At 44.2% G+C, this 288,358-nt stretch overlaps 1 protein-coding gene across 2 annotated transcripts; it reads left to right on the top strand.

Annotated features, from left to right (window-relative positions):
• The first annotated feature begins 143,049 nt into the window (after positions 1–143,049).
• MRPS5 (mitochondrial ribosomal protein S5) lies at positions 143,050–277,630 on the top strand. Of its 2 annotated transcripts, none has more exons than XM_067532926.1 (11): positions 143,050–143,146; positions 159,185–159,322; positions 197,735–197,860; positions 198,230–198,463; positions 220,830–220,864; positions 247,163–247,253; positions 254,246–254,292; positions 255,208–255,265; positions 259,519–259,581; positions 275,262–275,398; positions 277,023–277,630. In XM_067532926.1, exons 2-11 carry the CDS (start codon positions 159,226–159,228, stop codon positions 277,245–277,247), a joined length of 1,113 nt encoding a protein of 370 aa, XP_067389027.1. In that variant the 5' UTR covers positions 143,050–143,146; positions 159,185–159,225; the 3' UTR covers positions 277,248–277,630. The 2 variants fall into 2 exon arrangements, with proteins under 2 accessions (XP_067389027.1, XP_067389025.1); XM_067532924.1 differs by lacking the exon at positions 143,050–143,146 and adding an exon at positions 143,229–143,477.
• The last annotated feature ends 10,728 nt before the right edge of the window (positions 277,631–288,358 follow it).

The raw sequence follows: 288,358 nt of genomic DNA, 5'->3' as shown, positions 1-288,358 counted from the left end.
AAAATAAATGATCATTAACTCCAACAGCTTGTCACAGCTCTTCCATGTTCAGCACTAGTCTGAATAAAAGGGTCTTCTGGATCTGGAATGTGAGACCTAGCTTCCATCTTAGAAGTAGAATGGCTTTCTTCCAGGTTATGTACTTGGTAGACCTGGGTGACATTTTTCTGTGAAAAATAGATTTAGTGACACCAAAATGTTTTGTGAATTTGTATGCAGTGTAGTTGTAGCCGTGTCGGTCCCAGAATATTAAAGAAGACATGGTGGGGGAGGTAACATCTTTTATTTGGACCCACTTATGTTGGTGAGGGAGCTTGTCTTTCTTTGTGCATTTACAAAGAATGGACATCCAAGCCTGTTTCCCTGAACCCAGTAGGAATGAAAAGGGAAATAGTTTCTTTGCTCACAGTTCCAAGGCTCTCTCCAGCCAGGATTCTTCCCCAACAGCTCTTCTCCTTGCTGCCTCTCAGGACCGCATTACCAGTGCTTCGTCCAATGTTTGCTTCTGGCTTCTTCTCACACTCCTTGCCCCACCAAACAAAACCCAGCCCCCAGTGAAACCCCTCCATGTACAAAGGTCAGCTTCTGACTGGCCTAGCATGTGACCTGTGATTTGGGCGGTGGCTCCTATTTTTTCGGCTATCTTCTTGCAAAAACGGGCTTTGCTGGTATTTATGTTTATCCTGAATGAAAGGCGGCCATCATGCCCACCAGCTTCCATGAGCTTTCACCAGGCCTCCATGGTAGGTAACAGTAGGTAGATATATCTATAGAAAAAGTGATCGCTAGATAGTGAGTCATCTGACAATGTTATTTTGCCTCGCCACCCCAGGAAGCTGACCTGGACAATGCTGACTGGTCCTGCCGGGTCCAGCAGCATCTTGGAGAGAAGGGACAGTTCACAACCAGGGATATTGTAAAAATTAAGGCAATTCCCACACCACCCTTTATGCACCCTGATTCTGAAAATGCATTGTTAGAGACTTTCCTAGCCCACACAAGGGGGATCCTAAGGACCCTTCCCTCATTACTGCCCTGCCCAGGTACCAGGAACTACTTCTGTCCAATGCTCCTGGTCTGGGGGATTCCATCACTGACAGTAATGATACCAATCCCATCAGGGAGGGAGCAAGGGTGAGCTCCTGGCTCCTCCTGCTCTGTCCACTCTGGCCAGTGAAGATGGGCCAGCATCTGGGTGGTGCATGCTGCATCTGTAACAAGGGTAGTGATGTGTGTTCCCCCGGTACTCACGCAAACATTGCATTTGCACCAGGGACTGAAGTCACTGCTGCCATTGAGTTCTGCACAGTGCCAGACCCTGGGCTGTGGGGAACTGTCATCAGTCCTATTCTGGCATGAGTTAGAGCATCTGGAGGGGTTGCACTTGCACCCAGGGCTATTGGGGGCAGGAATAACCAGTGTGCAACAGAACTGTCACCACATATCTTCTTCCTGACTGGAGGAGTAGCACCATGATAGGAGCTCTAAGCCAGGCAGAGCTGCCTCCTATGCAGGGAAATGCCCCACTGGCAAACCACTGTGGTGTATGTCTCCATTATGCAGGTGGAACTGCCACAATGGAAATGTAGGGTGATGTGAAAAAGGCCCAATGCATCTAGCAGCTCCTGCAGGGCCAGGGCATCTCTGCTGCAGGCTGTGGCTGAAAGTCTTAACCAGCCCTTGGGCAATTCTTGCCCATCCTATATCTAGAATTATCTGGATGTGCTCTAGCTATGTAATAATCTTATGTCGGGCTCCCTTCTACTGTCTTAGGCATCTGAGTTGGGGAGAGGAAATATCCCCTGTGAGTCAGCACTGCAGCACCTACTTAGGCCTGGTCTACACTGGTGGCTTAATTTGAATTAAAGCATCTACACTTGCGCATTGTTAATTCGAATTAAGGAGCCTTTAAAATTGAATTAATAAAACCACCTCTGCAAATGGATTAGTGCCTGAAGCGCATCAGTTAATTCACATTAGTGTGAGTGTGGACGCAATGGGACTTAATTTGAATTAATTGGCCTCCAGACTGTATCCCATGATGCCCCATTTCAGTACCCTCCCCCAAAGCAGACCCAGGAAGATTTAAATCTTCATTTCCTGCAGTGAATGGGTTTAAAATCCAAGCTGCGATCACCCCCCCCCCACACACACACACAACAAGCCCTTTGCAGTTTGTCTCTTTAAGGGTTTGAAAGATTTCACCACACCCCTCCCCGTGTGGTGAATGCGTTTTAACTGCCCAGCAAGCCCTTTGCAGTTTGTCCCTTTAAGATTTGTCACTTTGAAAGTTTAGCCCTTTAAAGTTTGTCCCTTTGAAAGATTTCACCCCCACCCCTCTCCCCACGCATTTAAAATGCGTTTTAAATGCCAGCAGTGAGAGGAAATTCTTTGCTACATTGTTTCAGTGGCCAATCATGGAAATTGATACTTTCTTAAGAGTTTATTCAAAGTGCTACATGTGGCTACATTATATCATGCTTTCCATCAGTGAAATGGAAACATTTGTATCACTGTACTAATATACTAACTGACTCCATCCTTACTTATCTTACATTCTACAGACACCTGTAGAATCAAAATCAAAGGCAAGCAATATACAGGGAATGGTAGGGGGAGCATAAAAGGCAGACAGCATACAGGTGGGGGAGGTTCGTTTGGTGAAGGGAAAAATCAAAGGCAAGCAATATACAGGGGGAGTTGGGGGAAGCATAAAAGGCAAACAGCATACAGGTCTAAAGTAATCCAGGATAAGCTGCGATGTATTTGTCACGGTCAAAATGAGAGCATAGTTCAGCTGGCTCCATGTGCCTGCAGCAATGGCGATCGGGGTAGTAAAAAAACAGCATGAAAATCCTTTTCCTGTTTGTTTGGGGGTGGGGGAAGCAGCGCTGCATCATGGGATGACAACACTTGTCACAACAGCCTCTATGGTTAGTTGCACTGTGGGATAGCTTCCCACATTGCACTGCTTTCTAATTCGAATTAAGACTGGCCAGTGTGGACGCAAGAAACCAGCACAAACACTATAGTGTGGACAGTCTGCAGCGCTTTCTACAAATCACTTTCTGTAATTCGAATTAAGCTAATTCGAATTAGTGCTGCAGTGTAGACATAGCCTTACACACCTAGCATTTGGTGAGGTGGACACATGACTTCCCAGGGCTGGTTTTAGTTGATATGGGGGTTGATTTTGAAGGGGTTTTTACCTTCTTGTGTAATATATTCTCCTCCCTTCTGGGTAGTGTATTTGCTAGTCAATATATAAGAGATGAGGTTTTTTTAAGTAATCCGATTGGAGAGCTTTGCAAAACCAGCATTCTTAAAACTAATAAGATGGAAATCCTTCCTGCATAACTGAGCTAATGCAGCAGCTCCTGAAAGACTCTTTTGAAGACACAGGAAACAGTTGTGAAGGGAAAAATTTCACTGAGCAACACTTTTTTAATAAGCCAATCTGCTATGCATCAAATATTCAAAGACCCAGAGGGGGTGTCAGTTGAGGGCTCTAGAGACAAGGAACAAAATAAAGCCAGGCTCAGAGAGGGAGGGAAAATGAGTTACAAGCTGAGGTGAAATACCCTCCAGCTCACATGTGAGGGCCAAACCCTATGGCAGATGTCCATGGACACCCCAGCCAGCTATCTAGAGTGTGGAAGTGGGGACTACACTAAGATGATGACAACTGGGGAACTCTGCCTCTGGGGCTCATAGAGGAGATGGCTGATGCGCGCACTTCTCACTAGAGACTGTGCTCTAGTGGTGTAAGCAGGAGATAAGGGCATCAGGAGACCAAGGTCACCTGAAGTCTCACTGCCATAGCTTGGCCGGACTCAGAAGGCCACATGCGAACTACAGAGGTTTCAGCAACCACGCCCTGTTTGCTCAGAGGAGTGTCTTGTGCCGGGATGTGTCTCATGCCAGGAGTCTGCACTGGCTGCCAGCCTGGTCCCCAAGGTCACAGTTCTTATCTCTGAACCATAAACTATCTTGTGTAGCAACTCCTCGCCCCAGGTAGTCATAGGGACAAAGCACAGGGCCTGCAGGCCTCTAGCACAGGAGCTAAAAGAGTGATCCTGCTAGCCAGGAACCTGCCTAGGACAGCCACTCCACATAGCCAGAGTGCATCACTAGAAATGCGCTGTTTCACAGACCGCCTCTTTTCCTCCACCCTCCTCATAGGAACACCATGGGCAGTGAAACCCAGCCCCGTCTGATCTTGCAGGGACTGGCTCCAAGGCATCCTCCAAGCCTAGTTCTGGAGTTTACTCCCATCAGCCATCTTGCTGAGTCTGCATCTCACAACTTTCAGGATGGAGTGCAAGTGTCATCTCTTTCCTAGTCATTGGTGTCAGATCAACAGCCTGGCCTCAGCAATCTCCACTGAGATCCAACTACCAATGAGTAAGCAGTCTGCATGCAAGGAGGAGAACAAACGGTTTTCTTCTCTGGAAGGTTTACGGGGGGTGGTTCCAGACACCTAGGTGATACCATCTAATGAACAATAATCCTTGCATTCCCAGCAGTGCCGCTGACTCCTGGTGTGACCTTGTGCAAATGACTTCCCCTCTCTGTACCTCACTTCTCCCATCTGCAGAATGGGGTATTAGTACTCTCTTTGAAGGGTTATTGGTGAAAGTGAATGAAACCCCCTCATTTCAGGTTTGCAGGACCTCAGGCAGAAGGTGCAATCTAAAAGCAAAGGGATTATTTTGCAACTCCCTTCCTCCTGTGAACACCACAGGGATGCGCTTCCTGTGGCAGCTTCTGCCTTATGTTCCGTGGGTTGTGGCGAGGAAGCATTGTGTTAGCTTTCTGATTTGCAAGCACTGGTGTAATCTGAAGGGACCTGGTGCAATGAGATGCAGCACCTTGAGCACTTGAGCACCTTGAGGCTTCAGAGATGCTGGAGGGCCTCATGTCACGGCACTTCATAGTGGCACAGCCTGAGCTCATTGTTTTCAGGGACACAGCAGGGAAAGCAGGATTTCAGCCTGTCTCACATGCAAAGGCCACCCAAGCATGAAGCTACAGTGCATCAACTGCTGTCAACTTAAGCACTTTCCAAGCAGCTGAAGGAGACCTATTTGCTTTTCATACACTAATTCAAATGGGTGGTGGGGACTTTATCAGATAAATGGTGCCAATTACATTGAAATGGGAATAAACAAAAGATTTCTAAATGAATGAGTGAAAGAATGATGATTTCTCATGATCCAAATGGCAACAGGGATACAATATCCTTAATAAACTCCAACACATTCAGGTTGTATTGCAGTTGAAATTTTACTTAGGCTCAGAGATGATTGAATCATATATTTCACTAGCTGAGCACTGAGTTATGAAAATGCCTTCCTTTCATGAATAATTGTGGTAATTCTTTATGGCTTTGTTTTACATCTCATTAATTAATTTCATTTCAAAGTACATTAGCATTTCTAATGCTTTCCCCACCGGAGTAAATTATCTATGGTACTTAGGGCTTTGTCTACACTACAAAGTTTTGCCAGCATAGCGATGTCAGCTATGAGCTTAGGGAAAAATCACATCCCCTGGCCAACATCACTATGCTAGCAAATTCTGCCGCATCTTCTCCCTCTGCATGTTATGTGTCACTATACGAACAAAAGTGTCCTTTTGTCGACATAGCTTATGTTGTTTGGGCAGATGGGATAGCAATGCTGCCAGAAGAACTCCTTTTGCCAGCATACACCAGGTCTCCACAGAGAGCCTTTGCCAGCATAGCTATACCAGCCATGGCTCTGTAGGATAGACAAGCCCTAGGTTTTCAGATGAATCCTGGCCCACAGCTAATGTAGGAACCTGTGGTGACATTCATTGTTGCTTCTGGGGCTAGAAGTAGCAGTTGGAAGAATTTAAAACCTATGTTAACAAGATCACTTTGAAGTGAAAGTTCACTTTAAATGGCCTTTTGCAAAAGCACAGGAGTGAAGACGAACTGTGAAGCACAGAAGCGAGGAAGAAATGTAAAACAATGGAGATTTTTCAGGTTTAGTTGGAGAGTGGTGGAATAAAACAATCAAGGGAGTCTTTCTTTGGGAAAAAGTCTTCCACCTTACGTGAATGGTGTTTTACTCCTTGAGCCATTCCATTGATTTCAATGTGACAGCTCCTGGATGGATTTTTCATGTAGGCCAATGTTAGGATTGAATTAGTCCTATCTGGAGCTAGACAACTTGTGAAAGTGCTCAGTGTGAATAAGAGTGGCAGAATCCAGTCATGGAAAAGATGATTGCTTCCAATTTCCTGTTGTTGCCCAGGGTGAAGTGACACCCTGTCATCTTACTGTTCTGTTTTCAAGGCCTTCCTTCTTTCATTAGGCACATTGGCAGAGGAATTCTTTCAAATTATAGCACAATTATCTTGGCGGACTCAAACTCTATGGCTATAGTCTCTGCTATGTCCACATTAAGGTCCATCACGTAAACAATACTCAAATTTCTCTCTTAACTCTGGATTGCTGATTCCTGCAGGCTTTTTATAGCTGCTACTAAAAGACGTTGTGGGCAGCTTTCTGAGGCTGTTTTGGTTTTGCCATTGAACAAAAAAACACAATAAAGACTGGCTCTGGTCAGTCTCCAAAATAGAGCCTCTGAAGCCTACATCTGCTCTGCCCAGAGAAAAATCATTCACTTGAGTCCTTCAAAGCCAACAATATTTTGTTCCTGCCCATTGTAGCTTACTGCGGAATGAGGGACAGCTCTACTTGACTGTCACACAAAGAAGCCTCCCACATGGGAACTGTCCTTCAACGTGCCTCTGAGACACTTGCCTGGGAAGGTGAGATTGTGCACGATTTGCAATCTGTTGGATCCACTGACAGCAATGGAAGTTGAGGGTGCTCCACAGATCACAGGAAGTGCACAGGACCTTGCCACTGTGGACCAATCGATGCTAAGTGAACCTCATTAAAACCCTGACCCCAGAGAGGATTTGTATACAACATTTTCTTTGTAGCCAGTGGTAAATGTATGTCTGTGTAATATAAATGTTTCAGATCAGAGCCTAAAGGTGGCTTGCACATCCCTTCTAAAACATCCTTCATTACAGCAGCAGCATCGGTGGGGTTTTCTAAGGGCTCAGCACTGGCCTTACTCTGCTCCCATTGAAGGCAGTGGAGGGTTTCACCAGTGACCCCAGTGGGGTACAGTTGGTTATGTTGAAAAGCCCAGCCCGTATGTGCTGGATGCCCTCAGTAGCCGGCTCAGAGGGGCCTTCAGCTTAGAAATGTAGCTTTTTTGGCTTTGGGGGTTTTTTTTAATGTTTAAAATCTCACCTTCTGAAGCTGATTCAAACTTGCCCTTTCTGTTTTCAGCACAGTCTGTTATTCTCTCTCCTGCCTTACTCCTGTAGCTGTTCATAGAATCATAGAATATTAGAGTTGGAAGGGACCTCAGGAGGTCATCTAGTCCAACCCCCTGCTCAAAGCAGGACTAACCTCAGCTATATCATCCCAGCCAGGGCTTTGTCAAGCCTCAGCTTAAAAACCTCTAAGGATGGAGATTCCACCACCTCCCTAGGTAACCTATTCCAGTGCTTCACCACCCTCCTAGTGAAAAACTTTTTCCTAATGTCCAACCTAGACCTCCCGCCCTGCAACTTGAGACCGTTGCTCCTTGTTCTGTCATCTGCCACCACCGAGAACAGCCTAGCCCCATCCTCCCTGAACCCCCTTTCAGGTAGTTAAAGGCCGCTATCAAATCCCCCCTCATTCTACTCTTTTGCAGACTAAACAAGCCCAGTTCCCTCAGCGTCTCCTCATAAGTCCTGTGCTCCAGCCCCCTAATCATTTTTGTTGCCCTCCGCTGGACTCTCTCCAACTTGTCCACTGTTCTTAGCTTTTTCTCTGTCCCTTTGCAGTGGAGACTCGGTCTTCCACGTATTCTTCCCCTTCTACTGGAACTTCCTCCTGCCCCACTGCAAACCACGGCGACACTTTGTCTTTTTTTAAAATTTGTCATTACCATTTCCTTTTGTCCTAGCTCAGAACTGACTAAACGTTCTGATAGCCCATGTGTAAAGGGTGCTATGCAGACATACAGGGCCAGATCCTATCTGGTGTAAGTCAGCACAGCCCCATTAACTTCAGTTATGCTACACCAGCTGAGGAGTTAGCCCAAATGTCTTGATCTTTCTTCACGTTTTACTTCATCTGAGGATGGGATTTTCAAAGGAGCCTAATGGATTTAGGCACCCAAATCCTATTAATATCCAATGGATTTGGGGGCATCTTACTCATTTAGACTAGGGGTATCCAGAAAACAACTCTTTTGAGAAACAGAATGGTTTTCATAATTTGTTTTTGTTTTGATCTGGAATGAAACCAAGAACTTTTGAATTTTTTCATGAAGAGCAGAGTTTGAGTTCTCCCCATCCCAGAGTAGCCAATAACCCCAGGCCTAGGGCACTAGCCAGGGATTTGGGAAACCCAGGGGCAAGTCCCTGATCTGCATCAGAACTTGAAGCTGTGGCTTCTCTATTGTAAGCCAGTGCCCTAACCACTAGGCTGTGGAGACAGTCTTGCCTGCTAGCTGATGACTATTTAATGGTGTGTACAAAGAGGAACAGCTCCAAAAGGGAAGCCTGACTCTATAGCCCAGTGGTTGGGGAGCTGGCAGACTCAGGTTCAAGTCTGAGCTTTGAGTCCCTATTCTGGCTGCTTTGGAGCAGGATCTCCCACATGCCAGGCAAAGATCCTAACTCTGTGGTGTTGGGTTTTGGTCTTTCCCAGCTGGACCTGAGATGCCTTCCCAATGAATAATTCATCAAAACCTGCAGGTCTTCCCAAACCCCTCCGGTGTTGACAGAATGGCATTGTCTCACAGGAGGTTTCAACCAACTCGACCTTAGACGCCTTTGAAAATCTCACCCTAAAAAATCAGATCCAGGTCAACCTATGCCATAATCTCACAATCGGGCTGTGTTTGTCCATGTTCAAACCAGGCAAACCAGACTGCAAAGGCTAGCTCACAGACAGTGACAGAGAGACCCCAGGCCTTAAATGGGACCCTCTCTATCAAATGGTCCCGAGGCTAATCTCTGTGATATGGCATGGTAGTGAGCCACAGAGGCGGCAAACACACTGTATTCCAAAATGTGTACCAATTTCAAAAATTGTAGCCAGAGGGGCACTGCTCTGCACTCATTTCCTCCCTTTGTATAAATCGAAAATTGGTTTAATGGTCTGTTGTTTGTTGGCTGGATATATCTTTGCTGTCCTTGTCAATTTTACTCAGCAATCCAACATACACCATCTCCACTTGTCCATATGGAGACAGACACACACAACCACATGGAGTGTGTATATGTTTTCATACTAGAATGTTCGTTTCCTGCCCTTCCCTGTTGGAGATAGTGGTTTAAGTCTTGGTTTCGTCAAAAGTAAAAACATGCTCAGCGGTCTCATCCAGTATCAGCCCTACCCTACGCCCACTAGAGTTAATGGCAAAGCAGTCACTGGCACAAATTGCTGATCAGTCTGATTAAATATCTGCGCACATCTCAAAACCACCCCTCCCCCAGTGTGGTGCCATTAGCAGTCTCTGCTCAGGGAAGGGCCAGTTTGAAACAGCTGGGTGGCTGCAGGTCAGCCATGCGGTGCATGGAAAGCACCGTGTGACCTCTTGCTGTGAGGGTTCTCGAGTAACCTTGTTATTCTCCAGCCCCCCGCATCCAGCAGAGAGACTTGCTTGTGCTTAGCTGGATGTCAGCTCTCTGGCACCTCCAGCCTGTTGGCCGCCCAAACAGTCTCCTCTGGGCTCTGCCAGCCCCTAGTACAGTGTTTAGCACAATGAGGCCCTGATCTCAAGAGGAGGGTCTTATGTTGGCTAGGGTCTCTAGGAGCTACAGAAATACTAGTTACTACTGCTACAGCTTGTCATTATCGTCCTCCTCATCATCATCGCCACCCTTTATTTAAGCCATGTTGTAAATTATTAAATGTCTAGTTCCTTCATTCCTATGGCCCTTAGTTTGTCTTGCAGGCTAATGGTGGGTGCATTCCAGTCCACGAGTTCCCCTGTAGTGTCCAGCCTCTTCTCCACTGACAATCACAGAAAAACCAGGTTCATCTCTTCCATTTTGCTTGGCCCACTTCAGATCAACATTCTCCTTTCCAGAGCAGAAGGGTACAAGCCATGCCTGGGGAAATGGAGGATGGTTTGGTAGTGTAGTTTTCTCCAAGCTTTAAAAGAATGTGGCTAAGATTTCAAAGAGCCACATAAGGGATTTGGATGCACAAGTCTAATTAATTTTAATGGGAATTGGGGTTCCAAATCCCTTAGGGTCTTTGAACATCTCAGCCTGTGTGTCCATAAAACTGCCCTGAAGCTCTGGGCTCAGGATCTGTGAAGCCTTGTGTATCAGTATAGTCCCTCTTGATTGCATTATATCAATTCCCTGTTTACTTTAATTCAGCAGGGATACATTTGCAAAGTGCATTTTTACTTGAATTTATGGTTTTTAATGGAAGTCACTCTGCTAAAAGTCTATGCTTGGAAAACATAGGGATTTAAGTTTATCTTCTAACAAGGTCTGGGATCCTAGGCAAAGGGAATATTCTGTTAGTTTAGATACTTCTATTAATGACTTGGAGAGAACTGAAGAAAAATTTCTGTCAGTCAAGATAACTTCTTTCAATAACCTTGAAAGAGCCTTGCAGTTTGGAATGAAGGATTCTTTAAGTTCTTTAAATGTATTAGTTCATTTCAAAAGCCAAGGTCATGTTGGATAAAGCATCTACAGAACAAAATGTAGGCAGAAAAGACAATCAAGATGACTCTATCATGGGCTGCTTTTAATGTTTCCAACAGCAGACCTTACAGCATTCCATATGTAGTTATTTGTCAGACCCCTCAGTTAATTGACATGAGTCAAAACTACATCAGACAAGAGAGCCTCCAGGTAAGATTTCTGAAGTCATAAGTATGACATGAGTGCTTTTTAATAGACACACTCAGTCATTCTTTTAAATTGTATCCTTATCTCTACCAATCTCCAATCAGACTGATAATGGTGGTGCAGGGGTATTGACTAGATTCAGAGACATTTATCTTTTGAATATTTTGTAGCTGGCAGCAGAACAGGTATAGCTTTTAAATGTAGTTAAGAAAGGGAGCTTTTTGACTTGACAGCAAGGCTGGCACTAATTCAACATCAAGGCTTTCCAGAATGTTTGCTGACGTGCAAATAAAATAATTGAAATAATTGTTTGTTATTCTTGCAATTTGCTGCCAATTAGGGTATAATAGTTAATTGCAATCTTTATGAGCTGGTGACTAAAAATTACACTGAAGGTTAGTTAGCTCTTAAAGGCAGAATTTAAGGGAAAAAACCATGCATGTACTGGGATGTCTGATAGGCCAAACCAGCTTGAGTCTAGGAGATAATGACATAAGATTGAGTGTAACAAGTTCCTATGCATACTAATCATGATGTTCTACACCATGTTTTATTTTAAATAAACAGAGGAAAGTTGTGGTTAATGCACTAAAATGGGAGTCAGAAAACCTGGTTACACTTCCCAATTCTTCCACAGACAACTTGGGTAACCTTGAGGAATTCATTTATACCAGATCCTCAAAGCTATTTAGGTGCGTAAATCCCATGGACATCAGTGATTGATTTCAGTGGCAGTTAGCTGCCTAAATACCTTGGAGAATCTGGGTCTTAATCTCCATCTGCAAAATGGCAATATTAAAATTCCTTTCTTCCACCCTCGGTCTGTCTTACCAATTTAGATGATCAACTTTTGGGGGCCGGGACTGTCTTACTGTATGTATGTACAGTGTTTAGCACAATGAGGCCCTGACCTCAAGAGGAGGGTCTTATGTTGGCTAGGGTCTCTAGGAGCTACAGAAATACTGGTTACTACTGCTACTGATCATCATTATCGTCCTTATCATCATCATTGCCACCCTTTATTTAAGCCACGTTGTAAATTATTAAATGTCTAGTTCCTTCATCCCTATGGCCCTTTTTTGTTAGTGGGACAAGGAAAGGACATTGCAATTTGAAAAATAAATGAATGCAAGCAAAGAGCAATGTTCCCTCCTAGAATCCAGAAATGGTCAGGGTGTAATATTAGATTGTGGTGCCCATCTGTACATGTTGTAACACCTGCTCGGCACCATGCATCAGCCATATGCTTTCTAGATAGATGTCAGTGTGCTTTGAACATTTGAATTTATAAAAGAACTGGGGGGCCCACCCCGTTTTCTAATTTTGGGCCTAAATTGGGTGCTCACATTAAATGCTTGTATGCTCAGAGGAGCCCCTTAGGCACCTGCACTGGTTATTTGAAAGATAATAGTCTGATGTCTCGGCTACTGTTGGTAAAAGGAGAATCAATTATACTAACTTAAAATTACATGTCAGAAATATTCAGACACCATCAAACAAATGGCCTGACCATGCTTCCAACTAAGTCAGTAGCAAAATGGTCTTCAGTGGGATTAAAACTAAATCCAAACCTTATCAAGAAAGAGTGTTCTGTGTTTATCATGTGTTGTTTATGTCTCAAATGGGAAGCTCTAACCTGTTACATTAGACAACAAGTGGTTCGGAGCAATAAGATCCTGTGCAGGAATATAGGCCTCAACTGAGCCTAAGTAAGTGATAGCTTTAAATTGAGTTTCGATGTTAGCACAAGTGATAGGCCCAGAGCATGTGAGCAAAAACTATGAACTCAGAAGAAAGAAGAGTTGTTTGTGGCAAACTTGTAGAGGCCCTTGAAATACCAGCGTTATCTTATTCAAGATTTGGTTTGAGGTAATAAAGGAAACATGGCTAATTGGGTACCAAGTATAGTAACCAGTTGGTTTGTTTGGTTTATAATAAAGAAATGCTTAGTCCAGCAATTAGGGATAAATATGGTAAAGTGAGATAGGAAGAATATCAAAGGGGCCCAGTCATTAATCTTGTTTTGACCAGTGCAGGGGACAGAGTTCCTCTGGCTTTAGCTAAAGTCCAATTACAGCAATGACATCACTAGCTTGTTATAGTGTATGAAAAGGCCAGGCTTGAAGAGGTTCCTTTGTCAAAGCTTTTCCTTTCCCCTCTGGAGTCACATCATCATGGGAAGGTATCTCCTGAGCCTGATCCTCTTGTGAGTGTTGAGTGTTGCTAGGACACAGAGTAAAGGGCATATGTGCTTGTATTTATATTTTGAGTTGTAATCAACACCAAATGGCCTAGGGACTCATAAAGGAGTACTTGGGTGGAAACTGAGTCCTGGTAAACCTTGATACATTTATTAGAAAAATCCTGGTGTTGGAAATGTCTTCCTTTATGTTTGTGCAGTGCATGGCACAATGGACTCCAGTCATAACAGAAGCATTTTGGTGCAACCACGGTACAGGTAATACACAAATAATAACAAAAGTACTAGCTCTTACCCATGCATGTCCCAGCGAGGAAACCCACTGTGCTCAAGGCAAAGTTTAGCATGGATGATTTTTTTTTTTTAATTAATGTTAAAACAAAGATGATGGGTCTAAACTTTCTCATTTTACTCATGCAAGTAGTGCTGTTGACTGCAGCGGGAATGTTAAGGTAAGGAAAGAATACAGCTGTGAATTAGTATTTGCAGGATTGGGCCCTTTACAAATAAAGTTATTCTCAACTTTTAAAATCTCTAATCAAAGGGAAGTGCATACTGGAGCAGTCTGTAAGTACCTACACCAGGAACATAAATTTGATAACAGGCTCTTTACATCAAGCAGATGAGGTCTGACAAGATCCAGCAACTAGAAGTTGAAACTAGACAAATTAGACTAGAAATAAGGTGCAACTTTTCAACAGTGAAGGTAATAAACCAGTGGAACAATTTATCCAGGGTTGTGGTGGGTTCTCTTTCATTGGCAATTTTTAAATCAAGACTGGAAGTTTTTCTAAAAGATCTGCTGTAGTTCAACCGTGCAACGCACCTTGAAGTAGGAATTAACTGAGGGAAGTTCTCCAGCTGGTGTTATGCAGGAAGTCAGACTAGAGGATCACAATGATCCCTGGTGAATCTGTCGTTTTTGGCGCGAGAAGGGGGTGTTTCTTTCATTAGATAAGGGAGAAAAGAATGTGAAATGTCAGTCTCTCCTTAACTGTACCTTGTTACAGAAGGGATATGAGCTCTTGAGCCAGAATGAAGGGCATCTATTTAAAACAGAGGCATTTCATACACTGCATGCTTCATAGACAGCATGAGAGCAAAGCAGGCCTTTTGATTAAGGGCAGGCCCGGGACTCAGGAGAGCTGCATTCCAATTCTGTTTTTGCCAAAGACTGCCTTTGTCTTTTAGATCAGGGGAAATATTCCTTCATAAAGGTGCTACTTACCACCAGAGGTCATTTGTTTAATTTGCAGCTGACATTCTACTTAGTTTTTAGTAGGGAAATAATGAAAGGAACAGTCTGTGCAATGTAGGAGGAAGTCATGGGCCATGATGATTGAAATCAGACCTAGATTTAACAAAATTCAGAGGTAAGAGTTCCCTACATCACCAACTAGGGCATGAGCAAAGTGGTATTAAAAGGAGCAATAAAGTATCCTGAGGTGAATGAAGAAAGCACTTGCACGACATCTATCATATACAGTGACGCCGAGGAGGACTTAGGTGTCACTGTAGATAATTGTCTCAACCTGAGCTCTCAGTGCAATATTGTGGCTAAAAGGGCTAATACAATCCTTGGATGCATAGCAAGGGGAATATCAAGAAGCAGGGAAGTGCCTTGCCTCGGTACATAGCACTGATAAGACAGCTACTGGAATACTTTATCCAGTTCTAGGGGCTTTATTTCAAGAGGAATGTAGAAATACTGGCGAGAGTTAAAAGGAGGGGCCACAAAAATGATACTGGGACTGGGAAATAAGTCTTACGATGAGAAACTAAAGGAGCTCAACTTATTTATCTTATTGAGGAGGAGGTTGAGTGGTGCCGTGATCCCGGGGGGGTAAATACTTGCACATTGGAAAGCTCTGCACCATCAGATCTCTTTTCCATCTTGCTGACAAAGGCAAAATAAGATCCAATGACTGAAAGTTGAAACTGAACAAATTCAACCTTGAAGTAAGTTTCAGTGCCCTAGAAGTGAAGGTGATTAAACATTGGAACTGCTTACTGAGAAGGTGATGGACTCATGATCATGTGAGTCTCTTAAATAAGAGTAGGTATCTTTCTAAAATATATGCTTTAATTCGTCATCAGCTGTCCCTCGATACGAGGATGATGTCTGCCAGGGGAGAGTCGTTCATGAGACTTAAGATGGCTGAAGAGTCCAATCCGTACTCTACAGGTTTTCCCACACATGTGACGGGGGGGGGTTACTTAGAGAAAGCACAGCTGCTGGCTGGGATGCTGTGCACGTTCCTTCCTCCTCGGCCGTTTCTCAGCCTCCTGAACAAGGCGATTCTCTTCCAAATGGGCTGAGGCTGGGTTTGTGATGTGATGCCATTACAGTCTTGAGCTCCTCCCAATGTGTTTGGATGTTGTTGATGTTGTCAGGTAGGTCAGAGAGCCTCTCAAAGAGGGGTTACTGAAGAGTCTCGTGACCAGCGTAAATTGTTAAATCTCTTCTGCATTCCTTTCAGTTGTTTATGGTATTGTGGTGCAAGCCACATGTTCATGATTGATCTGACTAAACAATGGTCTGTCCAGCAGTCATCCGTACCTCTCCTGGCTCATGTAATATGGACAGCAGTACAATCACGGGTTCTGACGATGACATAGTCAAGAAGATGCCAGTGTTTGGAACATGTGTGTTTCCAAATGGTCTTATATTTGTCCCTAAAGATGGTATTTGTGATAGCAGATCATGCCCCACACATGTAGTGAGGAGAAGAATGCCGTTAGTTAACTTTCCCCACCCTTCTTTCCCAACGGTGCCTCTCCAGAGTTTGGGATGTTGTCCAACTCTTGCACTGAAGTCACCCAAGAGGATAAGCTTGTCTTCCTTGGCTGTGGCAATGAGAATTGTATCAAGAGCACAGTAGAACTGCCCCTTGTCTTCCTCATCGTCAAGTGTGGGAGCGTATGCATTGATGACAGTGGTACATTGGTTGTTACTAAGCTTAAGACGCAGAGTCATGAGAGGTTTGTTAATACATATAGGGAGTTCTAAAAGCTGGCTAGCAGTAGAAATCTTGCTCTTGATGTCAAAACCAGCCCCATGAAAACCTCTCTTCAGATGGCTTTCCTTTCCAAAAAAAGGTATAGCCACCTCCATCTTCTTTCAATTGGCCTTCATCTGCCTGACAGGTCTCATTTAGGGTAACAATATCAATGTCATATGTTGCAAGTTCTCTAGCTATGATGGCAGTTCTTTCAGGACAGTCACTGTTCGGAGAATCCATGAGAGTGCAAGTATTCCAAGTGGTGAACTTGCTTTGTATGTTCTGACCATAGGTCGAGTGATCCCACTGGACACGACTATGCAGTCGGGGAGAGGGGGTGAGACAGCCTATGTTTAGGTCACCTTTTCTAGCACCTTCCCTATTCAGGGTGAGCAGAGGGGATCCTGACAAGGATGGCTCAGTCATGACTGCAGTTGCCAAATTGCCCTTCTGATGCTTTAATTAAGCTTCTGGGAAAATTTCTGTGCCCTATCGAGTTGAGGGGAGGTTGGGCTTGCTTGGTCACAATGGTCCCATCTGGCCTTGGAATCTTTGAATCCATCAATCCTATCAGCTGGTCACCTGCAGGGCTCAGGAAGAAATGGTTTTCTCCCATTGTGCAATTGGCCAGATGTATTCTGGGTTTTCTTTTCTTTTTTTCTCCTTGCCTTCCTCTGAAGCATGAGAGATGGCTACAGCTGGAGATGGGACACCAGATGGATGGACCATGCTCTGAGACCGTACAGAGAACGCTCTTTCTAGATGCCTGGCTGTGTATCTTTCTGACATGCTCAGGATCATGCTGATCACCAGATTTGGGGTTGGGAAGGAATTCTCTTCCCCACCCACCCACCCCCCCCCCCCCCCCAAGTCAGATTGGCAGTAACCCAGGAGTTTTTTTGCCTTCCTCTACAGCAGAGGAAATGGATCACATGCTAGAATAATCTGGGAATCCTCACCTAATCAATTCCCTGCCATTGCAGAGGGCTCAGATATTGGTGGTGCCTTGATCTCTCCTGTTCTCTGCCCATGGCAGGTTAATCTCCTAAGGACTGAAATGGGTCTTGGGGTGTTATAGGTATATCTGGGTGAAGTGTGATGGTTTGTATTAGACAGGAGGTCACACAAGATGGTCTAAGGGTCACTGCTGGCCTTAAAAACTCTATGAAATATACTCAGTGGGGTTTGTTCTGTAGGTCCAGTTACCGTGCAGAGGGATAAAGGGAACCCCTGTATCAGGCATATTTTGTGAATGACTCCACTGACACTGGGGTCCCTCATCCCACTGCCAAGTTCCTCTCACCCCCATACACATGCATGGTGGAGTGGGATGGGATGGATGCCCCCATGAGCAGTGGGCGGATGGAGAACATGCAGTTGTGTTAAGAATAATGCATCCCCAGCGAGTTTTGTTTGCAAAGGGAACCCATCCCCTGTCGTTGGGCAAAGGAAAGGGATTGCAAAGGAGGACAGGAGCAGGTGGATTTAAACAATGCCTCCTGCAGGAGTTTAACTCTTTGACAGCCATGTGGCTTCAAGCACCGTGTGTATTCTGTGCTCCACTGGGACAATGCAATCAAAAAGCCCCTCTGGAGAGGCCTTGGCCCAAAGCACTCTCTGGCAAGGGGATCAGGTGGAGCCAATCTGACCAGCTGTAGGAAACACTGAGAAAGCCTTTCCACCTGCAGTGATGCCCAAAATTCAAACACCCCTTTCTATTCTCAAACCCCCACTGCCCCCCCAAAAAGGCGACAAAACAACAATCCAGGCTGAGATTTGACCCAGAAGAGAGAAGAGCCAGAGCCTCCATGAAGTCCATTATTGACTTGGCTCTTGCTTTCCTATGGAAGACGCTCAGACCCTGCAGTGACAGTTGGCAAAAGCAACCCCAGAGACAGACGTTCAGTCCGTACGTGCATGTCCCAGAAACAGAACGTGCCACTGGCTCTTCTGGGACCAAGCACTCTCCTGAGGCCTCCCCCACTGTTGCCGGCTGGAGAAGCAGGGTGCTGCGAGCGCTGGCTGGCTAGTCTCAAGATTCCCCCGCACCGCAGTGAGGCAGCAGGGATCTTGCTGATCAGACACATTCATCTGCCTCCTGTTTGTGAGCAGAGAACGGACAAGCCACCACTCGCTGCTGGTCCCTGGGAGCATCCATCGCGCCGAGGAAGAAGATGGCTGGCATTTGTTCCAGAAGCCTCCATCTGGCTCCTGCCAAGCCCTGCATCCCTTGGAGAACTGCCTTCACCCCCTGGGGGAGGGAGGCCATGCAGGTGACTGGCTGCATTAAATAAAGGCTTGCCAGCACTCACAACCATTCTCAAGGCACAGTAACCCAGTGCATCACCCATCACACCCCCTTCCACTCTCTACCCTTTGCAGGGTGCCCCCACTTCCAAACTAATGTGCAGTGCATGTTGAGCACACTGTGTTCTGTACGTAGTTCAAGGCCATGAGCATCTGAAAGTCCAGTGGGGGAGGGAACCCACTTTTCAATCCGGGGTGCCCAAATCCAGCGTGTGTGTGTTCCAACTGGCGCCCTGGGCCTGATCCTGCAGCACGGATACTGCCAACGGAGACAGTGACTAATGAGTGGATGCAGAATCATACCTTTAAATACCTGAGCTGGGCACTTGGATTCCTGTCTGAGCAACCAAATGCAGGGGTTTGTTGCCTTTATTTAAAATCTGGGCCTTCAGTTGTGATGTTTTTTTAAGATTTATAATAATACCTAGCTCTTCATCCATAGATGTCAAAGCACTTTACAAAGGAGGTCAGTATCATCAGCCCCATGTGACAGATGGGAAAACTGAGGCCCAGCAGGGAATGATTTGCCCCTGGTCACACAGCAGGGCTAGGACTAGAACACAGGTCACCTAAGCCAGCCCAGTGTCCACATCATTGGAACATGTTGCATCTCGTAAACTGGGCTGTCTAAATAAGCACCCACCTTATCTGGAAGAAATGTCCACACAGCAATGGGTCCAACCTTGCTGTGGTTGAAGGCAATAGCAAATACATTATTAATCAGTTGTTAATTTATGTTTGGCTATTTTTTTCATGCCGTTTTTTGGTCATGGTGCAGAATATCTGACTTCAGTGGGAGCAGGGTGCAGGAAATGCTGAGGTCTACTGCAAACCTCATACTAAGTCATTTATGATTCATATGGTGTCACTGCTGCTGATAGAGGCTATCAGCTGGGGGGTGGCAAACCAGGCAAACAAACTACCATGAATATTCATTCATGTTTTTAAATTGATTTTACTTCACTCATGTCCATGCTTCTTTCACATTCACTGTCTGCTAATGCATTGCAGTGACCCCATTTATTCACCCATGTATCTGTGGGAAGCAAATTTCTGAGAGATTGTCCGTCATTATTCTGGAAATGCTTGTGCACCCATCCAACTGGAGACCAGAAACAATCCCATGAATTTATCCGAACAATCAGAAATAAGCTTGGATTTGGAAAACTGGAGATCAATTCATAGAGTCTAAAATTCAAAAAGATATTAAGTTGAATCAAGTCATAGAACAAAAAAAATTCAGGAAATTATAAACCACTTAAAGACATTATATGAGGAGAAAATGAGGCCAGGTTCATGAAAAAAATTGTTCACTAGAAATTATTTGCTCAGCTCTAGTGCTAGTCTTGAAGCTCTGATATTTCTGCTATCTTCCACAGTCTCAGCATCATATATTTTGTACATAAAAAGGCTGCTGCCCAGAAAATGATTTCCACCGTCAGCTAGAGGCAGCTGTAGTCTGGCTTCATTTCTTCTTAAAACTTTAACCAGCAAAAAGTGGTACCAAGCCAACTGGCAGATTCCACGGGATATAAAATAGCTAATGGATGTCTATTATCCCCTTAAATTCGAAGAGGTTAAATTTCCCTTCCCAGCCCCTAAAATGGATGTAAAATAAAATTATCTTTTGGGGGTTTACTCAAAATGAACCATTTATTCAGAAACACAGAGACAATCAGCAACTTAAAATGCAACAGCTGGGGATATTTTATTTTCTTGTTCCTGGCCTCCAAGCAGAGCTGTTTTTATTTAATCTTTAAGAGACTAGGGAGTAATTAAATGAGTGGCAGGAGATGTGTTATATTTCCATGCCAAATATGATTCAGACAAACTGGCACTGGAAAATGTCTATGGTGACAATTCCAAATTCCTCCAAAATCTGTTATTAAACCGGGTTGATTTTTCCCCTTCCGCCTCAAGAGCTGGACATTTTTTCAGATCTAGTGAAATACAATTATTGCAGCAGGTTTGTTTTATTCTGTCCTCTAACACATGGAGGCTACAGAGCCTGTGGACAACTGATGGCATCAACCTAGAGAAAGCAGCTTAATTCTCTGGTAACGCTTTCTGCTTTTTTGGGTGGTGGGTGTTAAAATCCTGGGCATGGCCAGGCAAAAGGCAAGAGTCATGTCTCAGACCACACCTAATCTGCAGGATGTAGCTTCATTCTGCACATGCACAGCGATGGGCAGGCATCGGCCCCATTGTATCAGCTTCAGACTGGGAGGGTTTGTAAGCCACTCCCACAGCTTATAACCGGCAACTGGGACATCAGACCTGGACTCTCCAATCTGGTTCCTCGTGGACTTATTGCATCTCTTGGCATTAGTTCAACTATGCATGGGCCAGAATGAACTGGGGAGAGGCTGTGTCACCTCCTATTCTGTAACTGTGGGTGCCTCTCAATGCCTTGCTGCTGTAATTCCAACCTAGGCCGCTCACAACCATGCAGGTCACACTCTGAGTGCCGGTGTATAGCTGCAGCCCTGCTCCAGCAGCTCTGACCCCGGCAGCCTGTCAGCAACACACCAGCCACCCTCTGGCTTCTATCAGCCATGGTTACAGCCAGCAAGATGGCCCCAACACACTCCCAGTCCTGAATGTCCACAAAACCATGTGCCCTGAAGAGTCCAGCCCTCATCTGGACAGCTCAGAGAAATAAGTAGCATTTGTTGCTCTTGTACAGAGACAAAACCACATCACAGCTTATTAACTGGGCATAAATACACCCTCCCTTTCAACACTGCACTGGGATGGTTATGGTAAAAACGAAATCAGTTTATTAACAAAATGTAGACAAGATTAAGTGAGTTCAGGTATAAGGAATGAAGATAGAAAGAGATACAAGCAAAACAAAACAAAACACGCTCCTAAAAGCCTGAAACTCAATCTGGCAAGACACAGGCTTTGTTTTCTCTCACCTGTCATTCTTCTTCTCAGACATAGCTGACTTTCTCGCTGTCAGGACCTTCCCCAAAAGTACAAAGCGCTGGCTCCCTTTCTCTTCCAAGGTGAAAGACCTTTGCCTAAGCAAGTTTCCCAGCTCTGTTCCGTTCCAGAGACTTCAACCCCCCTTGGCTGAAGGATCCATCTTTCTCAACGTGCAAGAGCTCTGGCCTCTTGAATCTGTCTAGTGATGGATGATAAAAATGGTTTCTCTCTTTGCTTATGTCTTCCAAAGTTCAGTGATTTTGTTTCAAGAGGCAAGCTGACCTCATGCTGCGTTTCCCTTCCTGTGGGCTTCTCATCCCTCTGGATGATTGCGGTGTAAATGGGGCTTCCATTGTTTCTGATTCCACCATGCATGGGTGCCAGGTGAACTGCCCGTTAGGGGAGGCTTGCCTATGGCCCTGCCCCTTCCGCCTGAGGCCATGGACCTCCCATCCCCTCTCTTGCCACTGCCCGATGCTGCCCCATGCAGCTGGAGGAGCCCCACTCCAGAGCCGGGCAACCCCGAGTCCTGACAAAGCAGACCCAGTGCCAGGTGGCCCCAGCAGCCCCGAATCCTGGCTAGCAGTCCCAGAGCCCCAGCCAGGCAGCCCAAGCCCAGCTGGCTGCCGTGGAGCCCCAGTGAGGTGTCCCCAGCTGCATGTGGCCCCAGCTGAGCCCACCGGTGGCCCCAGCTGCCCCGGGGCACCAGCCAGGCGGTGACCCGCCGGGCGGCCCCAGCATGCACCCCAAATCCCCACCAGGTGGAGTCCATGCTGAGTGGCCCCAGCACCTGGTAGCTCCAGCTGCCCCGAATCACCACCGGGTGACCCCAAGTCCCAGCTGGTGGCCCCAGCTGCCCCGGAACACCAGTTGAGCGATCCAAGTGCTGGATGGCCCTGACCAAGGGCTGGCTCATCCCCGTTCCAGCCCAGCTCATTCAGGGGAGGCTGAGAAGGGCAGGAAGCTGCTGCAGTGCCCGGGCGATGGAGCAGAAAGGGGCGGGGCCTCACCTGGCTGTTTGGGAAGGCTAAGCCTCCCCCCGCCTACAATACCCGGCATCCATGCCACCATGTTTAATTTGCACAGGAAACAGGGAAAGAACTGTGACATCCATCCTGTCTGGGCAGACTGGCCAGCCAAATATCCGTGAGTATCCCCAAGTCCTGACAGAGTGTTAGTATGATTGTGACATGTCTGTATTCAGCACCAGTGTGTTACAGGTATTCACAAAAGACCTTCCATGACACACTCATATTGTGTTCAGTCAGTGGATTCCATTGCTCATCATTTGAGTTTCAGCCCCATCTTTACTGACCAGTAAACCTTTTAAATGAATCCTTCTGAGGGTGACCCCACACAGTAATGTTTATCCAAGCTGTGAGGAAGTGACATGGACCCTGGTGGTGAAGGAGGCTCCACGCTCTTTCTTCTCCGACTTATTAGCTTAATAGCTTTGTTTACGTAATATGTAAAGATGGAGCGTCGTTGTCTGACAATCAGGCTGCTCAGAGAATCAAACACGCATTCCTTCGGCTAAGCAGGCCTCTATAGCAGCTCCCTCAGACATGCCTGGCTTGAGAACAGTTTAGTCATTCCAGCATATATCCTTAATTCTTAATACCCACCACATCCATAAAATCACACAAGTTTATTATTGACCAGCAAGTTATTAACTTTTAAATGATAACTCACAAAGCATATGTTGTACAAAGATTATTGCACTAGTGTGTAGGGTGTGAATACAGGGGTGCTTTGTGTCAGTGCTCCCCAATGATAGGACCTGCTGTGGGTTATGAACATCTGTCAGGGCAATCATGCCAATTCCTGTCTGGCCTCTTCATCTCTCATTGCTCCTATGCTGCTCCTTTCACCATATTGCTACTGTCATCATCTTCCTTACCTACCATCCTGAGCATGTTGCCTTCATCCGAGTTCTTGGCCCCATCCATTCATTCCCTGTCTTACTGTTCAAACTCCTCAATCTCACCTGCAAGGCTCTGCATGGTGCTACCTCTGCCTACATGTTGGTTTCCACCTTTGTGAATTTATTTATTTGGATTTAATTTAACTGTGTCCACCCAGAGTTCTGAATCCATTACTCTGCAACCCCTTCTCAGAACTAGTTCCAACTCCTGTGCTATTTCTGTGCTGTGCCTGAAACATCCTCCCACTTCAACACGCCAAACCAACTCACTCGCTTCCTAACCCCTCCTACAAATTCCCTTCTTGGCTGGCATTCCACAAATAACCACCCGCCCCTGTTCTTGCATCATCTCACCCAGCGCCTTTTAACAGAACTCGTGTTAATAGCCGGAAAAACAACCTTGGGAATTGACAAGATGTGATCCCTGTTAAAATACGCAGTGTGGTGGTTTTTAGCTGCTATTAAGTTTTAGTTCCATTTTGTTATTTTCACCAAGCCCAATGGCGAGAATTGCATTGGAGGGTTGGCCCCACTGTAGCTAACAAGGCTTTCAGTTTTTCAAAACACTGTTATTTTGCTGGACCATAGTAATAGATTCCAAGGCCAGAAGGGACCATTGTGACCATCTAGTCTGACTTCCTGGATAACACAAGCCAGAGAACTGCCCTGAAATAATTCCTCTTTGAATGAGACCAGATCCTTTAGAAAAACATCCCGTCTTGATTTTAAAATTGCCAATGCTGGAGAACCCACCACAACCCTTGGTAAATGGTTTCAATGGTTGATTACCCTCCCTGTTAAAAACGTGCATCTTATTTCTAGTCTAAATTTGTCTAGCTTCACCTTCCAGGCATTGGATCGAAATTGCAGGCTCCATTTTCAGATAAAAATATTTAAAAACATGTGAGCTAGTTAGCTTTGAAAACATCCGCTAGTATCTAGGCACACATTGACTTGTATGCTGTATTACTGCTCATCACACAAATTCAGCACTGCCAAGAGCTGTGACCATTGCATTGTCATCCGTGGAACAATATATTCCATATTAAGGCTCCCCGTTTACGGAATTTCATTCCTTGTCTCCTTCATATTGTCTCTTACTGTAACTTGATCTGCTGTGATAGCAGGACAGTGACACCTTCTCTTCTCCACTGGGAGGAGAAAAAATAATGGTGTTCTCTGAGTCATGGGAGTCAGTTCTCCTGGTTGTTAATATGTCTTATGGGCACTGTCAGCTTACAGATAATCCATCTGATGAAACTTTGTGCCAAATGCCTCTCACACTTACACTAGGGCAAACCTCTTGACTTCAGTGGAGTTGCAAGGTGTCCTAGGAAAAAGAATTTGCTCCATGATGCATAGAATTAAATGCTACATTGTGCCAGCAATGGACGCCACCTGGATTCTTAAAAGTGAGTTTGCAAACACATCCAGTCTTAATAGGCTCTGACACTTTAGTTTATTGGCTCATCCAGAATTTTAAAGAACAGGTTAACCAACTCACAAGATTGTCCATAAACAAAACAGCTTGGAACAGTCCATGTTGCATCTTCCCAGCTAACAGCACGTTAGATGAGTTCTTGTGTCCATCAGTCCCCTGCCTCACAGAAGTGATAGGTTTACTGGTGTATGAAATGGTTGCTTTTACAATGTATAAATGGTGATTCCCACAATATGCAAGGTGCTTCCCAGACTCTCAAGGAGGCCAGTCCCTGTCCCAAGGAGCTCACAATCTAAGGACAGACAGACCAGTAGACAGAGGAAGAGGAACAACAACTGGCAAGTTATATAAAAGTCATCTCCATTCACTGTCTGCAGCATGGCAGAACTGGGTCTTTAGGAGGGACTTAAATGTGGAAAAGGTAGGGACTGCAGATGATCTCAGGGCTTTGTACCATGCAGCAGGAGCCATGTGGAAGACAGCAATGAGGTGGTTGTGTGAAGCTGACAATGAGCAGACAAGGCCAGTAATACTTGTGGAGCGGCAGGAAAGGGGGGCCCCACAAGACAAGAGAGCATAAATAGAGAGGGGCAGAGTTGTGCAGACCTTTCAAGCTGGTGACAAGATGCTTAAATCCAGCAATGGCTTGGATTGTTTAGCAAATCTTTTCTTGGATTGCAAGGGTGCTATCCATGCAGCCACAAAGACGTTACCAGAACCAACCACGAATGTGCTAGGGGTAAAGAAGCTCAGTTTTAAAGTACAACACTGGTTGTGCTGGTAATTATATTACATATGCTGTAAATGATTGCTCTTTTAGAGCTCTTCTACCACAGAAACTCTGGTGCTACATAAATGAGCACTAATTAGGAGTTCAATCTTTGGTTTGGGGATATTTTTCCAGCTTCTCATGCAGCTGCTAATGAGGAAGCTACTTGCTAACATCTCTGCTGCTCCAGGCAGGTTCACAGCACAAATGTTCACACAGTCGGAAAGCTCACGTGTTCATGGTGATTTCACTATGCAAGTGACTGCGGGGCTACAGCGAAGCATCATTGCATAGCACCCTCGGCTTCTTAAACGCAAGTAATGGAGAAAACTAAGCTCTGCAAAGTGCATAGTGACTGAAACAGGGAAGGCCTCATTTTTACCTGCAGTGTGGGGTTATTAGAATGTATTTCTTTGGCTTATTTCTAGACTCTCAGCACCACAGTATCTGCATTTTGACAAATATCAGTTAAGATGAGAGCCAGAAACATCTTGAGTGTCAGAAGGAAACGGAGTCTGGGCTCCAGGCTGCTTTTTCCTTTTCTCTTTTGCCTCGCCTCCAGGGTGGTAATGCACCAACCACCCTGGCACACAGAAGCAGTGCTTCTTAACCCTACCATTTCCAGAGGAGAGTGGAACACAGTCTGGAGCTGTATAACTCACCAGCGCAATTATGGCCAAGATTCACAGCTGTAGGGCTAACACATTTTGCCTCACACTCATCAAGAAGGCAAGTTCCCAGTGTCACGCTGGCTGGATCAGGGGGGCCCTTGAGGTGTATTCAGGAGCTCTGATTACTCCTTTCTACACCAGTCTCACATTGGGGGTGTCACGCTGGTTGGATTGGGGGGGTGGGAGGGCAATTAGTATATTGTTTGACATCAGTATGTCAAAATCATAATAATTCATGTGAGATATGCCATGTCAGGTACTGCTAGAAAGGCTATAATGTGCTAAGTAAGATGATAATACTTATGTTTATGTTCATGTGTTATATGTGTAATGGAAGTTATAGATATGTTTGGTATATCAGTATTTCAAATTGTGCTGTCTGAGTGGCATCTCAGACAGAATGGATGCAAAACAATAGCCTGCTTAATGGCCCATTAAGACATTCCCAGGTGCAAGGGGCCCAAGGGGAGAAGCTAGGGATATACCTGATGAGGCACCAGGACTGGTCCATGTGACTCTGGACTCCATTTTAGTTCCTGTAAAACACCACAACAGCATGGCAGGGCCAGGAGGTATATAAGGCTGAGGTCTAGGGAATCCATTTTGTCTTTCACTTGGGATTCAACTTCAGCTACCAGCCTACCTCTGGGTCAATTCATCTACAACTGAACTGAAGCTGTGAAACAAAGGACTGAGACCCATCCAGGTACTGGATGTACACCAGAGGACTATACAAGCCTGCAAACTCCACAGTTCTTCTAGAAACCTGATGTATATGAACTTTCAAATCATTTGTATGTATCTGATTGCTCTAATCCTTTAACATTTCTCTTATGGTTTGTTTCTTTCTTTTTATAATAAACCTTTAGTTTTAGTTACTAAAGGACTGGCTGGCAGCGTGGTATTTTGGGTAAGATCCAAACTTATATTGATCTGGTAATGTGGCTGACCCTTTGGGGTCAGGAGGAACCTTTTTAGTGAAGCGCATAGAGTTTAAATAACTGGTCTCTTTACTGGATCTGGTGGCTGATTGGGAGCCGGAGACTGGACTGCAGTAAAGGGGGCTGTGTGCATTTGTATACTGGCTTCTTGATAATCGATGTGGGGAATCAAAAGCACAGTTTGTGGCTGGTTGGGAAGTCTGGCTTCAGTGCCACCCACCAGTGCTGGGAGAATCTGCTCTCCTTTATCAGCCTGCCCTGACCTTGGCATTCACAGGTGGCTGCCCTAAGCACTGATGGGTCACACCCAGCTCACTGCCCTGGATGCTGACTGACACACCACAGCTTCTCCTGGGCTCACCTGCCCTGGACACCAGATGAGATGTGGCAGAGGGTCCTTGGCTTGCCCATCCTGGAGGCCAGGCCAGACACTTCACGGGGTTCCCGGCTCACCTGCTCCAGTTGAATCACCATTGAGCAGGGATTTTCTTTCTACCCAGGACACCAGGCCACACACTGTAAAGGTCCTCTGGCAGCAGCCACACACAGCCTGCCCAGCTGGCACTGCCCAGAGGGTGGCTTCAGGGGATGCAGTAAGGCAGGCCCGAACCCCCAGGCTCCCCTAGCTGCCAACCACATGCTGCAGGCCTCTCTGTGCTGGTCGCCGGGAAACTCACCCCACCAGGAAGAGAGTCTGCTGTCTACTCCTATGGTGCCACGCTGTCCCATTGAGCTACAGCTGTGCTCAGGGCTTTGGGGAGACGTGGGGGGACTCAGTTTGCAGGCTGCTGAGGGTGCAAGCACGGGACTATTTCATTATGGCAGTGCAATAGCTCACCATTGATTCTCTGTGAGGGCCTGTCCACACCCAGCAGCTACTGCCTCTGGGTACTACTGCAATACGACTAGTAAGTGATGCTGCAGAGTCACATAGAGCGTAGCAAGTCTCTGTGGGAGATGAGCAGCAAGCTAGTAACCACCCTCGTTAACGGTCCACCAGCAGCCTTCTCACAGAGGTCCCCGAAGGGCCTGCATTGACAGAGCCCTGGCTGGCTGATTGAGTCAGGGTTGGTCCTGCTTTGAGCAGGGGGTTGGACTAGATACCTCCTGAGGTCCCTTCCAGCACTCATCTTCTATGATTCTATGGTTAGAGAGGCGATGAATTTAAAAATAATTGAATTTGCTCCAATGCTGTTCATCCCTCCTACCCAATTCTGAATCTTCGTTAGAGACTGAATATAAAAGTGAATATAGGGCTGTCCACTGAGCGGTCCCCAGCTGTCCAAGCCTTCCTTTTGCAATAGTGCTGAAGACTTTCCCAAGGACAGAAATGGTCAGGATCTTCTTCCTTTCCCTCCAGCAAGATTCTCTTCTCTTCCTCTCTTTCCCTTCTCCCGCTTTTCACCTCACCTTTGAAGATCATCCCTCAAACCGATGCCATGGGCTACAGCTATTGAAGAATGGTTTGGGATAGCACACGATATGGGGTCCCATTCACTGCTCTGTGGGAGTGGGAGGAAGCCCTGATCACATCAGTGCTTGGAAAAATCATGGAGCAGGTTCTCAAGGAATCCATTTTGAGGCACTTGGATGGATAGAGAGCTGGCTAGATCATTGGGCTCAAAGGGTAGTGATCAATGGCTCCATGTCTAACTGGAGTACCACAGGGGTCGGTCCTGGGGCTGGTTTTGTTCAACATCTTCATTAATGATCTGGAGGATGGGGTAGATTGCACCCTCAGCAAGTTTGCAGATGACACTAAGCTGGGGGGAGTGGTAGATACCCTGGAAGGTAGGAATAGGATACAGAGTGACCTAAACAAACTGGAGGATTGGGCCAAAAGAAATCTGATGAGGTTCAACAAGGACAAGTGCAGAGTCCTGCACTTAGGACAGATGAATCCCATGCACAGCTACAGACTGGGGACTGACGGGCTAGGCAGCAGTTTTGCAGAAAAGGACCTGGGGGTAACAGTGGATAAGAAGTTGGATATGAGTCAGCAGTGTGCCCTGGTTGTCAAGAAGGTTAATAGCATATTGGGCTGCATTAGTAGGAGCATTGCCAGCAGATTGAGGGAAGTGATTATTCCCCTCTATTCGGCACTGATGAGGTCGCATTTGGAGTATTGTGTATGGTTTTGGGCCCCCCTCCCCCTCACTACAGAAAGGATGTGGACAAATTGGAGAGAGTCCAGCAGAGGGCAACAAAAATGATTAGGGGGCTGGAGCACAAGACTTATGAGGAGAGGCTGAGGGAACTAGGCTTGTTTAGTCTGCAGACGAGAAGAATGAGGTGGCATTTGATAGCAGCATTTAACTACCTGAAAGGGGGCTCCAGGGAGGATGGAGCTGGGCTGTTCTCAGTGGTGGCAGATGATAGAACTAGGAGCAATGGTCTCAAGTTGCAGTGGGGAAGGGCTAGTTTGGATATTAGGAAAAACATTTTCACCAAGAGAGTGATGAAGCACTGGAATGGGTTTCCTTGGGAGGTGGTGGCATTTCCATCCTTAGAGGTTTTTAAGGCCCAGCTTGACAAAGCGCTGGCTGGGATGATTTAGTTGGGGTGGTCCTGCTTTGAGCAGGGGGTTGGACTAGATGACCTCTTGAGGTCCCTTCCAATTCTAATATTCTATGGTTCTATGATTCTGTGCTAGACCAGGGTGAGCGTTTATGGCAGGCATGGCAACAGAAAATGAAAGACGCTGGCGATAGGCCCAAAGGATTTTTTTCATAGCTTGAGCTCTGGGATAGGTGTAAGGGAGAGAAAGGCAGCTGGTTAGAGAGCTGGTTCATGAGTGCAGCAGTTGCACCACCAGGGGATAGAAAACCAGCTCACTTACTTGAAGAGAAAAGAGGAGAGAGGAGATGTCAGATGAATGGCACTTCCCGGGAAGGGAAGTGTGACTACTCAACAGCACAGCTCAGTGAATTGGGAGTTGCACTGATTTGGGTATAGCAAGGAGGCAAAAGAGGGAATAAAATGCAAATGGATCCAGAAATCTGCAAAACTAAACGACAAGAAAAATGAACAGTGAAAAGAAGGCTAGTCTTGTGTCTATGGTACTAGGCTGGGGATCAGGAGAGCTGGGTTCAAATTGCATCATTGTTCAGTGTCTAATAGAGTCATAGGACTGAAAGGAACCTCACGAGGTTATCCAGTCCCATCTCCTGCACTCAGGGCAGGAATGAATATTATCTAGACCATCCATGACAAGTGTTTGTCTAACCTGCTCTTAACTATCTTCCATGATGGAGATTCCACAACCTCCCTAGAGCCTGGTCTATGTTTACCTTGAAATTTGATGGCAGTCGACAGTAGTTACACAAGCCACGCAGAGCAGCTTGCATAACTCCTGTGGACTCCGTAACTCCTCTTCTATGTGGCGTCTTCACTGTGCTGCGCTGACGGGAAATGTGTTCCCGTCGATATAGCGCTATGCCACTTGAGGGGGTGGGTTTTTTACGTCAGCTTCTGGATCGATTGAGCAGGTCTTCACTGACCGCTCAATCGATCTGGATAGATCAATCTGACAGCAGCGAATTTGCCACTGTTAGTGAAGACATACCCTAGGCAATTTATTCCAGTGCTTAACTACCCTGACAGTTAGGAAGTTTTTCCTTATGTCCAATTTAAACCTCCCTTGCTGCAATTTAAGCCCATTGCTTCTTGTCCTATCCTTAGAGATTAAGGAGAACAATTTTTCTCCCTCCTCCTTGTAACAACCTATTATGTACTTGAAAACTGTTATCATGTCCCCCTTCTGTCGTCTCTTCTCCAGACTAAACAAGCACAATTTTTTCTATCTTCCTTCATAGCTCATGTTTTCTAGACCTTTAATAATTTTTGTTGATGTTCTCCAGACATTTTCCAACTTGTCCACATCTTTCCTGAAATGTGGTGCCCAGAACTGGACACAATACGCCATTTAAGACCTGATCAGTGCGGTGTAGAGTGGAAGAATTACTTCTCGTATCTTGCTTACAGCACTCCTGCTAATACATCCCAGAATGATGTTGGCTTTTTTTTTTTTTTTTTTGCAACAGTGTGACACTGTTAACTCATGTTTAGCTTGTGATCCACTCTGACTCCCAGATCCCTTTGCAGTACTTCTTCCTAGGCAGTCATTTCTCATTTGGTATGTGTACAATTGATTTTTTTTTCCTAAGTGTAGTACTTTGCATTTGTCCTCATTAAATTTCATCCTATTTACTTCAGACCATTTCTCCAGTTTGTCCAGATAATTTTGAATTTTAATCCTGTCGTCCAGAGCACTTACAACCCTTTCCAGCTTGGTATCGTCTGCAAGCTTTATAAATGTACTCTCTGTGCCATTATCTAAATCATCAATGAAGATATTGAACAGAACCAGATCCAGTCCCTTCGGGACTCCAATCAATATGTCCTTCCAACCTGACTGTGAGCCACTGATAACTGCCCTCTGGGAATGGTTTTCCAACCAGTTATGCATCCACCTTATGCCAGCTCCCTCTAGGTTGTATTTCCCTAGTTTGTTTATGAGAAAATCATGCGAGACAGTATCAAAAGCCTTACTAAAGTCAAGATATATCACATCTACTACTTTCTGCTTTCCACCAGACTTGTTACCCTGTCAAAGAAAGCTATTATGCAGCACCCTTCACTTGTTTAGAATGATCATTCTTCAGAACAGGGACTGTCTCTTGCTATATGTATGGACCGCTTCTAGCACAATGGACCCCTGTCAGGCACTACCCTAATATAAATAATACTAAACCCATCTCAACATATAAGGTAGTACCCAAACATTTCAGAGCCTTTGAAGTGCATCGGTCTTTTGAAATGAATGACAGATCTTAGGGAAAATCGGATCTGTGTAGTTTGCTTAGTTTAAAACAAATATCAGTGAGCAAAAGTGAGCAATTTGTGTGGCTTTGTGCAGGATCAATATTTTCACCTGGAAATAAAAGCAAACCATTTTACTCAAAGTATGTGACTCATCTTCTCTTCCCCAGAGCATTTGTTCAGTGAAGCTGCAGTATTTCCACCATGCCCCTGGGCTCCCTCTTCATCTCATCATCCTTTCACCGCCTAGCTTATGTTTTGCCTGAAAAGATTTTCCTTCAGCTCACAACATGTCAGGGTGTTTTGCATGCTCTTTGGTGAAGTAATTGTAAAATCCCAATGAAATCTGTTCAGGCGTTGAGAGTGTCTTTTGTGACAAGGGCAATGTATTCTAACGCATGAGGTGTTTCGCCATGCAGGAAATCACAGTTCAGGAGTTAAACAGAGCATAAGGCACTCACCATTAATGAGCCAATGATGTGTTTGTCAACTGCAAGGAGCTGAGTGTGGTGGGACTGCCGTATGGGAGCAATCACACTTGGGTCTGTCTGTCTGTCCATCTTAGGTGCTTACATGATCCTGTCACCATGAGATCTGAGCACCTCACAACCTTTAATGTCTGTATTTAACCTCGAAGCATCCCTGGGGGATAGGGGGTAAGGTAGTGCCTTGTCCTCATTTTAGCAAGGGGTCACCTAGGCACAGGGAGACTAAGTGACTTGCTGAGGGTCGCACAAGAAGTCTGTGGCAGAGACAGGAATCAAATCCAGCTCTCTCAAATTTTAGGCTAGTGCCCGTCTCTTCCTCCTTATGAGGGTATGAGTCTGTAAGGCATTGTCTGTTTGAGATCAGGATTAGACCTAAGGTGGATGCAGCTACTGAGGGGTTCTCACACCTTCCTCTGGAGCATGTGATGCTGGCCGCTGTCTTCAACAGGATACTAGTCTAGTTGGACCTTGGGTCTGACCAACCTGGCCACACACTCTCCCTGACCATTCCTAGCCTCATGCTGCACAGAATGCTTTGCAAGAGAGAGAGAGCTGCAACCAGCACAGGTGTGAATTCCTCTGGGCATGGTGTAGCACAGGCCAGAGTGGAGATTTAATCCATGATTAAAGCCACCAAGGTTGCACTGAATAACATGATCTGTATGGTAGGGCCACTGCAAACTGTTAGGCACTGCTCATAGCAGGAGACCCCATACAAGACCAATAGGACAGATAATTAATAGATGGACAGTGTCTAAGATTTAGACAGGTCAAAGATTTAGGCAGAGATTTGCAAAGCTGTGTGCCCTCGTTAATGGGAATTGAGTATCCAGATACTGTAGGTGGTTTGGACATCCCACTTATTTCTTTAGTAGAGCTGCTCACACATTTTCAACAAAAAGGTTTTGCAATTTTTTTTCAAAATTCCTCAAAAATGTGCTGCTCTTTTTTGTCCAGTTTATGGAGTAGTCAAAATTCTTCAAAATAATAATAAAAAACATTCTGCATTTTACAAACAGTTCTGTCCTTATGATTTCCCTGTAGGCAACTGTACCTACCTTTCATCCAAAGTTTGGTTCCCCATATGTCCTATTGGTTTTAGCATCCTTACTGCTAGTTTTACTACTTGGTAAAATTAATAAGTATTCAACTTCTGATACAATCTGGAAAAACTTCTGCAAATTCTAGCTTTTTCTGATAAATTGATCTAGCTTCTCATTTAAGTTTCTGAGCCTCCACTTAGAATATTGCAGTTTTTAGTGCAACATAAATCAGCATAAAGTTTCTATCAATGTAGCCTCTGCTACATGACTCTGAGGAGTGGAACACAAGTGATAAAGAGCAGCCTAGTTTAAAGAATTCTCTTTATGCCCTGAAAACATCCTAAAGGCTATAATTATGGACTTTCACTCTTCACTTAAGGTGTCATCATTCAGGCTCCTTCTTTCATTTGCAATGTGCCGGAACTGTTCTTGGTACTTAGTTTGATAACACATTATATGACTATTAATAGCCACAAACCACAATAAATCCCTTTTGCCTGTCATTACTGGAAGGCTGGTTAATTTTTTTCTTTCTGTTGAAAAAAAAATACATACTATGCATTTCTGAGGGTATTTCAAAAGGTTTAAGATGGCATGAGGATTTTGTTGAAGGATTTAGCTTTATCTGGAAACTGAGCTGTGATTAAATTCTGCTGAAATCTGCCATCAGAAATCCAAGGCAGGATATTATTAGAACCATTAAATTTGGTGCTTGTCAAGCGAGCTACAGCGCAAAGAAAAGAGAGTTTTGACATCTTACCCTGGCTTGGAGAGATACTAATGCGTGACTATGATAATGAAGGGGAGAGGCTATTAGCTTTCTCAACGGTGGGTTGAGTTTGCTAAAGACATTATTTTCTAAAAGGGAAAGAATCGTGTTTCTATGCTGGTGCTACAACCCTTACACAATCCACCAGCAATTTCCTCCATGCAGAAGGCTTCAAAGAGTTAAATTCCACCACAATTGAAAAAGCAAAACTTTGGTAAGTTTCATTTATTTCTTTATTACTGACTGACTTTAATTCTGAACTGTTGTTTGCCAAGATGCTTCTTTCTTGCGGGCCAGATACTCAGCATAAATGGGAGTAGCTCTAGTGAAGTCACTGAGACGTTGCTGATTCACACCAGATGGAGACCTGTGTTTTGTCACTCTGCTGACAATACTTGTCACGTCTTTCATGCTTTCTACAGACGTGGATGTTGCCCCAAGGCTAGTTTAGCCTGGATGAGTCACAGGACAATGCATCCACCTTTGAACTCTTTATTCACAGGAACTGTCATGTGCCCAGATGACATTCAGAGCTAAATTTGCAAAGGACGGTGCAACCAATGTGGGGGACACACTCATTTTCACAAATTGCGCAAATTGGGTAATGCAAATGGGTAGTTACGCTTGCAGCTACCTGATTTCAACATACAGATACCGATAGGATTGTAAACACAGGTGTGTGTGGGTGGAACAAGTGCACATGCATTTTTGCAGGAGCACCTATTGCACTTCCCTTTGACGTTGAGGTCTTCAGTTACAGTACTCAGTTATCACAGTGCTAGAGGGTGCTTGCACATCAGTAGTCAAAGCAAAATAAGGGATTATAGGTACATTTTTCCTCCTTTCCTTCTGAGTATCCTCTGCATCCCCTGAGAATGATCATTCTCTGCTTCCATCCTCACCCATAACACTAAGGACCTGCAACATAACCATGTTCTGGACAACAGCAATGGACTCTCCAGGTGCCGGGACTGGATAAGATCCATCCTACCAATGCCATTCACTAATTGCTCAGAGGGGTCACTGTAGAGTCAGGCCGTCCTGCTCAGCAGCACGTGGCCTTTGCAGCATTCCTAGCCTTCAGTACAAGAGACCAGTAGCAGGAAAAGAACTTAAATCTGAATGAAGATCTCATTTGATCTCTCCAGCCTCAGTCCACATCCTTGTACAAGAGCAGCTGCTCCACACACCCAGTGGCCCTCTCCTTAGCCATGGTATGAGCCTTTGCAAAATTGATGAGTGGGTTTTTTTAAATATGTGCTTTTGCAGGCTTATTGCATGATATATTTTTATAACATTGACCCTTTGTTCTGGGCCTCAAACTCATTTGTCCCTTGCTCTTCTAGAAGACATGGCAGTGAGGGAGCAAAGAAGATTGGTGTCCTGGCTGTGGACAAGAGTTGGCAATAAGGTAGGAGCTAATAAGCCTTGTTTTCTGCTGATTTCTTTCTTTCCATGCTGGTGCTGGATGTTTGAGGCTGGGATTTCCACACGAGTCTATAGGAGGTAGGCACCCAACACAATGGGATTTGGGCGCCCAGCTCCCTTAACCTCCTTTGAAAATCCCAACCTGAATGCTTCTCTTTCTGTGTGTCTGCATGATGGGAAACATGAGCCTGCCTTTGGGGCCATGAGCCTTTGGTGTGCAGCCTTCAGAGCAGACCTTGCCACTGGCAGGTTATTGTAGGCCAGGCGTCCAGAAAGATGTCAGGCACAGGGTTCTTCTACTGCACAAAACATTAATTTCAAAATGCCTCAAAATCTCCTGAAATGTAGAAAAATTGCAGCCTCTGTTTCAAATGTCCCCAAGGGAGGGTGCAATGGACTTCCTTTGATTGCTCCATTCCCTCACCACAGCACCCTCCCCACACTTCACTGCATGGCTCTGGCTGTGGTCAAAGGGCAGTTCCCTTTGGGCAGCAAAAAGAGACGTGCCTTATCCTACATAGCACAGCGCTGCAGCTGAGTCACTTAACCAGAGATAGCACCTCCTCCACCACCACTCACACCCCTCTGCTCTCCTCCTCCCAGCTCCTGGTTGTACCAGGGAGTGGTGCTCATCATTTGGGTAACGTTTAGATCATAGAGAAAGAAAGGACTCTGTCTAAGTCTGTGTCCACTCTCACCCACACTGGCTGCTATGATTCAAGTAACTAATGGAAGCTGAGCAATGCGATAATCATCTGGCAGGAGGAAAATCATCTATGACAATAGTGTGGATTATGGAAACATTTAGTGAGGTGACAGCTAAAATGATCTCTCTTTTTTTGCAAATTTCATGAAGCCAGCAAATTATTCTTTGTTGTCCCAGACATGTCTCCATCACTATATTATCTGCTTGCGTAAGACAGTCACTAGTTTTGCTCAGTTCAACAGTTTTCCAATAGCCCCACACGGTATTTGATCGGCTCATTGCTTTGGCCAAGTGCTCCTTTCCCATACCGCTGTCATGTTATTTCAATTATTTAATATTCCCTTCTTGCTCATAATACATCACATCAACCCCGCTCCTGCATGAAAGAAAAACGATCTTCTTCGCGTATCTAGGAAGTGCTAAAGAGCAGCTGTGAATGAGTGTTCCCACCAGCTAGTCCCTCTTTGTCTGTAGAGTCTTATAGCCACAGAGTGGAACAAAACACCTTGTGTCTGAGAACTGGATACTTGCCACAGCAGACTCTCCATGGCACCACTCTCTGCGAACCTCTGACTAGAAAGGTTGAACATTGGCAGATGTGATTGCAGTAGAAAAAGGAGCCTCGCTGGGTCAGAGCTTGTCATTGCTTTGTCATACGAGTTTTGATTGGATGAGTTTCACAGCCAGAGCACATCATGAAATGTAAGGGCATTAGTCCGCTGTGACTCCCACCTGGCAGCAGCTTATCATGCCTCTCGTTTTTTGTTCGTATTCCTAGATTCTGAAGCCAGAAGAGACCACTATGAGCATTTAGTCTGACCCCTAGGACAGCACAGACCACAGGACAGCCCTGAAATACACAAAGGAAGGTTATTTGCTGCATCTGTTAGTGTCATTTCGGTTGGTTCTGTCCTTTTGTGGAACTGCTCAGGAAAACTGTGAGCCCATTTTGATCAGCATCACAATGTAAAAGTTCACAGTATTAGAAGCTCTTGTCACAAGGGACAAACCATGAAATACATTTCTCCCCCTCTCCCAAAGCTATACACTGTCAGCAGTTTGGAGTTTAGTGTTGGAAACAGCCAACTTGTGGGCAAGTGATACCTAGAGCTGTGTGCATTTTTTTCACCTAATAAATTATTCATCAAGAAATTATTTTAAAGTGCTCTTTCTTTGGTGTTTCAGGTCAAATTTGACAAATAATTGTTGGGAAAAAACTGAAAAAAAGTTGAGCTGTTTTGTCTTGACCATTTTGAAACTTTTTGTTTTAACTTTTCATTGTGAAACAGCATTTCGAATTCAAATTTGGCCAATTAAAAAACAAAAACACAAAAAAGGGTGAAAAATACCCTCAAAAGGCTGAATTAGAATGAAAAATTCAAAAAAAAAATTTACTGAGTTGATCAAAATGCTTCAAGCTTTAGATTAGATCAATTGTTCTCAAACTTATTTGACTGCGTCCCTTCCCCCGCCACATAAGTACATATACCAATATATACGGCGGCAGAGCTTCACTTGAATCAGTTTTGGCTTTTGTTTTTCACTTTCATTCTTTTTTTTTCTGTTGCATGAATGAGCCAACGATCCCTTGTAATACAAGCAAAAGCAAAACTGAGCTTGCGGTCGAGGCTTACAATTAAATGTGCATACCGTGTCGTAGCAAACGGATTAATGTACAGATGGCAATGACTTTGTGTAATGCTATGCAAGTGTAACAGAAATCTGTCAAAATGTACAGTGCCATTTAGAGTCATGTGCACAGAGCCATCTGAGGACCGTGTATGTCTGGAGGAATCAGCTTTCCTAGTTATTCATTTCTGTGGCTAAAATGTGTGCAGTAAATTTCTTTTTTCCCTAAAGCTTCTCACATACCCCCAGAACACATTCCATGCCCCCTGCAATGGGCACACCCCTCCCCCCACTTTGAGACCCTCTGGGTGAGATGGATGTCAGCTATGCCTGATTGGTATGGGATGTTGTCCCCTATAGTAAAAACAACGAGAGTCCTGTAGCACTTTAAAGGCGAACAAATTTAATTTCTGCAGGCATAAGCTTTCGTGGGCTGTAACACACTTTGTCAGATGTAAGGAATAGAAATCAGATAGAAGGTATATATATATACATATCCAAAGATAAGGAACAACAATGGGGAAGTCCATTCAGTTAGAGTAGTTGAGGCCTATTCACAACCACTGATTAGGAGGTGAGAATGTGTGAACAGTGACAATTACTTCTTGTAATGAGATAACCATTCCAAGTCCCTATTTAGACCCAATTTGATTGTGTCAAGTTTGCATATGAGTTCCAGCTCTGCAGTTTCCTGTTGAAGTCTGTTTTTGAAGTTTTTTTGTAGAAGTATGGCAACTTTCAAGTCAGCTACAGTGTCCTGGGAGATTGAAGTGCTCTCTGACTGGTGTATGGTTTATGCCACCAGTTTGTGTATGCATTTGCCATGCAAATTTAGGGTGGGCTTTTCAGTGCTGCCGTGGAAATTTAGAATTGAAATTAAAATCAGTGGGAATTAGGTGTCTAAATCCCCTTGTCAGCTTTGAAAATCTCACCCTTGACTGTTGTCATTGATTCTCTTTAATTCATCACATATCGCTTTCCCATGGTCAATATTAAATAATCACCACTAGCCAGTACCGGGGAACTGCAGTTCTTTCCTGTCGTAACTGTAAGAAAGGAAACCATAGTGTGGCAAAATATTGCCTTTCTAATGGAGACCTTCATGTGCAAAGATACTGCGGTGATGTGTCCCTTAGAAGTATCTGGACAGATTGTGCAATCATTTAGGACATGATCCAAAGTCCACTGAAGTCAAGGAGGGTTTTTCTACTGCCTTCAGTACCCTTAGAGAGCCCGATTCCTTGTGCTATTAATTCAGCCCACCATCACTACCCCCTCTCACAGTCCGCTCCTAGCCCCATGGCTTTCTGCACAACCGCAGCCACTTTTTCCCAAAATAATGTTTCAGTTGAAAAATTTCACCCAGTCCTAGACATGAGTATTGTCGTCGTTGTAGTGTAACTATGGTCTGGCCAGTGTAAGAGACCAGGGGTGAGAGATGGGGTGTCACAGGCTGGCTGGCCCTGTAAGGGGAGTCTGGTCAGCTTTGCCTGAGATGTCGCAGTTATCCCCCAGCTGATCCTGATGGGTGGCTTAATAGCTATTCCTGAGCCCAACTGTGGAAGGATCAGGCAGGACTAGCGAGAGAGGAGAACTCAGGGGGGAAAGACCCAGGACAGAGGAACAAGGGGGTCCCCTCTCACTGGGAGAGGCCTGGTGAAGGCAGGCTGCAGAGGACCACAGGGAGCAAGTCATGGCCTGTGAGAAACAGTGAGGTCTATGGGAGAAGCTGTGAGAGTCCCCAGCATGAGGAGAGAAGAAGGAACTCTGCTGCACAGCCTGATTGGGCAGATGGATCACATCTTTGGACATTTCTTTGGGTTCTGTAGCTGGATTTTAGTTACCCTGAGAGGGGCGTGAACATAAACCTGACCTGGCTGGAGGGCTGAACATGAGACAGGCCTTTGTGGGGCCAAAGAAGTGGTCACCAGGAGATGATAGAGATGGGAATCCCTGCAAGGCCACGCTCTGTTGCCAGGGGGTGCTACAGCTGGGAGTGGAGCCGCTTACGCAGGCTCTACGTGTCCGCATATAACTCAGTGTATTTATATTCACATAAACGATAGGGGAAGCTGGAACCAATTCCCATATTGCGAACCTGCAGTGCTGCAGCACCGACTACTCTCACTTCAGCTGTCACTGACCACGTAGCGGACAGCAGCTGAAGGCAGTTTCCTGGAGCAGGGAGCGCGCAGCTGGCACCATGTGCTGGGTTCAGGGAGTGCTCAGGGTTCTCTTTCCCTTCCCTCCCATGAGGCATGTTGTGATAAGTGGGTGGGCCTACACATTTATCCTAATTGGGAACCCCCTGTGATGTCACAATAATCTACAGCAAAAAGGTTGCTGAAACAAGGTACAAAAGGGAAACAGACTGAAAAAAACCCTCCTGGTATAACTCAAGGACTGTGTTACAATCTGGCCTGGTAAATAGAGGATGTGTGGGACCAGAAACTAATGGACCAAAATTGGTGTGTCAAAAGTGAGGCCTACCTGTTGGAGGAAATAACGAGAGGACTGGCTGTTGTACCCGTCACTCCCTTTTGGTGTCCTTAAAAGAATAGACTTCGGAGGAGAAATGCCTGGGAGCTGTCTAACTGCAACTGCTGGGTGGAGACGGATAGCTCAGGAAGGAAGCTTCACCAACATGGCTTCTGGGATCTACCATCACACTGTTGGGCCTTCATCATCCTAATCCTGAGAGATACCCCAACCAAACCGGGCCAGAGACATCGCCACCTCCACCAGCATTGGCTAAATCCCAGACACATCCCGGTATCTCAGACTCTGGCTCCTGTGGTCACATCCCACCCCACAAATTCTTTTCCTTCCCCCACCTTTTGTCTGCTCATTGCTGGCTTCTCCTTTTGCCCCCTATCACATAAGAGTCTGGCATAGCCAGCCAAAACTGCATGGTTTGCAATGCTGCTGTTGCCCGTGAGCAGAGAGGCAACACAAGGCAATGCCCTAAGCAGCTGGAGGCTGGCACACATTTGCCAGGGCTCAGAATGGCTGATCAGACCCTGTGCTAAGCTTCTGTCTCTCCAGCAGCGAGGCTGCAAGTCCGAGTCAACGGACGACTCAGAAGACACATCTTTTATCTTTGCTGTTCCTTCCTCTCCCCTTGCGTGCGTCTGTCTCCATTGCTCTTCCAGAATGCAGGATTGGACTTTAACAGCAGCAGCTCCAGCCCACCTCACCTGTTCTCCAAAAAGGACAGTCACCATCAATGCCATAGCAGAGACTGTCAAACAAGGCAGCTTTTTTCTCATAAAAACTTCTTCCAGCTAAAGGGAAAGGGAGCCTGGCATAGGGTTAAAACAAAAGCCTTTTTTCACACTTCATATTCCATATGCTTTGCCTGCTTTGCCTTCTTCCCTGTCTTTGCCATGGGATTAGGCAGGCTGAGCTCTGTTTGCACCAGTTTGTGCTGTATAGTGACAGGGTCATTTTAACACCTTTGACTCTCTGGGCCCATGTATTCCATTGAAATTACCACACTGGTGTCCCCCGAGGAGGGCAGGGCAGCGGGGGCCATATGCTGAGCTCAAGGGGAGTCCAGCCTGCTCTTTCCTGTTCCCCACCTTCGGGGGGGGAGGGCACCTGTCACATGGTGCCTCCAGGGAGGGGTGAGCCACAGAGGCCATGCACTGCATCTGAGAGGGGTGGAACGAATACCTTCCATTCAGTGGTCAGAGCGGTATTTCAAGAACTGTCTGTAGTTAGTCCAGCATCACAAGAAATTTCACTGAAACATGGGAAAGAAAAATCATGTATTCTCCCCAGGCAGTGAGAGTCTCTTATGCAGTGAGCAGCATTTGAAAAACCTAGAACATGTTCAGAACCAACTCACCACAACATAATACTTAAGAAAATCAACTGTCTGTTGTCAGAACAATCTTTTCTGCACAGAATTGAGTTCATGCCAAGAAACCGTGGTAACCCACACACTCTCAACAGAGATCATTATAGAGAGATAAGGTGGGTGAGGCAATATCTCTGATTGGACCAACTTCATTCCCAGTGGACGCACCATCTCTAGCCCTCTGCCCACTACATACAAAAATACAAGATATTTTCTCAACCACTTGGTCTGTCTAATGTCCTGTGACCAGCATGGCTACAACCACGCTGCAAACAGAAATCATAACAGCGACAAGGATGACGATGATGATGATGATGTTGATTAGAAATGTCATCAGCGTTATTACATTTCAAAGATGCCAGTACAAATTATTATTAGATTTTGTTTTACCTTTGGGTGGTTATTGTGATGCTTTGAGGCCCCCAAAAAAATCCCAGTTTAATGTCGAAATAACATTGAGCAGGGGTGTCAAACATCCGACCCGCAGGCCGGATATGGCCTACCAACATTTTTGGTTTGGCCCCTGGCGGCAGCGCATGCTGCCGTGACATCTCGTGGCGTTGTACTCTCTGGTGGCGTCGTGCGCTGCCGCGAGATGTCGTGGCGTCGTGTGCTGCCGCCAGAGAGTACAACGCCGTGAGATGTCGCGCTGCCAGAGAGTACAATGCTACGAGATCTCGCAACAGCACATGATGCCACCAGAGAGTACAACGCCGCGAGATGTCGTGGCGTCACACTGCCACGAGATCTGTGTACTTTGGTGGCAGCGTGTGGAGCGCTGTGTGCATGAGACACAGCTCTCCAAAAGGTGGGAGAGGGACAGTGTGGTCTTTTGAGCATCGCACAGTACTATAATTCTTAATCATTGATCGATTCTTTTAATCGTAAAATAGTAGTAGTTGTAGAAGTGAATTTACTGCAGTTTTTATATCACTGATATCTAGCAAAAAAAATATAATACTACATAAAAATGGTTGTGACTAGTATTTCGATTTATGGTATGTATGGCCCACTTGAAGTACATTTAATTCAAATCTGGCCCGCTATAGCAAATGAATTTGACACCCCTGACAGAGAGTCATTAAACTAACAGAAATGAATGCAAATATTTCCAAGTGCTCATTTTAATGGGCTGATGGTATCACTGTTTATTCCTGTTTCTATGGTAGTGGCACCACTTGACAGCTCCACATCATACCTCATTTTAAAATAGACACAATAATCGTTCAAATGATGTGCGATGTGCATGTGTGTAATGAAAGTATGTTAGATTGACCAAATTGGTGATATCTGCTGCTTGCCTACTTAGCATGGCAGCATTTCATACTGCAAATGCTGGCAAATGACGCCACAGGACTGTACAGGAATAGTGGTCTGGGCCTGTAGACTTGCACGCAGTGAGACATTTAGCAGATGGGCACCGCCTGCCCCATTCAGGGCTGCTCAGATGAGATATTTGCATTCTGTGGAAAATGTGGGACTGTCAGCAACTGTGAAACTGCATGTTGGAAGCCATTGGTAAATTAGAACTCATTTTTAAGGGCTCTGGTGGCCAACTAATCTCTCACCTAATCTGCCAGCATGTTACGCTGTCAATTTTTTCACAGCCTTTGGTGCCACAACTGCCAAGGTTTATTTTTGTACTGAATCAAGACCTGAGTAATTGAATTAGTTTGCTACAGTGCAATGTTTGCTAGGCCACCAGGAAATCAAAGGAGGGACCTATAGGTCCTCCCTAGATTATCATCCCAGAGCCAGGATTAACACATAATGGTGTATTGGAGCAGCAATAAAGCCTGTGCTACTTTCAAATACAAGGATATGATTCAGATAAATTTCAGTTTCGGTCCACTTACATTCCTAGGCATCCACAGTTTCGTATCTGGATGTATGTGTCGCATACAGAAGCTGGCTAGTTCTTCCACAGTGCATAAACATGGGATGCTAACAAAAGGCTTGATTCCTCATTCCTGCCACAAATGGCTGCTGCAGTCCAGAGCTCACACAAGCAAGGGCCGATTAGTGCATCCCATCACCCGCCTGGCCACATCTCCTTGTTCTGTCAGCAGGAGAGCTGGTCGAAAGTTTCGGTCTTCAATGTTTTATTGACAAAAAATGGCTATTTTGTCAAAACAGCAGTTTTGGCAGGAAATGTCCATTTTCAATGAATTTTTTCAGGGGGCTTTTGGGTCAAAAACAAAAAAAATTGAAAATGTTTGGTTGGGAGGTGTTGGTAACTGAAAATTGAAAAATTTCAGCCACTTAGGCAAAATGTTGGCAAAAATTTCAAATTTGGAGGTTTTTTTAATGAAAATCTGAAAACACAAATGCAGAAAAACACTCTGGATGGTCCATCCACCACCCCAGGTTCCCAACAGGTAACTTGAGTTCCACACTGGAGCTGGGAGCTCTACAAGAAATGCTGTAATTGTTCAGTCAAAAATCACTGGGCTTGACAATGTGCCCTTTATATAATAATAATACCTTGCTCTTAGTAGGGCAGGATATTTCCTTCCACTGCAGGAATCGCTGGGTAAAAAACTCTGAGCTGTGACATACAGGAGGCCTGACCAAATTATCATAATAGCCCCTTCTGGCCTTTCAATCTCTGGGTCTTAAAATGGAGCTGCATTGACAATGGCTGAAAGGTGCTAATGGCTGCCGTTGGGGGAGCTGTGCATCCAAAGACACCCACAGACCTCCTTGAAGCCAGTGACACTGCTAAGCAGGAAGAAGCAATTAATCACCTTCTTGTAGTGAAAATAGCTGGGGTGGGGGCAGGTTGGGGCTACTGCCCAAGGCCCTCGGTGGCCTGACTGGTCAGAGCTAAGCTGTGCAGACTGAGGGGATTTCCTGGTTACCCACACAGGAGGTAGGCTAGCAAAGAGCCTGAAGAAGCATTTGTGAGCATGACGCTGGCAGAAAGCAGAGAGACAGGGCTTTCTAGGCACAGAGCTCATGCCAGTGGCAGGCTTGGGGATTTGTGAGCGAGGAACCTGCCTGCTGTTTGAGTCTACTGCATTCAGGGGACCAGGACTTGATGTAACTTGTTTATTTACCAAAAAAAAAAAAAAAAAAAAGGTTTATCAAGGCTATACAGTGCCTGGCTTAACTTCTCATTCTAATGGAAACAACCCTCAAGGCCCCTAATTGTGTCTAACCACACAGGCCAAAGAAGCAACAATATTGCACTCAAATGAGCCCTGTGTAGGAGAGAGATTTTGTCATCAGAAGGTACTTTTTTAAAAAAACTTTATTTTTATTGCTTTTTATATACAATATAAACATATCGTGCAAGAAAACATATAAATACATACACAAGGTAGAAATAGCAAAAAAAAAAAATAATAAAGTTCAGCGTTCATTATTTGCAAAACCTGAAAAGAAAACATAAAGGTCATGCAGGGCATTAATTATTAAAGTGACTAGATAGATAAATAAGTAAGAATATAGTATACAAATATAAAAAACTAATATAGACTAAACTGCAAAACTATGCAATAGTTTCATACATGACCAGACATCCTCTTATTTTTTCCAAACGTTTCTATTAGACAGGCTTTTTTTCCCCATTAATGCAGTAGTAGAGAGCTCACTAAGCCACTAGGCATATGAGGGAAGAATTGCACATTTCCATTTTCTCAAAATAACTTTTAGCCACTAGAATAGTTACTGCAATCCAATTCTTAATGTTAACTAGTGATACCAACTCATCCAGCGCCCCCAAACTTGCAAACTTGGAGAAGAGAAGCTAGTGAGACTTAACACGTTTGAGAGAGCACTGAATATAGTTGGTCCAGAACACATGCATTTTTTACAGGTATAGAGGTTGGCATGTGGCTGTTTACATCTCCAAGGCTTGCTGTGCGTTACCAATATAGCCTTAAACAAACTCTCTGTAGGTCAGTAGAACCTGTTTCACATCTTGTTCAGGAAGAATCGCAAGGCTAAAGAACTTGTAATACTTTTCACATTAAGCCAGATATCCTCCCAGTTTTCTGTTGAGATAGGAAGGTTAAGGTCTTGTTCCCATTTTTCATTGAAACTGAGACTGAGAGTGTACTGCAAAGCATTAAGCCACCTATAAGTAATTCCTACAAAGTGACTTTTTCTTCCATATTTCTTAATGTGTTCTTCTAGGAAAATTAAAAGAAAACCAGCCATCCCTTATCCATGCATGAATCCTCAAGCACAGTCACAGAAAGAAAGAAAGAAAGAAAGAACTGTGAGACAGCAAGAGCTGGTATTTGTTACACTTGTAATCGAAGGAGCAAAACTATAGCTTTAATTTGTATTAATCCTTTTTCTATCCAAATTGTCTTAAGCATAGAGTTGGCCTGAGGTATGGGTTATCCCATAGCGATACAAGAGGATACTTAGCTGAAATCATTTTAAAGTGTTGCAGGATGCCCCACAAAAACACAAAGACTGGATTTTTCCTTAGGAGTATGGATAGCCTCTTGAGATATAGAAAAGAAGAGAGGGAACCAAATGGCATAACTAAGCTTTTTTCAATCTCAAACCAAGCCAGTATGCATACAGAGCCACTAAAGGGGAACCACCTTACGACAGGATGCATTTGGAATGCTACATGAAGATACAAATCTGGCAATCCCATTCCTCCAGGTACTCAGGATTTTTTAAGGATCTTGTGTGACTAACAAAGCTCTTTTTTATCCCATGTAAATTGCACAATAAGCCTATCTATTTAAGCAAAGAGCAAGGGAGAGACTTTGAAAGGCCACCAACTACTGATACAAATCAATCTTGGGCAGAGATTCATTTTGGCTACTTCTATTCTCATCATTAAGGGTAAAAGGAGGAGACGCCATCACTCTACATCCTTGGACATTTGTTTTAATATACAGTCCATATTTGTAGATACAATTTTGGTTTTTTCATCTTCCACAGTGACTGTAGACTTAACAAGAAATTTAAAATAAGAACGGCCATACTGGGTCAGACCAATTGTCCACCTAGCCCAATGTCCTATCTTCTGACTGTGGCTGGTGCCAAATGTTCAGAGGGAATGAACAGCACACGGCAATTATCGAGTGATCCATCCCCTGCAGGGACGTGCACAGGTATTTAAATTTAACCACTTTTGGAGGGGCACAAACCTCCTCCGGCCCGAGGGTCACTGTGGGGAGAGAGAGAGAGCTCCAGGGCCAAAGGAGTTCTATGCCTCCACTGATTATTGGGGGGGAGGGGGGCTCAAGCTCCTGCTTGCCCACTCTTGTGCATGCCCCTGATCCACTGTCATCTATTCACTGCTTCTGCCAATCAAAGGTTTAGGGACACCCGAAGCATAGTGTTGCATCCCTGACCATCCTGGCTAGTAGCCATTGATGGAGCATTCCTCCAGGAACTTAGCTAATACTTTTTGAACCCAGTTATACTTTTGAACTTCATGACATCCTCTGGCAACAAGTTCTACAGGTTGTCTGTGCTTTGTGTAAATAAATACTTCCTTATGTTTGTTTTAAACCTGTTGCCTTTTAATTTCATTGGGTGACCCCAGGTTCTTGTGTTATGTGATGGCGTAAATAACATTTCCCTATTCACTTTCTCCACACCTTTCTTTAATAGATCTCTGTCATACCTCCTCACACCCTAGTTGTCTCTTTCCCAAACTGAAAATCCCATTCTTTTAAATCTCTCTTCCTATGGAAGCTGTTTCATACCCCTCATCAATGTGTTGCCTTTCTCTATGCCTATTCCAATTCCAATATCTCTTTTTTGAGATGGGGTGACCAGAACTGTACTCAGTATTCAAGGTGTGGGCATAGCATGGATTTATATAGTGGCATTATGATATTTTCTGTTTTATTATCTATCCTTTTTGTAATGGTTCCTAACATTTTGTTAGCTTTTTTGAGTTCTGCTGCTGCACGTTGACTGGATGTTTTCAGAGAACTATCCATGATGACTCCAATAATTCTTTCTTGAGTTGTAACAGCTAATTTAGCCCTCATCATTTTGTATGTATAGTTGAGATTCTGTTTTCCATTTATTGGGATAAATGTTTTGCATTTATCAATATTGAATTTCATCTGCCATTTTGTTGTCCAGTCACCCAGGTTTGTGAGATCTTTTTGTAACTCTTTGCAGACAGCTTTGGACTTAACTATCTTGAATAATGTAGTATCATATGTAAACTTCACTGCCTCACTGTTTACCCCCTTTTCCAGATAATTTATGAACATGTTGAACAGCACTGGTCCCAGTACAGATTGTTGAGGGACACTGTTATTTATCTCTCTCCACAGTGAGAACTGACCATTTATTCCTACCTTTTGTTTCCTATCTTTTAACCAGTTACTGATCCATGAGAGGGCCTTCCCTCTTATCCCATGACTGCTTACTTTGCTTTAGAGCCTTTGCTGAGGGAACTTGTCAAAGGTCTTCTGAAGATCCAAGTACATTAGATCACCCTTGTCTACATGATTTTAACACCCTTGAAATTCTAATAGATTGGTGAGGCATGATTTCCCTTTACAAAAACTGTGTTGACTCTTTCCCAACAAATCATGTTCATCTACAGGTCTGATAATTCTGTTCTTCATTATGGTTTCAACCAATTTGTCTGGTACTGAAGTTAGATTTACTGGCCTGTAATTGCCAGGATTGCCTCTCGAGCCTTTTTAAAACATAAACATTATATTAGCTATCCTCCAGTCATCTGGTACAGAGGTTGATTTAAGCGATACATATCACAGTTAGTAGTCTGCAATTTCATATTTGAGTTCCTTCAGAACTCTTGGGTGAATCCCATCTGGTCCTGGTGACTTATTACTGTTTAATTTACCAATTTGTTCCATAACCTCTTCTATTGATACCTCAATCTGGGACAGTTCCTCAGATTTGTCACCTAAAAAGAATAGCTCAGGTCTGGGAATCTCCCTCACATCCTCTTCAGTGTAGATTGATGTAAAGAATTAATTTGCTTCTCTGCAATGGCCTTGTCTTCCTTGAGTGCTCCTTAAGCAACCTGATCGGGCAGTGGCCCCACTGATTGTTGGGCAGGTTTCCTGCTTCCAATGTACTTTTTAAAAAATTCCTGTTTGCTTTTGTGTCTTTTGCTAGTTGCTCTTCAAATTATTTTTTGTCCTGCATAATTATACTTTTACACTTGACTTGCCAGAGTTTATGCTCTTTTCTATTTTCCCTGTAGGATTTGACTTCCAATTTTTTTAAAGGATGCCTTTTTGCCACTACCCACATCTTTTATTCTCCTGTTTAGCCATAGTGACTTTTTTTTTCTTTCTTTTTTTTTTTTTTTTTGGTCCTCTTATTTCTTTTTGTTTTTATTTTTATTTTAAGTTGGGTTACACATTTAGTTTGAGCTGCTGTTATGGTGTTTTTAAATAGTTTCCATACAGCTTGCAGGCATTTCACCCTTGTGATTGTTCTTTTTAATTTCTGTTTAACTAACTTCCTCATTTTTGTGTAGTTCCCCTTTTTGGAATTAAATACTACCCTGGTGGGTTTCTTTGGTATTTTCCTCGCTACAAGGATGTTAAATTGAATTAAACTATGGTTCCTTTGACTGAGGAACTTATGGCTGCTATTACTGAGCAGGAATGCTATGTTTGGTTTCAGCTGGTTATGTTCTCAGCTGACACTTCTTCCAAGAGAGAAACTGGGCAATGAACTTGATCAGTGAATCAGAAAATTAATATCTTCCATCTATCTTAGGGTTTCATCTTAATCCTTTTGCTGCTGGTGGTTTTCCATTTTAACAGCTGCATGAATATTGTATTGGAATGCCTAGAGTAGAGATAGGGGAGCTTTGGAAAAACCCTTTTGGCTAGAAAGCTCTTTAAAAATAAATAATCAAACCTTTCTAGCCTAAGGAGAGGTTAGTTAAAGTGAATGGAGAATTTTTTTTAAGTGAAGAAAAAAAAGGAGGAAAATAATAAAAAAAACTCTTGAAACATGCCAAGGAGAAGCTGGAAAGCCATTCTGGTAAGAGATCGGAATGTCAGATATTACAGAAATAACAATGAGCTCTGATAGGTTATGAGATGCCACCCAAGCCACATCCATTCCAATGGCAGAGCATGAAAACAATAAGATATGCAGACCTCATTTACATTTAGTCACCCAAGGCCTGCTCCAAAGCACACTGAAGTCAATGAAAAAACTCCTCCTATTGACTGCAGTGGGCTTTGGATCCAGCTCCTGCTGAATATTACTCTTGACAAGGATAGTAAAAACTTCTCCACATCAGGTGCTAGTTATTCACACATACTGAGTTCTGAGGCTTTTTATTGTGGTTGACATTATGGGGGGATTTAAAAAAAACCTGAGAGGCCTATGAACACGTCCCATTGCGAGACAAGCCGATTTGTGCTCCGAAATCTCTCAGGCATGTTGGGAAATTTTCCCCCATGCTGTTTGTGCACTTACAGTGTTGTTCATGCACGAAAATTGTGGAGATAAAAATACATTCCAGTACAGCCTATCAAAGCGTACTGTACAAAAGCTGTGCAATGATACTGTAAGGTATCGTTATGATTATACCAGCCAACGACCGGTGTCACTGGAATTCTCAGTATATGACAAAACCACAGCTGCCGTAAGCCTTGTTTTGGTGATTGGCAGCTTCTGCTGGCCCTTAGATTTACCCCTTATGCTCTCCCTCAACATTAACTTCTTGTGCATGCTTTGACCAATGCTGATGTGAAATTCATGTTGGCAGAGGAAAACTGGCCCATTTTTCTTATGTAGATTTCTGACTTGCTCTGTGACCTGTACAGCAATGAATCATTGCAGCCAGGAGTAGAAAAACTAACCTACAAGTGCTGGAGGCTTGGCTTCACTTTGACTTAGTGACATCTCTTTCTCTTTACTGCTAGCATGTTCATGTTCCAGTGAATTTGTTGACTGTGGACAGTGTTTGAAGCATGTATTGATGTGTCAAGACAAGCTGAGGGGCTGTCTGAAGTCACTTTTCCACTGAAATTACAAAAAATAAAATCCCAAGGAGGAAATATTCAGTAACTTATGCCTTTGGATATTAGGTCCAAGCATCTATTTAGCGAGAAAAGAGTTGTTTTCTCCATCCCATTCAGAGGCATGCTTATGTTCTCCTTTAGGAGGGGAAGGTTTGAGAGTTTATTTGTCAGTTTCTGCGGCACAAAATCAATTTGTTTTTATTTACATATGACTCTTTCCTGTCCTTTCAAGTGTAGCGTGAATTGACTCGAAAGCTGAGACCTCAGCACAATAATCTGACCCTTTGGGACGCTTTGCAACTGGCTCAGCATTTGCGCTAAGGTTTGGGTCGGTTATTTCCTTTGAACCAGGTGACCCCTGATTAAACCGCAGTCAGCTTCTCAGATGGCATCTGCCTTTTTCTTGGACTGACTGAGAAAATGCTCATAGCTCCCTTAGGGCTCAGAAAACTTTAAAAATAATAAATTCTGTCTTAGTCAAACCTACTGCGTGATTCATTGGCAGACAAAGATCTTGGTGTGTCTGTTTTGTGGCTTATGGCTCCACTCCACTCCCCCTGTCACAATTACACACCCCCAGGAATCACGTTCAGAAAAAGAGCTACATGCAGAGATTCTCTTCCAAGTGAGCTGCTGCCATGTGTGACAGGGCGCTGCCCATTTCAGACAATCTCTCCAGCACTTCCTGGCTCCTAGTTATTGCTTCCGTGGCTTAAGGGATCTGTCACCTCACAGCAAGGAGTGCTGAGAGAAAGACTGTTTATATAATCAGGGAGGAGGAGATACTGGGCTAGTGGCAACTGGAGATGAAGCACTGGGTCTCTCCAGTCCAAGGGCTAGAGAAAGTGCCAACAAAGACAGCCAATGGGCAGGTTAAGTCCCCTAAGGGGGCTGCATGGGATGGGGCCGGCATTGCTTTGGCTAGAGACCCAGGCAAGGTTCAGTCCCGAGAGGGACACTGAGGACTTGTCTACCCAGCTGAGGTTTTGGTGTGAGCTAAGGTGCGGAAGCAGCCTTGGGGAAAGTGCAGTGAGCAGGGTTGGACCAGATGTTTGCTTCATTGCCTAGGGCCCATGATTGGAGCTCCCCCGTTAGCTCTGAGGCATCACCAGGGATGTTACTGTTGAAGCCTGGCATGGGGAGAAGGCTTTCAGGTTTCATCCAGACCCTTGAAGGAGAGCTGGTGATCCAGAGAGAGCGAGAACCCGGCTGGAGATGGGGTGTCTTTGTTTTGTCACAAGATGTTGGAAAGGTAACCTACTACTGGCAGTGCCACCAACCTCGGGGGGAAACGCAGGGTAGCGTAGCTGCGGCATCTGCAGCTCCTGTGCACACTAGCTCAGAGGGGGGAGATGCCCACCCCAGGTAGGGAGTCTGTCTCATGATAATTAAAGATACAGGAGGACTCAAGGGCAGCGTCAGGGAAAACTCCTCCCACAACTGTGGATGTTCGACAGGACTAACTGCATGGGACAGCTCCTCCAGCTGTGAGCTCCTAAGAGTCTGCAAACAGCTTGTTTGGGAACAGAGTACACAAAATAGCTCCAGCTGTGCTGTTGTGCTCCCACACTCTGCTCTTCATCCCCACACATGCTGGCCAAGTGCAGCTAAGGACTAACTCCTGTAGGGTTACAGGAAGGGGACAAGGCCCTTGGCTCATCCTGTGACACAGAGAATAGGCACAGCTTTGCTGAGCTGCTTTGCTTGATACACGCAAACATGGTTCTCGTGGGGAGATGCAGGAAGTAGCCCTGCATATCCCAGCATAGGATCAGGCCCTGAAGGGGCAAAACAGAGGTGCTGATACAGAAATACTTTAGGCAGTAAATAGTGAGAATTGTAGTGTAACACATTCTTAACTTTCCAGACTCACGTCAGAACAGAAGCTGTCTCTCTTGGTTAAAAGCAGCATTGCTGTAGCCGTGTTGGTCCCAGGATATTGGTTAAAAGCAGCAGTTTTGGGTCAAGGCTGCAGCTGAAGGAGCTGGATGATCTCTGGCTGGCTAGTAAATAAACATTTATGTTCATCATGGGCTAGTCACACACATGGGGCTTGACTGTTTGCAATAAGATGCCATCTGAAGTAAAAACAGGCAACTTCAAGAATGGATTCAAGCATTTGGACATGTTAAGAAAGCAGTCAGGAAAGTGGAGCTTAATGATCAAATATTTCAAAGCTCATATACCTAGAAGCCAAATACTCTGGTTTGACAGATTGTGCCCTATTAAATCAAAACAGTGTATCAGTAATGGCTCATCCTACCAAACTATCACATGTATTGCAGTGTACAATAATGTAACCCTTTTTCACAGTTACCATCATTAAATTTTTAATAATAAGATCTTTGTTTCTGTTCCTCTATTTCCTAATTTGTTTATATCCCATAGGAAACAGCATTAGCATCACAGAAGTACAAACTGATTTATTCATATTCTAATTAACCATTTTTTTAAAGTTGCATACAGTTCTTCTGCAATCTAATATCAAATACCAGAGGATAGTAAATAATTTCCATCTCCCACAGGAAATTAATAAATCATAACTGCTTACTTATTTTTTCCTCGCTGGGTTAAACTAGTTATCAAACTAATCATAAGCAACAATGTAAATTGGCAACTCTAAAAAACCAGACACATGTAGCATAGCAACCCAAGGTTGTCAGAAAGCCCTTTTCAGCAAAGTAAATGCTTGCAGAAACCATGCCATGTGTGACTGTAATTCTGTTACTGACGGGCTGACCCCTCTCTGATCGTGATATGTCACAGCTAACAGCTGAATCTTTTTAATCAGGCAGGCAGGGCAGACGCCACCCTGTCCAAACACCAATAGGCCAAATACCAGCGAAGGTTTCTACGTGGCAGTATTAGACATCAAGTGCTTCCTGTAAAAGCAGGGAATGTAAATTAAAAGGACAAGCTTAGAATGGCCCCCACGGAAGTTATAAACACAGTCACCTCACGAAGAAAGACCTTTTGCAATCTGTCCCCTCAGCCTGCTGAGAACTCGACACACTGATAGTTTGTGTTCTCTGGGGATAGTCTATTCTCTGGCTGTTTTAGATACACCCACTCTGTGCTCAATACTGCAGTTAATGTGAGGTGCGGCATCTGCTCTTATCCGAGCTGTGTCTATTACCGTCTAGGACAGAGAATCAAACCCCATTTTCAGACTGACAGTGGCTAGGGAGCTGACAGCACTGCCTGGCATACTGGCCCATATTGTCTAAGTGTCTCCTTGTGCTCTCCTGCCTGTTTGTATCCATCTGTTGCCCCTTGTTTATATTTGGATTTTCCCCTCTTTGGGACAGGGACTGTCTTTGGGTTCTGTGTTTGTACAGTGCTGTGGAGGTATAAGGGCAACCATTCCTCTGGGCTGAGAGGCTGAATAGCTGGCTGATTAGCTCCGCCCACTGCACCTGGGAAAAGATCTGCTGCTTACCTGGCTGATCCTTATTCCGTATCAAAGGAGGAGCAGGAAACGGAGTGGGGTAGTTGTGCTACTTGCCAGGGGCTGGAGCAACTGCTGGGAGGAACTGACCCCAGAGATGAAAATGGACAGAAGGGAGGCTGTTGGAAGTCCTGTTATCCCAAAGCTTGGCGGTAAGAGATAGGAACTTTGGGTTGAGGAACTTATGGGTGTGAGGGATGGACTTGGGGAAGCTTTATTGTTTTTTGTTGAGGAGACTTGAAAAAAAGAAAAAGACACCACCCCTAACCCTGCTGGAAACCACCTTCCCTGGACTCTGAGAAGGTTGCAGGCAGAATTCCCAGGAAAGGTGCAGGCTCAGCAAGAGCAAGGCTGGGTCCAGCGGGAAGAAGATGCTATAGGACAGCCCCAATCTCTGACAGGCACCTAGTCCCAAAGGGGCCTGGTCCATGCCTAGGGCTCCTAGGCACTATGGCAATACACACAGTAATTGTATTCATGTCCTTGCTCTTTGAAAACTGCCCTCTAGTTTAAGCCAATATCTAAATCTATGGGCAGGATTCTTATTTATACCTAGGCCATTTGACACAGTCCTGGCAGCGCAAAGATAGAGTACCCTATATTTCTACCCCTCTGGGTATGTCTTCGCAAGCCTCTTTTACCTCCGGTTAGCTAATGGCCATTTAACTTAAGGTATTTAACACATGTATAAAGGCTAGCATGGACATGTCTTACATGGTCATTCCAGGCTCCAGCACTGATCTATAGGGTAAAGAGCAAACCTTTATCGCCTTGATCGGAAGGAAAGTCTAGAGAAGACAAGCTCTTTCAGGCCTCTTTATGCTGCAGTAGACTGGGGCCTTAGACCACGTCTACACTATGGGTGCCACAGTGGCATCACTATGGTGCTGAGCCTGTTCCACCATAATCTTGCTGTGTAAACAGACTGCAGCAATGAAAGGGGGTTCTGTGGGTGTAGGAACCCCATCTCCCTGAGCGGCAGTAGCTAATCAATGGCAGCATTCTTCCCTCACCCTAGCTCCATCTACACCAGCGGTTAGGTTTGGCCTTGCTATGGGGTGTGGATTTTTCACACCCCTGAGCTCTGTAACTATGGTGACTTAAATTTTATGTCTCGACCAGGCCTTTGTATAGGTGAGAATCAGGCTCTAAATATCAGCCTCATAAAGCACTGCTCACCCGGTGTCAAAGCACTGCACAATAGATTTAAGAGAAGAGTAACCCTGTCTAGGATAGTCCCTAAAACCTGCGTGTTTCTGATGGGCTGTGATTTGATTGGGCTGATAAAGGGACCCAAAGCAAGACCTGTCACAAAAAATCCAGAGCCAATTTTAAGTTGTTCAGGCTGGTTCTTTCACCCTTACAGCGGTGAGTAATCCCTGCCCTATCCATTACCTCATGGAAATCAGTGGGGCTATCTGTGGAGAAAGATCCACTGAATGTGAGACAGCGGCAGAAGCTGGCCCTTCATCTCAGAAAGTATCAAAACTCCAAAAAATATTGGAACCAAATCTAGCTGTCACTGAGACTTCACACTCAAAATTGGACAGCACAGGAATTGGGTTACACTTCAAAATCAGAGTTCCAATGGGAGCCCGATTGCATCCTTAACTATTGACAGGTGGCTGCTGCTCCAGAATGCTACCAAATGTTTTCTGCAATCTCACTCTGATTTAAGGGGGCTTAGAAATGGAATCCATGTCTCTGAATGAGATAGGCCGTGATTAAGCCACCAGGCTGTACTGCCTCCTGGCTGACTTACTGAACTTTTTTGTACCTTGGTTATTCTATTAGAAAAAAGGCTAATAATAATAACGCCCTGTCTTTGTATATTGCTTTGTCACCTATGACTCTCTGAGCACTTTACAGAGGGGGGTAAGCATTATCAGCATGATTTTACAGTGGAACTAACGAAGCACAAAGCTCTGCAGCCATGTGTCTAAAATGCACAGCAGTCTAGGGGCTGAGTCTGCCGGCTCCCTCAGCAAAGCTCTGTCCCATCGCTGTCACCAGCTTCTGAGGGGACCTTCTGCAGGGTGCCCGTGCCTCAGTTACCCCATTGGAGGAGGGAGTGGGAGTAGTGGTGTGTTTTCTTTAAAGCAGGGTTCTGAAGGGCAGCATGATGGGGTGTATGAACCCTCCCTGGTGAGGAAGATGCCAGAGAGCCCCAAGGGTGGGGCCATGCAGTGCCAGCCCTGTCAATTATGTGTAGTAGGGAGGATGCCTTTAAAAAGGAGGGAACTCCAGTCAGCTGCAGCCAAGAGATGCTTCAGCAGTTTCTTGCTCTGGGCCAAGTCCTCAAGCTACAGGGAAACTCCTCCTCACGCAGGAGAAATCCTCCCCAACCCTTTGGGGAGTGCAGCAAACTCCCAGGGTGAGCCCAATTCAGCAGCCCAGAAAACTGCTGTGCAGGCAGCCCCTGAAGTTCGAAGGCACTGCTGGCCTTTTCCCCTTCAAGGGCTCCAGGCAGAAGTTGTTCTTGGGGGTGTTGGGTCTGACAAAGAGGGAAATTTTGGTAATATTTGCTATCCCTGTGTGCACCTCAGTTTTCCCTATGTTTTACAAGGTTACCCAGAGGGGGGAGAGGACTGTCTGCTCTGGGTGCAGGCTAAGAGTCATAGGTACGAATGTTGCCCAGCTCTCTGATCCTAAATGGGTCATTGAAAAAAGACTGGCCAAGGCTGCCCCCATACTAGTGGAACTGAGCACCAAAGTCAGACAGAGCCTGAGCTATGGGGCTCGCTCCTGCTCGGCTGGGCTCTCGGCTGACCGGAATGGTCTGTGCCTTCACTGCCAGTCCTTTGTGCTTAACCCAAGGATTTCCCATGCTGTGAGCCAGGTGCCCAATGCTCCGCACTGGTCTGATGAGGCTCTTTGAGTGTTGCTGCAAATGCCCGGCCAGGTGCATTAATCCCTGTAGAGTGCTCACATCTCTGCCAAGAGCCCATCTCCGCTGGGCTAACTGACAGCCCTCTCATGGTGTGAAACGGGCGTGCTGGATCTGCCCAGTGTCAGCTGCAGGAGGCAGCGAGGAAGCTTGACCTACCCTGAAGGAAGGGTGAGACCCTGTGGGGGTCTGGCACACCAAAGAGGTTATTTCTAGAGACTATTCCCAAATTGGGGGTGTGGCACCAACTCTGTGGATCTGTGACACTGGGACAATTCACTTTCCTTTTGATCCCCTGTCAGAAGAGATTTAAGAAGCCCACAAAAGGCAGGGTCCCCCTTGCAAGAAATAAGGCAGTGGGACCTGTGTGTATAACTTGGCCTGGCCAGGGTCTCTCACCCTCTGGGAGAAACACGAAGGGGACCCTTTCACAGGCAGGACTTTAGCAAGACTGTTAGAGGGCAGTCTTGGCCCTGTGTGTAGGATACTGCTCTAGGACTGGGCGTCAGTCGTGGTTGACCTATTGCATGATGTTCGATAGCTCAGTTTCTTTCCCCTCCCACCCTCATTTATGTAGCTGGTAAGCTGGTCAGGGCAAGGACGAACTCTTTTTAACTCTGTGTCTATGCAGCATCCAGCACAATGGGGCCTTGATCTTGGTTGGGGCCTCTAGGTGCTTCTCTAATATAAATAATGTTCTGGAGAAGTATCAGCTCTGGAGCCATGCACGTTGCCCCAGGCGGCAGGGACAGTTTGGTGCAGAATGCAAGAGAAGGCAACATTTGACATGACCCTAGAGTTTCCTTTCTACTTCTGGAGAGTAGCCCAGGCTGGTGTTTTCCTGAAAAATGTTATTGGGAGTAACCGTTTCATGACTCTCCCTCTTTCTCTCACACGCAGAACAATCATTGATTTTAAAAATAAACAAACAGATGCATAAATTAAGACCAGCTCATCTAGTATGACCACCTGTATAACAGAATTTCACCCGGTGACTCTTGCACTAGAGAACATTATTCCTCTTCTTTTTCTAGCTTAACGCTTCTGAGCCCAATAACTTATGGTTGAACTAGAGCATGTCTTTCTAAAAAGACATCCAATATGGATTTAAAGTCTTCAAGTGTTGATGAATTTTCCTCTCCCCTTGGTAAGCTGTTGTTATGGCTAATTACCCTCACTGATGAGAAACTGCATCTCCTTTCTAATGTGTATGTTTTTAGTTTCAGCTCTCAGCCACTGTTTTTTGTTTTGCCTTTGTCTACTTGCTAGAAGAAATCTTGGTTTAATCTGTCACAGCCCTCGTAGAACGGGTCCCCCTGACAGGGTGCTCACCCGCCTGCTAGTTTGGACCTTGTGTCTGGGCTCGTGTCCTCTTACACTTTCCTCAGCCTGGGCTGGCTGCGACACGCCTTCCTGGGCCTCTCTGTCTCGCTTCCTAGGCATAGGCATTGTCTGTTACTCCTTCATGGAAATGGGGCCTGCTGTCCTAGGCCCCCTGTACAAGTGCTGAGTCCCCAGCCTCCTGAGTCCCCTAACAGACCCTCTCCCAGAGTGCCAGAGTTGTGGGTGCTCTGGGTTTACAGTTTAGAGCAGTGGTTCCCAAATCATGGCCCTTGGGGGTCTTTCAAAGTGGCCCACTGCTCCACTCCCACTGGCTGCTGAAGGGAGCTGCTGCCTAACGACCCAGGCAGAGCGCATTTCTGAGGGGCTACAAGACCAGCACCAGCTCCTTGTTGCAGCCAAGGAGATGGGAGATCAGCACGCCCCTGCCCCTGGCTGTAGCAGGTATCATGGCAAAGTGCTCCACCTGGGTCCATAGGCGCTGGGGTCCCTGCTGAAGCCAGAGGGAGGGGAGCACTGATCTCCCGTCCCACTGGCTGCAGAAGGGAGCCACTGCCTAGGGACCCAGGTGGAGCGCACGGGGCTACAGGATGCGTGCAGTTTCTTTGTTGCAGCCAGGGGGACGGGAGATCAGTGAGTAGGCAGCCTCCTTGCTAAACTCCTTCCATCTGGCTGCAGGCGGGAGGAGGGGCTGCTGGCAGAGCACCCAGGACCCACCATGCTAGAGGAGGGGCAGGACTCTCAAAATCAGGGCCTTCCCGTTTGGCCTGCACTTAGCAGGCCACTCACCGTGACTTAGCTGCCAGGCCATGAGCTTCAGTGTGTAGTGACAGTCCCTCATCTACACGGTGCTTTGTCTGTGAGTGTGAGACATACTGTGCGTAATTTGTAGGTGTAAAATAGTAAATGTAAAAATGAGCACAGCAGCATCAAAATGTTTACTGTAAATATGTACTGATTTGTAGCCCTTAATGGTTATACGTCAACACATTTTTTGTAAGTTGATGGTGAGAAGGTGGCCTTTCAGGGTTGTAAAAATGATATTTGTGGCCTTCAAGCCAAAGAGGTTGGGAACCATTGGGTTAGAGACGCATGGTGGGTGAAACAAACAGGCACACTGGCTTTACAAAGGTTTCTCTGCACAATTCGTCTTCACTTAGCACAAACATTACATAGATCCAGACAAAAATAATAAACCACCTGTATGCATTTCCCTGCCTCAATTTCCTCACTACTCAGGAGCATTCTTGGGCTTAGGTCTGAGTCTTCATGGGTGTCCCGTGGGGGTGTGCCATTATGTTCGTACTCACCCATGCAATTCCATACTTGCGAGCAAAATGGCATCCTCCACACACACTGACCTCACGTGCACTGTATGTGCAAGGTCACACTGTGCAGAGGATGCCACATTTTCTACAAAATGCTATTCTCCAGGCACATGGTGGGGAGGGAGCTGGATGGAATTGTCCCATGGGTACAGCTGCTCCTGGGGCATGCAGTGCATGCACAGATGGCACACAGTGGTGTCTGAATCCCCAGTTTCTCCTCCAAACCGTGGCATGTCTCTCCCTGCCCTGTGAGAAATCTACCTTGTATCATCCAGGCCCCCTTTGTCAAGTGTCCCCCTGAGCAGCCTCCCCAGGCAATCAAAGTCCCTCACTGGGTGATCCATGGCTTGTTGCCTTCACCCTGGAGCTCAGACTTGAAAAACAGATGTGGCTTGGGTGGCAGACATCTTTCTCCCAGGATGCTCCATTTGACTGGATGATCATCCAAGTTTTATTTTTGGCTTTGTGCCAGCTGCAAGAATTTCTCCTGGTTTTGGTTTTAGCTCAATATAGAGGCAAAAGATAGCAGAGAAGGCAAACAAGTCCCTTCTTCAACATGGAGCTTGCAGAGTTCCTAGTATAACCCAGAATTCCTAAGCTGCACACAGACAGATTCCCCCACATCATAACGCTATAATTATAGGTGTAACAACCAAATAGACATAAAAACTGGTAGCTGTTTGCCTAGGGTTCTCCTTCTCCATGTGGAGATGAAGATTTTTGCACATGAATCATAAAATACTGATTCCTGAGGGAACAAAAATCTGCATTGCACAGGGCTCACTGCACCAGGCACATTAAATGGAAGCTCTGTAGCAGTAAACCCTGTCTGAAGGATGCTTTTCAGTTCCATGCTATACAGTCAAGAGTCCACATAATCATTTCTCTCCATCCAGGGAGGGAAGAATTGACCTTGACAGATGGGTGAGGTTGTGAAGTCTGACATGCTGACTCTGTATGATCGCCTAGTCCCTGCTGCACGCTCATCTCTGGAAATCTGCTTTCGGGCAGCGCCTTGCTTAGTAGCACCCCACGTGCTCAACACAACATTGGTTCCAAAGCACCGGTGCTGAGCAGAGACTGGGTGTGAGAGCTCACAGGCTGTCTGACATGTCCTGATGCTGGTTTAGAGACTAGATTTTGTTTAAGTGACTGTAGAGCTAAGGAAAGGGGATAAGCTGACAGCCCCAGAGACTGAAGTTGTAGGGTTATCGGCCTGCACATCACATCACAGCTACCTCTGTGCAGCCCCTGCAGCCAGTAAATATGGCTGGCCAAGGGGAGACCCAGCAGCAAGCAGCCCTGCATCCTCACGCTCCTCTGCTGGAAACACAGGGAGATATGGCAGTCTCATCTCCACCCCATCTCTGCCCTTCTGACAGGAGAGGGAGTGGGTGAGGCTGGGGCTGGCTTCTCTCAAAGCAGCCAAGTTTACAGGCTCCTTTAGGGTCATGTTCTTTGCCTTCCCTCTTTCTCCCCAGGACCCCTTCCCTGAGAGCTGGGCCCTCTAGTAGTTCCCCCACCGAAGTCCCTCCCCAAGACCCAGAATGACACTAGGCGGGTGGTTCTGATGCTGAACGCTTCTGCCCCTGTCCCTCAAAATCCATCAGCTTCCCCCACTGCATCCAAGCCCCCCAGCCTCTCTAGCAATGGGGTTACCCTGTACCCAACCATAGACGCATAGATTCATAACAACCACGCCGGGTCAGACCAATGGTCCATCTAGTCTTGTATCCTGTCTTCCACCATTGGCCAGTGCCAGATGCTTCAGAGGGAACGAATGACGCAATTTCAAGTAATCCAGCCACTGTTGTCCAGTCCCCATTTCCAGCAGCCAGAGGTTTAGGGACATCCAGAGCCCGGGGTTGCATCCCTCACTCTCTTGGCTATTAACCATTGAACTTATCCATTAACTTATCTAATTATTTTTTGAACTCAGTTACACTTTTGGCCTTCACAACATCCTCAGGCTAGGAGTTCCACAGGTTAACTGTGCATTATGTGAAGAAGTACGTATGTTTGTTTTAGACCTTCTGCCTATTAATTTCATTGGGTGACGCATATTTCTTATGTTATATGAAGGGGTAAATAACACTTCCGTATTCACTCACTCCACACCATTCATGATTTTATAGACTTCTATCACAGGTCACCTAAGTTATTATTCACCCCCTTAACAGTCATAGATATTGAGTCCAGAAGGCACCATTAGATCATGTAGCCTGAGCTCCTGTGTGAGAGAATTTCACCCCATGACCCCTGTATTAAGCCCAATAACTTGTCTTTAGCTAAAGCAGCTCTTCCAGAAAGGCATCTCATCTGGATTTAGAGAAAAAGCCTTATTTCTAATTTGAATGTGTCTGGCTTTAACATTCAGCATTTCGCTCCTGAAATGCCCTTAAGTCCCTCCCTGGGAAGTTGTCTCCCTGTGAAGGCACTTTTACATGCTTATCAAGTCACCCCTTGAGCTTCTTTTTGATTAGCTAAACAGACTGAGCTGTTTGTCTTTCGCTATTTTCTCCAGCCCTCGGGCTCTTCTCTGCACCGGCTCCAATTTCTCAGCACTGGTGTGGGCACCAAAACTGGGTGCTGTGCTTCAGTGCCGAACTCAACTGTGCCGTATACAGAGGTACGATCATGTCCCTCCTCCTACTCACTTACTCCCTTGTCCAAGGACCTCATTAGCCCTTTCTGGCCACAGCATCACCCTGGAAACATGCTCAGTTGCTTCTCTACTCTGAGCCCTTTTCAGAGTCCCTGCTTTCCAGCATACAGCCCCCATTCTGTACAGATGGTTTGCATTCCTTCTTCCTAGCTGCATGACCTTGCATGTGGCTGTATTATAACTAGACCTGGCCAAAAAGATGTTGATCGGGTTTTCTGTTGGAAAGTGCAGTTTCACCAAAATCAAAATGGTTCATGAGTGTTTCAGTTTTGAGAGAGTCTTCGATGTGAGAACATCATCTAAATAAATTTTTGACTTCCTCGTTACACATTGCTAATGTCAAAACGTTTCATTTCAACTCTATCCTTTTGGGTCATTGCATTCAGACTTCTTAAAGTCCCAGTAAGATATGAATGTGCATATTACAGTTTATATAATATACATTAAGACCTAGCACTCCAGGTTGCAACATCACTCGGCTCAGGGAATATGGGTCAGCCTAGATGATCACAATGGTCCCTTCTGGCCTTGGAATCCATGAATGTGGTAATTAACTCTCCTGTACCTTTCCCTCATAAAAAGCGAGGAGATGGGTTACTGAAGAACTGCACTTCCTGCCTTTCCCACAAACACATTGGCCTCCACATCTTTTAATTAAAAAGGATTTATATCCCAGGTCCTGTAACAGTCAAGGGATCAGGCAAAAAAGGTCAAAACAACATTAACATGGAGACCTTTCTTTCAACATCATCAGTTTGATGTAATGTATAGAAATCTGTCATCCTGTGACCTTTTTTGCCAAAATTAATTTGAGTTACAAATAATACAGTTAGAAGGAATTAAATACTATCGGGCCTTAACTCAGGAAAGCATTTATGCCTGTGCTTAAATGCCATTGCTTTCAATGAGGTTAACTTAAAAAGTAAGCACTGGGTTTAAATGCTATCCCTGAATAAGTCTTTGCTGAACTGGGGCCCATTTTGCATAGACTTCATCTGATCAACATTAAATGAAACCATGCTTAAAACACTGGTATCCTCCAGGAGCCCAATCTAGTAAGCAGTGCTACCCCTCACAGAGCACAGCCAGTCAGAGCAGCAGGATGTCTTGGTGAAAGAAGCAGAGACCGCTCTAGAGCTCAGAGGAGCGTGTTAGCACAACACATTGTCTCTCAGCACAGCTCCTTGCACCCATTCCCCCATTTGCACAGCCCACAGACCTGAGCAGAGTCTGGTTCATACAATGAAGAAAGTAATGATGGGTGGACAGAACTCAACTTAGCAATCCTATGTGGGCCTGTGGGGAAAAATAAACCAGTGGCAAATTTTCCACCCTAGCCATTGATTTAGCACTGGCAAAAATATCTGGCTGAGGGAAAATGAGATTATTTATCGCACTGTTTTAAGGAAGTGCTAGGAGCCCTAGCCATGGACCAGGACCTCGCTGTGCTAGGTGCAGTACAAACACACCCCAAACAGACGGTCCCTGCCCTCAATGAGTTTACAGTCGCAATAAGGAGAAGGGTGCAGGAGGGAGCTAAAATGAAAGCTGAGATAAGCCCTGCCTCTTCTGGCTGCCCAACCTGTGCAGGGAGGAGGGGAGTCCCTTTAAGGGTGGTGAGAACAATGGGGCTGGAAATGTCCCTGACCTTTAGCAGCACACGTCTGTGCTCTTCCACAGCAGAGGAAGGGGGGAGCTCTGCGGTGCAAAGAACATAGCTCGACAAAGAGAGAAATTATTTCCTCCCTTATCCGCCATCCAGCTGATTCATCAGTTCCTTAAAGTGTAACAAGCTTCCGTAAATGAGGTCACAGCTCAAAGCGTTCAAATATGCTGGGGGCAGAGGTTATCAGGGCCTTGTCTCCATTTTTATTTGTGCTCCTTCTTGCCACCAGTTGGGACCAGAATTGAAAATGTAGTGCTGCTGCTGGCAGGGGAAAAATCCACCTACGGTGCTTAAAAGTTGTGGGTTTTTCCATTTTATCTCTCACATCAGACTTTTCCTCTGAACCGCTGTGTCTGTTCTGCCCAGAATAGCAATGAAGTATAATACGGAGCATCAATCACAGCAGAGTTCTGCTACAGAACATATATCTGCATAAGGCAACAGATCTTCTGTCTCTGTGAACTCATCTTCAAGGAGTGCTGTATCCATTCTGTCTGCCAAGCAGCCCAGTGGTTCGGAAGGGAAGAAGCACTTCTGCTCATAAATAAATAGCTTAGTCGTCTCAGTTTCCTCTCTTGGCTCAGGCAGGTGCACAGACCCTGAGAACAGTTTTCAGAGCTGCTTTTGTAGGCAGAGAAAAAGGCAGCTGGTTCCAGATGCAGACTTTGCTCCTTCCACTGAACAGATTAATAATAATAATAATTATTGTACTACAGCAACACATTGGGGCCCTGGCCATGACTTGGGCTCCTGACTGCTAGGTGCTGTACAAACACAGAATGAAAAGACAGTCCCTGCCTCTAAAGGGACTGTACAAAACTTAATGTAATAACCCCACAGCACACTGACCCCAGGCAGACTAGAGGTAACTTTAAGGAGTAAAATAACCCTCAGTTATCCTTAAAAAAAAAAATGTGCCTAAAATTGTGGGGATCCAAGAAGAGCAAACCTTTTCTTCTTCCTTTGCTTGGGTTGATCCACAGATTCTGAGGGTGGGAATTTTACAGCAGTGCTTTTGGGGGAGGGAGCTGAACTAGATACTGGAGACTCATCTGTGGTAAGTTTGGGTTGCTGCCCTGCTGCCAAAGGGTGTCAGCAGAGGTTTGTGTGTCGACCTGGCAGCAGCTGCAGAAGGTATGTGTGAGGTGAAGATGGTCACTTCACAGACCAGGAGCCTTTCAGGGCCAGAGTGCTGTCACTGCTCTCATGCAATGGGCTTTAGATATAAAAAATCCTGTTTTATTTCTGCCAGTGTTGCAAAACTCACTAAAACTAGATATCAGTGGGGGTGAAGCCAGGGTAAAGGAGAGGGTGTGTTATTTAGTGAGTGGAGAGCACCTCTGCCATCTTTACTTTCCCCTTGGTGGGACTGCAATGTTCTCTTAGGGCAATATTCTCCTCTCAGCTCTGCACCACGTCTCATCCTCTGCAGGTTTCTTCTCGTTTGCGAATTCTGTGTTTGTCTGTGCTGAGCTTACACTGAAATGGTGCAGAGAATCCTCTCTCTCCATGCCTGGCCAGTGTGTCTTGCTCACGTGGTGAGGGCCATGCAAGTCCCCAGATGTGGGGTTGGAAGGGAATTTCCCCCAGGTCAGACTGGCAGAGACCTTCCTCTGCAGCATGGAGCATGGATAACCTGGGCATTCTCCTCTAATCCCTTCCCTGCCATCACAGGGACCTTGGTGACCCCTCCGTGTCTCCTGTTCTGTCTCCCAAGGACTTGAAAAGCTTTTAGTTTAACTAAAGTCTGTAGGCTCGGTGCAGGGGCAGCTGGTGAAGCCTGTGTGCTGCAGGAGTTCAGACTAGATGATCTGATGACCTCCTGGCCTTCTGATCCGCTCTGTGAAACGCTGCCCCACGTGGGTGACTCTTACCCAGTAAGGCTGAGATTTCTCACAGCCATCTACGGGGTCTGGATGCTGAACTACCCTAACATGAAGGACTGGGGCTTCTGAATGGCTCCATGAGCTTTGAAATCCCTGCCGAAGTTTGTCGTCCCCTTCCTTGCAAAGAGAGCGTCCGACAGGTGAACTGTGGCAAATCAACCCTTGGGTTGTGAACTTGTCTGAACGACCACAGCCCCCTACAGCTGCCCTTGTCTGCAGCACCATCCCTGCAGCTCCCTTTGCTGTTAGGACAGCTAAGAGCCAGTCACAGCACTGCCATCCATTTGTGGGGGGAATCTTTTCTGTGGCCTCAAAGCCAGGAGGTGGCTCACTAAGGCTAGGCTCTTGTACAGGTTTCCAGACAAGCTCTGTGGATGACAGCATCATACCGATTGTCACTGATGTTTCTGCGACAGGGCGGTGGGAGAGCAGTTGTGCAGCCTAGTGGCTGAGGCCCTGAGCCAGTAGTCGGGGACCTGGGTTTATTCCTGGCGCTGACGTGGAACCACTCATGTCTCCTCTGCTGAGACTGCAAGCTCCTTGGAGCAGGGAGTGATTTTCATTGTATGCTTATATAGCCCTTACTGCGCCAGGGCCCTGACGTTGGCTCTGGTCAGTAGGTGCCACTGGAATAATAGTGCTGGGCAGCCATCTTGTTGAAAAGTGATGCCAGCTCTGACACTAGTAATGTGAAAGTCCTATTGCAGAGAGTGAAAATAGATTTCCAACCTGCTTCAATAATGGCTGAGCAATACTGGAAAAGAGGTCTGACATTGTTTGAAAAAGGCTGGGTTTTTTAATCCAGTGACCATTAAGCCCCAGACAGAGCAGGTTGGGAACTGGTATGTGATCTTCTCCGTTGGGGTCTAATACAGTTGGTGACAGCACTTGTCCTCAGGATGCCCCATTCCATCATTAAACCCTGAAATGCTGATTGTATTTAACTTAAAATGTATTTCATGATTTGATCTTCTGAGGGCAAAATGGGTGCACTCTTCCTTTGTTCTTCCATTGAAGGACAGAGCTAATGAAATTACACTAGCCAGTGTAGCAAATAAACTTTAAGAGGAATAATAAACCACTGTGTGACGCCAGGTGGGAGTTCCCTGCACTCCAGAGTCGCAGCGGACTAATGCCCTTACATTTCACTGATGTGCTCTGGCTGTGAAACTCATCCAGTCAAAACTCGCATGACAAAGCAATGACAAGCCCTGACCCAGTGGGGCTCCCTTTTCTACTGCGATCACGTCTGCCAATGTTCAACATTTGTAGCCAGAGAGTGGAGCAATGGGAAGTCTGATGTGACAAGTTTCCAGTTCTCAGACACAAGGTATTTCATTCCATTCCAAGACCTTACAGATAAGGAGATACCTAGCTGGTGGGCATACTCATTCACAGCTGCTCTTTAGCGCTTCCTAGATGTGTGAGGAAGATCATTTTTCTTTCATGCAGGAGCAGGGTTGATGTGATTATATTATGAGCAAGAAGCGAGTGTTAAATAATTTAAATGAGAAATGACTGCACTGTGGGAAGGCAGCAGAACAGTGAGTAGAGCAAATACCATGTGGGGTGCTTGGTAAACTGTTCAGCTGAGCAAAACTAGTGATTTCTCCTCTTTCATGCCAGGATATGCTACAGGGATGAGGACCTTAGAAATGCTCAGAGAATCAAAAAAGTAATTTTCTGGCTTCATAAAATAACCAAATGTAGTAGTCTTGCAATCTCTGTCAATGTTTTCATAACTAAAACACTCCTGTTTTTCTGTAAATGAAAAAATCCTAGCTGGTATTCCCCTGCCGGAATAACATTTGCCTTCCATCAACATCGCTTAAGCTGTGAATGGTCGGGGTGTGATCTGAGCTAGAAGAGGTGGGTGGTATGAAGTGGGGAGAAGGAAGAGGAAATCTAAATACTCTAGTTTCCTTTCCTATGGCTGTTGTCCTTCTTTGACGCTTGCCTTGAGTGCAGGGGACTGGACTGGACGACCTCTCGAGGTCCCTTCCAATCCTACACTTCAGTGATTCTATGACTTTTCTTTCAAAGCCACATGTTGTAGGAAATTTAAATAGTAGATGCTATAGGTCTGCTGTAGATCCCTGTAAAGAGCCTATTAGTCCGGGAGGAATGGAAAGTCTTTTGAAATTCCAGCTGCCCTGCAGGGTGAATTTATTGAAGGACAACAAGTTCCTTTAACAGTCCAGAACTGTAGTGCAAATTATACTCCAAAAAGTGAAGCAACATGTCTTCTCTGGTCATTCAACTTCTCCGGTCGGTGAAACCTGAAACAGGCAGAAGTGGTAGTGTCAAGAATATGATTAGGACTAAGACATACTTGAGATAAATATGGGGCACTAAGTCTAATTATAATGTCTTTGTGAAACAGTTTGGAATGAATTAGAACATGACAAGCTGCAGTGCTGAATGTTTTAGATGGTCACACTTACTCAGTACAACATCATGTAATTGTTAGAACAAGACATAATGGCAGGTTTCTAGACAAGCAGTCACCTTTATTAAGCGATTGCCTCTATTAAAAGGCTGTCCCACTCCTAATTCTGCTTCAGCAGAAGATCACCTCAATTAAGCAAGTGATTTTTTTTTGTCAGTCACATGGGCGGTCAACTAAGACAGGTTTTTACAGACCCTAGAGGCATGTATTCTCTGCAGGAGTCTTGCAAATGGGATGGTTGATACCTTGCTATCTGAAGTGATAAGAAGTGTGTCAGCTTAAGTAGTGGTTTTCATTTATATGTAACTGTGGTGTATTTTATTTTTTATTTTTTTTTTTCATATCTGTATTCATCCAGGAAACAGAGACTCCCTAGGGTGAAGTACTTATTAGTGTGCTCAGAACAACCATGCTACAGAAAGCTGTGACCGTAAGAAACATATGAGAATTTCTTTTCCTTTTTCATTTTGCACCCCAGCCTTGTGGGATCCAACTTCCAGGATTTACTCCCTAGTTCAAAGGTTTCTGCAGAGATGGTGAAAGATCTTTGAAACACAACTTAAAAGAAGGAAATTTAAATACATAATTATTAATTTTTATCATGGTAGCACCTACAGCCCGCAGTGCTTTTGTGCTAAGCAGTGCACAAACATATGACAAATCTAAGGAAAATTAACAACATATTCAGTTGTGTTATTGTCAATGTTAGATCGGGGCTCTGTTGCTCTAGGCACTCTGCAAACATATAGTGAGAGAGAATCTGAAGAGCTTACAAACTAAATAGACCAAATAGAGGGAAGCTGTGCAGGGAAAAGAGCTTACCCCAGCAGGTCAATGGCAGAGCCAGGCCAGGAACCCAGATCACCTGAGCCCCACATCCATATCCTATCTGCTGCACCACACCACACCATATATGCTATGACACTGGAACAGAATTGTATTTGTGTCTGAAACAACACACAATGTGCAAAGGCAGACTTTACAGTGAGACTCGCAATGGGCCTGCTTCTGCGGTGCTGAAATCAATTGGAGTTCTGGCAGAGGACCAGGAGCAGGCTCTATAAGAGAAGGGGAGATGTATAAGGAGATGCACAGTGACTTGCTGAGTCATGTCACCCATGGAGATACGAACAGAATTCCCAGCGTAACACTGACAACCGTTCGGCTCAGAGACACTTGGTTCAGTTATGTCCTTGGTGATGCTTTCCCACTCAGTACTGCAAGCTTTGGGCCTGTCTAGTGGGATTTAACTCAATGCACTGTGTGGAGTTTTCAGATTGCTAGAGGGATTTAAGAACATACTGCTTTCCAATGGGACTTGTGCTCTTGGATACTTTTGAAAAGTCCAAGTGACTTACCTTTTATTTCTACCTGTCATTTATTCTGTGATTCTTCTCTTTATTTTCTACCATTTGCTGAATACATGTTTTATTTAATTCCACTAGAATTAGTTGGGTAGGCTGCTAGCTAGAGAACAAACACCATTTGTTTGCAACTCTGGAGAGTAAGGAACTAATTTCTGACCTTGGGAAGGCAGAAGCAGGAGGTAAATGATGGTGTGGGCCCTTGGTCAGAGGTGATGGGGATTGTAATTCATCCTCTCCAAACAGTGCACAGCTGGAACTGTGTGAGCTAGCATGGACTCGTCGTCACCAGAGAAGTGGGTTGTGTCTGAGCACGACTCTCAGGAGCTAACACAGTGCTGAGCACACCTCAGCAGGCAGGATGGTAAGAGTTAGCATTATGGCTATATCGGCCCTGCTTTTACAGGGGGGGAGAGGGATACAGTGGTGAGCGGGGAGGGGCCTGGGGTGCGGGTGGGGCCTGGGGCAGAGGAGAGTGATGTGGAGAGGACACACACAAGCCTTTGTAACCTGAGCTGAGATGTCCCTAGCCCTGCAGCCAAAACACACAGTTTTAGGTAAAATATAACAGAATCATTAACTACAGAAAAATGTTAAGTGACTATAAGTAGCGAGCATAAAGATCGAGTTGGTTACTTCAGAAACAAAAATAAATGTGCAGTCTGAGTTCTACAAATGAAGCAGGATTTGAATCAAGCGTGTCTCACCCTGGCAGATGGTATAAACAAGTCACAGAGCCTCAATACCCAGACTGGGACCGCCCTTCCCCTCTCCCAGTTTGAAGTCTTTGTCCTCCAGAGGTTCTTCAGGTATTGAGTATGGGGCGGGGTGGGGGGGAGCCTGTGATGATGTTGTGTCCCCTCATTTGCTATGATGTGGGTGTCTACCTCCATTGGTCAAGCAGTCTCCACTGGCTATGTGCTCTCTCTGAAGTCTTCTGGGATGGCCAGTGAAAGAGTAGATTCCCTTTAATGGGTTATCAGCACATCTGGCTACTCCGTTGTTGTACCCGAAAGGCTGGTTGTGGGTGTTCCCAACCTCCCCACATATTTCAGTCTCTCACACATACCATAACTTCACATACAAGGAGAGCGCAGACAATCCAACAGAATATTAATATTCAGCAGGTCAAGGCTTTTCACATGATCCCTCATGCGCATACTTTGTACAAAACACACCACCAATACATACCAGTGGTGAATATGGGGGTTACAGGTGCCATCCAAGGTACAGTGTGTCACAGCTTCACCCTGTCAGTGCCTGGGGCACTACTGCTCCATGCTGCACCTCTGTCTTCCCGCCCAGGTGCAGTGCCCCTCTCCTTCCTTGAGAGGGGACACGGGCTGCTGGTAGTGGAATGAGGTGGGGAGCCCTGGCTCAGCAGCAGCACTAGCCTCCCCCTGCCCCTGTCATGATGGCCCTGCGGCTCCTCCAAAGCTAAAGGGCGCTACAAAGCTCTGTGCACACTCCCCTTCACTCCATGTTGGCCTCACGCACCGTCTGTCAGGGGGGAGGGCTGCCAGGGCCAAGTGTGGGGTGGCCAGTGCCCTCCTTGCCACTGCACAGGGTATACACCATGTGTCACTACCGCTGCTTCCACTTCCTGGCTGAGTCCTCTGGGTTTCTTCATTTAACCCGCTCCTGCTCACCTGGCCTCAGAAGCTTCTACTGCTCCTACCTTCTCCTTTTGAGGGGGTAAGGGAGGTAAGCTAAAATTGGATTTCCAAGGCTGGAGCTGCTGGAGCCAGAAACCAGACTACAAGAATGCACCATTACCACAGGCATATTCTGCTGCTACCTAAAATGTTATTTCCCTCCTCTGTTGATAGTCAGCATTTCCCTGTGTGCAACTTAGACAAACACTTGATGGACCACACATATTACTTCTTTTCTTTTTTTTTTTTTTTTAATTTATTTATTGCACTGCATCCAAAGCTCGGACATCAAGTGTAAAGAATGGATTCTTTACATTATGGCTCAGACTACCAATAGTCTATCTTAGGTTTGGTTTATTAATTAAAGTCTAGGCATCTACAATTAACAATGCTAACAGAAAGGTGATACATACAGGCCTACCTACTCACACTGGCCAGAGGTGGGCTATGACACTATAGGTTTATAGAGACTCCGTCTCCCTTGTTTATTCTGTGTTACAGTTTTTGTGGTTAGTCCACTCACCATTACATGTCTACCTTGCAATCAATTGTCTAGAAGAGTTACATTTTCATTATCCCCCAATACACTCCAAATTTCCAACGTACAAAAGGTCACAATAGTTTTGACCTACTTTAACATAGGTTTAAAATAAGTCTTTAACCAATCATTATTAAATGTTGTATTCCATTATGTCTGCCTTTTTACTGATTTTCCTTTTTATGTTTTTTATCCACTTATTCCTTTATTGTGGTTCCATTACAACTTTAAGGAGGTTGTAAAAATAGGTCATAAAAAGGTCATGTTTCTAAAGATATTTCCATTTAACAAGCAGTTTAGCTTTTATTTTATAACAGTTCTATGTCATCACTCTTAGCATTACTTTTTGCAAAGCTTTATGGGAATTCTTTAACATAGCCATCATAGATGCTTAGGACTTAGGCCTTTATATGCCAGCACAAGAAAAGAAACCTCTTTTATGATTCAAAGAAATCTGTCAAGCAAACATTTTTACATCTGAGAGAGAGTGAAACCAACACAGACACTTATCACCTCCAGTTCTTTAAACCATGGTTATCAGCATTTCAAGCTGTTACCTATAGTCAGAGCACTGCTGACATCTGACTCAAGTTAAGGGAACTGTCTCACATGATCAGAGATGACAACTGCATTCACAGGACACTGCATTTTGCCCATTGTGCCCTGCTCATTTAGGATACACAGGAGAACCCTGGCAAAATGGCTGTCATGCCTAGCTGCTAGTAGTGCTGTTTTAGATATTTCCAGAACCCTTGCCTGCTGCTTACCCTGGGAATGACCAGCAAGATAAATAATAAGATATATAGCAAGGCCAAACCACAGGGAAAAGGAACCTTCACATCTTGTCATAATATTGCTTCTGTGTGAACTGGTAAGGGAAACAAGGTTGGCAGCAATATTCTTTCACTGACAAGCTGAGACGAGCTCTTTTGCTTTGGGACTGAATGGCACACAGAGAAGGATCATCTATAATGTTGCAGGAATATATTGCATCTTGTCTCTTTGAGTCTCAGTTAGAGCGAAAATGAGCCATTGTTTTAAATTCTTCTAAATCCATTCCCATTTATTACCAGGTTTGTCACCTACATCCATTCCAGTGACAGCCTGTGGAAAGGGCAAATGTTGCAGAACATTTTCCACATATATTTGTTCCAGTTTTAAAGTGACTTTTTGTTCTGGGTGACCTTGCATTTTTCCTTCCTGCACATTTTTGATGGCTATATTTTTAATATTGGCTGGTGGTTGAAAAGCAAACGTCCATGTTGCAAATGGGGGGCATTCATGTCAGATGTGCTCACTATGGCTTTGATCCTGCAACTACTTATGTACAAGTGTGTCAGCAGGATGAGGGCCTACAGAAGTTACACTCATCCAGTCAAAGAACAGAAGCCCTAAAATACAGCTTGATGATCAAATATGGAATATATGGAAACTCACACTGAACTCTGCAATCAGTCCATATAGGAAGGAAAAAAATCACAAACTATTTGAATACCTTTAAGGAAAATGCAATCTGTTATGGACTTTATCTGAGCATGAAAAGTGGCTGAATTAATTGAACAAATTACTCAGAGAAAATTATTATGCCAAACTCTAATCAGTGGTGGTGTAGCTGTGTCGGACCCAGCTATTAGAAAGATAAGGTTGAGTGAGGTCATTTCTTTTACTAGTTGCTGCTGTTGGTGAGAGAGACGAGCTCTCTGAGTGGCTTGACAGCTTGTCTCTGTCACCAACAGAAGCTGGTCCAGTGAAAGATATTACCTCCCCCACCTTACCTCTCTCAGCTCTACTCACACATTTTATGGAATGGAGTATTTAAAATATCATGTGCTGTTACTTTGGTCCTGGACATGAATTTAAGGCCCCGATCCTGCCAGTTGGTATGTGCTGTTGGACTGGCTGTTCCTATTGACTCCTATGGGACTTTATATGGAGCTGATTGCAGGATCAAGACCTCAGACGCATCATCCAGTGTGTTTGGGAAACAAAAACAGAGAAACATTTTAAATAAAATACAAGAAGAATTTCAGTGTGAACATCAATAGAATATGAATGCCCTCCATACGCAGTGTGCCAGACTTGTCAACATCAATCTTAGAATTAATGCTGAGGACAGGATTTTCAAACGTACTCAGGCTCAGATTTTTAAGGGGATTTAGGCAGCTGGGAGTTGTCTCTAAATACCTTTTAAAAAATTTAGGCCTCAGTGTTGACCCAATTCTGCTGGTACGTCAGTGAGGGCAGAGTTAGGCCAACACTTGAAAATCTCTCTCTTAATTACAATATCTTTCCTCCATTTAATAAACCTCATTTCCCCTACATGGAGCTAGCAAGAAAACCAAGCAAAAGAACGTATACGATACTTAATGGCATCTAATATTATAGTCATGTCCAGAGATGAAAGCATGTACAGTATTCATAAAGCAGTTTTTAAACTAAGGGCTGGGGGAAAGCTACCAGGTGTGGAGGAGCACAAGGTTCAGACAGAGACATTCCTTAGAGGAGGTTCTATTAAGGGAGAGTCTCTATATCCTAGTAAGAAGGAGAGGATGGAAGAGGATAAAATATGTGTAGGCTCTGATGAGAAACAGTCAAATGAAAAAGAGTTCCATTCAATTACATCACATAATGGCAGATAGCAAAAAAGTGACAATTTTTAAGTGCTTACATACAAATGCTAGAAGTCTAAATACTAAGATGGGTGAACTTGAGTGCCTCGTATTAAATGGGGATATTGAGATAATAGGCATCACAGAAATTTGATGGAATGAGGATAATCAATGGGACACAGTAATACCAGGGTGCAAAATATGGCGGAAGGACAGAATAGTTTGTACTTGTGGGGGAGGGGCACTACATGTGAAAGAAAGCATAGAGTCAAATGAAATAAAAATCTTAATGAACCAAACTCTCCATAGATCTCCATGGATGCAGTAGCCACAAGAGGACTCATGGGACTGTGGAGGGGGGAGAGGCACTGCTGTGCGGCGGGGTGGCCCCAGGTGAGCAGAGAGGGGCTGAGCAATGCCCGGCCCAGCCAAGGCCAATGCTTCAGTCACACACCCTCCCTAACCGCAAGGCTTTGTTGTTGTTGTTGCTAACAAAGAGTTAGGTCCGCCCTCCTTGCCAGCACCTGAAGCTGCCCTACCCATAACTGCCGGAGCAGCAGCCGGGGCTCACTCAGCCCTTATAGCGCAGGGAGGCCCGGTTGAACAGCTGATAAACTGTTGGCTGAGCCAGCTGCAGCCCTTTGGGGGAAATTAGCTGATCCGAGAATGCCCACAGCTAATCAGACCGTTTGGTGGGTGCAGAACACTCATCCTTCTTTTTCAGGGGGTTCCTTAGCCCCCAGCACCCATGGAGTTGGCGCCTATGATCCGTGGGGTGGAGAAAACACCAAAGCAGCCCACCATGGTAACATTTAAGTTCATAAAGGGACACTACATAAAAATGAGAAAGTTAGTTAAACAAATTAAAAGGTACAGTGCCAAAAGTGAAATCCCTAGAAGCCACGTGGAAACTTTTTAAAGACACCATACTAGAGGCTCAATTCAAATGCATACCCCAAATTAAACGAATTTTTAAAAAATTTAAAAGTGCCACTGTGGCTAACCAACAAAGTAAAAGAAGCAGTTAGAGGCAAAAAGGTATCCTTTAAAAAGTAGAAGTTAAAGCCTATTGGGGAAAAATAGAAAGGAACATAAACTCTGACAAATGAAGTATAAAAATATGAGGAAGGCTAAAAAAGAATTTGATGAACAACTAGCCAAAGACTCAGAAAGTAACAGCCAAAAAACTTTTAAATACATAGGAAGCTGGAAGCCTGCTAAACAACCAGTGGGGCCACTGGATGATCGAGCTGCTAAAGGAGCACTCAAGGAAGATAAGGTTATTGCAGAGAAACTAAATTAATTCTTAGCATCAGTCTTCATGGATGAGGATGTGAGGGACAGTCCCAAGCCTGAGTCATTCTTTTTAGGGTGACAAATCTGAGGAACTGTCCCAAATTGAGGTGTCATTAGAGGAGGTTTTGGAATAAACTGATAAATTAAAGAGTAATAAGTCACCAGGATCAGAGGGTATTCATCCGAGAGTTCTGAAAGAACTCAAATGTGAAATTGTAGAACCACTAACTGTGGTACGTAACCTATCATTTAAATCAGCTTCTGTACCAGATGACTGGAGGATAGCTAATGTGACACCAATTTTTTAAAAAGGCTCCTGAGGCAATCCCGGCAATTACAGGCAGGTAAGCGCAACTTCATTACCAGGCAAATTGTTGAAACTATAGTAAACACATTTATAAGACACATAGATGAATACAATTTGTTGGGGAAGAATCAACATGATTTTTGTAAAGGGAAATCATGACTCACCAATCCATTAGAATTCTTTGAGGGGGGGCAACAAACATGTCGACAAGGTTGATCCCGTGGATATAATGTACTCATATTTTCAGAAAGCCTTTGACAAGTTCCCTCACCAAAAGTCTTAAGCTATCATGGGATAAGAGGGAAGGTCCTCTCCTGGATCAGTAACTGGTTAAAAGATAGGAAAGAAAGGGTAGGAAAAAATGGTCAGTTTTCAGAATGGAGAGAAGTAAATAGTGATGTCCCCTAGGGGTCTGTATTGGGACCAGTACTCTTCCACATATTCATAAATGATCTTGTAAAAGGGGTAAATAGTGAGGTGGCAAAATTTGCAGATGATATAAAACTCAAGATAATTAACTCCGAAGCAGACTGTGAAAAGTTACAAAGGGATCTCACAAAATGGGGTAACTGGGCAACAAAACAGCAGATGAAATTCAGTGTTGACAAATACAAAGTAATGCACTTTGCAAAACATAGTTCCAACTATACATTTAAAATGATGGGGTCTAAATTAGTGGTTACCACTCAAGAAAGAGATCTTGGAGTCATTGTGGATAGCTCTGAAAACATCCACTCAATCAATGTCAAAAAAAGCTAACAGAATGTTGGGAATCATTAGGAAAGGGATAGATAATAAGATAGAAAATACCATATTGCCTCTTTATAAATCCATGGTACACCCACATCTTGAATACTGTGTGCAGATCTGGACACCCCATCTCAAAAAAGAAATATTGGAATTGGAAAAGATACAGAAAAGAGCAACTAAAATGATTAGGAGTATGGAAAAACTTCCATATAAGGAGAGATTAATAAGACTGGGCCTTTTCAGCTTAGAAAAGAGATGACTAAGGGGTGATATGATAGAGCTCTATAAAATCATGACTGGTATGGAGAAAGTAAATAAGGAAGTGTTATTTATGCCTTCTTGTAACACAAAAACTAGGGGTCACCAAATGAAATTAATAGGCAGCAGGTTTAAAAAGAACAAAAGGAAGTATTTCTTCATACAACACACAGTTAACCTGTGGAATTCCTTGCCAGAGGATGATGTGAAGGCCAAAAGTATAAATGGGTTAAAAAAGAACTAAATAAGTTCATAGAGGATAGGTCCATCAATGGCTATTAGCCAGGATAGGTAGGGATTGCTGTTTGCCAGAGGCTGGGAATGGCTGAAGGGATAGATCATTTGATGATTACCTGTTCTACTCATTCCCTCTGAAGCACCTGGCCTTGGCCACTGTTGGAAGACAGGATACTGGGCTAGATGGACCATTGATCTGACCCAGTATGGCTGTTCTTATGAAAAACGTAAGCAATGGCAAGAAAGGAGAATATGTGGATCTTATAAGTCAGTTGCAAACTTTGCTGACCTTTTGAAAGTCTAAGTTTGTAGGAAGCATTCAAAAGTAAATACTGTGTAGTTCTAAAGGAAACATATGTTATGCTGCATTCCAGTATTTATTTCTGGCATCTATTCAAAAAGGCATTTATAGATCTTTGAAGTAAAGTCTAATCTTGGAATATATCAGTTTAATGAACCAAACCCAAAACAATTTTTGCATTTGCTTCTAGTAAAACAAAGAATAAAATCACTGTGATTATTTCCTGAAAACTCTCACAGACGAAGCTTAGTAACATCTGCTGCTTCCTTGGCGAGAAAAAAAAAAGCAGCTCAAAGCAGAATCTTTTCTGAGAAATGATGGGCTTAAAAATAAATACCTTCTATTCCTCCTCCTGTATCTAGCACAACAGTTACAGTGGTGACCCATAAAATGACAGCATATGCCCACAATTACCTTACTATGATACAAATTCTAAGCTCTTTGGAACACAGCTTGACTTTGTTTTGTATTCAGTACTGAAAAGAACACAGAGTGTGAGGTGGTAACCAATATCTAATAAAACATCATCACCAAATACTGCTAATAATAATAATAATAATCAGAGATACCAGAGTTATTTTCTGCCTTTAGTACAGGAGTTGTTTCAGAAAGTGACTATAGCTGAGCCACTAAGAAACAGTGGCCACAATATAATGAAGTTCACGTTCTTATGGGAATAAAGGTACCAAAACGTAGCAGGGTGACACTAAATGCTGGAAAGGGACAGGTCAGTCAAATGAAAATGCCTGTCTTAAAAAGCCTGCAAATCAAACAGTGGAACCCTTACATGTGGCTTGGCAACTCCTGACGGAGGCCAGAACTAAGCTTAGCAGAATTCCATTTTTAATTTTTTTATAATTTCAACAGATAATATCAATTGTTTATTTTTTAAACATTTTATTTAAATTTTCACAGTTGCAGGAAATAATGAGGCAGTCAGACAATAATTAGTTAATGACAGAAGATGCTGAGATTCAAAAAGCTAAATCTTTCCTACCGGTAAAACAAAAATTGTTGACATTAAATCAAAATATACAAAGTAATCAAAACCTAATAAGTTCTAAAGCAACATTTTTCTTACATTGACTATTCGTAAATTTCAATTATCAAGGGAAAATATTTCCATTGATGTTTGTGTGTGTCCAGTGAAATCAACGTTTGCCAACATTTACAAAGAAAAGTCGAATCCTGCCAAGACTAGCCATAAATTACATAAAAGGCAGGCATTCTGCAGAATGCAGTAGGAAGCCAAGAAACAGGATAGGGTAAACAGCAAGGTTCAAGATAATAGCTGAGCCAAAAGGGACCACTTCTTATCATGCTGACCAGCAATGTCTGATTGTCTTGCATATACCTGTTGTCTCTTGTCTGATACTTAGGTTGTAAATTCTTTGGGGCAGGGACTCTCTCTTTTTGTCTTATGTTTACACAATGCCTAGCACAATAGCCCTCTACTGCCATACAAATAATAGGTAACAGTGCTAAATAATCCTTCAGGAGATGGAAAGACAACATAGAGGCACACACCACACCAGGCAGTGTGTAAGAGGGAAATTAGGAGGTCTAACGTGGAATTTGAAGAGCAAAGAGACAAAAGATACATGAACAAATTAAAAATGATTGAAGTATATCAGCAGCAGGAAGCCTGTGAGATCCACGAGGAGGTGCAGGGGCCATTAAAGAAGATGAAGTTCTTTCAGCGAAGCTAAAAGATTTCTTCGTGTATCTTCAGAGGCTGTTGGGGAGATAGCTACTCGGGGTGTTTCCTTTTTGTGGATAATAGAGATGAGACACAAGTTAATGACTGAAGTGTCAGAAGAAGAAAAAATTGGTACAGTGAAGAACAGAAAGTCACTGAGACTGATGGTGCTTCCAAGAGTCTTGAAAGACGTTTGGAATGAACTGACGGAGCCCTCATTAACAACAGTTACGGTGCCACAGTACTGAACGGTAACACACGTGCTTATTTTTTTAAAACTGTGTTGGGATGATCCTAGGGATTACAGAGCAGTCAGCCTTCTCGAGAAAAAGTTAACTGGGTAAAAGGATAATTTCAAATAGCCTTATAGAAATCTAGATCGCAGAGACTAACCAACACAGCTTTGCAGACAAACCATTTAAATAAGGTGAGAGTAAAATGCTGTTGTGGACTAGAAATCAGCTCAGAAGCAAAACCAGAGTAGGAGTAACTGGTCGATTTTCATCATGGCAAAAAGTGAAAAGCGGGCTCGTGCAGGTTCTGCAGCAAAGCAGCTGCTGATTAATCTGTTTATTAATAATCTCGAAAAGGGCGCCACTGAATTGATTTTGGGTGGGGAAAAATGCTCTTCCGCGGTCACTCAGGAGATTGAAGCTACCCAACTCCCTTTTGGCTTGCTTTGGCAGTCACATTGAGCAGTCCTTTTGACTCCACTAAGTCTTTCAATTAGAAAGGAGAGTGGCTGCAGTGAGATGCAGGAGTGGGAAGGCAAGGTCATGTAAACAGCTGGATTTTCATGGAGTTAGATGGATTGTGAAGGCAGCCATTTTCTAGCATTGTCTCCTACCAGGAAAGAGCTGAACCAATGAATTGACAAGAATTCTGAGGGGGTGTGAAGATACCAAAGTCAAACAAGCAAGCAAAAACAATCTAACACACAACAATTCTTTTGTAGTAGCAAAGGGAGATGTCAGGCACTCCTCATTAAAATCTGCGAGACCTTGATTAGCTGTGGAAGTTTTAACTTTTATTGCTAATTGCTCCTGGGGCTTTTTTTAATGGACTACGCTGATTAGGGCAGAGATCTGTATGATGAACTGTTGCTCGGCTTTAACTGGTTTTAGTCACGCTGTCCTGAAGGGGTTGTGTTAAGAGAGGACACTGGAGGGGGCGAAGTAGGAACCATTGATGCAGACAGGCCTAGCAAGAATGGAGTAGCTGTGGAGAACAGTGAGAAGATGAATAAACATTTCAAAAGCACCCAAGTCCCGTATTCAAATGTGATTTAGGCACTTAAGAGCTTAACACCAACATCAACTGTGCGTGCGTGTCTGTGTGTGTGTGCACAATATAAACACACTGACACCCAAAGCAGGCTAATCCCAACCATACATTCTTAAGTGTTTTCCACTCCCCTGACCCGAGCCCTGAGCTCCCGCTTGCCCCCAGGCTTCCCTGCCATTAAAAACACAATTGGCATAACTGCATTCTTTTAAAGCCGATGATCCATTTCCTACTTGGAGGGTCCAGTTGAGCTCCCCGTGAAGTCAGCGGAGCCCAGATCTTCAAAGGCGTCAGTCAGGTGCCTCACTCCAATGGGAGTTAAGCACCACAGGATGTATTTACACAGCACACGGCAGTGAGACACAACTTCAAAGTGCTGTCTACACAGCTATTTTTAAAGCGCTAGCACAAGCCCTGCTAACCCAAGTCTGTCGACCTTGGCTGGGAGGCTCGCTGCTGCAGACTTTGTAGACTTACCCTAAAAGCTCCAAAACTCACACAGCACTTTCCTAGCAGCCTGCCATCTCTCTCTCCCCCCCTCCTCTCTTCTATTGCATGGCCCTGTCACAGCTGACACCTGTAGCAACTGTAGCTGTGGGCACGGGCAGCTGAAGCATACTGGTCTGACTTGGGAAACATTTTGTCTGTACAGCCTGTCTTCCCCCAATTGTTGACTCCTGGCCTCCGTGATCAGGTGCTGCCTTCTGCATTATTGTCCGCACACAGCACGGCCTTGGGTTTTATCATGGGGAAAGCGGCAGCAATCTCTATATTCAGGTTGCCTAACACTTCCCTTTGTAAAAGATTTTCCACCCATCTTTCTGAAGTACTTTAGCACCTCCATGGTTTGCAGCAGGACTTTAAAATTGGCAGCAGTTAGCTCTGGAGACAGAGGGAGGTGCTTTTGGAGGATCCCATGCAAATCTTTTCTGACTTGGCTGACTTAAAAATCACCACTTCCCATCTGCATTTTGCTCGGTGCAGCTTGTTCCTGGCTTGTTGCCAAAACCCCTGAATGTGCCATTGCCACTTTGCATACCCCACCCTGGCATCTCACTGCAGCATGCCACAGAAATAAGGCCTATTCTACACTTGGAGCTTAGGCCGACCTAGCCAAGGGCTCAGGAGTGTGAAAATCCACACCCCTGAGTACCGTAGCTATGCCAATTTAACCTTGGTGTAGACATAGCTACGTTGACAGAAGAACATTTATGTCAAGCTAGCTACCATTGCTTGGGGAGCTGGAGTTCCTGCAGTGATGGGAAAACCACTTCTGTCACTATAGTCTGCACCTACGCTACGAGATTATATCAGCATAGCTATGGTCCTGTAGCGTAGAGGAGGCCTGAATGTTTGAACAGTGCCGAGACAAAATAGATCCTCATTGATATACCCCTAAGCCAATGGAGCACTGGGCTGGGCACCCCTGGACCATGACTTTAGACTCATTTCTTGATGTTAATAATTCTGTGTTCTTCACAAACTTGATTGTGGAGCAAAGCCGTGAACCTCCTGGCCCTGCTTGCTGGGAGGGGGCTCTAGAAAAGCGTGTGATCTGGGCCTCGCACCAATCACGCTGCATACAGAAAGCCTGGAGTAAGGTGGGGCAAGTTGTGCCTCTCTGTGTTGTTCTACATTTTTAAATGAAAACTGTATACAAGAGCAACTAAAATAAAAAAGATTTATCATAGAAAATTCAACTTCTTGTTCTAGCAAAACGAATCTTGCATGACTCTTCAGATCTAGTCAGGAACGACCTAAAATATTTATTGAATATTTGTCCTGGTAGCCCTGTTATTCCAGATGCACCTGTTCTTCCTAGGTAGCAGTTATTTGGATAAGTTTGATTTTCTATTTTCTTTTTGTTTAGGATAAATAAGAAACTCCCACCCATGGGCTTACGGCAAGTGGCTGACAATCAGCTCCCCCCTTTTACCAAGCAGAGTTCAAACCCAAACATTAACACCCTCCCCACATATACCATCCTGTCCCTCATCCACTTACCTCCCTTCAAAGGCCAAGTGAAACAACTGGAGCCCGCAGCAAACCCGGAATGTCCTTTGAGATCTCACTCCTCCCGTTAGCAGTTCCAGGATTTGGTGACCTGATGCCAAAGTCAGGCGTGGCTGAGGTCTCTGGTCTGACTGTTAGTCTGGGCCACCGGAACCCACTGAATCCGGGTCTCCTAGCTATTGCTCAGTGCTGTCCCTTAGACTCTTTCACTGGAGAGAGGAAGTGGCATTGAAAAGGAGTGGAGTGGCTCTCCGACCAGCTGATGCATTCAGAGGACTTGCTTGGCCAGATGGTTTACAATACACTGCCATTGTCTGCTGGCCACTCTGAGGCTCTGAAACCCAATGGCAGGAATTGCTGCCTGCTTCCCAAGGGACTCACTGGTAAACAAGAAAGCTCCTGTGGTTTAACACACATGGAAGAAATTTTGCAAAACTTAAAATTCTTCCTTCACAAGAGGATACAAAATTCGTGCATGAAAAACATCACTGCTGTAATGTAGTACAAATTAATCCTGCAAAACAAGTCCTGCCCTTTGGTCTGAGAGAGCTTTTCTTCAGAGCCATCTTAGAAAAAGGTCCAATATGTAACATTTTATTCCCATATCTACAATAAAGTCTATCTAAAAGGAAAGAAAAATGGCATACCATAGGGATTAGGCTTTCCGCTAGATTGCAATTAAATGCACTGTGCAGTGATCACAGTAGGAGTTTCTGTTAAAGGGCCGACTCTGCTCTCTTGTCTCATGCAAAGCTCCCTTGAATATCAATGGGAGATTTGCTGGAGTGCCGAATGCAGGATTAGGTCCTCACTACCATTTTTTTTTTAATGCTTGTTTTAAGCCTGTACTCAGGATCAAAGATCAGGCTCTTGGTTTGTGTAAGTGAGTGTCTTCCCCGCCTAATTATGTCTTAACTTGCTGCTTCCACACTTGATTTGTTCATTATAATTTCTCTTTTAACCCTTTCATCCCAAGCTTCCAGAGCACTGTCCCCAGTGAATTCATTAAGGTTCACGAAGAGAACGTTGCCAAATTTGGGGGCTTTGCTTTCTGCACTTGGGTGCTCCAGGGCTATTTCCATTCCCCGCCATCCTGAGCATGCTCAAATGTCTGACTTCTCCTCAACAGCTGGGCTCCAGGCGAAACCCAGATGGAATCAGCGTTTTCCCTGCTTTTGTGTGTGTGTGTGTCCAATGCTTCTCCGTGTGTTGTGAATCTCCAACCTGTGTCAGGGTCATATGCTTTTGGTTCTTGCAGGATTGCAACAGGCCAGATAGCAGAATGAAGTCCAATTTCCAGTCTAGTGCTGATTTCCATTCTTTGTAACTTACTCGATCAAATTGCTTTCCCATCCTTTAGCTGAGCTGGGAAGTGAAGCGACTTTTTCAATTATTTTGTTTTTTAAAGTATGAGTAAAATCAGTGTTTGTGAGATGCACACATGAAAGCATGCTCCACTCACAACACATGCATGCAGATAGCTCACAAATCCCTGACATTGGGGACAGGTGATGCAATGGTAGCCTCCTCAGCTCAATTTCTTTCTTTTATTCTGAGATAGATGAGAATTAGAGCTGGGCCATATTTTTCCTGTCTCGTGAACATTTTTGAGATTTCAGAAATTTTCCTGGCCTGAATTGGGACAAAAAGCTGAAAGGTTGACAAATTTTGCAATGCAAAAACCCCAAATTATTTTTGCATCATCTCAAAGGAAACATTCTGTTTTCATTTTTATCGTTTTCTTTCTTTTTTTTTTTTTTTTTAATTGTAAACTATACTCACCTTACTTTTCAAACCAGAAAAACCAACATTTTGTGTTTAGAAAATGTCAAAATGTCCCATATCAACAACTTCAAAATCAAGAAATTCTTCGATTTTTGTAATATGTAAGCAAAAACTGGTGGAGCCATATCTGCAATGTGAAGTCCTGAATGCATGCTCCAGTCACAACATGTTCACAGATTGCTCATGAATTGCTGACATTGGGAGGGCAGGGTGATATGATGCTGGCTTCCACATCTCATTTTCTCTCTGTTATTCAAAGGATGTTTGCTGCATGTGTGACAGTCACTAAAAGAGGCAACAACTTCTAGTGATCCACTGATTAACCATCAATAAAATGATACCCATAAGTATGGGCAACCATAGCCTTTACAGAATCCAGGCCCTTGATTCCTAGTAGACCTGTGACCTGCAAAGAATGCCAGACCGCTGTAAAAATATCCCTTGGGTTTGAAGTTATTGCCCAGCACAGGTTTTTGTCTTTACACAGGGCTCCCAGCATCTTGTGGCATTTTTCCCAGCTTGGGAAATAAAGCATGATGGATCGGCTAAGTGCTAACAGACTGATAGTGTGATGAGTCTGCTGCGGCTTTTCCCTACCACTAAGGACCCATATAGGTTGCCCGGAAGGAGTGGGTCTATGGAAGCTGTGAGGGTAGTTTGTAAAGACTGGTTCAAAGGCCTGTGGCCCCTGGGCGCAGTGTAGGAGGATTGTAGGAAGTTGGGGAAGAAGTGCCACAGGGGCTGGGATCTGGGCCTGGCGTAAGCATGGGGATTGGTTTCAGTTGGGGGTCAGAGAGACCAGGTGTCTAGGAGAGCCTGGGAGGAAGATGGGTGGGAGGGTCACAGTGATTGGGGTCTGAAGTCCTTGGGGAGTAGGGGGCTGGAGGCAGAGGCCACAGATCTATTTGGGAGCCGCCTGGGGGGCTGGCAGCAAGGTTTCTGCAGGGCTTTCCTGAGTCCCGGCTCCAGGCCCATGACCAGGCCCTCTTTTAGGACACAGACTGCCCCCAGTGCTCCAGCAGCCCCATGGTGAGCCACACGGGAGAATACTGATGACTGGCCACAGTCAGAGGCGGCTGTGGAGCTGGCCATGCCACCAGCCAAGCCATCAGGTGGTGGGTTGGAGGCAATACAGATTAACTAGGAGCTCTTGCTCATTTTATTCTCTGCTGCACTTTGTTTCATTTACACGCCTTGCCCCTGTGGGCTGGCTCGTGGCATAGTGGGGGGCACAATTAGCTGGGGAGGCTGCGCCTCAGAGAGACACTGTGTCTGCCAATACATCCTCATTGCTCTTCTGGGTCGTAAATGCTCCCCGTCCCGCCGCTAGAGGGGGCAGAAATATCCTCACTCACCGTCCATAAACACACCTCCCTCTGCTGGGCCGCAGGCTGTGGGGAGAGCCAGGGATCCTGCTACTGTTTGCTCCTTACTCCCAGGGAGGAGGTATCTGGATATGACCACACCCATCTGGTCTCCCTCGTTACTTCCTAGGCTCATTCTGAAGTCTTGTCCTTTCTTGAAGGGGATGTTTCACTCCTCGGAGCATTGATTACAATTGTGTGGACATCAGTGAGAATTTGAGAGCTGATGTTTCTTTTCCCTTGCCTCTGGGACAGAATGTGATCTAGAGAGTAGAGCAGTGTGTGGGTAAGGAGTTAGGCATCCTTCTAAAAATTTGGGCTTTAGGAGCCTAAATAGGATCCTTATGTTTCTAAGTGCCTACATCATTTCTGAAAACAGGACTTTGCTGTCTAATCATCTACACGCTTTTCAAAAATGTACCCAGAGTCAAAACCCTTTGTTAGGGCTAGAAACAATTAAAGCCAAGGCAATGCTTCCATTTAAACACTAAACCAGTGCAAGTACCGACATTCCTGTGACAGGCTGACACCAGCTGAGTAGCAGAGACCCTCACTTGTGCCCACCAGGTTACCCTAGCAGCATACCTGTGCCTGCCATAGGCTCACACTGGCCGTAGAGAAAATATCAAAACCAGGCACTTACAGTGGATTAGTGCAGCCTGGCTAAGCAGAAGACGAACCCTGCCCAAAGGGTTAAAAAAAAATAAATGATATAACACTTTCCCCATTCACATCACACACAGTCATGAATCTTCACTACCCAGTAATAGCCCTGGGCACAGCGCCCACTTGAGACTAACACAGCTTGCTAAGGAGGTGGCTGTCAAGCCAGGTAACACTAGCCAAGGGTTTGGACAGTGTGACCAGCTCCAGTCTTGAATGAAGCCTGGAGGATTTGACCCCTATGGGTCTGACTTACTCTTGTTCGTACATCAGGGTAACAGTGTAATGTGGGGTAATTCCACTGACTTCAGTGAAACATTCACACATGTGACTGAGGCTCAATGCCTCTGCGTTTCCCAGCTGCTTCTGAAATGGAATTCTTCTCATATTCAGTGAGCAGACCACATATCTCCCCTTTGATAATATTAAAGATACTCTCCCTTTAAGTTTATATTTATTGTGTTCTCCAGACAGCACCATCTGGAAGACATTCCTATTCACTCAGATACTGCTACCCGGCCTAGAGAACTAGCTGTGATTTCCATCTCCATAATGCCATTCACTAACTCACTTACTCCGTAGTAATTCCCAAACTAGCACTAATTTCCTTTTATTGCAGACTGCAAGGGTAGCTACTTTTCAGCTAGCCTCACATCTCATCAATAGAGCCAGCAGAAATATTTCCTGAGAACACAGAAGACCCAAATCATCGGTGATGGTTAGCACTTAACCATGGAGCTTGGAGCAATATTGTATTGTCAACAAATCACTACAAGCACCCGTGGGGATCTCAGCCAGTCTGCCTACCACATAGGACACTGTGTTGATTTGATGCTGAACGGAGCAACGCCTAAATACGATTAACAATCAGGGCCTATATCACTTTGGAAAATGAGGCTTTGGCTCCTAAACCACTTAGGTGCTTTTGAAACATTCCCCTCTGTCTGTCACTGTTTGTGAGTGCCACACTCACACAGACGTCAGGGTCTCCTGGCCTCCCACTAGTTAGTTATGTGTGCGCTGCCTTTTGCTCGCAAAGGAAAACAATTGGCAGCTTACCAAGAGTCATCGTCACATAAAGCAGAGAGAGTCTCGGGGTGGGGAGTGGGTCTGACACACCCGTTCTCACATGAATCTTACCTCATATGCAGAGAGGAAAGGGAGGCTGGAGGAGAGCTGGCTGCCTGAGGCTCAGTCTGCCAGAGAGTGAGATGACTCTGAGGAAGCACCTGGAAGGGCTGGCAAGCCTGACTGCAGTCACAACAGTGCTGAGCATTGCTTTATAGTTTCCAAGCCTTTCCAGAGTAGGGGGCACTCCAAGAAGAAATGGAAGTTCCTTTTATAACCAGAGTCCTTTGAGTGCACTCTGCACGCTCACGCTCACACTCCCACCCGGCTTCCTGCTTCTGCAGAGTCCAGATTGTGTCATTCTTTGCTATTCCCTCCTAGCGTTTGGAAGCATCAGTGCCAGCACCCTTCCCATAGCCATGCCCCCAACTGGGTGAGCACTGGGGATGGCAGGGGAGAGTTGCAGGGCTTATAGCAGGTGCTGCTACTAGAAGGCTGCACTGTCCTAGCTGACTAGGCAGAGTGCATCTCAAAGGACTCCCGTTACAAGGAGGTAGCTTCCATTTACTGTCTCAGACTGCTGCGAAGTGCTACGGACTGGAAGCCATGCCTGGCACTGAAAGCACACAAATAATCAAAACCATACCATGGAAATCATAGCTGTTTAACACCATGTCCATTCCACCTGCTTTGGCACAGTCCTAAAGGAGAGGATGCAGCCTGAGAGTTGATCTACGCCACAGAGTTCGGTCGACTTAGCCACAGTGCTCAGGGCTGTGAAAAATGTCCCATCCTGTGCAATGGAGTTAAGCTGACCTAAGTCCCAGAATAGACACTTCTAGGACAATGAAAGCATTCTTCCGTCGACCCAGCTACTGCCTCTCAAGGGGGTGGATTTACTACAGAGACGGAAGGACCCCTTCCATTGCTGCAGTGTCTACTCTGCAGTGCTACCCCAGCATGGCTGCAGGCTGCAGCTGTGCTGCTACAGCATCTCTAGTGTAGACACAGACTAAATTCTCCCACAACTACTCACACAAATGGAGCTGCAATGGGATTAGAAACAATGGTGTCAATGGCTTATGAAAATGGTGCTTTAAATGTCAGCTTTGAGTGAACCCTACGTGCAACTCAGGGGCCCTCAAGTTCTGCTTGGTTTCCTGCCCAAACTAGATGAACCCAACACCTTTCCAGTGACTTCCCCCTGAAATAACAAACTGTCCAGGTTAACTCGACAGGAGCCCAGATTCACCCAGCGACTGCGCTGGTGAAGGTCTCAGTTTTGTTATGCAAGGTTCAGTTACAAATCTTTCTAGTAGCACACTTTCTGTGGTTTGGTCCTGCAGTTTATATATGATTATTTCTTTGTATGAGAATTGGCTTTGCTCCTTTATACTATCGTCTGTGCGAATCTACTTTAGTTTTGCCATAGTCTGCAAGGAAAGTGGTTTATTGCCAAGCAGCTGAGCAGTTTCATTTGTTTAAATTACCGCACGTAATTGGATCGGTGCCCATTAGTGCATGTACAGCAGATAGATATTTTCATGACCTTGGAAATGCACACCCCAGTGCTAGGGGGCTTGGCTCCCTCTCTTGGAGAAAAGGGGAGGTGGAAGAGGTTCTTTGCTTCCAGCTGGTTTCATCTGCCTAAATGCTAACATAGTCGCATGAGTGGTTTTAAAGCTGCATTATTTGGATACATTCTAGGTGTCATTTGTGGGGGTGCATATTAAACTGGATTGGTAGGGAAACCTATGAAAGGGGGGAACAGAAAGAGATATCTCAGGAAAAGCTGGACCTGATCAAAATACACAATCAGCTCAGATGCAATATTCAAGCCCAAGGTGATTGTGGGGGCCAGGGGTTTGGAGAGTCCAGTGCCGAGAGCAGAGGATCCTGGACAGAGTCTTGCACTGCATTGGACAAAGAGTTTGGAGCATCCAGTCAAGAGCTGACAAGCCGCCCTGAGCGGGAGGGAGCAGAGACAGCAGCTGCCAGCCTGAGCTTTCTGCAGCCGACAGCGCTAGATATTTCATAGCAAGACCAGGGACTGCTAGCTTGCTTGCTGCTCCTGACTCAAGCTAGGGTTCGGGACTGAGGCTTGGCTCCCTTACAATTGTCTGCTGGGATCAGGAAGGGAGGTTTGATGTAACAGGAGTTTTTGTGCTCCAGTGGCCCATCAATTGAACACTGATGCCGATTGTAGATGGAAGGGGTGTTCCACATCCGCAGCAATAGGCCAGGGCTCCTGCACTTGCTGCTCCATTCCTGAGCTGGCCTGCTGGTTTGCTCTTTCCCCGTGCAGGGGAAGTGGTGTTACTAGCTCCCGGGCTCAGTCTGAGTGGGGCAGGAACATCACACGTCTCTGACTCACCATCCTATTATTCTACTAGCATCAGCAGGTGGCAACATAAAAAAAAAAGTCCCTGCCATTCTCAAGAGCTGGGCACTGATATGCATGCAGGTCCTGAAACGTGAGGTGCCTGGGTGGATCTTCACTGATGTTAACAGTGCTCTGCACAGTCACACCTCCCATTGCAGAATCATGGCTTTGGCACTAGGGCCAATGCCCGCCTGAGGCAGCTAGTGCAGTATTGCAAGGCAGCTGTGAGGTGACACGAGTTTCCTTCGATTCTGCAAACCGACTTACTGCACATGAAACATTTAGACACTTCTGAGTGGAACCGTTGGCTCTTCTGTTGCTTTCATCCACATCAACCCACACAGAGGGGCTGCAGAGCAGCATCCTGGTTTCCTCATCCCTGCTACGGAGCAATCCATACCCACAAGGACCTGACTTGGGGGTGCACAGCTCTCACCAAAGAATTCTCTTGAATCTGTGTCTTCCATTGCTGAATATTGCTCTGCCTGCATAAGGAGTGGCAGCGGAGAGTAATTAGGTAGTTAAGTAGTGGAAAAGAAAACCCATTCTACTTCATTTGGAGCACAGCGGGTCAGCATTAACCAATGGGGCTGCATGTGAAATCAGACCCTGCTGTTTTAGAAAGGAAGAGTGTAAAAGCTGTACTGAGAATATAAAACCCCAGTAAGTGTGAATGAAGGATGCATCTTGTGCTAGTCTAACTCAGGCTTTTAGACACGCAGCCACTTTAGTAGTTATGCACCTCTCAATTAAATACCTTGAACTGAGCATGCTTTCTGACTGATGGTGTGAATGCAGCATGTATGGCACGTGACAGGTGCAGCTGCAGTCATCTATTAGGTAAAACCAGTGGTTGTGTCTGTCCCATGGGAGCTCCATTCCTGGGCCCCTACTTGGAACTGGGAGGAAGACGGAGGCAGCAGGGAAGCAAGAGGTGACTTCCCCTGAGCCAGTCCTGTCCCTGCCTCCCCCTGCCTGTGCCAGGCTCCTGCTACCAGCTTGGGGCTCTGCTGGAAAGGCAGCCCTGCTACCTGGCACTGGTTGGCGCCAGGCTCCTGGCAGCTCGGGTCCCTGTGCTCCCTGGCTGCCAGGCAGCACCTTTTTCTCCCAGCTGCAGGGCATTCTCTGACCTAGCTGGGGCTGACGCTCAGCAGTGCGTCAGTGTGGGCCTGCTGCCGCCAGGACCGGCCAGGGGGGCGCAGGCGCTGGAGCTGCCAGGAGCCTGGGGAGGAGCCAGGGTCAGTAGTAGGGCTGTCCTCCAGTGGAGCCTCGGCAGGGAGCAGGACAGCGCAGCTGGAGCCTGGCGGGTCAAACAGAAGGCCCTTGCAGACCGACCCTGGCTTCTGGGGTCCCCTCGCTGCCATGGGGCCCCCTGCAGCTGCCTGGGCTGCAGGTGCCTAATGCCAGTACTGGATAAAACAACATTCTCCCACATGGACCAGAGACTAATTGTCATTGCTTCTCTTTTCGTGTGTGGCCCAGAGGTGCTGCCTGAGGCAATCCGGTGCCTGAGGTACACCCCACTTCAGCCTGCCACCACCAGATGCTGCGGCCTGCCCCCCTCACCAGCGCCACAGGTCTGAGGGTTAAGACAAATGAGGCAATCCACATCTCTTGGAGATGTTCCAGTTGCTCTTTACACTCGAACGAGCGTAAGCAACCGTGGGGCCAAACGGCCCTGTGATGACGGGGTCTGCTCATCCTAGACTGGGCATAGGCCGAGCACAGGAGAATCTCTTCTCCGTACAGCGATGCAGCTCGATCGCACCCCCACGCAACCGCCAGGACGACCAGCGTCCATCACTGTGATCACAGAAACAACAAAGCCTCTATAAAGGGGAGAGACCGGAAAGGGAGGCAGAGAGGCCCGAGATAGCCAAGGGGCCACAGCCCGGCACCAGGCAGCCTCCAAGAAAACCATCAGGAGACTGATGGCAACTTCAGGTCCTATCACTGAAGGGCTGATAGACTCAGCTGGAGGTGATCTGACTGAGAACCAACTGAGGAGGGTCAGTTAGGAGAAGCTAAGGACCCTAGAACTATCACACCAAGAGTTGGTGACAGTGCGGCACCAGAAGTGGGGTTGCATTTAACCGATCCTGCAGAAAACAGGAGACTAAAAAACAGTATGGGGAGGGAACCTTCCCTCTTTGTGTACCTACACACACATACACACACACACACGCACTGTGGAGGTGAATCAGCTCCTGCAATGGCTGGCTGTCTCACAAGCACAACAGAGACAACCACAGCTGTTCAAACAGATGGCAGCCCATCCACAACAGCTCTTTCAATGGGTAGCAGAACTAATAGCAGCTGCTATCCCTCCGAGTTCCACCCCAGAGGGACTACATCTCCTGTAATTCAGGGAGCCGCTCTGACCCTGACTCTCCCTCAGCTGATGACCCAGAATTTTTCTGGTAACCTTGAAAAGGGTAGCCGCAGCTTCTCACTGGCCTCATACTGAAGGAGGGATACCTCAGCTGGAGGTGAGGGTCCAGGAACTGACGTGACTTAGAACAAACTGAGGCGGGTCAGTTGGGAGAAGTCAAGAGCCCCTAGAAAGACCACACCAAGAGGCAGCGACAAGCTCTTTTTTCAGAGTCAGGCCTGCTCTACACCTAAAATGTAAGTCAACCTAACTACGTCACACAGGGTGAGAAAAATTCACCCCCCGAGCGACATAGTTAAGCCAACCTAAGCCTTGGTATAGACACTGCTAGGTTGACTGAAGAATTCTCCTATCAACCCAACTACTGCCTCTCACAAGGGAGGATTAACTACAGTTATGGAAAAACCCTTCCATCACCACAGCAAGAGTCTACGCTACGGCACCGTAGACTTACCTTCAGATTTGCTGTCAAGAGACAGATGTTTCTACTCCTGTCAGCCCTGCAGAGCCTCTCTGGCTCTTGGGGAGGTGTCTGGAATCCATGCTGACTTGGACATCTCTGCTAAGTTCCCCCCACAAGGCCGGATTCCACCCTGAGCGATTTATGTACCTCCTAGGTTGAGAGAAATGCTAAAAATGGGGCTACATATCCAGCACCCCCATGCTAGTGGCACAAAACAGCATGGACAATCAGCAGGCTCCATTTCCAAGGTTAAAAAACAACTTGTAACCTCAAAGACTGATGCTTTGCCAAATAGGGTGATAAAAAGGCAGGACAACAGCCCCATTCAAACCAGGATGTGACGCAGCTAGTGATGGTCACCAACAGCATAGCAATAACTCATTCCACAGCATGACCCCAGGATAAGCTGGGTTCCAGTGGGATGCATGGGCAGATGAGCTGTATGCCCAAGGAGCTTCCATCCCACCCAGAGATTTTCCTAAGAGCCAGCAATGTCCCCAAAGCCTGGAAATGCTCGTTCCAGACCTTTGGTCAAGTACAAGAGGCCAGCAGAAAAGAGACAAGCCAAAAGAAGGTGTGAGGCAGCAGTGAGAGCAAGCCATGGAGAAGATCTAGAAGAGAACAAGCAGCAAGAGAGATCCTTGACGAAATAACAGCTGCCCTTGCTGGCATTCTGAGCTCACAGCCTAAACCGTTGAATATGAGGATTATAGTCCAGGATGCAGAATCAGAAGAGGATCCAGCATAGATCCCACTGTATGGAGCAGTGACCTCAATGCACTAATGCATTTTCTGTCAGCTCTGCAAACACCTGCCATTAGTTGACATTGCTGCTGATCTCACTCCTGCCTCTCTAATTTCTGCTCCTAATATAGTAGGCCAGCTCCTCATCTCCACTCTGGCATCTGTGTCACTCAGGCACTGCAAAGGCGCCAGATTCTGGCTACAAGATGTCAGCTGAGAATTCCTCTGTAAATGGGAACTCTCTCCTGGCGTAAAGCCTGAAGATCTGACCCCCAGCCCCATTCTGGCATGCTGGGCAGGAGGCTGGGCAGGGGACAGTGTGGAGTTAGGTTACACTGATCCCCACTGGCATCAGGTCCCCTAGGGAAAATAACCAGTGCTGTGAATCAGAGCAGTCCCAAGCCATCTCAGACAGTGCTTTGACCCATGCAGACTCCCTGTAGGTCCCAGAAACGGCAGCCAGCGCCACACCTGAGTGGAGCACCAACACAGGGGAGAATCTGGCCAGGATGTGTGTAGGAAATGGGGCTGTTGCCTGGGTTACCCTATGCTTCTGCCTTTCTCTAACGCCTCATTGGCTTGAGGTTTACAATTCACTGATGTCAGGAACGTGGCCAGAAGGTTGACTTTTCCCATCTGTCTTGCAATACAACTTTTGGTTCCCATGAAAAATCTCATCAACATCTAAAACTCTGTTCAACCAATAGCAAACCCACCCTCTCCCCCCATCTCCACATAGCAAGAGGAGTAGTCCATATTCTGCATAGGGCCTGATTCTTATTTATACTGTCACTTTACACCGCTGGGTAAATATCATATTGAATCCTAGAAGTGTAGTACTGGAAGGGTTATGTAGTCCAGTTATGTAGTCCAGTCCCCTGCACTCCAGTAAATAATAACTAGACTGCTCCTGAGAGGTGTTTGTCTAACCTGTTCTTAACAACTTCCAGTGATAGAGAGCTTACAACCTCCTTAGATAATTTGTTCCAGTGCTTAACTACCGTGACAGCGAGGAACTTTTTCCTAATGTCCAGCCTAAACCTCCCTTGCTGCAATTTAAGCCCATTGCTTCTTGTCCTATCCTCAGAGGTTAAAGGGAACAATTTTTCACCCATCTCCTTGTAAAAACCTTTTAGGTACTTGAAAACTGTTCTCATGTACATAAAAGGTTGTTGCTTCCACTTCACCTTGCCAGAGAGGTATAAAGGGACCTTCGTGTAAATGAGAATCAGCGCATAGTTTCCTAGAGAGTCATCAAATATTTAGAGGAATATATCTTGTGGGATAGAATTGCTAACTCCAGGAAAGGCTGGTTCTAAATGGAAATCTACTAGAAATGGAATCTACAATGCCCTCTGAATCATGCCTTGAAAGAGAGTGCATGCTCTTGGTTTCTCTTCAGTGATGGATGGAATAAGTCCAGGTGTCGACAGCTCATCTCACTGTAAGCATTAATAAAATGGCAGAAAGGAAAAATACTTGACAAACATAAAGAGGGCGTCAGTCTGTGGATGCACTCTGTACCTTCCTCAAGCCAGCTCAGAGAGTGTTTTCCATGATTCACATGCTAGGGCACAGCTGGACATATTTCATTAAATGAAGCACTAACGGTGAGATTTACTTAACTGCCGTAGTAGCAAAGAGAGATGGATGTATCGTAGAGAACAGTTAAGGATTAATTTAAAGATTTCCTTTTCCAAGCAATCACTCTCACAGGGTGACACACAGTGCACTAAGATGGATAAAGCTGGACTCTGAAATCTTTCGCAGACAAAAGAGAAGAGCTTCAGGTGAGCTAGTTAGGATCAGCCATGCTCTTTGGTACCCCAAGAAGGCCTTCTTTAAAACCACAGACGAGCCCAAGGTCCAGTGCAAACATAGGGCTATGTATTAGCCAGAGTGAGCTTGAAAGATGAGATCTGACAACAGAGAGTGAATGGAACTAGGCTGATTCACACCACCTGAGGATCTGTCCGTAAAGCTAATTATATAGCCCATGTACCTGGTCAGTATAAAGTACCTGCCAGGCAGACAGGACATACTAATGCAATATGCGATGAACCATTCAGAGAGAGCATCCCTCTCTACCCTGGGTTTTTGGGTAAAGACCCCTGCACCCTGTGTGTTACTGTAACAGCAAAGTCAGCTTTGCAGAAATGGTCATAGGAACACAGAGGAACACAGGACTGCAAGGCATCACTCGCGTCAGGGCGTCTGCTCCCTGCTTGTCAGGCTGTCAGGAGTGGTGATGACCATGTGTGCCAACCTCCGGGCAGACTGTCAAAGAAGGGCAGACACCCCAAGCTGGTGGTATGTTCTATAAATAGATTTCACCAGCACAGTGGCAAATGTGAACTCCTGGACTACTTGTAACACTCTTACCCTGGAGTCACAGACAGTCGCCTTTAGACTCTCCAGTCCAGCTCGCCACCCAGACAAACTGGACTTAGTGATAAGTGGTCACTTACACCAAAAATCACACCACATTCAGTTGCTTCCGGGCCCAAGAGACCAGTCGCTTACCCCAGCTCAATTGATTCCCTAGATCTTACACCAAATATGATGCCTGTAGCCAGTCCTCTAATAAACTATCTATAGGTTTAGTAACTAGGAAAAAGGAATAACAGAGTTATCTACAGGTTAAAGCAAGCAAACACCTACACACCAATGAGTTACTGTCTCACTCCTAAGAGTGACAGACTGGCAGTGATCCGCCCATTCAAAGTGTCTTTCAGGGCAGCCCCAGGAGGCAGCCTCCGGGGATCTCTGGCTTTAGTTTAGAGCAGGGGTGGCCAAACCACGGCTTGTGAGCTACATGCGGCTCTTTTACAGTTAAGGTGAGACTTGCAGAGCCCTCTATACTTCCCCCGTTCTCCACCTACCAGACTGGGTTGGGGAACTCAGAGCTTCTGCCCTGAGGCAGGGTGGTGGGGCTAGTGGCTTTGGGCCAGCAGGGAAGGGGTCTTGGGGCCTCAGCAGGAGCCGGGCTGAAGCCCTGGCAGGTGTGCTCTGCAAGGCAGAAGCCATGAGGCCCGGCAGGCGCACTCTGGCTCTTGAACTTCTGAAGATTGTTGTATGCAGCTCGGCAGCTAAGTAAGTTTGGCCACCCCTGGCTCAGAGTCTCTTGCCCTTCAGAGTTCAAATAGCCAAAAAGATAAAAAATCATCACATCAACTATTTTTATTTCCCTCTTCCAGCATTCAAAGCGACGGGATGAGGCCTTCTGCATCTGTTCCTCCATGGGTGTGATAGGGCCATTCGCCAATCCTTTGTGTTGCAATGATCCTTGATGGCCCCTCTGATTTGGCTAGTCCTTCTGGATGGGAAGGAGGGAGATGATTCCCATGCCTGGCTTCACAAGTTCAGAGCAAACATTTCCCTAGTTATAAAGCAAAACCTACACATTTCCTAATGGCCTGGAATGCCAACATTACAAGTGGGATTAATGCAGGCAGCTTCTTACAAGCATTTCATAGAGTCTAAACACTAAATCCATCCTTATAAGACTAACCCCTATTCTGAGCACAACTAACATACAGGTGACATGATCTGGTCTCCAGCTACAGGGTTGTCAACTCTTAGTTAACATCTGCAGCCTGGGCAAGAGCTGGCATCGGCCTGCCACAGTCATGCTGCTATCGCATGCAGCCCCATCATATAATCCCAGTTATGAATTTAGCAAACTCCATTTTAAAGCTAGCTGAGCTGTTAGCCCCCCCCCCAGTGCCATGTACCGTGACATTAACCCTTCTCTGTCTCTACTGGAAATGCCTCTCCTGATTCATCCTCACCAGGCATTTGCCTCTCACAGCTGCATCCCACTGACGGCTCATAATCATCGTGTGCATGACTCAGACGCCAGGTCTCCTTGGCTGCGATCAGGCCAATGTGGAGCCTGTGCTTTAATGTCACAGATGTGTAGTTAGGTGCAACAGTGGGCGGTTACAAGGTGGATAGCTTGACTGGCATTCCAGTAACCGCACGTCTTCTCTGTGTGCAGCCCTCAGTCTGGACAGCAGTTGTGGAGCGCTGTGAGCCACACAGGTTACTAGCCTGGGCCTGGCTTTCTCCCTGGTGTGGTGTATAGTGCAGCCAGATCCCGCACAGTGCACCCCATGTCCCTGCCTTGCATTGCCCAGCCTCTCCCTCCTTGCAGGTGAGTCTGGGATATGCTCCCATCCTGAATTGCCTTTAAGGGCCTGCTCTGTAAAGATGGGCTGGCCTCCTTTTCCTCTGTCCTTCCTTTTGCAAAGAAAAGTAGAATCAGGGACAGATTCAGCTTGCCAGCCGGCATTTGGAGACAGAAGGCAAGGGGGCTTTTGGTGCCTTGTGCTGATCCCAGGAATAGCCTGCCCCTGCTAGACCAACTAAGGAGGAATCCCTAATGCTGGCCTACACTCTTCCAATGGCAAGGTTGATTTGTCAAAAATGGAAATGTTCCATTATGGTGATTTTGGTAAACATTTTGTTTAAAAAAATCAAAATGAAGCATTTTGATAAAATCTTATCACAACAGAATGTTTAGATTTTTAAGTTCAACATTTATATTTTTGTATTTTATTTTATATTACTATTTTGTAAAATGATATTTTATTTTATAAATACAATAACGTACAAATAAAATAATGTCAAAATCAAAACAAAATCTTTTGATTTCATCAAGCCAAAATCTTTTGATTGACCTGAAAAACATTGTTTTGGTTCAGATAATCATTTTGTGGGAAATTTTGACTTTTCTTTCCAACTCAGAACACACATTTTAAGAATGTTGACTTTTCCCGCAGAAAATAAAAACTGCATTTCAGCCAGGTCTACCAAGGACCTGTCCTCGGAGCCTAGCTGGAGTGGAGGATAATGGCCCCTCTAGGGAGCTCTCAGGAAGAGACCCTCACATCATGTACAAACATAATTTTCACAGATTCCTCCCTTCTTCCCCCCCAACCACCACCTCTCTTTTTCGAGAGAAATGTTGCAAAATTCTTGTGCAATACAACAGCAGAACAAGACAGGCACGCTTGGGCCCAGCTTAGGCGGGACAAAAGGATGTGCATGCACAGAGCATAAGCTCCAGCAGAAAGTATTAAGCACCTGCAAGGCCGAGTTGCCCTAGTGAAGACTGGCCTGGTGTGTTAGGTAAGGGGGAAGGACAAAGACCCCAAACCCACTCTGGGGGAAGAAGCTGCACAATTGCTAAAGGAGTGGAAGACTCATGCCAATGTCTCTCTGTGCCTCAGTTCCCCACCTGCACAGAGGGGAGAACACTTCCTTTCTCCCACCCTTTACCTGGTTTGGCTGTTTAAACTATGTGTACACCCGCGGCAGCCTACAGAGTACAGACACTGCACGCCCAGCTAGCCTGGCTGCAAATAACAGCGTAGACAACCAGGCACAGCTTAGATGAGCAGAGTACCCTTTGCTCCTGAACCCCCAGGTTGTATACCCTGCACGGGCTCTCTGCTTGCCCAGGCAGCGCTGCCTGTGTCTGCGCTGTCCCATGACCACCCTGCTGCTGGAGCCTTTCCCTGCTGTGCCCTCACCGTATCCCCCTGCCAGTGCCTCTCACTGCAGCGTGTCGCTCCATGGGTAGCGCCCGTACTCTGCACACCGCCACAGGTACAGACGCAGCCTCCGCCCATACGCTCTTTGAGGAAGGGACAGTATCTCACGTGGCAGCACACAGCACAGTGGGGCTGGGACCTCAGCTGAGGCCTCTGGCGCTGCTCACGTTAAACAATTCGAGGTGAGTCCAGGAGGCAGCACAGGCAGCCCGGAGCAGGGCTATAGCAGCAGCGTGGCACTTTCTGCCCTTCTCTGCCAGGCTGTGTCTCTGGCGTTGGACATGGAGCCTCAGCACTACCACAGTATCTGAGCTTGTCAATGCCCCTGCTGCACTTGTGTGCATCTGTCCCTGGGACAGCTCTGCAGACTGTGCGGAAGGCAGTGTCACAGCAGAGCTTGGAAACTCCACTGGGCTTTGGGTGAAGTCTCGAGGCCTGAGTTCAAAAGCTCTGTGGCACGTGAGGCCAGGTAAAGTTACCATCCACTATCCTGGACACCATTCCAGGGAGAAGAAGGCTGGCCGAGAGGGAGAGCGCTAGCCTGGGACTGGGGAGACCTGGCTTCCAAGCCCTTCTCTCCCACAGGCTTCCTGAGCGAGCCACTGAGGGCCAGACCCTCAAAGGGATGGCGGCACCTACTCCCGCTGAAGTCACCCGTTCCTCGTGGGGATAACAGCCCTGCTTTGTGTCTCCGGGGTTTGTGAGGGTAGCACATTGAAGAGCGTGAGGTGCTCACATACCACAGCAGTGGGGCGGCCTGAGTGCCTGTGCAGCGAGCCCTAGCACACCGGGAGCTGGATTTTCCAAGGAGCACTAATGGAAGGTAGTGCTCCCCGTGGGGCTGGCACCTGTCACACCCAATGGGTACACAGCTGGCATACCCTACAACTGACTCACACCCTGTGCACTTGGCAAGCACCCCCAGATGAGCCAAAGGGATGAGGTCATTGATTAAGTACCAAGTGATTAGCCAGTCAACAAGGGGATGCAGCTCTACAGGTGAGGGTGATGAAAAGAGACAAGAGAGGAAGGGGCAGGCTGAAAGGAAGGGCCAGAGAAGCCCAGGATCTCAGAGAGGTGAGAATTCTCCCCCCTGTGCCCTGGTAGTAGATAAAGATGTGGGCCTTATGCTGCAGGAACCAAACACTGGTGAAGCACATTGTAAATAAAGCGCAAGGGGTTGAAGTGGTCAGTGGTGGGCTTGAGGACTGTTTGCACTACGAATCCCAGGTGAGGGAACCCAGCTCTGTGACACAAGCCAATGTGGAGATGCTGCTTCACAAACCCAGTTAGCATGAGCAGGCCTTTCACTCTTCCCACTGCAGACCCACCATGCAGAGGTTCAGGCTCGAAGGATTATTTTCTTCAGGAGGTTGAAGAAAGCAGCCCCAGGAAGATTTAAATCTTCATTTCCTGCAGTGAATGGGTTTAAAATCCAAGCTGCAATCACCCCCCCCCCCCACACACACACACACACACACAACAAGCCCTTTGCAGTTTGTCTCTTTAAGGGTTTGAAAGATTTCACCACACCCCTCCCCGTGTGGTGAATGCGTTTTAACTGCCCAGCAAGCCCTTTGCAGTTTGTCCCTTTAAGATTTGTCCCTTTAAAAGTTTAGCCCTTTAAAGTTTGTCCCTTTGAAAGATTTCACCCCCCACCCCCCTCCCCATGTGGTGAATGCGTTTTAAATGCCAGCAGTGAGAGGAAATTCTTTGCTACATTGTTTCAGTGGCCAATCATGGAAATTGATACTTTCTTAAGAGTTTATTCACAGTGCTACATGTGGATACATTATATCATGCTTTCCATCAGTGAAATGGAAACATTTGTATCACTGTCTTACATTCTACAGATACCTGTAGAATCAAAATCAAAGGCAAGCAATATACAGGGAGTGGTAGGGGGAGCATAAAAGGCAAACAGCGTACAGGTGGGGGGGTTCGTTTGGTGAAGGGAAAAATCAAAGGCAAGCAATATACAGGGGGTGCGGGGGGGAGCATAAAAGGCAAACAGTTCTAAAGTAATCCAGGATAAGCTGCGATGTATTTGTCATGGTCAAAATGAGAGCATAGTTCAGCTGGCTCCATGTGCCTGCAGCAATGGCGATCGGGGGAGTAAAAAAACAGCATGAAAATCCTTTTCCTGTTTGTTTGGGGATGGGGGAAGAGGGTGGGGGAAGCAGCACTGCATCCTGGGATGACAACACTCGTCACAACAGCCTCTATGGTTAGTTGCACTGTGGGATAGCTTCCCACATTGCACTGCTTTCTAATTCGAATTAAGGCTGGTCAGTGTGGATGCAAGAAATCAGCACAAACACTGTAGTGTGGACAGTCTGCAGCGCTTTCTATAAATTGCTTTCTGTAATTCGAATTAAGCTAATTCGAATTAGTGCTACAGTGTAGACATAGCCTTAGTATGTAACTGTCAAGCAGTCTAATAAGGCGGGGGAGTTCGTGAGACAAGCTGTGGAGCTACACAGAGCTTGTCTTCAGGTCCTGTGTAAGCTTGAAAGCTTCTCTGTCTCTCGCTCACCAACAGAAGCTGGCCCAATAAAAGATATGGCCTCCCCCTCCTTGTCTCTCTAATACCCTGGGACAAACAGGCCTACAATACTGCATACAAGGAATCCAATGTACACCACACAGGCTGTGCTAGCAAACCTTGCTTTTAGGCAAATACTAAGTGAGCCAAAATATTCAGCTAGATACCAAATCACACATCTAACTATGAGCGCGTGTCCCATCAACCCCACTGCAGCGTCTGCATGTAAAAGCAGTACCAAGGAGTACTGTTTAAAAAAACCCTGGTCCTGATTTCTTGACAATCTTATGAGCTGCAACTTTCATTTCTATTTGTCTGTACAGTAATCCTAAAATCTCAAGGAAGGAGAGGACTGACCAAGAAAAATCAAACCACTTTGACTGAATTTAACATAGGCCGATGGACAGACCCCTTGTCTCAAGGTATATACGTCACGGTGTGGAAACAGAGACTTGGAGAAGTTCCAGGCATTATTTTTCAGGCCATTTGTATTTACAGTGGGATCATCATGGCCGCATCTAATGGAAGGTAGGAGCAGAGTGTATTGTTTTTGCAGGGGTATGAGATTTGTTGACATTGGACCTGCCTCATCAGCCTGAGCGTTTTCCTACCAAATTAAAATCAAATGATTGTTTATTGGCTTTGATGATAAATATTAAAGTAATATGTGCCAAAGCCCCAGGGCATAGTGGCTGGCACGTTCAACTATATATTACAATGTGCTTTTGAGTGAGATGGATAACTTGGCTGCAGTATTCATCAGCCTCAAGGGCAGGATTACCGACGGAAGTTGATTAAATGAGCTACCAGCTAAAACTTCTCTGCTTCAAAGCAGAAAACCTGCCTCATTATCCACTAAGACATTTTTCAAATTCCTCCCTTTTCCAAAGGGGGAAAATAACCTATAGGAAATGAATCTGCCAAAAATGTCTCTGTTCAGGGATCAATATATTTGTAATGGAAAGGCCCTTAGTTTTCCTGCAGGATTATAGCACTTGTGCACACACACTCACACACACACTTTCTTGCAGTGAAAAATCACTTTTCCGTAGTCTCTGCAGCACACAACTAATTCATTTCATTCCAATTGTCTGCAGGGCATGGCTCTAGGTGCTTTTACATAATTAAAAGCATACACACTTCGGCCCCGATCCTGCCAAGAGCGATGTAATATATAATTACCTACACTGGAAGAAGATTGCTGATAGTGGAGGGCTAGTTATCTCACACACAAAGACATAGCACGATCCAGTGGCTGGGAGGTTCAAACTGGAAATAAGATGCACATTTGTAACAGTGAAGGTAACTAACTATGGGAGCAGATTGCCAAGGGATGGGGTAAATTCTCCATCACTTGGAGTCAACGTGGCTGTCTTTCTAAAAGAGATGATCTATCCAAGAATTAAGGCATTTTGGAAAGCCATTGGAGACACCATAAGGGAGATAAGAGGGAGTCATTTGTCAGATAAACCTTTAGTATTTTTATTAAATTAACTGAAAACTCTGAATCTTTTACAAGCCATAAAGAACTGATCATGCATCTCCTAGCTGCTGCTAGAATTATCACAGTAAGGTGGTGGAAGAGGAGTGACTCCCCCAACTTTACTGACTGGTTCAAAAACTGTGGGAAATTCTAGTACTAGAAAAATTAACTCATCATCAGAATTCTACTGGGAAGAAGGAAAAAACATAACTACTTAGAAATCTGATGGAACTCTTTGGAGTTTGCTGAAAGAGAAGTCATCACTTGCCACCAAACTTGGTTGTTTGAGAACTTTTTGAATACTAAGGAAGGAGAAAATGCCTTCAAACATAGTTAAAATTAAATTCTAAATTAAGACATTAAAATAAAGAAAACAGATAGGGGAAAAACTTAATATTGTATAGAGTTTTGACAGGATAACTAATACACAGATTATGCATCTAACTGTAAGACAAACAGAAGTTTGGACCTAAATATGCGATAATGTCACTAAATGTAATAAAAAAAATATTCATAAATTTCCTCCAGCAAATATGACAGATATTTCAAAGAAAGCATTGACATACCAACTGATAAATTAAAAAAAATACCCCAGGTTTATTAATCCAGATTCATTTGTTATTTAATGTAGGAGAAGATGTCAATGTATGTATATGAAATTAAGAGCAGCATTTTAAGCATTGGATTTTAAGTGCTGAGTCTGAATTATTAAGACTATACAGGAATAACTTTTCAGGCTGAGAAGTTCCAGAGTGCTATCTGGGGGCCATATATATGAAATGAAGAAAGCATCTGACCATCATACTATAGGTATGCTTTGTCTGTTGCCATCATGGATAAATACTACACCTAGTCAGAAAAAAGAATTCCCATGGAAAATTTCAGTGAAAATGAAAAGCAATTCATTTTTGTCAACGTTTTCAGATGAAAATTTTGACTTTTCATTGGAAACACTAAATGGTTTTCAGTTTTCAATAATGGAAAATTGAACTTTTTCAGATGAAAACTGCTGAAAATTAGAAACATTTCAGATTTTCAGTTTTCTGATGAAAAAAGCAAAAATATTTGAGGAAAGCAAAAATGTTCCATGAAATATTTTGTTCACTCAAAACAAAATTTTCTATCATAAAACTTTTGATGAAAAAAAAATTCAATCAGGCCAAATAAAGACTATCACATAAAATACTTATATTAGCTGAACTATTTTAGATTAGTCAGGCTAGTGTTCTGTTAATGGAATATATTTGTATTAATGGAAAATATTACCTTTTGAAAGCTGTATAATAAAATGGAAGTTCTGGAATGCTTTTCCATTTTGCTTTATAATCACATATTCCAAATGTCAGTGTTACACAGCAAGTACTTGGCACCTGTACAGCTCTTTCTAACGAATGGGCCATTATTTAACTTTATGTTTTAGCTTGGCAGGTACAGTGGCTAGCTATAGCTTAATGTATTTCTCCTTTTTAGTACTGTAGTGAGGCCATACCTGTCCACTTGCCAGTGCTATGTCTGACAAAGATCCAGAATGAGGGAACTATAAGAAACTATTGAAATCTATTCCCATCCCGTACAATTATGGTATTTTCTAAAGGACTGGAGTATCACGTCACTGCACATAATAACAGACACAGTCATAAATTTCCTCCAGCCATTACGATGGGCAAACAGTGACATACTAATTTGTAAATATTAAACACCATAGGTTTAAAAATCCAGACTCATTTGATATTATATATAGAAGAAGAAATCATCAATTTAGAGATTTGAAATTAAGAGCAGTATTTTAAGCTTCTGACTTTAGGCCTGAGGCTGAATTATTAAAACTGTACAGAAATAACTACTCAGACTGAGAAGTTCCAGAGTGCTACCGGACATGTACATATATGAACAATAGCATGCATCTGACCATCAAATTATAAATCACCCTTGTCTGTTGCCATCATGGGTAATGCTAGAACTGATCAGAAAATGGTCTTTGCTCCACTTTAATATAAATTATTCTGTAACCTCAGATTCATTTCTGCATTTTCAACACTAACAGATGAAGGAAAGAGTTTGTGTGGACTAAATTTGACTGACATGAGGGCTATTTGAGAGGTATAGCTAGGATATGAATTATGGCAATGGTGCAGTCAATTTGCAATTGCATGGGTTTCCATTAAGGGTATTGTACACCAGTGGTTCTCAAACTTTTTAAATGGAACCTCTGTGAACTTTTGTATAACAATTGCACCCCCTCTGCCCCCTCTCCACCCCTTTCTCCCCTTCCCACCAGCTCTCAGAAAAAAAACAGGGCAGCAGGCAGGGGAGTGGGGAGCAGGGGTGGCAGCAGCGTGGGCAGGGCTGTATTATCCATTAGGCACAATAGCCACAGTGCCTAGGGCCTACGAAAATTTCAGGGCCTACGAAAAAAAATGTATATATAATTTTTTATTTTTATTTAAAAACTATTTATTAATAGCTTAAAATCAAATTAGTTATTTCAGTAGGAGGGCCTATGAAGGCAAGTGTGCCTAGGGCCTACGAAGGTCTTAAAATGGCCCTGAGCGTGGGGAGCGGGAGTATGCCTGGCAGTGGCGGGGGGCTGCTGCTGCAGCAGGAGGCAGGCGGCCAGTAGTGGCAGCACAAAGTGTGGAGCTATACCAGTTCTGTCCCCCGCTCTGCCAGCAGGGCAGCCTGGGCAGGTGTTGGGGGTGGGGATGCCAGCAGGCCCCACCCCAAACTCCGCCCCTGTCACCCCCCCATGATCCATCTCGGGCCCCCCACTTTGAGAACCGCTGCTATACACTGTTCAGAAGTTTTGACCAGCTGAAAATCTGCTAGTGGGAAATGTATTCCATATTTTAAATATTTATACTCCAAAGAAATGTGTCTCTCTTTTGCTGACAGTGTTTTGTTTAGTTAGCATGTTGTGTATCTTCAATGGACAGTGAATAACAGAGGTTCAAACTTTTACAGAAACCTTCTGTGCAGGATCCTCATACTTGTGTCTCAGCTCCTGCATGCGAGAATAGTAGAAGTTCCCTAGCTCCTAAGGTTTTTGACCCCAGAGAAAAGTGGTAGATTGTAAGCCAGGCCCTGACTGGCTGCCTCACACGTCCATCTGCTGATTAGAAATGCTCAGGGTTGCGTCCTTCTCAGACATCTGCACAGTAACTATATGAGCCTCTCTCCTCACTTCTACATTATTGCTTAAATTCAAACCCCAGGAGAGAACCACAGTTTGGATGCTTTATGGTCTAGTGCTTGTTTGCAAGCTATGGGAGGCTAAATTCACCCACCTCCAAAAGCAGTTCTGGTTTATTTCAGGATATCACTTATTTACAGTTTTCGTCACTTATTTGCATGAGGGTTTCTTTCCTGGTTTTGTATGTTGCATCTGATACAAAGTTGAAGAAATATTTCTTAGTCCGCTCACTCTCTGTCTCTCTATCCCCGTGTTTGTGTGTGTAGTATATATATAGCCAGCGCCCAGACCATCAAGAACTTTAGCATACTAAATGTGCACAACGCAGCCATGTTCCGCTCCGTGCATTTAACATCCACAGTCAGAACTTTTTGAAAAGTAGTTCTTACAATCACTTTTCAAGGCTTCCTTTGCCTCTTTCATTATTAAAAAGGCCTATTCCACATTAATGAATAATCATGTGATGGGGTGTATAAGCCCTTACGGGTTAACTATGGGTTAACAGGCACTTGAGCTGCATTAGGCCACTGGGTAGCAATTAGAGGGGTCTCAGGCATAATTGGAGATCAAACCCAGTTGTGGAGGAGCTGGGTTTTCACAGAGGAAGGAGCACAAGGCAATGGAAGGTGACTCAAGTGAGAGGTAGCTGTGTGTTTTCTCTCCTAGGCTAAGGGCTGAGTGAAGCCTAGGAGGCCTGGAGCTGGAGCCAGGAAGTAGCTGGGAGATTGGGGCAGTGAAGTCTGTGACCAGAAGTGTGTTGTCCTGAGTGAGGAGGGAGCTAGGCACAGTGAAGCCCCAGAGACAGCAATGGTGAAGGCAAAGGGGTGCTTGGACTGGAGTTTGAGGGGCTGCAGGGAGAGAGGTGAGAACTCTGTAGTCACTCCCCAGGCCCAAGAAAATGGAGATGCTCTGAGAGGTGTTGCTTGTTACAAAGAGCCTGGGAAGGGACTGGGGGAAAAAGGCTTCAGGAAAGACTAATGGCAGGAAGGAAGCTAGGGAGGCAGTGGCAAGGTGTCGGACAGAGTAGCCTCTTGTCTGCTCGTTCTAGTAATATTGAACATAAGCAGTTGATTCAATTGCTTACTTGTGGGGATTCAGACCCCCTGTTGTTATAGCCCAGCAAACCTTTGACATGTTTTCTTAAAGTTCCTTTTCTCTTGCTAGGCAGAGACACTATGTGGTGTGGTGAAGACATCATGCTGGTTCCTCCCTATGAGTGATTAGTCGTTACCCCCTTCCCTTGTTAGCTTGATGGTGTGCATTACCTTTTAAATGTAAATGTACCTTCCTTGTCACTGCCTGACAGCCAGACTGGTCAAACAAAAACCACCCATTCCTTTATCCATGCCAGACTATGCTTAGGCATTGCTTGGCAAACGCTCTTTGTACGCACCCTGGACATGCCCCACACAAGAATACTGATGAGCAGTGCGGCATTAGTTTTTCAGTGATGTATTAAATGCCACCTTTTGGGTATCTATTATGACACTGGGGTGTGGTGAGCATGTCAGTCATGACGAGAGCTTCTGTCACTGAGTGGTTAACCACCACGGGGCTTCTGTGACACACGCACCTAATGGTAGTTTCATCTAGACCACATTTCCCTGGTTTGCTTATGGGAACGTCCTGTGGGACTGTGTCAAAAGCATTGCTAAAATCAAAATATGTCACACCCACTGCTTCCCTCCCACATCCACTAAGACAAGCTCCCTGTCAAAGAAGGAAATGTACATTGGTTTGGCATGATACGTCTAAAGGTGATAGCAGTGCCAAGCTGCTAACTAGCTGAAGGGCCTTATAACAGTCTCTTACCTTTATCTGAAACTTAGGGCAAGGAATAAGATAAACGGGTAAATTTTCAGCCTGCTTCTACTCAGCTTCCATGGAAGTGCACACGTATGATCATGCACTCTGTTGGTGCCAACATTTCTAACACCCACACATAAGGCATGCTCTAGAAAACCAGCAGGTCATGGGTGTGAAATTTCTACAAAAGTTACTACTGCTCAGAGTTCTTCCTTATTGTGCCTGTCTCTCAATGAAGTGAGAGGTACTTCTCTGAGCCCAAATTGGCTAGGCTTGTCGCTGCCTGTGAGATAGAGACATAATTAAAGAACATTCTGCATGGAACTACTGTATAAATACCATTGCTCATAAAAGCAGCAAGCTGGCATAATTAGTCACTCAATTAATCTATTGTTCTAGCAAGCGAAATAGCTCTAGTGGCTTTCATTAAATGCATCCCAAGGTGTTTTACAAAAAGAATAAAATGTAATAGCTCAAATATTTCAGACTAGCTCAGGCTCAACATATGAGATTTTGTCTCCGGTATAGAGGCAAAGCCAGTAGCAAGGCACCAAAGGAACGAAAGCCCAATACAAGGAGACTAACAACAGCTAAAGCCTCTTCATCCCAAAGTCTTTTGCCTAGAATTAGGAATCTCCAAAGAGCAGCAACATAATTGCTCTCAAAGCACAACTCCCAATAACAAGGCATGAAAACATAAGTCAGGCTGAGTTTGTGTATTTCCTTGCAGATTTAGGGCTTGGGGAGAATTATGTGTCTGATGTGTCTTACATTAATGGGAACTGTGAGTTAAACCCCATGCATTGCCATAAGAACACATCAGATCCTGGTGCAATTGTAAAGAGGGCCAGATCCTGAACTTGAGGCCAAACTGCACGGAACGCAGGTCAGAAAGTTGCATGCCATGATTGTTTAAAAAGCCCCTGTTCCTGAGCTCTTTGCAGGGCAGGCCCCCTATTCTATGTTAGAGCAGCCTGAAGGCTGCTCTATCACTGTGCTAGGCTGCAACAGCCACAGGGGGTGGGACTGAAACTCCAGACATTTCCAGGGTTTCCTGGCCACACACCCTTCTCCCTGCTACTTTAGTAGCAAGAAGTGAGGGTGGTGTAAGAGCCTCTTTCTTTGTTCTGTTGTACTGGAGGGTCCCCTCACTGTGAGGCAACCCTGACTGGGAGGACTGGAGGATTTTACAGCCAGATTACACCAGATAGTGCAGTGCAAATCAGCTGTATTGGCACAAGAGAATCTGTCCCATACTCAGGAGTGAGTTCCAAGGACCAAATGACATGGGGAATGTGGTAGAAAAGCTTTAGGGCCAGATATTCAAGTGCACAGCACTTGTAACTAGTGGAAAGGCACAAGCAGCCTTTGAACTAACTAGAAGGGTGCCAAGCCCCCTCAGACAGTGCATTAAACAAAACATTATGATAATTGAATGTGGAAGTACAGGGAGCATGAATCACTATGTTGATGTCAAGCTGAAACAACAGGAGCAAAAGTCTGGCAGTGATCAAACTAAGCAAATAGATGAGACTATTCCAATGCCAGAGCTGGGCTTAAAATCATATCAGTTCCATCAGGATTGTGTCCCCAGCAGACCAACAGGATATGCAACAGTGACCTATGACAGAGGATACTATTTCTGAGCCAGATCCTCACCTGGTGTAAATTAGCACTGCACCATTGGCTTCACCAGCACTACATCCATTACACCAGCTGAGGATATGGCCTACTGTCTATTAGGTATATGGTCAAGACAGAGCTCAGTCTAGGCAATTCTAAAGGGCGTGTCTTATTTCTCCTCTCTCTGCATGTTTGTTTCACCCTCTAGGAGAATATTCACACTCAGCTGCATCCCAGCAGCATTATGCTGTGCTGTGGCACTAGAGCTGGGCGGGAACTGGAGCTGATGATCTGTGGGAAACTCTGATCAGAACAAAGAGCTGAAAATTCCCATGAAATGGGAATTCTGAAAACTTTGGGTTCAGGATCATCGGAACATTTTGTTTTGACATTTATCATTTTGATACATTTTGTTTAAACTTTTATATTCTACATGATTAAATATAATATGCATTCTACATAACTGTGATGGGGTGTCCACCCCACACCAGGCCTGAAGGGGCCAGTTAGGCCCATTAACTGATAGGCTGCACCTGGAGGAAAGCCAGGGTGAGCTAAGGCCTAATTGGTTGATGAGGGCGGAGCTGGGCTGGGGTTTATAAATCCCGGAAGCTGGCAGCAGAGGGATGCTGCAGTCAGGTACGATGCAGTTGCTCCCTGGGAGAAGGGTGCTGTGTTAGGGGCTAGAGTGTAGTCCCTACTTACTCCCTGCAGTGGAAAGTAGAAAGCCTGAGACATGAGGTCTAGTACAACAGGTCGGATCTGGGGCCTGAGCTATAGTTGGGCCCTGCTGTTATAAAGCAGAGTTTGCAGGAGTCAGACTATGAGACTGCTTGTAAGCTCACAGAAAGTGGCAAACACACGTTCCTAAGCACTAGGCACAGCACTCACAAGCACGTTTCAGACAGGTGGTACCAGAAGCCCAAGGATGGTACAAGGACACACTAACCCCTCTTAAAGTTAAAGTCAGGATAATGGGTAGAGATGTTTATATCAAACCAACACATACAAGGTAAAGGGTGGTAACTAGCCACCTCAGAGAGGCAACACGTAACTTGTTGGTATCAGTGTATAAAAGAGGGTCTCAGAGGGCACGTCTTTGGCTGGCCTAGGGGGAAAGGGAGAGTCCAGCCATTTACTGAGCCACGAGGCATACGTGTATGTAGTGTACTTATAACAGGTATAGGGTGCTTTTTACCAGGCTTCGTCGAAATTTTGCCCTGCACCAGCAGAACAATCGCATTTGGTGACAGCTGTCTTGCTACTCCACACCTCTGTGGCAGGGCTACACTGAGGCGGATGAACCTAGCTGTTTAAAATGTTGAGCTGGATCCTTTCCAGTGTACAAGGTGGCTGTCTCGCTAGAGGTGCAGACACAGACCTCTTTCTTTCTCAAGTTATCTTGCCTGCCTGTCCCATTTCCACTGAACTTTCAAAAGAGACAAGAAATCTGACAAAAATCACTGTGACAGATCCCTAAAGCAGCAGCATCTGTAATGACTGAGAACATCAGGGCAGATGGAGAATAATACAGTATGTTTTCTTCACTGAAGAACAAACAAGAGGAATAGATAAGTATGCAAGTTCCATATGCACAGCTGTCTCTGTCTCTCTGGTTAAAGACCCACGCATGTCTCATGGAAAACACTGAAAGATAGTTCACTTGTATTGCGTATTGATTGCAATTTGCTAACCCCTGCTTTTGTTACAAGTGATATTTGCACAAAAACAGCTTCTTTCTTTTTGAGAGTATGTCTGTTCCTGTTCCTTATAGGCCTTGGTGATACTGACATCTCACATGGTAGAGGACAGCTTGCAGCAGGAGCAGGGGAACTCACACGACCATTAAGACTTCATGTTTTTGGGCTAGGCTGGCTGCAGAGTGTAATTTGGAGGGGACAGACTTCTCTGGTGGATATTAGCCCAAGCACTCCCTGAGATACTGGCTGTGCTGGAGGGCTTTGTGCCACGACCTCTCCTTTGGACCATGTTCCTCTTGGATGGCAAAGGCCAGCAGGGAAGTGCTGGTGTCACTGCTGATGGAAATTGTCAATGCTTCCCTTCGATCAGGGCAGGCAGAAGTTGTGTGGTTTTTCCTCAAGAAAGCAGCACTTGAGGCTGACAGTCTGGCTAACTGTAACCCACAGAGAGCTGTGATGAGTCGGTTCTCATTGTTGTGGAAAAGAATCACACTGCTACATTTTAAAGTTGGATCGGGTGCAGCTTTAATTGTGACACACACAATCACATAACCATAGCTATGGGGAATACTATAGCCATAGGGAAAACCCAGGTGGCTATAGGAAGTCAAGCAGCATGTCTGGATGCTGGGCAAATGTACTTCACCTGGCTACCAGATACAAAAGACTTATATAGGGGTTGCTTAGGTTCATTTACATGTTGATCGTATAGTGGGATTGGATTAACAGTTTATACTTAACAGGAAAGACAATCACAATGCACAGTGGGGCACACCAGATGCCCTCACAGGAACGCCCAATGAGTCACTTGATTATACAATCAGGTTTTCAGGGACCCTGGCTAACACCTGAAGATGGGTGGTTACACAATACCTGTTCAAATGCTAATTTGTATGGAGTAAGTTTCTATGGGGCCAGTAAGACAAAGGGGGGCAGGTACTGGTACTTATCAAAACAGGTTGAAGTCTGTTCAGACTTCAATAAGGCTTAAGGCTCATAACAGAGACTTGCCTGTCGGGTGTGGTTCAGAGACCTCTTGTGGGGTTTTAACAACTTTATCCTAATTTCAGTTGAGGCATTCTGTTAATGGCTTAGCCTGGGCCTTCTATTTCAGTTTCAGGCTACAACTTCAGGCCAGGCCTTCTATGACCAGTTTCAGACCAGGCATTCTATTAATCAATTTTATGATTAATTATTTGATTTCACATCATGGTACCGGACCCAGAGGTCCAGGCTGGCGTTGGCCTGCCAGGCTGGCTTTGGAGCTGGGCATGGTGCAGAGGCATGATGGATGATCTCCTGGTGACGGATGGAGGCCAGATCTCCCCGCTGACACTGTCAGGCCGCTCAGCAGCATTGAGCGCGAGGCGCTGGTGACTTCCCCACGACTGCTGTGGGGCGGCTGCTCTGCGGTGGTGCTGCTCTTTCCCCAAGGGTGGTGTGAGCAGGTGGCTCCTGCTCCCACGGGCTCTGTCGTGGGGTTCGGTGGGACCCGGCCTGCCTCCCCTCCTAGCAGCGTCAGGGAGGAGGCACGAGCTGCAGGGCTGCCAGAGAGCTGATGCCACTCAGCTCTGCCTCTCCATTGCCCTTGACCCAGCCAGCAGTGATAAACGAAGGCCTGGCCCATCTACAGTCAGCGAGCCTGGGGTGTGGATGCGGGTGTGCCGGCTGATGCTCAGTCCAGGTGAGGCGGAGGGGATGGGGAAGCCGAGGTTTCTCTTTCCTGCCATTTGTCACTCAGGTTCACACTCTGGGGCTGTGCTGCATCTCCAAATGGCTGTTAAATAATCCCAGAGCAGCAGCACCCGAGGCAGCCTTGCCCATCTATGCCTGACTGGGCAACTGTGACCAATTCCTTTGGCTCATGGCTGGGCAGGATTTCTAGCAGCGAGACAAAGCTTCCCTTGGCACTGGCACCGGGGCCACGCAGAAGTATGCTGTGACGTCCTAAGGCTCTTTGATGATGCCCTCAGCGCTGTAGGTGCTGGTAGTAATAAAAGAAGGGGTAATATCATCTGTATGGTCCATGAGACAAGCACAAAGCACTGGCCTATGCATGCTCTGAGGTAACTGATAAAGTACAGTGCAGTGCGAGAAATTATATCCTGGCAGTGTGCATAGACGCCTGAATCTGAAGCCCCGGGCTTCTTTCTTGCCTGAGGCCAAGAGACGTGACCCATTGGAAACCATAGCAAATCACTATGGTGGCTGAGAGCATTCAGGGTGTCCAGCAATCCTTGCCATGTGCCCTGGAGAGAACCATGACAACAGCAGCTGTGCGAAAGCAGCGGTTCAGCTGTGGGAAGGGGCTTCGGGAGAGCCCGAGGCCTTTGGCTGTGGAAGCATTGTCCCCAAGGTCCAGGATTCTGCTGGGTGACAGTTCTGCAAAGAGAGATTCCACCGGTAAACATCAGAGCAACCCTGGCTGCCCCGGCAGCATAAGAGTGACGTGGCCAGTCCTGTGTCACAGTCGTCATCTGGCACGGAGATGTCATGCAGAGATGACAGTTTCCTCTGCAATCGTGCTGTGGCAGGGCAGTGGGTTGGGCCATACGTTTAAAGGTGCCTTGATCTGTGTTTCCAGGTCCCCCCTCTGTTTGGGGCATTTCATCATCTGCTTTCCTATCTGGAGGCCATTTTCCAACATTTGGCCCAGCTACCCTCTTGACTCTAGTCATGCTGACGTTGAATACTAGTAAAGACCTCCAGGTAGCTTAAATCCCACAGGATCTCAGGGCACCTTGATAAATTATTGTTATAGTCATCCTTGGATTCAGAAGAAATCCTTTATTTGGGGAGCTGAGGTCCAGGAGATGTTTTTACTCATTTACAAAAGGATCAGAATATTTTCTGACTGTGGCGATCCAACGACTGCCACGTATTACCAATATAATCAGAAGCCTGTTCCGCCTTGATTGCTGACCATGTGATCCGACTAACTGCTATTCAGTCTGTCTGCTATCTTCTACCTCATTCAGAACAGCATGGAAATGCTCTGCATATAAATCTGACTGTGCTATTCTATTTTCTGTGCAATAAACGCAGTTGGTTTTGTTCAAAATACTTTGTTGGGACTATGTGTAAATGTCATTTTCTTTTTCATTTCTTGAGTGAACTTTACCAACTCCAACAAATATAAAATCCTAAGACCATCCCCCTGTGCTGAGAACATCCTATGTGCATAGTGACCTCTATGGTACCATAGTGAGGTGGAGTGGCCTCCCTCTCAACCTGCCAGGGAAGAACTACTACAGGTACATCATCTTCCTCTGTTGTATATGGGGGAAACTGCTCCTACAGCAGAATTCTTTTGAAAAAGAACTAACCTGTAACATGTTTTCAAACACCACTTTCTTACTGGCATCATGAAGAGAGCTTGATTTGAATTGTTCAGCAGCGGTGGACGAGCCTCCAAGACCAAGTACATTTGTATATTGATCCAACATTTTTGTAACAAGCAAATTCTGCTTTATGATCCTTTGGTCAAGCCTCTCTCACTCCAATGTGGCTAAAAGCCATTGATGTGATGGAGAAACACAACATATGACTTTACTCTAGGAATAATTTCTCTACCCCCAATCATCTTGGAATCAGAATCATAACCTGTTCTGCACCAGCCTCATTGGCTCCAAATAGTGAAGAGAAAGCTAGTTCCCATTCAGGACAGGGGTGTTGGTGGAGTTTATCCCCTCCTCACTACCCTACCTTCCCTATCACCACTCACTGCATTTAAATTCCATGACTGGCCTCAAAGCAGAGCATCAGCCTCTTTCCAGAATCCGCATACTGCCAAAATATCCCAGCACTCCTTGTTTCACTTCACTCATTCTAGAGAGACAAGGTGCAGGAGGGAATATCTTTTATTGGACCAACTGCTGTTGGTGAGAGAGACAAGCATTCGAGCCACACACACACACTGCTCTCTCTCTGATCTGGGGGAAGCGCTCCCAGCATCACAGCGCAATGCCAGGTGGAACAGATTGTTTAGCATAAGGAGTTAGACATATTTTAAAAGCCCATTCAAGACAGAGTGGGCCGTTCACTCCTAAAACAAAAATGGGGGATTAGTGGGTTACAGATTGTTGTAATGAGCCATAAAGCTAGCGTCTCCATTTAGTCCAGAATTTTTAGCATCTATCAGAGTAATAAATTTAAGTTCCCAGGCTTGTCTTTTGGAAGTGCTGTCCAGATGAGCCTGTCCTCTCTGGTGGGGTCCCACAGGGGTCAGTACTGGGTCTGGTACTAGTCAATATTTTCATTAATGATTTGGATGATTGATGCAGAGTATGCTTATAAAATCTGTGGATGACACCAAGCTGGGAGGGGTTGCTAGCTTTTTGGAGGACAGGGTTAGAATTAAAAATGACCTTGATAAACTGGAGAATTAGTCTGATGTCAACAAGATGTAATTTAATAAAGACAAGTACAAAGCAGTGCTCTTGGGAAGGAAAAATCAGCTGCATGAATACAAAATGGAGACCTAATGGTTCGGCAGTAGCACTCCTGAAAAGAGCCTGTGTTATTGGAGCAGGATGACTGGATCCTGGGTCTTCCACCTCCCAAAGGAGTTCCCTAGATGCAAGCGGGCAGAGTCATTCTCCTTCGGTCTTTCTGTCTCTGCCTAGTAACGCTTGAAGCTGTTCTGCTGTGGATAAACACTGCAAGGATAAGACTGAGGGAGTCCCACATCAGACTATCCCATCCACCTCAGGCAGGCAGAGGCAGGAACTGAAGGTGGGTTTCCTACATCCCAGGAAAGCGCTCTCACCTCTGGGCTCGAAGCTATAAGGTACCTGGTCCCCTGCCCCCACCTCCTCCTCCTCCTCTGGCTGTTTGCTGTGGAGTGAGGCAGCACTTATCCCATTCTCACAAGTGTCAGCTTGGGCCCCAGAGCCGCCTGACCTCAGGAGAGAGGTCCTGGTTCTGGATCACTGGCAGAGCCAGGCACCTCTTTGCCGCCTGGATTTGGACCCCTAACTCAGTGAGAGGAGCAAGCTTGAGGGCACGCCTCTCTTGTCGGCATCTCCCATGCGCTAGCACAGACGGCTGCCCTCTAGCATGCTGGCTTTGGTGGATCACATGCGTAGGCACCTATTTCCCCACATTCATTGTCCAGGAGCCCAGGCCCTGCACTCAGGCTTCATGGAGCACACGGCTGTTCCTGTGAATTTCTAGGCAGCTAACAGCTAGGCTACATCCCTTTGTGGAGTTGGGCCACAATGCCCGTTGAAATCAGTGGGAGTTGTGGATTTAAATCCCCTCGCAGCACTGGACACCTCGGCCGCCAAGGATTTTTAAATCTAAATGTAGGGATGAGGGCCCAGATTCTCAAAGGCCTTTAGGTGCCTTTCTCTGAGGAGCTGGGCCTTGCTGAAATATTTCAGGTATTATGGCCCAGGCGTGGCAGGCAGCCTGGCCTAGCAAGCCGCACACAGGCCACGGAGTCGGGACACTGGATTCCCTTCCTACCTCTGATCCGATTTGCTGTGCGGCCGGCCTGATCTGGGTCTCTTGTTTCCTCACTTATAAATTGCTCTGTGTGCAAGGGGTGGCTAGTTTGGCTTCTCTCAGTCCAGGGAAGGCAGCGGGTGGACAGAGATGCTACGCCATGGGCAACATCCTGATGTGACCGAGGCCACCTGACTTGTTCCAAGGGTGCACGCACCAGCCAGTGCAGTTCTTCTGCATCCCTCTGGAGCCACTGGGTCTTTCAACCCCTACCAGGGAGGGACAGACCCCTGGACTCTGCACGAGGGCTGAGGACTCTCAAGCAGCCCATTCCACACCCTCCCCTAGGAGGGAGGCTGAGGTGTTGCCCCTCGTTTCCACGTGCGGGTGAAGACATGAGCTCTGTTCTCCACGGGGCTCTCCCTGCATGGTGTTCCATGCACACCTGGCATCTGAGGCTGCAGATGGAAATATATGCATATACATTGCCCATCCATCTTCCTAGGAGGAGCTTTCTCTGCAGAGAAGCTAACAGAGCTGGGTTCATAGTGTGCCCTAGAGACTGTACGCTAGTGATAAGAGTAAATATTTTAACATTTCACATTAATGAGACAGACAACTGTGAGCCTTAAACATAATAGCCATCGAGTTGTTAGTCAGAACATTTTAAGAGAGAAGAGATGCATTTCTGCAGCAGCAATTTCCCTAAAGTAGACCAGTGATATTATTAAAGTTTGCCCAGTGACTATTTTAGCAGCTCATTAAACATAGCTGCATATTTTGTATTCACTTAGTAATTAACCAAATGTGTCATAAGACTTTTTGACTTACATTGCTTATAGTGTGAATGTCTGCCATTAATCGTGCATCTCAACCACGCATTGAGAGGAGATCACTGCTGGATGTGAGAGTGAAACGTGGGGCTGACGTTGGAAGCGACCACCAACTGGTAACAGCAATGGTACGACTCAAACTCCGGAAGGCGCAGAACAAACCTCACATACAACGAAGATTTGACACCCAAAAATTACAGGATTCATGCACAAAACACAGTTTTGTCACACAAGTGAAAAACAGATTTCAAGCGCTGCAGGATCTAGTCACAGAAAGCAATGCTGGCAACATCAACACAGTCTATAATAACATAAAGACTGCATACCAACAGAGTGCTGAAGAATGCTTGGGCTATAGGGAGAAGAGAAAATCTAAGCAATGGATCCAACCAAACACCTGGAAAGTTATAGAGGAGAGACGCAAGCTGAAGAGTCAGATGATCAGCACTCGATCAGCAAGATTACAAGAACGTTATAAACAACACTACAGTGAGGCCAATAAGACAGTAAAGAGAATGGTGCGCGCTGACTGTCGTGCTTTTGTCGACGACCTTGCAAAAGAGGCAGAAAGTGCTGCAGCTCGAGGAGAACAAGGACAATTGTACAGAATTACTAAGCAAGTGTGCGGCAAGTACCACTCCACAGTCAGCCCACCCATCAAGGACAAGCAAGGAAAACTCCTCACAACACAAGCGGAACAAGACGCACGCTGGGCTGAACACTTCAAAGAAATACTCAACAGAGAATCATCGAAAGAAGGTGCTAACATATCAGGAAGGGAGAAAGATTTAGATATCAACATCGATCCACCTACCAAAGAAGAAATTATATCAGCAATCAAGAAACTGAAGAACAACAAAGCCCCAGGAAAGGACAACTTGAATGCAGAACTTTTCAAAATAGACCCAGAGACAGCAGCTGGAATACTGGAACCACTTTTCAGAACAGTTTGGACAGAAGCCTGCGTACCGGAGGATTGGACCAAAGGGGTGATCATCAAGATCCCAAAAAAGGGCACACTCAGTGACTGCAACAACTGGCGTGGAATCACCCTTCTGTCAATACCCAGCAAGATCCTCGCCAAAGTCATCATAGGTAGATTATCAACAGCAGTTAATGAAACGCTGAGAAAGGAGCAGGCAGGTTTCAGAAAAGGCAGTTGTACAGAACAGATTTTTGCTCTGCGTAACATCATAGAACAGAGTGCAGAATGGCAACGACAACTCCACGTGAACTTTGTAGACTTTGAAAAGGCCTTCGATAGTGTAGACAGAGACAGATTATGGCAGATTCTGAGGGCCTATGGAATACCGCATCACATGGTGGAGCTCATCAGGAGCTTCTACAAAAACTACAGCTGCTGTGTCGGAGGAAGCGACATATGGTTTGAAGTTAAGACCGGAGTTCGTCAAGGCTGCGTAATGTCGCCACTGCTCTTCAATCTTGTCATTGACTGGGTGATGCGACGCACGACTGAGGAGGGGCATACCGGCATCAGATGGACGCTCTTCTCCACACTTGAAGATCTGGATTTTGCCGATGACTTGGCACTTCTTTCTCACACTCATCGGCATATGCAAGACAAAACAGACAAATTAAACCAGTATAGTTCACAAGTTGGCCTTAAGATAAGCCAGAAGAAGTCAGAAGTCATGACCTTGAACACCACAACACAAACCCCCATCAAGATCAATAACAACGATCTTCCCTTTACTGACAGATTTGTATACTTGGGCAGCATCATCACCCCAGATGGCGGAGGTAAGCAAGACATTCAGAATAGACTGAGTAAAGCACGGAATGCCTTCATCAGCATGAACAACATCTGGAAATCCTCGAAGTACAGCGTGCACACTAAGCTGAAACTATACAACAGCTGTGTTCTCCCAGTGCTTCTCTACGGAGCAGAATGCTGGTGCATGACACAATGGGATCTTACTAAGCTGTCCACATTCCATACCAAGAATCTCAGAAGAATAATCAGGATATTTTGGCCAAATAAAATTTCCAACGAAGATCTACTGTCTCAGTGCAAACAAGAAGACATGGCCACTATAATTATGAAAAGACGCTGGCGATGGATAGGTCATGTGCTACGAAGAGAGGATGGATCCATTATCAAAATTGCACTCCACTGGAAACCAGACGGGAAGAGAAAGAGAGGAAGACCAAAGACAACCTGGCGCCGAACGGTAGAACAAGAATTAAAAGACCACCACCACACCTGGGGAACAATAGGCGCTCTGGCCCGCGACCGGCAGAAGTGGAAGGACTTTGTTGTTGCCCTATGCGCCACTGGCGTCACGGGCAGTAAGTAAGTAAGTAAGTCAACCACGCATTGTTATATAGTCAATGCAGAGATTGAGGAATTTCCCCAACACCTGTTAGCCCAAGGGTTAAATCTACTAGCCAAGATTAAAAATACCTGCACTATCATACCTCACATAGTCACTGCCCTGACGTGTAAAGGAGTGGAGGAGCTGACACTTCTAACTGCAGCACCGTCAAACCGCTTTAATGCTTGCAAGTGACTGCATGCTGTGCTTGGATCCCCCTTCCATTCTTCACCTTTCTTTTCTGCACCATCAAACACAAATTAGTTGATCTTTCCAGGTTGTTCCTCCGTTCCCCCTCTGCCAACTTAGAACCTTCGTGCTTTCCTTTCCAGCGCTGTGTTCAGGTCCCTGCCCTCTCCCTCTTGCTCCTGCCACAACATCCTAAAGATCCAGAGCTCTCTCTCTGTCCCTTAGCTCATTTTTAGTGCATCCTTCCCCTTGCTCCCTCCCTTCCTGTCACTCAGCTCCACCCATATGTACCCAACGCTGGATGCCCACCACTCACAGCCACCCACCTGTCCCCCCAGGCACCTCTTAGCTCTCACACTCATGTGCAGCCATGCACCGCTCTTTCCAGGATTCTCCCCCACCCTCCATTGGGTCCTGGGTCCCTGGCTTCTCCTCCTATCCTCAGAAAGCAGAGTCCTCCACTTAGGAAGGAAGAATCCCATGCACAGCTATAGACTGGGTACCGACGAGGTAGGCAGCAGTTCTGCAGAAAAGGACCTGGGGGTAACAGTGGATAAAAAGCTGGATATGAGTCAGCAGTGTGCCCTGGTTGTCAAGAAGGCTAATTGCATATTGGGCTACATTAGGAGGAGCATTGCCAGCAGGTCACAGGAAGTGATTAGTTCCCTCTATTCAGCATTGGTAAGGCCGCATTTAGAGTATTGTGTCCAGTTTTGGGCCCCCCACTACAAAAAGGATGTAGACAAGTTGGAGAGAGTACAGTGGAGGGCAACAAAAATGATTACGGGGCTGGAGCACAGGACTTATGAGGAGAGGCTAAGGAAACTGGGCTTGTTTAGTCTGCAAAAGAGAAGAATGAGTGGGGATTTGATAGCAGCCTTTAACTACCTGAAAGGGGGTTCCAGGGAGGATGGAGCTAGGCTGTTTTCGGTGGCGGCAGATGACAGAACAAGGAGCAACGGTCTCAAGTTGCAGGGGGGGAGGTCTAGGTTGGACATTAGGAAAAAGTTTTTCACTAGGAGGGTAGTGAAGCACTGGAATGGGTTACCTAGGGATGTGGTGGAATCTCCATCTTTAGAGATTTTTAAGCTGAGGCTTGACAAAGCCCTGGCTGGGATGATATAGCTGAGGTTAGTCCTGCTCTGAGCAGGGGGTTGGACTAGATGACCTTCTGAGGTCCCGTCCAACTCTAATATTCTATGATTCTATGATTCTAAAGCTGTGGTGGTATCCAGACTGCTCTGCTGCCAGATTCCCCTTTTCATTGTCTGAAAGAGCCCCTGGCCCTTGGGCTGCTCTGCTCCCAGGCTTGTTCCCCGTCCCTTGTGACTGAACCTGGTGTAGGGCCAGGACTCAGGGGCTTTTGCACAGCTGCCACTATCACAGCCAGAGGCGCTGCTGGCAGAGACAAAAAGACTCAATGCAAGTTCAACGCCAACGACTGGTGCATAGGCCAATTTCAGCCAGGAGACTGAGGGACTTGCCCCATCTCCAGCCCCTGTATGCCAGGCAAAAAAAGCTGGAAATGTGTCAAAAGGCTCCAGCTGGGGCAGGATCCCCGCGCCTCCCCCTCCTCCACCCCAGCACAGGCACTGCAGGACACAGCCCTAGGGCTGCCTTCTAAGGACTCCTCACAAGCCTTGCCAAAGGGGGTGTGCTGAGGGCAGGGATATATTATGGAACCCCGGGAGGCTGCCATGATTCAGGCTGACTGTGTTAAGCTGGGAGGCAGCCCAGGGTCAGGGCGGAGTAAAGTCATGTCTGGGCTGCACCTCCTGAACACACTGCAACGAATCTCACCCAGAGAGTACACCAGTAAATTGTGACCTGCACGGCAAAATGTGTGGAAGGAAGGCACATGGCCTCACCCAGCCCACTGCCCTGCGCAGCCCCGGAGGAGATGTCAAGAAACCCATCCTCCTCCGGAACAGCCCCTGCAGCATCCCTAGGTGCCCGCGCTCATGCCATGCAGATGCTACACTACCCGACTGGCAGGTAACACAGGTGTTGGAAAGAAACGAGTGACGCTTAATGCATGCGGGGTGCCAGAAGGCCATGTTGTGGTCACCACAGCAATGAGACATAACAATGCACTCCACAGGCTACACCCCTGCACTTTCTACCCACAGAAGCTAACCCAGGCAGAGAAAAACTATGATACAGGGGAAAAGGAATGGCATCATCCACTGGAAGGGGCTAGGTATCCCATCCAGGTTCTGACCAATCACAAAAACCTGGAATTACCTCCAGACAGCAAGACATCGTAATCCAAGTCAGAGCCGCTCGTCCCCCTTCTGCGCCCAGTTTGATTTTGTGGTCACCTATTTCCCAGGGCCCAGAAACAGAAAGGCTTGTTGGCCTGTACCAAAAGGATGAATATCCAAGCCTGGCAGGAGAACTCTCTACAATCCTCCCAACGTCCAACTTTGTTTATGGCCAGGAGAGAACAACCTGATGTCTTCCATCCATTTTCTGTTACCCACAAACTCCTTAACTCTTGAACGTGCCTGACCTTGGCTGATGCTGGTAACCTGCCTGATGCCAAGTTCAGGCTATGAGATGACATTCTGTATTACACAGACCATATCTATGTCCCAAAGGAACAGCCCTGGCTTCAGGTCCTCAAGCTCTGCCATGATAAACCACTTCCTGGCCGCTTCGGTTATTTCGCGGCTTGGAACTGAATAAAATGCCACCCATGCCCCCACCTCTCAAAATCCTTTTTCCTCCAATGACTGGTTTCACCCTAGGTTTCACCCAGACATCTCCATGGAATCTCCAGTACCTGCTGCCACAGACTTGACTACCCATGTCTGCCACATACATCTAGAACTGAAGGAACATCTAGCATCTGCCAAGGAGGCATACAAGCATCATGACGATTAGGATTGATTTGTTTGGTCAGCTTTAAAACATTCTTTTGATTGACATGTCTTTGTAGCTTTTGAGGTATAAGAGGGAGGTAGCGAGTCTAAGTCAGGCAGATCACCTTGTGGATACATTGAAAAGATCTCCAGGCACAGATGGAAGGACTGGCCATCTGGAAATCTGTGACTGATTCACCTGAAGACTGCCTCAAACTTGTGGGGGTAACTATCAAGTTTTGGGGTACTCTAACCAACTATTGTATTTGTATGTGCTTAAGACTAATAAGTGGAGACTTTTGGTAAAAGTAATTCCAATGGGAATTGCTGGAGACCAGTAAAGTAAAGCTTTAAGCTAAGCACACTTGGTTTTGACTTGTTCGTGACAGCCATATAGCAGGCAGAGGCACTGCGTTTCCTTTGGTTTATTTCCTGATACCAACTTTTAAAAACTAAAAGTTACTGGCTCGAGGAATCAGCTAAATTAGACCTCCAGTATTTGGACCCACTTAGGATTCTAGAACTGATCAACACATTGGCATTCGAGTTGCAGTTACCTGAATCCCTCAGGATCCACCCCATGTTCCACGTCTCCCTCCTAAAGATCTTTACCGAGAACTTGTTCCTGTCCTGCTCCACTCCACCGCCCCCAAATATCACCGTCCAGGCATTCGAAGAGTACTTGATCCAACACACCGTGGACTCACGATGGGCTAGAGTGAAACTCAGTTCTTATGGGAAGGTTACGGCCCTGATGAATGATCCTGGGAACCAGTGGGAAATATCCACACCGCAGATCTGCTGTGAAATTTCCACTGAGAAACCAGGTGCCGGGGCACCTCGGAGGTGCTCTCTAAGTGGGGAATCCTTTCAGGAACAAAGGTCTGTAGCTGCATCTAACCAGTCATCAGGCAAACAATGAGCACAGCCATGTCTCCTCTCCCCCTGTGCCACACACTCTCCTGTGGGCTGTGGGAGATAGGGGGCAAAGAAAGGCATCTGCCACAAAAGCTGCTTGCTTGTTTCAAAGAAGGGAGAGGATAATTAACTCCATTAGTCCCTCGTTACCAGTCACCACTGTGGGTAGGGGCCCAGGATGATCTCCACAGAAAGTTGGGGAAGATGAGTAGGATTCTCTGAAGGAAGCGATTGGAAGAGCAGAGCCAGAGGAGGAAGTTACAAAAGCCAAAGGAGGAAAAGACCCTAAGAAGAGTGTGGTGGATGGTGTTGACGGTGGCCAGGTAGGTAAAGGGGGTGAGGAGGGAGCACTGGTTTCAGTTAATTATTTTTGTAAATGCACTTTGTCTCTCTTGCATTGTTATCCTCCATTCCGCATTCCCCTTCCTTAGTGTGGTGTCTTCCCCTTGATGTATCTTATCCTCTCATTTCATTTTCCTTCAATTTCATCTGTCTGCATAGCAGAATAATGGCTCTTCTCCTTCCATCCCTGTCCTTCTTTTACTTGTCTTAGTCTGTGTTTTTTACCTCATTGACCAATGTTTTTTCAGTGTCTTTCTCATTCCCCTTCTTCCTTTCCCTGCCTGTCTCAGCTGCTGTGTGAAGGTAGGGGAGAGAGATGTGGTTACATATCAGTAATCTTTGAGCAGAGACCACACAGTCCCTTGCCCAGGGCGATTTTTCAGAAGCATAGACAGCAGGTCAGGCGCATAGCTGTCCAATGGCCCAGTTTCTAATTTCACAGATAATCCTACTCCTCTCCAGTTGCTGACAGTTTCTAACCCATGCAACCTAGCTAACATGGATTTATTGAACCTTCATTAATGCAGAGAGCTTTCCCGCCAACCTCAAGGAAGTGGACTGAAGCCCACGAAAGCTTATGCCTTCTGAAATTAAATTTGTTAGTCATTACAGTGCTACAGAACTCTCGTTGTTTTTGCTGTATACAGACTAAAACGGCTACCCGTCTGGAATTCTCACATCAGTAATTCTGACATCTGAGGTTCTGAGTTCATTCTGTTCAGGCTCAGTTTTCTTGACCATACCAGTTATGAAGTTTTTGCATTGAATCAAATTTGCCCATTCTCATACTGCAGCATCTCCGAGTGATGAAGAGGAAAACGGGAGTGCCACAGAATATTATCAATATCAAGACCCAGCATGTGGTTGGAAGATGCTTCCTTTGGGTATCTTGCCATGTAATCGCCCAATGAGTAAGACATTTTTAATTTGTGGTCCCACGTAGATGACTTTTCAAGGCATTCTTTTGTTTCGTCCCCTCATGGTGTCACTCACAGGTCAGAATGAAGAGTGCCTCACCAGGGCATTTCCATAACTTGTCATATTTGGATTTCTTTGAAGTGCAGCTTTACCTTTCATATAGTTAGATTTGTAATGCTCGGATTTAGGGATAATGACAACATGCCTGCAAGTTACTGACGCATGCTTTCAACCTTAGCTCCAGTTTCACATAGCTTTTTCTCTTGGAATTTCCTTGGCTTCTTTTTTAATTGAACACTAAACAAAAACCCTACATGATATTTCTAATGATTTTAAGATGTGTGATATCAACTTAAATCACATTTTTTAATATTAACTTTTACAGGCAGATTGCCCAGTTCACCAGAGAAACGCAAAGCAGCCAGTTGGGCTATTGGTTTATAGGGCTGTGGTACAAAGACCAGCACTGTGTGTAAGGAGGGATGTGGAGAGCCCATGCCCTGAATCACTAAACTTGAAGAGCTCTAACCATTTCCTGCAGCAGTACTGCCTCAGTGCACAGTGGAGCCAAGGCAGAAGTGCCAGGGGAAGCCATCAAATACTAAATCCCAAGTCGTCAGGAGCCACAGACCATTAAAGAGCAGCAACAGTTGAATCAAGTAACCTAGTAATGAGAACTCTTAATTCACATGTCCAGCTTCCCTCAATCTCTGACTCATTAGAACCAATAAAAATGTTGCTTGCAAATTAGCTATTGAGGAAGGGTACTGATTAGTTATGTCTGCCATTACAACAGCCCCACTTAAGAGCTACTGGGCAATTGACCATCACTGTGTATAGCCGATATATTCATAACAACTCAGAAAAAAAATCCACACTAGCTTAACTACACCCTCATTTCCTCAAATGTGGCCTATTCATAAGATTTCAATCAATTTTAACTATGTGGAAACTGCCTTAATCCATTACTGAGACCTGACACAGATACTAATTTCTTAATGGACGCATTTTTTAATTAATTTTTACTCATAAGATAATCAGTGGGTTTATAAATTATCCCCCACTGATTTAATTTATTTTTAAGCAGCTATATGATCCAGGTGTTACCATTTCAAAAATGGATTATATTGTACCACAATATTCACCTTTCCTGCAGTCTTCCTGGTTTTCCCTATATTTACGATGGAAAAAAAACCCAATGTATAAATGAAATGTTGTCCCCTTATTGTATGAATAAAGGGCAGCAGAACTGTGCTTAGTCTGTTCTGATGGAGGGATCACTATCAACTGAACAGAACTGGCTAAGCAAGGGGCTCGGATGCCAGAGCTCTGTGAAGGTTGATAGGGGTGGAGGTGGATATTCCTGCCTTGAAGTGTAGGCTCTGCCCAAGAGTCCCAGGCATGGTTTAACCTTCCCCTCCCACTGTTCAAAGACAGAGCTAATTAAGATTCCATTAAACGTCTTTTGTTTTAAGTGCTCACTAGAGCTGAACTCCTCTCCTGCGGGACAGAGTTCCTGCCTGCTTCAGCACTGAGGTTTCCTCACTAAGAGCTGAGAATCACTGAAGCGGCTTGCAGGGCAAGCAAGGTGCCTCCTTCTCCCCAGCACAGTGGCGGGTGAACTCCCTCAGATGCATCTCCGAGCTCTAGGTCATCACTGACCAAGGACAACAACTGTGCGTGGGATGTGGGGAAGCAAGACAGGAGAGGCAAAGGACACTGGCCAGTGTACTCTGGGATGGGAGGTTTGCTCATGGGTTTTATGTTTATGAATCCTGCTTGCGCTGCTTTCCCAAACTAATGCTGAGTTATTTCCTTCCTTTTATTGAAAGGTCTTCTTTCTCCATTCAGACTCTGTGCTTGAGAGGGGGGAAGTGTTGCCTTTTGGAGGTGACCAGGGGGTGCGTGTAATTTCTCAAGTGACTCGATGGGAGCTCGACCTGGTTCTGTAGTATTGTTAAAAAGGAACCCCTAGATATTGAAGCCAGCCCGGATTGCTGCCACCTCCACCTGGCAGAAGGGTTACATTTAATACCATTTGGTTGCTAGGCCTTAAGTCTCTTCCTGTTTGATTCATGGAAAGGCATTTTGCATGTTAATGATAAGTTGTAATATCATCCCCAAAGAAGCACTTAGATGGGTTAATGTTCTGTGCGGTATTAATCTATTAAAATGGAGCCTTATTACCTACCCAGGCACTGACAGCTGCATAGCGCCAGAGAACTGTTGTAGAGCCATCTTTTAAATACTCTGAGTCAAGATCCAACATCCAAACATGAAGATTCTAGGAATTGTCATTAGCAGCTCTCATTTACTACACAGTTGATTCAATTTCAATATATTTGATTGTGAGTGGGCAAACTGTAGTGTATGAATATTAATCACCATCATTTATTTCAGTTTATCCCAAAGGTTTGATTTTTTTTTCCTCTCTTGTTAAATGTAGGAAATGTAATGTGTAACTATGGAAACCTTCAAACAACTGAATGCAAGTTCCTGGGGGAAAGAAAGTGACAGAATTATACCTTCTTGCAGATTCAGCACAGCTCACAAATGCTGTGACAACTTTCCATGGAAGACTGTTTTATTGGTGGCTTTTGTTTGTTTTTACATTAACACAAAATGTTTGCACATACCTGAACCCAGGTTCAGTTCAAAGCTAGACTGGTGATTACAAATGAATCATGACAGATCAAATCCTGCCTCCTTCTCTGAATAAGAACTCCCGACAGGGCATACCACAGACTCTTTTATGGAGATACTTTGTTTTACTCTGTGCAATTTACCAGTAACTTGTATATAGTCAGTCTCACTATCATCTTATGAATTATTTGTATTAGTCATGCCTAGAGCTCGTAACTGAGATCAAGGCCCCTTTGTGCTAGGCACTGGACATACACATATTAAGGGACAGTCCCTGCCCTACAGAGCTTAGTCCTGGATCCACAAAAGGGCTTAGGACGCTGAGCACATGGTGCCTAGCTTTTAGGCACTTAGAAAATCCCAGGAACAACACTGGGCTCCCCAAAGCCCTCCCCACTGGGTAGAACCCTCTAGCCCCACCACCCTGCCGCAGGGCAGAAGCTCCGAGCTCCCCACCCAAGTCTGTTAGGCAGAGAATGGGGGGGAGGGCATAGGGAGCTCCTTGAGCCGCACTAACTGTAAAAGAGCCACATGCAGCTCACAAGCCAGTTTGGCCACCCCTGACATATGTTTAGGGGCTCTTGGCGTGGACTCTTTGCACTAGGCAATTATTATAGAATCATAGAATATTAGAGTTGGAAGGGACCTCAGGAGGTCATCTAGTCCAACCCCCTGCTCAAAGCAGGACTAACCTCCGCTAAATTATCCCAGCGAGAGCTTTGTCAAGCCACAGCTTAAAAACCTCTAAAGATGGAGATTCCACCACCTCCCTAGGTAACCCATTCCAGTGCTTCACCACCCTCCTAGTGAAAAACTTTTTCCTAATGTCCAACCTAGACCTCCCCAACTGCAACTTGAGACCATTGCTCCTTGTTCTGTCATCTGCCACCACTGAGAACAGCCTAACTCCATCCTCCCTGAAACCCCCTTTCAGGTAATTAAAGGCTGCTATCAAATCCCCCCTCATTCTTCTCTTTTGCAGACTAAACAAGCCTAGTTCCCTCAGCCTCTCCTCATAAGTCTTGTGCTCCAGCCCCCTAAGCATTTTTGTTGTCCTCCGCTGGAATGTCTCCAACTTCTCCACATCCTTTTTGTAGTGGAGGGCCCAAAACTGGACACAATACTCCAAATGTAGCCTACTAATGCCGAATAGAGGGGAATAATCACTTCCCGCGATCTGCTGGCAATGCTCCTATTAATGCAGCCCAATATGCTATTAGTCTTCTTGGCAACCAGGGCACACTGCTGACTCATATCCAGCTTCTTATCCACTGTTATCCCCAGGTCCTTTTCTGCAGAACTGCTGCCTACCTCGTCGGTACCCAGTCTATAGCTGTGCATGGGATTCTTCTGTCCTAAGTGCAGGACTCTACACTTGTCCTTGTTGAACCTCATCAGATTTCTTTTGGCCCAATCCTCCAGTTTGTTAAGGTCCTTCTGTATCCTATCCCTACCTTCCAGGGTATCTACCACTCCCCCTAGCTTAGTGTTATCTGCAAACTTGCTGATGGTGCAATCTACCCCATCCTCCAGATCATTAATGAAGATGTTGAACTAAACTGGCCCCAGGACCGACCCCTGGGGCACTCTGCTTGTGACCGGCTGCCAGCTAGACATGGAGCCATTGATCACTACTCGTTGAGCCCTATGCTCTAGCCAGTTCTCTATCCATTTTATAGTCCATTTATCCAACCCATACTTCTTTAACTTGCTGATAAGAATACTGTGAGACCGTATCAAAAGCTTTGCTAAAGTCAAGGTATATCATGTCCACCGCTTTCCCCACATCCACAAAGCCAGTCACCTTTTCATAGAAAGCAATCAGGTTGGTCAGGTATTTCTCTTGGTGAATACATGGTGACTGTTTCTGATCACCTTCCTCTCTTCTAAGTGCCTTACAATGGATTCCTTGAGGACCTGCTCCATGATTTTTCCAAGGATTGAGGTGAGGCTGACCGGTCTGTAGTTCCCCGGATCCTCTTTCCTCCCTTTCTTGAAGATAGGCACTATATTTGCTTTTTTCCAGTCCTCAGGGACCTCCCCCAGTTGCCATGAGCTTTCAAAGATAATAGCTCTGAAATCACATCAGCCCAACTCCCTCAGCACCCTCGAGTGCATTGCATCTGGCTCTATGGACTTGTGTATGTCCAATCTTTCTAAATAGTCTTGGACTGTTCGTTCAGCACTGCAGGATGTTCACTTCCTTCCCATTCTGTGCTGCCCAGTGCAGTAGTCTGGGAGCTGACCTTGTCTGTGAAGACAGAGGCAAAAAAGGCATTGAGTACCTCAGCTTTCTCCACATCCTCTGTCACTAGGTTGCCTCCCCCATTCTGTAAGGGGCCCACACTTTCCCTAATCTTCCTCTTGTTGGTAACATACCTGTATGAAACCCTTCTTGTTTTCCTTCATGTCCCTTGCTAGCTGCAACACCAATTGTGCTTTGGCCTTCCTGATTTCATTCCTGCATGTTCGAGCAGTATTTTTATAATCCTCCCTAGTCATCTGACCAAGCTTCCACTTCTTGTAAGTTTCTTTTTTGTGTTTAAGTTCACCAAAGACTTCTTTGTTAAGCCAAGCTGGACGCTTACCATATTTGCTATTCTTTCTGCACATTGAGATGGTTTGTTCCTGTCCCCTCAGTAAGGTTTCTTTAAAATACAGCCAGCTCTCTTGGATTCCTTTCCCCCTCATATTAGCCTTCCAGGGGATCCTGCCCATCAGTTCCCTGAAGGAGTCAAAGTCTGCTTTTCTGAAGTCCATGGTCCGTATCCTGCTGTTCTCCTTTCTTCCTTTTGTCAGGATCCTGAACTCGACCATCTCATGGTCACTGCTGCCTAGGTTGTCTCAAAAAAGCCTGTCCTGGAGTCCTTAGGGGCCTGAGAAGGGAAGTGGGGTGGTAACCCTGGTGTTAGGGTGCCCAGCTGCAAGGGGACACTTGGGGGGAATTGCTGACAAGCACAGAGATGAGTAAGATGCCCCTGGTCACCCAAGCAGGTCAGTTGCAGAAGCTAGAAGCAGAACCCAGGTCTCCTGACTCCTGACTCAATGCCCTATCTAGGGGATCATGCTGTCTCCCTGTGGACAGTTAACTGCATTTCCTGGCTGATGCACTTATGTGGTGACCAGGCTCTCATGCATGTCCTCTGTGGGGTGCTCTCATGCGTGCTCTTTCCAGACTTACAAGAAGGTGCTGATCAGAGACAGTAGCATGAGCTGAAACTCAACAGGTCACCGGAAGGTGTGCGCACAGAGGGGACAAAGACAGACCAAAGTGCTACACAATAACGCTCAGGAGGAGATCCCGGTGGTGTCTGCTACAAAGCACTGAATCAAAGCAGAAAGCAGGGTGAGTTACTCTTTACGCACCTGTCTGCAGTGTGTGGCAAGAACCTGTTATGGGGGACTTCAGTTTGGGGGAGACATGCTGGAGGCCTTGTGCAGCCGGTAGTCAACCATCTTTAGAGTTTCTAAAGATTAGAAGTAGTATCTTTCTTACCTTGTTCTGGGTGCAGCGCTGTCATTTAACGCTGGATTGGCCTTCATGATGGGTATAGATGAACCAGTTACTGGTCTGGATGTTGGTAGTTGTGTAGGACCAGGGATCATGACCTGATCACATTCGATACAGGCAAACAGAGAGCAGTCCCAACCCGTAATATACATACTTGGTGCTTCAAAAGAGCTAATTTCCCAGGGCTGAGGGAAATTATGAATGAAAGTGACTGGAAGGAAAAATTTAGATTGAAAAAATGTGAATGAAAATTGGGAACTCTTTAAGGAGAGCCAAAAGGTGGCCAAAAGGTCAGAACTCCCCAGTGGAGAAAGAGGACAACTTTGGCTAAAAGCCCATTCTAGTTCCTAACAATGGTATAGGCCCATTACTGGACAGAGTTGGTAAAATTGTTAATAATGATGTGGAAAAGGCAGAAGGGTTCAATAAACATCTGTTCTGTATTTAGAAAGAAGCAGGATGATGTGATTTTGTTTTAATACAACCAAATATAAAGTTGTATATCAAAGAACAAGAAATGCAGGCCAGACCTATAGACCGAGAGACTATATACTGGGAAGCAGGGGCTCTGGGTATGTCTTCACTCATGGCAGCAAATTCGGTGCCACTGGATTGATTCTCCGGGATTGATTGAGTGGAAGTGGAGACCCACTCAATTGATCCGGAAGTTGACTGAATAAATCAACTCTCGGAAAAAGATTAACGTTGCATCGACGGGAGGGTATTTCCTGTTGGCGTAGCATAGTGGTGACGCCACGCTAATTAGAATTTAGGAAGTTGACGGAAGATATGCAAGCTACTCTGCATAGCTTGTGATATCTTCTGTCGACTGCCACCAAATTTCACGGCAAGTGTAGACCAGGCTCCAGAAGGAATTTAAGAGCCAAATGGACAAACAACTCAACATGAGCTCTGTTGTGACAATGGGGCCAACAAACTTACTTGAATTGTGAGCTCAACTGTAAAAAGTATGTACAAGTGTCATAATAACAAATGTTGCTGGGAAAGGAGACAGAAACATTGAACTAGTCTCAACAAAAAAAGACTACAGATGGTTAAAGGATGGTATTGAAATTATTCTTGTTAAAAACAGGAGACATGGAGCCAGAAGTTAATGACCTAAAATTTATATGTTTGGCCTAATTGGTGGATAAAATAATGAGGGATGGGCTATTCCATCCATTACTCTTTTGGAGGTCCTTAAACAAAAGTTTGTAAAGAAAGAAAAACAGATGGAGGCTACTGGACCAACCTCTATCCCATGCCACCCTCACCATTTCCTGGGCCCCTGGACCTCATCCTGATCCCAAGAGGTATTCTGACAAGAATGAACCAGAGAGAGAGGGACCCAGCTAACATGGCCACCCCATCAGCTCCAGCTGAGTCCCAAACGCCACCTGGGATGCCTGTTATTACCATCTTTGTTATTGTCTAAGAGACTGTCAGACAAAGGGCCATTTTTTTAACCCAGTCATCACAGCATCCCATGGCAATGAGTTCCACAGGTTAATTGTGCATTTTGTGGAAAAAGTATTTCCTCTCATTTGTATTAAACTAGCTGCCTATTAATGTCATTGAGTGACCCCTGGTTTTCCTGTTGTAGGGAGAGGCTAAATAATACTTCCTTATTCATTTTCTTCACACCTTTCATGATTTTATATAGACCTCTATTATATCCCCCTTAGTCATTCTCTTTCCTAAACTGATCAGCCCTAATCTTTTATACCCTCGATCATCTTTGTTGCCCTTGTCTGTACTTTTTCCAGTTCCATTATATCCCCTTTGAGATGGTGTGTCCAGAACTGGACCCAATATTCAAGGTGTGGGCACACCATAGATTTATATAATGACATATATTTTATCCCTTTCCTAACGTTCTGGTAGTCTCTCTGACTGTTGTTGCACATTGAGCTGGAGTTCTCAGAGAACTATCCACAGTGAGTCCAAGATCTTTCTTGAGAGGTAACAGCTAATTTAGTAACCATCATTTTACATGTGTAGCTGGGATTATTTTTTCCTATGTACGTTACTTTGCCCTCTCAACATTAAATTTCACCTGCCATTTTGTTGCCCAGTCACCCAGTTCTGTGAGATCTCCCTGTAGCTCTTCACAGTCAGCTTTCGACTTAACTATCTTGAATAATTTTGTATCATCTGCCACTTCACTATTCACTGCCTTTTCCAGATTATGAGTGAGTATGTTGAGCAGCACAGGTCCCAGTTCAGATAATTGCGGGACCCTGCTGTTTACCTATATCTACTGTGAAAACTGACCACCTATTCCTAGCCTTTGTTTCCAAAGTTACCAGTTACAAGATCCTAAAGGGATTAGGATTAGTTTGGTGAAGCAGGTGGACAGTCTAGGAGTGCTGGGCTGCAGAAATCTTATGGAAGAAATGAAAGACAAGCAGACACTTCTTTTCTCTGACTCTCAAGGAGTGTCTGTCATATTCTGCACCCTCTGGACCTTGACTCTCTTCATGGAGGCAGCCACCAACTTGTGGCAATCCCTGTGATGGCCTACTGTAGCTTGAGATCCAAGGCCCTGCTCTTCAGAATTCACACCCTCTGCAGATGGGGGCCTGTAACATACACTCACCAGTGGCCTACAGAGGTTTAAGGAGACTGTGGGGAACCTTCATGATGGAAAAAGCAGCAGGAACTATGATGCTCAGTGTTCTGTGATTACCTGGACAGAGAGACTGAGAATGGGACCCAGTGATTTTTTTTATATAGTTTGGCTGTCTTTCTTTGAATCAGAAAAAACAGCTAATACATAATCCACTCAAAGACCAGAAAAGTACAAGAGTTTTATTAATTATTAAATACAATCCTCAATAGCGACCAAAAAAGGAGGGTGAAGCCTGCCTAATAAGAGTTTGCTTTGGTCTGAGGCTGCATGCTGCTTCCTCTTTACATAGTCTTCTTCCAATGGCATTGTACTGCTTCTTTAAGAATGTCTTCCTCATATTTGCTTTTTGGTGGTGTCTGGGTTTCCATGGAGATCATATTTTGCTTTCTCATGCAAAGCTCTTGCTGGGCAACTGTGGGAAGTCTGGCTATTGTGTGGGCAAAACTGCTTTTCATCTTTAACGGGGTGAAGTCTGGCTTGGATCCCTGCAGGGAAGGTATGTAATGCAACTCTGTTAATGCACCACCAGAGAAAGAAAGAGCAAGTGTGGTTCAAGGCTGTTTCTGAAGCTGAGAGAAATGCTCCTTCCTGTCTATGTTGCTTCCTGAGTGGCTGTGGAATTGTTTGGAATCTTTGGTTTTATTTCCTTTTCTTGGAAGCTTTTCTGTTTTCACTGTACCCTGAGTAACAAGAGATCCCCTCTCCACTGAGTTGGAGTCAATCTGACTTTCTGAGGGTGGATGTCTCCGTAGCGTAGACACATCCAGTCCTCTTCTGAGAACGCAGGCTAGTACCCAGGATCTTCTGAGGAGTTCCTCCAGGCCTGGAACCTGTCTCTCCTCCCTGAGCTCAGACCAGACATCCTGGCTGACAGTCAAGCAGCTGATAGGAATCCCCACTAATATGGCTATGTAGTGTAAGAGTCAACAAACAGAGGGTGCAGAAAGGGACTCTGCAGGAAATTGCTCCAGCAGGGCTTAGAATCCTGGAGACCCAGTTCCTGCTGTAGACTGGGCAAAATCTCTGGAAAGCTGCAGCTCCCTGGTCCTGCCAGTGGCTCAGAGTAGCCTCCAAGCCCATCCCACATGGTGCTGAGGTCAACTCAGGTGGCCCTGGAACAGAAACTCAAGTGGTTCATCTGGATCTGAAGAAGGACCTCCCAGGAAGGGGTGCTGCCACCAAGGGAGCTGCATTGTTGACATAATTTTCCTTCATGAGGTGAGTTCTAGGGATCAGCATCACTGGGAGGGCTGGAACCATCCTTGGAACCACAAAAGCTGGAACAGAGGTGTCCTTGGCGATGTTTCTTCCTCTTCTTCTGCCAGCACTGAGTGCCCCAGTGTAGAGAGACTCTCACAGAGCCCTGTCCTCTTACACTGTGCATGAGGGAAGGGCAGAGAGGAACCAAGAGTTCGGAAAAGACTGGGCCCAGCTGAGACCCAGGATGTGCCCTGATACTAACACACATGGTATTACACTCTCCCCCCAGCCACTGTTGAAGACACAGAATTTACAGACAGGACTTCTTCCTCTTCTGTGGAAAACAGAGGGAAGCAAATAAAAAGACTCTTCTACGGTGTCTCACAAGTCTCACAAAGTTTACCTATGTTTATGGCATGCAGTGCTGATTCCCTGGTAGCCAGAATGGCACAATGCTGACAACTCCATCTACCCAAATACTTCCCCACCTGTAAAAACCAAAATCCTGAAACCAACCCAAAAACAAACCAACCCACTCCAACAAGAGATTTTACCCCAAACACTAAGAAGAGCCAGAACCTCCATGAAGTCCACCAGGGACTTCCCTATTGTTTTTGCGTTTATATGGAAATCACTCAGACACTCTCAGGACAGGCGACAGTATAAAACACAAAGATAGAATATTTTGTTGTGTATGAAAGATGTCAACATTTTTTAAAACTGTGACATGCAAGACCTATTTACTAATCATTTCTTAGCATTCCCTAATGTGTGTATAGCAGCAGCAGATAGAAAACATGTATGCATCAAAATCATTCATGGTGTCAGGGTGAATTCAAGGGGACTTTTTGGTTGGGCTGGATCCAGGGCCACAAAGTAAGATGTTAATCAGCTCTGACCACAATGATATTTCTTCTTTCCCTCTTGTTCATTGTTCTATTCAACACCAGAATGACACTGAGTGACATTTATACAGTACCTTCTACCCAAGATCTGTCACTGTAGGCACATGCCCAGTCCCAGGGGAAGTGAGATATAATATTCTAAAATGATTTTAAAATGGGACTTGGCACTGGCATGTGGGTTGGGCTCAGTGGACAATTTTGTGCAGACCTGGGCTTTATGGATTTACAGGGCTTTCCATCTAAACATATGGTGAACCCTTCAACCACCAGTCAAGTGCATCCACCTCTGGGTAGGAAGGTGGCAGCTATTTAGTGGGACACAGCAACACTACACAATACTTCCAGTCAGAATATGAAAAATACCATATTCAAGCAGAATATAGGGGATACTGTGTAGGTCAGTAGACTATAATCAGACCTCTGGAATTTTGTCATGACATGAGAAATAAAACCCCTATTTTTGCCTAAAAACCTTGAAATTCTAAGTAGCTGCACAGAATTATGCACATTTTATGTCTCAGCCCCACAAGCAATACGGTACTCACTAATGCCATTACTTTAGTAGTGGCATAAAACCAAGGTCTTGATCACTTGTTACCATTACAAATGCTGTTACAATTTTCACAGGAAATGCACTGTTAGCTATAGTATCTTGATAACATTCTAGTTCAGTGGCCATGCCATGCCACTGATTCCCCCCCAGAACGCCCCACTGAAATCCATGTGGGATTTCTGCTTAAAAATGTATGGTGCCACATGGTCCCAAGTAATTACATTATATCTACTTTAAATGTCATTGTGATTAGCTAGATTGCTCTTCAATACCTTACTAATATCTATCAACAGTGCTGCTGATGCATAGATAGCTGAATTTCAGTCATTGGAGGGTCATCACCTCACATTCACAGCTGAAAGCTTCCTCTAGACCTTCAACAATGCTCTAAATGGAATGTTCAGTGTAGGTAACCATGGAATCTGCATCCTGCCTTCTTCCCTTGCCTTTGCCTTCATATTGACAGCAATATGTACATGTTCCAAGACCCCTACATTTCTTTTCTATTTTCTTTTCTAATGGTAACTCTGATTGTTGTATTGAGCCATTCTATAAGCCTTAATGGCAATGAAAGAGATTCAAGAATAATTTATATGGAAATCAAAACCAACAAATTTTCAAGGTACTTCTGCTCCATCCAGCAACTTTCCCTAGGAAGAAAGAAACAGAATCCTTCCTGTTCCCCATCTAAAGTTCTAATGGCCTGCTTCAAAGCCCATTGCCATCAGTGGGATTGGACTTTAGACCAAGCTCTAGTTTATAGATGCTACATTTCTTCTTGCAAATCTTAAATTGCTATTAAAGAAAAACAAAGGCAGCATAATGTATCTAGTTTGCAATACGATTATTATAACAGAAAAGTGTTGTTCAGGAAATAGCTTTAAAACAACGCACAGATTTACAGACAATATGCAATACAAATAAGCATTAATGTTAGCAGCCATCAGAAATTTACTATATTGCCAGAACAAGAAGCAGAGACAGTGACATTTGAGTTACTACGGAATACAAAAAACCTAATCCAAATCATCCTGAATATTTTGTGTGCAGGCATTACAATTCCATTCTTCATCCTTTATTGGAAAAGACAGTCTGTCTTTGAATGTTTTTCTATGCTCCATTATCAAATTTTGTTGTCTTACTCTCTTGGGTAACACAGTTCACACATCAATCATTAATATTGTTTTAAATTTGTATATGGATTCAATTTTCACTAAAAAAAAATAGATCAAACTAAAATGCAAAAGTTATATATCCAGACAACAAACCAACTGTAACTGATTTAGTTTTTTATACTGGCAGGTCATCAGATGTAATTGAATTTCTAGCTATCCGACTACTGAAAATAAATAGCTGATAACGTAATTGTGCTAAAAGGATTTCAATATTCAACAGACAAAAGGCTTTGCTAAGACTGGAGTTAAGGCTGCTGCCCAAACATCCCTGGCTTCCCTCGTTCTGTCTTACAGGTGTCCCACAGGTGTCTCTGTATGTCAGACATCTCTGACTGCAAATCTGTCCTCTCGTGCTCCTTCCATGGCCCACCTTTTGATGTTGGGACTTGGCTCGCTCACCCAACAAATGTCCTGAAGTTGTCCAGTCTGACGAACAACAGAAGGTTTATCAGCCCAGTTAAACAAGTGGGCAGCTGATGTCCCTGAAACCAAGAGACATGAATGGAGGTGGGCAGTTATTTATAGTGGGAGCAAAATAAAGGGGGGTGGTCATGAATGGGGGTATAGCGAGTCTCTCTGACTTCGCCATGATAATCACAGTTTCCCTGCGTTCGCCATAGCAGAGATTCTGTTCTCTATTGGTTCTTACACTGGGCATTGAATGCGTATCAGGGTCCCCCGAGTCCTCCTCTGACCGTGTCAGGCCTCCCAAGGGATACAGGCTACACTCTGACTCTCTGCCAATTACATGGATATGAAATTAAATGAGTTATGCTGCTCCCAGTCCCTTGGTTGCTATTCTGCAAGGTTAGCCAGCTGAACCTAACCTTTCCTTTAAGCTAAAACATGGCTTCATACATGTTAACCTGGGGTCTTGATGGGGCTTTTCAAGCAGGCTAAGCTAACTTGATTGAGCTACTGCAATTGAAAACTATTCTGCCCTTCCATGCAGGGTTCTCAAGTCATGTTACATCAGTTCAGCAACAGCTGAATGTGCCTGCCTGGGGTGAGTTTTAGGGATTCTTAAGAGCTCATAAATTTGCTGCTACACTTTGCCTTGCCTCAGGCAAGAACACAAACATGTCAATAGCAATGTGTTCTGGTGGTGATCCCACAAGATACTGCTGCACTAGGATTCTCTGTGTCCTATGGGACCCTTTTTTGCCATGCAAACATTTCATCTCCCCACATAGGGAGAAAGGACTACGTAGATGTCCTCCCTCCATGTTTAAGCTGTGTCATTTTGGTGGGATGAGGTGGAGGGAATTTATGTGGCTGTTGCCTGTGCTTCACTTGTTCCGTTGATAAAGAAAGTGCTATCACACTATAAAGGCAAAAATATTCACGTTAATAATAATTCTCATACAAGAGAATGTCAGCACCTTTAAAGTTACATCTTAGAGCTGAATATGCAGGGGATCGTTCAAGGGATTGGACTTCCGGCTGAACAATGCTCTTCCTCCATTTTTCGCATACTATCTATAGCGTGAGAAGAGACCAGCTAGCAAAGCAATATAGCGTGATTCTCCTTGACACAGGGCAAAATATACATTCATGGCATCACAGCTGTAGCAATATGACAAGGTACAGAGTAGTTAACCAGCCATTTTACAGGCTGCAAGGTTTTGTTATGTAACTACTTTGTAACAGGCAATTTATTTTTCTCTTGTAACTAAATTATGTATAGCAAGTGGATTTCCCAGTTGGATCTCTTGTGCACTATTAACCAGAGAGGAATATTAATTTGATATATCAAAATGAATAGCTGAAATTAGGTACAGAGGTCAGAATATCTGATATAATTTCTGATGAGCAAATTTGTTTTATATTCACCTATATTATAAGTAATTAAAGGACTGAAGTATTGGCATCTAGATACTATAAGAATGGGCACATTAAAAGTATCAAAAATAAATAGAAATCCTGTTTATATTAATAAGATGTCTTCCATAAGTTTTCTGCCAGCATATATGATGTCACTGCTCTGCATAAAATTTTTCTTTACACCTTTTCAATATTTTTCCCCAGCATATAAAGCATTCATCATACTACTCACTGAATAGCGCATTGATAAATAATGGAATAAGTGGTTGTTTGGCACATTCCAGATAATCTTCAAGGCATCTGCTTCTATTCACTAAAACAAATGATTTATTAATATTTTACTATTTAACACAGCATCTATCAGGTAATTAATAATTACAGTAGCTCTGTGAAAGAAAATGCCTTTATTAAAGGGATCTTGACAGATAACTCCACTTACTATCAGCTAGGAAAAGCAGTATGGAAAGCGTCTGCTCTGAACAATTTCAGCTCAATTTTCCTAGTAGAAAAATGTATCTGAAAAAGTAGGAACTAATTCCTCTGTAACAATTTCTTTAAAATATAAAATACACATGGCTATCCTAACAAAAGTCAGAGCAATAGCCCAATGGACTCAGGGACTGTTCAAATCAGTGCAGGATGAACAATCACTGTGCGTAAAATCAATGGGAATTATGCCACGGACTTCAGTGGGAACAGGACTGGGTTCTAGTGAGCATTAGTGATCACACAAAATGTTAGGTACCCAATAATAATCGCTTTATTTAATTGGATTGGATAAGACCCATGAAAAACTGCTGCAACCTATTTTTGCTGAGCTCACACTGCATTTCTCATGCTGGGCTTTTTTTCTAGATTGCTTGGTGTTTTTTTTTTGGGGGGGGGGGTGGGGGGGTTGTCTGACTTATCTCCTGTATGTCTAGGTATATCTGTGTGGTTTCTGGATTTCTCAAGTACTTAATTCCTATATTTATTTTCTGGATTTATGTTGGTATGTCTAGATTTGTGTATTTATGGATTTCTGTATTTCTTAGTGTCTGGGTTTTTTAGTTTTCTCTTCTGCATTTCTTAATATCTTTTCTGAAGGCACAGACCCCAAACTGTTCATTTCAGCCTGTAGTTTAGGAAGCTCTTAGAATCCTTTGCTCACTCTATATGGCGCATCTGGGGTGAATACTTTCTACTATCTCCAGTTGGCAAGGAGACTCAGTCCAGTTACACACATGCCTTTATCACCTCCTGTCTGAACTACAGCAATGCCATACAGCTGGGCAGGAAGCCAACAGCCCTTAGAAAGCTTCCACTGGTAAGAAATGGAGCCTCTTATTACTTCAACAACGAAGGCTACTGCACACACATCCAATTTCTCTTCCACACTCTGTGCTGCCTTCCCACAGAATATTGAGTCAAATTCAAAGTTTTGGACCCAGATCTTCAAAGTTATGCAGGTTCCTAACTTCCACTGATTTCAATGGAATACCTAAATACCTTTTGAGATCTTGTTCCTTATCTTCAGCAGGCTCAATGGCCTGAGCCAAACATACCTAGATCACCTAAAGTTCTGGGAAGAGGAATGTGATTGACAGCTTTGCACCTCTGACACAATGGAATTGTCTAGCACAAGGATAAAGCTCATCTGTGCAAAAGCCAGAGCTTTCTCAGGGATCATTCCCAGACTGTGAAATAATCCCACATGAACTAAGAACTATCATAAACCTTACCATCTTCTACTCCAAGTTCAAGGCACATTTCTACATCTAGCATAATCACAGAGTAGCATGAACAGTAAATAGGGAAAGAAACCATACCAAAACAAAGCACTCCACTGCTCACATAGTTCTTCACAGGGAAGAGGATGAGAACAAACTATACATATCATGTTAGTTGTGTCACTTAACGCACTACTAGAAGGTGCTCAGATATTACTGTGATGAAGGCAGGATAAGAACCTACATATAAGTCCTAAGCCTTCCACACAGACCTGGTCCTAAGTCTGAATCTGTGGTTAAACTACATTTTTGCCCTGAAATTTCCCACCATTCAGCTCCATTGTCAGTAACAACAATTAGAGCACTAACACAGACAGGGTGCTGGTGGCTCCTGGTGCTATAATAGCATGTTCTCCTCAGAGGTGATCTATTCTAGAATATGATATGGTGGTAAAAATGCTGCCAGTTTGTCTACACTAACACTCCTATTGATGTAACTGCAAATTTTAGGGGACAAGGTTTAGTGTTGACAAAGTAGTAGCAAGTACTAGATCTTCTGCCTCAGGAATGAAGTCACTGGCCACGCAATGTTATGCAATATTTATCTGGGGAGAAAAGGAAAAGAGCAGTGCTTCTGTTCACATTTGGTTATTTCTGCAACCATAAGAGGTAGAATTGTATTTAAGTAAAAGCTTAAATTAGAAAAAATTAGTATCTTCAGGACCCATCAGGTTGTGCAGTTGGTAGATGTATAACTATGTGAATTTATTTTCATTATTAGCTTATCTCCCAGTCTCTTCTCTCCTTTTGTTTGCCATGCTCACTTCTTATAGTCTTGTCTCAAATTAGGTTGCAAGCTCCTTGGGATAGGCCATCCTTTATTCAAGGTTTATACAGCACTTAGAGCACTGGGTCCTGTTTCTGACTGGGACATCTAAATGCTACCAATTAGAGCTGGTTGGAGAAACTTCAAGAGGACCATAATCCATGAGAATAAGGGGGGTCCATTGACATCAAAATGCTTCATGAAATCGAGTCAATTTCACTGAAGTTTTATTTAGAAAAAAGTTCCAGCAACACAGAAGTTTTCTGTTTTGAGGCTCTTGTAATAAAACACCTCGAGCTTTCCCTGCTTTGACTTGTTTCACTTAGGCTGCTACGCAGTGCCACCGGGGAACAGAACTGGCTGCCCTAGAACACGCAGCTCGGGGTTCGGCAGTTAGACACAACCACCCCCGGAAATGCACCGCCACAGCACTGCACGTTTCAGTGTCAAGTGTGTGGAAGATCCCGGCAGCCCCAGTGGCAGCAGGTGTCCATGTCCTGCCCAGGGCAGGCAGCAGCAGAGGGGCCAGGCAGGGAGGCTAACTCAGGGTCAAGAGGCAGGCCAGGCTCTTGCCTCCATTCCATTCCAGCCCCGCCCCCTCCCTGAGGCCAGGGAAGGACACACAGAGCCAACCCCCAAATGAGAGGGGGCGGGGCTAAGACAGCCCGCCGCCGCTGCGCGCGCAGCTGCTTCTTTCGGCTTCCCTCGGAGTCACGTGATTGTGTCCGCGGCTGGGAGAGGTGGGGTGAGTCTCCCGGAAGTAAGTTAACGGTCCTGTGTGTGCAGGGGAGATGGGGTCCTGATGCAAGGCCCTAAACTAGGGCTGTCCGGCCCGCTGCCTGTAATGCCGTGCGGATAACTGGTGTTAGGGGAGGACTCGGCCCCTCTTTAACCCCTTGTCCTTCCCCGGGCGCGGGGTAGTTCGCTGCAGACACGCATTAGCACCCCCCCGCCCCCGCCGGTGTTTCTGTCCGGTCAGGCGCGCTGGGCTGAGCTACTACCACCTACGGTGGCCGGGACATAAACCGAGATGGCGGCGGCGGTAGCGAGCCGGCTGTGTGGCTCTGGTGCCCTAAGAGCGGCCTGGAGAGGTGAAGCCCCTTGTATTATCGCGTTCTAGCAGCGGCTCCCTGCCCCTGCCCGGCGTTATTCCCGCCCCCTCCGGCCTGAGGGCGGGCGCCCCTCTGAGCCCTAGGGGAGGTGCGGGTGGGCGGCTCGGGGATGGTCTCGGGCCGGGTGTCTCGGGCCCTGGGCTCGGTTAGGGCCTGCAGGCGCAAAGGCGGGCGGGACCGGGGCCCTTGGGCCCTGCTGCCGCTCGGGTAGCGAGCCCCTGCCTGAGCGGGGAGCGGGGGCCTGTTCTGGGGAGCACTGGCGCCGCGGCGCGACACTGACACGGCTCCTGCTCAGGGGTGTAACGGCCGGGACTCCTCACGTTATTATTAGCCGCTGCTTCGCGGGCGGCGCTTGGACTTGAGCCTTCTTCCTGCCCCTAACGTGCTCTGCCTGGGCTTGGCCGACGCCCCCGAGTTCTGCCAGACCCACCCTGGTGATGAGCAGCCAGGATGCGTTCACACCGCTCTTTTCGTTTGGGCCTGTGTTTTCTATGCGTTCTCAACCCTTCTTTCTTTGGGTTGTAATTTTCTGTGGGTGGGCCTTCCTGCTAGAAGTAACTCCCTGCAGGTAGAGCCCCAGGGACTGCTATGGCACACTCTATACCTGCAGACTGGCTTGCAGGATCAGCACCTTGACCCTCATCCATGTTTCACTAGAGTGTCTGAGTAAACATAACTTTTCTGTGGTGCAGACAGAGACATCCCTGAGGGGAGGATCTATTAATGGAGATTCTTATAAAATACATTTAGGATGTGATGAGAAACAGTCAAATGAAAAAGGGTCCTATTTAATTACATCACATAATGGCAGAACTAAAATGTGACAATTTTTAAGTGCTTATATACAAATGTTAGAAGTCTACATAGGAATATGTGTGGACTTGAGTGCCTTGTATTAAATGGGGATATTGATATATGAAGTGTCCCAGAAACTTGGTGGAATGAGGATAATCAATGGGATACAGTAATACCAGGGTACAGAATCTATCAGAAAGACGGAATAAGTCGTACTATTGGGGGAGTGGTACTATATGTGAAAGAAAGAGACATAGAGTCGAAGTAAAAAATTTAAATGAACCAAACTACCATAGAATCTCTATGGATAGTAATTCTATGTTTGAATAATAAGAATATAGCAGTAGGGATACCCTTGACCAGGATAGTGATAGTGAGTGAAATGCTTAGGGAGATTAGAGAGAATATAAAAATTAAAAGCTCAGTAATAATGGAGAATTTCAACTATCCTCATATTGACTGGGTACAGCGGTCACCTCAAGATGGAATGCAGAGATAAAGTGTTGTGACACTTTAAATGACTGCTTCTTGGAGCAGCTAGTTCTGGAACCCACAAAAAGAGAGGCAATTCTTGATTTAGTCCTAAGTGGAGCACGGGATCTGGTTCAAGCGGTGAATATAGCTGAACCGCTTAGTAATAGTGACCATAATATAATAAAATTGAACATTTCGGGGGAAGGGGGTAGACACCAAAGCAGTTCACTATGGTAGCATTTAATTTTAGAAAAGGGAACTACACAGAAATGAGTTAAACAGGAATTAAAAGGTACAATGCCAAAAGTGAAATTCCTGCAAGCTGCATGCAAACGTTTTAAAGACACCATAATAGAGGCTCAGTTTAAATGCATGCCCCAAATTAAAAAAACATAGTAAGAAGACCAAAAAAAGTGCCACTGTGGCTAAACAACAAAGTAAAGGAAGCAGTGAGAGGCAAAAAGGCATCCTTTAAAAAGTGGAAGTTAAATCTTGAGGAAAAGAGAAAGGAACATAAATTCTGGCAAGTAAAGTGTAAAAATATAATGAAGGCCAAAAAAGAATTTGCTAGATAAAGACTCAAAAGTAACAGCAAAAGAATGGTAAGTACATTGGAAGCAGGAAGCCTGCTAATCAACCAGTGGAGCCATTGGTTGATCGAGATAATAAAGGAGCACTTATGGAAGATAAGGCCATTGCAGAGAAACTAAATGAATTCTTTGCATGGTCTTCATGGCTGAGGAGGTGAGAAAGATTCCTAAACCTGAGACAGTCTTTTTACGTGACAAATCTTAGGAACTATCCAAGATTGAGGTGTCTTTAGAGGAGGTTTTGAAACAAATTGATAAATTAAATAGTAATAAGTCACTAGGTCCTGATGGTATTCACCCAAGAGCTGTGAAGGAACTTAAACATGAAATTGTAGAACTACTATTTGTGGTACATAACCTATTGCTTAAATCAGCCTAAGTACCAGATGACTGGAGAATAGCTAATGTGGCGCCAATTTTTTAAAATGGCTTCAGAGGCAATTAAAGGCAGATAAGCCTGATTTTATTACCAGGCAATTTAGTTGAAACTATAGTAAAGAACAGAATTATCAGACACACAGGTTAATATGATTTGTTGGGGAAGAGTCAACATGGTTTTTGTAATGGAAATACAAAGATTCTAGGTTCTGCTCACCTTCCCACTGTTTTTTCCCACCTTGACTCAAGCATTAGAGCAGTGGTTCTTAACCTTTCCAAACTACTGTATCCCTGAAGCCTGAGTCCCACCCCCACGGGGCTGAGGCATGTAACTTAGTTTCATGGCGCCCCTGTGGCTCCAGGCAATTACCTTTCTTGCCACCCCCAATACCAGCTCTGCACTTGCGACCCCTCTAAAACTCCAGGTTAAGAAACACTGCATTAGAGAATTGTGCCCTCTTAGTAACACCAGTGGCAGTATGCAGTTGGCAATAAAATCCACTTTCACGATTTATCTTGCTCGAGCCTCTCTCTGGAGACCATTATATGGAGGAAAACCACTGGTATAATGCTAACTATCTAAGGTGTTCAAATGGAGATGTTTTAGAAATGAGAAAAATCCTACTATAAAAATGAGAGAAAAATCCTACTATATCTTAACTGAAATATATCTGTGATTTTTATTTTTAAATTTGACTTTCAATGGGATTTGAACCTAACTGCCCTTTAGGCCTTTGGAAATCAACCCCTCAGTTGTTTCCTGTCATGCTGGGATAAAGGGGGTAAGAAGTGTTCTTGGGTAAATAGCTTTAACGTGTGCTTTGTAGGCCTTTCTAGTAGAGCTGTAATGCCAAAATATAGTCCTGGCAGAAAAGGATGCATAATAATAGATGAGATCTTTGTGGTCAAGCCTACATTATGTGTAATGAGAAGCTGTCAAGAAGCAGTCACAGGGCACAAGATGCAGGGCATTCAGTTCTCCTTTAACTTACATTGAGTCTGAAAGGAGAATGCACGCATAATAACTAGTACACAACTGCTTATTGTGATCATTAGGCTGTTGGAGGATCAAATAATTCCGACTTCACACAAATGTGATTGAAGCCTTGTTAACTGAAGAATAAGGATATTTAAAATCCCACTTGTTCATTTGTTCTTTGCAAGTAGCAAGCTTTCCCAGCTCAATGCCAGCAGCTTCTGCAGAATCTCTACCTTAATTTAAAAACAAATTTTTTAGCCCTTGTTAGTTGCAAAAGCATTTCAAAACTGAATCAAGCACAAACTGATGCAGTGGTATCTTATCTGTCTGAGCCTGCAGAAGGACAATATCCCTGCCAAAGCTTGGTAAAGCTGTGAGTAGCATAAGAGTGAAAACTAATTTAATTTTTGAGTTCCAGAGGGATAGCCATGTTAGTCTGTTTTTAGCAAAACAAATTTGTTAGTCATTAAAGTGCTATAGGATTCTCATTTTGTTAATTTTGTATTCCACATCCTTTGAGCAGCAGTAACATTGGGAAGTTCTGCTGCAGTTGGCAAGTCTATGAGTAGTGGTGGAGGTAGGCACTGGAGCTACTCATTGATGGAGAAGAATAGAATAGCAGAAACACCCTAATCTCCCATCCCAGGACTCTGCGGAGAAGTAGAGTAGTGAGGATCCAGCCACCCTCAAAACAACCAGGCTGCTTGATGGCGAGAATGTCTTCTCCCAGCACCCATAGAAAATTGTGAGGAAGAGAAAGGCAGTTGAAGGCAAGAAGGTATAACAAACAAAAAGGATGTAATAAGTTGCATTTTATTTTAAAAAGTATATTAAATAGAAAGTTGGTTGACATTGTCACAATTAAGTGAAATACTGAACTGTTTCTTTATTCTACAGTGGTAAGGCTTTGGAGTGTGGTACCACAGATATTTAACTTAGCTAGAAGACTTAGTCCTGGGAGAGTAAATACTGGGTACATTTTTCAAAACCTTCTGAAAAGACCTTTCTTCTCCTAGCTGTCTCCTAGAGGAGGAATAAATTAAAGGTCCTAAGCTGACCGTAAGCTAGACAAGGTACTTGCTAAGCATTTCCAGGTAATAACTTAAAGGGACTGGCCAAGTTTGATTGAGGACAAAGCTGAAATGGAGTGAAGAGAAACTTTCCAAGAATTTTCAGAGTATATTTTGCAGGTTAAGGAGGCAGAGTACCTCCCCAGGGTTTCTCCCAAAGCCCTGAGGGGGAAAAGGTCCTAACCTTTATTATCATTTTCTACACTCATACATGCAAAGCTTCCCTGTTTTTAACTTAGTCTCATGTAGTACCAAAGTCACAGGACTTATGCTGTAAATTTTAATGATTTCTAGATTTGAGTCATGAGGCACAGAGTTTACCAGTGTACCACCTTCTCGTGACATCTTCTGTTAGTTCTCTCTTTATGCATTTTTAAAAACTATTGTACTAGTCCAAAGGCAATGGGTGAGCCTATCTATCTCCCTACACCAATCCTAGAGCTGTTGTAACTCTCTCTAGTTTTAGGAGGCCTGAGAAGTGTGAGTAACAGGTGGGAGCCAATGAGCTCATTATAAGAGCTCTCTTTCTCTTCTCTCCCCATCCCTGAGCATTTTAGTTGGATAGATCTTGGTTTCTTTCTTTGATTTCTCCAATACGTCAGACTTTTCTCTGAGTAGGTCAGCCTGCTGCAGATTCATCATTATTGAGCTGCCAGAGTTTATGTGGTTTGAAGGCTGGCCATTTTGTGCTGCTCAGGATTGTTGTCTAAGGGAATAGACAATATTATCTGCTTCCAGAACAAAAGATCTATAGTTTGAGAGGAAACTTGTCCCTATAAATATTAAAAATACGATTAGGAGGAATGAAATTAGTAAGTCAGAGGAAATATATTTTTCTGCAGGGAAATCCATAAAGGCCCACGTTCACTCAACAACTGTTAAAGAATGTTGCTGGAGAACTGGGCAGTTTCTCATTTGTCGCAAGAAGGGTATCACTGTGAATCTCAAAACTGCTGCAGCACAGAGTTTTTTAGATGTGTAATTATTCAAGTTATACATCTCAGGCTACAATCTGGTCTTAGGTAGTTGCAGCTTTTACAAGAAAGAGACTTTAATGTTCCCTAAGTGCAGTGTCATTAGCCAGTGCACATTCCTGGGGCTTCTACTTAGTGTCTTAAAGGAATGCCTGTTAACGTTCTTTACTTTTGATTTTCATCTAGAGTTCCACTACATGAAAGTTAACACATGTATATTGTGTGGGGAAAAGGTTGCGCCTTTTGCATAGTAGTAAGTATTGCCAGAGACTGAGACTAAGACTATGTCTATAGTACCACTTACGTCAATATAACTTATGTTGCTCAGAGGTGTGAATAAGCCACCTGCCTGAATGACATAAGTTACACCAACCTCAGCGCCAATGTGGACAGTACTGTGTCAGTGGGAGAACTTCTCCTGCCGACATAGCTGCCACCTCTTGTTGGGGATGGATTAATTAAGTCAGTGGGAGACCTCTCTCCCGACAGCTTACAGCAGGAATAGTCAATAGGCTGCCTGCAGTCCAAATTCGGACCACTAGAGGCTTTTCACCAGACCATAGGGTGTGCCAGGGCTTGGGGTTTCAGCCCTGCCGGCGCACTTCACAGGGCTGAAGCCCCAATGCACCCTGGCGGGCCTGGCAGGGCTCCATTTAGGGAGGGTGGGGGTCACCTGCCTCCCTGAGTTGAGTCAGACTCAGGCACCTGCCGGGGTTCTCCCACTGTCTGCTCCATGAGAGAGTGGCTCTGTTTTGGGAGGGAGGGGCACCTGCTACCCTGAGTTACCTGTTAGCCCTGGGTGCCAAGCCCGCCAGCATGCAGCCAGTTACTCCTCTACCTGCATTAGCTCCCCTACCCCTGCACTAACTGCCCCCCTGAGTTTTGTGGTCGGGTCAAATGCCTCTGGCAGTCTGGATTTGGCCCATGGTCCACCTATTGACTGTCTCTGCAATATGTTTTTATTATACAGCATTGTAGGTGTTCTTGGAACAGGGGAACTGGGGATGTGGAAAATGTTTCTCTGGAGTCCAGACCTTGACCATATCTTGACCAAGAAATCTGGACCTTGACAAAAAATAATTGATTGTCCCTGGTTTAGAGCAACTACTCTGCAACCAACTGTATTGGTGCAGCTGTGCTGCCCTGAGCTCTCTAGTGTAGCCATAGTCTTAGTGCCAGCTGAATCCTAAAAGCCAAATAACGAGGGGGGAAAAGAAGAAAGCATTATCAAAAGTGTTTTTAAGCAGTGTTCAGAATTGTTGTTCTTTGAAAGGTAGGGCCTTGAGGGGACACTCCAGCCCACCTTTCTCTCTGCAGTCCCAGTTTGGGCTGTGAAAGCTGGACAGCCAATGGGTACTTTGCTGCCTTTCTGAGAGTGCTTCCTCCCACTCTTCAAAGGCAAAGTAAAGTTTTCAACTAGCCTGCCTGCAGCCATAGTCCTTTGGAACTTCCAACAAAATGAAATAAGGCTGTTAGTGAACTTCTGCTCCTTCCTCCTCAGAATGGTGTAAAGTAATGCCCAGCCTGTAGCCAAGCTGAAAGCAATCTTAAATCCAGAAGGAGACTTGCAATCGGGCCAGTTGTTTCCTTGGTTGGGGCAGACCTTTCCCTGGTCTGGTCAACCCTGGGTTGCTCATCCATTTGTATGAACAGACCTCTTCCCTATAGGTGGTGAAGGAAGGCTAACAGGCTGCAGCTGCTTCCTAGATCTGCTGGATAACACTTGCCTTTTTGTAGAGCCTCAAGGGTTTTCTGACTTGACCATCCTTCTGTCCCCCTCAGGGCCCAGACAGGTGGTGTATCCTGTCACATGCTTCTGTTTTAAATTTGCATTTCCTAACTAGAAAGCCAATTCCTCAGCTCCAAGCTTCTTCATAAAAATTCTCATTCTTAATAAAAAGAAAAAGGTTTTACCAGTGGGCTTCAGATCTTCACATTGATTGAGCACTGGTGACTTTGAGTGCATGAGATGATGTGAAAAACTGCAAGTTATTATGAAATAACTGCACAGATGTGGATCGCTGTACTGTGCGTTACTTTGGGACTTCTGTGTTTAATGTATTCTTTCTGTTCAAAACAACATTTTGCATATTGGTTTCTGCACAGATGAAAGGTGGAATGGAAAACACAAGGTAAATGAGTTTGACCAACAGAAGTTACATAAGAGTTGATATTTTCAAAATAGCTATCTTGGAATTTGATCAGTACATCTGAGGTTTCCACGTACATTAACTTCTCGAACATTGGAATTATTTCAGACTCTTAAGCTTTCTGTTCAGAACTCTGGAATTACACCCAGCCAATTTTAACTAAGCAATAAAAATCTTGATAGCTCTTTGAAAAAGAAATCTTACCAATGCAGATCATGCTGCTTAAACCAGCTTCATGCAGTGTTTCTTCTTACAAGGACAGACTTAGTTAAGAATGGTTTTCTTTATTTAATTTGTGTAGAAAATAATTACAGCAGCAGAGGGGATTATTAAACTGCTGCTGACTGTAAAATTAATTAGTGCTCAGATTCTGCAGAACACCACATTCCATAGTGAAATAAATTTCTTTGACTGTTGAGTGCATTTGCTCTCAAGAATATAGAGATGTTAGAGTGGAAAGCAAATGGTAGCAATTTCCAACCCACAGACATGAGCCTTGATGACAGATAACCAGTGTTAACCAGATGTACTATTAAAGTAAGGACAGGTATTATGTAGCTCAGGGGTTTTCAACCTTTTTCTTTCTGAGGCCACCCCAATATGCTATAAAAATTCCATGGCCCACCTGTGCCACAAAAACTGTGTTTCTGCATAGCCAGTAGATTGAAAGCCAGGACTGGCATTAAGGATTAGCAAGCAGGGCAGTTGCCGGTGGCCCCATGCCACGGGAGACCCCGCAAAGCTAAATTGCTCAGACTCCGGTTTCAGCCCCAGGTGTTGGGGCTCTGACTTCGGCTTTCTGCCCAAGGTCCCAGCAAATCTTAATGCCAGCCCTGCTCTCTAGTTTATTTTGGTGGACCCCTGGTTGAGAACCATTGCCGTAACTTACAGTAAGTGGGTGTGAAGGTAGAGCAGTGTTACATCAGAAAGACAGTTTGTGTTACAAAGCAGATTCTTGTGGATGTCAGTTTGCATGAATAATGGTCACTTTCTGTATGTTTTCCCTTACTCTGATTAGAATATTTTTATTCATCTTTAATTTTACTCACATTTATACATATCTTGAGACTAGTTTTCCAGACATTGCTATTACTTTGGGGGAGAAAAATTGTGTAGCTGTGCTTTTATTAGGTGAAGTTTTAGCATGGAGTGCTTTTTTCACTGAAGAATCATAGTGCATAAAAGCTTGTCTTCACTGCATTGTTAGCCTGACGCATAACTCAAGTTTTCCTGTAACTTGACTCCCGTCCACACATCAAAATCTCTAGCTCAAGATAAGTGATGCTTTAAACTTGAGTTAGCTGACTCATAAGAGGGTATAGATTGAAGCTGAAGTGCTGCTGATACTGCAGTTTGTAGTTCAGTGGGGATACAGCAGCTTGAGTTACAATTCATCGGATGCTAATCCAATCAGTGTGGGTGTCTACATAGCGTAAGAACATAAGAATGACCATACTGGGTCAGATTAGTAGTCCATCCAACCCAGTATCCTGTCTTCAAGCAGTGGCCGGTGCCAGATGCTTCAGAGGGAATGAACGGAACGGGGCAATTATTGAGTGATCTATCCTTGGTCATCCATTCCCAACATCTATCCTTGGTCATCCATTCCCAACATCTGGCAGTCAGAGGCTTAGGGACACCCAGAGCGTAGGGTTGCATCCCTGACCATCTTGACTAGTAGCCACTGATGGATCTTTCCTTCAGGAACGTATCTAATTCTTTTTTGAACCCACTTATACTTTTGGCCTTCATAACATCCCGTGGCAACAAGTTACACATATTGATGTTGCATTGTGTGAAGTAGTACTTCCTTTTGTTTTAAACCTGCTGCCTGTTAACTTCATTGGGTGATCCCTTGTTCTTGTTTTATGTGAAGAGTTAATAACACTTCCCTATTCATTTTCTCCACACTACTCATGATTTTATAGACCTCTATCATATTTCCCCTTAGTCATTTCTAGTCCAGTCTGAAAAGTCCCAGTCTTATTAGTCTCTCATGGAAGCTCCTCCATGCCCCCAATTATTTTTGTTGCCCTTCTCTGTGCCTTTTCCAATTCTAATAAACCTCTTTTGAGATGTGGCAACCAGAATGACACCCAGTATTTAAGGTGTTGGCATACCATGGCTTTATATAGTGGCATTTTGATATTTACATTTACAGTCTTATCTATCCCTTTCCTAAGGTTTCTAACATTCTGTTAGCTTTTTTGACTGCCATTGCACATTGAGTAGATGTTTTCAAAGAACTATCTACAATAACTCCAAGATCTCTTTCTTGAGTGGTAACAACTAATTTAGACCCCATCATTTTGTATGTATAATTGGGATTAAGTTTTGCAATGTGCATTACTTTGCATTTATCAACACTGAATTTTATCTGCCATGTTATTTCTCAGTCACCTAGTTTTGTGTGATCTCTTTGTACTCTTCACAGTCTGTTTCGAACTTTACTATCATGAGTAATTTTGTATTGCCTGCAGACTTTGCCGCCTCATCGTTTACCCCTTTTTCCAGATCATTTATGAAATGTTGAACAGCTCTGGTCCAAGTAAAATCTTTGGGAGGAGAGACCCCACTATTTATTTCCTGCCCTTTGTTTCCTATCTTTGAACTAGTTACTGATCCAGGAAAGGACCTTCCCTATTACCCCATGACTGCTTACTTTGCTTAAGAGCCTTTGGTGAGGGACCTTGTCAAAGGCTTTCTGAAAGTCCAAGTACGCTATATTCACTGGATTATCCTTGTCCACATGATTTTTTTTGACTCCCTTCAAAGAATTCTAGTACATTGGTGCAGCATGATTTCCCTTTACAAAAAACATGTTGACTCTTCCCCAACAAATTGTGTTCATCTTTGTATCTGGTAATTCTCTTCTTTACTATAGCTTCAACTAGTTTGCCTGGTCTCGAAATTAGGCTTACTTGCCTGTAATTGCCGGGATCACCTCTGGAGCCTTTTTTAAAAACTGTCTAGCATATGTCTGTCTACCCACTCTGGGAAGATGTACCCTCTGTAGCTCCAGAGTTGTTTTGTAGTGTGGTCGCTTTCACTCAATAGGTTAGTTCCAGTGCACTAACTAGAGTCAGGTAGTCAATTATTTTTTGTCAAGGTCCAAATTTCTTGGTCAAGGTCCAGACTCCAAAGAAACATTTTTCACACTGCAATAGCAATGATAATAAGTAAATAAAAATATTTAGCAGTCTGTTCAAAAGCATTTGGCAGTTCAGATTTGGCCTGTGGTCTGCCTATTGACTGTCCCTGATCTAGAGTATACTAACTTGAGTCAAATGGTGCTGTGAAGACAAGCCCTAAGATTAGCACATAACCTTAACTGCTGTGTAGTATGTTTACAATCTAGAAGTATGCACTGACAGCATGTTTTTTGGCTTTTTAGTATAAAGCAGAAAATCCATTGTTTGCTTTCCTGACATGTCTCTCCTTTGTCTCAAGGCAGCCAGAGTCCCAATTAAATTCTGAATATCTTATGACTGTGCTTTAGGAAATGCTTTAGTCTGAAATAATTTTTTTTAAATAAATCCAGGTGTAGGTGTGCTGCCTTTTTGAAAAGTTACCTAAAGTAGTGTGTATGACATGGCAATTAATTTATATATTTTCATTTAAAAATGTTGTTTTATATAGAGATGTGACTTTCCAAACTATTTCACACCCTCCCCGTCCCGTGTGTCGTGTGCCCCCCCCACCTCCCCCAAATATTTTTCCTGTCTGTCTCTGCCTTTTAAAATTCTATTCCCTCGGTGGGAGTATGTGCACAACAGTGTGTGGTATATTAAATATCAGCATTCAGAGTTTCAGGAGGTGGGAATAATGCTTTTCTGCTGCTGTATTTTCCTCTGTTCCACTACAATTCAGAGACCAAAATATTCAGAATATTGTCATCAAAGCCATTTTGGGACCCTAGATACCTAATTTTGTTTTTCAACTCAAGGCTGGAATTCTCTAGATGTCTAGATGTAAGGGCTTGTTTACACTTATAGCGCTGCATCAGCACAGCTGTGCCGCTGTAGCACTTGGTGAAGATGCCACCTGTGCTGACAGGAGAAGCCCTGACGTCAACATAGCACTGTCTACACTAGGGGTTAGGTCAGCATAAGTACATTGCTCTGGGGTGTGGATTTTCTTCACCCATGAGTTACTTTGTTATACCGACATAAGTTCCTAGTGTAGACCAGGCCTATTTCTTATAAATTGCACCCCAGTAGCTTTCTGTGTATGAAGCCTGGAGGGGGTGGGTAGGAGAGGAGTGAAATCATGTCTACATTCAGGACAATAAGAGTTTTGCCATTGATTTTAGGGGAGCCAGAATTTTACCCAGGATGCTTAGAAAGTGCTGCTAGAAGTAGAGAGGGTCAGGAGTAGTACCTTCTCTCCCCTGGCAACTGGCTCCCGGTCATTGGTTCTCCTGAAGCCCATCTGATTTCCCCCATGTCCAGTTTCCTTTTCTTGCTATGATGCCAGTCTTCATTTGATTTCTTTTCTTCCCTCTTGGTGCTTGGTTGATTTCCTCCTTATCTACATCCTCCTCCTACCTGAATTCCGTTTCCATATCAATCACTGATCTGGTTCCACTGCCTCCTGCTTCACCTTGCTAATCTAGTTTTTGATCTTCATCTTTGGGCTAACTCCTCTATTCACTTTTAATCAGTCTTGAACTGGTTTTTACCAACACTGTTATTCCCTGATCTCCTTGTCTCTGGCTTCACTTTCTTTGACTACCACTTGCCCTTTAGGGTTAGAATGAGCTGGACTGTTTAGCGTGTGGAATTTTTTTTAATTGACTTAAAATTTACAAAACAAAGAAACACACCATGAGCATTTTTGCTAATGAATGTGGTTCTTTTGCTTTTCTGTGTTTTGTGTTCAAAAGAATGCTTTTAAATTTTTCTTATTGTGCTGTGCAGTACAGTTTCACACTGTTTAGTCATGATCATTTCTATCCAGGCAGGACATTTCCAGCCAAACTAGTTGCAGATGACCAGTGCCTCACAGCGGCTTATTGGCTCTGTGGTGCATCACACAGCCAAGAACGAAATCTAGCCAAGAACATCTGTGCTGTCCTAGCTCCCCAAAGCAGGGTTGTTACCTGTTAATTGGTACCAGTGTAATTAAACATAAAATCCTCTTGGTTGTGCTGCCACAAACCATCCTAACAAGGGATTTACTTAAATGCTCGTCATGTCTACTGAGGAATTTTTTTTTTTTTATTAGAAGAGAAGGTGCTCATGTATATGGAAAGCTCATTATTACTGAAATGGCAGAATTGTAAATTTTGAAAAAGAATTAATTGTTCTACTAATGAAGTAGTATTTGAAGTGTGACAATTCATAAAAGAGGAAAGGGTAGGATGGTATTTGCAAATTTTTTAAATGATTTTCTTGATAGCAGTTTACAGCTGTGGAAGATTTAGGAGTGTAACAAGGGAAATTAGAAATACTACAACGTAATATGAAATTATTTGTAGATTAAATGACTGACTTTTTAAGAGTAATCTCTCTAATTTGCATGAGACTGAAAGAGAAAATAAATCATTCATTTAATTGCCATGAACAGTTGTCCCAAGATGAGTTTTTCATCCCATATTAAACAGCGGCTTGAAAATACAAAACTTTAGGCCAGCATTATGGACTTTTGTATAGTTCAGGTTCTAATAAACAGATTATTTAACTGAATATTATCTTTACACACCCAAGACACCTATTGATTCATTAGGCCTTTGGGATGTATAAGGAATACAGGATTTGAATGGTAACCAGTATAGTGTGAGTTTCATATTATACTTCAATGGGTTGACCTATACTGAATTCCCTAATGACTTAACCTCGATTTCTAGAATAAACAGGTTACTTTTCTGTTCCTCTTATTTTTTTAGTATCTTTTTCTAGGCAACTTTTTATTTTGCAGAAATTTACAGGAGCTTAGAATATTTTCATAATGGACTCTTTAGCATCAAAGGAACTTCCTTCAGAAGCAACATATTTTTGTTTAAAATAACATATATATTAACATATGTATTGAAATAAAATATTACTTTGAGGTAACCTGTTTTTTAAATCTGCTGATACACAGGACCTTTTTGGGACAAATTGTCATTTGTCTAGGAGAATTAATTATCCTGACTGAGAAATGTATCACTAGATCAATAGTATTGGAAGATAACAGTATACAACAATGGTTAATGCTTATTTTGTGCTTTTAAAATCTATGAGGTAAAATTGAATTTAAGAATCCAATTCTTTATGGGGAAGTAGTTTGTGTTTTGGATTGAGTTAGTTTATGAATTATCAATGGTCCCTTTCAAGATCAATACACTATATATGGCCGTGTTTATTTTAGATTCTTCAAAATGCATACTGTTTTGGTTTATGTGTGGGTTTTTTGTTTTTTTTTTAAGTAAGAAACAATACCAAATTCAAATCACCCATGTCAGCTCAAATTTAAAAAAACACAACCCCTTGCCAGGGCATAAATAAAAATATGCTCAACTTCCATTACTTTGGGCAAAAGTCTGAGTGAACAAAACTTATCCTGTACCCTGAAGGTCAGCAGACTTAGGAAGAGAATTCAAGTCATATACCTTCCTTTGAAAAAGCTCTGCCTCCTACCCCAGACATTTACATCTAGGGTCTCTAGGTGATGGTATGTCTCTTCTATGGATACTATATTTACAGAAGTGTTATTTACTCCTTCTCATAACACAAGAACTAGGGGTCACCAAATTAAATTAACAGGCAACAGGTTTAAAATGAACAAAAAAAAGTATTTCTAACACAACAAACAGTTAACCTGTGGAACTCCTTGCCAGAGAATGTTGTGAAGGCCAAGACTATAATAGGATTAAAAAAAGAACTAGATACATTCATGGAGGATAGGTCCATAAGTGGCTATTAGCCAGGATACGCAGGGATTGCTGTTTGCCAGAGGCTGGTAATGGCTGGCAGGATGGATCACTTGATGACTGCGTGTTCTGTCCATTGGACACTGTCGGAAGACAGGATACTGGGTTAGATGGACCATTGGTCTGACCCAGTGTGGCCATTCTTATGTTTTAATTTTGGCATGGCTATGCAGGCATAGACCTGTAGTGTAAATTCGGCATACATCGCCAGAAATGGTTTTCTGTCAGTGCAGGACCACCACCTCCCCAAGCAATATTTGATGTGTCAGTAGAAGCACTTTCCCGTTGCTGTAGCTGCATCTCTACTGGGGGTTATCTCAGTCAGAAATGTGAATCACCCCTGACTGATGTAGCTATACCAATACAACTTTCAAGTGTAGTCCAAGCCTGAGAGGTGGGGTAGATCAGATGGTGTCAGTTTCCATATGGCAGCTTCTCTTGTATCTAGGACCCAAACAATGTAGGGCTTTAAAGATCAGTATCAGCACCTTGAATTGCAGCTAAACCAAATAAGGGGGTCAAAGCATTCACTGGAATATTGATTTAATATGTTGTTTGTAGCTAGCACCATTAATAAAACAGTTGCTGTATTCTGCATCAGCTGCACCTTCTGAGTGGTCTTCAAGACATGATCCCATGTGAAATGAATTGCATTAATCCAGTCTGCAGGTGACAAGGATATGAATAATTGGCCAGGTCTGCATGAGAAAGAAATGGTTACCTTTGTACCAAACATATGGGGGAAGATATTTTCTTTGGCCACTTTAGCTGCCAGAGGCTCCCAGCGGAGTCATGTACCTGGAAGCACAACCAACATTTACAAAAGGTGGGAAGGGCCCTTCAGTTATGGGCAGATATTCTCCTGCCATACTTTCTAAATGTTTCCTCTCAACCTGCCTTATCATATGCAGCCTATAGAATTCCTTACTACAGTGTGATATGATCCTTATTAACACATTAGGTAGGCATTAGACTAGCACTCTTCAATGGGCTGACTTTTTCTTAAGATTTTCTTTAGAGGGTGCATATATCCTGTAATGCATTTATTATTCACTGTAGTCATGTACCTGATGGATGGAGAATATTCCTCCCTTTCTAAAGGCTGCTTGTAATCTCTGCCATGATATTGAAGAAGTCCTCTGCTGTTTATTTTCAAACATATCAGTGTGTATTGCGTGCTATCTCCCATCAGTCTCCCTTCTCCCTAAGCACCTGTCCTTGTGCAGTCCAGTGACAAAAGGTGGAAATCTTCTGAGATAATTGTGGGTTTTTTAAAAAGAAATCAACCTTCCAAAGTCTTCGTGGCTGATACTTTCAACATGAAAATAAAAATATCTTTACAATTTTGCATCTTCATCCACAGGTGCTGTCTCGTTACCAGTGAATAGGAGTGGCTGTTGCTATATGAACCTGGCATGGGCTCTACAGACACGTTGTTACATTTCCACTCCACATAGTGTGACAATACAACAATGCAGGCAAAGCAGTTTTTTCAACAAGTGTGAGTCTTAAAAATAGACTACATTTTTATAACACAAGCAAGTTTGTCTAGCTCTCTTCTATTTCAACATGAAAATCCTATTTTGTATTAACATCTTGCATCTATTATAGTTACAAACATTAACTAAGATTACTACAGCTGAAAAGCCAATGGGGGAGGGGAAACAAGAATTTAAGCGTATAACTCCTTCATGCATCAGGTGAAACTGAAGCTGTGGGGTGACCTCTCATAGCCAGCAGCCGAAGTTGAGTCATTCCTACAGCCCTGCTGGTTGCATAAAATCTGAGGGGTGGCTACTTGTGAGAGTGTCACATAAGATGGCCAATGTTTGGTGAGTCTGTAAAAAGGGGTGAATTGAGGTTTTAAGTTGGCCCTGTCTGTTTGTAAAACCCTTAGTGCTGCAGGCCCTTGTTACATTCCAAACTGCCTCTTCCAGAGGGCTGCCTGCATGGTAGGGATGCTTTTGCTGCTATTTACATCATCAGGCTTTCAGTAGCATGCCTTGCTGTGGTGAACATTAGGGTTTGAAACTTCGTCTCCTTTCATTTCATCCTAACCCATCTCTCTCCTCTTTTAAAATGTCTCTAAAATGTGTTTTCTGGAAGATAATTTTGGGTAGACGACTGCTGATCCTGTAGTTCTCTCCCTCTAAACATTTTTGTCCCTTTCTCTTTAGAAGACTTCCTTGATAAGCTTAATCAAAACATTTTCAAAATTCAATTTGATTAATGTGCTTTATACGTTTAACATAGTACAGTGCCCAAGTCCTGTGGCAGTTTAGGTGTATTGGAAATAACATTGAAAATGTAAATATGAATACTTTATATAAAATACAATTTTCAAGTGAAATGTCAACCAAAATGACTGTCATTTGCACTTAGGGAAGGAGACAGTGCTGTTGTGTCTCAACATTAAAGGGTTACTTCTCTTATCACATACCAGTTTCTGCTACAGAGGACATGGTCAAGTTAGTCACCACACATACACAGCCTGGAACAGCCCAGCGACCCAAACACACAGGAGGCGTACAAAAGCTTACAGAAAACCTTTGACAGACATTGAAAAAGCTCAGCCTATTACATTCTGGGTGACATGTCCCCCTTGCAGCTCTTCATAATAGAAAAGAGTGATATTTAATAACTGCAAGCAAATGCATTCCTATATCATAGTTCATGTAGAAAATTCTGCAGCTGAGTTGTGGGCTTATACCTTGTTTTTTCTTTAACCAATCACAATCCTAATAAGATAGTCAGAGAATTGGTTCAAAGACCATGGGGCTTGAGCTGATGCAGCTATAAGCAACAAAGACAAGCGGCTGCAGCCTTAATACCAAAACTACTTGGCAGTACACTCAGAGATAATGTCAGGCTGTTATCCAGAATTATACCTGCACAGAATGACTGAAACCCCAATCAGCCATACCCCTTCAGTTGCTTCAGCAAACACATATTCCACAATATCTGCTTATATATCTAAGTAAATATACAGTGAACACTTGCATATAGCTGTACTACATAAAAAATGTGCGTTCCTATTGGTATATAAAATTATTGCTCTATCATCCTTAGGGGATATGGGAAAGGGGAAAACTTTAAGCTTTGCATTACTAGAGTATAATATCCTTTTAGGCTCTATAATACATGAGAAAGGTGGCCACTTCCCTTGTTTCTAAATCAAGTGGGAATAAATCAGACCAGTAATGTAAAATTATATTGAATATACCAATCACTAGTTCTGGAGGCTATGCTGACTAAAGGAATATAAGAACGGCCATACTGGGTCAAACCAATGGTCTATTTAGCCCAGTATCCTGTCTTCTAACAGTGGCCAATGCCAAGTGCTTCAGAGGGAATGAATAGAACAAGTAAGAAAAAATTAATGTATTTGGTACAAAACTTGGCATTTGCATTCTTTCTAGAAACATCAGTCCATGTATCTACTTTTTTTTTTTATTAGATTATACTCTAAACCCCTTTTCTTCATCTAGGTGAGCTTTCTTTAGGCTGAGTCTTTCATTTGTGTCTGAACCAACTTAAGAAACAGAATCTGGGAAAAATAGTAATCATTCCTTTCCATATTAAAAGTGGAAGTAGAACGTTCTTTCAAGAACAGAGCATGTCAACTCCAGATGAACTTAAATTGTTCCAGTGAGGAGAGAGACAGTTACTGACTACTTTTGTCAGTAATAATAATATAAATAGGTATGTTTGTTCAACATCAAAGATCTCTAAAATCAGGAAAAGCAAGAGTTACATTTCAACAGTGATGTATACCCTGCATATTTTATTATGTATATTGACTTACATGGTGGTTTATTAAGCTATGTGTTTAGTCAGAAAAACAGGAATAGAAAATAAAAGCATGTTTATAGGTCAGTTAATTATGCTGTTGGAACCTTGAACTTCCCAACTGATGTTTAACTATGTGACCTAACTTTGTATTAACAGTTCAATGCATTTCAGACCTTTTTAAAAGGAAAAGGAAACCATTTGCAAACCTAACTAATGCTACAATGCCCAGATCTCCTTTTTGGTGTCAGGGAGGTCACTTCCTTGTTGCCCTTTATTTAAAAAAAAAAAAAAAATCTTAGCAATCTTCTTTGTAATGAGGTCAACCAGAGTGACCTTCAAAGTATTGTAGCATGAGTACCACATCCATTAATGAAGTTCAGGATCCCATTTTCTATTTTAAGCTGCTGTACAGAAGTAATATTTTTCAGCTGTTTGACAAAGTAAAGTGTTCATAGCAGTTTTCATTTGTTATTAAAGTGACAAGAGTTAGCACATAGCTAGGTAGGCTTGTAGTTGGTTTTGATCAGGGTTTGGATCATGGTTTGAATCTTTAAATTTTTAGGTTAAGAATTCATTCTCTTCGTAGCATTCCCCTTGGGCAAATCACTGAACTTTTAATGTTTACAGTGAGCTTTGAAATCCTCAGATGGAACACACTACTGAAGTGCAAAGTATTGTTAAACTAGGGTGGGGCAAGATTATTCACTGTACTGCATGCGGGAGCCGGAAAGCATCTTTCAGGATAGCTTTTTCCAACTCTAAAATCTTCCAGTTCTCCATGATACCATAAAACATAAGTCCAAGTAGCTTTTGGGCATCAGGAAATTGCCCACAACTGAGTGAGAACAGTTTTCCATAGGTAATGTAGGAACAATAATCAGCTAAATTTTTTTATAAACTCCATCTGTTTTAGACACATTAACAACAACACCTAAACAATAGTTATTCAGTAAATAATAATGAAATCCAGTTATTTTTTGTAAAAGTTACATCACTAACATTTTATAAACTAGCTCCATGGTACCTCATCAGGATGCAGAGAAGGCAACCCATATTTGTCTGTATGTGAGAAGCCATTGGTAATCCGGGTACACATTGCCCAAGGTATCTTCTGTGTCTGCAAGGTGGAGAGTGCAGGCATTCTCACCCCGCAGAACCTCCTGCCAGGCAATTAGTATAGCAGTGAATGAAAAAAGACAAACAGACACAATTGCTCAGCATGTTACACTGAGGAATAGAAGATAGTGTTCTGATTCTGCAAAGAGTTGTGTGCATGCAAACCCTTGCACCTGAGCAGTGCCCCAGTGGGAGAGGGTCCTCCTGAATGTTTGGAGTGAAAGGGAAGTGAAAGAGCTCTGTTTAAATACAGTTTGAACACTTTCAAAGCACTTCTGGTGTCTGGGCTTTGATGTGGGCCTCCACCCTCTCCCCTGCAAACAAAATAGCAACAACAAAAACTGTTTGTTGATGCATGGAGTTATTTTCTATTCAGTTTTAGAATTGTCATGGAAATCCAAATAATATTGGATCAACATCTCATGTTTAACGGAAGAAGTCTGCTAGTAACTTTTAGGCTGCAATGGGCAAACCTCAAATACATGGTTTCATTCGATATCTGGGATATTTATCGAAAGCCTCTTATGTTTCATCCCCATGAATCTCTAGAAGGCTCTTGTTCTTCCTACTTACAACCCTGCAGTAATCTTTAGCTTCCTCAAACTTTCTGAATTTTCAGAAGTCTGGCAGCCTCTCAGATAGGCCCCAGCCATCCTTAAGTGCAATTTTTGAGTGATTTGGTAGCATGGTGTCTAGAATGTAATGTTCATTCCACAGTCTCTAGGACAGACAGTAGGGAAGATGGCCAGGGATGAGCTCTTCAGAGATCTCCAGAGACATACCATGAGATCTTCAGAGGTTGAAAGTGGAGTCACCCCCAAAAAAAAAAAAAAAAAAAACCAACAAGGAACAAGGCCTTTGAGTGTATTTTGTGTATTTTTTTTATTTTATTTGCATTTTTAATCTGAGGAACTCTTGAAGTCACTGGTTCCCAAATTTTTTACTGAGGCAACCTACCAACTGCATTGTCTCTGTCTTTGTGACCCACAATTACACATATGTGCCCTGACACCGCACCCCTAATCCTGGCCTGGTATGGAAGGAAGGCCCTGCGGGATAGAGGATATTTGGAAGGGTACAGGAACTGCTGATGTAGGTGAATGCAGTGTGCGCTTGCTGTCCAACTCACGTACGTCCAGGGCCTCCTCTCAACCTGCTAAAGTGATTTTAAAGATTTCCACAGGCATCTTTAAACAGCTTTTGAGTAAGCTTCACAATTAGACTTCTACTTTTCAAGAATCTAGTTTTTAAGCTTTCTGTTTAATGCTACTTTTGGGAAAAACAATCAAGAAGAGTTAATGGTATGAATGCAGCTAGCTACATTTTTGAAAATCCTCTAAATGGTAAATCTGTACATATCCTTCCTCAAACCTCCACAGAGAATTCCGCAAACAATTTTGGGTTATTACCGCCAGGATTATGAAGGGAAATAGAATCAATCCACATCTTTGTCTGTTTTTGATGGTAGACTTCTGTTCTGGGATCAGACATTTAGTGTAATGATAAAGCTTCCTCCAGCTATTCTAATAAGTTTTGTGCTTGCAAATAAGCATTTTATGTGCAATTTTAAAATGACACTTAAATCATTTGCTTCAGAATTTTTCTTGTCTGTTCAGTTTAGAGAGATGTAGGGTTTGGTTCTCTGCCAACTGATCTGTATAATACTTTGCATTTATCTAGCACCTATTATCCAAAGGTCTCAAAATGCTTTACAGGTGTGACTATTAAGGGCATTTCATGAGTAGGATGGGGAAATAGAAGCAAAGGCCCAGATTATAGAGGCAGTGCTCTGCTCAACATTGCAAACCCTAAGTGATTTAGGTGGCTAACTTCCATTTTCAGAAGAGACTTCACTGGTTTAGATTTAGGTTCTTGAGTGCCTGTGTCAGTTTTGAAAATGGTTCTTAGCCATTTAACTCGCTTAAGCTTTGCAATGCTGAGGAGCAGTGCTTAAAAGATTTTTGAAATTTGGGTTTCAGGGATTAGCTGTTGGTCACAAATGAAGCTAATATCAGATTAAAGAATAGAAATCAATTCTCGATTCCCAGTCCCCTTTTCTAATCATGCAAATCCCTCATCTGCTATACTAGTAGTGAGAATAAATCAAATGCCACTCTCTCCTATACTGACTTCCCCATTGCGGGCAGGCAACTGTCTGAGGCACCAGGCTTTGAGTGCTGTTTTTGTTGTTAGCAACAAAAAGGAAAATAGAACGTTTGAAGTAAAATATTTCAAGTATTCCATATGTGGATTCATTTTTCACTAACCTCCTAGAATGTTCTAGACCTTTGTAGAAACTCGTGGCACCTTCCAGTCTTTCTGAGAACTACATTTTTTTTCGAACCACCTAGAATATTGTCAACCATACCCTAGCTGTTATATAAAGGGAGTGACGTCACCAGCAGTCAGTGAGCTATAAGAACGAAGTGAAGTGAGAGCCCAGCTGCAATATGGTGAAGCCTGTTTTATTGTGTAATTGTGAAAGTGTACTTTTGTTTTAAGACTTGAAGAGTGTAATTAGTGACTAATAAAGGATATATTTAATGAGATGCCAGAGATATCTATTGACCCTCTATCTATTTGCTTATATCAGAGCTCGACAAATTTACTTTGGAGCCAGGAGCCAGCCCAGAAATTAAGGAGCCAGACAATGTGGGCTCAGCGGCAGGGCGCCCTGACTGGAGCATGGCAGCTGCAGCGTTTACCCTCCCGGCCCTGCCCCATGGATGCAGTGGCGCCCTGGCCGGAACGCGGCGGCCACTCCCCCCTCGGGAGACATAGTAGGCGCCAGAATTAAATTTCTAGGCGCCATGGCTACCTGGCACCTGGGGTTTATTGAGCCCTGGCTTATATATAGCATGAATAAATACAGATTTAGAGACCCTACTGTGCAAATTTATCATCTTATATGACAGGGATAAATCATGCATGTAAATTGTGCATCAGAGTCATGAAATGGACTACAAATGCAATAAAAAGTAAGGTATTGGAGGGTGGGGTGCCAAAGACGCGCTTCACCTGGGGCGCCATTTGGTCTAGGGCTGGTGCTGATTGTAGGACTTAAATATAAGTAAATGTTAATAAGATCACCTTACTTGGACTACCAGCAGTTTCACCAGATTAGTTTCATCAACACTAATTTCCACCGTCTTAGGAAACCATAATTAAAAATAGTTGCAGCCAACATAGTTAGGTTGGTTTATGTGGACTGGCATAATGTAATATAAACGGGGCTCCCAAGTGTCACGTATTGGGCAGCCCTGTCACACCAGAGGCCATGTTTTCACTACCACACTAATTCTATCTAAGTTATGCTAGTTAAGTTGAGGTACCTTAGATGGATTTGCAGCGCTGGCCACACTGTGCTATGGCAACGGGAGACGCGCTCTTGTTGCCATAGCTTCCGCCTCTTGTTGAGGTGGATTACAGACATTGACAGGAGAGTGCTCTCCCATCAACTTAATGCATCTTCACCAGACCTGCTTAAATGGCAGTGACACCAATTTAGCATGGGAGTGAAGACAAGCCCAGAGTTTGTCATGTCTTCTGGTTCTAGAAGCCACCGTAGCACCTACCAAGCAGGCAGGTAGGCTCCTTCTCTTGTGCTGCTCCCCCTGCTGGATCCCAGGACTAGAGGAAGTGAAGGGGTGTCAGCAACAACACAAGGTGAGAGGTCTGTCCAGTATTGGCACCCAATTCCCTCGCCTTGCCTGCTGCCTCTTGAGCCAGCTGCACCTGGCTCTCCCCAAGAAACACCCTCCAGTACCCACCCAGCCCCTAGCAGCAGTCCCAGCACCAGCCCAGCAGCTAGGGTGACCAGATAGCAAGTGTGAAAAATCAGGACAGGTGTGGGGGTTAATAGGCACCTACATAAGACAAAGCCCCAAATATCAGGACTGTTCCTATAAAATCAGGACATCTGGTCACCCTACCAACAGCTAACAGTCAGATACTCTGATCTATCCTAGCATCCCACCCACACAGCTGCCTCCCCCTTCCCCTGCAGCTCTACTCACCACTGCGAGCTTTTGTTCCACTCCATGGTGAAGCCTCACCACAGCTTGGGGCAAGGTGTGTTGACCATGATCTCAGCTTTCTTTTGGGCAAACTTATAAATACTCAAATTAATTCAATAAGTAATTTGTATAAAATGTTACACATGGAGCTGTGCAAAATTTGGTAGCTATGTATAAATGATCTCGAATGAATACCATTCTAGAGATGCAGTCTCTTGCATGTTCTTTTTTAATAACTGCTGGCAAATCATGTTAGTTGAAACAGATTTTAAAAGCTGTTACAATAAGGAGTGGGAAAGTGTCAATTGGACCTTAAAAGGATCATGTCTTTCACGGAAATTTTCTTTTAATCTTATTTTTTTTAAGTATGTGTGTTAATGGAACATTTCCACAATTTACATGTATTTAATGCTGTTAAATTCAAACTCAATATTCTAAAGTCAAGTTTTTTTCATCTCTGCATTTCCTGGGGTCCTTTAATGAGGTTGTAATATGGTGTTCCCTACGTTAATCTGATAAAAAGCTTTATTTCTGTTTGTTGGCATACTGCATCTAACTATGCTTTTGCTAAGAAAATGGAAAATGCTACATTTCTTGCTCTGATTTTCCCGTGGTAGTGTAGGCTCTGGCTTACTGAAAAATCAAACTAGAAATCTGATACATTACTGGGGTGGCACTCATTAGCTCTTGTTTTGATTTCCATTTCAAGCTTTGATTTTGCTTTTTCTTGCCCTTTCCTGCAAGTACAATAATCTTTTCAGTACTGTTATTGGTTTGTTTGAGCGATTTTTGTAATTTGATTTTATTGTATTTGCTGCCACCTATGGGCTGCCCTGATAGCGAGCTTTTAATTTCTGGTTTAAATATTAGAAATTTTGCTCTCATTGCCATAGCTATTGTAACCTCTATTCTGTATGTTTGTTTCTAGATCTAAGTTTAGAATTCTATTGGCATACTGGCAGTACCATTCTGTGAGGAAGGGGAAGGGGCATTTCACTACTGCTTTTTTAAAAAGGAGATGTAAACAAATCTTGATTCTTTCCAGCTTTGGTTCACGAATTTCAGTAGGCAAGACTCCAGAGTCCCACTCTTGTGAAGGAAGGATAATCTTTGGACATACTGGACTAAACTAATTGTAGGTAAAATCAACTGGCTTTCCCAATTTCACACCTGTGATAGATTTGGCTCACTAGCATCTTAGTATGTCTATTACGAGACACTTTTTCTGACTTGTTTGCAGTGTTGAGGACTGCCAGGTTGTCTCCTTGTTTTGAGTTGTGTGTGGAGGGTAATACAGAGGTAGAAATAAGGTTGTTTTGGTGACTTTAACCATTTATTTTCATACTTGCAAGTGTTATACCCTACTTTCAATCTTAATGCCAATTTAAGTTTTAAAAGAAGTTTGGAAGTTGCCTCTACTTTGGGTTTTTGACTTATCTCTGGGCATCAATACTACATAGGCTATGAATGTTGGCACTTTTTAGATTATGGTGTTTTTTTCCTTTCGCTTGGGTAGCTTCCATTTTTCTCTAATTTTTTCTCTATTTTGTACACTCAATCAATGCCTTATCTTCGCTTCTGCTTTTTGGTATTTCTCTTGTGATGTTGCTTTGTTTCCTAACTGCAAAATTTTATAAACCAAATCTTTTGGGGTGCTTGGCTATTTATATTGCAAAATCTGATACTTCAGTCCATTGTATGTCAGGGTTGTATAAAGATAAGAAACTGACAGATGGGAAAAGAAATCACAGCACACATATACTTCAGTCTGCATGAAAAATTAGGACCTTCTGCAATCTTTAGCTAGTTCAAACTCAGAGATCTAATTCTCAGATACTAGATAAAAGAATTGATATTCTTTGAAGTACTCTATACTATCACGGTAGGAAGTGCTTTGACAAACCTGGAGCAGCACTTCCTATTATGATAGTGTACTGTTAGAGGGAATTGATTCTTTTATAGGCTTGTTACTCTAGAATAGAGGAAATCGAGTGGTTTTAGTAATGATTCATGTACGAGATGGCAGGTGGTGTAACAAGTGGATCTGCAGATACAGCATGCAGCGGTGTCAAGAGGAAGTAACTGTGTGGAGAGGGGAAGGAAATAAGTTCAAAGCTGCTGAAAGGGAAACTGAGGCAGAGCTTCACAGTAGTTCTGGGGGAGTTGAGAAAGTGTGAGAATAGCTGGGGAAGCAGACCCAGAGACCTGGATGCTGGGGGCTGTAGAAAGGGCGAAGACCAGAGACTTGAGAGATGCTCATAAAGAGAATTATTGTTCAGAGCATTAACAAGCATTAGGTGTGGCTATATGAAATACTTGTGAACAAAAGATGTTTACTCCTCTAGAAAAGACTGGGACAATTTAAACAATAAGTACCCCTCTTCCATTAGAGCCCCAAGGTTTATTCTCTCTGTCAAGCATATTTTCATTCCAGTGCATGGTACTTTAATTATGTGCTCTGTATGAGTGTTCTTAAATGGTGCACTTTAGAAGCATTTCTTATGTGCAGTGCTGCTTTGACCATTGAAATACTGTGCTGTACAATAAAAATCTACTGCACTGCTGCAGAAAGCTTACCAGAGATACGTGAATTCAAATGTCCAGTGCTTTCAGACTCTTGAAAATAGAGCCTTGCAGAACAACATAGATTGTTGTGCTTACAATAGTCTTAAATAGAATGGTGATGGATACAGAAAAACAATTGTTAGAGTGGAGGATATTGTAATATATTCTGTAGCTCATCCTGCCGACACATTTTCTCCTTGAAGTAGAATATTACACCCATGTATTTTAGAATCATTGATTTTTGAATAACTCTTGATTATGAAGAGGTCATTTTGAATTTTTGAGCATGTAAAGTAATTATTGGGAAAACTTATTTATTGGACTGATATACCAAGAGAGTTATGACACAACATTTTTAGGTATCAAATTTGGTGCATACTTTAATCTTTATGGGACCTTTTGTAGATAGGGATCCACATTTAAATTGTACCTGTAAACTTGTTTAGAGCTTATTTCCACCCATGTATATTTGAACCATTAACACTGAGGCACAGTGATTAATTCTGTCAGACCATAAACAATATGCAAATTCCATGAAATATATAGCACTTTAAATTTTCCAGCAATGTAATACTCCAACATGTGTCTGAATATTAGTTCACTAACATAATGTAATGTATCAGAACTAGGATTTATGTGCTTATTCAGATCCTACAGAAAAAGGACTCCTCATTGATCACCTCTTAGCAGAAGTTTGAAACGTATGGTAAGATTTATGTGCAGTCTTTCTATTGTTTCTACTGTATCCCAATGTTTTAATTCTTTGGCTTTGTCTTCATTAGAGCTGGAAGGTGTAAACTCCAGCTCAAGGAGGCATATCCAAAAGAGGCTATTTATCCAAAAGTCCTTTTTTGGCTGTTGGTCTCTGGACAATCCAGTTTGAACCAGTATATGCACATTTTCCATGTGGTGGTATCTCTTGGGAAGTGGTACGATCTAACTGAATTAGCTTAATCACCCACACTGTTCTTAGTTCCTGAAGGAGCTGTGTTCCCTGCCCCCATGGAGTTACGTACAATCTGTGGCCCACAATGGTACATAAACTTAATACAGTAACCTCTCCCAAAGACGTGTGAGAAATTGCCATATCTGTCACAGTTATGTAAAATAAAATAAGTACAAATTGAAGAAGTGATCATACAAACTGGATGTGTTTTGCATTAAGGACAAATGAGTAGGGGTTTTCAAGGCTCCTGATGAAAGGAATTGCCAATATTTAGAACCACCACAAATTATTTTGACTGGTTAGCTTTGGTGGGGCAAAGGTACCATCTTTCGAACATAGTTTTTTCTGACATAGAGATTGTAACAGTTCTGTTTTATTGGAAGAGTCTAACACTTTCTGTGCTTCAGTAATAGCAATCCTATTCACCGTCCTTGAATCCTGTCAATGCATAATATGAAAGACGGTTCTTTCCCAGATTATTGATTTAAGGTCAATTAAGTTATGTCTGCGATAATATGTATATTAAAAATTAAATACAGTATAATCTCATTAATAGCACACATGCATAGTAAGTACCATGTATGTAATAAAATTGGTAGAAAGATTAAGTATACTAGCTAACAGTGAAATCTCAGCAGATTGTTTTAGAAAGATGTGTGAATTTTTAAGTGTTCCTTTTAGGTGTCAGAATGACCACTCTGGAGGCTGAAATCCTCTTTTCATACAGCATAAATACAGTCCTTTCCCCACTCTCTCTTCAATTTGTAACCTCAGCTCTGATCTAGAGGGCCACCTCTGTATGTGAGTAAATTGTTCACTACTTCTTCGAGTGATGTCTCCATGGCTGCTTCACTTCGCCTTTTCAGTCTGGAGTCTGAGATCTTCAACAGCAATGCATGTTGGACCGCACATACACACCTCCCCCTTGCACTGTCTGCGGGACATATATAGAGTACTGTATGGTCCAACCACCTTCAGTTCCTTCTCTACTGCCTGCAGTTTGGAACAGAACACTTAACAGAGCCCGGTTTTTCTCCTCAGGTAGTGCCTTACTCCATAGTATACTCTCTCCTAGTTAATTAGTTCTTTATTTTTTTCCCTCTTTTCTTTCTTTCTAGTTAAATAAAAAAGTGAGATTTAAAAAAAAATTTTTTTTTCATTTCCTCACAACTCTCGAGCTACCCTGAGATTTCTTGGTATTTAGACCCCCCGCAGTCAAAAAGGAGATCAGGGAAATATCAGCTTCCCCAACAATCTCTGCCTCAACCACAATGGCAATTTGACAATCAGCATCGCCACCAAAGGCCTCCCAACAGACACAGACAGCCCACTGCACAAGGGGCAACATCCCGTACATCTTCAAATAAACAACAATTGAAGGTGTGGTCGAGAGCCCAAGAACCACCTGCTTGCTCCAGTCATTTCCATCGTCGTAACATCACTAATAGACCAACAGTTTGGCAACTGGCTAGCTCCATTTTTACCATCTTGGATGCTCATTACTTCAGACAAATGGGTCCTGGAGATAGTCAAGGAAGGATACTCCATTGCCTTCCTAGTTATGCCATCCCACCACCCTCTTCCCCGTCCCTCTTCAGGGACCTCTCTCACAAGCCAGTCCTAAGGGGAGGGAGAAAACAACTTCTGCAACTGGAAGCCATAGAACCGGTCTCTTTACGAGACAGAGGATGGGGTTTCCACTCCCACTATTTCCTGATTCAGAAGAAATCTGTTGGTGTCCCATCCTTGACTTCTGTAATCTAAACAAGTTTCTCAAATTGCAACGATTCAAGATGGTCACCCTGTCCATTATCAGTCCAGCACCGGAACAGGGGGATTGGTTCTCTGACCTCGAACTACAAGTTGTGTACTTCTTTATCACCATACATCCCACCCACAGACACTTCCTAAGATTCGTCATCGGCAATGATCACTACCAATGCAAGGTAATGGACTATCCACAGCACCCCAAGTCATTTTCCAAGGTACTCACAGTGGTCGTGGCCTGCCTAAGAAAGGAAAGAATCACCATTTTTCCATACCTGGATGTTTGCCTCCTCAAAGCACCATTCCGAGGCCAAGGCAGTCTAAGCAGTCCATACAACAGCGACCCTCTTCACAAAATTAGGTCCCCTCGTCAATCTTGAAAAAGTCATACTAAAACCAGTGCCAAAACTGCAATTAATTGGCTCTCAACTCAATGTCATACAAGTAAGAGCATTTCTACAACCTCACAGGTTCATAGCTATAACAGATCTGATGTCCAGCAATCAAGTATGCCCCCAGATCTTGGCACATACATGCCTCCAGTTCCTGGGGCATATGGCTGCAGCCACATTTGTAGTTAAACAGGCAAAGTTACATTTGCGGTGTCTTCAGGGCTGACTTGGTACAGTAAAACTCTTGTCCATGTCAAACCAAGTCAAGGACTCACTGCTGTGGTGAGCACATCCCAACAATGTTTGTGTCAGGGTCTCCTTTCTTTCAGCCCTCACATACCATGATACTAACCACCAATGCCTCCCTCATTGGCTGGGGAGCACACCTACTTGAACACATGATACAGAGCAGATGGAAACCCCAATGAGTACACCCTGCACATCAACCTCCTAGAACTGAGAGTAGTCCACAATGCCTGCCAACGTTTCCTACCATTCCTCAAACAACAGACTACGAGTGATGGCAGACATCCTTGCCTGCGTGCACTATATCAACATGCAGGGAGGAGCGAGATCCCATTCCCTATGTTCAGAGGTGATCAAGTTGTGGAATTTTTGTATCCACAACAACATCTCAATCTCAGCTACATATCTTCCTGGGCATCAGAACAATACCGCAGATGCTCTGAGCCAGACTTTTTTGCACAAGCACAAATGGGAGCTAGACATGAGAGCACTCCAACTCCTATTCTATTAGTGGGGTTGCCCTACTATAGATCTTTTTGCTACTGAGCAGAACACCCACTGCCCTCAGTTTTGCTCCAGAGCAGAACTGGAATGCTGATCACCGGGGGATGCATTTCTCATAACCTAGAGCGCACGACTCCTTTATGCCTTCCCTCCTGTCTGAGTCTTATACAAGATACAGGAAGGCCAAGCTCAGATTATACCAATAGCCCCAATGTGGCCACGACAAGTTTGGTACGCTTACTTGCTTCACATGACACTGTGCCAGCCTATCAATCTTCTCCCAGCATTGTGGCTCCTCTCATAGAACATGGGACACATTCTCCATCCCAGTCCACAAACTTTTCATCTGAAAGTGAGGTTCCTTCGTGGTTCTGAGATCCAGAAAAATAGCCTGTTCAGAGTCAGTAAAACACATAGCACAGTAAAACACAATTACATAGCAGATGCGACACCACCAGACACCTCTATACACCTAAGTGGAATAGATTCCAACATTGGTGTGTCCTAAGGCAGGATGATGCAACTCATGCTCCATTGCCACTCATTTTGGATTATTTCCTTCAACTCAGAAAGGATGGACTAGCTAATAGTTCTATTAGAGTGCACCTTGCTGCAGTTACCACATTCCACTACCCTATCGATGACACATGGTCTTCGCACATCCCCTCGCTAAAGGGCATTCAAAACCTATAACTCAGGGGTGTCAAACATGCGGGCCGCATTTGGCCTGCAAACCTTTTTGATCCGGCCCGCATTCGGCCAGCATAAGTGAGTCCTGCCGCCGCCAAAATTTTCTCTGCGTATGTCATTGCCACTTTAAGAGATTTGTGGGCGGAGGGCATTGCCACTTTAAGAGAGTCTTAAAGCGTCAATACTTTCCTCTGCAGAACCCAGCTGCCGAAAAGCGGAAGATGCCCTGAAGTGTTTGGCGGTGGGTATTGCTCGTAGAAATCCCTTAAAGCAGCAATGCAGTGAGTCCGGCAACAGGGTCCCCCGTGAAATCCCGCCGCCAAAAAGGGCCCATGCTGCGCCACCGAAAAGGGGAAGATGGCCCGAATTTTTTGGCAGCGGGTATTGCATGGCCCCTGTGAAGGGCATGTTACGTGAATTCGGCCTGTCACCATCAGCGAGTTTGACACCCCTGCTATAACCCATACATATGAGCCTCAACTCTGACCTGGGATCCCAGCCTAGTCCTACGCTCTTTGACCAGACCTCCTTTTGAAGCAAGAGCAACATGCTTATGTATTCATCTAGCAATGAAAATGGCCTTTCTAGTCACCAGCACATCTGCGTGATGAGTGGGAGAAATCTTGGCCTTTACAGTGTACCCACCATGTATGGTGTTTTTAAGGACAAAGTGATGCTTCGCCCACACCCAAAATTTCTACCAAAAGTTATAATGTCCTTTCATCTGAACCAACCCATACACTTCCCCTCCTTTTTTACCAAACCACACAATAAACAGGATGCATCTCTTCACACATAGAGGTGAGGCACGAAATGTCATTCTACTTAGAACCAGACCCTTCTGAAAATCGCCACAACTGTTCAGATATGCCTCTGAAAGGTCTAGAGGTATAGGCAGCCACCTATCTCGATCAGGACACACTTCAAATACTATCAACCTCTGTTGCATTCCTCGATAATGTTCCCATCATAGACATATGTAAGGCTGCTACCTCAGATACATTCACCCAACATTGTGTTATCATGAAGGATTCCTCCATGGACACTGTGAGCCATCCATGGCTAGGATAGCCATCTGAAAATGCCAAGGTCAGGGCAGGCTGCAAAAGGAGAGCAGATTCTCCCAACACTTGTGGGTGACACTGAAGTCAGACTTCCCAACCAGCCACAAACAATGCTTCTGATTCCCCACACTGGTTATCAAGAAGCTAAAATAAAAACATACACAGCCCCCTTTACTACATTTCAGTCTCTGGCTCCCAATCAGCCACTAGGTCCAGTAAAGAGATAAGTTATTTAAAACTCTATGCTCTTTCCCAAAAAGGTTCTCCGGACCCCAAAGAGTCAGCCACATTACCAGATCAATATAAGCTTGGATCTTACCCGAAATACCACGCTGCCAGCCAATCCTTTAGTAACTAAAACTAAAAGTTTATTATAAAAGGAAAGAAACAAACCATAAGAGAAGTGTTAAATGATCAGAGCAATCACATACATACAAATGATTGGAAAGTCCATTTACATCAGGTTTCCAGTAGAAATGTGGAGTTTGCAGGTTTGTATAGTCCCTCTGGTATACATCCAGTACCTGGATGGGTCTCAGTCCTTTGTTTCACAGCTTAAGTTCAGTTCAGTTGTAGATGAGTTGATCCAGAGGTAGGTGAAGACTGATGACTGAAGACTAAATATTCTATGTGCAAAGTTTGTTCAAATTCTCCCATGAGAATTAGCAGGGTGATTCCAGGCTGGTGCTGAGATCTCAATCTTGCGATCCAAACTTTCACTGACAAGCTTGGACAGATTTGAGATAAAAGGATCAGTCCACTAGAGTCTTTTATAGATCCATGCAGGCTGACCGATACTTTCTTGATAGCAGGTATTTTCTTGAACAATTAACGAATGATTACTTGGGACTCTGAAGTACCATCTTCTCTCTTCGAGTGATTGCTCATATGCATTCCAATGTAGGTGTGTGCGCGCCCCGTGCACAGATTCCCGGAACTTTTTCCCTAGCAAGCCCCACATGGCCAGCTCAGGCGCCCCCTGGAGTGCCGCGCTCATGTCGCGGTATAAAGGGCGCTGCTGGCTGCGCGGGTCCCCAGTTCCTTCTTTCCGCCTGTGACGGTTACTGGAACTATCGCCTCTTGCTGTGTGCAAGTAGCTCATTCCCTAGTTGTTTGACTGTTTTCAACATTTCTTGTTATAGTAGTAGTTATAGAGTTTGTTAGTTTGTAGTTGTAGTGACAAGTTAGAACCCCGGACGGGGTCCTCTTCTGCTGGGAGTCATGCCGGGGTCCACAGGCTTTAAGAACTGTGTCTTGTGTACTAAAGCCTTTCCTATTAGTGACCCGCATGACCGCTGTCTCCGGTGCCTTGGAGAAGAACACCGTCGAGACAAATGTAAGATTTGTAAGTCCTTTAAGCCTCGGACCCAGAAAGAACGAGACGCGAGGCTAAAGGCGATTCTAATGGAGTCGGCGCTCCGTCCAGCTTCCGAGCCGTCCCGGTCTCCGTCGGCACCGAGTGTGTCGTCGGTGCGGAGCGCCCCCCCACCGGCACCGCTTTCGGCACCGCCGCGGGCCTCTAAGGTGGCCAAGAAGACGGCACGGCCTTCGGCCGCACCCAAGATCTCCCTCCGGCCCGCGCAGGGTGGAGGAAGTACGGAGACGCCCCAGCCAAGCGCCGTTGAGATTACTCCGGCACCGGGGTCTCCACGCGGGCTGCCTCCCCCGACTCCTGGTAGTGGGGGAGTGCACCTGCAAGGGCCGTCGACGCCGGAGGCGTTTACTGCGGCACGAGCCCTCATGGCCTTGCCCACGCCTCCGTCCCCCCCTCGGCCGAGGGACAAGGGACCCGCGTCTCGGGGCAAACCCACGCTGGGTGGTCCCGGTGGTTGGAGACGCTCCCAATCTAAGTCTCCTGCCAGACGGTCACGGAGGGTGGAGAGCGTCGGCTCCCCTCCGAGCTCCGACTCTAGGTCGTCGAGCGACTCGGCACCGCGGCACCGTGGGCGGTCCCGAGTCCGTCGCCGGAGCCGCAGATCCAGCTCCGATTCGAGCGGGGACCGGGATTCGGGCTCACGATCTACGGTGCGGAGCCCGTCCCGGCACCGATCGAGGTCACTGTCGGTCGTTTCGAGAGGCAGCGACTCACATCTGGCGGCACCGCCGATCCCGGCACCGACGCCTGCTTCGGCACTGTTGCCGGCTCCGGCACCGGTGCAACCGGCACCGATGATGGCACCGTTGCAGCCGGCACCGATGATGGCACCGTTGCAACCGGCACCGGTGATGGCACCGGCACCGACCTCGGGAAGGCTGGACTCCCTTCAGCGTCACCATCGTCGGCACCGCTCTCGGTCTCGAGGGGGCAAGCGGCATCGCAAGTCCTCTCGCCGCAGGGGCAGGTCGGGTGCGTCGTCGTCGTCGTCCCCGTCCTCCTCTCATCGCCGGCACCGCAGACGTCGGCACCGGTCCACGTCGTCCTCATCGGACCGCTCCACGCGTCGGCGACATAAGCGACGCACGGGGGGCTCTGGTGACACTAGGGCGGTGCGGCTCCATCAGCCTTCCCTGCAGGCCGCGGGGTGGGCCCAGGGACCTTGGCAGTGGCCGTATTGGGGACCCTGGAATGCCTCTATGCCCCAGGGCTCGGTGTCACTGCATTCTGTGGTGGCCCCCCCAGTCCCCCCGGCCCCTAAGGTTCATGAGCAGGGTTCGGAGGACTCGGACCCTGGGGAGGGACCCTCTTCCGCACCCCTACCCTTCTCTTCCTCATCGTCACCGGATGAGGCAGCAGCAAGGGATCGTAAAGGGCCCCTGTTTGACTTCAGGGCCCACCAAGACCCCCTAAAGAGGGCTGCTGAGAACTTGGGCATGGAGTTTAAGCTCATGTCTGAGGAGGAGGACTCCCTCTTTGGGCCCTCGGGCTCTCTAGGACCCTCCCGGGCGACCTTGCCAGTGCATGACAATGTCATGAAGATAGCGAGGAAGCTGTGGCAGACCCCTTCCTCCCTGCCTTCCACCTCTAAGGGGGTGGAACGGAAATATTATGTCCCCAAGGAACCCTTTGAATTTCTATACAGCCACCCTGCGCCCAGTTCTCTGGTGGTCGATGCGGCCAACCAGAGGGACCGTCAGGGGGTCAGGGTAGCACCCCTAAGGACAAGGAGGGCCGTAAACTGGACTTGTTCGGGAGGAAGATCTACTCTACTGCGGCGCTGCAGTTTAGAGTAGCGAACCACCAGGCCTTGTTTGGGAAGTATAATAAGAACCTGTGGGCCTCGATGCAGAGGTTTGCTTCCCAGCTGCCCCCTGACCAGGAGGCGGATTTTTCCACGGTTCTGCATGAAGGATCTGCGATGGCTACCGCTGCGCTGCAGGCGGCTAGCGACGCAGCTGACACAGCCAGTAGGGCAATGGCCTCGGCGGTGGTGATGCGCCGCTGCTCGTGGCTTCAAGCCTCTGGCCTCACTCAAGAGGTTCAGCAGGCTATCCAGGACTTGCCGTTTGATGGCCTGGGTCTGTTTTCGGAAAAGACAGACGACAAGCTCCACGCTCTCAAGGACTCTCGGGCCACCCTGAAGTCTCTGGGGTTGTATACTCCTCAGGCCTCCAGGCAGCAGTCCAGACCGCAGGTCCAAGGGCAACCACCGCCCCCGCCCAGGCCGGCTCCTCGACCACCCCAGCAGAGGAGGGGTCGTGAGCGCTACCGCGGTCCCAGCAGGGGAGGCCGTCAGGGGTCCTCTGCGAGGGGCCAGCATGGGCCTGCAAAAGGGGGTAATCAGCCTAATAAACGTTTTTGACCCAGAGCAGGAGGGTAGTACTCTTCCTTCTCTCTGGGATCCTGGTCGGCCGTTTGGGGACAGGCTTCGCCCTTTTCTTTCAGAATGGGAAGCCATCACTACGGACCGCTGGGTCCTGGAGGTGATTGCTAAAGGGTATGCCCTCCAGCTTACAACCTCCCCTCCCAACACCCCCCAAGGCTGTCCCACATTGGGGATCCGGCCTCGGTTCAGCTCCTGGTGCAGGAGATTGGGTCGCTCCTCACGTTGGGGGCGGTGGAGGAAGTCCCACTGGCCGAAGAGGGCAGGGGCTTTTATTCTAAGTATTTCTTAATCCCCAAGGCGAAGGGAGGCCTTAGGCCCATTCTGGACCTCCGTGGCCTAAATAGATATATTAGGCGAGTTAAGTTTCGTATGGTCTCTCTCGCCACTATCATTCCGGTCCTTGACCCAGGGGATTGGTATGCCGCCCTGGACTTGAAGGATGCATACTTTCACATCTCGATATTACCGGCCCATAGGCGGTTTTTGAGGTTTGTGGTAGCGGGACACCATTATCAATTTCGGTCCCTACCCTTTGGGCTCTCCTCAGCACCCAGGGTTTTTACTAAGTGCATGGCTGTGGTAGTAGCCCACCTGCGCCGTAAAGGTGTTCAAATCTTCCCTTACCTGGATGACTGGTTAATCAGGGGGAGGTCGAGTGCCCATGTGAGACATAGTCTGTTCCTCACACGCGACTTGTGTGCTAGACTGGGGCTGATTGTCAATGAGCAAAAGTCCACACTCACTCCGGTTCAATGTATTGAGTTTATTGGAGCCAGGTTAGATGCAGTACAAGCCAGAGCCTTCCTGCCTCAAGCAAGATTTGAGGCGATGGCAGCCATAATATCGGATCTCCACTTGTCCCCCATGACGACAGCCAGGCACTGCCTGCAGCTGTTGGGACATATGGCGGCTTCTACATATGTAGTGAGACTGGCCCGATTGAGGCTTAGACCTCTCCAGGCGTGGTTGAATTCGGTGTATGTACCACACAGGCATTCTCTAACTAGAGTGGTCCTGGTTCCCCCACAGGTGCTGTCGTCCCTCGATTGGTGGAGGGACCCCAGGGAAGTGATGATGGGAGTCCCCTTCAGAGAGTTCACCCCATCTGTGACGCTCATCACAGACGCATCCGATCGGGGATGGGGAGCCCACATTTCTCACGATCAGGGCACCCAAGGGCTTTGGTCTCTGGAGGAGAGAGCCCTGCACATCAATGTGTGCGAGCTCAGAGCAGTCCGGTTGGCCTGCAGGGCCTTCCTTCCCTTCCTCAGGGGCAGAGTGGTCCAAGTCCTTACGGACAATACGGCAGCCATGTTCTACATGAACAGGCAGGGGGGGACGCTCCTCGGCACTTTGCCAGGAAGCCATTCACCTCTGGAATTTCGCGGTGAGACACGGTTTTCATTTATCTGCCTCTCACCTCCCGGGGGTACGAAACAGCGAGGCGGACCGCCTCAGCAGAGTTTTTTCTCCCCGCCATGAATGGTCCTTACACCAGGATATAGTGGCTTCCCTTTTCCAACGGTGGGGTTCTCCCCGTCTGGACCTGTTCGCTACAGCGGAGAACAGGAAATGCCCGAGGTTTTGCTCGCTCAGGGGTCGCGAGCCGGGCTCTCTGTCCGATGCCTTTTTGGTTCCCTGGACAGGGGAGTTAATGTATGCTTTTCCCCCTGTCCCGCTCCTGCCCCAAGTCCTCCTAAAGATCAAGAGGGACAGGGCGGACGTTATACTGATTGCTCCAGCGTGGCCGAGGCAGCATTGGTACAGTATGCTGCTCGACCTCTCCATCACCGAACCGATTCCGCTACCCAGACGGTGCGACCTGATCTCCCAGGACCATGGGAGATTGTTGCACCCCGACCTGACCTCCCTCCACCTTACCGCCTGGAGACTTTGTGGCTGACGGAGGGAGAGAGGGCCTGTTCTATGCAGGTTCAACAGGTCCTCCTGGGCAGCAGGAAGCCGTCCACGCAAGTAACATACAAAGCTAAGTGGCGGAGGTTTTCGGGGTGGGCAGAAGCGAGAGGGTTACACCCTAGCATCTCCCCTATTCAGGCCATCCTGGAGTACTTACTGCAGCTTAAACTGCAGGGCCTGGCTTTGGCCTCCCTCAAGGTCCACCTGGCAGCCATCTCGGCCTTCCACCAACCCATGGAGGGCCGCTCCCTGTTTTCTCACCCTATGTCGGTGAGGTTCCTTAAGGGGGTGGAGAGGACTTTCCCTCAGGTGCGGGACCCGGTGCCACCCTGGGACCTCAACTTGGTCCTCAACGGGCTGATGGGTCACCCATTCGAGCCCTTGGCTACGTGCTCCCTTCTACTCTTGTCATGGAAGGTGGCCTTCCTAGTGGCTATCACCTCGGCCAGAAGGGTCTCCGAACTGAGGGCGTTAACCTCGGAGCCCCCCTACACGGTTTTTTATAAGGATAAGGTCCGGCTGAGGCCTCACCCGGCTTTTATGCCTAAGGTGGTGTCTCAGTTCCACTGTAACCAGGACATTTTCCTTCCTGTGTTCTTTCCCAAACCCCATGGGTCGGAGGAGGAAAGGAGGGGACATTCGCTGGACGTCAGGCGAGCCTTGGCCTTCTATCTCGAGAGGACCAAGCCTTTCCGGAAGTCGACACAGCTCTTCGTGGCTGTGGCGGATAGGATGAAGGGCTTGCCTGTCTCCACCCAGCGCATCTCCAAGTGGATTACTGCCTGCATTAAAGCATGCTATGAGCAGGCAGGAGTACCCCTCCCAGGGCCGGTGAGAGCACACTCCACTAGGGCCCAGGCCTCTTCCGCAGCCTTTCTAGAGAGGGTTCCCCTGCAGGACATCTGCAGGGCAGCGACCTGGTCGTCAGTCCATACGTTCACGTCGCATTACGCCATCGTGGAACAAGCAAGGGAAGACGCAGGGTTCGGCAGAGCCGTGCTGTCTAGAGCAGGTCACCGATAACTCCTACCCTCCTCCAAGGTACGGCTACGCAATCACCTACATTGGAATGCATATGAGCAATCACTCGAAGAGAGAAAACAAGGTTACTTACCAGTAACTGTTGTTCTTCGAGATGTGTTGCTCATATCCATTCCAAACCCACCCCCCGTCCCCGCTGTCGGAGTTGGCAGAAAGAAGGGACTGGGGACCCGCGCAGCCAGCAGCGCCCTTTATACCGCGACATGAGCGCGGCACTCCAGGGGGCGCCTGAGCTGGCCATGCGGGGCTTGCTAGGGAAAAAGTTCCGGGAATCTGTGCACGGGGCACGCACACACCTACATTGGAATGGATATGAGCAACACATCTCGAAGAACAACAGTTACTGGTAAGTAACCTTGTTTTCTATGTCCTGAGCACACCGGTAACTAGTAACATTAGCATAAGGTAATTGACCATTTACAATTATTCACAATTATTCACCATTTAAACTTCAAAGAGAAATATAAACAATAGTATTGTTACATTCAAAATTCCATCTAAATGTTTATATGTTCTTTTTGAACTCCTAATCAATAGAACAGTGACAGACAGGAAAGCAGTTTATCTACCTTGCTAACCTCTAACAAGAGATACATAAATAACATCAAATAATTACAAGCAATACACTTGCATATCAAAGCTCTAGTCTACTTATAAGGAATGACCCTCACTACCTTTGTATTTTTCTATAATAAAAACTTGAAAGATTAGAGTTAGGCCCTGCAACTTGCAAAGTTGCTTCGCTGTTTTGGGCCTAGCGTCACAGACACCATCCTTGGACATAGGGTCCTATCCTTGGCCATACAAGCCGCTCTGAAGCCTCAACCTTCCAGCTAGGGGCACAACTTTGTAGTCACCCACAGTGGAGCACCAATAAGGACATCACTCGAAGAAGAAGAAAAGGTTACTCACCTTGTGCAGTAACTGAGGGTTTTTTGAGATGTTGCCCCCCCATGGTGCTCAACTGCCCTCCCTCCTCTGCTCTGCTTCGAAGCATTACATATAGGCCCTGTGGCAGAGAAGAAACTGAAGGCGGTTGGACCGCACAGCACTATATATACATCCCGCGCACAGCAAGGGGGGAGGTGCACATGTGTGGTTCAAAGGGCACAGCTATTGAAGATCTCCAGACACAAAGGCACTGCTGCACCTACAGTGGAGCACCTGCGGGGGGACACATCTAGAAGAAACTCAGTTACTGCACAAGATGAGTAACCTTCTCTTTCCATACTCTGGAAATACATGACCTTCTTTGACTTTGTCAATAGTTATGGTGATAGGCTGCTAGTTGTGGTGATGGGCTGTGGAAATCTGTTCTACTAGAAAGCAGAATGAGTCCATCACCTTGTTTCACTGTGGTCTCTGAATAATCTGGTAATTCTGTTCTGTTCTATATAGGTTCTTATATTATGCTCACCACTGAGCACCTTCAATTAGTGCATTAAGCAATGTGACTAACATCTATCACATGTTCTCTCCTCCTTTACCTAGGGGGGAGAAGTGTGTACACTGGAAAGTGTGTATAATTGAGTATTTTGTTTTGGGTTATGTGTGTGTATGTACCTGTGTAACTATTTTAAAGAATGCAAGATAAAACAAATGCAGCTAGCACTTAGAGGGGAAGGTAACATGGTTTGTGATGGTCTTTCATTCCTACGGGAATTCATTCCACAGTGTTGGGCCAGCCCTTGAAAAAGCCCTGTCTTGTCTTGGTCAGTATACATCTGGACCCAGAGTAAATCAGTGTTAGTTACCTAAAGGTTCTATATCCCATTTCAAAACATGCAAGCAACCCATTACCTCTAAAGACACTGTCATACTTCAGCTAATGACTTGTGCATTTTAATTTTTTCTAATCTCCTTTTACTTGCTTGAGAGGGAGGGAAAAAAAGGATTTGAAACTAAAAGATTTAAGAGGGCTTATGTGTGTGACTTAAAAATAGCTAAAATATTTGTACACGTAGAGTAAATTTGTTCATAAAAATGTATTCTCAGCTGAAGCTGATATGGTTGGCCTAGAAATAAACATTTGTTATAGAGCCTCTATCAAGATGAGGTTATAAAGATGATACAAATTTCTAACCATAATGGCACTAGCAGGCATTGCTACTCTTGAATAAAACACATTTATCACAGCATGGTCACTAACCATTTTTTTTTTAATGTATCAACAAAATTAGTTTCTTTGAATTCCTGCTGTTACAATCTGGTACGTGACTGTTTTGGCATAAGGCAGTATTCAGCAAAAGTTGTTTTCAAATGGGAAAAGCTCAGCCTATTAAACAATATTTAATCACTCTGTTAAATTAACTCCTTACTAATACTAATATTGACACACATGTGGTTCCCACTACATCCCCAACTAATCTTTCTTCTCTGTTTATGCTTTGGGAGAGCTGGGATTTTTCCTTTTCAAATAGGCTAAGAAATTTGCCTTTAATCTTGGTAGACTGAGAGAGATTGGACTATAAAATTGTGATGTTTGCAGAAAAACGTTCTTAGATAATGTTTGGGTATTACAAATTTGTGTTCTAATTTTCTTCTCGTCCTTCTAAAGTGAGTACAGCTGGACTTGTACAAGGGCAGTCTGGTTTCACAAGATAGGATATTTTAAAATTGACCTGCATAAAACTGCAAACAAATAACGCACTCTTTTGCAGCTGATGGCAATAAAACCTTTATAACATACAGTATCTATGTATTATATCTTGTTAATGTTTTTCTGAAAACATGTGACTTTGTAACTGAGGCTATTTTAGCAGTAGGAGAGTGAAGCTGGCATAAACTAGCCTTATCTTACTGAATTTAAATACAAAATAAAGGTAAGGTCACACATCATTAGGAGGATACATGTGAATCCTCGGGAATTATAAATACATTGTTCAAGTAAAGGAAATGTCAGATTATGGATGCCCTGTCTTGGCTCCACCCTTGCTTGAAGAACATCGCAGGTCTCATTATCTAAGGATCTATGAGTCCGTATTGAGAATAGAGCAGGTTATTCTTTCAATGATTTGAGATCTTCAGCAGTTATTTTGTGTTGCTTTTTAGACAAGTCACTTCAGTCCAACTGAACTATTTTTCTTCCTCTGATTGCTGGTACTCAGACTGCTACTTTAGAGAGAAAAAAACTGTGTGTGATCTTGCCTGAGACAGGAGATTTAATTGACAGTAGTAATGTCTCTTATGGGCTCAGGCATTTGAGAGATGTTTCCAGGTCATTGTTGATGGTCAGACTCACTCATTCTCAGGAGTTGAAGCAATTGTCTGACTGTATTCCTGATTATCTTCTTTACTGCATTCTGGCTTAGCTGGAAGAAATACTGGCTTTATAACATGTTGTGAATATGTTCATCATCATTTTAATTTTAATTTAAAAAAAAAAACAAAACCCTGACTTTTAGGGCTAGTGTAATAACTTCCGTTAGTAAATGTCAAAAGTATGCATGCCACGTCATGTTTTCATGTCTTGCTCTAAACGTGAAAATGGTTACTTCCCATGCCTTTATAGCACAACAGATGTGCCCAGACAAGATATACAGCAGGCTGTGAAATTAATTTGGTCTTCAGAACTTATCTTGATCAGTTCTATGATGATGCTCTATAAAGCATGACCCTTCAATGAGGGGTGGAGGGAAGGATACAAAGGACAGGGGATGACCTTGTATTTCATCAGTGTATGAAAGCATTAAGTGAAATAATAATGAAAGGAGCATAAACTTTGGAACGTGCATGTGAAAGTATAATTAGTCCAAAAAAAGAACTCGAAGAGTAACTAGCAAAGATGCAAAAACTAACAGTAAAACATTTTTTAAGTACGTTGGAAGTAGGAAGCCTACCTAACAAACATTGGGGCCACTGGATGATCACGGGGCTAAAGAAACACTCGAGGAAGACAATGCCATTGTGGAGAAGCTAAATTAATTATTTTAATTGGTCTCCACTGCAGAGTAAGTGAGGGAGAGTCCCACACTTAAGCCATTCTTTTTAGGTAACAGTTCTCAGGAACATCCCCCATTGAGGGGTCGATAAAGGAGGTTTAGGAACAAACTGATAAACTAAACAGTGTTAAGTCACCTTGACCAGATGGTATTAATCCAAGAGTTCTGAAGGAACTCAAATATAAAATTACTGAACTACTAACTGTAATCTGTAACCTATCACTCAGATCGCCTTCTGTACCAGATGACTGGAGGATAGTTAATGTGCCACCAATTTTTTTAAAAAGTCTTCAGAGATGGTCCTGGCAATTATAGACCAGTAAGCCTAACATCAGTATCAAGTAAATTGATTGAAACCATAGTGAAGAACAGAATTATCAGACGCATAGATGAACATAATTTGTTGAGGAAGAGTCAACATGGCTTTTGTAAAGGGAAATCATGCCTCACTAATCTATTAAAATTCTTTGAAGGAGTCAACAAATGTGCCCAAAGGTGATCCAGTGGATCTTGTGTACTTGGACTTTCAGAAAGCCTTTGACAAGGTCCCGCACCAAAGGCTCTTAAGCAAAGTAAGCAGTCAGAGGATAAAAGGGAAGGTCCACTTCTGCCTGGATCAGTAACTGGTTCAAAGATAGGAAACAACAGGCAGGAATTAATGGTCAGCTCTCACAAAGGAAGAGGTAAATAGTAAGGGCTATACTGGGACCAGTGCTGCTCAACATAGTCATAAATGATTTGAAAAAGAGGATAAAGAGTGAGCTGACAAAGTTTGCAAACAATCAAAATTACTCATGGTAGTTAAGTCCAAAGCTGACTGCGAAGTGTTACAAAGGGACCTCACGAAACTAGGTGACTGGGGAACAAAGGGGCAGATGAAATTCAGTGTTGATAAACGCAAAGTAATATACACTGGAAAACATAATCCCAATTATACATACAAAATGATGGGGGATAAATTAATTGTTACCATTCAAGAAAGAGATCTTGGAGTCACTGTGGATAGTTCTCTGAAAACAACCACTCAATGTGCAGCAGCAGTCAAGAAAGTTAACAATGTTAGGAACCATTAGAAAAGGGATAGATGATAAAACAGAAAGTAACAGAATGCCACTATATAAATCCATGGGATGCCCACATCTTAAATACTATGTGCAGTTCTGGTAACCCCATCTCAAAAAAGATATATTAAAATTGGAAAAGGTAGGGAAGGGCAACAAAAATGATCAGGGGTATGCAACAGCTTCCATGTGAGGAGACATTTACAATACTGGGAGCATTCAACTTGGAGACGAGATGACTAAGGAGGAATATGATAGAGGTCTCTACAATTATGAATAGTGTGGAGAGAGTGAATAAGGAAGTGTTACTTATTGTTTTACGTAGCACAAGAACTAGGGGTCAACAATGAAATTAAAAGGCAGCAGATTTAAAACAAAAGGAAATACTTCTTCACACAATGCACGGTCAACCTGTTGAACACGTTGCCAGAGGATCTTGTGAAGGCCAAAAGTATAACAGGTTTAAAAAAGAATTTGCAAAGTTTCTGGGGAATAAGTCCATCAATGTCTATTAGCAAGATGGTCAGGGATGCAATCCCATGCTCTGGGTGTCCCTAAACATGTTACTGCCAGATGCTGAGACTGGATGACGGGATGGATCACTTGCTAATTGCCCTGTTCTGTTCATTCCTTCTGAAGCACCTGGCATTGGCCACTGCTGGAAGAGAGGATACTGGACTAAATGAACCATTGGTCTGACTCAGAATGGCCTTTCTTACGTTCTTATATGTTGCTACTTAGCTCCATATCTGTCCACACATTTCATTATGCAGCTCTTCACTGCTGATAACGATTGGACCCTTTAATAGTGATTCAGGTTGGTTCCCACTAATACAACTGCGTGAGAGGGTGACACGCTTTCTCAGGGTGCCCAGGACTGAAATTCACCTAATTACTCCCCCGCCTCCAGTGAGTCAGAGCAAGAGAGAGAAACTCTGCTGGTGCTTAGCTGGGTATCAGCTCCCTGGCAATACCAGTCTAGTAGCCATCAAATGATCTCTTCAGGGCAATGCCAGCCCTCACTCTGCTCTGCAAGCAAAGAGTAAGTGCACTCCAGCCCCCAAGTCTCTTTGAAGTTTTCCCCTGTGATGTCCATCCACTGTCACTGGCTGCTCACAGAAATGCCAGGCTTGCTATCCCCAAGAGAAACCAGCTTGAATGATTCAACTCAGCATCAGATCTTGTATAACACCAAAGCACTGAGTTACATTTATAGTGAAAGCAATCATAAATTTATTAACAGAGATTAAGATTTAAGAGATTGTGTGCAAGGACAATAGAAACAGAAAGGTTACTAAATCATAACATGCTTTCCAAAGATTAAATTGATCAGACTAGCCTATCTAAGGAAGTTAATCTCATCACAAATGTCTTTTGTAGCATTTCCACCCAGAGCAGGTTGGGATTCTGTTTTCATGAATGTAATCGCACTTCCTGATCACTTCCTCAGGTGCAGAATCAAGGATGCTGTTTTGTCTTCCCCTTGTATTCCCCAGAGTCATTGTTTGTCCTATGTCAAGGTGATCCCCTGTGGTTTATTCCCTGGTGTACTGTCTCCATGTTGATTTCACATCCTCATGTTGACTTGGGATGCAAACTGCGTTTTGTTGTGTAGCTTAGAATACTTGATTTGCACATGAACTGAGGCAGATAGTTGAATATACATCCTTTGGCTGGCAGAAACCTGTTTGTCAACTCTGCCTTGGACACAGACTTTAGAACGCTTTCAGTACATATACGCAGCTCCTTAAACATCATCTGTACATTTATCTCTCAATGATTATGAGGATCAGTATGACATAAGCTTGTTTGAGAGCTGTCACATGACATTTATGGATAAATACTATGAAAATCATGTCCTAATGAAAGAGTTAAGTGTTAAAAGAAATAAAATAGTTGTAGGTATAGAAAAGTAATATTTTTGTTATATGCATATATTAACTTAGAAAGTTATTTAATCAGCTTCAAGCCTAAGAAATGCTTGAGAAAGAAGGGAGAAGGGGGGGGACTAATAGATAAAGAAGAAGTTGAAGGCCAAGCAGACATCAAGTGCCTGGATACAGATAAAGGGCAAACCATAAGATGAAGAAACTAAGGTCTACCCCCTTCCTGCTTTTGCTAAAGTTATGTGCCAACTTAGCTAATTAACGGGCCCAGTAGTTGGGAGTTGCCTTTCTGGAATAAAAACTCCTAATTAGACAATCCTGTTAAAAGGAGGTCAAAAAGGCACCCTAAAAGACGCATGCGTAATAAGGTATTAGAATATTATCGCACACCCTGCATAGAAAATTGGTTCATTAGCATGAACATGGAATGATGTTTGTATAAAAAAACCCATGTATGTAGTAGGCGGTCGGGAAAGGTGTAAACCTTTTAGTACCCAGCCAATGGGGAACGAAGGGAGGGATTCTTTCGGCCGGGATAGGAAATATATACTGTTGAATAATAAAGGAGGGGCGCGCTCCTTTCAGATATTTTTCTGGAGTTGTGCCCAGCTTTGCAAACCTGTTAAAGAAATAAAAAGTACTTTTCTTGTTTTACTCTTTACCCGTATCCGATGTTCTTTTATTAAAACCTTTTTAGTCAAAGGTATTTCTTACAGTTTTGGGGGCTCGTCCGGGATTCGAACCAGCCTCCAGAGACGGTCACCCGACTATAGTCTTGGAAGACGCGTCCTGTTGAATTCAACAGTCCTAGGCTTATCTCGGGGACGGCGCCTCTGCCACGGCTGAAGGAATCCGATGAGAACCGGGTCGGTTAAAGACTAATTGTAAAGGATACAAGGCCGTAGAGGGCCATAAGAAAAAGGAGCGCGCCAAGACCAGGCAACTCTGTGCACGGATCAAGGTAAGAAAGACAAAAAGGGGTTTGTCGTTTGAGTATTACCTTGTTGGTCGAGTGGGTAGATGGTCTAAGGAGGTGTTGTGTGAGACGTCCATAAGGGGACGAAGTGAGTGTGGAGACCTGAACCGCAGTTCCATACCTCCGCGAGGAGATTGGTCGGTGACGGTCGAAGCGTGTGATAGATACTTACACATACGAAAATAAGACTCCTAAAGAAACCTCTACCATGGGAAGGGAGAGAAATACTGAGTGGCAGGTTTCTCTAAAGAAGTTCTGAGTGGCAGTCAGACTTCTCTTATGTGGTATAGTAAGTGTGTTAAAAAGGATCTTGAAAACTGTTTGTAATTAGGTGCTTCCTTAAGTATTTCAGGAGAGAGAGAGGAGATTTTTTTTCTCTGTTTCTCTCTCCTTCTCTCTCTCTCTCTCTCCGTTTCTCTTAAAAACCTTTGAGAAAGGGGGAGGGAGTGGGTAAACATAATGGGAAATTGTAAAAAATAAGGATCGGGCCCTTAAGCATTTTGGTTCGAACAACATGGTTTATGGCCAAAAGGAGAAAGGGGGGCCAAAGATAAAATGCAGACAGGGTGAAAACTCTAAAGAAAGATTGCATGAATCCTGGGTAAGGAGTCTAAAGGACTCCAAAAAAAGAAAAATTGAAAATTATTAGGACAGCCTGGGGAATAGTAACTTCATTAATGCACCCTCTTTGTTAATAGATTAATCAGGTCTTTATGTGTCTTGTCTTATTGATGGGAAACCAGTAAAATGTTTTATAGACACTTCCCAGACACTGGAGTCAGCAGATCCACCTTAAAAGTTTAGGAGTTTTCTCTATTCCCTTATCAAGGAAGAATGTAAACCAATTAATGCCGCATCTGGTGTCTAAATCACTATCTGTTTCTTTGAGAAAGATTTATTCTGTAAAATTTGATTGTATTATTTATTGTTTACCAGATGGGATTAATTTGTTGTTTACCTTATGAAAATGAAAATTCTGTTTTGGCTGTATTTCTTGAACAAGGACAGGATCCTGAAATATCCAGCATACAAAAGGAATACGTCCTGTGATTATATCTCTCCTTGAACAAGAAATTATTGTGCCTACTTGAATTCTCTGTGATACCCCAATTTTTCCTGTTAGGAAACCTGGAAAAATATTTATTGCTTTGTAAGATTGTGTGGGGATAACAGTAAGCATGCTATTGTTGTTGTGAATATCGGGGGTGCACACCCAAGGAAACTTTGTTAGTTTCAACATGCAAGAAGTCTGTGGGGGGGCTGTTGAAATCCCTGTTTGTCAGTTTCAGCAGCGCAAGCAAAAGTGCTTGCCTGTTAAATCCCCTGCTTGTAAATTTCAACAATGCAGGAGCCTGCCTCCCTAGTGTAAAACTTAAAATCAGGCTTGGTGGCTGTCTCAGCCAAAAGCACATTAGAAATCCACTGTGCAATTAACAAAGTATTCTTGCAGCCTTAGAAATAGGCTGCACCACTATAGTTGTCACATTTAAATGAGTTTGGGAAGCCGGGTGACAAAGTAAAGGTTCAGGAACCTATGGTAAAAGATAAATGGACGGGTATGTGTAAAAGACAGTTTGATGCGGTGGTCTGGTCAGACGAAAGAAAAGCTCAGCATGTTCATAAGTGTACTCCTCTCAGTACAGAGGAAATAAGGGGTTTATTAAAAATCTCTCAGATATAAAACAAAGACCCAAACTTAATGTTTTGAAAATAAATACCTGTGTAGGACAAAATAAGCCTGCTGCCAAAAATTGTAAGCAAAAGCGGAAAAGAAGTAAAAGATTAACCCTATAGAAGCTGGAGGAAATAAAACAGTTAAAAGTTGTAAAATTGATAAAAGAGTAAAAGTAAATTCTTGGTTTCATTGCAGCCATTCTGAGGGAGAAAGGGCCCTTCTCCTAAAGGAATGGTCTGTAAATAAACCTGACTAAAGTGACTTAAATATAAATTATTTAGTTTAAATCAGAGTATGAAGGGGTGGTGGATATTGGAAGTAAGGTGGAATTGTAAATAAATAAATAAATAGATAAATAAATAAATACATAAATAAAGGATTGAAACGGAAATTGGACGAAGTAGGGGAGGCTCGGAAAGGGTATGTCAAAAGGGATAAAAAAGTATAAGCAAAAGCAAAAGGCTAAATTAATGGTTCAAATCATTCAAAAGGTTAAGCAGCCAATGAAAGGAAGAGGGATAAGAGAAAGAGGTGAAGGGGGGTATAAGAGCCGAGGAAGAGGGAGAGGTCAGGTAGTTAACCGGGACAGGTTCAGGCTTGGACCAAATCAATGTGCCTGGTGCAAGGAGGAAGGACACTGGAAAAGGGAATGTCCAAAACAAAAGGGGGAGGAAGAAATAGGAAACCTGATGCTGTTTGAAGAATAGGGAAGCACAGCTATAGACTGGGAACCGACGAGCTGGGCAGCAGCTCTGCAAAAGAGGACCTGCGGGTAACGGTGGCTATAAGTCAGCAGTGTGCCCTGGTTGTCAAGAAGGCTAATGGCATATTGGGCTGCATTAGGAGGGGCATTGCCAGCAGGTCACGGGAAGTGATTATTCCCCTCTATTTGGCATTGGTGAGGCCGCATTTAGAGTATTGTGTCCAGTTTTGGGCCCCCCCCACTACAAAAAGGATGTGGACAATTTGGAGAGAGTGCAGCGGAGGGCTATCAAAATGATTAGGGGGTTGGACTAGGTGACCTCCTGAGGTCCCTTCCAACTCTAATATTCTATGATTCTATAAAGTCAGGGTTTTTGTTTTTTGGACCAGCTTTCCAGGAACCCTTGATAACTCTGAAGGTTGGTCCGTATGGAGAAGAGGTGGATTTTTTGGTTGATTCTGGGGCTACGTGGTCTACTTTAAATTATTTACCTCAGGGAGTGAAAATTGGAAAGGGAACTATACAAGCACAGGGAATTGGAGGTCATTTAATACAATCCCCAATTTGTGAACCTATTTTAGTGCAAATAAAAGAGGAAGGAGGCCCTAAAGTTTGGTGTGACTTTGTGTATATAAAAGGAAATGTAAATTTGTTGGGCAGGGATTTAATTGGATCCCTGGGATTAACCATTAAAGAAGTCCAAGGATGGGTGGAAGTAAAACTGATGCAATTGATCAAAGAAAAAAGTAAATCAGTATGGCTAACTAAAGGACTAGCTAGAGAAGTGTTGTCCTATTTACATGAGGGAAGTTATTGGGGGATAAAAGGAATGGTGCAAGCCCATTTAAATAGATATTGCACTATTGGAATTTATGCCATTGCTAAGCATATAGTAATGGGATGTATACCCTGCCAAAAAGTAAATCAGTCTCGAAAAATAATGAACACTGTGGGTGGAAGGGAATTGGCAGTGAGACCGTTTCAATTTGTTCAAGTGGATTTTACAGAATTTCCCTGGTCAGGAAAGATGAAGTATTGCTTGGTATTGGTAAATCACCTAACGGGGTGGATCAAGGCCTACCCTACCGTGTCTGCAACGGCAGGAACGGTGTCTAAAATTTTGTTGGAACAAATAATACCCCGTTTTGGAATGGTCCAAGCAGTGGACAGTGACTGTGGAACACATTTCACTGGCCAAGTACTCCAGAGAGTGAGTCAAGCTCTGGGAATAGAATGGAAATTACATACTCCATGGCATCCCCAGAGTTCAGGAAAGTTGAAAGAGCAAACAGAAAACTTAAAATTGCTCTAAAGAAACTGATTTTGGAAACCCATTTACCATGGACTAAGGTCCTTCCCTTGGCCTTACTGAGACTCAGGACAGCACCCAGGGAGGACATTGGGCTGTCTCCTTTTGTGTTGTTATATGGAATGCCTATGTATAAATTTCTAGAAAGGAAAGGAACTCAGTTAATCAAAGACCAGGCTGCAAAAAGTTTTGTTATACAGATACTGTCGCAGTTGTCTTCTCTCCGACAGGAAGCCTTGATACCACAAACTCCTCCCTTGGAATTTCCAGTCCATAAACTCGCACCCGGACAGTGGGTATTGGTGAAGGTGTGGAAAAAAGAGTCCCTGAAACCAGCTTGGGAGGGGCCTTATCTAGTATTACTAACCACCGAAAGCTCCATCCGGACAGCTGAGAGGGGGTGGACTCACCACACCAGAGTTAAAAGTGTTCCAGCACCTGAGGAGCCTGAAGAAAAGTGGACTGCCAAATCAAAGGGAGATCTGAAACTAATTTTGCAAAAGAAAAAGCCTCATGTGTAAATTCTGTGACTGCCTGTGTGGATGCTGTTGTTGTTCTCATTGTTATGAGTGTGGGGCCATACATAGCCCCTGCCACTATGTCTATGGCAATTGTCAGGGTACACGGAAGGTGGACCTGGCCAGTGTTAAAGTGGATCCTCCTTTTGACCCTGCTGAATGGGGTGAGTGGGAGGAACCAGACCCAGAGAAATCAGAATTGTGAATCATGCATTGTCATCACCAGGCAAGGAGCACAAATCAGTCACACACTTATCTATCACACATTCTATTAATGTATAGGAATAATAACTAGCTGCACAAATAACGGTGCCACATATTCCTATTGTGAAAAAGAAAAGAAATGTTTTAACCCAAAGACCACACCTAGAATGGAATATACGGCAACATTATGGAAGTCACCTGATAAACAAATAGTTCAAAACACAACAACCCTAGACACAACAAAAGTGGTTCTTTTAAAGTTTGACATGTGTAAAGCACTTCAAAATTGTGGCTCACTCGAGAAAGAGCGACAATATGGGTCATATCACAAGGTTCTATGCTTAAGTGAAACCCGTTGTTGGGATGAACAGTCTATTACCTCTGCTACTTGGCAGAACCAGTCTCCCAGTGCAAAAGTAACCATACATAGAAAAAGAGATTGCCAACCTGCCAAAGTGGCAGCTGTAACCCCATGGAACTACGAATTAAGGTTGACACAGAAACAACATTTCCCCACTCTTATTCTATTGGAATGCGGATTTTAAACCCTGGGTTGCAGACCTCAGGGATAGTGACTATGGGGAATACATTTCGTATACATATAACTGCTCAAACCCTGCCTGAAACAGAAGTCAGATATGTTTTTCATTCCTACTATAGGAAAATGAAAAAAGAAATCCCAATAGTAGTTAAAAATATGTTTGTAAATCTTGCTGAAAAAGTGGCACAAACCTTAGGGGTTCAAAATTGTTATGTATGTGGAGGAACCAATATGGGAAAGCAATGGCCTTGGGAAGCTAAAGAAATAAATTATTCTATAGCCAATGTAACTTGGACTACCAGAATGGAGGGAAAATGGGTATTGTCCACTAATTTAGTGGCAAGACTCTGTTGGTCTAGAGAGGGGGAAACTTTTACAGAAAATGTAGGACACTTAAGATGTGAATCTGCCTATCAGTATAATGAAACCATCCGTAGCACTGCATGGTGGTCAAATGGGCTAAGACAGCAGATTAATCTCACTGGGACTAAGTTTGAGAAATGGATCTCTCAGTTAGGTACTCAAACCACTTCTCCTTGGGAGGCCCCGAAAAACATGTATTGGTTATGCGGAACTTTTGCTTATGCAAAGTTACCCCCAAAATGGAAAGGGTCCTGTGCATTAGGATATATAAAACCAAGTTTTTTCTTGTTACCCATAGAAACGGGTAACCGTCTGGGTGTTCCAGTATATGGGGATCTCAATTCACGAGTAAAAAGGGCTCTCATAAGTACTGCAAACATTAAGATAGGAGATTGGAAAGATGATGAGTGGCCTCCAAGTCGAATCATCCAATATTATGGACCTGCCACTTGGGCCGAGGATGGTATGTATGGATACAGAACCCCAATATATTTGTTAAACAGGCTCATTCGATTACAAGCTGTAATAGAATTATTAACGAATGACACGGCTATTGCTTTAAACTTAATGGCCAAACAAAACACTCAGATGCGAACAGCAATTTATCAAAATCGCCTAGCATTAGACTATTTGTTAGCTCAAGAAGGAGGAGTATGTGGGAAGTTTAATCTGACCAACTGCTGCATTCAAATTGATGATCAAGGAAAAGCAATTGAGGAAATTACAAATAGAATGGTCAAACTTGCTCATGTCTCAGTGCAAAAATGGACTGGGGCGTTTGAAGAGGGAGGTTGGTTTAGATCCATTTTTGGGGACTGGAAAAAAAAAAAAAAAAAAAAAAAAAAACTCTTTGTAATACTTTTGGCTTTGGGGGGATTGTTATTTATTCCTTGCTTGATACCTCTCATACAAAAATTGGTGATATCAAGTGTAAAAGGAATGACTTTGGTAACTATTAAAAATTGTGACACCACTGATCTGCTGGTAATGTCAGTAAAACCCATCACCCCAGTGGTATTTTCAAATAAAATTGATGAAGAACTGGAGCAAATGATCAGTAAATTCAAAAATTGAAAAACAACATATTTTATTTTAGGATAAAAAGAAAAAGGGAGGACTGAAAGAGTTAAGTGTTAAAAGAAATAAAATAGTTGTAGGTATAGAAAAGTAATATTTTTGTTATATGCATATATTAACTTAGAAAGTTATTTAATCAGCTTCAAGCCTAAGAAATGCTTGAGAAAGAAGGGAGAAGGGGGGGGACTAATAGATAAAGAAGAAGTTGAAGGCCAAGCAGACATCAAGTGCCTGGATACAGATAAAGGGCAAACCATAAGATGAAGAAACTAAGGTCTACCCCCTTCCTGCTTTTGCTAAAGTTATGTGCCAACTTAGCTAATTAACGGGCCCAGTAGTTGGGAGTTGCCTTTCTGGAATAAAAACTCCTAATTAGACAATCCTGTTAAAAGGAGGTCAAAAAGGCACCCTAAAAGACGCATGCGTAATAAGGTATTAGAATATTATCGCACACCCTGCATAGAAAATTGGTTCATTAGCATGAACATGGAATGATGTTTGTATAAAAAAACCCATGTATGTAGTAGGCGGTCGGGAAAGGTGTAAACCTTTTAGTACCCAGCCAATGGGGAACGAAGGGAGGGATTCTTTCGGCCGGGATAGGAAATATATACTGTTGAATAATAAAGGAGGGGCGCGCTCCTTTCAGATATTTTTCTGGAGTTGTGCCCAGCTTTGCAAACCTGTTAAAGAAATAAAAAGTACTTTTCTTGTTTTACTCTTTACCCGTATCCGATGTTCTTTTATTAAAACCTTTTTAGTCAAAGGTATTTCTTACACTAATGTAGTGATTTGGCAAGGCCATTAAGAGTAGCTGTTACAAAACAGTGAACCCTTTGCCTGCTGACCCCAGTGGGTCTCTGTGTCACACGGGGCATCTACTGCTATTGCCAATCTCAGTTACTAATAAATGATCTTGTTTTGTTCCTATCTTGTGCTACAAAGGCCATTAAAATATTACACTTTCCACACTGGCTAGGAACAGTGTTGGTTTAAAAAAAAAAAATTCAAAATAGATTTTTAAACCATGTGCTTACCTGTGTACCTTCTTTACCACAGTACTTATGTGGTTTCCCCTCCTCCACAGTGGCAATGCAAACCATGTTAGAAACCATAGTTGTTTTGAACAGTGTTTATACAGAATTCCATTCATTTGCTTTGAGACCCAATGCACACAGGGCCAAAGAGAGGAAAGTGAAAGAAGAGAGACGGGGGAGGGAGGGAATGTAGGTGAGAGAAAGGAGGATACAGACAGTGGAAGAATACATGATTGTTTAATAGGACATTGATGGCTCTGGGGGGGATGGGTTATGAATTCCCAGAATGGTTCAGCTAAGGCAGTGGTTCTCAGCCTGGGGTACATGTACCCATGGGGTATGCAGAGGTCTTCCAGTGAGTACATCAACTCATCTAGATATTTGCCCAGTTGTACAACAGGATACATCAAAAGCACTAGTGAAGTCAGTACAAGCTAAAATTTCATACAGACAATGACTTGTTTATACTGCTTTATATACTATACACTGAAATGAGTATAATATTTATATTCCAATTGATTTATTTTATAATTGTATGGTAAAAATGAGAAAGTAAGTAATTTGTCAGTAATAATGTGCTGTGACACTTTTGTATTTTTATGTCAGATTTTGTAAGCAAGTAGTTTTTAAGTGAGGTGAAACTTGGGGTGCTCAAGACAAATCAGACTCCTGAAAAAGGCACCGTGGTCTGGAAATGTTCAGAACTACTGTACTAAGGGTTAACATCTTGAAGATTTTGTTCAGTAATGTTACCAATATTAACTATTTTGATACGTTACTAATGAAAGCCATTACATTACAGTGACAGCTGATGATCTGTGGAAAGGAGTTTTGGCAGAGTCCGGTACTGGAGCAAAGAAGGGACGAGGAAAGCGAGCCAGGAAAAAGGTCAAGAAGGATCTCAATAAAGGCCAGATCATTGGTGAAGGTAAATGCATAAATAACCACAGGGCTTGGTAAATGTGTTGCTCTTACCATTCATGGTGTTTTTAGTTTGTAATACTTTTTATAAACAATGCAGTTAGTACATTAGCATTAATTTCTGTGGAGTCATGACAACATTAGAGGTGCACTCTTTCTCTTTCTTTTCTTTTTTTTTAAAGTGATGTTGACAATAATATTTCATTTCACATAGTTCCAGCTTTTAACACAAATTCTGTCTTGTGGCAGGCAGTTGAAATATAAGTGAACATTAAAACTTGTATTTTATTATATTCATCCTATGTACTGTTGAGTTTTAATCTTTAATTTTGCATTAAATGGGAGGTAAATCTTTTCACGTTTTGCTGCTCTTAAGGACGTTCTGGTTTCCTTTGGCCTGGTCTCAATGCTCCTGTGCACAAAAGTTGGATGCTCCAGCCAATTGTTCAGCGAAACAAAGAGGAGCAGGAGAAGATGCAGTCTGAAAGGATCTGTCAGAAGGAAGAGTGGGAGAAGAAAAGAAAAAAGAAGGTGAAGAGAGAGAGAGGGTGGACTGGACGTTCCTGGGGAGGCATCAGTCTAGGACACCCTGATCCAGGTCCTAATGGAGGTAAGAAGACAGAATGTAATTACCCTGTTAGGGAGAGGCAAGGAAAGAAGAATCCATACATTCCCAGCGTTTGAAATTCCTTTATAATTATTCTATACTATATTGGGAACTATAAGAATTTCTGTACACAAACCCAGACAGTTAGAGTTAGTGAACTTAACTGGACTGACAGAGTTTACATTAATGCTCAGCATAAAGTCTTTGACTGTTTTTCATTTTAATTTTTGTGAGTCTTAAAATCTGAAAATACTTTTTGCATGTCTTACATCAGCAGCCCTAAGTACAAGATGTAGCCTTATTTGTAGTGATCCCATTAGCTTACTAATAGAAATAAATATTTAATGTTGGCATAAGCAAGGAAAGAATGGCTAATAAAATATCATATTAGAAATATAAATTATAGCAGATAAGTATAAGATTATCATCTCATATATATAAACCTATTATCCAAAATCAAGGCCCTGTGTACTTGATGGCAAGGTGAGCCCAACTTCTGTGTTGAGTTTTGGATTCTGCAACAACCTTTTGTGGTAACTAGAAATTCTATAGCAGCTTCTTTTAGAACAAAAACAAATTGTTAACAAATTAACTATTTCACAGGCATTACTCTGTTGTCTGTTACTTGTTTCCATATTTAATGACAACATTTGTATTGTCCTCTTTAGATTTTTATGGTACTATTCCATTGAGATTTAACAGACACTTCACATTTCTCAGCAGGATTGTTTCAGGCTCTCTGCAAATTCAGATATAATTGCACCAATTAAACTTGATTGATGTTTTCCAAGTTTTCTTCACAGCCGTAAGAGCTAGTAGCATAGTTTCTTTTTCTAAACAAAAGTTTGGATTCTGGAGCATATTTCTACAGCAATGGGTGGATTCTGTGACAAATTTAATGGCTCTAGGATACACAGGATCCTTACTAACTTATACATATTAAGGTTTTCTAATCTTTTCTCAAGTCATTTCTTTCAGCCCCCCAATCAGTTTGTGGGTTTTGGGGCATTTTTTGTTTTGTATAAACTCCCTCCAGTTTGTCAATATTTTCTGATAACATGCTTCATGGAACTTCATGCAATGTTCCAAGGGTGGATTTGCACCAAAGCCGTGGCAACTGAACCCTTACTCTTCTGTGAGGTTATGTCTCTTGTTTATGCAGATGAATCTAGACCTGCCAGTATAATTTTAATGTTCATTGTCCCCCCTTAAGTCTCTTTAAGCATTACTGCTCCCTGGTTTGCCCCCATGTGTTGAATTTATTTATAGTCATTTCTGCAGCCTGCATCACTTTAAAATCTGAATATCTGTTATCCTATTATTTTCCCCAGACATATTACCGTGCATGTTTAAAAAGTGATTCTCATTTCTTTCTGTCCACTTTCCGATCACTCTAAAGTCTTTGTTGTTTTTTGCTCTGACTTGTGTGCAGAACTCATTCTAGTTTAGTATCCTCTATAAATTCCATTAAAGTGCTGAAAGAGATGCTGTAATATTCTCTTGACTTCTACTTGCATAAGTCAAAAGCACATATGCACTAAAGGGCAGTTATAAATACACACACATGCAGTAGGCAGTTCATTAAAGAATTATCCACATTTTACAGATGGGGGATTAGAGAGAATTAGAGAAGCTCCTCCATGAAATCTGACAAAGTCCCCCCAGTCCCCTGATTCCCAGTCCTATACTTTTAACACACATAAGTGTATCTTTATTGAGAGAAGTTTAACCAAATGACTCTAAAGGGAAGTGTGGACACTAACTATACATAAAGTACTGTCAAGTGCACAAAAAATAAAGTCAAAAAGGGGATTCCCCCCCACCCCCCACACACAAAATTTCAGTTGTAGTTTTAAGTGGTGTTTGTAACTATAGAAGGAACAATGTTTTTCAGATAGAAATGTGAATCTCTCTTCCCTTCCCCCTCTCCCCCGTCCAAAAATCATGTCCAGGGTACATAAAAATAATCTTTTTAAAATATCCAAAAAAACAGATTTTTTTATTTAAATTAAATCCAGATTTTTTTTAAGAAACCTATTTCAAACTTAATCTGAAATAACCTGTGGTAAAGTCTAAATTTAAAATAATCTACTAAAATAATTTAAATTAAATACAAAAAATTGTATGAAGGGGTACAAGTTTTCTGCCAAGTTTTATAGAAAGTCAAACTATTGAACTGGTGGAAGTCACTGGCTAAGAACCTGGAACCAGAGTTTGTTGAACTACTAAATCAGCTCTTGACTGCAGTAACCTCTTTTATAGGTGCAGAGAGAATACTTTCTTCTTTTCAGTTAATTCAACTAGTTCAATTCAATGACTAGTTCATTTGAAGTTAAGAAACCTATTGGGAGTTGAAAAAACAGGAAAGCTTGTTGTTCTTCAGGTGCTTGCTCATATTGACTCCAAGTAGGTGCATGCACAGTCGTCGGAATATTTTTCCACTGGCAGTACCCTTCAGGTCGGTACAGGCACCCCCTGGAGTCACACCTCTGTGGCATCGTACATAGGGCCCCACCGACCTGCCACCTCTTCAGTTCCTCCATCTGGGCCGGTTGTTGGAGCTACTGTATCTCTTCTCTTGCTTCACTAAGCATTTTCCCTAGTGTCTCAATTGCTGAACCTGTAAATAGTTAGATTAATTTAGTTGTTAGTTTTTAATTAAGCTTCTGTTTGGGGGATTCCCCCCCATTAAGTTTTCACTCCCTACCTGGGAATTGGGGAATGCTTTGATCCCAAGGATTTGAACTGTTTGGGACCTGCCATAAGCCTGTGACAAGGGGCGATCCCCATGAATCCTGCTTGAAGTGTCTGGGTGAATCCCACGAGACAGATAACTATAGGATTTGCAAGGGATTCCATCCTAGCACCAAGAAAGAGAGGAAGGTCAAGCTGAAACACCTCCTCATGGAGGCAGCTCTTCATCCCCAACCACCAGGCCAATTGGACCCTGCATGTAGCACCTCAGTGCAGAGTACGCCAGCCTCAATTAGGGAGCCTACGGCTCCAAGGAAGGACTCAGCACCTAGAGATACTCGGCACCGCCTTTCACCGGCACTGAAGTCAGCACTGCTCCCACTTACCGGTGCTTCACGAGGCATAAGAAAACTGACAGAGGGCACTCACCCACAGTGAGAACAGTGGGGGGAGACAGCTCTAACAATGCATGTCCCAAGCCAGGGCATCCTTCCCCACCCCTTTGGAAGCAGCTCCGGTGACTCTGGGCCCGCAGAGTGGTCCATCAAGTCCGGTGCCAATGTACTTTCCCCTAAGGGAGAGTCAGGTAGAAGAATTAGATCTTCCTTCCACCCCAGACACATTCAAGAGGCCAGAGACCCGATAGCCATGATGACACAGCAGTCCCCCGCCAGGCCAGAGAGAGCACCAGATGTAATACCTATGGCACCGCAATGAAGCTCTGTGCCGTCTAGAGACAAACTGGCCATGATGCGGCACTGGTCGCCTTTTCCACAGCACTACTTTCCAGCACCACCTCACTTGGCACCATTGTGGTCTCCACATTAGGAGTCATGGTCATCAGACTCAGAGGCAGAGTCTTATATCTCCCAGACTACTTGGTCGATACAGACAGGAGGCAGGACGAGCCCCTCTCATGGGCCCTTGGCCTGCACAGTGTCAGGTGTCTGCGCAATGGCCCTCTTGGACCCTGTGGACATATCAGCAGGCCCAGGGATTCTATCCTAGAGGCTCCCAGTCCCTCACCTCAGAAGGACAGGCTACCCCACTGCCCGACAGCTGCTTATCACCATGTGGCACTGAAGTGGGCACTGAGGTCAGCACCAAGGCAGGCTCAGAGGGTGACACGGGGATCGGCACCGGGGATGACCCCAGCACTGAGCACAAAATCTTCACACAGGGAGAAGTCCACAATCCTGAGGGTCAGGAGGGCCCGGCACTGTTCTGAACGTCATCATAATCATCCCCCGACAAGGTGGTGGCAGGAACTTCAATTGCTTCATCCCCCAATGGACAACAGGGCCCACGAGGAGCTGTTACAGAGAGTGGCCCAGAACCTAGGGCTCCAAGCAGAGGAGGTGATGGAATCAGTGGACCCCATGGTGGACATTTTAGCATCGGAAGTAAAAATAGCATTGCCTCTCATAAAGACCAGACCACTACCAAAACTCTGTGGCAGATGCCCACATTTATCCCCCCCTACAGCTAAGAGGATAGAAAGAAAGTACTTTGCACCCTCAAAGGGGCATGAGCACCTCTTCACGCATCTGCAGCCAGGGTCACTGGTGGTAGCGGCTGCAAACGAGAAAGAGAGGCAGGGGCACCAAGGCCCATCACCTAAATCCAAGGACTCAAAGAAGCTGGACCTCTTCAGCAGAAAGATCTATTCCACCCAGGAGCTCCAGCTCCAGATCACAAACCAGCAAGCGACCTTGAGCCACTATAACTTCAACTCATGGGACACCATGCTGAAGTTGAAGGAGCTACTCCAGGCTGACTCCAGACTGGACTTCTCAGCGGTCCTAGAGGAGGGCAAGGCAGTGGCGAGGATTTCACTACAGGATGCACTGGATGTAGCGGACAGTATCATCTGCAGTTGCCATCAGGAGTTCATGGCTGCAGGTGTCTGGCCTCCCTCCAGAGGTCCAACACACAATACAGGACTTGCCCTTTGAAGGCTTGGGTTTATTTTCAGAGCAGGTGGACTCCAATCTCTAAAAGTTTAAAAAATTCAAGGGCAACATTGGAGTCCTTGGGCCTTCATACACAAGCTCCTCAGAGAAAGTACTTTAAGGCCCAACCTCCCATGTGGTTTTACTCTATTCAGCCTAGGCAGGATTATTCTAGGAAGCAGGGCAGGACTAATAGGTGTAGGACACCTCAGCCCCCATCCAACCAAGGCTAGGGTAGTCCTCCAGCTCCAAGCAACCATTGTGAGGGTGCACCCGAGGGCAAACACCCGGCCAGATCCCAGATCTTTACGCCTGCTATTTGAACCATCTGTCCCATTTCTGTTGGGCGTGATAGATAACCTGAGATCAATGGGTGCTGCACGTGGTAGTACTAGGATATTCTCTCCAACTGTTCCTCCTTCCCCCCCAAATCCCTCATCTCCGTCCCTCCTCAGGGAGTCCTCTCACAAGCAACTTCTTACACAGGAGGTGCAAGCGCTCCTAAGAGCAGCAGCAATGGAGGAGGTTCCTCAGGAGTTAAGCGGTAAGGGATTCTACTCCTGATATTTCCTAAGGCCAAAGGAAATCTCAGACCCATTCTCGACCTGTGAAACCTCAACAGAATCGTGAAGAAACTGAAATTTCGCATGGTATTTTTGGCCGCCATCATTCCCTCCCTGGATCCATGGGACTGGTATGCTACCCTCCATTTGAAGGACGCATACTTTCATATATCAATAATCTCGTCTCTCAGAAGATTCCTCAGATTTGTGGTAAACCACACTCATTACCAATTTACAGGCCTTCCCTTTGGGCTGTCAGCAGCCCCTCGAGTGTTCACAAAGTGCATGGCAGTCATTGCCGCCTTCCTATGGAGACAATAGGGTGCATTGGCATTGGGGTGGGGCGAGCTTTTAGGGACCCTCAGGACTCAAGGCCTCTGGTCCCAGACATAGCTCTTATTTCACATCAATGTCAGGGAACTGAAAGCTGTTTGTTTGGCCTGCCAAGCCTTCCTGTCCCATCTGGAAGGCAGATGCATATCAGTCATAACAGACAACACAACAATGATGTTTTATATAAACAGAATGGAGCATGCTCCTCTCCCCTATGCCAAAAAGCCCTCAAGTTGTGGGATTTCTGCATAGCCCACTCTATACACCTAGAGGCATCTTACCTGCCAGGATCCCAGAGTGAGCTGGCAGACCATCTCAGCAAGTCCTTTCATAACCACAAGTGGTCTATTCACTCGGACATAGTGAACAGTATATTCCAACGGTGGGGAGTTCCTCAGGTAGATCTCTTTACGACAAGACTCAATACGAAGTGTCAGCAATTTTGCTCATTTCTGAACCACAGCCCGGCCTCAATCACGGACACATTCCTCCTGCCCTGGGTAGACTACTTGCTGTATGCATTCCTGCCATACCCACTCATTCACAAGGTCCTGCTCAAGAGGAGGGAGAGAGCGTCTGTCATGCTGATAGCCCCAGCCTGGCCCTGACAACACTGGAACTGTCGGTGGCTTCTCCAGTCACCCTACCATTGGTGCTGAACCTAATCACCCAGGACTACAGCCCACCTCCACCATCCCAACCTGAAGTCCCTCCACCTTGCAGCATGGAAGATTCATGTCTAAACCCCATAGAGTTGACATACTCTGAGCCAGTTAGAGAGGTCCTCCTTGGCAGCTGGAAACCATCCACCCAAGCTACATACTTGTCCAAGTGGAAGAGATTTTTAATTTGGACAATGTAAAGGGGCACCTCTCCAATACAAGCATCAATATCCTCCATCTTGGACTATCTGCTGCACTTGAAGCAGCTAGATCTGGCAGTGTCATCCCTAAAAGTTCACCTAGCAGCAATCTCTGTGTTCCATCACGGGGTGGATGTTCAATCAGTCTTTGCTAATCCAATGGTGACTCATTTTCTCAAGGCCCTGTTCAGGCTATGCCCCCAAGTTCGACATCCAATACCAGCCTGGGACCTCCAGGCTGATGGAGGCCCCCCTTTGAGCTCTTAGCAACATGCTCACTCCTCTACCTCTTGTGGAAGATGGCATTCCTGGTCGCAATAACCTCAGCTAGGAGGCTGTCTGAGCTCATGGTCCTCACCTTTGAACCTTCATACATGGTGTTGCATAAGGACAAGGTTCAGTTGCGACCTCCCCCAGCCTTCCTCCCTAAGGTGGTATCCCAGTTTCATACGAGCCAGAACATCTTCCTTCCAGTGTTCTTCCCTAAACCACATGCCAATAGGAGGGAATGAAGACTCCATTCCCTAGATGTCAGGCAGGCACTGGCATTCTACATCAAAAGGACAAGACCATTTCATAAATCAAGCCAACTCTTTGTCACAGTAGCAGACAGGATGAAGGCTTTCCCAGTGTTGTCCCAGAGAATTTCATCATGGATCACGTCCTGCATTAGGACTTGCTATGACCTGGCAAAGGTGCCAGCTCTGGCACTGACAATGCACTCCAAGAGAGTGCAGGCCTCCTCGGCAGCATTCCTGGTGCATGTCCCTACACTGAAGATCTGCAAGGCTGCAACCTAGTCATTGATCCACATGTTCACCTTGCATTTATGCCATCACCCAACAGGCCAGGGATGATGCAGAATTCAGCAGAGCAGTGCTTCAATCAGTAATTCCATGAGCTCCGACCCTTCCTTTTGTGGCCAGCTTGACAATCCCCTATTTACAATCAACATGAGCAATCACTCGAAGAAGAAAAAATGGTTACCTATCTTTCATAACTGATGTTCTTCGAGATGTGTTGCTCATGTCCATTCCAAGACCCACCCGCCGACCCCTCTGTCAGAGCCATCCAGCAAGAAGAAACCGAAGAGATGGTGGGGTGGGCCCTATATATGATGCCATAGAGGTGTGACTCCACGGAATGCTTGCACCGACCCAACAGGTACTGCTAGGGGAAAAAAGACTGCATGCAGCACACACACACCTACTTGGAATGGACACAAGCAACATATCTTGAAGAACAACAGTTACGAAAGATAGGTAACTGTGTGGTTTTTTTTCCCTCTTCCAATCTATGAATAAAACTAGATGTGAGAAAATGAGATATACTAGTTCTAAATTCTTGAAGGACACGGTGACCAGGTAACAATCTGTGCGGTTCACTAACTACATCAAATACTTCCTTTGAATAATAATTCAGTTAGTTTTAAATCCACAAAGTTTCAATAAACTTTCTGATAAACTTTTTTCTTATGTATCCAGCAATTTAAGGTAGTTTATTTAACTAACTTAAAAAAAAATTTTGTACCTTTGAATTGAATATGAATTTCCATCCAAACAGAGCTTGACACAAATCATGAGTAAAAAAGTGACTAGTAAATAAGAAACGCATCGTAGAATCATAGAAGAAGAGGGTTGGAGGGGACTTCAGGAGGTCATCTAATCCAACACCCTACTCAAAGCAGGACCATTCCCCAACTAAATCATTCCAGCCAGGGCTTTGTCAGGCCGCACCTTAAAAACCTCTAAGGATGGAGATTCCACCACCTCCCTAGGTAACCCATTCTGGTGCTTCACCACCCTTCTAGGGAAAAAGGTTTTCCTAATATCCAACCTAGACCTCCCCCACTGCAACTTGAGACCATTGCTCCTAGGTCTGTCATCTACTACCACTGAAAACAGCCTAGTTCCATCCTCCCTGGAACTCCTCCCCCCTTCAGGTAGTTAAAAGATGCTATAAAATCCCCCCTCATTCTTCTTTTCTGCAGGCTAAACAAGCCTAGTTCCCTCAGCCTCTCCTCATAAGTCATGTGCTCCAGTTCCCTAATCATTTTTGTTGCCCTCCTGGACTCTTTCCAATTTGTCTACATCCTTCCTGTAGTGGGGAGTCCAAAACTGGACACAGTATTCCAGATGTGGCCTCACCAGTGCCAAATAGAGGGGAAGAATCACTTCCCTTGATCTGCTGGCAGTGCTACTACTATTGCAGCCCAATATGCTGTTAAACTTGGAAGTAAGGGCACACTGGCTCATGTCCAGCTGCTTGTCCACTGTAACCCCCAGGTCCTTTTCTGCAGAACTGCTGCCTAGCCCATCGGACCCCCGTCTGTAGCAGTGCATGGGATTCTTCCGTCCTAAGTGCAGGACTCTGCACTTGTCCTTTTTGAACCTCCTCATTTTTCTTTTGGCCCAATCCTCCAATTTGTCTAGGTCACTCTATGTCCTATCCCCGCCCTCCAGCATATCTACCACTCCCCCCAGCTTAGTGTCATCTGCAAACTTGCTGAGGGTACAATTCCCCCCATCCTCTAGATCAGCGGTTTTCAACCTTTTTTTCCCCGAGTACCACTCGGGTCAAGTACAGTCAGGTCAAGTACCGCTTGACCTGACTGTACCTGGCCCGAGTGGAACTCGGTAAATAAGCGGAGGGAACATTTTCGGCGGCGGCGGGGTTGCGTGGAGGGATCAATGCCCTCCGCCGAAACCCTGCCGCCATTTGACCGTTTTCGGTGGCAGTGAGCTTTCTCGGCGGCAGCAGGGTTTTGCGGCGGCAGTGGGGGGGAAGGATTTGGCGGCGGTAATCTTTTTAGGCGGCGGCAGGGGGAAGGATTCGGCGGCGGCGAGCTTCCGCAGCGGCAGCGAGGGGGGGATTCAGCGGCGGAATCGGCGGCAGGGAACACCTCACGTACCGCCAAGCCGTCTGCCGCGTAGCACCGGTTGAGAACCGCTGCTCTAGATCATTAATTCACTATTTTCTAACATACTGTAAATGTAAAAATCTGAATAAATGTATGTTGAGCTCTATAAATGCTTAAATAATGTTTATAAACATAATGTATCCTGATCACACTGCATTTGATCCTTCTGTTTGCTAAAGGCTTTATTTAATTTCAAATCAATGTCTCTTAATAGTTCCCAATCAATGAGTTAATCTTTCATTAGGAAAATAACTAAAAGTGCAAATGCAAAACATGATTAAAAAGGGTGATTTAAATTGCTTTGATTTAAATCAATCCACCCTGACAGTGTACTTTTAATTGCAGAAATTACACATTGAAAGCTACACGTGCTTTAGAGAAGGGACACGAGACACGCTGGCACAACATATTGATGAGCTAACTTCATGTAAACTAATAAAATGCAGAGTTGTGGGGAGACTATAATGTTTGTAAATGCTTTAGAACACAGTTAAACACTAAGGCTCAAGACATCTTTGAGTGGAGAAACAAATCTCCAAACTTTTCATCTCCTTTCCCGTTAGTCTCTCCTGCTTCCATCATCTCCCCTCATCTTTCTTTCTCCCAAATCTGATTGTGTTCATAACATGGAGAACAAACAATATAATTCATTAACACTATTCTGCTTGAAGCTGAAGTACATTACTGTGCTCATGACATATTAGAAAAATTGTTCAGCTGTCATCTAGCCTTCACTTGCAGCTTATGATAAAAGGCTACATTTCACTCCAGTACCCATTTCAGTAATGGCAATGCTTTTTTTTATAACATGGAAAAGGTCAAAGACAAGAATCTCCTTGTATGGTTTCTTCAAGGTATTACAAAAAAACTGTGAAATTTGCAAGGATTAAAATATAAATCAAATAAAAATATTTCCCCATACGATTAAATCACAAGTAACAGTGAGTACTCAAAATAGATCATTTATAGATCCGTGAGTACATGACTGAGCTTAAGTTCAATATACTAAAAACTTGAAATCCCTCTCTCCTTTTTTTAGTTAGGGAAAAAAAATAAATGAATTCATCTTAAATTGTCTAACAATGTTGACTTTTGTTCCCCTCTCTTTCTAAAACTCTTGTTAAATTCTACTGCAAAGTGCAAGCTTTGTTTTATAATTTGGTACCTATGATGATATGCACATCTCTAGGTAGACTAAATTGTTTAATGTCATAGATGATTCCTATCGACCTTGAAAGCTTAAGTGTGTCACCTAGACCAGTCAGTGCATGTAAGTATTGTATGTAATTTTATTTAACAATGGGTTATGTAGATAAAATTCAGACCGTCAGTCATCGGATCTAGAAGCCGAAGATTTCCTAGAATCATAGTAATGTAGGGCTAGAAGGAACCTTGAGAAGTCAAGTCCAGGCCTCTGCCACAATGCAGGACCAAGTAAATCCAGACCCTCCCTGACAGGTGTTTTGTAACCTGTGACAATATCTATCTCTTCAGGGTTATGGTGGATCCTTCATCACTTGGAGACTTGAAGTCAAGATTAGACATCTTTCTGAAATAAATGCTATAGCTCAATCATGTGTTATGGGCTTGACGGATGAGATTTTCTGACTTGTGTTGTGCGGGTCATCCTATGTTATCAGAATGGTCACTTCTAACTTAATCCAAACTTCACAGCTAATCGCTGGGACAGCATCTGTTTTGGCCATGTATGCATTGGACATGTATGTGTTTGGCCATACTGTCAGGTAAGATGGTGGAATGACTCGACTAAAAAACTAATTCAGTCACAAGACCTTTTCCTGAGGGAAGGTTAGGAGGGGTGGGTTATTTATACCTTTCTATGGAAGGCAGGGCTTGAGGAACGTGTGCTCGCCCTCATTGCCCGATGCTGCTCAGACTGGTTCTGCAGCAATGTGTGTGCCGTGTGGTGCTTTGGAGGCAATGCATTGCACACAAGAGTTACTGTTGATAAGCAGCAACTTTCTTCTCACCACTGTATCTTGTTCACTGTGCTGTCTGATTCATCTGTGCTGTCATCTATAGAAGCACTGGCTCCACAAATGCTTGTCAAATACGGATATGTTTTTCGGGTTGTTGGTAATTTGAGAATTCTCTCAGCTGCCATATGAGAGGCCTGGCTTTAATTTCTGAGTCAATGCAGGAGTCTTTCTACAGACTCCTTTTTCTTTAGTATGTAAGCCCTTCATGGCAAGAACTGTGTCTCTCTTCACACATATAACATGTTGTGGGTACTACTAGAAACAAATTATTACTAATTTTTAAAGTAGTCAGATAAAGGAGTTAATTTAGTGTTCAGTAAGTTCTGAAACAGGAACTTGGCAAAGATGGGACTGGCCCTATTGGGAGAATTTGTTAGATTTTATCAAGTGGATCTTGTGATTTGCCAAAGACTGTGCCAAAGAGATTTGCTTTTTGTTCCTTTCCCCAAACTGGGTGTTAGAGCAAAGGCCAGTTGAAAGGATCTGTCTGCGTTTCTGCTTTGTCTTATCCTTTCTGCCCTGGCCTTTAATGCAGCCAAATGAGCAGTAGCAGAGGACAGTAGCACAGAGTGCCCAGAATTCTACCAGCTCTTGGATTCTCTTTTTTGTCCCATATGAGACATTTCTGAACTGGAAATCTGTTTTCAAATGTAGCATGCAGAGGTGGTGTATACATTTATTCCTATAATTGATATGGAGAAAGGGGTGGGGACACGCCGTTTGGTGCTCCGGGTGTAGTATATATCTGGCCAATGTTTTCTCATCACCATTCTGAAAAGACTAAATCATCAGTATTATGTGAAATGTTTAGTTTTGTAAAGATTGCTTTTTGACTCCTATAGGGTGGAATAATGATGCTATAGTTGCATTTGACTGATTACAGTGAAATTTTTCAGGCAGCCCTTTAAATTGAATACTCTTTAAAGTATTTCATTGAGATATTATGGTTGATTTGTAGTGACAAGTTTTTTTTCCTGTAATTGTATAGAAATGTGTGTCAAATAAGTCTCATGGTTGCTTGCTTGTTTGCGTGAATCATTGTAGATTGCCTAATATTATATCATTCAAAATATTCTAAAATAATACTAGATAATAGCATAGACGTTGGAAATGAGCCATTTATAGAATCATTACATCCTCTAGCGATACGATCGTCTCCAATCAATGCATATATGTTCAGTTCTCTTAGGATATTCATCTGAGTAATGGTTATGCAAGTAGGCAGCTTATGCAAGCCAAACAATGAAATACACAAATGGATCATCACTGTAACATACTGTGGACAACTGTTTATTCCCCCTAGCATTTCTTCAGCAATGAACAACTAGGAAGAATAGAAGAATGGTGTGTATAACTTCAGCGCTGGAATAATACAGAGTTATGATTCACTCGAGAATTGAGTAGTGGTGCCCCAGGAGTTTTAGATTTAATTGAGAGAGGAAGTATGGTCTTGTTCTCAAGGCACTGTACTGAGTTTCAGGATACCTGGGTTCTGTTTCTAGCTCTTCCCCAGATTGAGTGCCTTTTGGGCAAGTCACTTAACCTCTCCATGCTTCCATACTTCTTCCAGTGGTTGCACATGTTGCTTCCACTGTAGGTACGCGGGCATCCCAGGCATAGACGTCAGAGATTTACTCCTGAAGTGGCTCAAGCACCTTCTATTGCCACACACTGCACACTAGTATAAAAAAGCAGAGCCAACCACCCCCCCTCAGTTTCTTGTTTCTGCCAGTGACGGCAGTGGAAGCAAATCCAGACTTGAGTGATTCATGTACTTCCCTCACTCTCCTTTGTATATAGTTGTAAATTAGTAGTTTGTTAGATATATAGTTAGTGTTAGTCAGTTTTGATAGTTTTAGGGCTAGGAGTCCATTTTTGGTCTCTTTTGACCCTTTTCTCTTGGCACTGGGACTAGTACCGGAATGATGCCTCGCCGCTGGGGTTTATGTCTTGCATAACCTTTGCAGGACCTGCACAAAGCCTATGCCAGTGAGTGACTGACATCCATTCTGCCTGCAATGTTTGAGAGAATCACACATTAGGGACAAATGTCACATTTGTAAAAGTTTCAAGTGCTGCTTAAAAAGAGAGAGAGAGTGGTGAGGCCTAAGTGCTTGCTTATGGAAACAGCACTTTGACCTCTCTGAATCATCGCACAGGGAAAGTGCCCCAAGTACACCAGCTTAGGTATGGAGCACCCCCCCCCCCCCCGAGACGTCTGCGGTTCCTTGGTCCTGTTCTCCAGAACCGAAGAAAAGACTCAGACCTTCCTCGGGTTCCTCTTGCTCTTCTGAGTCCGTATCAAAGCAAGACAGAGGCAGATACTCCATGAAGCATTTGGGGGAGAGGCCATCCCTGGAATGTTCATCACCTCCCTGCAGCACCATTTCCCAAACCTCCACTGAAGCCTATCTTATCAAGAGGAAAGCTTCCTATATTTTCCCGCTACTGCCATCCCTGGGCTCAGGCTGTCTCTCATCAGTCCCATCTGCATCAGCCCCTCCTCTGTCAGAGGCATCTGACTCCTCAAACTCAGAGATGAGGTCCTTTCTATCCCATCCAGGACCCAGCACATTCCCCCATCAGAGTGCATGGCACCATGGTGCCATGTGGGAACCCCAGAATCAGGTCCCAGCTAAAGGTCAATGACCTGGACAAGGATGGGTCCTAGGCCCATACAAGAGGATGTTCTGGTCACCGTGGAGCATTCCCCCTCCAGTCAGGGCCCCCCCTCAACCTTCATGAGCGCACTGGAAATATTGGTGCCAAGAGCACTATCTCCTGGTAGCTGGTGTAGAGTCTGGCTCCAGGCATCGAGTGTGCTATTCTCCGATACCTGGTATTGAGACCAGTCCCGGGCAGCCAGAACTCATGTGGGCAGCCTCTCCACAGTAAGCTATGGAACAGCAACCACTTTAGATGCCACTCCATTCTCATGAGATTGCCCTTCAATAGAAGGTCCAGTCTCTTCTTCAGGTAGGGGACTTATAGGAAGTTTCATTGTCCCTCAGAGAAAAAGGTTTCTATTCCCACTGTTTTCTGATCCGCAAAGCAATAGGGGGTCTCAGGCTTATTTTAGATCTGAGATCTGAACAAATTCCTGAAGAAATAAAACTCTTTGAATGCTGGTCCCTATGTGTATTCCACATGTGGGATTTTAACAAGCAATGTCCATTGACCCGACATCTATGCATGGGGTACGCACGCACCTACAGGGGAATGGACATAATGCAACACATCTCAAAGAATAACAGTTACAGGATGGTAGATAGCTGTTTTTTCACCCTCTCTCTAAAATGGAGATAATTCTACTTCCTTCTTCCACTCTGTCTTGGCTATTTTGGTTATATGATCTTTTTGGTAGGGATCATCTTTTAGTTACACAATGGATCCTGGTTTTGGTTGGAGCCTCAAGGCATTAATGTAAAACAAATTATTGTTTGGGAGAGACATCTGTTGTTACTTATAGCAAGAGCTCCTACTGCAGTTATTGTAACTTTAACTTACTGACAAGTTTGCCATTTGGTCTGACATTTTCCAAGTTTAGTCTCAGCCCAAATGTTTGTGGGGAGCAGTGGAGGAAAAATTAAGACGTTTGAACCAAATCTGTTTTCGTTATTTAGTTGTTACAAGTATGGAGGAGTAGGGAAAATGTTAGTTCCATTTAAGTAAATGTCACTTTTTTTTTATTTTTATTTTCACAATTGAGTCAGTTGAACTCTACAATTTTAAATTTCCAGGATAATTTAGGACTAGAGCTTTCCACATTTTTACAAAAAACTTAATGCTGACATTTGACATTGAAATAAGTATTTGAATACATAAGTATTTGGCGCTATGATGATAACTAGCTACATGTCCCTTCAGTGCAGAAACTAATTCTGTACTGTGGCTGATGGCTGGCTTCCCTCCAGTGGGTCTCGCACCTTCCTGCTTGTAGTGGGCCAGGAAGTTGCCCGTCACCTCGTCTTGCCAGGGGAGGGGGGAGGGACCCGGGCCCACCCACTCCTCTGGGTCCCAGCCCAGGGGCCCTATGAGAAGCAGCTATGTGCTGCTGGTACTGCTTTCCAGACAGCACACTCTTCCCCTGGGCTAATTCTCCCCCTCCTTCAGTCTTTCTGGCCTCTTGAGCCAGTACCTTCCTCCTCACTGTTCGACCCCCGAGCTCTGCTCTCCAGTCCGCTCCTCTGCTCTGCACAGCACAGCACAGCACTCCTACTTCCTCCAGCTTGTGCCCTGTGTGTTTGGGGCAGAGCCCTTTTATGGAGCACCTGGCTGAAACTTAATCCGCCTCAGCTGCTCCTAATTGCCCCCAGTGGCTCTGAGTTAGTCAGCAGGGAACAAGGCCCGGAGCATTCTGGGGCTCACATACCTCCCATCCACCACTCTTCTACTGCCTTCTGCCTTCACCATATCACAGTACTGATGTCTTTGTGCAACCATGGAATTTCCATGCAGTAGGAAACTGCTTCCGTGTGTAGAAATGGGTGATGAGTGTCCCCAAATAACTGGAATGAGATAAGCATTTAGTATGTTTAGAACTCCTCTGTTTGTACTATAACTGCATGAAGTTTAGACAGCCTGCATCCCCATCTCTTTCTCTGTATGATATTCTAATATGTGCTGTGCTTCTGATGTCATAAAATAGAACCGTGTACAAGGCAAGTTCTTCTTCGAGTGCTTACTTATGTCGATTCCAAGCAGGTGTGTGTGCGCCGCATGCACAGTCGTTGGAAGGTTTTTCCCCCAGCAGTACCCATCAGGTTGGTGCAGGCATTCTTTGGAGTGGCGTCTCCATGGCGCAGTATATAGGAACCCGCTGCCTCTCCAATTCCTTCTCACCACCCGTGACAGTCGTTGGAGCTTCAGTCTTGCTTCTGCAAGCATTCCCCATGTAGTTCTTTATGGTACCTGTAAATAGTTAGAGTTAGTTACTGTTTTTTCTAGTTACATAGTTATATAGATAAGTGTTAAGTATTAGTTAAGGAGTTCCCCTGTCTCTGTGAGTCCCCTACCCTGGGCTCCAGGGAATGCCTCAGGCCCAAAGCTTCATGCCTTGCGGATCCTGCCATAAGTATATGTCAAAAGGCGACCCACATGATTCTTGCTTAAAGTGTTTAGGAGAGTCGCACAAGACAGACCATTGCAGGATCTGTAAAAGTTTTTACCTGAGGAGCGCATGCCTCAAGCAGATCCTCATGGAGGCAGCTCCCATTCACCAGTGCCCCATAAAAAGTACAGGTCTGACAGAGAGCACTCACCTACGGTGCAGCCTATGGAAAAGGATGCTGGTCCATCGCGCCCCCAGATACCCTTGACACATGGATCTCCGGGACCGTCAACTGTGGCTGCACAGAGGGCACCTGTGAGCATGGGATCCCCAGCGAAGGAGAGCGAAGTGGAAGAGCTGAACGTCCCCTCCACCCCGGATACATTCAAGGTGGCGCAGGACCTGATTGCCATGACGGCACAGCAGTCCTCATCTCAGGAAAGAGGGTGCCAGACCCAAGACCTCCAGCACTGCAAGCCACGGCGCCATCTAGAAGCAAGCCCCCAATGATGTGGCACAGGTTGCCCTCGCCCAGGCACCGGTCGCCTACCCCTCGGCACCAGTCACCCTCTCCACAACACCGATTGCCTTCTCCTCAGCGCTGGTCACCCACGTCTCAGCACTGGGCACCTTCTCCTTGACACTGATAACCCACACCTCGTCACCGATCGCCCTCTCCTTGGCACCAGTCCCCTGTGCCCTGACACCTTTCAGCGATCACGTCTAGCTTGGTGCCACCATGGTCTCTGCAATCAGAGTCCAGATCATTGGACTCAGAGGCAGACTCTGGCACCTCAAAGCAGAGTTGGCACAGATCAGGGAGGCGCCACTACAAGGAGAATAAGGGGCAAGCACCTCCCTCCCCTTGGACCTTGGCCCATTCAGTGGCAGGTGCCTCAGCAATGGCCCTTCTGGACCCTGTGGGCGTATCACCAAGCCCAAAGGTCTCAGTCTAGAGGTCCTTATTCGATTGCCTCAGAAAGCCAAGTGGTTGGCACCCTGAAGCATAGAACCCTGCCATACAGCAATCAGGTCAGCAGGGAAACTGTGCCGTCAGGGAAAGCTGATGTGATGCACGATGCCAAAGAAGAACCCAGCCCTGAAATGGGCCCCAATGCCGGTAGAGAGGTCCTGGGCAGGGAGGACCCTACTGACCAGGCCATCCCCGAGACCGAAGTTGGATCCAGGGCCTTGTCTTCATCCTTCCCTGATGAGGCGGTAGCGGGGACATTGCCCACCCATCTCTGTGGACAATAGAGCCCACCAAGAACCCTTGAAAAGGGTGGCTCAAAACTTGGGCCTACAGGCAGAGGAGGTCCGTGAGTCAGTGGACCCAGTGGTGGACATTTTGGTTCCGGAGGGTCCTTCAAGAATAGCTTTGCCTCTGATCAAAACAGTCCAGCCCACAACGAAGACACTGTGGCAGACACCAGCCTCTATCCTGCCTACATCCAAGGGATAGAGAGGAAGTTCTTTGCTCCTTCTAAAGGTTATGAGTACCTTTTTACTCGCCCTAAACCTGGCTCACTAATTGTATCCACAATGAACGAAAAGGAAAGGCAGTGTCAGCAAGGCCCAATGCCTAAAGCAAAGGAGCCAAAGAGACTGGACCCTATTTGAGAGGAAGGTATACTCCCACCAGCAGTCTCCAGCTGTGAATCACCAACCAACAGGCGATTCTCAACAGATACAACTTCAACTCATGGGACACAATGGCAAAGTTCAAAGACCTCCTTCTGGCCTATTCCAAGTCAGAGTTTGGGGCCATAATGGAGGAGGGTAAAGTGGTAGCCGGGACATCGCTACAGGTTGCATTAGATGCAGCAGACTGTGCAGCAAGTACTATGGCTTCAGGGATGGCTATGGGAAGAAGCTCCTTGCTGCAGGTGTCAGGCCTCCCACCTGAGGTCCAGTCCCCCATCCAGAACCTGGCCTTTGAAGGAGCGGGGCTGTTCTCAGTGCAAACAGACTCCAAGCTCCACAGCCTTAAGGGACACTAAGGTGACTTTGAAATCTCTGAGGCTACATACACCTTCCACACAAAGGAAGCATTTCAAGCCCCAATCCAGCCAGAGGTTCTATCCATCTCATCCTCAGCAGGACTTCTTCAGGAAGAGAGGCAGAAATAACAGGCGCAGAACACCCCAGCTGTCCAACCCTGGCAGAGGCTCAGGGAAATAGCTGCCAGGGCCAAAACGAAACTTTTGAGGGTGTGCCTGAGGATGACACACCAGGACAGCTACTGGATCCTGTCCCTTCTTTCAAAGACTGCTTATCCCATTTCTATTGTGCTTGGGCCCAAATAACATCGGACAGAGGGGTGTTGCGCATGGTAGAAGCGGGATATTCCCTCCAGTTTTGTTCTACCCCACCCTCCCATTCCTTCCCGTCCCTCTTCAAGGACCTCTCTCACAAGCAACTTCTTATACAAGAGGTGCAAGAGCTGCTTCGCACAGGAGCAGTAGAAGAGGTCCCTCAGGAACTAAGGGGAAAGGGGCTTTACTCTAGATATTTCCTGATCCCAAAGGCAAAAGAGAGGCTCAGGCCTATCCTCGATGTGCAGAATCTCAACAAGTTCATAAAGAAGCTAAAATTCCACAAGGTCTCCCTAACCTCGATCATTCCCTCTCTGGATCAGGGGACTGGTATGCCACCCTTGACGTCAAAGATGCTTATTTCCATATCTTAATAATACCCTCCCACAGGAAGTTCCTCTGGTTCGTAGTAGGATGCAATAACTATCAATTCGCTGTCTTCCCGTTCAGCCTCTCAGCAGCCCCAAGAATCTTCACCAAATGCATGGTGGTCGCTGCCTTCCTGAGGAGGCACTGTGTCCAAGTGTACCCATATCTAGATGATTGGCTGGTCAAGAGTTGCTCCAGGGAGCATGTAGCCCTAATACGGCTCAACCTGGGTCTTCAGTTGAATTTGCAGAAGTCAACACTTGCGCCCACACAAACGATAGAATTCATAGGGTGCTCCTGGACTCAGTACAAGCCAGAGCTCTGCTGCCAGAATCTTGGTTTCAGACTATGGGCCCCATAGTAAGAAACTTAAGCAATTTTCCCACCACAATGGTTCAGAGTTCCCTCGTGCAGGAGGCCATGTGGCCTAGAAGCATGTATGTGGTCCAGCATGCGAGGCTGAGACTCAGATCTCTCCATTTATGGCTGGGGTCGGTTTACCAGACCCACAGGGACATTTGGACAAAGTGGTCTCCCACCACAGCTTATAGAATCTCTCCAGTGGTGGCTCAGCCCTTGACAGGTGTGCAAAGGTGTCCCTTTTGCCAGGCCGCAGCCATCATTGGTGCTGGTTACGGACGCTTCAGCCTTGGGTTGGGGAGCGCATCTCGGTGAATCGAGGATACAAGGCCTTTGGTTTCCAGAAGAGCTGTCACTTCACATAAATGTCAGGGAACTACAAGCGGTCCGGTTGGCCTGCCAGGCGTTCCAATCTCATTTGGAAGGAAAGGAGGTATCAGTGATGACAGACAATGCCATGGCAATGTTCTATACAAAGAGACGGGGAGCATGTTCCTCTCTCCTGTGCCAGGAAGCCCTCAAACTCTGGGACTTCTGCATCGCCCACTCTATACACATGGAGCATCCTACCTGCCCAGCTCCCAGAATGAGCTGGCGGAACATCTCAGCAGCTCCTTCAACACCCAGGAGTGGTCTCTTTGCTCAGATATCATGAGAAACATTTTCCAAAGGTGGGAGTTTCCCCAAGTAGACCTCTTCGCGATGTGGTCCCACAGGAAGTGTCACCAGTTTTGCTCTTACCTGGAACACAGCCCAGGTTCTCTGGCAGATGTTCCTCCCTCCATGGGTTCACTATCTGTACTAGGCATTCCCATCATTTCCTCTTGTTCACAAAGTCCTCCTGAAAATCAGGAGAGACAGGGCTTCGCTACTGCAGCTATCCATAGACACCACGATCACTCTGCCACTGGTTCCGGACCTGATCATGCAGAACCACCGTCAGCTGCGTCACCCCAGCCTAGCGTTACTTCATCTCACAGCGTGGAAGCTGCGTGGTTGAACCCTCGGGAGGCAGAGTGCTCGGAGCAAGTGCAGGAGGTTCTCCTTGGCAGTAGAAAGCCATCCACCAGAGCGGCATACTTAGCCAAATGGAAAAGGTTCTCAGTGTGGTCAGTGCAGAAGGGCACTCTTCCAGTGCAGGCTTTGCTGCCTCTTATATTGGACTACCTACTGCATTTAAAGCAATTTAGGTTTGGTGGCTGCATCGGTGAAGGTGCACTTGGCAACGATCTCCGCTTTCCACCTGCGAGAAGGGGGTCATTCGCTATTTGCCCATCCTATAGTGTCATGTTTCCTCAAGGGCTTAGAAAGACTTTATCCTCCAGTACGTCGTTCAATCCAGGCATGGGATCTTAATCTGGTGCTCAATAAATTGAAGGACCCTCCATTTGCGCCCTTAGCTACGTGTTCACTATTGTACCTCTCGTGGAAGCCTTCCTCGTTGCTATTACCTCGGCAAGTAGAGTATCTGAGCTCAAGGCGTTGACCTCAGAGCCCCCATATACAGTGTTCCACAGGGATAAGGTGCGGCTGCATCCACAGCTGGCCTTCCTTCCCAAATTGGTTTCTCATTTTCACACTAGTCAGGAGATTTTCTTGCCAAAGCCATATGCCAGCAGCTGGGAACATAGTCTCCATTCCCTGGATGACAGACAGGCATTAGCATTCTATATAGAGCGAACTAAGCCTTTTCATAAGTCAAACCAGCTTTTCGTCACCGTAGCAGATATAATGAGAGGTCTCTCAGTGTCCTCTCAGAGAATTTTGTCGTGGATCACCTCTTGTATTAGGACCTGCTATGAACTAGCCAAGGTGCCAGCCCCAGCTCTGATGCCACATTCCACGAGGGCTTAGGCTTCATCAGCAGCATTCCTGGCCCACATTCCCACACAGGAAATTTGTAGGGCCACCACATGGTCTTCCATACACACATTCACTTTGCATTATGCCATTACCCAGCACGCCAGGGATGACATGGCATTTAGTAGAGCAGTGCTCCAGTCAGCAATTTCATGAGCTCTGACCCCTCCTCCGATGGTCTGCTTAGGAATCACCTGCTTGGATGGAATCGACTCGAGCAAGCACTCGAAGAAGGAAAAACGGTTACTTACCTTCTGTAACTGTTATTCTTCGAGATGTCTTGCTCATGTCCATTCCAAGACCCACCCTCCTACCCCTCTTGTCGGAGCTGATCGGCAAGAGGGAACCGAAGAGGTGATGGGTCGGCAGGCCCCTATATACAGCGCCATAGAGGCGCCACTCCAGGGGGCACCTGCACCGACCCGACGGGTACCGCTGAGGGAAAAACCTTCCAACAACTGTGCATGCGGCGTGCGCACACCTGCTTGGAATGGACATAAGCAACACATCTCAAAGCTCAAGTCACAGAAGTTAAGTAACCATTTTTTCCATGTTATTTTTAACAACAGTGCATGTTCCAAAACTTTGTTTTATGATATCCGATGAAATATAAAATACAAATATTAAGAAAGGTACAGAATTTATGCAGTATTGAAAGCAAACAGCAAAACCTCTCAGGATTGATTTTTGTCTTGATAGGCTTGTTTCAGTGAGGTTGTATGGCAAATGTATTCTCAGCATGCAGGTCTTTCAAAGGGCAGAGGCCAGTAATCCACAACCAACCTGAACTTTGTGTACCCTGAAATGGAAAACTGAAGCTACATGTTGCTCTATAAATGTGCTGAATGCCTGGGGACCATACATTTCTAAATGAATTTTTTTATCATTTAAAAATAGCTTTGCAGATCACCATAAAGCAAGCAATGGACTTTAGTTTAGTGTATATAAATTGCAAGCCATGCCCACAGAGTCTGTATGCTGCAGGAATAATAAATTAATTTGTATAAGAAGCTGTGTCCCTTTTGTAGTCACACTTAGTGTTGTATTGATAATTAGGTTCAAATAAATATCTGTTTCTTTTCTCCCAACAGAAACTTATGAAGATTTTGATTCCAGAGTAATTGAGGTAAGTGTTGCAAAAATTTTCAAGGACTTATATTTTTAAATATAAAATAATGATATTTAAATCCTACAATTTAATTCCTGGCCTTTGATAAATCAGCTTTATTGTGATGGGCGCTAGATTGACTGAGGGAAATCTGAAACAATGTGCTATTTCGGATGGACAGTGCAGTCTGCCACTCTTCCAACTGATGTTTGATCTTCTGTGCTTCACAGATAGTATCTAATTCAGATGCAGCTTTGTATGACATTGAAAAGACAGATGTTTGAAGATAAAGCTTATGCGTAGTTTTTCCTTAAATTAAAGAAGTTGGTTGAAGATAGTACCTCATCATGTCCCCTATTATTTCCTAATACAAAACAAAGCTCCATATAGCTAATACTGCAGCTCCATTTGTGAAGAAGCAGAAGCAAAAAGACAAGTCAATTATAGAGGGTGTGCTTAGTTGGCCCCCTCCCTCTTTTTAAAACAAAACAAAAAAAACAACAAAACTTTGTCTCCCAAATGCCTTATCTGATGTGCTTCAAACCTTCTAGGGAAAACACAAACCTGGCATAAACTCAAGCATATCAAATTTATGGTTGATTTAAGGTGGTATTGACAAAGTGATGTTTACCACAACCCTAAGGCTGATAATGGAAGGTTAACCTTCAACCTTAATAATGAGATGCTCTCAAGTCAGCATGTATTCTTCTCTAATTTGATAAGATTTTAGTACCTTTTAAACTATTGAAGAAAAGGTGTTAATGCCTAACTATATTTACTTCCACTGGTCTTTTTATCTCCTTTTCTTGATAAGCAAGCTATAACTCTGGCTGTAGTTCCCAGTTCAATCTTAACACTGTAGATTCCTTCAGACTACCTCTCAGTCTTTAGGCATGATTAAACATTTTGGAATTATTCTGAATCTTCTTCAGCTTTGTGATTAGTTGCTTTTTTGTACATGTTTGGAATTTTTTTTAAGAGCAGTTACATTAAAATGCATCCTGTATGTCATAAGTACTTAATGAAGTCTGTGAAGCACTTCAGCAGAGGTTAGAAAAATGTCCCCAGTTGCCTTGGCACTTTTTAATAATGGTGAATGTTAGAGTGGTAGTTGTATTATAAAGTGACTCAAAAGCATGTGTGGGCTAAAACTAATTTATAATCTTTATTTGTTCACGCAATAGCATTTTAACACTTGTGAGGAAGATAGAAATAAGGGCAGTAATACAGTCTAATGTTGAGGATCAGGGAACTACAGAAAGTGTAAAATACTTATTTAGCCATCTGAACTACATCACTTTCTGTTCTTTTGCATATAGAGCAATGATTCTAGCTGAAATGTGGTGTGTGGATGGGGAATGTTGTAGATGAGGAAAATTACATGTGCTGCTTTCTGCAATTCTGACCAATATCTAAAACTATAACTATTTTCAATATGGTTCTCAAAAATAAGTTCCATGAAATATGCACATTTGTTAGTTTGCTTATTTTCTATATTTCTTTGGAAAATATTGTTGGGTGTTGTAAGGCTTAATTAGTTAACATTTGCAAAATTCTTTGTAATCATTGGATGCAAAATGAGGAGGTAGTGAAAAGTGGTATTGGTTACTAAATCCATATTGCTATCAAAGTATTCACTAACTGATGGCAAAACCTTATCAGTGGCGGAATTCTTAATGAATTATACAAGTCATCCAAAAATCATGGACATGAACGCTTGACACCACACAACATCATGCAACCACATATCATATTTGTACCTCCCACTTGTCTTATATTAGTCTCTCTGTGTTCCATTTGAAATGCATTAGTTACTATGGAAACAGTGGCATTGAATAGGCAGTATTTAGCGATATCCTTAGATACAAAATAAAATCGATGTCTGTGACTCATGAGTTCACACGCAGTATTATGTGTTCTTTGGAATTTGAAGCTGTTAGGGAAAAATATTTTTGGCATTCATTCTTAGCATTCTCCACCCTTTCTCCCCTGACTTCACTGGTGGCAGCCTTGCCACTTCAACCTCCATCAGAGTTCAGTAGTTTGTTTATTTTTTAGACAGCTATGCTCTTAGTGTCTCAGACCCTTTGAGAGGGCCTGAGCTACCTGTCTCTGAAATTGGTCCTCTTTAAGGTGTCTCAAGTTGGGCACCAAAACCTAGGCTCACAAAATCACTAGTCGCTTGTGAAAATCGTGGCCCATTTTTTTCCTTTAAAAATAGTTCTGCTTCTCCTTCATGGGTCAGTAAGTAAAGAGGGAAGATTAATAATGTGCTGATTGCAGCAGCTTACTGTAGACCAGTGTTTTAGAGTCACATTCAGAGAATTGTGAGCCAGCCCTTGGAGCCACATGAAATGGCAGTTTCTAGCAGCTCTTCAAGCAGTAAACCATGCCAGTGACCCTTTTAGGTGGGCTGCACAGTGGGAACAGACAGCTCTGAAGAGAATTCTACAGAGGGAAGTATTCAGAAGGAAATTGGAAGAGGAAAAAATATTCCATCACGATGGCCTATGAAATCTTATATTTTAAAAAGTTGCATAATTACAAGAGTATAAACTTTTTACTGCCACTTTAAAACAAACTTTCATATTTTATTTTTAAAAGTGCTTATTAACAAAGTTGCTTCAATTCCAACCTAACCTGATGTTTATAAACTTCTCGAAACAGAGGTGAATAGTGGAAACTGGCCTGTAACAGGATCTGTGCACATGCATAAATCTTTTATTTTTAATTGCAAATAAGTTCTCTTCACCCGTTGGCATTCTATATCTGATTACAAATTTTACACCATGTATTTTTTCAGGAGAAGAATTAATCTAATGACCTGATCCAAAATATATGTACATGCAGCTTTTTAAGACACGCCACCCACCATTGGGCAGCTACAGACTCTGGCACTATGGAAGGCCCTATAGAAAGCCTTCTTTCTGCCCTGCAGCATACTTAGAGGAAAAAGAGTCCATACAGAGAAATTTCTCGCCTACTAGATGGTTTGTACTCTAATTCTCCAGTGCAGCCAGCTCCTGGAGCATCTGCAGGAGGTATAGTGCAAATCTCCAGTGTGGACCCCAATGGGAAGACAGATCAGATTAATGTATTTGAGAAAAGTATCCTAGAAAGGAAGATCAGTCTTTGGTACCATCCCCTCTCGGTGAAATAGTAATCTGCTGTTGCTGACAGGAATTCCCCATAACTGAGAGCTTCCTTCCCGATTGAATAGCTCTCCCCTGTTTGGACCAGGCCTGGAGAGAGAGACTCAGACCCATGGCCTCGTGTGATTTCTGTATATGGTGAAGGGTCTCAGCAGAGTCTATGATGATGCTGTTAGAAAGCAGGTGGCCTGAGGCAGCTACCAAATGCCTTTCAGAGTCAGCAGCCAGGGAGGTTCTGTGGAGCTGGATGGACCCTGCAATGTGTGACTAGCATCGCTGTGGAATGTAAATCATATGAATAATATACTGCTAAGTAACTAGAATGCAGATGATATTTTATGAAAGTGTGTCATTCTGGAAAGCTTTGGCTACAGGTTGAAGCTAAGGGTTTTCTTGATGCATCTGCAAGTGATAGTCCTGAATATGCTGTGGCGGGATGGTGCTTGTCAATGACTTCTGGGTAACACTGGTCAGTTAACTACATATGAATTTCTGCAGCTGAGATATTTTCGAACTAAAGTTATGAATCAGCCTCTTAGACTACAGGACCAAAGGGCAGAAATACAATGGTCCTAAAACCAAGCCTTGTTTACCTCTGAATGATGCTGAATGGAACAAGACACTTAAATAACTGAAAGTTTAGTTACTGTATAATCAATACTACTGCTATCCAGGTCTTGTAGATCTCAAAGTGCTACACAAAGAAGGTCAGTATCATTATCCCCATTCAGAGCTATCATAATTTTTGTTACAAGAACATTCCCACTCTGTTAGTATCCAACTGTTTCATTACTAAATTCAGTAGATGTCTAACTCCATTTCTTACCATGATCTGAGGGCTGGGGTATAAGTGTTAGGACATTACACTCCTCTCAATCCACAGCAGGTCTCTGGGAGATTTGCACAAAGATCAAGTGTGGAATATGACCCTTATGCTTGGGTTCTAGTCATGGCTGTGCCACTAGCCTGCTTAGGCAAGTCACAATCCTGCTCTGTGCCTCAATTTCCCCATCTGTAAAGTGTGGATTATGATACTGACCTTCTTTCTGTAGCACTTTGAGATCTACAAGACCTGGATAGCAGTAATATTCTGATTATACAGTAACTAAACTTTCAGTTATTTAAGTGTCTTGTCCCATTCAGCATCATTCAGAGATAAACAAGGCTTGTTTTAGGACCATCATATTTCTGCCCTTTGTTTCTCTTCCCTTTCCCCTCCCTGGTTTTGTCTTCTTCTCTCAACACTTTCCCCCCACCAGCAGCTCCCACTTCCCTCCTGGAGGCTTCACTCCTGCACTCTTCCCTCATTCTATATGCTAATATGATCAGCAGTAAAATAGGTAAATATCTACCTTAGTGTCTTCATTAGGCTTTACAATTAATACCCCAGTGAAATGAACGAAGCATAGGAGTGCCTCACACTGTTGCTTCAGGCTATTTGCAGAGTCTGGAAGACAACACTACACTGGTTTAAACTCTGTTCACACTTGGAAGCTCATCTTCACAACCATTGGGACTAGAAACTCTATTAATATTTTTAAAATAAAAGCTGAAATTCAGCAGAATCTGAATCTGTCATGGGACCACCCCAGTAAATCATGTGTGTTTACACTGTTGCATTAGCTATTTCCTATGAGCAGTATTGTTTTAATAGAATTGTAGAAATGTAGGGCTGGAAGGGACCTCATAAGGTCACCTAGTCCATCCCCTGTGCTGAGGCAGTATCCCATCCCTGACAACTGTTTATCTAACCTGTTCCTAAAAACAGTAATAAAATAAACAGTTTTGCAGTATCGAAAGCTAAAATTGCCCATGGGAATGCCTTTTTTGTTTTTCTCTTAACGCTGTCTTTAAAGAAAAAGGCAGGCGCCCAAATGCAAGATTAAACTTCCTAGGAAGTGCATGCATTTTGCAACACTCAGCTATTTCGGATAACATACAGGTTCAGCTACATCCACTATCAAGAAAAGAGTTGGTATGGGTAGTAAATATGCAGGCCTGTACAAGTTAACTCATATAATACAGACAAGAAGCGTAAATGGTAAGTGTGGTGTTTGAGCAGATATGTCAGCCCCTCAGGTCATGTAAATAGAAGACCTCAGTGTACAATGGCCTCTCTTGAGAGCTTCCACTATATGTCCTGAAATACTATACACGGGCAGATAGGACGCTGTTCTCAATGCCCTTTTCTTTTCCTTTCCTGACTCTTCTGTGCACTTTTCCATGCTGTCTTTATGCCTCGAGCCACCTCTTCTTCCCAATTCTTGAACCACCACCCTTATTTCACGCAAGTCTCTTTAAAAACATACAGCAGCTTCAGCAGGCTGACAAGTGAGTTTATAAATAAACCAAATACATTGTAAGATGCAATCTTCCTGCTTCCAGATTTCCTATTATGGCCTAACTGCTGTGGTTTGATATTCAGATTTTAAGTTATTTGAGCTAGGAACTCTTCCTCTTTGTGTGCTGTACATCACCAAGTGCATTGTCAGTGCCAAACAGTGATTCTCATGACAGCTGCTTCTGGGGTGACTGCACTGCTGTTATGACACCACCAAACCCCTCTCCTTGTTCAAGGGATGCAACCCTTGCCTCCTTTCCTCAGGCTTTTGAAGATGCTGCATGTGCCCAAGGAGTCCCTGAGTCTGTGGGAAAAGCTCTTAGGGGAATTTAAAGAGGTCAGTAACTACAAATGGGAGTTGCTAGCTGAGAACCTACCAAAGTCAGCTGGGAGAGAAGGCAAATATTAGCCACCAAATACCTGCCAGTTAGGAAGGGAAGGAGGATACCCTCCCCCAATCCTGACACACCCTCAAAAAGTACACAGTGTGTTGGGTGGAGGTCCCAGGGGAGACTTGCTCCTGAACCTGCCCCTTTGCCAGCTCTTCAGGGCTTACCACAGCACCAGCACTGCAATAATCCTCATGGTTCCTGCATGGTTTAGGGGTAAGAGACAGGATGCATGAAGGATCCTATAAATCAAGGAATTATCTGACCATTACTATCTCATCTAATTGAGGAATAGCTACTGTAAGATAGGGAGTACAAAGTGTCTTTTAACAATGATATTTTTACATAGACTTTTAAAAGTCACTTGTATTTTATCTAGTGGTTAAAAAAACACCCTAGAAGCAGAAGTTTCAAATATTTGCTGTTGCACCAGGGCTATCATCTGCAGATGCAAGAGGCAATTTTCTGTTTATTTTTAGCTATCTCTTGCCTCACTGTCTTGTCCATTTGTGTCATCTCTTCTAAATCTGTAGCTAGTTGCCTCTTGGTTGAAATGGTACTGGCATTCCTTGTGATACATTTTTCCAAACAGAAATGTTGAATTCAGAACATATATTCATCAGCATTTGAAAACTAAAAAGAGGAAGATTTGAGGTGAAATGGGAAGCTGTCCTTTTGACTCCATCAAAATACATTGGACAGGGGGGGACTAAAATTTTTGCTAATATTGAAATAAAACAGCATTTTAGAACCACCTTGGGCACCTAACAAAAATGTCTTGTGTGATTGAAGAGGGGAAGGGATGGCACACTGAAAATTACATCTGAGTTAACATACTAACAGATCACTGTTCATTAATCTGAAAACTATATACAAATGGAACAATCCCATTTAAAATGTTATTTCAAGCAACTTTAAAGCCTGATTTAGCTCTCTCTAAAGAACGGGACAAAAGCTCTTCCCCAGACTGTGCAGACTGATTCACCAGCCCTTGTAACCGAAATATATGGCTCACTGAAGGTGTTACGTTCCAGTTTACATCTAATGGGCCTGTCCTCTTCTGCTAAATTGGCCACTGTTCTTTGGACTTAATTTTCTCCTCCTCCTGCCCTTTGTTGAGAGGATCATCCAATGGGAAAGTGACTGCACTTTTGCCATCAGCTACCGCAGCTATTAGACTGTTCTTTGTGTTGCTCTGTTTTCATGTGAGGTCTCCTAGGGAACTTTGACCCTGCATTTTCAGACATGCTGAGAACCCACAGCTCCCTTTGACTGCCGTTGGAGTTATGAATATTCTGCACATCTGAAAAGCCAGTGCAACTTGTCTCAAGTTGGACATCCAAAATTAGAGCCCACTTTTGAAACTTTGGGTGACTTCTGAAGTCACACAGGAAGGGTGTGGCAGAGATGGGAATAGAAGCTGAGAATCCTGACTTAATATTGTCTACTTGGACTCTCCTCTCTATGTCCATCTGTTCTCTCTTAGAGTTAGATTGTAAGCCCTTTGGGCATCATCTCTGTTTGTACAGCACCTAGCATGATGTGGTCCTGATCCATGACCTATGCTCCTAGGCACTATAGTAATACGCCACGAGACAATACTTCTTCCCACTCTTTCAAGGGAGGAAATTTAAAAATCCACATCTCCAGAGTTGGAAACATTTTAGAATTGATTTGAACCTGAAGTGAACTTTAGTAACTGTGTTCCCAACTTTACACATGGAGCGCTATTTATTGCTGGGTGGTGAAATGACACTATAATTGTTCCATTCCTCTTTCATCACTAATAACAAAAATAAGCCTATGTATGTATAAAAGTTCACAAATATTTAATCTACACAGATTACCAGCTAGCCTATGTGATTTAAGTGAAATATCTTGGTTTATTAGAGTGTGTTATGATGTTTTGTAGGGTTACACAAAATAGTGTTTTTGCTTTATTTAGATAGATGTGTGTCAAAAGAGAGGTGCTTCACTGAGTTTTAATTCATGTAGCTCTTGTAAATTTTGCTGACTTGCTGTTTTCTGAAGATATTTCATCTTTGTTGTTGTGAGTAAACTAACAGAGAATTTAACTATAGAGTATGGTATAATCAATAAATCATATGCCAATTGTAGTTATTCTGCATGTTAAATCATATTTTACACCACTTGGGTGCAGATTTCAGACTTGTTTTTCTTTATAGTAATTGCTAGACAGTTAAGTTCCATCTGTTTTCCCCCAAAGGAAAGGGGGATGAACAGAAGTTCCCTTTGACTTTCACATCTTCTGTTCTTTTAAGGCAATTCTTGCTTGTAAGTGGTTGCCTGAAGTAAACAGACTTCCTTCCTGAGTATAAATTCACATACCATGTTGGTCATGGCAGTTGATTTGTTTAGGATTTCCCTCAAGAGCACTAACCCTCCATGCACACTCTGAAAGAAAATAGCATGAATGTATGATCTAAAAGGCCTTGACTAGTAAATGAAGATAAGTAACCCAATGCTGAGCAGCTAGTGGAGAGGTCCAGAATGACAGGGGACTAGCTACCATCACAGGATCCTTGTTGAGTTCCTCCAAATACCTTCCATACGTCTTTACGTTAGCAGTATCTTACTTTCTGTGATTCTGTTCACCGGTGTGTGATTGGACAACCCTTGTGTAAGAGGACTAGACGCCAGGACTCCCCAAGGTGGTGATGTGCTGTCTCGCTTCTCAGTTTTGCTTGCCCGTAGCCCCACTATTTTATTCTGTAGCAGAAAGTAATGAAACAATGAACATGTGATATACCTTGACTTTAGCAAAGCTTTTGATACTGTCTCTCACAGTATTCTTATCAGCAAATTAAAGAAGTATGGGTTGGATGAATGGACTATAAAATGGATAAAGAACTGGCTAGAGCATAGGGCTCAACGAGTAGTGATCAATGGCTCCATGTCTAGCTGGCAGCCGGTCAGAAGCGGAGTTCCCCAGGGGTCGGTCCTGGGGCTGGTTTTGTTCAACATCTTTATTAATGATCTGGAGGATGGGGTAGATTGCACCCTCAGCAAGTTTGCGGATGATACTAAGCTGGGGGGAGTGGTAGATACCCTGGAAGGTAGGAATAGGATACAGAATGACCTAAACAAACTGGAGGATTGGGCCAAAAGAAATCTAATGAGGTTCAACAAATAAAAGTGCAGAGTCCTCCACTTAGGAAGAAAGAATCCCATGCACAGCTATAGACAGGGGACCGACGAGCTAGGCAGCAGCTCTGCAGAAAAGGACTTGGGGGTAACAGTGGATAAAAAGCTGGATATGAGTCAGCAGTGTGCCCTGGTTGTCAAGAAGGCTAATAGCATATTGGGCTGCATTAGGAGGGGCATTGCCAGCAGGTCACGGGAAGTGATTATTCCCGTCTATTCGGCATTGGTGAGGCTGCATTTACAATATTGTGTCCAGTTTTGGGCTGCCACTACAAAAGGGATGTGGACAAGTTGGAGAGAGTCCAGCGGAGGGCAACAAAAATGATTAGGAGGCTGGAACACAGGACTTATGAGGAGAGGCTGAGGGAACTGGGCTTGTTTAGTCTGCAAAAGAGAAGAATGAGGGGGGATTTGATAGCGGCCTTTAACTACCTGAAAGGGGGTTCCAGGGAGGATGGGGCTAGGCTGTTCTCGGTGGTGGCAGATGACAGAACAAAGAGCAACGGTCTCAAGTTGCAGGGGGGGAGGTCTAGGTTGGACATTAGGAAAAAGTTTTTCACTAGGAGGGTGGTGAAGCACTGGAATGGGTTACCTAGGGAGGTGGTGGAATCTTCATCTTTAGAGGTTTTGAAGCTGCGGCTTGACAAAGCCCTGGCTGGGATGATTTAGCTGAGGTTAGTCCTGCTTTGAGCAGGGGGTTGGACTAGATGACCTCCTGAGGTCCCTTCCTGTTGTGCAAAATTAAGCACTCGGGACTTTTTCAAGGGGAAAAGGCAATATGCCGCATTTATTGACAGAAACTAAAGTAATAACTAACTTAAACCTACACATATACACACACACACACACACACACACACACATTCACGCGCCCAAACATACCAGAAAGCGTTCTATAGTTATATATAGCTACCAGTCCTGATTGTGGCTTGAGATCGTAGCTAGGGTTCGTTGCTGGAGTTCGTGGCTCGTGGCAGCTACCTGGCCAGGGAAGCTGGGCACGAGGAGAGCAGGGTCCTTGTCGGGCGCGCACCGACGCTCTTCTTTAGATGATGTGTAGAACGCTGTTTTTCCCCCCAAAGCCTTGAAATCTCACCCAGTCTTTTATAGGTTTTGCAGTTCTGCTGTGTCACGTCGCTTCTCTGTGACCCTTGATTGCTGGTACAATAGCAGACGTGACTTTCAGCTTGTTCTTTGATGTCTTTGATTAAGTTTGATTAAGTTATTCTGGGGTGGATCCTTCTTTGCTTTTTGGGGCTATGTTCACACTCTTCAGCCTAGGATGGACTTCACACTTCATCAGGACAACTTCATCAGGACAAGCTGGCAGTTTGGGTCTGACTCACACACACATACACCCTCCATTCATACCTTGTTCAGATAACTATCTTATTCATCTAAAGGTTTAGAAAGGGTTTGACACAAGATGGCGTACATAGGGTCAAAATGGGGTTTTTACACAAGATGGAGTACATAGGTCAAAATGGGGTTTTACATTCACAATATGGAGTATGACTGAGAGAAGTTCAAATGTTACATGATATCAATAATAACCATATAGAGGTTGACACAAATAAGGGTATGAATTAAAAGATATGAATTAATCTACAGGGTTACAATTACAATTAAAAGCTCTGAATTAAGCTACAGGGTTACCATTACAATTTTATTCCTACATTCCAACTCTAATATTCTATGATTCTATGTCCTCACTCCGCTGAACCCTGATTTTATTGTGAGTAAACAAGGATCCTTTGGAAAAATCAAAAATCCACTAAGGAAAATCACCCTGACAGGCTGAATTATGGTTTTAAAAAAGCATAACAAAACCTGGTAGGAAACATCCTTTCTGTCCCCTGATTTGGGCAGTTACTCAAGCGGCCAAAATGAAGAGGGTACAAGGAAGCATCTTCCCCTTTGTGCATACACAGCTGAACCCTTTACTGACCCCTCTCTGCTCCCTGAACAGTTCTGTATGGAATGGAAGCACCTGCTATCCGAGCATTGCAAGAGGGGGAGAGAGGCCCCCTCCCATTTCACTTTCTGGTCCATCACCCATCCCCCCCCCTCCCTCCCCGCCCCCCATAAGAATTTAGTCACACCTTTGTTACAATATTCTAAGAGCACCCGAGAAAATATTCTAACAGCAGCCGAGAGTTCTTTGCTTTTGTTTAGCTTCATGGTGTACTGTTGCAAGTTGCTTTTGCTCTTATAGTTGCATTCCCCAGATGATCATCAGTTTAGATACGACAGACAGGTATTAGGTAAAGTTGGGGTCTTCCATATATGTCAGATGTTTTTGTTGTTGTTGTTGTTCTGTTTTGTTTTTTTTTGGTTTGGTTTTTTTTTTACAGTCAAGGTGTGACTATTAGATTAAATTATAAAACTAGCCATTGCATGCAGCACTATAGCAGTAAAAGTCTGTTTATATCTGCTTCATTATATTTGAACAGGAAAAGTGTTTTTAGGAGCAGCAGGAAGCTGTATGGTTTTTATAGAGTATTATGAATTTCAGCTGGTAACAGTAAGAATAGTGGGGGGTGGGGATTTAAGAGAACTATTAGCAGCAGCAAAAATTGCTGCTTTCCAAGGCCAGCTATGAACTGAAGTAGATAATTGAGTCCCATCATTTATATGGTAACGAGTATGGGTTTGAAATAAACAAGACTTGTTAGCATTCATACTTTAAATAGATGACATACACAATGCTTCATTTGTATGCATTTTCCATTTTTGTCATTCATTGTTATCCCGTGCTGCTATTAGGGCAAAAGCTAACCCGTTTGATTTTGTCCTGCATTTGCTCTGCTTTGGTCAGCAGTTCTCTGGAAGTTAAATATACTACTTTGAGAGAACCTTTTGATGATCAAAGATGCAAAAGCAGTCTTACCGATATTTTGTGAACAACAAAAGCTAATATGACCCTCCTGTTAACACTGACTGTGTTTAGCTACTGAAAGAGGGTAGTAATATTTGGTGGTAGTGTCATTTAAAAAAAGAAAAAGCTGGCTTAACTTTTCCCTAAATTTGAATTAAGGTACCAAACATGATGCGGTTTCCAGGTAAGCCAGCCCGGAGGTCATCACAAAGAAATATTGGCCTATTCTTAAAGTATAGGAGTGTTGCAAGATGTGATTTCTAATTTTTACCCTCCTGTGTGATTTTAAGCTAGTGACTTAAACTTCTTCCCTGTACCTCACTTTCCCCATCTGACAATAATACTTCTAGTTTCACAGTGGTGTTGTGAGGTTACTTTGATGTTTTCCTGAATGCTTTGAGACCCTAGAATGGAAGGTTCAACAGAAGCCAGAAGTGACAGTGGCGGTACTCATTTTTTAAGTTTTGAGCTAGTGAAGATTACAGATGATATCTACAGTTGTATTTGACAGAGATTACGTGTGTTATTTTTACTCCTTTAAATGCAAGAGCTCTTTTCTTTTATCATGTATAATAAAATTAACTTGCTTTCTGTCCTCTGCAACAGATGGCCTTCAGGTGAACCATGTGGCCACTTAGTGACAGCAGTGCATAACAATGTTCTGCAGTACTGCAGTGTTTTGCTGTTTAGCACGATCAGAATTAGAAAATGAGACCTAGGTCATATAAAGTAAATCAGTATGGCATGAAAACTCATAATGTGAGGTCAGAGTTATTTTGAATCTTGCACATAGGTAAAGACAAGCTTTATAAAGACCAGAGTGTAGTAATAAACAAATGCCCTTTTTCAAGGACAGACCTATTATTTTGCTTGAAATGGAAGTTGCCTGTGTCATTTGTAAAAACTCAGCATGCCTTTTGGTCATTTACTCTTGTTTTCAGGTGTTTGCGTTTTCGTTACTTCAATTTTGTGCAGGTCTGGTCATAGATCAATAAAGCAATCCTTCCAAAATGTTAGTCTTTCTACATGTTTAATACCTTTTCAGTAAGATACAAATCTGAGGGTTACAGCAAAGCACAGTGATGTTTTTTTCTAACCATTCGCTTATGTTTCAAAGGCTAGTTACAGGGAGGTATGCATCTGAGTAAGCAGTTTGGTACACAACAAATACCTGATATTGTACAGGCAAATAACATACACAGGAAGTAAAACAAGGATATTAACAAGAACACACTCGAAGTAAAAAGCTAACCCTGTATGTGGTAGAAAAGCAAACATGCAAATGTTGCAGTCTGTGTATGGAGCTTAGCGTGACACAAGTTAGGGCTTGTCTGCATTAGTTTGCACTAGAAATTCTAGGGCATGCTAGCATGTTGCACACAAACTGGCCAGAGTGGACCCTGCTGGCACACACTAAAAGTTCCCTAGCACATGCTAACAGCGTACAGTGTGAACCAGGACTACATTCACACACCAGGGAACTTCTATGGTGCACAAGCAGGGTCCACACAGGCCACTTAGTGTGTGACATGCTGCTGTGCACTAGAATTTGCACTCCTTAAATGCAGATTAATGCACCATGTAGACAAGCCCTGAGGCAGTGCAGATGTTAGTGTCCCTTTGTCCAGTCCCTGGAAAACCAGAATCATTTTATGTTGCTGTTTTGGTTCAGGACTCTTTGTTCTTTTATATGTTGACAATGGTAAGACTACTGAGTCTTCAAGCAGTCCTATAATTTTTTTAATTGTATTTTTAATCCATATTGAAAGTGTGAGCTAGGCACTTCTTTAAAATGATAAAAAATATATTTCCCAAACCTATGGTAAATAATTTGAATAGGTATCATTTTGGTGAGTGAGAGTGGGAAGAGGATATTCAGAATAAAGTTACTGATGAACACCATAGAAAAGGCCATAAAGAAATTAAATAATTCTGTCTTCAGATCTGAGTTTGAATACTGTGCAGTGGACCTAGGGCCATATGCTGAATATTGAGGATAATTTAAAATAATGAATAGCTACTCCTTACTTGAGCATCATCCATCCTCTCCCCGGAATGAGGCAGGGGTCCCATAGATATTATAATATAATAATAATAATGTAATTAAAAACTATCATAATGCATATGTACAATGGGGGCTAAATTAAGTGCCGAATAGAGGGGAATAATCGATTCCCTCGATCTGCTGGCAGTGATCCTACTAATGCAGCCCAATATGCCATTAGCCTTCTTGGCAATAAGGGCATACTGTTGACTCATGTCCAGCTTCTTGTCCACTGTAACTCCCAGGTTCTTCTCTGCAGAACTGCTGCCGAACTAGTCAGTCCCCAGTCTGTAACTGTGCATGGGATTCTTCCGTCCTAAGTGCAGGTCTCTGCATTTGTCCTTGTTGAACCTCATCAGATTTCTTTTGGCCCTATCATCTAATTTGTTTAGGTCACTCTGTATCCTTTCCCTGCTCTCCAGCCTATCTACCACTCCCTTCAGCTTAGTGTCATCTGCAGACTTGCTGAGGCTGCAATCAACCCCATCCTCCAGATCATTAATGAAGATGTTGAACAAAACTGGCCCCAGCACCAACTCCTGCGGCACTCCACTTGTTACCAGCTGCCAACTAGACATCAAGCCGTTGATCACTATTCGTTGAGCCTGATGATCTAGCCAGCTTTCTATCCCCTTTCTAGTCCGTTCATCCAACCCAGACTTCTTTAAGTTGCTGATCAAAATACTGTGGGAGACCGTATCAAAAGCTTTGCTAAGGTCAAGGTATATCACTGCCTTTCCCACATCTACAGAGCCAGTCATCTCATCATAGAAGGCAATCAGGTTGATTAGGCATGACTTACCCTTGGTGAATCCATGCTGACTGTTCCTGATCACCTTCCTCTCTTCCAAAAAGGGTGGATTAAAAAAAGATTTTTTTTTAATTCCAAAAAAATCGGAGTTTTTGTATTTAAATCAGATTTTTTTGGTTTTTTAAATAAAAAAGATACTAAATTTCTCTCTCATTTAAAAAATAAGTTACAATTAAATCTCATCACAAACCTACACTTAGTCTCATAAAAATGAATTAATCACTCTAGTCTGTCCAGCCTAACTACCAGCTTTTGCTTCTTGAAAGTTCTGGGCTTTCAGTTTCTGTTTGTTTCTGTTTCTCAGCAGACTAAAGTCACATATGCAAAGAAAGACACAGGCTGGATAAGATTCTTGTTCTTCTGGGCTTATGTGGTGGTGGAGCTGGGCCAAGCAAGACAGAGGAGTTAGTTAAGACACTGTCTTAAAGACAGAGACCCAAAGGACGGAGGCAGAGTAGAAAGGAACAGGAGTGGATTGGAAAGAAAAAGGAAAGACGTTATTCAGTACACACACAGCTTCCTATATTCCCCCCCACTTTTGCCACAGAAAAACTGTCATGGCTTCTGGGCCTAAGAGAGACCCTATCTGGGAATATTTTGAAGAAATACCTTCCCTGGGGAAAAAAGGAAAACGTGTCAAGTGTACGCAGTGCAAGAAGGAGATGCAGGGCCTAGTTGCAAGAATGGAACATCATTATGAAAACTGCTTATTGGGAGAAAATTGTGTGGATGAAGATGTGGATATGTCTGAAGAACAATGTGGATCAACTGGTTAGTAACTTTAAATAATTCACATTGCAATGCATCATTCTTCAAGACTGTCTCTATGCCTTTTATTATAAGCGTGATTTAACAAGTAAATTCCCAAGCTGTTTGCTATGTTGGATGTTGCTAGAAAAAAAATTTAGCTTAGCTAATCCTTATGGCTTGTTTAATTAGTTAACTAGGTTTAGAATCTGTTTACCCAAGCATACAGTACAGAAAGCTGCAGTAAGAGAAATCTAGAGTTGCTGGTTGCCATTGGGTGTCATTTTCTTATTTTATATTACATAATACATGCCCCTTATTTTGGAACATCATGGCCACAGACCATAATGGTAATGCCATAAGTCTATTCCCTATTTTACTTCAGTATAACTCAGCTTTCCCAAGGGAACCCCATCCTATACTTGTTTTCTCAAGAAACAGAAGAGCCAGTGAGTTCTATAGGGCTTACTTCAATATTAAGTGCACTCTAAGTGCAGTCAGTCTTAGTTTTTTTGGTAATTTGGAATCGAATCTGCATCGTTGCTGAAAAAAATATAAATGATTAACTGAATAATAGAGTGAGAAGAACGACTATTCAAAATCATTTTTGAATTTTGTTTCAGGATTCCATTTAAGCAAAGGAGACTAACTGTGACTGTCTATCTGCAACAACTTCAGAGTCATCCATTGGTACTTTTAGCAGCAGTGCTGCAACTAAGTGTATTTCAGACAATGAAGTATCAGTAGCAAGCAAAAGATTTCAATCATCCAGTAAAACCACCACCATGGATGGGTTTATAGTGAGGACCAGCAAATACCAATAAGACACCATAGATGAAAAGATTGCTCAGTTCATTTATGCCACTTATTCTCCTTTTTGCATTAACAATAAACACTTTGTTGACATGGTTAAGTCCTTACGACCAGGCTACACTCCACCTGATAGAACAGACATTGGTAGAAAGTTGCTAGATACAGTGTATGAGAAGGAACTTGAAGAGTGTGCAAGAAATACTGAGGGGAAATTTGCCAGTTTAAGCCCTGATGTGTGGAGCAATGTACACAATAATCCAGTAATATGTGCCTGTGTGACAACAGAAGATGGGGTTGCATATCTTTCAGAAACAATAGATACATTGGGGAATGCCCACACAACAGAATATTTAAAAGTGGCAGTGAAAGCTGTCAACAAAAATTCAACTGTCACGTTGTCGTAGGAAGCTCAGGGCCCTCCTAAATCATGACTTGAGTGCTAAGTTCTTTGAGGCAGTTTATTACGAGCAGCTCAGAGAAGTGTCGGTCACCCTAAGGCTCCCGAGGACTTCTCCCATACAGACTCACACCACTAAGTTTTATACAGTATTCAGACAAAGAGAACAAAGAAAAAGATGACGTATTGCAGTACATTTCCATTAGCTCAAGTTTTTCTACACTAAGATATACTAAGAAATTCCTCCATATTGCTAATTGGACATGGCCCCTGATTCCCATAACAACTATCTTTTGAAGCTAGCTAGCAATGTCCCGTTATCTACTAACAGCTGCAAAAACCTGCAACATCTACAAAATGTACCTGTTTCAAGGCTGAGAAAGCTACTAAAAATCCAAGATGGAATCTTTAGCATATAAGATGGAGTCTTAAAAGCTTAATACAAAATAGAATATATAACTAGGTATAAAAGTAGGATACAAAAAAATAAAGTATATAAAACTGTTCCTTCCACAACATGCGCAGCTTTGTCACAGACAATGCTGCAAACGTGGCAAAGATGAGAAGATACTTAGAAGAAGAAATGGAAGGATGCTCCTTAATAACATATGGCTTCAGTCCCATTTAATGCATCTTTTAGCCAAAGACTTAAGTATGTCTTCTCCAGGAATAAAAGAAAATGTTGTTGAAATCGCAAAATGCTTCCATGACAACCATTTTGCTTCAGCTTCACTGAAGAGAGCAGGAAGATCCAAACTAATTCTCTCTCAAGATGTTCGATGGAATTCTGTGGTCGATTTGTTTTTAACAATTTATTAAGAACTGGCCTAGTCTCATAAAACTTTGTGAAGAAAACCATGATAAAATAGATGGAAATAACTCATCCAAAGTATCTAACATTGGATTAAAGAGGAATGTAGAGGATATGCTCAGTGTACTGAAGCCTATATCCATAGCCTTAAACAAACTTCAGAGAAATTGTTGCTGTATTGCTGATGCTGTCGAAATTTGGAAGGCACTTCAAGAGATATTGAAGAAAGAAATACCTCACTAGAAAGTTAAACTGCAGGCAATAAAGAAGCGAAGGGATCAAGCACTAACTCCATCTCATTTTCTTGCAAACATTCTCGACCCCAGATATAAAGGTGTAGATGCCTAACTTCAAAAAAAGATGATGCTGCCATGGCATGGACATTTCAAAATCACTCCTCAGTTATGCCAGTCATAATAAATTTCAGGGCTGGAGTGGAACCATTTAAATGATACTTGTTTACTGATGACGTTTTGAATCAAGTTACTCCTCTGAATTGGTGGAAATCATTAGCCAGACACCTTGAAACGAATTTCCTTCAGTTGTTAAGCCAACTTTTCACAGCAGTAGCTTCCTCTGCAGGCAGAGAGAATATTTTCATCGTTTAGTAGTATTCACTCAAAGCTAAGAAATCAACTGGGAGTTGAAAAAGCAGGAAAACTCGTATTTCTGTTTGTCTGAGTGGAGAAGATGAGAGCTAGTTATAGAAGTTTTAAGGACAGCGTATGTTTAGTGTTGTGATGACTTGTCAGAGTTAATAAAATTTGAAAACTTAAAAAAAAAAAAAAAATTTTAAAGACAGCCATGAGCCGGCAACTCAGGAGACTGCTGCAATTGCAAATGTGAACATTTATGTAACATTTAAGATTAATAAAAATATTATGTTTGTGTGTGTGTGTGATTTAGTTCTTACCATTCCTAATGTACTGCTGCTGTATCTGCAGCTTGACACAGGTAATAAGTATTATGTATATTTCCTAAATTATTAAAAATAAAGTTATCTAAAAAATTACACAAAGTATACTCTCCTAGATGTTGTAAAATGCTGTATTGAGTTGTAAACTAACATGTTTTAGTGATCAGATGTGCACCATTGTTTAAGAAATATGTGAAGTATCAGTGGGAAATTTTTATTTAAATCAGTGATTTTCTCGGTGATTTAAATAATGATTTAAATCAATTATTTAAATTGCCATGATTTAAATCAATCCACCCTGCTTCCAAGTGCCTCAAAATGGATTCCCTAAGGACCTGCTCCATGACTTTAACCTTAAAGATTTTCTTTTAGCATATGTTTCCGAGGTTTTTTTAAAGTAAACTAATAAAACAAATACTGTCATGTGGTGGCATATTTATGCCCACATGGTTCATCAGCAGGGTTGGAACCATTAGCTCCAGTATGCAGACCTGTGCAACTTTTCCTTTCAGTTACTCTGTTAGCTTTAGCAGGCTGTCATCCTCCATGTGGAGCAGCAGTAGAGGGAGATGTTTGCTGACAGCAAAGGAATGATGGGTTTCAGGAACCTTGTGTTCCATTCCAGTCTCTGGAGGAGAGTGATGGCTAATGGTCACAGATCCTTCTGCCCCATACCTAGTCTCTCAGTTCTATCTGTTCCCCACCCCTGGCTCCTTGCCCCTCTCATTCTCTTTGCCTACCAAATCTCCACTCATCAAGCTTCTCGTTCCAGTCCCCTTGCCTAGCCAGTCCCAGATCCCCCTATCCACCCAGTTCCTTGTCCAGTCTCTCTCTTATGCTCCCAATCTCCCCCTAAGGCTCATCATCCAATCTCAAACCCCACCTCACCAGATCCTTGTTCCAGTCTCTTTTGCCCAGCTAGTCCCTGTTCTTCTCAGGCTCCTTGTCAAATCTGTTTCCCCTTCCCCTGTTTCCCACCCCATTGGTTCCCAGTCTCTGACACCCCATAGTTCCCAGTCTGTTTCCTTGCCCTCCCAGTCTCCCTTCTCCTCCCCCCAGCTTCCAGCCAGTTTCTCTCTCCCCTGCTTCCAGTCCCTGTCTTATCGTGCTCCTCGTCCGATCTACTCCTTTCCCTCCCCCTAAATCCAGCTCTTGTCCCTCTTCATTCAAATCAGGTGGCTTCCTCTTTACTTTCTGGGTGCCAGCAGGGAGGTCATGAAGAGCACAGGAGAGAGAGGCTCCCTGCCATCATGCTAGGGGGATGGGGCATGCACAGTCTGGTCAGTACTAGGACCTCTGAGAAGCCGAGCACATCCAGTGGGGATGGAATCTTCTGAGAATTTTGCTGCTAAACTCTGAAGTCTCTACAGAGCATGTACGAATTGATTTTTTTTTTCCAAAGGCTTATAACTCAGATGGATTTTCATGATGACAACAAAAGGCACATCCCTGACAGAGTGGCCATCCCTTGCATATTTCAAATCCCTGCTCCAGAGTATGGGGGCACTAAAAGCTTCTAAAAAAAAAGTCACCTGAATGTTTTTAATGTGGACAAATCAATTTATTTTTCCCTGGCCTCATTCTTGGAAGTGGTTGAACTGTTGTATCAGAAACTTTTCCCCCCAAAAAAGTCAGCCTGAGGCAGACAACCAGCATGGAAAATTTCATCACAAACAATTGAGATTTAGCAAAGATATAAGCAACTGAAAGCAGGGTCTTTATAATGGGAAGTGTTGGGCAGTCTTAATAGTAATAGATAGTGTTACCAGCCTCACCTCTGATTACAGTTGCTCCAAGAGCTTGGCCAAGATCAGAACCCTGTTACTATAGACACTGCAGAAACATATAATGAGGCAGTCCCTTCCCCAAAGAGGCTACACTCTAAATAGATAAGGCAGACAACGGGTGGGAGGCGAAACTGAAGCACAGAAAGGGGAAATGACTTGCCTACACATTCACAGGTCACTGAGCAGATCAGTGGCAGAACCGAGAACAGAACCCAAATCTCCTCACTCCCAGTTTAATGCCCTATCCACTACCGTTGCTGCGAAAGTAATGTCATAGTTGGAGATAATTATGAAAATCTGAGCTAATTTTACTATATTGAGTAATTTAACCAGGTGGATTTAGGTTTGTAATCTGAATTAATTGGTTTAAATGAGTTGCTTTGCTCTACATGGGAGAGGCTGGAGTAAAGTCAGCAGCATTGGAAGCTGAGGAACCTTGTTTCATTTACATGTTTATCTGTTTCTTAACCCGTACGTTGCTCTGAAAGTGTGTGAGATCATTTTAGTTTTTGAAGGAGGGGCAGGTTTTAGTGGTTTCAGAGGTACATTGGCAAGGGCTCTACGTACAGCTGTGCTGTATGGACGATGTCAAAAATCCAGGCTATTGGAGGCTTTGCATTAGTAGGGTTAACGACTGAGCAAGATTATGGTTGGGCCAAGAAGCAATGGTGAAGCTTTGTTCCACTCTTGTACTCTAGGCTGACTTTTTTCTTTTTAATTCCCTCCTCACATCCCAGGCTGTGTCAACACTAGCTTTTTTCTTCCAATTTCCTGCACTTTCACTACCAGCAGTTCAGTTCCACCAATGGAAGCAACAGTGGCCGAAGTAGAGCAGACACCAGTATTTTAACCAGCAAGTCCCCTGCTCAGAGTAGGTTCAAGACAACTCTGTGGCTAAAATGCCAGCAGCCATTGGCAGCATGACCACCCCAGTGGAGCTGCACTGATTGTAGTATAGTAATGGGAAATTTGAAGAAAACTGCTACAAGAGACCCTTATGCATAAGCCCTGTAGGGTTTTGGTGTAGCTTAAATCACAAAACTGAGTAGTCTGTGGATGCAACCTGAAAGTACAGGCAATATCAGCATGCTCTAATCTACATAATATTACAAACAAAACCTGTAGCCTGCATTGTTCTAATCATTCATGTCTGTCTCTTCTAATTAGAAATACATTTTCCATATACTCTGAAAGATTGTTACTGTAATGTAAGTTAGTGTATAAAGGTTATTGTTTCAATTAACCTTGAGCCACCTAGCATGCATTTACTTACAAACACAAAACATGTATTTTAATATATCTGGTAGACGTGGGATTTTAAACCACCTTTTATTACTGCTCTTCCCACAACAGGATTTTTTCTGGCAAAAATGCAACTACTTATTAATTACTTCATTATTAATGTAGAGAATCAAAGATTTTAACTTTTTTGTAAGTCACTGGGAGATAGTTTTCTAGATAATGCTTTTACAAATGGCACAATGAAAAAAATGTTGTAAAAGTGAAATGTGGTATGAAATTGCAGTGTCTGAGATGTTTGACATTTGTGACTGAAAAATTATAAGGTATACATGAAATTTCCTGAGTAATAATTCACTTAAAATGAGATGTTGGCTCAAACGTACTTTTCAAATATCAGAGCTTTCGGATTGACTTTAGAATTAATGGAAAGTCGTCTTTTCCCTGAATAAGGTTGACAGTGTCTGTCAGACTACAGTGAAAATAATTTCCTATGGTTTTTAAGCCATCTTTGAGAACAGCACCTGAAATGTTACCAATAAGGGAAATAGAGGTCAGAGCCATAAACTAGGTTCTTTCAGATATTCTGGGGGTTAGAATTTGGTCTTCATGTAAAGTAGGATTTTTCTGATGCCAATAGCAATTTGTTTTTGTTTTTTTTAAATCTTCTTACCTTAGAGACTCAGCCTGTAAATCATTGGCTTGGGATGTTTGATATATTGTGAGTGGAACATTAAACTATCAAGTAATTTACAGTTCGGTAGCCTGGAATATGGTTCTGATTTACAGATCCTCCTATGAAAATAAAACAAAACAATTTCTGATATTCCTTCAATGGGTATACCCTCATTGCAACATTAACCCAGATGTTCAATACCTGAGTTATCCTAATTCAGGTGTGAACCCGCTACGCTCAAGTTACTGGGTCCACACTGCTGCTGCACTTACTCATGTGTGTCTCTAGGACTTATGTGGGCACATCATCTAGTTCTTAGTGCTGCAGTGAGCTGAGACACTCTGATTCTTTCCTGGTGAATTGTGGGAGAACTTGTCTGTCCTGGGCAAGCAGGGGGAATTGTAGGAAGGCATTGGAGGACTGTCAGCATTCGAGTAGCTTAGCTTGCATCCTCACTGCAAAGTGCATGGGTTACCGGCCCGAACAAAAACAGCCCTTGGGCATTAGCCTATATCACCATTCAGGCCAGCTAGCCTGAGCTGAAAGCACCACCACACTTGGGTCAGAAGTTTTTTCTGTGGATGGGGTTGGGGCAAGACCCAAATAAGAGTGTGAGTTATTTCTGCAGCTTCTCCTTAGGCTACAGCATCTCTACTTGCACTGTCATTATTCCTCCTTTGAAACCGTTGTTTTTCCTTCCTTTTTTAATAAATGTTTTATATGGTTTGGTTTTGTATTTTAAGGAGGTGCTCTGTTTTCTTCATTTCTCCATAGAAAGTTGAATTTAAATTGGTTAGCACTGAATAATGAATAGAGTGAGGAGAATCAATTCAAGATGCATACACTGTGACTAAGGTTGAACATATGTCAGTTTACAGATTTTAAAAATTAGCATTAAAACTGAATTAAATCAAAGTCTGGTAAATAAGGGTAATTGTGACTTGATTTCAGTTACTTTTTTGGCTATGCTGTGTATAAAAGCTGTTAATTCTGTATTAATTCATTCTTTTGTATTATAATGATATGCTTTCAGCTATATACGTACTGTGGAATGTGTTCCAGAAAAGGGATGTGTTCTTTGATTTAATAAGGCAAAGGGAGAAAGATGGTATCTAAGGACACTGATGTTCTAACAGTCATGGCTGTCTGTGCACATTATCAAGCTTGAAAGGCCTTTACAGAGTTTGAAGAGAGATGTGATCGCTCTGATTCTGATGGGTGGCTGAACACATTTTTCTTCAGAGTTACTCAAACAGCTGACAAGTACAGTTTTTGAAAGTGTTCTTAAGGAGCCCATTCATCATGTCATGATTGCCACCTTCTGGATAAGGGGGAAAAACAAGGTCTTCATAGATCCTTGTAATCTAAAAATTTCAGCTTTTTGAGAATATGCACATTTACCTTTGTGTGCGTGCGTGCGTGCGCGCGCGCGCACTCATATGTTAAGAATGCTGTGTAAGCATACACACAATTGTATGCACAGCAAACATAATATATTTTAGATATAGCTTGAAGAGCAGCTTTCATAGAATCAGAGTCGGAGTTTAAGGGTGAAAGAGGGCACCAGATCATCTGGTATGGCCTTCTGTATGTCACAAGCCACCATCACCACCCAACACCCACTCACTAAACCCAACAATCAAAATTAGACAGAGGTATTCTAGCCCCCAGGAGACTAGGCTATCGTGACACACAGAGTGAGAACAGGAGGGGCTGAGGTGCACCATTCATTGTTTGTTTGTTTTCTTGTAGTTCCATGATATTACAGGATTTCTCTCCTATATCAAACTCCCTGCATGGTGTATATATCTTAGTCTTGGCTGTTCAGGCCATTCTTGCCAAGTCAAGGAGAAAGACGACTAACTTTTAATAAGCTATTAGCAAAGTGTTGCAGCTCAATTCCTGCATATGACCCCCCCTCCCACCCCCCTCATCCATTCGGGCTAACAGTCAACCCACGACCTTACCTTATTAGGGCGTTACCATGGAATCGGCTACACCTTTGGCTCCCACGTCATATATGAGGAATGTAACTGACCATGGGAGACGAAACTCCCCAGCAACCAGGAAAACTGCAAGTGTCCCCCGGCCAATCCAGTGCTGGCACGAAGCCCATATCATATTCCTTGACCAATCAGTTAACCCTTCATGTCCCATTTAGTCCATAAAGAGGGGTTTTTCCCAAGCCTCCGCTGAGAACCTCATCGCAACCAGCCTGATCATCTGGTCCCCGACGCTCCTGTGTCCCCCCCGAGCGCGAAACGTGTTTTTGCCGGCCGAATCGAATCGAATAATGCTGTGGATATTAGCCTGTGTGTTCTCCTACGTCTGTGTGGTGAGGAGTTAACTATCAGTCTGTATTTTACAGCTACGTTGTCTGTTTAACTGCCCGTTTGTGTCTTGCAGTTAACTGTCTGTGTGAAATCTCTGGGTGTCTGTGTAAAATCCTTCTGTCTTGCAGTTAACTGCCTCTGCGCTTTGCAGTTAACCGTCTGTGTAACCCCTTTCTATTTCCTGCAATTAACTAATTGTCTGTGTAGCATAGTGGTAAGTGTCCCTGTCTGCTACGTGAGAGACCAGGGTTTGATTCCCGGGCAGGGAACCACTGTCTGTTTAATATTAGTTTAGGTCTTTATAGTTAGTTGCCTGTTTAATACTTTCTTTATATCAGTTTATGTTTTGTGCTTAATTTTTTTTATATCCTTTTATATTAGTCTATATTTTATAGTTAATTTTTTGTTTAGATGAGTATAACTAGTTAAAAATCTATATTACTCCTGTGTTTATAATAAAACTCATTTATTCCCTAACTGACTCATTATTGACTCTGGGGGATCACTAACCTGTCAGAACACAAAGTTTAGAGTATATGAAGATGATGATGTATCTCTAGAATGTGTGTGTCTTAAATTTAACATAATGAATGAAAACCAATGGTGGTGTTTTCAAAAGTTCTTCCTATTAGACTGTTCCCATTGAAGCCAATGGGGGTTTTCCTGTGGATGTCAGTGGGAACAGAATTAGACCAGCACAGAGTGCTTTTGGAAAATCCTCACCCCAATGTTGCTTCTACGAGACTGACTTCGAGGCACCAGTACAGTTATTTAAAGGATTGCACTTCTTGAATATACTTGTATTAACTATAATTCAGCTGTTAGTGCTCTGCTGTAAAGGAATGATATTGGTGTTTCCAGAAAGTGTAGCCTAGTACACAACATCTTTTTTGTTTTCTTTTTCCCCCAAAAAGTCAAAGAAAAGTCTATCATGGGAAATAAATTGCAAAAAAAAAAAAACAACTCTATCCGTGCAACGTGGTAATACTGAGATACTAAATCAGGAAATGCCAGTAGGTGATGTAAAAAAAAAAACCCTCAATTAGCAAAGGGTGGGAGAAAGGAAATATTACTCCATTTTACAGATGGGAACTTGGGCATAGCCACATTAAGTAACTTCACGAGGTCACACAGGAAGTCTGTGGCAGAGCCAGGAACTGAATACAGATCTCCTGGGTTCCGTCACAGTGCTTAGCCACAAGGCCGTCTTGTGTCCAGTTATTCCATAATAAATGTTATTTTCACTGTACTTGGAAGTATTTGTAGAGCTTGTATTGGTATCGCTGGCACTGCCTCAGTAATGACTAGAGCTAGAAATCAATGTTCTGCCATATGAAAGCAGATTGGGATCCCAGTTTTCAAATGGTATAAAGCAATAACCTGCTCTTTGAGGTGGGAAGCAAGATGTTAATGTCTCTTTACATTTTCATTAATTTTCTTTCTTTGCTGTGATATTTCTTCAGCAGGGTGGTTGAAATTAAGTGTGAAGCTGATAGTACTATAAGGATGTTCATTTATTATGTAACTAAACAGTACAGAGGAGATCACAGAAAATGTTCCTTTTGCTTTAGTGAAGCCACACTGTAATGCTTATTTTATGTGGTTGTGTATTAAGTAATACGGTAACTGAATTTTTAGCAGTCTTAAATCTTTATGCCTTAAAGTCAATTCACATTCCATGTAAAAATATTAATTCACACAAAGGTAATATGTGTCTGAGATCTCTCTCTTACAAACCTGTCTGTTTAGTAAAGTGATGAATTTTTTTAAAAGAAGACAAAGTGTCTCATAGCAAACTGCCTTGATTTTTTCCCTCAGGTGAAAAATGTATTTAATATGACAGCAAAGGAAGGAAGAAAAAGATCAGTTAGTGCCCTAGTGGCTGTTGGAAATGGAAATGGGGCTGCAGGTAAGTGTAATTATAATGTATTTGAAAGGTGCCAAGTGAATGATTGTTTGGGATAGGGCTGTGGGAAGCATGTTGTTTAAAGGGATATTAATCTGATTATTTTTTAAATATCAAATTAATTGGGGGGGGGGATATTAATGGACATATAAATATACCAAGAGAAAGGACAGTAGAATCAAGGTTTTCAAAAGGAATGTACAATCAGTGAGGATGACAAGGAAAAATCCCCATCAAGGATACTTCTCTTCCATTTTCTTTTACAAAAACAAAGTAATATACTAATAAGATTAGAGTATAATAGTCAGTTATAATAGCCACTGTTATTTAATTCCCAAGTGACAAAGCTAGTGTCATTGACAGATCAAAATGGAGTATGTGTGATGTCGTTTTCATGTTTCTTTTTGCTTTGGGACATCGCATTAGTTATGATTTAAAAGGACCTCCAAAGCTTTATTACTTTGAGTGGTGTGAGAGTGGTCATTAGAACAATTAAAGCCATTAAGAAAGGGGGACCAATCTATTAATTTATTTTACATATTTTGAAAATAGGTTTTACCTTCTCTAGTATATGCTACACTTGCTGTAACTAATGTATCGGAGAGTGATAGGACTGATTTCTGTACCCTTATGAGGTTTTTTTTTTCCAGTTAGACATAACAGTTGCCTTTCTATCCAGTTGCCTTTTTGTTTTTCTCACCCTGTACTCCTCATCATAATCTGTCCAAAGTATTATTGTGACGTTCCCCTCTGCTATTTGGACTGGTGTATAGCTGTCACCCCAGTCCCTCACACTTGGAGCCTGTCTTGTTCTGCCTCACTGTGTGAACCCCCACTCCTGGGTCAGCCCGCGCACAGCCTCCTGCAAGCAAGTGGCCCTCAACTCAGTGAATGAGTGCTTCTGACTAGCCACTCATGGGATTATGTAATAGAATGACCCCAGCAAACACCCCCAGTCCCAGTTGCAGCCTAGGAACTTCCATCTTGCAATGTTCAGTGCTGCCCACTGCATCTTGCAAGATCATAATTAGTTCGTCAGTGTAAGCGAGCGGTTCGGTCCGGCTGGGGCTTTGCGACCCTTCCTCGGTCCCAGGCTCCAAGGAAGACCACAGTGCCTCTGCTGTGGGGAATTAGCAGCCAGTTTAGGAGCCCACAGCCCCCGGCCTTCCCACTGGCGGGCTCTTAGAGCAGTATATGGGCCCTGGCCCTTAAGCCGGGTGAGGCAGGGAAGCAGTCTATTGCCTCCGACCCTTAGGCAGGGCGAGGCAGGAAAGCAGTCTATTGCCTCCGACCCTTAGGCAGGGAAGCACGATGCTCTCTGGTCAGTAACCTAGAGGATGGCTATTATTCCCTGGGTGGCAAGGGAAGGGGGGAGGGGGACTCAGGCCCACCTGACTCCACTGCGTCCCAGCCCAGGGCCCTATCAGTGGCAAAGGCGTTTGCCACTGAGTCGGTGGGGCTCCTGCCACAACACGCTGACGGTGGGGTTTTGCCCCTGACTCAGCCACTTGCTGTGGCTGTCCCTGGGCCACTTCATCCCACCCAATCCCAGGGTACCTGTAGCCACGTAGCCCCCTCCGGGTTGCTAGGGGAGGAAGTGAGAGGACGTCCGGTGAGTCCCTCACTATCTACCAGCGGCATGTCCGGAAACGCCTGAGGGTTGTCTGCGGATGGTAGCTCCTCCAGGTCACATGATTCCAGGGGTTCCTCCGGTCCACTAGGGTCAGACCATGCCGGTGGGTCCTCCACGCCAGGCAGCTCCACCTGGTCAGGACCAGCCTCGGGGTTTTTCCCATCCAGCAGGCAGGTTGGCTTCTCCCAGCTAGTAGGGTCCGGCGGCCTTCTCCAGTCTTCCGGGCTGGGTGGCCCTACCCAATCACCAGGATCGGGCAGCCCCCTCCAGTCGCTCAGGCCTGGCAGGTTCGGCAACGTCTGGAGGCTCCGGGTAGCAGGGAGTTTACACCAAACAGCCACGGGGCCTGGGTCAGACCTAGGCTGCAGCCTCCGGGAAGACACATCTGCCTCCAGCAGCAGCTTCCCCCTAACTGAGCTGCTGGGCCTGTCTTTTATATTTCCTGCCCTAGTCCTGGCTCCACCCCTCTGCTTCCAGGTGGCTGGGCCTGCAGGGCCTGGGTCTGTCCAGCGGGGACAGAGCGACCCTTCCTTGGGCCCAGACTCTGAGGAAGGCCACATCGCCTTGCTATAGTCAGTTTATCAAAGAAATTGATATGCACCAGCTTTGTCACGTTAAATGAAGACTCTATACACACCCAAACCACATGGACTGCTTTAGATAAAACAAACAAATAGTTTATTAAGTACAGAAAGATTTTAAATGATTATAAGACAGAGAAATATAAATCAGATTTGATCAAGATGAAATAAAAGCAAATTGCATTCTAAACTAAGCTTAACCCTTTAAGTAACCTTACAAAGTCAGATAATGCTCACCACAGGCTGGCTGATCTGCTTCAGCCAGGCCCTCCCCCTGAAGACAGTCCTTCAGTTGCTTGATGTTGTTTTGTAGATGGATGTGGAAGAGAGAGCTCGGAGACAAAATGTCCCCCTTTTTAATAGGTTCCTTCACATCCCCCCTCAGGGTCAGGTGACAAACAGTGCCCGTGCATGGATCTCTCCATGTCTTGAGTCACATGAGAATCCCCTTATCAATGCTTAGGCTAGTCCATTGTCCCTGGAAAAGCTGGGTTGTTTTATGCATGCCTTAGTGAGGTGTAAACTGCCTCCCTACTTTTGGAGGGTTGTGCTTAGGTCTGCCTCAAGCCATGAGACTTATGTTTGGGAATATTACATATCAGAGCTTCATAACTATACATATGACGTTGCAACAAACATAGTACTATAACAATAATGTTCAGTATGTCATGAGCATTCCAATAACAACTTACATGACATACTTTGTGTTAAACAATACACCATTACACTATAAGGGTGTACATGAATGATACACAATCACACCATAGGGGTGTACATGGGGTGCAGTGTGTCACAATTATTTCTTCTGGTTGAGATTTAATGCCTGGCTTATTAATAATGATCATATCAGCTACCTTGATTATCTTAATCAAGAGAGAGAAATAAAAAGACTTTATTTTAGGATAAGTCTATAAATATGTTCTAAGCTACCTTCTTGTTTCACAGTAAGCTTTGTTACTTTACAGAAATAGCTTTTTTTTTAAAGAGTCAAACAACCCAGTTTCTGATGGAGTTCCCTTTAAATAATACATCCAGGAATTTTATTGAAAAATAAAATACTTTGATAAAACCCTGACCCTATTGTAGTCAATTGCAAAACTTCCATTGACGTCAGCAGCTAAGAGTTTTACCATTTGTGTTGTTCTTCTCCCCTGCAGATATTTATATCAGTTACTTCAACATGGGAGGAAATTACTATGTATTAGGGTATCATCGAAACTAACTGTAGATAAAGTGCTGTCAGTTGCTCAAAGCAAACTGAAAAAATAGAAATACCAGAAAGTGAATGATCTAATAATTATTAGAGATGGACAGATGCATTTGAAGACAAGTTTTTGCAAGCTTCTCAATGCAAGAAGAACGTAAGACTAGAGGCTGGCTAGAGGGGCATGGTTGGCTTAATTTTCCTCGTAGTGGAACTCACCTTTCAGAAGTTTGGGAAATGTTGCATTAAAGTCATGGGGAGTATTCCTCCTTCAAAGGAAACGTTAGCAATCTAAGCCAGACAAGGCCCCAATTGCACATACATCTTCTTTGCAAACAAAAAGAGAAAAGATCTAGTGTATTAAGTCTCCATAGTGTATTAAGTGGCCATAAGAAAACTAGGGAATTTTAGGAAAAATATCCCACCAGTTCAGCTGAACCAGTGTTATCACTGGTGGGAACCTTATTGTAGACAAGGCATGATGGTTTCTGATGGTCACTGCATTAAACTTACTGAAGAGAGTCTAATTAATAAAGGTAAAAATGCTGAAATTCACTAGAAACTTGTCTACACTTGTGCTCCTGCTACTTCAGCTGGACAGAAAGGCAAACATCTTCCTAAAAGTACATAAGGTAGGCAAAGGCAGCGTGTCCAGCACTTCATGTAGTGTGAATGTCTGGCGAATCAGGCAACATGCATCTTGAGAAATCATCTCTTAATCTTTTTTTAATCATTAAAAATGGCTAAAGAAATATTCCCATTTAAACCCTCTTTGTGCTGATGATCTCACTGCCTCGTGAATAGAATTGACTCTGATGCCTGGTCAACACACCATTTTTGTACTGCAATAACTGTCATGTAAGAGGATGATTTTACTGGTATAGAAGTGCCTTAGACAGGTTTATTCTTCTTTCCGTTCCCATACAGATATAGCTATACTGATATAAAGCACCTTTGTGCACTTTTATGTGCCCAGTAGGAGGCTATACTACTTTAACTATACCACTATTCAGCTTTTGTGTGTAGGCAAGCCCTCGTAACTGTTTGATTTATTTTTCTCTTACAAAAAAATCCTTTTGCTGGGGCAAAGCAGAGTACTCTTTACAGCACAATTTTAATGTAAAATAAAGGGAAAATGTTCCATAATGCTGTTAGGTCTATAAACATTTTTATTTTTCACTTTGTATGCCAGCAAACAGTAAACGTACACTGAAAATATAAGGTTGAGCTGGAAATCTACACATCATCTCTAAATAAATGCAAGTTTAATTTCTAAAGGTTCTATTTCATCTTATTAGTTACGAAGATATTACACAGCCTTTATTTAACAGTACATGCTTATTTCAGTAGCCAGGGTTTGTGTGAGCCAGTTGTTAAAGCATTGGACTAACCTGTGAGGAGAAAGTAGTACCAGGCAGACTTAGCTTATTGTCATAATGAGATTTCCAAATGAACTGCACAGCTGCCTTTTTTCACACTGAGATTATTTATTCTTTGCCAGCTGTGTTTCATGGGAATTAGCTGTTCATCTTGACTCTCTTTAAATGATATAATAAAAGAGGTAACCTTCTGCATGCAGGACAAGTTTTATTTTACAAGCATTCTTGAAAGTACAATGCTATCAGTTGTTTTCTTTATTAAAAAAAAAAAAGTATTTGTTTCCTTCCCCTCTTATGGGTGGATACCCTTGTACATGGGGCTGTAACTGGACTGCCAAAAGGACTTGGAGAGAAAAGAAACATGGGCAGAATTAAACTGAGATTAAGCCTGGAAAATGCAAGCTAATGGTTTTGGGATAAATAATCCCAAACACTCATATCTAGCCGGAAGAAGGAAACCTGGGATGTATTGCAAGGGTGACAGTAGACAGGACATTATATTTGAGTTTTCATTGTTATATGGCTGCAATAAAATGAGTTCAGTTTTGGAGACATATGCAAAGGGTTCACGTCACAGAAGTAAATAGTCTCATTTTATTATGGACAGAGCAAGTAGCACCACCTATTGTTAAGGTTGCCTGATATATCCCATTATAAATCCCTGTTTTCAATTGCTTATAACTTAGCCAGACTCTAACCATTCAGGATGAAATTTTCCATTCTGGGTGTGTACCACAGGTTGCATTTTTTTTTTTTTTTGAAAATTACACCCAAAATGCTTCAGCTGTTTCCGAAAACAAGGCTAAAGGAAAATACTTTGTTTTACCCTTGTTGAAATATTCTAGCAGTCTTTCCTTTGAAAAGCTCTAGCCCTTCCATGATAAACATAGTATGTGATCATGCAATTAAAGATAGTTCCATAATGCATACGCACCACAGCACCACTGGTTCTGGCATTTGTAATATACACATACATTACATTACACATTACAAGAACAGTAAGATAGCAAAGTCAAGCACTCAAAAGTTAGGAAATCCCAGAATTAAAGTGCATCCATGGAATCTTCCCAGAACTAAGGCTATCTGGAATTAGATTGTGATCATATGATCTGCTGTGCCAATGAGGCCAACTGTGACCATCTGATTAGTCACTTTTCCCATACCTATCTCCACACTCTCTTCCATGCTACCCCCTCCCAAGCGAGTCCACAATGCTGCAGCCTGCTTCAGATGCTCTCTCAGGACCCACCATTGCCATGATTCATCCAAGAAGTCAGTCAGCTAATGATGACTGGTGGGTCTGATGACACTAGCTTCAGTGTGCTTTTGATCAGGTCCCAGAGCCAGATTACAACCACCCATTAGCTCCCAAAACAACGAAACCAAAAAACAAACAAACCCAAAATATTCCAACTCCAGTATTTTGGAACCACCCATTGTGCATGTTGTTAGCCTATGTAACAGTGATAATATAGCCTGTTACCCTCATCCTCTATCCATTGTTTGTCTCACTCAGTTGTCTTCTCATAAGCTGACTCTAAGCTCATTGGGACAGGCATTGTCTATTCAGTGCTACCACAATACTAACGATAAATACGAATAAATCCAGGAGTTCAGAGAAATTCTTGTACTAACTTTGTTCTGTATTAACTCTAGTAATAACAGCACGTACTAGAGTGTGAACTATAGGTTCAGTGTTTCTTATCTCAATTTGCTTGTGTATGTGCCTTGCTGCTATTTCTCTCTGTCGGTTAAGCTTTATTTTCATATTCCCTGTGCTTGGCTCTGTACAATCGCTCTGCTACTTAGCAATACTTATCTCAGGTTTTTTGGTCCCACTGTTTGTTTACTGTTGCTGCTTATTATGCCTGTTTTGTTTTCTCTTCCCCCTGCCTCCAGACAATTGGCAGGTGTCTTGAAGCTCTTTAAACAGAGGGCTCCTCCTTGGACACAACAGTAACACTGAATGATTGGATGTGGGGAATTCCTTTGTCCAACTTGTCTTGACTGTGATTGATACAACAATACTTCATCCAGTTGTTAGATATTTGTAAATGTTACATTTTTATTTTTATGGGTCCATTTCTTTCCTCTGTCTAATTCAGTTGAGTGGAAATAACAGGTGCTGAGGTTAGGGTAGTATGTACTGTTTACACTGTATATTTCTTTTTAATAACACAACTGCTTATGTCTCTCAGGTTTTGCACTGGGGAAAGCAAGTGACAGGATAACAGCTTTAAAAAAAGTATGTAATTTTAAAAGTAAATGTAAATATTTCATACATATTATAATTTATCAAATATAGAAATGTTTTAAAATATCAGTATTTAGTTAATGCTATTAGTAGAGTTTTACCTGTATGCAAAATAAATTGTTTTGTTCACCTTAGTAATACAACAGCTGGTAATGTGTTGTTGCATTGTACACTCAAGCTCACTTATTCATGGCTATCCCAAACTGGAGACCATTGATACACACTTTATCTCTTGCAACTGACATGTTGTATTTTTCATGAGCTCTGGTAACTTTTATATACATTTTTCCCAGTTACTTTCATTTCAAAGTTGCAGTATCTTTGAAAGAAGAAGAAGATTTGAGAGAGTACACTTCTTTAAAAAATCTCATTTTTAATATAGCTTTCTTCATACTGCTTTTTTGTATATATTTTTATTTTTGTTTGGGTTTTCTTGTTCAGTTTTTAGGACAAATATCCTTATCATTGGAGTTTCACATTACAATATAAGACTTCTAATGCTCAGGCACCCCAGTCAGCATAGACTTTTTGTTGTTCTCTGCAGTGTAGTGGCTTTCTCAAGTCTTCTCTAGATTGTAGAATGACATGTGGTTTCCATGAATCCTGCTCGTATGTTATAATGGCAAGCTCAGCTGTCGTCAAAACAGTAATGATAAAATAACCAAGCTTTGATACCAGTGTTACTGAGTTAAGATAAATCTATATGGGACTGTATCCATTTAGTTGAAAACATTTTATCTGTTTAGAATTGTTGGAATTCAGTATGGCATTGAGGTGGACAAAAAGTGGCTACCATTTTCCTGAGTTTAGTTTTGTTTGGATGAACAGCAGCAGATTTGAGGTACTTCAGTCAATATAACGTCAGCAATTATTGTAAGAAGAAATATTTTGCTTTTTGTTTTCTAGGCAAAGAACAGAGCAGTTCACTATTTACACTATGTAGAACGATATCAAAGCCACACAAGTAAGTATTAAGGTTTTTTTAGACTCCTCTCTAAAAGTTTCAAATTGATGTTAAAAACACCAACCCATAGCCAGCTGTTGCAAAAGCAAACATATTAACTAAATTTTTTGTTGCCTGAATGCATTCCATTATAATTCTACTTGTATTGTTTCATTTCTTCAGTGTGCTGTCTTAAATCTCAGCCCCAATCTATTCTGGCTACACATATTGATATTGTCCGATAATTCCTTGCCAGCTGCTGTGCAAAAGAAGTCACCATTATCTGGGAAGAATATCCAGTTTACCCTTTATTTTCATTCAATCTCAAATCAACAATTATATGAAGGTCAACAGAGAAGTCATGGCTTAGTCTCATAATATGGGCTGCTGTTCCCTATGCACTAAACTGGGAGATTCCCCTCGCCCCACCTCTTCTTTCCCTCCCCCCCCCCCCCCCGTCTAAAATTTGAATCTCTAATGCTTAAAAGCCTCCCAAGATTTTCAGTCTCTTTTTAAAACTCTAATAGAGTTTGCAGCTAGTGTAGATCTGTGCTAGCACAATTTGAACTGTGCTGCACCTTGTATAAGCCACTGCCTTCCTCTAGCAGACTTGCTGGCCCCTGTCCTTCCCTTACCACCCCGCTTTTCCCTATGCTCCCCAGCAAATCACCCATCCCTTCTCTCATGCCTTTGGAAGAGCTTGAATGTTGGCAACTGGGGCATTAGGGCAGGAGGAACTCAGCTTTTGATGCTTTTTGGTAGCTCCATAGTAACTAAAGTTCTGAGGAGATGAGCTCCACAGCAGGGAGAGTGTCATTCCCTGTGTTTGTCCCATGCTAGCACAGTGGGTCTGATCCTGACTGGGGCTTCTGGGCATTATTATGAAGAAAAATAATCCTCATGCATACCTCCTGCCACCTTAGGAGAGAGACTTCCTCCAGCAGAACTCCTGAAGTGTACAGGAAGGAATTCCCATGCTGTCCAGACAAATAGTTCTAGATTATAGCATTCAAGTGAGCTATTGCCTTTGCTTTGCAATAAGCCAGGCTTCAGAGTCTTCTAGTGTGAAGCAAATTATCATTCTTCCTCATTTTCTGCTTTCTCTTTCAAAGACCTAAGGAAATTCTAGACAGAAAACTCCATTAAGAGAACATGAATGTTGCATGGTCAAATATTCAAATATAAAATAATCAAAGCCAAAGCCCACAAAGCAGACTTCAATGTTTTGCTTCTCAAATAATACAATTTAATGTTGTATAATGTATCTAAAAGTTAGAAAGCATGTGTAGTGTCTTCTAGTACTGTGTACTGCTCTATTTATACCAAACAGTCAGTGAAAAACATTGGTATAACCGTATAGAATAAATCATTCTTACACAACACATTCTACAAACAAAGTATAATATTAAAATATTCGTAATAGTGAAAAATTGTCACAAGTCTTTATAGGCTGCCTAACTTAACATTGCAGGTAATTGTCTTGTCCTTGACTTACATCTCATGAAGGCTGTACATAGTACATGGGTGCTGGCAAAATTATGAAAATACGTACCTTAGAATAGTGGTCCTCAACCCCTGGAGATACCCAGAAGTCTTCCATGGGGTACATCAACTCATTTAGATATTTGCCTAATTTTACAACAGGCTACATAAAAAGTACTAGCAAAGTCAGTACAAACTAAAATTTCATACAGACAAAGACTTGTTTATACTGCTGTATATACTACACACTGACATGTAAGTACAATATTTATATTCCAATTGATTTATTTTATAATTATATTGTAAAAACAAGAAAGTAAGCAATTTTTCAGTAATAGTGTGCTGTGATACTTTTTTATTTTTATGTCTGATTTTGTAAGCAAGTATTTTTTAAGTGAAGTGAAACTTGGGGGTACACAAGACAAATCAGACTCCTGACGGGTGCAGTAGTCTGGAAAAGTTGAAAGCCACAGTCCTACTGTATGTGTACAAAGGCAGGATGAAGATTGCACAGGCCGAGTTCACTTTTGCACTTTCAGACTTTTGAGTGCTTCACAGTGCAACCATAACTTTCTCAGTGTAGGTTTTTCATATGGAGTAGATATTAGTGTCTTCAGTTATTGCTCTTCTCATATTTTTTGTTCCTGGTTAGGGAGAAACTTTGCCTTTTTTCAGATGTGTGCATCCCTCTTTAATGTCAGTGAGCTTTGCATGTGTGAAACGAACCTTTGATTTCTGTAAATCCAAGGACAAAGAGACTGCCCTTTTGCAAACCTCACTAAGTGTCTTGCTTTATAATAGGAAAAGATCAGCAATGGCGCCACACCGAGTTTTAAGCCTAGGACACGGGAGCTATTTACTAGTCTGGCACCTGTGACATCAGTGTTGTTAGTTCCCTACACCTAGTTGTGCACCATCCTGTCACAGATAGAGAGGGATAACAGGCTTTTCTGAGGGTGAATTGGATGCACCAGTTAATAAGAATGGGAGGAGCATTTGGCATATAAACATTCAGCTGAAACTCCTTTCCCCGAGTCCCTTGCCATTCTTTTTATGGTTTCCCAATAACATTTACTTTTAACAAATGTTTTTCTCCAAAGTATGTTGTGTGGAAGCTTTTGCAAACAGAAGTAATGGACTATACATCAAGCACTGCAAAATGCTCCAAGGAAACAAAACAAAAACATTATAGAAAAATCTTTCTCTTTCAATTGTAGTAATCTTAGGTGTTGTTTGTATCAGGTATCATTAAGAATAAATTCAGACAGACGTGTTTACAATGTCCCTTTAAGTCAATAAAATAAAATGATGAAGGTCCCCTTTGAGTTTGTTCTGTGACCAGTAATGATTCCACAGCAATAGTCGGTGGTCATGTAATAAGCTGGCAGTTCTAGGACCTGCATAGCAACATAGGGCTCTTCTGTTGAACCATCTTAGCTCAGTTACTAAAATCCTACCTAGAGATGCTGAGTTGCTCTGGGTACATCAACACTGCATTTTAAAACCACGGAAGTGTCTCTCTGAGCCCATGTCTTTAGACTCAGGCTTGCAGTGCGGCGCCAAAAACAGAACATAAGAACGCCTATGCTGGGTCAGACCAATGGTCCATCTAGCCCAGCATCCTGTCTTCCAAGAGTGGCCAATGCCTGGTGTTTCAAAGGGAATGAACAGAACAATATCAAATGATCGCCCATTCCCAGCTTCTGGCAAACAGCAACCGCTGCCCATCTGGCTAGCCACTGACTAGATAAATTCATATCCTCTACGAACTAATCTAGTTCTTTTTTTGATCCCTGGTATAGTCTTGGCCTCCACAACATCTCCTGGCAAGGAGTTCCACAGGTTGACTGTGCGTTGTGTGAAGAAATACTTCCTTTTGTTCATTTTAAACCTGCTACCTATTAATTTCATTTGGTGACTCCTGGTTCTTGTGTTATGAGAAGGAGTAAATAACACTTCCTTAGTTACTTGCTCCACACCAGTCATGATTTTATAGACCTCTATCATATCCCCTTTAGTTGTCTCTCTTCCAGGATGAAAAGTCCCAGTCTTATTAATCTCTCCTCATATGGAAGCTTTTCCATACCCCTCATCATTTTTATGTACAGCGGTGTAGACATTAAAGCTCAGACATTGAAACCCACCCTCCGTCCCAGACTTCAGAGCCTGAGCTCCAGCCCAAGCCAACCATCTTCACAGTTGTTTTTAGTGCCCTAGTGTGAGCCCTGCAAGCCCAAGTCTTGTAGATCCAAACGCTGAGACTCACCGTCAGAGGTTTTGAAATGCAGTGGAGACATACCTTCCGAGGTTAGGTCTAATGTATCCAGCTAGCTCCAGCCAAGAAATAAGGGAATTTGGATTGTGTCTCAGGAATAAAGCAACCCAAGGACTGGGAGAGTGGATAACCTGCAAGGAAACCCTAGGAACAGCCAAGCTTGGGGAGAAATCTTAGGCTAAAGGTTTTTAGGTTTTTTGGGTCTTTTTATTTGTTACCACTAAACCTAAATCCCAGGAAGGAGGTAAGTTTGCTCCATATATAAACACTGTGTAAATCAGGGTTGGATCATAACCAGCTTATAAACTTTTTGTATTTTGCAAGTGAAAGTTGATTCTGTCTATATGATAGTGCAGTAATATTTGCTGTTGTAAATTGTTAATTTTGTTTCAAAGAGAGTAAGCTATGATTTCCTTTTCAGAATTCTGGACTCTGTTTATACTGATAATCCTGTGGTTTAGTTGAACTGAATAATTCTTAGAGAATTATACTTTAACAATATTATTTTTATTTTCAGTTTATCATGATATTACATCAACTTTTAAAAAAACAACCATCCGGATGAAAAAGCAAAACAAAGGTAACTAAAAAATGGCTTGAAGCTTCTAAGCATTATTTACCAGATTGTTACTGGTTCTAAGCATTAGTTACTAGATCGTTCCTTTGACAAAGGAAAAATGCACATACTGAAGTTAATTATTCTTTGCTGTAATTCCTTCATAAAGTTATAACCGGATGTTGGTTCATCATATTTTAACTGGTATTGGTTGCCAATTCCATGCATTAGAACTACCAGTCGTTGCCATGTCACTATCGTATGTTTAAATCATTGCTCTCCTCTCTTCCTGGTACTATTTCCCTTCCACCATCTCTGCCTCTTCCTCCTCTCGGTCTCCAATTTCCCTCTCCTCCAACTACCTCAATTTTCTCTCCCTCCATGTTTCTCAGGGTCTCCTCCATGCTATCTGGGTGCGGGAGCTGCTCTGATGGTGGCTGAAGTTTAGGATCATTTTCCACCAGAAAATGATTAGCAAAAGAGACCATTAGCGCCAGTGTAGGCCCTACCCACTCGGTTTGAGTTCTGGTCACATGTTATCCCAGTTTTGTTCCCCTTTCCCCTCCCTTGGTGGGTGTTCTCCTGAGCCGCCTCCTGAAATGTTTTAAGATGGCATATTGCTGCTCTTCTTTAAGATTTGGATGTGCCTCATGCATGTCAGACAGGAGTCTTTTGAATAGGAGTGTTCATCAGGGCCACGCATACACCTTTTTCCACGTGTTCCCATGTGAGGGCATAAAGGGCAGGGTGGCTGTGACCCTTCCTCAGGTCCTCTTACCATCCAGTCAGACAGCACCTGGTGAATGTCCAACCTGCTACTCTGTTTCTAAACGTGTTCCTTTTTGTCACTAATTTGGTGAAGAAACTCTGTCTGCACCCCTCTTCTTCCTCAAATTGGATGTTTCCAAAACAAAGAAGCAAAACTGTCCAGTACCCCCGGTACAGCAGGGTTTGGGGCCTCATGCTAGCTGCCATATCTGAATCTTAAGTCATCAGGGTTCCTGCCCATCTTGAGATCAACTCATCCCCCTAGCTGACAGGCACAGCCAGTGCTTTTCCTGCCTGGGAACGGCCTTATCCCAGTCCTTGTCCTCAAGGATCCGCACGTCCAGAAACACTCAGATCAAGTTTCACCTGCTAGAACAATCCACGTGAGTCACTTTGGACCCAAAGGAAACCCAGAGGAAACCACAAAAGCAGAACTTAGAATCGACATCGACCTGCATCCCTGGAACACACACCACATTCTGGGATCAGGCAGAAAAAAAAAAAGCAGCAAAAGGGTTCACCAACAAAGCCTCCACCACAGGTGCAGCATGTAAGCCTATGACACAAAGGCTGATGGCGAGAGGCCAAATCAAACAACATAAAGACCCTGCAGTATCACCCAGTAAGAAGGGTACAAAACACTACTTCTCCAAAGACAAAACATTCAAGAGACCAATACCAACCGGTGCCAAGGAGCTCCGGGTGGAAGAATCTGTCTCGGGGGGGGGACGTCCTCTTCACCAAAGCAGTGGCAAGCCCCAGGACCAGTGCAGAGGCTGTGTCACTCCCTGGCACCAGCAATTGAAGAAAAATGCTCCTCTTCACCCTTGCTGACTTACTCCTCACTGGCATCAAGCAGGTATCCTTCTCCCCTAACCTTCGAGGGTGACCCCAAGGAGGGGGTCCTCGTCTAGAGCGTCACAGATAAGGCCTGAGTGGCAGTGGGCCAACCAACTTCAATCATGCCAGTACCCCACAATATGCTGCTTTGGCCACATTGGTCTTATTGGGGACCATTGGTGCATGTGTCCTGGAGCAGATTGCCCTTTGCACATCCCAGAAGAGAAGGAGATCCTGTTAGCTAGGCCACCCACACAAGAGCTGGCCATTGCTCCACTTAAGCAGGAGATAGCGGAGAGACAGCAGCAACCCACATCTCCACCCCAGGACCTGGCCTGATCACCTGACAAGACCATGACACCAGCCCCCATGCTGAGAATTGATGAATTCAAGGCATTTCAAGATCTTCTGTCCCATATTTCAGACACCCTGGACATTGAAACCACAATCATCCAGGAGAAACCCACCAGCCTTTTGATACGCTAAGCTCTACAACTCCACCATGGCTCACCCTCCCTATCAACAATGGTATATATGAGCCGTCAAAGAGACATTGACAAACACCATCCTCTCTTCCACTCACATCTAAATGAGTGGAGAAGGGATACTGGATGTCATGAAGGGCTTTGAACATTTCTAGGCCCACTCAAACCCAGGATCCCCAGTGGTATCATCAGTGCAGTAGAAGTCAAAGTCTGCAAAGGGCATGCCTAAGGCTAAAGACCTCTTTGGGCATGAAGCATTCTCCTCTGCCTCACTGCAGTGCGGGGTTGCAAACTACCAGGTGCTGTTTGCAAAATAGAACTTCCTCACTTGGGTAGGGAGGAAGGACCTCCCCTCCTGTCTCAGATCTCACTGGAGAACAGAGCGAAGCTAAAAGAAATCATGAGTGGGCCAAATGGTCACTAGAATCATGGCCGCGATCTGGCACATCTGTGAGGTCAGTGGCCATAGCTGTCATCATGAGGCGAGCCTCAATGGGTCTAGCGTCCAGTATATAAAAAGAGGTTCAATCCCCCAGAGAGGATCTGCCCTTTGAAGGGATGGGGTGATCTTTAGCAGCAAAACAGACAAAGTGCTGAAAGACTCAAGGGCTGTGCCCGTCTTAGATGTTTAGGAATACTGGCTTCCTAACCAAAAACCATATAAATACCAGCCCCAGCAGAGGATGACATCTTACTGTTGGGGCTAACAACCCAAATACTGACCAAGAAAAAGACCCCAGTATACCAGAGGCCACCCATTGTCACCCTCCTCCACTGCACACCCAGTGCCTTCACAGAGGCCATAGGGTTGATGGGAGCATTGGCTCTGACATGTCTCCCAATCTAAAGGCTGCCACTTTTGGGAGCCGCCTTGCCCCTTTCTTATAACTGATTGATTCAGAAAGAACTCCAAGACCTGCTTGGAGATCCATGCTCACACATGCCAGAAGAAAAAATGGTAGCTTATGCTACAGTAACTGTGGCTCTGTGAGATGTGGTTGTTAGTGTGGGTCCCACAATCTGCCCTCCATCTCTGCTTTGAGACCTCAGCTAACCTGGGCTTCAATTTGCAAGGGAACTGAAAGAGAGTCATGCCCTCTGCCAGGAGCACAAGGAGGTCAGGGCATGTGAAACCCCAACAGACGCTGCTGTTCAAAAGACTGCTCTTATGTGCACACCTTATGTGCTCTTAAAATGCACACCTACTGGCAGGATCCACACTGCCTGCACCGCTTTGAAGAACCATGGGTTTATCATAGGTTGTGTAACCGTTCTTTCTCATGATTTACCTACTTCCCAGACCTAGTGTACTTATACCAACCACTGAGCATGTCTGGATATACTCCAGCCATATGTGCCGATTTCTCATTAACATAGATTGCAGCATTAATACCTTGAGGAGGGGTTTGTTTAAACTCCTACCATTTTAACATGCAGCCGTTCAGCTTATTGTTTATTTTCAGCATATTCAGTTTTATATTCTAAGTACCTTCTATTTTTAAAAACAAACAAACATTAATTTTGTTATACGTTGGTAGTAAAGGCCACATTTTAAGTTTCAGGCATAGACTTGACCTCATCTGGAAGGACATAATTTATGAGTTGTTTGACTGCTTTCGAAGGTGAAAAAATACCACCAATAGATGAAAACATGGTTCACAGTGCACCCATTGTGTTCAATGGCTTAATTATTTCATCAATATTCACAGACTAACAATAACTTTATTAGGCTGGTGCCCTGACACTTTGCAAGTACCATTTGATTTTGTGTAGCTAACATGTTTGTTCTTTACTGGCATACTATTACAGTTGATAATATGCAAAATTATTAACATAACATGCATTCTGTTACCCTCATGCTAACTTTAGATGCTATGTCTACACTGTGGAGTGAAGTCAATTTATTTTAAATAGACTTTCACCCATCGAATTTTAGAAGTCGGAGGAACATGATCACACCACGCTCATTGCGTCAGGGAATTGCATCCCCACTAGCCATGCCTGGGTCAATAAGCAAAGCAGTGCACTGTGGGTAGCTATCCCACAGTGTGACTAGCCGCAGAGGCTTTTGGGAAGGTTGTCATCCTCCCATGATGCAACATTTATTCCTCTCCCCCCTTCTTGCCCCAGTCCAAAATAAACAGACGATCTCCTTTTTGCACCATTTTTTCAAACCCTTCAGTCTCTGCTACGTGCGTGCCATTGCCTGAGAGGAATGGAGACCGCTCAGCTCTGCACTATTATTGTGAGCATCACAAACACCTCAAGACTTATTCTGCAGTATTTTCAGGGACGAGACAGGAGCCGCAGTGCTGAAAATTGTGATGTTACAGAGCTCACCTTGCTAGAAGCCATAAAACGAAACAATTCCCGTTTGCTGCAGGCTGTCACACACCATCTGCAGTTGGTGGAGCGCTGCTTCTGGTCCCAGGAAACAAGCAGTGACTGGTGGGATCGCATCATTGTGAAGGTGATGAGCAGTGGCTGCAGAAATTTTGAATACGAAAGGCCACTCTGTTTGAACTTTGCGGACAGCTCTCACCAGCCCTGAAACTCCTAAATACTCACTCGAAACCAGTTCTGACAGTGGAGGAGAGAGTGGCCATTGCTCAGTGGAAGCAAGCAATGCCAGACTGCTACCAGTCAGTTGGGAATCAATTCGGAGTTGGTAAATCCACTATGGGAGAAACTGTGATTCAGGTTTGCCGGGCCATTAATAGACTTCTGCTAAGAAGGGTAGTGACTTTGGGAAACGTGGAGGACACAGTGGAAGGTGCATGATGCGCACATCTTTAGGAACTCAGGTCTGTTCAAAAAGATTCAGGCAGGCACTTTTTTCACTGACCATAAAATAAATATTGGCGATGTTAAAACGCTAATAATGATCCTGGGTGATTCTGCTTACCCATTGCTCCCCTGGCTAATGAAGCCCTACACTGGGAACCTGGACAGTGAGAAGGAGCATTTTAATAGGCTCAGCAAGTGCAGAATGGTGGTGGAATGTGCATTTGAACATTTAAAAGCATGCTGGCGAAGTCTGCTCACTAGGTTAGACCTCAGTGAAAAAAAATTCCAATAGTTACCTCTGCCTACTGTGTGCTCCGTAATGTCTGTGAGACAAAGGGGGAGAAGTTCCCGTTGGGTTGTGGAGGCAGATAGGTTGGCCGCAAATTTTGAGCAGCCAGATGCCATTGCAGTACTGAGAGCCGATCGTGGAGCACTGCGCCTCAGGGCAGCATTGAAAACCCGCTTTTGCAACGAGACACAACAGTAATGTGCCTTGCTTATCTGTGCTTTGCTTTCACTTCGCATCCCCTACCCATCCCCCACTGAGCCAGTTCCCCCCCCTCACCCACCATTCCAGTCCCCCACCTCGTTCCCCTTCCCTTTATTCCCTTCTTATCAGTAAACAGTAATGAAATGTGAAGCCGTATGTTTTCCCTCACAACCTTCCCCCTCCAATCCATTCCCCCCCCACACTTCCTCCCTTTATTTCCTTTTTAATCAATACATAAATAAAGAGCAATGAATTGGAAAGCTGTACTTTCTTCAATGGTGATCCTTCATGTGGGGGGAAATGGAATAGAATGGAATTTTCCAATTGCATTTTCTGGGGCCAGAGGTACAGAGTCCATTTTGGCTGTGCACACAGGAAAGAATCACACATCCCCACTCCTTAAAGGGATCATCACCTCTTTCTGCTCGCCTCAACTGGCGAGGAGTGCAGCATGTACTGCACCCTGCTCAACCTCCTCGTAGACTGCTTTCGGGTGGGGGCTAGGAAAGACTGCATTTAGCTCAGAGTTTTGCAGGGGCTGCAGACGGAGTCTCTCTTGCCACTGAGCTTCTTGAAGCTCAACCAGACATCTCACTATGTCTGACTGACACCGCATTATACGCAGCATCTCTTCTTGTGTTGAACACTCATACTTCTGTGCTGCCTTCCTGTTGTCCATGTCCATGTTCAGTTTGTCAGATAATGAAATTCTCCATGCTCTTAGCTCTGTGTCAAGGGCCATAGCAGTAACATCCTGCTTAGGGACTTGCAGTACGCTGAACCAAGAAACCATCCCCGGCTCTGCAATAACACACACTTTAAAAAACTTTCTTGGGCATATACTGTAAATGTGTGCTATCTTCCCTAGGTAACCATGAGTGATATCACCCTGCTGAGGGTCACAGAGGCAGAAAGGGAGGATTTGCTGCAAGCATCTGGCTACAGGCCTGGCCCTTATGTTACTATGCTGTGTTCTGCAATGATGCTTGAACAATAAATAACAAAGTGGCGGAGGAAAGTGTCCTATCGTGGTGGAAGAAATAAAGCTGCCCTCCCAAGAAACCTTCTGCAAAAGATTGCAGAGTACCTGCACGAAAGCTTCCTGTAGATATGAATGGAGGATTCTTACAGCATCCCTGTGCACATAAATAACCTTTTCCGGGGTGAACCCAGTGCTTAAGCACACCAAGTATGAGGAAACACAGCCCCACCGCTACACACATCACTTTTTCCTGCTGGTACAAGATTCTGGACAGGGGATATAACCAAAGACATGCCTCAGCTCTTTGATTTTAACGCAGCACTACTGCGCGTCCCTGTTGTGCTCTTTCTCCATCATGTCGTGAGATCTTCTCATAGATATCCAAATTTATTTTGCTTGCTCGGAGCTGAGCCAAAACAGACTCTTCACCCCACAGACCGATGAGATCCAAGACCTCAGGTCGGCTCCAGGCTGGAGCATGTTTGAGGCGTGCAGTAACCATGATCAGCTATGCTGGCAAACTCTCTCCACGCTGACCAAACAGGAAATGGGAATTCAAAATTTCCTGGGGCTTGAGGAGAGGAGCTATTTCCTGTTTACATGGCCACAGTGCAGCAGACTGTGAATGTGCAGAGCAGTTAGAATAGAACATTATGGGATAGCTCCCAGAGGCCAATCACATCGATTTATGTTGCGCTATGCCTACACTGATGCCCATTCGACACACTGAATTCAATTTCAGTGCTACGCCACTTGCGGAGGTCGTTTTATTAAGTCAAATTTTACTGCAATTTATGTCGACGGAACTCGCATACCAGTGGAGATGAATACTTTAAGGGTCGATGTAAGTAGCATTACATCGACCTCCATTGTCAGTGTAGACCAGGCCTCAATCTTCAGCAACTTTTCTAGGGTGAAAAGCTTTTATTTTTTTCAGTAAGACTTCTGTTAGTGTGACAGTAAAATCTTAATGCTGGTCAGATTATTATTTATAGAACAGCAGATATAAAGTCAAATTCTCCACTGCATTTAGATTCCTACCGCCCCATTGACTTTAATGAGACTGTAAGGTTATAAATAAGTAAAATTTGCCCTGTAGTGTTCCAGGCTAGTCAGCACAAAGAAATCTCAACATACCTTGCAGTATTTTAAAGCAAAAATATCCAAAGACCTGCAATAATGCTACTGAACTAAACACTGGAGCAAAGTCTCAATAACCAATGCCATTATTAATGTAAAATGTCAGTGTAAAGCTCATTAGGAACAATTAGATTCTCCCTATAAGAAACAAAACAAGACATCCTTCCATATCTCTGTCATGTTGTTTGCAGTGGCTCATAACCATGAGTGCCATCCTCAGGGCAGATTGCCAAAAACAGGGCTGACACCCCAACTGGTGGTATGTTCTATAATTTGATTTCACCAACCCAATAACAAATGTGAACCCTGGGATCACTAGATCACTCTTACCATGGAGTCACAGACAATCTCCTTAAACTCTCCAGTTTGTCTTGCCACACAGGCAAGCTGGATTTAATGATAAATGGTCACTTACACCAAAAATCACACCACATTTGGGTTGCTTCCAGTCCCAAGAGACCAGTCACTTTCCCCAAATCTGTTGGTACTTTAGATTTTACACCAAAGACAATGCCTGTAGCCAATCCTGTAATAAATTATCTAAAGGTTTATTAACTAGGAAAAAGAAGTGAGTTATTTACAGGTTAAAACAAGCAAACATAGACACATAAATGAGCTGCAATCCAGATTCTAAGAGTGACAGAGTTGTAGTGATCTGTCAATTTGAAATGTCTTTCAAGGCTAACCCTGGTATAAACCTGGGTGACCTCTTACTTCAGTTTAGAGTCTCTGGCCCTATAAGAGTTCAACAGCGAAGAAATGAAAAATTCTCTTGAGACCCTGTTTTATCTTTTACATTCAGGCTTGGTCTGCACTACAGTGTTAGGTCGACGTAAGGCAGTTTACAACAACCTAATTGTGTTAGTGTCTACACTATAATGCTGATTCCACTGAATTAAGTGGCCCACTATGCCGACATATTAACTCCACCTCCACGGGAGGCATAGCGTTTATGTTGATGTAGTTAGGGCGACACAGTGTCCACATAGACACTGTGTTACTTACATCAGCTTTTGGCTGTCAACTCCAAGTGGGGTTCACAGCAGTTCTCCCCGTCCCGGTGCTGGCAGCCTGTGCTGTCAGCTGCGTGCAAGCCTACAGCTGGCGCCCCACAGCTCAGCACTGACAGCCCAAGTCTTCCAATCTGAGACAAACTCCCTTGCATGTAGCATTTCCAAGGTATGATAGTGCTTCTTGATGGCCTATTTCAGCTTGATAGGCCTCCTGAATGCGAAGAGGGGATGATTCCCCATTCCTGGCTTCACAAGTTCAGAGCAGACATTTTTAAAATTATAAAGCAAAATTTACACATTTTCTTATAGCGTGGAATATGACATTACAAGTGAGATTAATGCAGGCAGCAATTTACAAGGATTTCGTATAGTCTAAACACTAAATATCTTCTTATGAGACTAATACTTATTTTAAACAAAGCTAACATATAGGTGAGCTGGTTTAGTTTCCAGCTATGAGTATGTCACTTCTCAGCTAATGCCTATGGCCTAGGCCAGAATTGGCACTTGGTTTATCAGCATCACAATCTCCTTTCCAGGATGCTCTGCAGTGCAGCATTTATGTATCATACCCAGAAGCAAAAATAGCATGGGCCCCTAGTAAACTGGCATTATTCTCAGATGACTGTGTTCTTGTGTTGTGAATGCTAAATCGGAAAACAAAGCCCAGCCTTTTCACCATCTAATATTTCTTCCAGAAATGGTCTTCCAGTAGTTCAAAGTCCGGCTGATACCCTACCCAGTCATATATACATATGTAAGGGGGAGATCTTTAAAAAAAACCAAAGACAGTGGGAGTTGGGTGCCATACTTACATCTGTGTCCTTAAAAATCTCCCCATAAATGTATACATGTGCCCATGTCGCACATCAAACTGCGTGGCCTGTTCTTTCCCAAATAGGATGAGATCATGAATCCATCATAATGCTTTGTACTTTTGGGTCATTTAGCCCTCCTAACCCTAGAATGGTACCTCTACCAACCTTTCCATAACACTTCTCTAGAAGAATTCTAGATTCAGTTATAAAAATCAAAGTCGTAGTCTATTTATAGTAAGCAAAAATAGCATTTATTGACAATTTACAGAGAAGAAAATATACTAGAAATAAAGACTTAATTAAGAAATATGTTTTAGCACACAGTTTATGAAAACTAGCTCTGACTTTATGTCCTTAGAGAGGTAGAAGAAAGACAAAGATTCCAAGATGTTTCTCATGTCTTTGTGTCCATGTGACATTTCATCCTGGAAGGAATGTGAATAGCACAGCTACACAACTCTTAGTATTCCCTCAGCTGTCAAACAGCATCTCTGATTGCAGTAACAAGTGTTTGATGTCATTATTGCTCTGTCAATACATTATCCATTCTTTGCTCTGAAGCATTACCCAAAAAGACATTTACTTCTCTTTGATTTTTTTTAGAATACACAAGAATTCATTTTACATTTCATCCAGTTATAGCATTTGTGTTGTATCTTGTTCTTGTATTATGTCAACAATTCTAGTTGCACAAAACATTCATGTATAAGCAAGTATCCTTCACCAGAGAAAACAATATCCTCTTGCCTGTTTTTTAACTGATTGGTCTAGGTCATGTTTCTTGAAGCAGTTTCAATGTTGCATAAAAAATTCATACTAGTCACTACTGTGTTCTGTACAACCCCTTTTGGGATTAAATTAGAAGTATAATTCTAATTTAACATTTAAAATATTAGATATTTTATTAAATATTAAATGTATAGATCTAGTTAAATTATCAGAATGTTGTTGTAAATCAGTGTTGCAAATCATGTCTATGCTGGTTCCTTGGCCATAAAAACTAATGGTATCTCTGGGGTTCTATAGACGTTTAAAGTCCTACTTTTCATATCCTACCTCAGCCCATGTTTGGTACTACAGGAACTAAATCCAAAGCTATAACATTATTAAAGCTGATGAGGTACTTTAGAAACTTCTTTCCTACTAATTTACAGCATTTCTCTCAATAAATGGTCACAAAGACAAAGATTTTGAGATTTTTAGAACAAAATTTGTAAAACTAAGTTCATATTGTTTTGTGTATATTAGTTTTTTCTCTTAACTTCTTACTTTCCTTAGCTAAGTTATCTTCATAACTGTATTTGCTATAACATAAATGTAACATCTGTTTCTCATAGCCTAACAGTAAATATTAGGCAATCAAAAGTCTGTGGTTAGAGAGAGCTTTATTATGGAGACAGTTAAAACCTAAATGCAAATGCACTTGTTATATTTTAAAATATTCCACTATTTTCTTATCTTCTTATCTCTATTTAGTTAGTTACCCAGAGAATGTAACAGTTTATTCCATTAACATGTTATACTTGCGTTTTATTATTTAGAACCCTGAGAGTTTATTTTATTAGCAGGAATTAACTTCAGATGGCTTCCTTTTATGACTAACTATATATCTTTGTTTGGCATGTGAAAACGTTCAGTAGTATTTAAGCTCCTTTAAATGCTGTTCTTTTAAGTGGCTCCACTGAATTAAAGTAATAACATGATGTGGAGCTCTCCAGAGCCCATCCGTTCCCCACACTTGCAGAGCTGCTTCTTTGCAGATGGAATACTTGTGCTCAGTTTATGTTGGGAACAAATCTGGCCCAATAGTTGATTGTATAAAATTGCAAGACTATGATTTTCATCCATTAAAAACCTACAGAAAGCTATTTTGACTAAGGTGGGGAATAAAACAAGAAGCAAAGCAGTAGAAATGGAATATTGTGGGACATTAACAAATGAAAATGACTAATATTCTTTCAAAGATCATTCAGATGTAATTGTATCTAAAACTTGATTGTCTTCAAGCATAAAATCAATACTTTCTCAAATGGCAGAAAAATTGCTTCCGATTATTATAATTTGTTTTCCAATAATAGGTTAAAAGAAAAAGAAAATGTTAGTACAGTAAAGCCTGCAGTACAGTAATAGATTTTTTTCTCCATTTATTCAGCAACAAGACTGTCCCTCAGAGTGGCATAATCTATAAGAGCTGTCTTTCCAGGTTTTTAATAAAATGCATTTAATCTATCACAGGCAGGCTTTTAAAGATTTATAGGCCAAAATCATGTGAAACAGTCTTACTGGAGAACTAGCACAAAATTAAAAAAAAAAAAAAAAAAAAATCTTTTAGTAAAATACAGGAAGTCTTGGTAAAACATTTGCAATTAGCACTAATGCACTATAATTATGCAGTGGAATCAATACAATGTTTACATCCATCCACCCAACTACTCAGCTTGTTTTTCTTTGTGTGTGTTTTCCTCCTATGCACCCACTTAGCATTTTTTTTAAATATTAATTTTTGAAGCCTCATCTATATGGTGGTCTTTTGCATAAAGACAATTCTCCTTAAATTTAAAGCACTTTCAACGTTAAGATCATGCCCATTTGGTTTTGACCTGATATTAACCCTCCCATAGCTTTAAAGCAGCTGGTCTTCCCTCTACCCTACAAAATTATATACAGTTTAATTCTGAACCCTTTAAAAAAAAATTCTGGAAATTATTATTATTAATTTTATTTATTGCCGTAATCCCTAAGAACCAATCAAGAACAGGACCCCATTGTGCTTGCGCTGTACAAACAGAGTAAGTAAATCCCTGCCCCACAGTTTACTATCCAAATAGACCAATATAGTTATTATTTTACTAAACACTTCATGGAGCTGTAGCACCCATAGAATCATAGAAGATTAAGGTTGGAAGGGACCTTAGGAGGTCATTTAGTCCAACCCCCTGCTCAAAGCAGAACTAACCCCAACTAAATCATTCCAGGCTTTGTCAAGCCTAGCCTTAAAAACCTCTAAGGATGGAGATTCCACCACATCCCTAAGTAACCCATTCCAGTGCTTCACCACCATCCTAGTGAAAAACTTTTTCCTAATATCCAACCTAGACCTCCCCCACAACAATTTGAGACCATTGCTCCTTGTTCTGTCATCTGCCACTACTGAGGACAGGCTAGCTCCATCCTCCCTGGAACCCCCTTCAGGTAGTTGAAGGCCGCTATCAAATCACCCCCTCCCCCCTCCACCCCCATTCTTTTCCTCTGCAAACTAAATAACCGCAGTTCCTTCAGCCCCTCCTCATAAATCAACTGCCCCACCCCCAATCATTTTCATTGCCCTCTGCTGGATTCTCTCCAATTTGTCTACATCCTTCCTGTCGTGGGGGCCCCAAAACTGGACACAATACTCCCAGTGCCGAATAGAGGGCAATAACCACTTCCCTCAATCTGCTGGCAATGCTTCTACCAATGCAACCCAGTATGCCATTAGCCTTCATGGCAATAAGGGCACACTGTAGACTCATATCCAGCTTCCTGTCCACTGTAACCCCAGGTCCTTTTCTGCAGAACTGCTGCCTAGCCCGTTGGTGCCCAATCTGTAGCTGTGCATGGGATTCTTCTGTCCTAAGTGCAGGACTCTGCACTTGTCCTTGTTGAACCTCATCAGATTTCTTTTGGCCCAATCCTCTAATTTGTCAAGGTTACTCTGTATCCTATCCTTACCTTCCAGTGTATTTACCACTCCCCCCAGCTTAGTGTCATCTGCAAACTTACTGAGGGTGCAATCCACCCCATCCTCCAGATCATTAATAAAGATGTTGAACAAAACCGGCCCCAGCACTGGCCCCTGGGACACTCCGCTTGTTACCGGCTGCCAACTAGACATCAAGCTGTTGATCACTGCCCGTTGAGCCTGATGATCTAGCCAGCTTTCTATCCATCTTATAGTCCATTTATCCAACCCTTACTTTTTTAACTTGATAAGAATACCGTGGGAGACTATATCTAAAGCTCTGCTAAAATCAAGGTATATCACATCCACCGCTTTCCCCACATCCACAGAGCCAGTCATCTCATCATAGAAGGCAATCAGGTTAGTCAGATTTTGCCCTTTTGTGAATCCATGCTGACTGTTCCTGATCACCTTCTTCTCCAAGTGCTTCAAAATGGATTCCTTGAGGACCTGTTCCATGATTTTTCTGGGGACTGAGGTGAGGCTGACTGGTCTGTAGTTCCCCAGATCCTCCATCTTCCCTTTTTTAAAGATAGGAACTATATTTGCCTTTTTCCGATAGCCCAGGACCTCCCCTGAAACCACGAGTTTTCAAAGATAATGGCCAATGGCTCTGCCAACTCCCTTATCGTTCTCACATTCCTTGCATCTGGCCCCATTGACTTGTGTGTGTCCAGCTTTTCTAAATAGTCCTGAACCTGTTCTTTCACCACTGAGGGCTGCTCACCTCCTCCCCATTCTGTGCCGCCCAGTGCAGTAGTCTGGGAGCTGACCTTGTCTGTGAAGACAGAGGCAAAAAAAGCAATAAGCACTTCAGCTTTTTCCACATCATCTGTCATTAAGTTGCCTCCCCCATTCAGTAAGGGGCCCGCACTTTCCCCAACCACCTTCTTGTTGCTAACATATCTGTAAAAACCCTTCTTATTACCATTCACGTCCCTTGCTAGCTGCAACTCTAATTGTGCTTTGGCCTTCCTGATTTCACTTCTGCATACTCCCTAGTCATCTGTCCAAACTTCCACTTCTTGTAACACTTTTTGTGTTTAAGCTCACTGAAGATTTCTCTGTTAAGCCAAGCAGGTCGCCTGCCATATTTACTATTCTTTCTGCATATCGGGATGGTTTATTCCTGCACCCTCAATAAGATTTCTTTAAAATACAGCCTGCTCTCCTGGACTCCTTTCCCCCTTATATTAGCCTCCCAGAGGATCCTTCCCATCAGCTCCCTGAGGGAGTCAAAGTCTGCTTTTCTGATGTCCAGGGTCCATATCCTGCTGTTCTCCTTTCTTCCTTTTGTCAGGGTCCTGAATTTGACTATCTCATGGTCACGGCTGCCCAAGTTTCCACCCACTTCTACTTCCCCTACCAATTCTTCCCTGTTTGTGAGCAGCAGGTCAAGAGAAACATGGCCCCTAGTTGGTTCCTCCAGCACTTGCACCAGGAAGTTGTCCCCAGCACTCCCAAAAACTCCTGGATTGTCTGTGCTCTGCTGTATTGCTCTCCCAGCAGATGTCAGGGTGATTGAAGTCCCCAATGAGAATGAGGGCCTGTGATCTGAAAACTTCCATTAGTTGGCTGAAAAAAGCCTCATCTACCTCGTCCTCCTGGTCTGGTGGTCTATAAGACGCCCACTACAACATCACCCTTGTTGCTCTCACCTCTAAACTTAACCAAGAAACTCTCAACAAGCTTTTCTCCAGTTTCATACTGGAGCTCTGATCAGTGATATTGCTCTCTTACGTACAATGCAACTCCTCCACCTTTTCGCCCCTGCCTGTCCTTCCTGAACAGTTTATATCCATCCAAGACAGTGCCCCAGACATATGAGATACCCCACCAAGTCTCAGTTATTCCAATCACATCATAGTTCCTTCTCTGTTCCCAGACTTCCAATTCTTTATTATCCATGTTGCCCTCTTCACTTCTATTTCCAGTTCTTCAGCATTCTGTCAGTAGTGCAGTGCCAAAAAGCAAGCACCTTCTGATGTTCTCTAGTATTCCTTTGTAAAATACTAGCATGTCCTCTTGTGTTCTTCTCCTCTGTTGATATTGCTTAATATTCTGTTTGCTTTCCTAATCAATATCAGACAAGGCTTCTAGTTTTTACATTTGTAGCCACTATTGGCCTGAGATCCTTCCACGTTTTGTAGCATGTGACCATTTGTGACAAAATACAGGGGTCATGTTAACATCTCTTTAATCTTTATGTATCATCGCTGGGGTCAGTGAAGGGTTATATTAGTCTCATGCTCTTGTTGATAGGTTTTTATGTTTGTAAAGAATCCAGGGATGTGAGCCATTTGGTCAAGGAAGTTAGTTTGCAGGTTTTCATTCTTTATCTTTACCCATAATTCAGGGGTGGTGCTTGATTTTATTGTTTTGGTTTTTGTGTTCTCCCTCTGGTATTTTCAGTAGGGTGTATTTAATATAGAAAGTATCTGACTTTTTTACCTTAACATGACTAGGAAGAATGTAGAAGATAATAAATTTGCAGTATTTTACCATCAAAAGATTCTGAATGCTTTCAATCTTACAATCTAATTCCAGGACATTTTTAAGATACCACTGACTAGTTTGTGGTGTCCTAGTTTTTTTTTAATTAAAGTTATAATAATTTTACTAGCATTCACGTAATGTCATTTACATCTAACTTTTTCCAGGATATGGTCTTCATTGCCACCGAGCCATCATTACCATCTGCAAACTAATTGGGATTAAAGACATGTATGCCAAGCTTTCTGGATCCAGCAATTTACTCAACCTCACCAAAGCTTTTTTTAAGGGATTAGCACAACAGGTAAATTTTACAATGCATACTTGCAGCCTTATTTGCTAGTTCAGAAGGTGGAATATAATCAGTGTTTCAGTGCTTCATGATCTAGCACAGAGTAAATTCTAGGTTCAAACAGGAATAAAGTTCAAATGAATTCTACAATTCCAGGAGCAAACAGAGTTGGAATTTCAATCTCTTCTTTCCACCCCCTCAGCAGTCATTAGTCACTTACAGTTGTCCATCAGTAACTCTTATGCATTCAACCATAAAGTGCCTCAAGGGAAATCTGAATTTGCAGGATTAATTTTCTTTTGTCAGTGACATTTAAAAAGAACAAATAGATAAAGCCTTAATCCTACTTTTATTGCTGTTGTTCCTTCAGTCACATGCTGGGTTTTCTCAGTTGGTGTACTGAATGTAATAATTGCTTCTATTGATAATATATCTAAGGTGCCTGCAAAATAGCTGGAAAGAGGCTGTAATCCTGAGTTCTGTAGTCCAGTACATAATCAGCTGACATTTTAAATGTAGTCTGCAAATATATGATTCTCACATTTTCTACTCTAATCTGTTGCTAATCTAGTTAAAGAATTGCAGGTGCTTCTTACAGCTTTGTTTTAAGCAATGGTATTCTAGGTTATCCATCAGTTGTAATAATGTCTAGTGATTTAGGAGCGTGAGTCCTATTTCCTGAAGCAGTTTTAGAAATGTGCTCCTAGGACTGAAAAGTAGCAAAGTGCTTGCATGAAAGGAAAGAGAGAAGTCCGTTTGGTGTATCATTGCTTTAAAACATGTTCACTAAATTAGTTCTTTCTGGTATGCTGAACCGGCAGCAATGGTGTTTGCAGTTATAAGTGAATACCTATTCTGAAGAATGAGGCTTTAATCGCAGGGGAGAGATTGAAAATCAAGTGAACAGAAGTTCCTTGAATAAAAGAAGTTATTACCTTGAAAATTGTGTGCAGTGGATGGCGCAGCTACTTTGGTATTATTGAAGCAACAAGATTTCTATTAAACTGCCTTCCATCTTCAGGCTAATGGCAAGAGTAGTTTGGCCCTGAGAAACTTACCATGTGACATCTAACATCCAGTTACCTGCCCATCTGTTACATCTACTTCATGGTGGATCTTCATTTAATTTAACTAATCTTCAGTCTGTTCCTGGCAGTGTAGGATTATTCTACCCTGTCACCCGTGTAATAAACATTGCTTTTGGGATGTTGATACATGTTGTTGCTGAACGTTGTTACTAACATGTCGCATGCCTTCATGCTGGGCCAGCCCGTTCCTAACATAGCCTTTATAGAAAGCAGTACTGCTGGGAATGACATGAGAGCGCTAGCAAATCAGTCCTAGGACTATGACATCAGTACCAGAAGCACGCAGCAGAATCCCCACTATTTGCAAAAGTCACTGGATGTTCTACATACACTTGCATGAACCTAAGGAGTCACTTCTTTAGTTACATACCATATCTAAAACATTCTTTTTCTTCTTATACCATTTAAACAGGCAAACAATGTTCGACATTGGAATGGAGACAAATACAGAATGGAAATTATTTAGATAGATCAAATAAGCTAAACTTGTCCCAGTTCTATTCTTTCTTGTGACATTTATAGAATCTTTTTTTAAATCCCTCAAACAGGAAACCCACCAGGACTTAGCAGATAAGAAAAGCCTCTACGTGGTAGAATTCCGTGAGGAGTGTGGCGCCCTGCCGATTGTGGTTGCTTCACCTCATGGAGCCATCAGGAAGGAGCCAGAGCCTACGGAAGAGGTTCCTGATATCAAGCTGGAATGGAGCGAAGTGAAAGCAGCTCAAGGAATGAAACGTTCCACCTGGGCAAATGTCAAAAGGACAGTATGCTGAAGAGCTGGAATCTGCCTATGCCAATATTCAGAGGAATAGCAGCACAAACCCAGAGAAAATCAAGCTCAAATGGATGATTTAGTTAGACTTGCATGCTGGGTAACGACTCCAGTAGCTCCCTTAATCAGTAGTTGGTCTGCACCATTCTATGTTGCCGCTGCAATGCCTTGGATGCTCAGCAGACTAGCTGGCTTTCTGCCAACTTCTCTTGCCATCTGCATTCCACTAACGGACATTCGGAATGTTCATGGCTGACATGCGGTGACACTGGTTTCATATGCACCAGTGCTCTGCTGCTATCCCTAAAGCTGGTCTTACAGATATTTGGAAACTATTAAAAAATATCATTACTGAAATAAAACCAAATAATTCTCATAACGTAATATGTTGTGTTTTTTCCCAAAACTGCTTACATTTCTGTGTACACTTTCGGAGTTCACTGTGTTGTGCAAGGATAAATGTTAGCACATTGACTCTTCACACCTCTGTATTGTGTAATCTAGTCCCAGCATGGGAGGGTAGGGGTAACTGTGAAATTAGAGAGGAAGAAGCTTTGGCAAGGAGGGGCGTGAGATTTGGGGGATGAAGGAGGCTGAGGGCTGAGGCACATGTTGATGGAGATGAGATGGAAGATGTATTTGGGGGAGGGGGAAGGGCAGGGCAGCAGGAGGAAGTAGAAATTGTTGAATGGTACAAGAGGAAGACAGGAGGATGGGGAGATGGTGATAATGGGAGAAGGGAGTGGGCAGCAGAGTAAGATCTGATGACTCTGGCAAGAGCTATCAGTGTCTAGGCCAGTGTTTCTTGACCTTTTCAGGTTGGCAACCCCACAGTCAAAGTAAAAGAAAAGAAAAAAATTTAATGAACCCCCTTACATTTACTGTAAAAGACTGATAGATATATATCAGTGCTAAGCCTGTATAATTGATTTATCTGCTTGGTTTGGGAGGTTGACAAAGAATACTTGATCTTGAATGGGAAGGTTGCACAAGGAATGGGGAAGCCATATTTTCTTTGCTTTAGATTGTTATAAATTTTTAAAAGATTCCTGACACCCCTTTCAATTGCCTTTCATGACCCCACCGGTTCCCCTGGAGATCGTGACCCACCAGCTGAGAAACACTGCTCTAGACTAGAGCAATGGGGCAGGCTAGCTGGGGCACAAAGATGAGCTGCAGGATAAGTCATAGCCAGCAGATCGAGGGAAGTGATTATTTCCCTCTATTCAGCATTTGTGAGGCCACATTTGGAGTATTGTGTCCAGTTTTGGGCCTCCCACTGCAGAAAGGATGTGGACAAGTTGGAGAGAGACCAGCGGAAGGCAACAAAAATGATTAGGGGGCTGGAGCACAAGACTTATGAGGAGTGGCTGAGGGAACTAGGCTTGTTTAGTCTGAAAAAGAGAAGAATGAGGGGGGATTTGATACCAGCCTTTAATTACCTGAAAGGGGTTTCAGGGAAGATGGAGCTAGGCTTTCTCAGTGGTAGTAGATGACAGAACTAGGAGCAATGGCCTCAAGTTGCAGTGGGGGAGGTCTAGGTTGGATATTAGGAAAAACGTTTTCCCTAGGAGGGTGGTGAAGCACCGGAATGGGTTACCTACAGAGGTGGTTGAATCTCCATCTTTAGAGGTTTTTAAGCTGTGGCTTGACAAAAGGCCTTGGCTGGGATCATTTGGCTGAGGTTAGTCCTGCTTTGAGCAGCAGGTTGGACTAGATGACCTCCTAAGGTCCCTTCCAATTCTAATCTTCTATGATTCTAAGTCACTTGGAAGTCAGCGAGGCAGTCAGAAGATAAGCAAGGAGCAAGTCAGTCCTGGAACCAGCTGGAGTAATTGTTAACATAGATGAGGACATTCACCACATGGTAAAGAGCACAAGTGTCTGAACGCAACCTTTCCTCCCAAAACACCCTGCACTTCTGCCACTTGGAATGCAGCTTTAATTGGTACAGTCCACCCCACTGTCCACTCCCAGCCTGGCCCAACCTGTCCTGATTGCAGTGAGGATGGCCACAAAGGAGCTCCGAGGTCGCCAGCAGGGGCTGACAATCTATAGTTCTTCGATTGCTGGTCCACACATGCATCACATGCCCGAGTCTGGAAATTCTTCCAAGCAACGTCTGCTAGCCCGCACGTGCACAGTAGCCTCCTTGTGCTCCCGACCGAGGGTATAAGGCAGTGTGGGCTGACACCTCTTCAATTCCTTGTTACCGTGTGGCCTGAGTTGGAATCCTGTGTCCTCCCTTCCTTCAGCTCCTTTGTAGAACCTGTAAATACAATTGTAAATAGTTTTATCCTTCTTACCTTATTAGTATAGTTAGCATACTGCCCTTTTTTACCCCCTTCCTGGGGATTCCCTGCTTGGGTCTGAGATTATACCCAGAATCCCAGGCTTCATGAATTGCATCTCGTCCTTGCCATATACAGCCTCTAGGGTGTGGTTTGTGAAACTGTATTGTTTCATGCAAAGTATGTCATGTAAGATGTTTTTGGAATGCTCATGACATGCTGAACATTATTGTTATGACGGTGTGCTTCTTGCAATGTCAGACGCGTGGTTATGAAGCTCTGCCATGTGATATTCCCAAATGCATGTCTCACCTAGCTTGAATAGATCCTGGAAAACACGAAGCAGAGTGAGGGTTCATGCCTCGCTGAGGTATACAGACAGGAACAATGGACTGGCCTGAGCGTCTGATAAAGTGAGGCTTATTTGACTCAAGTGAAGAAAGCCATGCTGGACATTGCCAGTCACCTGACCCCAGGGGGGTGGCAGAGGAATCTGTTAAAACAAGAGGCATTTTGGTCTGTGGAGCTCTCTCTTGCAATACTTCTATAAGATAACATCAAAACAGACTGCTCATGGGGGGGAGTCTGGTTGGGGGCTGATCAACCATTCTGTGGTAAGAACCTACTAAGACTGTAAGGCTACTAGAAGTGTTAATCTTAGTTTAGAATGTGATTTGCTTTTATCTCTTCTTGATCAAATCTGACATTATTCTGGTTTATAATCACTTAAAATCTTTCTTTACTTAATAAACTTACATTTGTTTTATCTAAAGCAGTGTGTGTGGTTAGAGTGTGTGTGTGTAAAGACTTTGTTTAGAGTGACTGAGCTGGTACATACCAATTTCTTTGATAAATTGACTAACCAATGAGTTTGCAGAGTCCAGTAGGCAGCACTGAACTCTGTAAAACGGCAGTTCCTAGGGTTGCATCTGGGACTGGGGATGTTGGCTGGGGGGGGGGCAAACCATTGCATAATCCCATGAGTGGCTAGCCAGAATCCCTCATTCACTAAGGTAAGAGCCGCTTGCTTGCAGGAGGCTGTGAATGAGCTGACCCAGGAGTTGGGTGTTCACACAGCAGGACAAGTGCAAGACAGGCTCCAGGATTGAGGGATTGCAGTGATACAGCGATATATCAGTCCAGATTGCAGAGGGGAACATCACACTCCTTTCCTATCAGCAGTGAACATCAGCGCTACCTCCACTGTCTGGGTGAGATGCATATCTCCGCAAGAGCTGTACTTATCTCATGTCCTTATCCAGAACTCGAGTCTTCTGAGCTTCACCTGCAGAAATACTTGGTGGAGAAGGCTGTGAGGCCTCTCTCCAAACCAGGCCAGTGAGATTCCCCTGTACTCTGGCCTCCACAGACAAGCAGTGCCCCTCCAAGCTTCCGGTACCTAACTCCAAAGACTCTACATCTAGGGCTTGCCGTGGGAATAGAGGGCATTCTAAGGACAGATCCCCGTCGAGGACTGTCCAGAAGAGACATGCTCCTTCCCCGTGTCCACTGAGGTCTGGGGAACCTTCATGAGCAGTAAAGTGCATAGAATGAAAGATCCTCCAGTTCTGTCGGTCATGCCAGTACCAAAGCGGAAGGACAAACATCTGCTGGTTCTGTCTACAAGTGCGGGTCCAGACTCGTTGATACCACCTGTTTCATTCAAGGACCCACTCTGCTTCCAAAGACGCAATTGTGACTTGTTTGCCAGACTTGTTTGCCAGAACCCCTCAGAGACCAGGATAGAGACTTTACACAGCACTGGAGGATAGATTCCTCCCTTATCAGCAGTGTCCCCTCCTATCCGGCCCAGCCCTACTCCGGGATATTACTATACCAAAGGAGGATACTACTTCAATGTACAAGGAGCCATCTTACCTCCCACTCTCTGAGAGGAGTGCTCCAGTACCAATGGCCCTGTCGCTACCAGCAGAGCAGTTTGCAGATGTAGATGAGTCTGACTGCTCCTGTATCTCCGCGGAGAGAGTCGAACCCTGATGGACATCCGAGGAGTTACACTCGCTATCCCTCCATATAAACTTCCCCTGGGACCACTTTTATAGAATCCCTTGGGTTTCTCCTCAGCCAGCTGACCCCTCCTTCTGGCCTTATTGGTGAGTGTGGAATTCCTTTGGCAGGCATTCGGTTCCTTTTCAGGAATCATACCACTTTTCTCCTCATCAACCAGATCCATCAACCACAAGGAGGAAGAGATGTCCAGATCCACAGATACTGAGGGTTCTGACTGGTATCTCTTCCTCATTGCCAGATGAGGCGTTCACGCCTTCCTCTCCATTTTCCCTGTGTTCAGAACTCCTTAGCAGACAGCCTAAGCACGTGCAACTTGGTGAACCATAAGTGGGAAATCCACAACTCTGTCCTGAACAAAATATTCACGCAGTGGGGTAAACCTTAATGGGATCTCTTTGCATCCCAAACGAACAGAAAACTTCACCTTTATTGCTCCAGAGGAGCCATGGGCTATGGCTCCCAGGGCGATGTTTTCCTGTTGTCTTGGGCAAATGACCTCAGATATGCCTTTCCATTGCTTCTACATCATAAGAAAGGTCCTTTGCAATGGGCCAGTGTCATTCTCCTAGCACCTGGCCCAGGCAGTTTTGGTTCACAGAGCTACTGACAACGTCTGTCTGCCCCCAAATCAAGGTCCACCTCTTCCCAAACCTACTAACTCAGGAGAAGGGCAGAATCCAGCATCCCAATCCAAGCTTCACTCCATCTCACAGCCTGGTTTGGGATGGGCGTCAGAAATAGAATGTTTCTGCCTAAACTCCTGTTCAGGCTATCCTTACTCAAAGTAGGAAAGATTCAACTAGGACCTGCTGCTGGCCAAACGGAGGTGTTTCTCTGCCTGGACACAGCTCAACCAACACTCTACAACTACTGCAAGTATTCCGATCCTATTAGGTTATCTCCTGTTCCTAAAGACCTCCAGTTTCTCCACTAGTTTGATGCAAGTCCACCTCTCAGCAATTAGTGCCTTCTGTTTTCCCTCACCCAATTACAGTACATTTTATGAATGGCTTAACCAGGACCTTCCCACCACTGATCAAACCTACACCTCAGTGGGACCTGAAACTCATCCTGAAACTCACCAGACCTCCATTTGAACTTTTAGTGACATGCTTTATGTCCCACTTGTCCACAAAGGTTGCATTTCTGGTGGCTATCGCTTCAGCCAGATGGGTCAGAGAGCTGGGAGCCATCATGGCAGACCCTCTCTATACTGTTTTTCAAAAGGAGAAAGTTTCCTTTCTCTGACATCCTAAATTTCTCTCCTATTCCACCCAAGTATTGCCCGAGTATTCACTTACCTGTCTTCTTTCCAAAGTTCCATGCTTCTGCCAAGGAAAAAGGACTTCTCGCCCTTAATGTCCAGCATTCTACCCACAAACGACCAAAGCAGTCAGAAAGTTACCAGAACTTTTTATCTGCTATAACCGAAAGATCGTGTGGGCAAGCTATATCCTCTCAAAGAAATTCAAAGAGGGTTTTGGGATGCATCCTAGAGTGCTGCAGGTTAGCACATCTCCTTTCCCCTGGAAGCATGTCAACTCACTCCACGAGAGCACAAGCCACCTTTACAGCAGCAAGGCAGTTTGCAAGGCAGCCACCTGGAGCTCCATCCACGTGTTCACTACACACTGTGCTTTAGTTCACACCTCAGCTGTGGATGCAGCAGTGGGATCTGCAATACTGCAGGCATCTTTGCTGTTGGCTTCCTCACCCCCTCCTCCAGTCGGAGCACTGCTTGTCAGTCACCCATATGTGGAATATACATAGGGATCAGCACTCGAAGAAGAAATAGAGGTTATCTATTGTAATTGGACGTTCTTCTTCGAGTGCTTGCTCATGTTGATTCCATTCTAGGTGTGTGCATGCCTCCCTGAACAGTCACTGGAATTTTTTTCCCCTTAGCAGCATGGGCAGGCTCCAGCACCTCCTGGAGCCATGTGCACGTGCTGCGGTATCTGAGGAACCGCCGACCCTAGGCCCCCTCAGTTCCTTCTTTCTGCCATTGGCAGTTGCTGGAACCTTGCTTCTGCTTGCTACTGCAAGTACTTCAGTTCCCCTATTCCTTATAGTTAGAGATTAGGTTAATTAAGTAGTTCTTTGTTAGTTAAGCACTGTCGTTAGTTAGCCAGTTCATGATAAGTGTTAGTCCCATTAGGGACTTTGACTCAGGAGCAGGGCATGCCCCCCTCTCTGGGCTTCAAGCCCTGCACAGTTTGCAGCAAACCCTTCCTGCTCAGTGACCCCCACGACAATTGCTTAAAGGGTTTGGGGGAATCACACCGGAAGGACAAGTGAAGGATTTGCAAGGGCTTCAGGCCGAGGACTCAAAAAGAGAGATATCTGCCTGAAGGCCCTTCTCATGGAAGTGGCGCTGAGACCAACCTCGGAGCTACCAGGTTCCACCTCTGGGCCAAGCACGTCATTGGTGCAGAGCACCCTGCCGGCACTAGGAACATCCCAGCACCACCCTTCTTCACCACAAAAGAGGCAGAAGAAGCAGCACCCAGACAAGGACCACTCCCCCACACACCGAAGAAGAATAGGGATGGGGGGTCAAGCGAGGGCCCTACATTGGCCCAACCGGCAGTGCCGGGGCACTCAGAGCAGGAGTGCCACCCCAACTCTGGGGAATGGAAGAGGACCCCTCCAGCTCACAGCACCATCGACGCCAGAGGCGCTTCAAGCAGTGAGAGACCTGATGGCTCTCCCTCTGGCACCCGCTTCTAACCCTATTCCGGTGCCGGGAAAAGAGAAGGCTCTGATTTCGAAGGGGAAGCCCTCATTGGCTGCACTGGTCACCTGAGCCCTGAGGTGCATTGTCTGGGAATTGTCTCTAAGGAGAAGGTCTCCGTCATCGAGACACAGATCCCCAGACTCATGCTCCCTGTCACCTGCACTGGGTCGATCGCCGACAGCTGAGCGGTACTGTCCATGGTTGTCTCCGAAAAAGGAGTATGGATGATCTTGATCACTGGCATGGAGGAGCTTGACCAGTACCAAACCTGCTTTCTGGCACCGAGGTTCCTGAGGGAGTGGCGCTGTTCCCACCCACCCCAGCACCGAGGGATTCCCCTGTAACGGTGAGGCATTGAAGCTGGGTCACCATCGTCGAGAGGCTCACCCAGAAACAGTTGGCACGACCATAGCCCCCCAGCACTTGGGCGCTCTTCGGCTTCCCGGCATGAGTCCCCGCAGCACCGCTCTGGACAGCCCCGGCAGTGGTCCTCGAGGTCACATTTCCCCAACGCCCCATGCAAACTGTCATGCTTCTGACTGTGATAGGTCCAAGGGGTCGAGGCACCAGTCACCGTCCCCCAGGCACCGGCATGAATCTCCACGGGACAGTAGGAGAGAGGTGGAAGGAGCTGCACCATGGGGTCCTTAGTGGTGGCAGCTGCAAATGAGCAGGACAGGCACGGTCAGTTCAGCTCCATGCCAAAAAATAAAGACCACAAGAAGCTGGACTTTTTTGGCAGGAAGGTTTATCCCATGGCTAGCGTACAATTTAGATTTGCCAGCTAGCAAGCGTTGTTAGGGAGATACAATTATAATCCCTGGGACTCCCTCATGTGCTTTGGTGAGGCACTACCCCAGGAGGAAGCAATGGACCTTACAACAATCCTGGAGGAAGGCAGGATGGTGGCCAGGGCCACCCTGCAGGTAGCCTCAGATGCAGCGGACTTGGCGGCGAGAGCTATGGCTTTGCCTGTGGCCATTCAGCAATGCTAATGGCTGCAGTCATCGGGTCTGTCCCAAGAAGTGCTGCAATCCATACAGGACCTTCCATTCGATGGGAGTGCACTTTTTTCGGACCAGACGGATGCCAAGCTTCATAGGTTGAAGGACTCAAGGGCCATCCTGTGCTCGCTGGGCCTTTCACACCCCAGGCCTCAAGAAGGCAATTCCACCCACAGCAGCAGCAGCAGTCCAGATACCAGGCTCCACGTTTCAGTGCCTACAGAAGGAGAGACAGGAGCTTCAGAAGGCACTGACCAACCCCATCCTCCTCATCAGCCCATCAACCGGGCCACTCCCGGCACTCCGGCGGACAGTGCCAGCCATTTAGATGGTGCACCTGAGGATGGCTTCCCAGCTTCCAGTCAGGATCCCTCTTTCCTGAAGTTCCTGAACCACCTTGCACCCTTCCTTCCCGAGTAGGCGCATATTACGTTGGACCGTTGGGTCATTGGGATCATTGCAGTGGGCTACACCCAGCAGTTTTCTTCACACACCCTCCCCCCCCCCCCACAGCTCCCTTCCTCATCCCTCTTCAGAGACCCCTCTCACGAGCAACTCCTTTTGCAAGAGGTGGAGAGCCTTCTCAAAGTGGGGGCTGTGGAGGAAGTTTCACTGCACATGAGGGAAAAAGGATTCTATTCCCAGCACTTCCTCATCCCCAAGGCAAAAGGGGGCCTCAGACCCATTTTAGACCTGCACGGGTTGAAAAGATACCTCAAAAGGCTCAAGTTCCGCATGGTCTCCTAACCTCCATTATTCCCTTCCTGGATCCTGGAGACTGGTATGCCTCCCTCGACCTGAAGGACACATATTTTCATATCGCATTATTTCCTGGGCACAGACCGTTTCTCCGATTTGTAGTGGTTCGTTCCCATTTCCAATTTACGGCCCTCCCATTTGGCCTGTCCTCCGCCCCGTCAGTATTTACAAAGTTGATGGCAGTCATAGCCGCACATCTCAGACAACAAGGCATGCAAATTTACCCGTATCTAGACAACTGGCTGATCAAGGACAGGTCCCAGTCTTAGGTACAGACCAGTCTCGGCCTTTCATCGCCTAGGCCTGCTGGTGAATGAGCAAAATTCCACACTAGTGCCAGTGTAGAGAATAAAATTCATTGGCGCCATTCTCGACTCCACACAAGCCAGAGCTTCTCTGCCGTAGCCTCAGTTCGAAGCCGTGTCGAGCCTTATCATGCGCCTTTGTGCCTATCCCCTTACAATGGCCCGGACTTGCTTGCAGCTGATGGGCTACTTGGTAGCCTGCACGTATGTGGTACACCACGCACATCTAAGACTCAGACCGCTCTAGTCATGGCTGGCCTCAGTGTATGCCCTAAGGAGACACTCCTTGGACAGAGTGGTCACAGTGCCCCCGCAAGTCCTTTCCTCCTTAAGTTGGTGGTTAGACCCCCAGGTGGTCATGCGAGGGATGCCCTTTGAAGAACTGGTTCCCTTGGTCACCCTGATATTGGATGCTTCGGACCTGGGGTGGGAGGCACATATCATCTCCAACCACAGTACCCAAGGGACCTGGTTGGAAAGGGACCGAGGATTGCACATAAACATCAGGGAGCTTAGGGCAGTATGGCTGGCATGCGGAGTGTTCCTCCCCCTTTTGACAGGCAAGGTGATCCAGGTTTTAATGGGCAACATGGCCGCGATGTATTACATCAACAAGTAGGGCAGGGCCCGCTCCCCAGCCCTGTGCCAGGAGGCACTGCGTCTGTGAGACTTCACAACAAAACACACAGCATACACCTGGTGTCTTCCCACCTTCCCAGTATCAAAAACACACAGCAGACCACCTCAGCAGGTCCTCCTTACCCTGCCATGAATGGTTGCTCCATCCGAAGATGGTCGACATGCTCTTCTAGAAGTGGACTTTCCTCAAGTGGACCTCTTTGCTTCTGAGCTGAACAAGAAGTACCGTCAGTTCTGCTCCATTCACAGACTTGACAAAGGGGCGCTATCCAATGCCTTTCTTCTTCCGTAGTCAGGGGCCCTTATGTACGCCTTTCTGCCCATACAGCTGATTCACAAGGTCCTGTTAAAGGTCAAGAGGGACAAGGCGAATGTCAGCTTGATAGCGTCCGACCGGCCATGGCAGCATTGGTTCACAACCCTGCCAGAGTTGTCGATTCCCCCCCCCCACTAGAGTTGCCACAATCTCCTCACTCAGGACCGGGGCAGGTTGTTGCATCTGGACCTAGAGTCTCTGCACCTGACAGCATGGAGGCTAAGTGGCTAAATCCAGAGGAACAAGCCTGTTCTTCTCAGGTGCAACAAATTGTAATGAGTAGCAGGAAACCCGCCACTAGAACATCGTATCTAGCCAAGTGAAAGCAGTTTACCTGCTGGGCAGGATCCTGGGGAGTCTTGGCCCAGCAGGCTTCGTTCCAAACTGTTTGGACTACCTGTTACACCTTAAGCTGCAAGGCCTAGCTATCACCTCACTGAGGGTGCATCTGGCAGCTATTTCTGCCTTTCACCCCCCAATTCAAGGGAAATTGTTTTTTTCCCATGACATGGTAGTTAGGTTCCTGAAGGACAGAGAGAGGCTCTACTCTCAGGTTAGGGATCCATTACCTCCCTGGCGCCTAAATCTGGTTCTCTCCAGGCTTAAGGGGGCCCTGTTTGAGCCTTTGGTGATCTACCCCTTGTTATTGTTGTCCTGGAAGGTGGCCTTCCTGGTAGCAATCACCTCAGCTAGAAGGGTAGCTGAGATTAGGGCACTTACCTCAGAGCCACCCTATACAGTCTTCTATAAGGATAATGTCCAATTGCGGCCTCCCCTGGCCTTCTTGCCCAAGAATGTCCCAATTTTATTTTAATCAGGATATTTTCCTGCCTGTTTTCTTTCCAAAGTTCCATGCTTTGGAGGAGGAACGACGATGGCATACGCTCAATGTCTGAAGGGCCCTAGGTTTTACATCGAATGGATGAAGTTGTTTCATAAGTCCACACAGCTCTTCGTGGCAGTGGCCAATAGGATGAAAGGCTCACTTGTTTTGGCTCAGCAGAGCTCCTCGTGGTTAACCTCTTGCGTT

Source organism: Emydura macquarii, unplaced genomic scaffold (genome assembly GCF_026122565.2).
Source record: "Emydura macquarii macquarii isolate MOO-44397 ecotype Brisbane River unplaced genomic scaffold, CSIRO-AGI_Emac_v2 contig_3305, whole genome shotgun sequence".
Classification (NCBI taxonomy): Eukaryota; Metazoa; Chordata; order Testudines; family Chelidae; genus Emydura; species Emydura macquarii.
This window is presented reverse-complemented; position numbering and strand designations above follow the sequence as displayed.

Excerpts from the sequence above, each read along its gene's own strand:
- MRPS5 (XM_067532924.1), top strand. The coding sequence starts at position 143,417 with ATGGCGGCGGCGGTAGCGAGCCGGCTGTGTGGCTCTGGTGCCCTAAGA. Across the intron at positions 254,293-255,207 it reads GGATAACAGCTTTAAAAAAA|GCAAAGAACAGAGCAGTTCA; the intron begins GTATGTAATTTT and ends TTTGTTTTCTAG. Across the intron at positions 259,582-275,261 it reads GATGAAAAAGCAAAACAAAG|GATATGGTCTTCATTGCCAC; the intron begins GTAACTAAAAAA and ends AACTTTTTCCAG.